The 288,358-nt window shown below is 44.1% G+C and overlaps 2 protein-coding genes and 1 long non-coding RNA gene across 4 annotated transcripts in view; 2 read left to right on the top strand and 1 right to left on the bottom strand.

Annotated features, from left to right (window-relative positions):
- The window catches only part of LOC307217902 (somatomedin-B and thrombospondin type-1 domain-containing protein-like), a 17,115-nt gene extending 837 nt beyond the window's left edge, over positions 1-16,278 (top strand). The window contains exons 2-6 of one of the 2 annotated variants that reach the window (XR_013839649.1): positions 2,489-2,683; positions 5,772-5,850; positions 7,232-7,408; positions 14,527-15,429; positions 15,486-16,278. Coding sequence is in view for 1 of the 2 variants with exons in the window: in XM_079979954.1 (XP_079836080.1) it covers positions 2,489-2,683; positions 5,772-5,850; positions 7,232-7,408; positions 14,527-14,644 (569 nt within the window). In the remaining variant the exon portion in view is untranslated. Of the gene's footprint in view, positions 1-2,488; positions 2,684-5,771; positions 5,851-7,231; positions 7,409-14,526 lie in introns of both variants that reach the window. The other variant, XM_079979954.1, reaches the window with a different exon arrangement.
- A 40,942-nt stretch (positions 16,279-57,220) lies between these two features.
- Positions 57,221-69,995, top strand: LOC307218062. The gene is made up of 4 exons (XR_013839723.1): positions 57,221-57,374; positions 60,555-60,654; positions 63,204-65,473; positions 67,553-69,995. It is a non-coding gene; the product is annotated as an uncharacterized lncRNA (long non-coding RNA).
- Positions 69,996-79,872: 9,877 nt separating this feature from the next.
- On the bottom strand, positions 79,873-275,852 carry KCNB1 (potassium voltage-gated channel subfamily B member 1). The gene is made up of 3 exons (XM_079979111.1): positions 275,228-275,852; positions 271,427-272,088; positions 79,873-82,474 (listed from the first exon to the last, which is right to left on the bottom strand). Exons 2-3 carry the CDS (start codon positions 272,003-272,005, stop codon positions 80,444-80,446), a joined length of 2,610 nt encoding a protein of 869 aa, XP_079835237.1. The 5' UTR covers positions 272,006-272,088; positions 275,228-275,852; the 3' UTR covers positions 79,873-80,443.
- Between the last annotated feature and the right edge of the window lie 12,506 nt (positions 275,853-288,358).

Raw genomic sequence — 288,358 nt, 5'->3', positions numbered from 1 at the left:
TCATCTCTCACCATGGGGTTTGGTGGCTGGGGCCAGTGGCGTAGCGTGGGTTGTCAGCACCCGGGGCAAGGCAAGTAATTTGCACCCCCTAACCCATGGATTTGCGCCCCCTAACCCGTGGATTTGCGCCCCCCATATGTTGCGCCCGGTGCGGCCGGCCCCCCCTGCACCCCCCACGCTAGCCACTGGCTGGGGCTAATGGGAGCTGGAAGGCCACAGACTCCCGCTTCCAGTGATAAGTCAAATTCAGCACCTGCAAGGGGGCTGGACTAGATGACCCCTGGGGAACCCTTCCAACGCTACAATTCTATGACATGCTTAGAAAGAGCAGTGCCTTTTTTGGAGAGTGCCAGATCCCACCCAGAAGGGGAATTGCGACTGAAACTCAAGGGTGGAAAAATGACTTGGTGTAGCCAATTCAAATGGACTACAGCGCTTGTGTGAATACTTTTTGGCTTATTGTCCGGATGAGAAACCTGTGACCTTCCAAATGCAGAAGGTCTCATCTTGTTAGGGCTAGGGCTGTTGGAAGTTCAAAAATCTCTGCAGGGCTTGAGGTTCTTCATCCCTGAATTTAAGAGTACTAGAGGGAGCTGGAAGTTACTGAGCTCAGGTGGAAAATTACAGTATTGACAATCTACTCCTACCTATGTTATTTAAAAACTAAATCCCACTGATTTGCACAGGATTTACTCCCAAGGCAGCTGTTCCATGTGGTCTTAAACATGTTTTACTTGGAGATAAGTACTCTGGAGTTCAGCGGGGGGCTAACACCTGAATAAAAGTGTTTCCTTTTAAAGTTAGGATTGCAACTTGGGGGAAGCGATAGTGGCTTAAGCTTTCTTGTGTTGGAAATCAGATACCAATGAATCTCAATGTTCTTGGAGGACATTTGAGTGTTGTTGACATGTGTATTGCATTCAGAACTTTTTCTTTATTAAAAAGATCAATAACATTCTGTGCAAAAACATAAGCTATGCAAATTGTGCTGTTTTATCCTGCTGTTGCAAGGCATCAAAAAGAGCTAACACTGAAGCCCCGTGTGCACAATTATTCGTAGAGTTTGGAGCATATGGTACAACTCAAGGCATTTGTAATGGCCTGGAGTAACTGCAGTGGTTCTCTTAATACTACTTAAATATATATATATATCTCACACACTGAGCATATTAACATCTTCTTCCTGTTCCCTAGTACAACAGAACCCAAATATTGGCAAATAGGAATTTCCTAAATCTTGACTTTTCAAAAGCTGAGGTTTTCAGCATATTGGATATTTCACTTAATGCAGAATTCTGCTTGTGCACTCCCACCACCCCCACATGCAACCCATCTCATCCCTATAATAATCTATACTTCCCATAACTCTTAGTAAAACTTTCCAGGAGACAAACATTGCTATTTTCTATTAGGCAATTGAAAACATGGGGTCCTTTTTAAAAAGGGAACATATGTAAAAGAAAATTCAAGCAAAACAGAATTATCCCTCTCCACAAAATGCAGGTTGCTTGATTAGCCTTTATTAGAGCTACTGAAGCATAAGTCCCTTTCTTATATGCCTCATCAATCCATACAGTGGTACATCAGGTTACACAGGCTTCAGGTTACAGACTCCGCTAACCCAGAAATAGTGCTTCAGGTTAAGAACTTTGCTTCGGGATGAGAACAGAAATCGTGGCAGTGGCATGGCAGCAGCAGGAGGCCCCATTAGCTAAAGTGGTGCTTCAGGTTAAGAACAGTTTCAGGTTAAGAACAGAACTCCGGAACGAATTAAGTACTTAACCCGAGGTACCACTGTATTCTCAACTGGTGCCATCTTGTGGCTTTTTGAAGAAATGGCACAATATTGTCCTTTGCAAGTGTCACTCTTGGCCTTCTGCATGTACTGTGGTAGTTTGCAGATAGGTGACGTGACTTGCTGACACTCAGGTGGGGTGTTTGTGGCAAAAGCCAGAAATTGGAGAGCTGTTCTTTTCACCGTAGTCATCTTTGCTTTGGCAACTGAGAGGGCTGGAAGATGTCTGAATCCACACATATACTTGGATTGAAAACTGTGCTTTGCATTACACGTCCAGAGTAATTGCGTGGAATAGGGAATCGTTTTATATTCCTGCATGGTTACGAAGCTCAGGCTGGCTGGCTCTCCCAAGAGCAGTGGAATGAAGTGGAAGAATGCTGAGCTGGTAAAATGAGCTGCCTCACTTCATCCTGCTGTTGGGAAACCACTTTTTTTTTTTATAAAAAAAAAGTAATTCCCTATGTAAACAGACAGATGACCCTGTAAGTAGAAAACTTGGCAGTTTAAAGTGTTATCATGATTGCTTCAAACGCCTATTGTGAATGTGGGCTAAGTTGGGACACCTAAATGCTGGCACTCCTGCTTGGCAGGTATGGATCAGACTTGCTTATTTGAGAAGAATGCCAGCCTGGAAATGCATGGAATAGATAATAATTGTGAGTTTTGTCCTCTTCCTCCTCCTTTCCTCAGTGGTCTCCTGCATGGTCTCTGAGTGGAGCGAATGGAGCAGCTGTTCGGAGACTTGCAAGGCAGCGTACCGTGTGAGGAGGAGGCGCATCATCCGGGAGCCGAGAAATGGTGGCGAAGCCTGCCCTCCTCTCGAGGACAAGGCTGGCTGTTTTGAGTATTGGACTCAGCAAGGAACAGAGTGCAAGAAGCCCTTCAGTAAGTGGAGCAAGGCACAGGTTGAGTGTGTGTGTGTGTGTGTGTGGGGGGAACAGATTATTGGCAGAAAAAGGGTTTCCAAGGCCTGCTTTTGGATGCATTCAAAATTAAATTGTACCCCCTCCCCCCCAAAAAAAGTCTTGTTAGAGCATTTCTTCTGGTTACTTTTGTTTTGTTCTACTGTATCAATAAGCTGAAGAAAGTTATTGACTTATGTCAAGTGCCTCTTGCTTAACAGGGGTTCCCCATATTTGGCTGGGTTTCTTCTGCTGCTCTACCGGTTTGGTAAGGTAAAGGTAAAGGGACCCCTGAACATTAGGTCCGGTCGTGACCGACTCTGGGGTTGCGGCGCTCATCTCGCTTTATTGGCCGAGGGAGCCAGCATACAGCTTCCAGGTCATGTGGCCAGCAGGACTAAGTTGCTTCTGGTGAACCAGAGCAGCGCACGGAAACGCCGTTTACCTTCCTGCTGGAGTGGTAACTGTTTATCTACTTGCACTTTGATGTGCTTTCGAACTGCTAGGTTGGCAGGAGCAGGGACCAAGCAACGGGAGCTCACCCCGTCGCGGTGATTCGAACCGCCGACCATCTGATTGGCAAGTCCTAGGCTCTGTGTTTAACCCACAGCGCTACACAGAATTGTATAAGTTGGAAAGGGAACACAAGGGCAATCTGGTTCAACACCCAGCAGTGCAGGAATCTTTGACCCAACATGGGGCTCAACCCCATTACCCTGAGATTAAGAGTCTTATGCTCTACCGACTGAGCTATCCCAGATGCGAGAAAGCAAGTGCCGTAGTTTATAATGCCCCATGCTTAATCCTCGACACATTCATAATTAGAGTGGCCCTACAGCACACAAAACAGCTTTAGATACACACTTGTGCTTGGAGAGGAGTTGCATATGTCCCTCTTCTAGTTCATCCAGAGTAAAATGGGATGATGCAAAGTGACATCTAGTGTAAGGATTGGTCAGGGTGTTTTTCTGAGTGCCTTTGCTGCAGAGCAGCCCAAGAAGTCTGATCACTGTAGTCCATGCATTTGTAACCTTGAGGCTGGATTACCACAGTGCACTCTAGGTAGGGTTTCCCTTGGGCTTGGTCTCCATCCTATTTCCATGGAAGGTTGCCTTCCATCAGCAGACGAGTTGAATGCCACCCATATCCTTTGAGGTGCCACGAGACTCGGTGTTGCTTTTGCCGCAACAGACTAACATGGCTGCTTCTCTGAAAACTGTGCTTGTACACGAGGATATGTTGGGGCTGGGCTCAATTCAAATTATGGCTGTCACCTGCTTAGAGAAATCACAGCTGAGTTTAAGACTGTGATTCTACCCCAAGTTACCTGGGAGTAAGCCCCACTGAATTCAGGTGGACTCATTTCTGAGTAGAGGGGGTTAGGGTTGTGCTGTTGGTATATTGATTTAATTAAATCTGCACGTGAGAGACAACAGTAACATTCACACATTACATTCATACAAACTTTGTCCACAAATAGTTGAGCTATACATTTGTACTGTAATAGGTAAAGATACCCCTGACCATTAGGTCCAGTTGTGGATGACTCGGGGGTCAGTGGCGTAGCGTGGGGGGTGCAGGGGGGGCTGGCCGCACCGGGCGCAACATCTGGGGGTTAGGGTTAGGGGGCGCAAATCCACGGGTTAGGGGGCACAAATCCACGGGCTAGGGGGTGCAAATTACTTGCCTTGCCCCGGGTGCTGACAACCCACGCCACGCCACTGTCTGGGGTTGCTGCGCTCATCTCGCTCTATAGGCCGAGGGAGCCAGCGTTTGTCCGCAGACAGCTTCTGGCCAGCATGACTAAGCCACTTCTGGTGAACCAGAGCAGCGCACGGAAACACCCGCGTCCCACATGTACTGTAAAACAGGTTAATATTTAGTGAATATATAGTCTGCGTGCTTGTGCACACAATAGTTGAGCTGTACGAATGAACAAGTGCAACACTTTCACACTAAGACTTGTGCGCTTGTAGAGATCGCCTGCACCTGTGTTCAGTGCAATGTGTGAACAACACTATCCAGAATTTTAAAGCAGTGGTAAGCAGAATACAGGCTTATTGGAGCCCGTGTCGGATGCAGTGTGTCTCTGAATACCAGATGCTGAGAATCAAAGTGTGTGTGTGTGTGGGGGGGGAGTGCTATTGTGCTCTCACATCCAGCTTGTAGGCATCTCATAGTTATCTGGTTGGTCACTGCGAGAACAGAATGCAGGACTAAATGGACCTTTGGCTTGATCCAGAAAGGCTCATCTCATATTCTCCTGTTTTACTAGATCCCCAAGAGCTATTAACCAGAGGCAGGTGCAACAAGTCACACAGTTAGAATTCAAGAACAGGGTGCCTCTGAGCACATTCTGAGCCTAGGAAATTGTCTTCAGCACAGGAACTGAACTGAGTCCATAGCCCTTTCTCACAAGAGTATGGTCTTAGTTGGAGCTTTTCCTTTCAGCAGCCTAATTTAGGTGGAACAACTCATTTTATTGCAGATATTGTCAAAACAACTGGGTGTCAAAAATCTTTGCTGTGCTACTGGAAATCAACCAGAGATCTGCGATCTCTAGCTTCTGCCCGCCCTTTCCCTAACAACTGGCCCTTTTCTGGTGTACTTGTTTAGACTGATTATTATTTTTCTTCTGTCTTTTTATTTTTTTGGTTTGTTTTGAAAAAAACCAAACAAAGCCAGTGTTTATGAGACCAAAATAAAATCTGTAGGCTGGAGAAGAGCTTAAGTGGTATATTTCTAAATTGGGATATTATTAAAATAGCTTGCTCCCTCCAGTGTAGTTTCTGGGATGATAATTAGCAGGCCTGTTTGTACGGACAACAAGGGGGGATTTTGTGGGCGGAGGGTACCCATTTCTGCCCAGCGGAATGATGAATAATCACCAGCGGTCTGAGAATGTGGGAGAGAACTCACTCTCTCTGATTTCCTGCCAGAGGGAAAATGACACGGCATTAAAGACTGCAAATGTCCCAGTTGTTATTGTTCTGCAGATGCAGGCGGGCTCGAGGCACTGTTGTCACTTATCATGTCTGCTGTGTTTTCCTTTTTCCCTTTGATGTGAGCAGTCCCAGCATTAATAACCACTGGAGGCTATGGGAAAGCGAGGAGAAAGCGAGCTGTGTCCATTGAGAATGAAAGAGCCGGGTAAGTAATGAGCTGCTCAAAGAGTCTACAGCGTTGCTGTCCTCCTGTGGGTCACACTATGGCCTGGAGCTCATATAATGAAATGACACAAGTCTAGATTCACAGGCCTGGAAGACATACTGGTACAGCCTTTGGCCCATTTCCCTGATGCAAAGCCAACCTCCAGCACATATGTTCCCCCCAGCCTTCTGCTTATACATAGAACAGTGCTTTAACCTGCACTTTTCATTTATATGATGCTGTCACAAATACACTGCTGTAAATCCTTAATAGGCCAAACACATTTTGACAAAGTCTTCCTCAGTGGCCTTATTAAAAACGTTAACAATTCAGCTGGTTCTGAGCTGCAGCTGCTTAAAGGAGGAGAAAAAAATACGCATAGGGTCCTGAATAAGTACAGATGTCTCCCCAGCTTACGCACGATGGACTCATGTGCAACCACGTATATGCGCTGTTATGTACTGAAGTTCTCACCCTGGAACAGCAGGGGGGGATACTGTAGATAGTTTTCACTCAGGTCCACATATGCAAATGAGGGATTGAAAGTGACGTTCAGTGATTGGATAGTTACAGAAAGTGGTTACTGTTGCGTTGTAGTGGAGCTCTATATAAGCAGGCTGGCTAAACCCTTCAGTTCAGTTCTGTTCTGTGAATAAACAAGAGCTGTTTGAAGAATCGCTGTGTCGTCTGATATGTTCACCCACAACTTAACATGCGCAGCCCTAGGAAGTATTTAATTAAATTGATTAAAATTTCAAAAAAGGGCAAAATGGCCCCAAAAGAGCAGGAAAGGAGCTAGCAATCACATGAGCCTTTGCACCAATCTTTGAGGCCTGTGAAGAGTTGGGCGTTTGAGAAAGGTGGTTTGGAGGGAGCGATTGTGGTGGAGTTTGGTGAATTTTTGTGAATTTTTGGCAGAGGTTTTGGTTGTTTACAGGCTTTATAGACGGTGTTCTCCACCATACGTGATTTCACGTTTATGAGTGGTACCCAGGAACGTAATCCCTGTGTAAGTGGAGAAATGCCTGTATACAGGTTGGCCAAATAAATTTCAAAAAGCCTCCTGCAAATAATGGATGTAGAGTTGAAGGGTAGTAATTAGCTAAGTTTTACTCTTGAGTATACCCACTGGAACTTAGTCCTGTTCATTAATTTTAGCAGGCATAGTCTTGGGTAAAACATCCCACCTTGTTAAAATGCATTTGGCCCAGTAAGTATTTATAGTGTGACACCAGAGGTACTACACCTCCACGATACACATATTTATTTTTTTAAGTAAGCCTTACACAGACCCTGGGTGAGCGTTTGGAACCCCTGGAATCTTGCACAGTTCGGAGATTGGGGTGGCATGCAATCCTATTCCCCTCTCTTCCCATGGCAGGTACTGTGTCGAATTTCAGCTCATGGCCATCACAGAAGGATGTCTGCGTGGGAACAGCTCTTACACTCATTGGATGAAATATCTCAGCGAAGGACATCTGGTGTGTGTTGAGTGTCAGCACCCAGCTTTGGATTCCAGGAACCTGCACTGCTCAGGGGATGGCAGCGGAGCCAAAAAGTAAGAGTTGATTGTTCTGTTTTTGCCCAGTTGGAAATGCTTTCTTGTTGGGAAAATTGCAACCCTGTCTTCTAAACTTCTGTACTGCCTAGCACAGGGGTGAGGTAACTTTTTCAGTTCTGGGGAGCTGCGTTTGCTTCTGGGCAACTTTCAGGGGTGGGTCACTGTTAGGATATTTCCGTTCCTCCTTAAAAAGGGAACAGGCTGTTGTGTGTCACAAGCCTGCGTACCTCCTGCTCACAGGGAGTTTCCGTTTTGTATATACCTTTTGCTTCTTGCTGTTTTCCACAACATGGACGCAAGCAGTCATGTTTTTCCTTTGTTCTGACCAACGTTGAATAAAGCTGTAAATATGCTCTTCTGGGTGAATCTTCCATTGTGTAAACTCTGCGAAAAGGGCGTGCATGAGTCCTGGAGAGCCAGTGTGGTGTAGTGGTTAAGAGCAGTAGTCTCGTAATCTGGGGAACCGGGTTCGCGTCTCCGCTCCTCCACATGCAGCTGCTGGGTGACCTTGGGCCAGCCACACTTCTCTGAAGTCTCTCAGCCCCACTCACCTCACAGAGTGTTTGTTGTGGGGGAGGAAGGGAAAGGAGAATGTTAGCCGCTTTGAGACTCCTGAAGGGGAGTGAAAGGCGGGATATCAAATCCAAACTCTTCTTCTTCTTCTTCTTCTTCTGGAATGTGTCTGAGGTTCGTGTCACTAATTGACTGATGCTGTTCTAATGGGAGTCTGGAGATCGTCCAGAGACGACGATGGAGGCCTGCCTCATGATGCCTCTGACTCCCTGGCAGTATCCCAACAACAGGTTATGGGCCCAGATTCACAGGAGTGATGGGTGATGGGTGGGGCAAGAGGCAGAAGCGGACTAGGCAATGAATGTGAATTTTCCTTTGTACAATCAGTTACTTTTTACACCCACTGGCTGTAGAAAAGAAGATATGCAGGTGTGGGCTAGCAGAGGGCAGATTGAGAATGGTGGGGCAGCATCCCATTTGCCCCAATTGACCAGCCTCTGCTGCCCTTTAGGTCTTTAAAAGTAAGCACCAGTGCCTTAAATTGACCTCAAAATATGAATGTACATCCTTCAAAATATGTGTGATATGAATGACTCCAGCTATGCGCATGCAACTTGATGTTGCAGTCCTCCAGAACATGCATGTGTGAATCTGGCTGCAATCGGCTGTACCCACTTACCTGGGAGTAAGCCCCATTGAACCCAATGGGAGTTACTTCTGAGTTGGCACTTATAGATTTGCATTGTTGGCCCGTCCTGACCGTCAAAAGCAAGCTGGCTCAACTCGATCCGTTCTTAATGCATAGGAACATGGAAGCTAAATCTGCCCCGGCTGTTGTTGTGCTCATTCAAGAACATTTTAAACAACAAATAAGTTTGTATGAAACAGCACGTTCTTCCAGGTAGCATTTTATCAGCGGTATTGAGCAAGAAAAGCACTGCTAGGTATTCTCCCGGCGCCTCCCTGAAGTCTTCAGTATAGAACTGCAGTTATTTTGATAAGGCAGCAATAACAGCCACTGTAGCTGTCTGGAGAGGCCATAAAATGCAGTAAAAACGTAAGAGGAGTACTGAGTTTGCTATTTAGTATATGGGATGACTCTAGTCCTCTTCAGGCATTCATCTTATGAGCTCAGTCAATGGAGGCACAAGGGGGAGAGAGTAGGAATGAGTGTGTTAGCTCAGTCCCCACCCCCCTCTATGAATTGGAGAGCGAATGTCTGCAGCAGAGGGCCTGTTTGACCCATGTAGGTTACTTGCCTGATGTCGAATTCTGGAAAACAGGGGTTCTGCCTTTCCTGGAAGCCTCCATGAGTACCGAAGGCTCTAATCTGCAGACGGCCGCTCCCAAATCATGTGCCCATGGGGGATTAGGCTGTTTGTCACAATGGTTGTATTACTTCTGGTGTCAGAAGCAATATTTATTTATAAAAAAACTACTTTAAAAAATCTTACTTTTTGTTTATTTGATCAGGAGCATACAATTCAGTGAAGGGATGCGGGTGGTGCTGTGGGTTAAACCACAGAGCCTAGGACTTGCCGATCAGAAGGTCGGTGGTTCGAATCCCCGCGACGGGGTGAGCTCCCATTGCTCAGTCCCAGCTCCTGCCAACCTAGCAGTTCGAAAGCATGTCAAAGTGCAAGTAGATAAATAGGTACCACTCCGGCGGGAAGGTAAACGGTGTTTCCGTGTGCTGCTCTGGTTCGCCAGAAGCTGCTTAGTCATGCTGGCCAAATGACCTGGAAGTTGTATGCCGGCTCCCTTGGCCAATAAAGCGAGATGGGCGCCACAACCCCAGAGTCGGCCACGACTGGACCTAATGGTCAGGGGTCCCTTTACCTTTATCTTATACAATTCAGTGACATACAAGAATAAAGACAAATCAATTAATGCAATTAAATTAATGCAAAGACCTTGAACCTGGCCAGTGCAGATGTTTTAACAATGGTCACATGTTGTCATCCATCTGCCCCCGTCAGCAGGCTGGCTGCCACATTCTGCATCAGGTAGAGCTTCTGAGCCAGGCTTGAGGGCAGACCCACATAGAGCATATTGCAGTAATCTAGCCTCAGTGGTACCAACATGTAGGCTTACAGTGGGTAGCCTATTCCTGTCCTGAAACAGTCATCGCAGGCAAACCAGATGAAGCCATAGCTGGAGACTGCGAGTCAGAGAGACCTGGTGCGTGTCGGGTTTGCCATGGGTATCTGTTGGCCACTGTGAGAACAGAATGCTGGACTAGACAGGCCTTCGGTCTGATCCAGATGGACTGCCTTTTCTGCTCACAGAAGGCAAATGCCTGAAAAGGGCTCATGTGGAATTTACAGGTTCAGAGAGAAAATGCCACTGAATTCCGGCTGCCATGAAGGAAGAGCAAGGGGGCCCCTGCTTTTGGCATCCCCAGAGGCCCCCGTGGGAAACGGGATGCAGTGGTGGGAGTGTAGTTGTGTTATAGATGGACCTTTGGTCCAGTCCACCAGGACTGCTCTGAAGCTAAGAGCAAATAACTGCTGGGGAAAAATGTTTGGTTCTCAAACTTTGTCCCAGCACTCGCATGCCACAGTGAGGAGAGGGCCAAATGAACAGGAATCGGTAGTGGAAAGGAAACTCTGATCCTTAACATGTATTGAGTTTTGATAATTCAATCTTTGGGAGCAGGGAGGGAGGGGTGACCACACTCAATTCAGCCCAGTCATTATGTTTTTGCAATGAAAACCTGAATCCTTTTAACCAATGTGATTTTTTCAACCCCTTGAACCGTCCACATGCTGAAGAGTAGTCCCAGCTTTCAGAATTGCCTTGTTCTTTTTAATTGCTTTGTGTTTGTTGCCACTTTCATTTTCGGTTGTGTCCTCCTATTGTGCATGGTACCCCCCCCCCCCCGGCCTTGCTCCTTAAAACTAAAAAGCATTTCCATCACTTTCTTAGGCAAGTTATCTTTCCCTTTAAAGGTAAAGGTAAAGGGACCCCTGACTGTTAGGTCCAGTCATGGCTGACTCTGGGGTTGCGGCGCTCATCTTGCTTTATTGGCCCAGGGAGCCGGCATACAACTTCCGGGTCATGTGGCCAGCATGACTAAGCCGCTTCTGGCGAACTAGAGCAGCGCACGGAAACGCTGTTTACCTTCCTGCCGGAGCGGTACCTATTTATCTACTTGCACTTTTTGGTGTGCTTTCGAACTGCTAGGTTGGCAGGAGCAGGGACCGAGCAACGGGAGCTCATCCCATCGCAGGGATTCGAACTGCCGACCTTCTGATTGGCAAGTCCTAGGCTCTGTGGTTTAACCCACAGCATCACCCGCGTTTCCCCTATCTTTCCCTTTAGGACAAGCAAATCTCTGTTCTTTTTTTTTTTTGTTTTTCTTTGCTTCTTTTAAGACTTGGGGCTTGTCCCCACATCCACTTAACCCATGCTTTCCAGGTACAGGTCAGAGTGGTTTTCCTTTCTTTTCTAGGGAAAACCTGCTCTTCAGTGTTGAATCAGAGCAAATGTCAATCCAGAGAAATACCTGAATTGCTGTTTGCTTGGATAGAGTGCTAAAAACTGGTTTTCCTTGGTGGGGAAAGCAACGGAGACCATAGCTAGTGAGGATGACCCCATCGTGAACTAATCTCTGCTTTGAAAGTAAGAAAAGAGTAGTTGGGCTGAGAATGACACCTCTTGCTAAACCCCCTAGGAAGTGCTTCACCCGTTATGAAGCTGGCTTAATGGATTGATCCAATTTCAGGCTTGCGTGTGTACGGTTCAAAGCATTTTGTTGAATTAGCTGAGCCTCGTTCGGAATGTCTCGCAAGGTCACGTCTCGTGCAACTGGGCCGGTGCATCGATATTCCTCCCCTCCTTCTTTCTTCCAGAAATAGGCTGTGAAGGGCTGGCCAAATCAGCTGGAGGACGTGATGGCACGATGATCTGCCAGTCTCAATCATTTGAGAATGGAGAGCAGCTGTGGAGCAGCCTCTAGAATGAGTGGGAAAGAGAGCCCGCAGCCGGGAGACTATTCATCTTTTACAAGGGTACAATGAAGGGGTAATATGGCCCTCTTAACAGAAAACTTGGGTGTTGAGGGCCAATGGGCCCGGAGCCAAAATAGGCCCACTGAGAAACAAGTGCGAGATAAACTGGCATGTTTGGTGGAACTTCGAGTTTTGCAGACATACATTTAAAAAAACAAAAAGGACCCCAAGGGATACCCACCCACACCCACCTAAGAAAAGCCCCCTTAAGGTGCTCAGTGTTTATGAAATGTGTCATTCAGAAAAAGAAAAATGGAAATGGTGTGTGGTTGGGATTTTTGCCTAAAAGCAGTTTCTGTGCAGTAACAGCTTGCCAGCATATTCTGTCTTGGTATAACTGGAGATAGTTCCAAGTTATGCCATTATGAACCCATACAGTACCCAAGTCAGTTAAAAAGTAGATTCTGAGAGCTGCAGATACCTTACACAGTGCTACAATCTTGGTGGCTGTGCCTTCCTCCAACAAGCACATTGAAGCCTAAAACGACCAGCCTTTAAAATGGTGTAGTGTTTGTTTGTTTGTTTTTAATGGAGCATTTAAGAAATGGTACTGGAAAGTTCAGACCTGAGTAAGTACAGTTGACATTTGCAGAGAGCATGCACTGGGAATTGCTGGAAAAACCAGTGCTTCCTGCAAGCCTGCAAGGATTAGCTGTTCCTTATAGTTTGCAGTAAGATGTATTCACTGTAGAATGTGCTTTTGTTATGGACATTTATGTACATGCAGATGGGGACGGGTGTAAGGAACTGTTTTTCCAAGTATAACCTTGTTTACATGGAGGGCCAAGAAGTATAATTTGTCCATCAGTAAAGGCAAATATGCAAGTGATTAAACATGATTGCTCAGTGGTAGCCACTTCAAATTGGCCTTCACAATGTCCATTGTAAAGCTGTGGGCAGGATTAAGCTGAGTTGTGCATGAGCAGACCTTGTTCTACTTGTGCACACCCTACTTAATGTTAGGATTCTTTCCACTGTGTTGCAGTCATGGGATTGTTTTTATCACATGACGGTGTATGTTTTCATTGCACATTGTGGGAAGTGACGGAGACAGGATGTTTATATTACTGTGTTTTGTCCTTTCGCTCTTTCTCTTTGCTGTCTGATGCTGAAAAGGAAGGAGCTGAGTTGCGATGCTCCAAGTGTGTATATGTAAATAAACGTAGTATAGCCAAAAGCTACGCTACTGAGTCTGTACGCTAACTGCCTATACTCTGCTGATGCTGAAGTCTGCTGATGCCTCTTGGTATCAGTTGCTGGGATGTTCGGGCTGGAGGAAGCTTTTGAATCTCCCGAACGACCGACCAGGAGGGAGAGAACATGCCAGTTGGGCATGGGTCTCTGCCGGATTCCTACTCGTATGTAGGACTTCCTGAGACTTAATTCTGCCCTGATTCCACCCATTTCTTTTCTTTGACCATTTACTAGTGGGTGGAGGTCTAGTTTCAAAAAAAAAAAAAAAAAAAAAAGAAATCTGCCTCAAAAATGGAGGAAAAGGGGGAGATTTTGAAAGTGTGGGTGTGGGGGTTTGGGACGTAACAACACAGCCCCTTCCCAATATTCTTAAGAGATGAGTATTTATTTATTTTGGTTATTATTTGTTAATTTATATACTGCGTAATACAGAATATAAAAACTGACCACGCATAATTGTTAAAATACAGAATGATTAAAAAAGGCAGCATAATAAAAATACTAAGTAAAGCAATCCCATTAAAAATAATAATAAAACTAATGGACCTAAGTTAGTGCATTTAGTGCTGTACTGAAAATTTCTTCCCTCACCAACCACTCTTCAGTTAATGAGGGGGTGGAGAAACACATTCAGAAAATGAAAGAAAATTACAGTTGTCTGTACTTTGGCGCCTTTCTGGATGCCTGTGCTTTGTGAAAAAAGCAGTTTCACTAACCTATTGCATGGCTCTGGTACTGGATATTAAGGAATTGAGGATACATTAGGATCTAAAGGTGCTGATACGATACTTACTCTCCCATGCAAAATAAACATGCAGTTGTTTGCATCCGTGCCTCTGGAGCCCCCATTGGTTCATCTCTCCCAGTAATGTTTGCTCTGATAGCGTTTCTGGTCCTGCTACCTGAGATGCTTTTTATCTGAAAATGCTATGGATAGAGAACATGGGATATAATGCACACAAGCCTATACACCAACACTGAGCGATGCCTGCTACTTGTGACAAATTTAGGAGATTGCACGGTGTCCCTTTGAAGCAACAGCTAAGTGATAAAAACCACTTCGGACCTGCAGGTTGAGAGATTGAAGCTCAAGTGAACAGTGCACTTCAGTACTGCACAGTTATCTTTGTTTGAACGTCCAGCATCTGGAAGGTGTTTACTGTGTTTTCAGTGATTCAGAATTACTGGGTGTACCTGCCATTCTCAAGGGCCTTTAGTTTGTGAGTAAGGATTGAGAAATGCTTTTTAAGTACAAGCAAAAGCCAAGATTGATTCAACTCTTTTTATGTGCTCACCTGAAGCTGTGTGACTTATGTGTGTGTGTTTCCTTGATGCTGCTTTTGGGGGAAGCTGAATGCATTGTATCAATGCTTGGTTCTGCTTTTTCTGTTCCAGGAACCAGCTACTGCACTGGCAGGCCGTAGGAAACCCAAGATGCAGAGGGACCTGGAAGCGAGTTCGCCAGCTGCACACTTGCTCCTGCCCTTCTGTCCACAGCTTCTTGTTCATCTGACTTTCACGTAGTTGTCCCTCTGCCTTGAGTCTGCATCTCCTCCTTGGTTCTCCTTAATAGAAGTTCAACTGTGAACAGCCACAGTTGCGATGCCAACGGATATATTCTAAGATCAAGGGTACTTGCTGCTTTAAGGAACTGTCACTTGGTGACACAGGACCTTCTCCTTGAGTCTCAAGCTGAAGTTATTGGCATGTTAAAGAAGCAGGTAATATGTGCAGGAGAGACCTGGGAGAGTAAGGTTTGAGGCTGGCAGGCCAACAAGACCATGCTGACAAGTGAGCAGTAAAGATCAAAACCTAGGGAGAACCCTTGGATTGGACCATAGACCCATCTTGTCCAGCCTCCTGTTCTCTGAGTGGCCAACCAGATGCCTGGGAGATGAGTGAGCTCATCCCAAAATCGGGTTGATTCTGAAATGTGCTGAGTCATCAGTTTTTTGGATTTGGAGATAATGTCATGTCACTTGGTCAGCCCCACCTCCCACAGCCCCCTAAATCTCCATCCCCTTCTACACTGTCTGGGTTTGCTGCAGTGATGCTCCAGAACGAATGAGGCACTATAAGAGGAAATCTGATCCTCTCCATCTTTCTTCTTCCTGTTCTCCAGCATCGTTTTATTGGTGCCTTTCCGTAGTTACAACTATGCTCAACCCAAGCCCATTATGATCACAGGGAGTAGAAAAACCCCACTGGCCTTTGGGAAATGTATTGGCCAGGCTATAAGTTGGGGATTCTGCTGTGTGGATTAGATCCAAGCCAGAGGAGAACTTAGGGGCTTGTAATGTCCACCACTCCTTTGACTCAGGTTTTTACAAGCCACTGAAACTCAGGCCTGAGAGTGGAGCACCTTGGTCAGGGCTGGGTAGATTCTGCATGTGTAGGAGGAAAGGGTTGAATGTGTGATACTGAACAGAGAACTCTGCTTCCTATGAATGCTGGGGAATCTCAGGAACATAGGAAACTGCCCATTTGCCTATCTAGCTCAGTACTGTCTGCACTGACCGGCAGCCCAACCTGGAGATGCTGGGAATTGAACTAATCCAAAGTGCAGCAGCTAGACTGGTGATTGGGAGTAGTCGCTGAGACCATATCACCATTTAACCAGGCCTTTGGTTGATTTGATTGACATCCTGTGCCCTTTTAAAATGTGGTTTTTTGGGGGGCGGGGCAGTTGTTGGGTTGTTGTTTTTACTTTGATTGTGTATTTTGTGGTTTTATATTTTGATTTTCTTCTGTGAACTGCTCTGAGACCTCCGGGTATAGGGCGGTATATAAATTCAATAAATAATAATAATAATAATAATAATAATAATAATAATAATAATAATATAACACCAATCCTAAAGGATCTTCACTGGCTCCCAGGACATCTCCAAGCACAATTCAAAGTGTTGGTGCTGACCTTAAAGCCCTCAACAGCCTCGGACCTGGATATCTGAAAGAGCGTCTCCACCCCCATCATTCTGCCTGGATGCTGAGGTCCAGTGCCGAGGGCCTTCTGGTGGTTCCCCCCCTGTGAGAAGTGAGGTTACAGGGAACCAGACAGAGGGCCTTCTCAGCAGTGGCGCCCTCCCTGTGGAATGTCAGATGTCAGGGAGATAAAGAATTACACAACTTTTAGAAAACACCTGAAGGCAGCTGTTCATGTCTTACATTTTTTATTTCTTCTCTTTTGCTGGAAGCCGCATAGAGTGGCTGTGGAAACCCAACCAGATGGGCGGGGTATAAACATTATTATTATTATTATTATTATTATTATTATTATTATTAACCTGGGGCCTTCAGCATGCAAAGCAGATGTTGTACCCTTCACCCACAATTTTATATTTTAAATGCAAGTTTCTAGCCCCCATGGCTGCTGCCAACATATGCTTAGAATATCTGATGAAATCTTGCAAGGTTAGAGCATGTGGTTGAGTAAGATTTCCATGCGAGCAGGGCTTCAGTTTTATGGGTAGCTTCTTTCTTTTCCTTGAACTAGCAGTAAGTAGCAGGATAATTTCTGCATCCCCTTGTCTCCAATTAATTAATTACAGGGGATGTAGCTGCACATTATCCTTAAATTGGTGGATAAAATGAGTTCTCAAAGAAGCTTTAGCCTTTGGGCCAAATTATCCATTTTTCAGGTGTTCCATGATATGTATTCCTCCCCCCATAAAGGGTTGTTGGTAGATTTATTTTTCACTTTATTTTATTGAAACAATTTACAGTATATACCACTTAACTCCAATAGTTTCTAAGTGGTTTACAAGGATGGGGGAGTTTTGAACACCTACACTCTTAATTGCTGCAACTCCAGTTAAATTTGGCTTTGGGCACTTGCTTTAAACTGAAAAGAAAAACAACATACATTGATTTATTGATTGGGGGGAAGGAATTCTGCCACGGATCTCCTGCCTAACATGAACTTTGGCCTGATGTCCCTGTGTACTCTTTTTGCAACTGTGGAGCACCCTGCCAGATTATTTGAGGAACAAGGAAATGGAATATAGGCTTGGGCTAGTTCCCATTGATTGATTGAGCCTTACAAACCACTCAAAACATCCTTGTGAAGCTTAGATACACTTGACCTTTCACTGGTGGAAGTTGGGGAGGTCAAGAACTTGGCTGACTTGTGAAGTGCCTTACATAGTGTCAATCTAGACATGATCTGGGATTACAAATGCCTATTGTTTAAGAAGAAAAAAACAATATTTGGAGCCCTAGAATTGGATTAGTACCATGGTGCTGGTGCCCCTCCCTATTTTCCTGAATAAATATTGCCACCGCCCCCCTGAATTGTAATTTAGGAAATTGGTGGTGGGGAGATCATTCTCCTTCTGACTGTCACAGTTCCAGACGCCACAACTTCCTTAGAATTTGCTATTAACTTCTTAAAACAAACAGGAGGTGATTGTACTCATGGATCTTCTCTGCCATCTCTAGTTGTACTCACACTTACAAAGGATACACACTGCTGTGCATGTTTACTCAGAAGCAAGTGCCACAGAGTTCAGTGGGACTTGCTCCCAAGCTTTAAACTAACACACACACCTTCAGGAAAGTCTTTTTGAACTCAATAGGGCTCACCTCTGGGTTGGCATCTGTCTGTCTTGGGAGATAGTGGAAGAGAGCACCTTTGGAGGTGAAGTCAAACCGTTGGAAGGTTGCTGCACCTGCTGTGGCTGTAGAGACTAATATGGGAGAGACATGTTTTGTTGCAGCTGGGACAGATGAAGGTGTCTGATTATATTGACTGGGTAGACATAGTATTGCCTTGTTCAATAGGAAAAAATATCTTCTGTGCACCTGTGGCATGCCAAACCTTATTCTGAAATAATTTGGACCTGGAAACACTGGTAGTTTTTTTTTTCATTTGCAGGCTTTGTGTTTTGAAAGAGCCCATTAAAATTAATATTTATGGAAAGTTCTACCTATTGCTGGTTTTTTTCTTCCTGGTAAGGGGAATAGTTGCATTTACAGCATTGGAGTTGGTAATTCTCATGTTTTCCTCTGAAGAAGTGGTGGTGGGGGAACTGGGTGGGGATTTCAGCATGGCCGTCTAGACCAAGAGATGGGGAAACACCTGGAGGACCACAACTTCCATCATCCCTGACCATCGTCCATGCTGGCTGGGGATGATGGGATCTGGAGTCCAGTAAAAGGAATCATCTGCCATTGGAACAGTCACGATGCTTTATGGTCTCATATTGAACCAGAGAACATTTTAAAGGAAACTTTGGGGTGTTGTCATACAAAATGCGAATGTTATATTTTTGTGTGTGTGTGTTTGGGGGGGGGGGGAATCGCGTCTCCAGTCTACAACTTTTCAAATGTTAAAATAGACATGCGGTACAGTCCTGTACTATGTTGGAATGGGGATTTGGTGTTTGAAAGTGTGTCCTCATTTCAGTAGGGAGAGTTGTTTGATTCCATTCACACTTAAATGCAAACCTACCAGATTCATACTTTTCAAAACAATATGTGATTAGAAATGCAACCATCTTTTGAAACTGGCACTTCTCCAAATTTTACAGTGAAGTTCTCCAGACACTGAATGTATATGTATGTTTTTGTACACAAGAGAAAATTGTGTATAAAGTGCACATATTAGACAAAATCACATACAAAATGCATTTTGTTATGGAAAAGGGCATACAAAGATGTGTAAGCAAGGATAAATTCACTTTAAAATGCAGGCAGTTTTTAATGAGAATTTTTTAAAAATCTACAAATTGCTGTGGAGATGGTGGCGAAGATTGGAAAAAAAATATGAAATTGAGAGAACCAGAATTGACAGATCCATTCCTTTCCAGCCAAGAGTCTGTGGCTGGGATCATCCTAGACAATTCATGTGTGCAACTACTTCTCATTGAATTTCTCTACAAATACTGCGAGTTCAAAAAAGGAGGCCTGTAATCTACAGAATTGGTATTGCAGTGAAATCCAGCGAATTTATCTTGTCCACAAGAGGGCAGCATCCACTCCTTGCTTTAATATCAGAAGTAAGACCATAATAAAAGTAAATTTTATTTGTTTTTTAAAAGGAGTATAAGTGGGAAAGTAAATTGATTTTAAAATGTGGGGGACACAGATGTTTGAAATGGGACACATTTTTGCCTACAAGTTAAAGCAGACATACAACACAAGACACTTTTATCCCCCTTTATTCCTGCAATATGCCCTATATACAATAGTGTTTTGGCTTTTTTTTTTTAATTAAAAAATGTAAATCTAATGCTATTAGAAAAACAGGGTTTAAATCCTGCTTAAAATGTCTTTACACTATAAACAAGACCGACGGCCTTGCATGCAACAGTGCGTTTTCCAGAGATGGCAAATGTTCCCATGACAACGCCATGACCTCTTTGCCATTGGCTATCAGTGAGAGAGCAGCTGTCATTGTGAATGGATGAAACCCAAAGCCTCAGTCATGTATTTGTGTGAAGAACCTCCTTTCCATTACGGGATTGTATCTATATGGTGGCCTTTGGCTGGAGAGATTTACAGTGGTACCTCAGGTTACATACACTTCAGGTTACATACGCTTCAGGTTACAGACTCTGCTAACCCAGAATAGTACCTCGGGTTAAGAACTTTGCTTCAGGATGAGAACAGAAATCGTGCTCCAGTGGCACAGCAGCAGTGGGAGGCCCCATTAGCTAAAGTGGTGCTTCAGGTTAAGAACAGTTTCAGGTTAAGAAAGGGCCTCCAGAATGAATTAAGTTCTTAACCTGAGGTACCACTGTACCTTCATCCAAGAGCATGGTTCGTTCTACTTGGCAGCGGCTGATGGCTACAAAGATGGGCAATTGCACCCACACAATAATCTGCCACAATAGGCATACAGAGTTGTGCAGTCTGTTCCAAAGTAGGTTTACTCTGAAATACGTTTCACTGTGTTCAAAGGGGTGGTGGGGTGGGGTGAGGTGGTGCATCTACTGTGCATAATATTGTAGCCTTATTTAGGATGGCAGAATACTTGCATCGGACCTGTTTCCTATTCAGGTTGAACACAGAGCACCAGGTATGTAGCATGCAGGCACCAACAGTTGGAGGAGCAAAGGCAGAGATAAATCACTTTGTGGTTTAAAGGGTTAATTCTGTTATTGATATGGCGGACAGCAGATTGGCAGGAGGTTCTGGTCAGCTGGGAGTTAGCTGTCGGTGAGGAAGATGGTTGGTATTTGATAGCTGGAGGAATTGGAAATAAAAGTACGGTAGTTCTGAAGGCATTCTTCCCCTGCGTAGGCCTGAACCCTGTACATAAAGACAAATCTCTGTTTTATTTCTCCTCCGTGTATACACTGTTCTCGGTCCCTTTGTTACCAGTGAAGGATGATCAGTTTCTTCTTCTCTCTGTATTCTGTCTGCTTTATTCCAGTCGCAAAGCGCAACACAAACCTACTCCTCCCTTTACGTACTTGTTTATTTCAGAGGTTTCCTACCTACCCTTAGAACAAACCGAAGAATGCACTTTGGGCTGCAGAAGAGGTCCTGCAAAAAGCACCCAAATCTTAAACTGTCAGAGGCCAGGCCAGGTGATGGCAACTATTGACACACTTCTATCTAGAGGAAGCACCACATCCTGGGAGCTGCCCCAGAGAATGCTTTCTCTAGGGCTGCCATCCCTCATGCTTCTGAGGGAGAAATGTCCATGGGAAGAGTATCATGTCCACGCAGGGCTTCCTTCAAGGGAGGCAGGTAAGGACTTTCTGGTGGTCTTGTTAAGGTTTGTGAGGAGGATGTTATGTACTGAGTTGAATACGATCCAAACTGCAGCAGTCTGATTGGTCCTAGAACAATAGGATCCAAATTGCAGCAGTCTGATTGGTCCTAGAACAATGCAGCAGTATGATTGGTTGGCAGGAACCACCCAATCATGCTCCAGATATAAGTGAATCCACAACCTGATTGGCTTACAGTAGAATTCCAGAATTAGCCAATCATGTGCAGCCCATTGTGTAAATAATGTATATAAAGCAGATACTTTGAGGGGACTTGCATTCATTCCTCCTCACCACTATGAGCTGAATAAAGAGCATGAAATCACTTTGCGACTCTGAGTATATTTCAGAGGACCTACCTGGCAGAGAAGCTGACTTTTTCTCTTACTCCTCCTCTAACTGTAAAGCTCATTGGCACCCGCCCAGCTGCCGCCATTTTGTTTCTGTCTCACACAGCGCTGCAGACGTTGTGACTGGCAGATGGTGGGAAGGCTAAAATGATGGCCACCAGGAGAATTGCAGCTCTCCGTCAGGGGATCCCAAGACTGGGCAGGCATCAGTGGGCCCTGTTGCCACTGGACAACTATGCCCATATCTCTTTTGTTGTTATTGTATTTGCATAGTCCAGAATTAAGCCTGGTCTTCACATGCAGCAGAATATGGCTGCATACACACTGTACATTTAAAGCACATCCTATGGCTGATCAATCAATATCACAATTATTATTATTATTATTATTATTATTATTATTATTATTATTCTGAGTCCCTGTTTTATTTCCATTCAAGCTTATCCACAAGTATCCAAATGCTTATATATAAATATTCATCAAGCTACAGTATTACAGTATGAAAATTTTGCTGCTATAAATTTAATAAATCAACAACAATCACTTACTTTTTAATAAGTAAATGGATAAAGAACCTTTCTTTATTCTCATTATAAATCCTCCAGTTATTCCTGAGTTATTTATTCAGTTTGTTGGTCCTGGAATATAATAATATAATACTTGAAAAATGTATCCAGGCATTTGTTTATTTGTTTAGTTCTACTGTGATTAAATAAAAAGGGCTCAAATTATTATATCAACTAATTATACTGCACAATGACTGCCTGTTTCCTTTTCTATACTTCCCCAGTCAGGAGAAACTTGAAGGCCTTTTTCTTTATCCAAGCTCCCCCTATGAATAGTTGGCATTTTATGTTGCACCTGTGGTTTGATACGTGTTTTTATCTTCTACTCTATTTTGTTTTTTTATTTTGTTGATATATCTGCTACTCCTTGACTATATGCTGTTTTACCATTTTATAGTTTCCTGCTGCCTTTGTACTATTCATTATTGCCTGTTCCTTTGTATATTTTATTATACATTTTGTTATTTCCAAAACTTATTTCCTGTTTTTTAAGCTGAGTAGCGTTTAAATCAGTTTGCAACAGAATAAAAACTAACAGACAATTTTGAGCTGGGGTTTAACCTGGCAAAATCCATTCCTGCTTTGATGGAACCATTTCTTAACGAGCAGACCAAGATGTAATTAAGACTTAGCCACAGAACCTCAGCAGCTTCACTAGTCAAATCCTGGCTGTAGTCCTCATAGATTTATTCTGTCTGGTTAGTTAAAAACAATCCTAAATCACTTCATAGCAGATGTGAAGACTGCGTAATGGCACATAAAGTTACTTCAGCAGTTTAATATTACCACCAAACCAAGAGTCTCATTAGGCTTTTTCATAGGAAAAGGTTTCATACTCACACCCAAAACTAATACTGCTTGGTTGCAACAACACAGAGTGTTTCATCTAAAGCAGTGTTGGCCAAACCTGGCCCTCCAGCTGTTTTGGGACTACAATTCCCATCATCCCTGACCACTGGTCCTGTTAGCTAGGGATGATGGGAGTTGTAGTCCAACAACAGCTGAAGGGCCAGGTTTGGCCAACACTGATCTAAAGTGTGCATTGTAAGACAAAGCCTTCTGTGTGTGCTCCACTTTTCTACTAGCCACAATGGTCTGCCTCACCTGTTGGAGGCAATGCGCCTCTGAACATCAGTTGCTTGGAATCACCAATGAGGAGTCACTGTCACATTCAGATTCTACTTCCTGGCTTCCCATAGGCATCTCGTTGGCTGCTGTGAAAACAAAATGCTGAACTAGACATGTCTTTTTTAAAAAACAACAACATAATTTTTATTAACAGGCCAATCATATCACATTATTTCAAATCACATTAATTCCAAATTATACAGCCAAATTTTTCAATTTTGTTGGGGGTACCCATACATCAAGTTCCGGACGAGGATCCAAACATCACTTCTATTACTGCTTTAATTAAACAGTTCTATCCAGTTCTATCCAGATAGTCTCTTTTTTACTTTCTTCATCTTGTTGTTGTTGTCATATATTCCTTTCTTTGCGATTTCTGATAATCTTCACAGGCAGGTTAAAAACAAACATCGTCTGTGTGGGTTTTACGCACTCCACAAGTCATATGGTGTGTGTGTTTCTTTGTGGCTGATTAGCTGCTCTCCCTGTGCAAGGGTCAGAGGGGGCAGGGTTTCTGTTGAGGCAGGTGATTAGCTGTGGGAGGAGCTTATCAGAGCTTGCAGGGCAGCAGCTGAAGAAGGAGCAAAAAGGGTTTTCTGGTGTGTGTGTTTCTTTGTGGCTGATTAGCTGCTCTCCCTGTTTGATCCATCTTTTAGATTTAGGGGAGCTAGTCTCAAACGTTTGTTGGGGGAGACCTAGGTTTTTTGGGGGGGAGTTATTTGTCCTGTCTTCATGCTTTTTATGATGGAGCCACCCCCAACGACACGTTCTCAAGATGGAGGGTGAGGGAACAGCTGCAGTCGCCTGCGGTTCCTGTGCAATGTTTGCCATCTTGCCAAAGGTTGCAGGCAGCTTTACCTGCAGCAATTGCATGTTGATTGCCCTCTTAGAAGACAAAGTCCAGCAACTGGAGGAACGTGTAGCTACGCTCCAAAGAATTAGAGCTGGAGCTCTTCTTGGAAGCAACAGAGCACACCGTCTCCACCAAGGAGGAGACAGGGGACTCCCCTGAGAAGGAGGCTAGTTCACCAGCACAGGAGCCAGATATATGGAGAAACGTGACTCAAAGAAGTAGGAGGCCCAGGGTTCGCTCTGATTGTTTAGAAATACACAATCGCTTTGAGGTCCTCTCCCCTAGCATGGAAGACGAAGAGCAGACTCCATTTGAGGATCTCTCCCTCATTACAGTCGATCAGGTATATGAAGACGAGCAGCAAAGTCAGTCCTCAGGGAATGTGCAGGCGACCTTGGAACGGACAGCTCACGGAAGAACCCCGACCAAACCTAAGAGGAGGCGTGTAGTGGTGATAGGGGATTCCCTACTGAGGGGAACAGAAGCAGTGATCTGTGGGCCTGACAAGATGTCTCGGGAAGTGTGCTGTCTCCCTGGGGCTAAGATCCAAGATGTAACTGAACGACTGCAAGGAATCATAAAACCCACTGACAAACACCCCTTCCTCTTGGTTCATGTGGGAACCAATGACACTGCAAGCAATAGCCTCCAGAAGATCAAAAGAGACTATGAGGCTCTGGGCAGGAAATTGAAGCAATTAAATGCACAAATTGTCATCTCATCTGTCCTCCCAGTTGAACGACATGGCCCAGGGAGAGAGGGAAAAATAGTGGAAGTGAACAGCTGGCTTCGCAAATGGTGTAAACAGGAACGGTTTGGATTCTTAGATCACGGACTGCAGTTTCTTGAAGATGGACTTCTGGCAAGCGATGGGCTGCACCTCACAATGGTTGGGAGGAATGTTTTTGCCAAAAATCTCAGAAACCTCATCGGGAGGGCTTTAAACTGACTAATGTGGGGGAGGGAGACAGTGCTCCTGAAGGTAGGAGTCTATCAATTGATGAAGATGATCATCCAAATGTCATAGACCAAATGGAGCAAACAGCACGCAGACCTAGTGGTGGGAGGAAAAAATCCTTAAATAAGAGACACGGGGGAATGATTAATGGACTTCATTGTCTGTACACTAATGTGCAAAGCATGGGAAATAAACAAGATGAGCTTGAGCTCTTGGTACAGCAAACTAAATATGACATAATAGGCATCACTGAAACCTGGTGGGATAAGTCCCATGACTGGAATGTAATAATGGAGGGAGACAATCTATTTCAGAGAAACAGACCAGACAAGAAAGGAGGAGGAGTGGCGTTATATGTCAGGGATGTGTATACCTGTGAAGAGATCCAAGATTTAGAACCTCAAAGCCAAAGTGAGAGCATTTGGGTCAAAATTAAGGGAGAGAAGAATAACAGTGACCTCATTGTGGGAGTTTACTATAGATCCCCAAGCCAAACGGAGGACATAGATGATGCCTTCCTGGAACAGATGGCCAAGCATCCAAAAGGAAGGGAGATAGTAGTAATGGGGGACTTCAGTTACCTGGATATTTGTTGGATGTCAAACTCAGCCAAGAGCATAAGGTCAAACAGATTCCTCACTGGCCTTGCAGACAACTTCATTGTCCAGAAAGTGGGAGAAGCAACAAGAGGAACAGCCATTTTAGATCTGGTTCTAACCAATGTTGATGATCTGGTTAGTGGGGTAGAAGTGGAAGGATCATTAGGCACGAGTGATCATGCTCTTCTGAAGTTTACTATATATATTCGGTCTGCCCTTTAGTTTTCCCAGGCTTGTAAAATATCTCCTAGAGGGCTCTGTCAGGTTAAAGATCAAATTCCAAACATCATTCACTTTCAAATAGTCCTGGTTCTCCTCCCCCCGTCTTTCTTAAACAAGCCTGTCTTGCGAGACGCCATTTTAAAACTGCGTCATAAATTTTTTCCATTCTCCGATCTTTACCAATCCTCTCTTCATTCATCATTAATTCATCCCACACAGTTTTTAGATTCCTGCTTGTGTAATAAAATACGGCGGTTCCTTTTTCTTTGGGGTGGAGGGTTATTTATACTCATATAAGACAAAGAAAGAAAAGTTTTTTCCTCCACCCCACCTTCTTAGCTCCAAACATACCCTTCTCTTAATGGTGCTTCTCTTGATTTATTTGTCTTCGCCCGCCACTCCAATCCCAGAGATCCATTAATCAGCAGTCTTATCTCCCAACCTTTGCTTGACGTATGTGCTTTAACATCTTCCAATTATATATTTCCAATTATATTTTCGAGTTAAAGCGAACCAGCATGCGCAGATTGGAGACGCCGTCCGGGAAGAGCCGACTTCACCGAGGGCTGGGCCAAGTGACCGGGGCACCCCCTTTCTCTCGAGTCCGGGGGTGCATTGTGGCCACCGCTGGCAAGGCAGTCCCCCCCATATCCTTTGGGGGGGGGAAGACTGCATACTTCCCATAGCAGCCTCTTAATTACCTCGTGTGGGTCGGATAGATGTTATTGTTGGCCATCTTCCAATGCGCCACCTGGTGGCCCCCAAACTAGACATGTCTTTAGCCTGATCTAGCAGGCCCTGTCTTATGTATTTATGGCTCTAATGCACAGTTAAGTTGATGCAATGGGCTGTTGCAGTGGGCGCTGCAGTCTCTAGCATCTGGAGCAAGGGCTTGGTGGTAGGTCTGTCCTCAGCCCCAAATTAACTCTTTGCATTACACAGGGGTGATGTGTAGGGCTTGGAGGCAATGACTGAAACAAACCAGTGGTCCAAACATCACCACCGGGGCCATGTGGCTTGCCACCCAGTCCTATGAATTACAGTGCAGGACCTCAAGGAGTCAGTGATCAGAATAATAATCATTCAAATGTCTTTTAGCAACCCCTCCCCCCCATCAACTTTAATTTGATGAACCTTTTCCCAGGCTTGTTGTTAAAATATTCTTGTGATGAGCCTGGCGACAGCTGTTGGTATGATTCCTTGGTCACCCTATCCCTCAGCTTATATGCGAAAGCATGTTGAAAATGGTAATAGTTGTGCAAAGTTCTCCACATTGTTGCAAAGGCCCTTGTACAGCTGCTAGGAGCAATACAATTTGTTGCCGTGGAGATAACGGTGATGTTGCAAACAGAAGATTACGGCTTAATGTGAAGAAAGAACATCAGGAGCCTAAGAGATGGAGGGCTTTGCTTCTTGTTTTTTTTTTTTTTACCAAGCAAAGATTATTTTTCTCAGCAAATGTCACACTTTCAGTAAAAGATGCAATAAAGCAGTTGCGTCCTCCTAACGTTTTCCATCTCCTCCAAAGATGACAAGTGATGATATCAAGCCAGGAACTAGAACATGGAGGAAAGGCACACAGATGATGAGTTTGATGACCCCTTGGTGCAACCTTGGAGTGATCTTCGTGGGAGCAGTTTCAAATGTTTTATGAGGTATGCCAACATGGTATCTCACAGTCTGTTGTTGCAGGACTACTATGGGGAAAAACAACACAACTCTGGGCCATTTGGCATCATTCTTGGAAAACTCCAAATGAGGCTAACTTCAACTCCTAGCCTGGAGAAAGAATATAGAAGACCCTGTTTCCCCTTTGAACAAAACAGGACACCTTACACACAGAAGCACTGATATTAAACTTTTCCACACATCATAATTAACACATGTAAAAGCAGTCTCCACACGCATGCAAGTATTTGTGTGAAAGAGTGTACACTTGTTGATTTGTACAGCACAACTATTGTGTACACTGGTACAGTACACAGATTGCACATCTCTTCATTTATATATTTGCAGTATTTATAGCCCATTTGTCATTGAATATTTTCAGTCCCAGAGCAGGGAACAAAGTAAGAAAAAAGATATACAATTATTGTAATGTGCGATTGCACCATTGTTTGATTGATGAAGTGAGCAATTCTAGTTTTCTAAGTAGTATTTTATAATCATCCTCATCACCATTCATCTTTTCTCTGTTACTGCTTCTTACACACGCATTTTTTAAAAAATAGGGGGCAACAAAAATCTATGCCTCTCTTCCCCTTCAAATCCTAAGTCACCTTACCAGAAGGCAAAACAAAATTAAAAAATTCCTTCCAGCAGCACCTTAGAGACCAACTAAGTTTGTTATTGGTATGAACATTCGTGTGCATGCACACTTCTTCAGATACAAAAGCTCATACCAGTAACAAACTTAGTTGGTCTCTAAGGTGCTACTGGAAGGAATTTTTTTATTTTGTTTTGACTATGGCAGACCTACCTGCTACCACAAGGCCTTGGGATTGATCTTTTAATCCCTCCAATCATAGCCCAATTCAAGGACTTGAAACAGCCACATTTACCCATATTCACGCCTTGCTACACTTCTGTCTCCCTCTTTTCCATTTGTTTATTTCCCCACTAGATTTGTACCATCTGAGTGTCTGAGGCACAAGGAGTGGAACCCAGAAATACACAGTGGCACAGCCTAGTGGCATTTCCAGTTGTTGTTTTGGTTTTAAATAAGATTTCCTTCTAATGGAACCCTGTAGTGGGTTTCTTATGCACCTCCTCATATATTTCAAAACATAGCTGTTATGCCTGTCTTATTATATACCTCAGTCATTTACCTTCATAGGAAGAGTGAGAAAGACGTTGGCCTGTTTCAGATATAAGGGCAAATGACCACACCACTCCCACTGTCTCCCATCTCTTCTGTCTTCCAAGAGTTGGTTCCCAGTCAGGATTCTAAAATGCACTAGGAGACTACATGAGCAGGAAGGCACAGGGTCAGCACACTCATTTCTGCTTCCTCCTCCACATGAAGTTAATCACATGGGCAAATGAGCACCTGAAGATGTCTCATGATATTTCTTTATGTGAATGAACTGTGTTGAATCATGGTCTCATGAGCTTTCATGCCCCTCCCCTCCACTTTTGTGCCCACAAAGGAGAGCTCCAAAGCTTTCACTTTTAAATGAACCACAGTTCCTTGTGATGCCCAATCATGGGGGACTGTGGTTTGTTTAACATACAGTTTCAGAACAAGCCACAGTTTGATACTGTCTTGTTCTCCCTAATTATAGTTTAAACAAGCAATAGATTTTGAGTTCAGACATCATGGAAAGCTTGTTTAGAACTGAAATGCTTCCAATTGCCTTTATGTGTGCATGAAAGAGGAGACTATGGGAAGGGAAGTGGACGAGTCCCAAACTTTATGTACCTTATTCACATAGCAGTAAACCATGGTTTCCATTATTGTACCGTGCCATTGACACTGGAGAAACATGCAGGAAAATTGGGTGTTGTTCAAAAGTTTAAACTAGGGAGTTGGGTTGGGCTGGGACATACAGAACAGAATCCGCCGCCCCCCCCCCCCCCCCCGTTTCTGGATCATCAGTCTGAGATGTAACTCCTTCCCCAGAAGACCTCACCTTGAGAAAGGTAAAAAACCTTGAAACTTTGGGCTTCAGCACCAAGCATTGTACATAACATTATTTTCTTAAACCAGCCACTGCAATGTGTCAGGTCACCATCCTTGAGCCACATTGTTGTGAATATCACTGATGCACTCTGGACAGAATCTCCCGTTGCTACATTTAATGTATTAACACTCTTTCAATTCCAGTAAGCATACTGTTACTCAACGTGGTGGAATGATTTTGTTACCATACTGAGGTCTTGTTGGGAAGGAGGTCAATGTTTCTGCCTTCAAGAGTCATGGAATTTGCTGTTACATTATGTGCTTAGTGCTTGTTTACTTGAGTCCCACCCATTCCTCCTGGTGGCTTTTCATACCAATAATTGTGCATTATTGAATTACTGGAAGGAGGGTGTGGAGGAATGCCAGAGCTAATGGACTCAAGAGTTATCCATGTTGATATCCATTCTTATTTCAAACGAGCCAGTTTTAAAAAATTACTCTTTGAGCCTGCAATCCAGATATTAGCATCTGAGGTGAATAATGCTATCTGATTGGAAAGTTGAAAAGGCAAAGTGCCTCTTTAGCACTGTGTTCTCAAGTTTTGTTCTCATATTATATTGAGAAAAAACCTCTCTTGTAAGACCAAATGCAAAGGCTCTAGTGCAGCCTTCTTCAATGTGGTGCCCTCCCAGTGACTTGGATGGCAACTCCCACCATCTTCAGCCAATGCAGCCGTGGGAGCCGTAGGAATGATGGGAGTTGTAGTCCAAAACATCTGGAGGCCACCAGGTAGGGGAAGGGCACTTTACTTAGATGCTGTCTTAAATTTAGCCCAGTAGCCTGTGAATTTCGTCTGTGAAATTCTCTTAACCAAGGGAACAGTGAATAGGGAAAAACTGTTACAAAACCATTTGAGATTAATGTTTAAAAGAATATGGAAAGGCAAGATGGGGTTTACTTCATTCAATGCAGGTATATTGTTAGGGAAAAGAAATATGTGTCACAAGTGTAGACCTGTGAAAATCTATTATCTTTGTTTTATGCTTTGAAATCTACCTCCACTGTACTCATTCCCATTGTCATATACACACCATTGACACACTACCTTTCACACCCCCATACACCCCCATATATGATTTACATCTACTGTCGGGACTGGAATCAGATGCTGGTCAGCACAAAAGCAGCAGAACTCTGTTGCCAATGAACTTAACTCTTTATTCAAGGAAACAACATACAACTCAGCCACACTTCCCAGTAGGTCTTGCCACCATGGAGCAGCTGTTTCTTCACCTCTCGTTCCTCTGTTTCAGCAACGGAGTCTGAGCTGTTCCCTGTCACAGAATCTTCCTGCTCACTAAACCCTGTTGCCTCTTCAACATCCAGCATCCCTCCCAATCTTCTCCCTCTCACCTCTCCTCGGTGTCCCACCACAACTCCCCTGGCTCTGAGCCTTCCTCCTCTGGCCTGGAGGGCTGCCAGGCTGGTGCCTCCCACTATTCCTCTTCATCCAGCCAGTTCCTGACACCTACCATTCACACTAACATTGTTTGCTCTCTCATAATATACATACCACTCACAATAAAAAAAATTCCTTCCAGTAGCACCTTAGAGACCAACTAAATTTGTTATTGGTATGAGCTTTTGCGTGCTGCTACTGGAAGGAATTTTTTAAAATTTTGTTTCAACTTCGGCAGACCAACATGGCTACCTACCTGTAACTAAATACCACTCACAATCACTCGTATGCAAGGACCTCTTAAAGGTAAAGGTAAAGGTACCCCTGCCCGTACGGGCCAGTCTTGACAGACTCTGGGGTTGTGCGCCCATCTCACTTAAGAGGCCAGGGGCCAGCGCTGTCCGGAGACACTTCCGGGTCACGTGGCCAGCGTGACATCGCTGCTCTGGCGAGCCAGAGCCGCACACGGAAACGCTGTTTACCTTCCCGCTGGTAAGCGGTCCCTATTTATCTACTTGCACCCGGAGGTGCTTTCGAACTGCTAGGTTGGCAGGCGCTGGGACCGAGCAGCGGGAGCGCACCCCGCCGCAGGGATTCGAACCGCTGACCTTTCAATCGGCAAGCCCTAGGCGCTGAGGCTTTAACCCACAGCGCCACCTGAAAATTCAGAAACCCATATGCAGGACATTTGCATCCCTCTGGTCATGTACCCCATTCAACCTATTAATCTGAGAGCTGAATTCCAGTTATTTCTCTTGTAGTGAAAAACAAACAAACAAACAAACAAACAAACAAACAAGTAAGCAAAGGGCCCCTAATGATTGAAGAACTGTCCTTTCCTGTAAACCCAGAATCGCATGGAGTATAGGATAGGTAACCATGAAAACAAGACGCAGCAATGCACTATAAACTCATTTCAGTGGGGTTTACTCCCAGGCAAATGCGTATAGGACTACAGCCTCAGTGAATGTCTTATCAGCAAAGACCAATGAAGTCACCAAAATGGAACACTGCCATGGACTATATATGATCTTTGAAAAGACTCCAAGTCTGGGTCACAGAGTATTGGAAATGTTATTCCTTCATCCCAGATGGTAGATGGTTATGCAGAGTAGCCCTTGATCATAAAAATGTTTTCCCATGATCCAAAGTTATTATTAGCTGCATGCCATTTCCTTTCCCTCCAGCGATATCGGAGCTATAACTCAGAACCGTGTGGAATTCAGAGTAGTAAAAAAAGGAAAGGCAAGAGTTACTAACATAATTGAGACACCTTTAAAATTACTGTAAAAGATAAAAGAAAAATATGTACGGTCATTCATGGATTGCCTGAGACGACGCAAACCTATTGAAGCTTTCATTTCTCATTTTGAATCCTGGTTGGTTTACAATTGCAAAGAACCAGTTATTCTTTTCACCCTTGTCTTCTGACGCAACTGCATACCCATCACACTGATATAATAAATAAAGTGAAGTGCGAAATAGGAGTGTGACTGAAGACAGGCCTTTAATGAAGACAGCTGGGAAACCTATCTGTGGTCAGTTTTGCAAAGACGTCATTGCTACCGACAATGTAAAACTAGGTTGATTCCGCAGGGGGCTGTGATAACTATTTCCCCACGAGCAGTTGTGTGAAATTACCCTAGATAATAGGATACTCTGGATCTGTCTTCCTCGACCTGGTGCCCTCCAGATGTTTAGGATTGCAGCTGCCATAAGCTCTAGCTCTCATTGATAGTGCCACATTAATTAACAACAACTTGATCTCCCACAAAACTGGGATTTGCGGAAAGCTCCTGAGCAGCAGCACCATTGCCAATGAGATGTAGAGATTCTTCAGCCAGTTGTCATGGTTGTCCCTCTTGGAGTAGATTGATCTGGAGAAATTAGCAGGAGGTCACACTTGGCTTCATGCTGTGGAAAGCTACCCGTGGCAATCTCTGCTTATGAAAACTTTGTGTATGGCTGGGAGGCATAACGTTTTTAATGACAAGGACCACATTCCTTTGGGAGTCGTCTCTCAGGGGCTGCAAGCCAGAGCCTGAAACCCAAAGCAGATGGGGCTAGAACCAGAAGTGGGCAGGCTCATTCCACTTTCTCTACTGTGCCATCTACCCATTCCTCCTCCTTTTTCTTTTCCAACCCATATGTCTTCCACCCAGTCTCTCTCATGCATCCAGGAATTAACCTCTTGTGTCCCCAGCATTCTGTGCTATGGTAGGGGCTTTCCTGAGCTGATCTCCACAAACCATTCTTTCTCATTCCCCTAGAGGTCCTTTCCATCTGTCAAGGTGGCCTGAGGGGGAGAGGTAGAGGGAGATGAGTAACCATCAAATTGTAGAGTTGGAAGGAACCCAAGGGGTCATCTAGTCCAACCCTCTACAATGCAGGAATCTCAACTAAAGCACCCATGACAGATGGCCAGCCAACCTCTGCTTAAACACCTCCAAGGAAGGAGAGTCCACCACCTCCTGAGGGAGACCGTTCCACTGTTGAACAGCTCTTACCGTCAGAAAGTTCTTCAGGATATTTAGTCGGAAATGCCTTTCTTGTAACTTGAAATCATTGGTTCGAGTCCTACCCTCCAGAACAAGCTTGTTCCCTCTTCCATGTGACAGCCTTTGCGATATTTGTGGGTTTTTTATATATAATTTTTTTTATTGGTTTTTACACATATTTTCCAGCATATCATTCTTTTAAACATCATTTCAAAATCTTTGACTATCACAGCTGAAGACTTCCTTCAACCTCAACTAATGGTTTTCTAAAATCTTTTCTAGTTATGCATTTTGTTACTATAGTTATTGCTATAAATTCAAATCTTAATACCTAATCTTAATTCTTTTCACAATAGTTTATATATTACTCCTTACAAAACTTCTTTTAACCCTACGAGTGATGTCAATTGATTATAGTTGCTTTTCAAATGTATTGAAAACTTATTCCATTCCTTTAGGAAAGTCTGGCCTTGCTGGTTCCAAATTTTCCTGATTAATCTCGCCAGCTCAGCATAGTTCACCAATTTCTTTTGCCACTCTTCTTTAGTTGGCAGCCCTTGCGATATTTGAAGATGGCTACCATATCACCTCTCAGTCTCCTCTTTTCCAGGCTAAGCATATCCAGCTCCTTCAACCCACCAGATGGTTCCTGTTCCTCACTCTACAGTGACTAGCACTGCCTCTCCAAGCTTCCAGACTGCAGTGCTTCCTAGCCATACCAGGAGATGCTAGCAACTCAACCTGGGGCCTTTGTATGCATAGCAGGTTCTCTACCTCTGAGCTCTACTAGCAACTTGGCCATGTCTGCTTTGGGTTTTAAGCCCCTTCTGCACTTAGCAGGATAATAACCATGTCTTGCCGATTTTGCAACAGCAATATAATACATTCATTTCCCTAATACCAAAGAGTGTGCGTATTTCCAGTGTTTATAATGCTAGGTAAACTGGAAAATCTGTGATTACACAGAGACTCATAGATGTGACAGGGAACGAAATGTGGAACATATGACTGTACTGTACACACAAATATTACTTTAGGGAGCAGAAGCACGTCTCTCATTCATCAGAAGAAATTCAAAGTATGTTGGCTTGAAATCACTCTCAGTTGGCATGGCTTCAGCCTCAGAGGGGTAAATGTTTGGGACCAAGCAATGTGTTACATTGCATATAATGCAAATGAAAGGAGGATAATTTTGTTCCACCTAATTGATCTAATTTTTACCTTTCAGACCAATATATGGATTGGAACGTATTTATACATGGGGTTTAAAACTTCTTTGAATTCTGTTAACACTGTTTTTTGCTTAAAAAACATACCGTATGTGTAGACACCCATAGTTCAGGGTAAAATAAATATAGAAATGAGATTATGTATTTATCTATGTGATAAAACATACATTTAAATATGAGTTTTCATACTTTTTATTTTAAAAAATCACAGATAATTATTGAAATGGTATGAAGCAGACTTATGAATGAGCAAGCTAGTCACGGACTAGAATTAGACTGATCTCCACCTCCTTAGTAATGTATGGCAAAGGAGTTACAGATAGGTAGCCGTGTTGGTCTGCCATAGTCAAAACAAAAAAATTTTTTTCTTTCCAGTAGCACCTTAAAGACCAACTAAGTTAGTTCTTGGTATGAGCTTTCGTGTGCATGCACACTTCTTCAGATACACTGAAACAGATACCTGTTTCAGTGTATCTGAAGAAGTGTGCATGCACACGAAAGCTCATACCAAGAACTAACTTAGTTGGTCTTTAAGGTGCTACTGGAAAGAAAAAATTTTTTTTGTTTTGAGTATGGCAAAGGAGGTATTGTAAAGGCTTACATTCCTTCCCAAGAATTGGCATGCCAACTTTCATGAATACATTTCCTGGCACTGTCTGCCACCTGCCCCTTTATTTATTTTAGAAAGAGTGGATATTAACTGTAGCTCTTGGATTAGTGCTTCCACCTATACCTTATAGGCTTCCTCATGGACAATTGACATTCTGGGGGATCCATAACAGAGGAGAGACAGACAGAGACAGAGAGAGGCACCAGCCCACAGAGGCTGGGTCACTCAGTGTTTGTAAGACAATTTTATTTTCCTCTTAGCACATGCCGGCCACATGGCTTGCATTTTTTGTCACATAACAGCTAGACAGATGGCTCAGGGAAGCTAGGCTGAAGAGTCATTCAGATCCCTCCGTCAGGCTGCATTTTGACATTCAAAGCCACAATATTAATAGTAGATCATACAGCCTTCTTGGAAGCAGAGAATGACAACTTGAAAATAGATACGTTACAAATAAAATAGGGTCTGTTTGGGTGATGAAACAAAAAACAAAAACCACACACTCACTCGCTCAACACTGAAGTTGTTTAAAATAAGACACAAATGAGGCTAATAATATAATTATAAATCCAACAGCATGAATGTTTCATGTGCTGCTGGGGGACTTGTATCTTATTAGGAAGTGAGATGGAACATAATTTGAAGCAGGAGGTAAAGTGGATTGACTCAGATTTCAAAATCTGGTATAGCAGATCAGGATGTCATTGTGATGCAAGATGTAGAACAGGAAGTGATGATGGACACAGTCCAGAAAGCTATGTGTGGCGTGGGCATGTAGGACATCTAACATGTTTCTTGGAACAGCAAGGATCCGGTCCACAGCACAGCAACAAACAAACTGCTGTTGAAATTTCCTTCTGAACGGCTGCTCAGAAGTGGAAGCCTAGAGCCATGCTGGGAATTCAGAATTACTCACATGGGGCTCTGAGATTTGTCTAAATGCCCCACGGAAGAACAAGGGGAGGGGCAGTTCTCATACTGGAGCCTGAAAACCAGTTATTATTCCTATTCCATCCTATGTCCTGTGGGAGTGTTTTGTTTTAAGTGTTTTCAATTCTGAATTTTATATTGTTGTAGTAGCCCCAGGACCTGCTAGTGAAAAGTGGGTAATAATAATAATCATCATCATCATCAGTGCTTTTTTCTAAAAAAATGTTTAGGGGTACTCTCATTTTGACTCAAGAAAATCACCATTTTATAGTTCAAATACAGTAAATGGACAAAAGTACAAAGATTCACAAAATGTTTAGGGGTATGCGTACCCCTGCGTCACCCCAGAAAAAAGCACTGATAATAATACCCAATGTATTTTGAGCAATGGCTGCCACTTTCTTTAAAACATCCACAGAGATAAGAAATGCCATGGTGCATCTGTAACACCGAAACTGGACATCTTCATCTGCCCCAGTTGCAGTAAAACATGTCTCTCTTGTATTGGCTTCTACAGCCACAGCGAGTATCATCATCATCATAACAACAACAACAACAACAACAACAACAACAACAACAACAATTTATTATTTATACCCAGCCACTCTGGGCAGCTCCCAACTGTTTGACTTTACCCCCGATGTTACATTATTGCCTCTCAAGACAAATGGATGCCAACTAACTAACAACAAACATGTACAGTATTAAATGTTGAGCCTTAAAACTGAGTTCATTCAGTACTTACTGGTAATTTTCTGCACTCAGGTGCTTGCTTCCATCCACACGTGATTCTGTATCAGGGTTGTATAGCTAACCACGAGTCAGGGAATGATGCAGTTACAAGGAGGGAAATGTTCTTTTATATGACTGCATTCAGAAATCAGGTCTCATAGTACCTTAGTGTGAAACCTGAATAGCACACAGGGATCAGCTTCCAACCATTGTTCTGGTACCTTGCGATTGTTGTAAAGCAGAAACCAGGTGCTTGTTTTACAATCACTCTTACTTGAAATATTTATGCCCATTATATATTAAGGGGGGGGCATTAAAGTATGTTGAGATCTGGTTTTTGAGTGTTTTATTCTAGTTACAGTTGAGGAGTTCATTTTGTTTTTAAAAGCAATACTATGTTACCTACTGTACATGCTGGGGAAAGAGGGAACTTTTGGAACTCACCTGGAAGGACGTATTTTAAAGGTCTGATAGCCTATTATTTCCATGCTTTGCTTTGCTGCACATTTTGTGATACCCCACCAGGACCAGCCCCCCTTTTAATAAAATGCTAACATTAATGCTTTTGAATTATGGTGTTGGAGGAGACTCTTGAGAGTCCCACGGACTGCAAGAAGATCAAACCTATCCATTCTTAAGGAAATCAGCCCTGAGTGCTCACTGGAAGGACAGATCCTGAAGCTGAGACTCCAGTACTTTGGCCACCTCATGAGAAAAGAGAAGACTCCCTGGAAAAGACCCTGATGCTGGGAAAGATGGAGGGCACAAGGAGAAGGGGACGACAGAGGACGAGATGGTTGGAGAGTGTTCTTGAAGCTACCAGCATGAGTTTGACTAAACTGCGGGAGGCAGTGGAAGGCAGAAGTGCCTGGCGTGCTCTGGTCCATGGGGTCACGAAGAGGCAGAAACGACTAAACAACTAAACAACAACAACATTAATGAAATTAAAAATATTTCTTTCTATAGCATAACTTAGATCTGTTGGCACAGGATGCTGAAAGACTGAATGTGACATTTGTCTAATATTAGAAAAAAGGGGTTAGAGGGGATTCCGAAATAAAGCTGGGCCTGTGGCTACAGGTAGGAATGCTGAATCCCTATCAATGAGCTCCTTTGAAACAGCCACCCCTTGCTGATGAGCTTTAAGGGGTTTTTTATTATTATCTACAGTCAATGCACAAGTGAAAAGACTTGATAGCCTGCTGCACTTTCCCCTCTTTCCATCCCCCTTGAAGTCAGTAGAAAATTAAACTGCAGCAGGGAACAGAGTAGCTTGGCGGGAGGTGATCTTTACTTGAAAGGCTTGCATCCGACTTAAGAGCATAATAAAGGCATAGGGAAAGGAGAGGCATGAAAGAAGCAAGATAAAAGAAGACCGGCTAATTGCTCATAGAAACTAGTGAGTTCTGCAGCAAAGGGTCAAGAGGGAACTTGCAGTCAAATTCTTCTCTTGCAGTGCAAGCAAAATAGCACCACAGTGACAGGGATTCTGGTGATGGGTGGGTTGGCATGGGACTGAGAACTAGGCAGGCAAAAAAGCAAGAGAATTGAGAAATTCCGCTGCAGAGAGTGCCAGTGGAGGGGAGAAGATGATTTGTTGGTATATACTACCCCATGTTCTCCAGTCATAATCTGAAGCCTTGATCTGGGCATCTCCACTTAATGAGGTACATTGGACATGCACTAGGAGCAGGGCCTTTTCAGTTGTGGCACCAGTGTTGTGAAATGCCTTCTGAAGAAGGCAGGCCAGGCCTAGACTTTATACAACTGCAGGCAACCCATTAAAACTTGACTTTTTCACAACGGCTGCTGGTCATGATGGATGGTTGTATATGATCTCCGGCATTAGATATGCTCCGAATTCCAGTTGGTGGGAGTAGAGCGTGCTGCTGCTTTCCGGTCCTGCTGGTGACATCTGGTTGACCATTGTGAAAGTAGGATGCTGGAGGAGATGGGCCTTTGGCCTGATTCACCAGGGCTTTTCTTATGTTCTTATGAATGATGGCTGCTGTTGGTTCCATTCTGTGGGTTGTCTGGATTTTTATAGTGCCCACTTCATGCTTTTTATGATGATGTTGGTTTTCATTTTAGCTGTTCTATTTTTAGGGTCTGTGTTGTTTATGAAGTTTTTATACTTCTGATTGATAACTACAATGGGATTGTTTCAACATAAACAATGGGGGTATACATTTAAAAATTAAACAAAACAATAAATTGCCAGGAATATGCCACACAAAGAAAACTGACTTCAAATACTTCCTTGCATTACGTGGAAGGGGTGACAACAGCTGTTGCTGTTACACAGATCCAGTCTGTTGCATGGGTGGACATGACCTATCAGCTTGTAGCTGGGCCACATTGATTTCCATTATAATTCGCAAAAATTAAAAAACTACAAAGTCCTCAAAGTTTTTATGTTTCTTTTTTTCTCATTGCACAAATGGGATTTTTGTACCCACACTTCTAAATTGCACTAGGAATGGTTTCTTAAACATTTGTAATTGGAAAGCTATACTACAACAGCACGGGTTGTATATTAATGGGCACGTGTTTGACTGCAAATGGTTTAATGAGTATATTTAAACCATTTACAGAATGCGTGCGTGTGCTGGAATTAAGCACATGGCGCTTTCTAGAGTGCTGAATGTGTATAGCTGGGTTCATTTCCGGGGCTTTATTTATTCCAACTCTGTACATCATTTCTATAAATAGCCTTCCTGTTATTTCCCCCAGAAATATGGTAGTTTCACCAGCCAAATAAGGGCACAACCAGTCAAAATTGGCAGAGCGTCCTGCTGAAATAATTTATTCTGAAGAAACATGCATAGGATCAGGCTTCAAGTCCCATTGACATCAAGAGGACTTAAAAGAGAACTTAAAATAGGCTTAGTTGCAGCTAAATAATTCCAAAGTTTGTGACAAGTCACTTAAAGATTTTGGAAATGATAGCAACAGAATGCTGTAGCACTTTAAAGACTAACAAATGTACTGTGGTGTTGTGGGTGATGCCTGACCATCCAGTTGCTAATGGACAGAAATGATTACCGGTAGCTGTTTTTTCTTGATGGGTTGCTCAGGATCTAACAAAATAATCAGTACACTGATGGCTGGTGTATCGCTCTCTCCTGCTTTTGGAAGGTAACACCCTTTAGCTAGTCAAAGAGTTCAAAAAGAGGGTTTGTCCAGGGTTTGCCATTTGAATTGGGAGAGAAGACATGTGAGTTTCTAGCGGGACTTAGTTGAAAAGCCTGGGGTGATGGAGATGCACAAATTGCTCTTCAGAAATTTGATGGAGAGCTGGCAGGTGTGCGACTTGTTATAGGCACGTGCTACTTGCTGTAGGAGTGCATATCTGCTTCCAAAACTCTCTTCCTGTAATATTAGGTTTATTTACTGTCTATAGATGCTATAGTGGGACGCAGGTGGCGCTGTGGGTTAAAGCCTCAGCGCCTAGGACTTGCCGATCGAAAGGTCGGCGGTTCGAATCCCTGCAGCGGGGTGCGCTCCCGCTGCTCGGTCCCAGCACCTGCCAACCTAGCAGTTCGAAAGCACCTCCGGGTGCAAGTAGATAAATAGGGACCGCTTACCAGCGGGAAGGTAAACGGCGTTTCCGTGTGCGGCTCTGGCTCGCCAGAGCAGCGATGTCACGCTGGCCACGTGACCCGGAAGTGTCTCCGGACAGCGCTGGCCCCTGGCCTCTTAAGTGAGATGGGCGCACAACCCCAGAGTCTGTCAAGACTGGCCCGTACGGGCAGGGGTACCTTTACCTTTACCTTTACTTGCTGTAGGAGTGCATATCTGCTTCCAAAACTCTCTTCCTGTAATATTAGGTTTATTTACTGTCTATAGATGCTATAAGCCTTCAGTGTTCTCTCACCCAAAGAAAGTAAGTGCTGTTTAGCATTAGTCCTGGACTTCTTATCACTTACGGAAGTGGAGACTAGGATAATGGAATCAATTACCTTGAGGGTGGTGGAGGTTCTTCAAGCAAAAAGCTTAACAGCCACCTATTGGGAAACTTCAGCCCAGAATTCTCTGCATCAAGTGGCAGGTTTCCAAGTTCTTTGAATTCATATGCTCAAACCTTTCTTTTCTGCCTTTGATGTTTAATTTAATGCTTTTTTCATACTTCAAAAACTGCACAGTGAAGTAGGGGGCAGCCTCAGTACTCATGCAAGTGCCAATCTGCCACCATCTCTCACAGCCCTGCTCAGAGAATTGAGGAGGTGACTTTGCAATTACCATACAGGCAGGGCTGGATTTAGGTTTGATGAGGCCCATAGCTACTGAAGGTAATGGGGCCCTTTATATGTCCAGCTGTCCTTTGTCAACAACAAATTGCTGCTTTTTTGTGTGTTGAATATATGCTATATGGCCATTTATGGACCTAATAGGTATCTAAAACCATTTGCACATAACAAATAGGAGCCTACATAACACAAAATACTGTTGCTGTATGCAGGTTTTATTTTATTTGTTTTTTATCTTATATTTTAGATATGTACATCCAGTTTTCTTTCCTTTAAATTTTTTGGGGGGCCTCCAAGAGAGTGGGCCCTAAGCTATAGCTTGTTTAGCTTATATGTAAATCTGGCACTGCATACAGGCCAGCCAGTTAGTACCATGCAAATCTGATCTCCATTCATATCAGACAAGAGACTTCTCTAGAAATTGACATGGGCTAGAATATGGTACATACAGCTGTACCTTGGTTCTCGAATGGAATCCGTTCCAGAAGTCCGTTTGACTTCCAAAAACGTTCGGAAACCGGAACAATCACTTCTGGCTTTGCGGCGTTTAGGAGCCAAAATATTTGAGTTGCAAGGTGGTCTAGAACCAAAGTACGACTGTATTCCCACAATGTGTACTGCTAAAATGGCAAAGGTCTGCATGCACTCTTAGTTCAAATATTTACGTTGCTTCTTGGAAAAACTTTGTGTGTGACACCCGACCACGGTTTCACTACGATGGCTACAAAAAACTTATTTAAAGCATGTTAAGGAAGATAGATAAGATAAGATAAACTTTATTTGCATTAGCCAACGGCCATAGCAACATAAAACAAGCAATATATACAAATAAAATATATACAAATAAAAAAGACAGCAATGGGTAAAAAGGGCAATCAAATGGCCAAGATTATCGTTCAGATAGTGGCCCTTAATCTCATTGTACCTTCAATAAACCTAGTAACCTAGGAATCTTTAGAAGCCATTGGGGCTTGACACGAACCCCCACATGCACTGAAAGTACACATGTGGGGGTTGTGGGGTTGCACCAACTAGCCTGACTCCAAAGTGTCATGCATATCAACCATGGCTCCGCTGGCTGCAAATTTGGCGGTTGTGAGAAGGAGCTTTATGCATGTACCAAAATGCACCTATAGGGCTTTTTATGCAGGGATAGGGGAATCCTGAAAGCACACGTATGGGTATTGAGATTTGCTACTGCTTCAACCCTCCTTCACCTCCATGGCAGGAGGAGGAGGAGAAGGAGCCGGCCACTGGAGGTGTACCATGCTCAGCTCCATGCCTCAGCTCCATGCTTCTGGGACATTGTGTGTGTGTGTGGCCCCTACCCCAAAAATATAGGGGGTCTAAAAGGGCTCAGCCCCTAGGAGCCAGTGCCCCATTCTTGATAGTCAGTTGAGTTATTACACTAAAAGAGATAGTCCAAAGAACAGTAAAAAAATAAAATAAAAATCCAACAGGTTCCAGTGGCAAATTTATTAGAAGTTGAGCCTGCTCTTTTTTATATTGTGAGATATACAAAAAGTTGGCCAATTAATTTCCTTACAATAAAGCTCTATCTTTTTGGCAATTTAATATTCACTTTATCAGAAGGCAAGCCTTCAGATCTCGCTGTAAATCTTGGTTCCTCCCCCTAACTTGAAGCAGCACACCTGCTGTGCAACGCAAACATAGGAAATGCAGATTTTTGTGATGTCATTATTTGAAACACAGAAAAGTCAAATCTCAATTTCGGCATCATCTGTGAAATCACCAACTGACTGAAATGAGGTTTCTTTTTAATGTAGGAGCTTTGTGCTCATTTTTTGCATGAGTGACCTTCGCGAAGGAGCAATGTTGAAATGGTCAAGGTTAATAAGACAATTAATTTTAGACAACATTCAAGACATGTAGATAGCATCTCTGTAATTGACTATGGTAATAAGGAAGAGTCTGATATGCTCCTTGCTTTGATCCCTGCATATACTAATTATTGTGGGGAACTTCCAAGTAATAACACATCGGTTGTTTCTACTCTGTTGTTCAGAAATTATAAAACGACTGAGTTGGCAGGGTGAGCATAGATATGCACAGTTAATTAGGTTTTTCTTCAAAAGGAATTAGACAGTATAATAATGTGTCCAGAGACCTATGGGAGCTATAATTTCTCATCATGGTGAATGGGACTGGGAACATTGTTGTCTTTTTAATGCACAGGGATGGAGGAGATTTTTAAAGCACAGTGTTTGCCAGAGGTCCCTTGTTCCTGGTCCTAAAATTTGGTCCTAAAATTAAAAAAATGCCCCAATGTAGTTGCTTGATCTTCAAGTCAGGTTTTGCACCTGCATTGGGGTCTCCTTTTTAAGCTGTTTCCTGGCCCCCTTGGAAATGGGGTACACCTGGGGTGTGTCTTTGAAATGCAGAGTGATGGGGTGTCTATGAGTTCTATGAACTCTGCCAGTTTGAAAAGCCTCACCTGAGTTGAGCTCATACTCATTGGAGTTGGGCCTTGATGGTGTAAGAACCTAAGAGCACAAGAAGAGCCTGATGGGTCATTCTAATGGACCATCTAGTCCAGCATCCTATTCTCACAGTGGCCAACCAGATGCCAATGGGAACCCCACAAGCAGGACCTGAGCACAAGAGCACTTGCCCCTCCTGCAGTTTCCAGCAACCGGATGCCCTTGTCATTAAGACAGGACTATCTTAAGCATATACGGCACTGGGGTGCAAAGATCTGCCCGGCACCCCCCCCGGTTGCCCAGTCCCAGGTGTGCAGGAGGGTGGAGCCAGCTGGCTACCTCAGCGTCTTGCTGGCTTGCTCACCCCTGAACTTGCGGCACGGAGCCGCCTGCAACAGAAGAGCCCGCCACGGCATTCTGACCAACGGGCGGGTTCTTCCCCAGACTCAACTCTTGGACCCCAGACTCTTGGCCTGGCGCCCCTGAGAGCCCAGCGCCTGGGTGCCCTGCACTCCTAGCACCTATGGGTAAGATGGCCCTGCTTAGTCATCATGGCTGGTAGCCACTGATTGCTATGGTGGGACAGTGGCAAAAATCTCTCTGAAGTTCTCTGTGTGAGGGCTTCTTCCCTAATACCCAGAATGCTGCAACACAATTATCCAGGGTGCCCAATTCCAAGGTGCTAGTCTTTGACTTTATTGAGGGGGTGGGATATCTCCCAGCTTTGTGTCGAGTTCACTAAACACCACCAGCTTTCATTTTTGTTCCAAGGGGGATGAGGGAGATATTGCACTGCTTTGTATTTTGTATTTTATCTCCCCCCTCTTATAGGGTGCTCAGAGACAAGAGATTGTGGGAATTCTGCACCTTTAATAGTTGCACAGATGAGGGAGTTTCAGCAAGCATGACAAACTTGTTGCATGACAAACTACATTTTTTGAATCTTCCTCTTTTGTACAATGGTTAAAAGTGCAGGAGTCCTGTATTCACTTGCATATGCCACCCCAATCCCTGAAACCAGATTGAAACTTGGAATGCTGAATTGCGTCCTGAACACGTTTACCCAATTTTGCTTGTATCATCCCCTGCCATTGGTATTGGCCAGGCTTGGTTGATGTCCAGGTATGGACAGCCCCTGCAAGCATGGCCAATGGGCTGATGGGAGCTGCAGTTAAGCAACATCTGGAGGGCCAAAGGTTCCTCACACCTGTTGTGGTCCAAAAACACCTGGAGAGCACCAAGTTGGGGAAGGGCACTAGGACTGGGCAGATCTAGGATCAAGTCCACATTGAAGCTCAGAGTAACCTTGAACCATTCCCTGACTCTAAGTCTAGTCTGCTTCATAGGGATATTGCAAAGATAAAATGAGTAAGGAGAGGAATGGTGAGATAAAAAAAACCCCCTGTAATAAATGAAGACAGATGATATGAAAGGGTGTTTGTGGGATCTGTGATCTCTGTTCTACATAAGTAAGCTACTGCCTGAATATGTACACATGAACTCACAAACACTCTTCTGATGCAATAGTTACTTGATGCCGTGTTTATCTAATTAAAAGCACCATTTTTTAGTGGTGTGAGACTCTTTTTGTTGGTTTCCTGTATCAGTAACCATTCTTATAATTAAAGTGACAGGTTCTGAACTAGTATGTCAAAACAGCACAGTTAAGACAGCAAAACTCTGGAATGATCATCTTCAATAAGCTGCAAGTGACTCATGTTTAACTTGGTTGATGTAAAGTCTCAAAGATCTAGCTGCTAAGGCAGATATTGAGCTTTCTCAAATGCTGAGTTGATCTGACAATGTCTTGTTTTGTTTGATAGAAGTGTGTTAGGAACTTCTTGGCGTGTGCTCTACTTTCCATGCTAGTAGCAGATTAAGAATTCTCAGGCTTCTGCTCTCAAAGAACGTTATGGGAGCTGTCATGCACATACACAGTGGAGACTTGCCCATTAGGGTTAATGGGGCACTGCCCCCCACCAACCTCAGTCTGCTGTCAGCCAATCCTCACCTGCTTGCCTTCTTACAGTCCAGGTGGTGGGCCTGGCTGTCAGCTTCCTCCTCCAAACTCTGCCAGGAATAGGATGGGGACAATGCTAGGGTTAGCCGGCATCACCTATTATTATTCATTCTCTCTCTCTCTCTCTCTCCTCTATGTTATTGGAGGAGGGAGGATTGCTTTGACTCAGAGTCGTACTGGTTTATGCTTTCATGCCTGCGAAACCCTTTTCACTTGATAGTCCACATTACAGCTGTGCTTCTGTGGTAGGTCTATTAGTCTAGAGCAGGCATAGGCAAACTCGGCCCTCCAGATGTTTTGAGACTACAATTCCCATCATCCCCGACCACTGGTCCTGTTAGCTAGGGATGATGGGAGTTGTAGTTCCAAAACATCTGGAGGGCCGAGTTTGCCTATGCCTGGTCTAGAGGTCGCATATCATACTGTCGGGCATCGTTAACCTTTTGTTCCAGGTGCTTCTTTTGGCAGGCTATTTGCCAAATCCACAGGTATGTTGGAAGAATTAGCAATGGCTTACAGAGAGTCCATCAAATTGCTTTATGACGTGAGGGTAAACTGAGATTTCTGCTTCCCTGCAAAACAGTCAGATATTCACACAGCCCAGGAAGACGAGTCCCTACTCACATGTGCTCTGAGAGCTTGGTCCTTGTGAATATTGAAGAGGGGAGCATCGTATTGGTCCATTTCTGTACTGAATGAAGCTACTTGGCAGGGAGCAGTGATGGGACTATTGTTGGCTGGGAGATGAATAACTTTAGCTTCTCCAGGCCTCCTTTACTACACCTGCTTCTGTTGCTGTACCTGTAGAACTGCAGCCTTCTGAGGAGCCACAAGGCTGACCATCTGGCCTTGCCCTGGAGAACAACAGCGGCAGCTGTTTCCATGGAGAAGCTTGTTGTGTTAGCAATTGTTTGTGGACAACTGTTGTGTTTGTGGTGGGAACACAAATGCATCTCATGAATATATTGTGTGATTCATAGTGTGCCTGCGTTTTGTTTTGTTTTAGCTATTTTATGTGTTTATTGATTTATTGTCCTTTTGCATTTACTACAGTTTCCTTGCATTTCTTCTATATTAATTGGTTCACCAGTTTGGGGGCCATGGCAAAAAAAAAAAAAAAAGTGGTATATAATATCGTGGGTCTTTGGGCACAGAGCAGGGATGGCTAATTCAGGATGCAGGTGAAGAGGCAGGTGAGAAAGAATGGGGATGCTGAAACTGTCCCAGATGCTTCTTCCTTCCCTGTAGCAGACAGTGTACTGTTGGAGGCTGGGGAAAACTCAGTCACAGCCTGGGATGGCTGAACAGGGTTCAGATGAAGAAGCTGGTCTGGCATTGTCTTCTAGGGCCAGGTGATGCCTTCACTGATGGGATCAGATGCACCCACCCCATCAGAGCATACAGGCTAAACATTATTGCAAGACTAATTTTCACAAGTAGGTCTTATGTCCCACATTGGTTATAAAGCTTGCTGGGTGGGCATGGAGACTTGTTGGGAGATCTTTGCTACTCTTGTATGGTTTTGAACTTTGTGCTCTGATCTTGGACTCTGGAAATCTGGCCTTGCTCCTAGCTCGGTTAACTCCTCTATGCTGGTTGTAGGAGCTCTGGGAAGGAGTTATTTCTTGCCGGTTGCTGCACCTGTATCTCTCTTTGCCTTAATATAAGTCTCTTACTCACAAGTAAGAGACTCTGCTGTTGTATCTGGGGCAGAAGTCAGGATATACAAATAAACTGTTGATGATCATGATGTTTTAGATGACCTGATAAGTACCCTCTTTTTAACTTAAAAAAATGGGGTATGTGGAAATATTAGCAACAGCCACAATGTTTATTTATTTTGCTTATTTTAGGGATCACTATCCCACCCTTCAACTAGTTCTAAATGCAGCTTACAAGGAATCAAAATGGCAGGAAAAATAATATAGGACTTTCCAAGTATCTCAGCTTTTAAAAGAGTGACATAAAAGAAGAGATCAAACAAATGCAAAGCAGCATAAACAGATCACCAGAGACAAAACAAATCCAGCTAAAAAGTCTGGGGAAATTTAATAAAAGATCTTCCTCTGGCTGGTTAATGATTGTGTTTTACAGTATATTCTTGGACTAAATTTCACTTTATCACATTATATTATCGTTTGTGTATATTTTATTGTAGTTGGTGATGTTTAGTATTAAAATATGTACTATTCTAGAATTGATCTAAATATGGAAGTGAATTAATATTGGGTAACTTATAGGTATGGCCATGTTTTTTTGAATAATTATAATTTTGTATAATTAGCATCCATCCCTGGTGAGAGATATGGGTTAATTGAATGATTGTTTTCACAGATTACATTTACAGATGGAATGTAAAGCATCATCGTGTGCGCATATGAATCAGTAATTTTCTTTTCTTCCTTTTCATAAAAGGGTCCGGCACTGAAACAACATCAAAGTGAGTAATGTTATGGGATGAAAGCTGAATGTTGATGCCAAAGGGGAAGTGGTCCTTTAGGGGAAACAAAGACCTAGATCAGACTAACTTGAGTTTTGGCTATTTTGTAAGTGGAGATAGTGGCTGCGGCGAGAACAAGATCAAAAGTGAGGTTGGAGTCTCTGCTTGCCCCTCCAAATGCTGGGGTATCCCGTTAAAGGATCCAGGGGGAGTTGCCATGTCCTTCTGCCCATTCAGGGGCCAGGGCCGATAGCACCCCCCCAGACGCCGTCCCTGCGGGAGACACTATTTGATGTAAGGCTTAGGAATCTCTGCACGGATTGACCTATGGCGTCACTTCTGGCAGGCAGGCCAGAAATATTCTATTGCCCTTTGCCTAAGCCAAACCTCTTTCATCTGTATTCAGTAAAGTTGTGGCCTGTTTCAATTCAAATCAGTCTTCGTTGTCCCTAATTCTCTGGGACTGAGGTGCATTCCACCTGGGCCTGCAAATGGACATAGTGGTAGCAGCTGGAACAAGAACAAAGGTGAAGCTGTTCAGACTCCCTTGTTCTTTTTCCTACTGCCAGGAGGTGTAACGTTGCTACACGTATAGCACCGAAATGCTTTTTGTATGCTTTTACATTTTGTATTATATTCTTGTTTTATTGCTGTTATTATGAAACTGTTTTTTTACAGTAGTTGATTTTGTGGTGTATTGCATACCCTCCAACATTTCTCCAGTGAAAATAGGGATGTCCCGTTCCACATAATGATAATCTTACAATTTATACTCCAGATATCTTACTGGGTTGCCCCAGCCACTCTGGGCAGCTTCCAACATATATAAAAACATAATAAAACATTAAACATTCTTAAAAAACTTACCTACATAGCCATACCTCATGTTACATTTGCTTCATGTTACGTTCTTTCAGGTTACGCCCGCGGCGACCTGGAAGTACCAGAAAGGGTAACTTCCAGGTTTCGCCACTCGCGCATGCGCAGAAGTGCAAAATGATGTCATGCGCATGCACAGAAGTCCCAAATTGCAACCTGCGTGTGCGCAGACTCTTTTCATGTTGCAAATGGGCCTCCGGAACCAGAGGTACCACTGTACAGGATTGCCTTCAGATGGCTCGGGGGTCAGATAACTCCATACCCTCCAACGTTTCTCCAGTGAAAATAGGGACATCCTAAGGCAAAGTGGGACATTCCGGGATCAAATCAGAAACCAGGCCTGGGGGTTCCAGGAGCTGGCATAGGCCTTGACAGCTGCACAGTCATGCTGGTCTTGGTCTTCTAATAGCGGACCTATAATGACCTATCTTGCAGGGATAGCTTGCAAACACGATAAAAAAGGTAGAGATGAAGACTTTGAGGAAGAGGACTGTAGCTCAAGGGCAGAACATCTGCTTTGCTTACAGAAGGTCTCAGGTTCAGTCCCTGGCATCTCTAGGTGGAACAAAAAAGGTCCTCTGCATGAAACCCTGGAGGGTTGCTGCCAGCCAGTGCAGAGAATATGGAGCTAGATGGACCAATGGTCTGACTCAGTATAAGGCAGCTTCCTTGGTTATTAATTGAGAGTCAGGAAGTGGTGGCCCTCCAGATGTTGCTGGACTCCAGCTCTAATCATTCCCAATGATCAGTGTCAGGGGACTGCCATCGGAACAAGGGAGGGAGGCAGGGCCGTTGGGATACAGAGTGCCCCCACAAATCCTGAGGAGCAGTTCCTTCTCCAGCGGTGGGGAAAGCCACACCTCCAGTGAAGGAGAGAGGGAAGGGACCAGTCCAGTGGGGAAAGGGCTCAAGGATGCTGTGGAGAGCCCCAGCGCCCTACCTAGCCAGGCTGGCCAGGAGGGAGGCATGGCCCTTCCATCGCCCAGCCTGCGCAGAGGGGTGAAACCTAAGGAGGGGAGAAGGAGGCGGCTTGGGGTGCTGAAGTTCTTATGTTGGGGGAGAAACCGGAAGGGGCCACTCCCGGATTCTGCAAGTGACTAAGACGGACATGAACTTTGTGTCTCTGCACTGTACCAAATAAAACCTGTAAAAGACAGGTCGGAGTCCTGCCTGGTTACTCACGAGCAACCACCACCAGCATCTGACAATCAGGGATGATGGGAATTGCAGAAAGGCCACATCTGGAGGTCCACATGTGTCCTTCAGGCAGCTGTGGATAGTTATGCCAACTAGCAGTTTGGGAGTGAGAAGAAATCAGTAAAAGTCTCTTCCCCTGAAAATGGCCAATACATGATTATTTTTGTTTGTTTCTGTGTGTGCATAGATATTGCTTACACTGCTACCTGCAGACTAACTTTAGTCTCATAGGGTTGGAGATCAGCTTCTTAATAACCCCCTCTTTTTTGCTTTTTAAATAACAACACACAACAACATCGAAGGTATGGCCCAGTGCAGAAGTGTGAAATGCACGATGAGTGGAAAATGGCACCTTTGTTTGGGTGGGGATAGTTTGGCCGAGGCAGCTGGCCAAGAGGTGACCAAATAAAAGCAACAGTCTTGTGCAGAGTTAATAAGGGCATAAATCACACCGAAGCTCATCGTGGTAGTTATCAGAAAATAAATGCAGGATTGCAATAAGCAAGAGAGCAGAGTGCTACAGGGGATTTTACGCTGACATTTCCCTTGCAGTCTATCATTTTAAAAGCTCACAATAAAAGAGTTACACATCCACAATGCATAAAACATAACTAAAAATTTATATTTTAATGTCACTTCCAATGCTCTGTGAAATTAAAGGCAACAAAAGGCTTGAACTATGCATTTTGTTATTGGCCAGTGGTATCTATCCAGCCTTTACAAGGAAGGGCAAATGAGGGCACTGAAGGGCACCATGTTGGGGACCGGTGAGTTAATGCCTATTTTCACCCTTAAAGAAGATGGAGAGAAATGACTGGAAGTGGCTCAGGGATTCAAGCATCTCCTCTGAAATATGCATACATTTTCTGGTTCTGAGGTGTGTGTGTGTGTGTGTGTGTGTGTGTGTGTGAGAGAGAGAGAGAGAGAGAGAGAGAGAGAGAGAGAAAGAGACTTAGCTATCACTTTGATCTCTGCATTCAAGTACTGTCAGGGCTGCTTCAGCTATCAAATTTATTGTTAGGTATACAGTATTCTGTTTTCTCGACTCCCATCTGATGTGTTTCAAGTAGTTCAAAGGAGCATATGCCTGGCATTTCCCCTTTCCCTTCCCCAATCCTGTATTTTCAGAACATTTACTTCTTCAAGACAGAAGAAAAGAAGTCACATGCAAAACAACTTTCAGCGTATTTTAACAATATTTCCCTGAGACATGGTTTGGATAGGGTCTTCTTTGCTGCGGTACCTCAACTCCAAAATGCCTGGTGCCAGGTGAAGGCCTTTCTATCTGTCCATTTAATGCATTCGGGTTTTTTGACACCCACACACCCCTTAAAGTCTGGGCTTTTATTCACTTGACTGCTTGATGTTCTGTTGTTTTACTTTATTTTTATTTATCTGACTGCTTCCTTTTTGTTATGTGTGGAAACAGCCCTGGGAGGCTTGGACCCATTAAACAGCATACAAGTAAATTTAAACCAATAAATAAAATTATCCCTCCCCCCTTAAAGTCTTATCTGTGGAAAATAAGATTGGAGTACAGGAGTGAAATATATCGTTAAAAAAGAGAGAGAACTTCAAATACTAGGGAAAGGTCATACTCAAAAGTAGAACCATTGGAATAAATGGATTAAGTTAGTTATGTCTAGCGATTTCATTACTATGACTTTATTGAATGTAACTCAATGTAATCTGTAGTATTTCTAGGATCACTGGATTACAGCTAAATTTATTTTTGGCTGTGTACACACTATATACTTTTAAAGCACTACTCCCCAAAATCTGGAAAAATGTAGTTTGGTCCTCACAGAGCTATGATTCCCAACACCCCTAGCAAACTACAGTCTCCATGACTTTGTGAGGGGTTGAGGTAAAATGTGCTTTAGATGTATGGCAAGTACACAACCCTTCTCCCGAGATGGATAAAAACATCTCTCCATTATTGCTTACTGATGCTGACCCAAGAAACTAATGCCTTTCCCCACAAATTGAGTTAGGTCTTAGTACAGTGTGTGCCTGAACTTTCTCAATGTAGATTTCCCAGTTGGCTGTGAAAGTGGAATTGAAAAGTGTAGAAGAAGAAAATAATAATGTGTACACCTTAACCACCGTAGGTTTGGAGTGCTGAATGGGCTTCTGAGTCATTCTGCTGGCTTGTCGTAGCCATCCTATTGGTGTTGCTAATTGACTAAGCAATGTGTCATATAATAGAGAACAGATGGCGAAAGGAAGGAACTGTGGGAGGAGAACTTAATTAGAGGACTTCAGCCATTCTGGCTTATGGTGTGAAGTTGTGTATTGCACCCTGGGTTGCATTCAGGAAATGAGAAGGCTCAACCTTAGTGCTTGAGGTGGGAACCAAGAACATTCTACCCTTTGTCAAGCATGGTGGCATCATTAAGGCATTTATCAAGAACTTCCCGAGACTGAAGGAGAAATGTGAGTTGACTGTTCACCTAATACAGAACCCTTTCTTATCCTGTTTTAATTTACCAACTAATTCCACCCTTCCTGGACATTGCTGACCCACCTTGAGTGTGAATAACTCCAAGTGGTGTTACCTTGCTATATTGGACATCTCAGTGGATGGACTGGAAACTGCTGCAGTCCCCTCAGCATTGTTCCTGGTCAGGAGGGCTTATGAGTAGTCTCAGAACATCGTTCCTTCAGAGAGGTCTTGGTGGGTTGCTGGCTCCCAGCATAGAGAGGGGTGGTTGCTAGGACTCTTCTCAGCATTGAGCTCTCCCTGGGTGTTACTAGGTAAAGTTCTGTCTTTCTGAGTACCTTACTTCCCTGGCTTGCTACAGGGTTTTAACCCAGAAAGAGTTCCCTGTAGCCTCCTCCTGCATCTCCAACTCTGAGGCAAGCTCTCTTCTTTTGAAACCTACGCTGTTTCTATAACGGGATCTCCTTCCCCAAATTTCTCTCCCTCTTTGTAGTATGCAGGTGAAGGAAAGTGAATTCCATACAGCTGTGAGGCTCCACAGAGATGTGGTTCAGCTGTCTCAATCGTCTGACAATTCCCAGCTGCTGTCAGCCTTGGACAGGCATCCACTACCCATTCCACACACAGAAAACAACTGGGCTGGCAGCTGAATTTTCCTTACACACTGGTCATGGCAATGTAACATCCTCCACTATACCTGAGGCAGCAGACCAGATTTTGGGGGTGCAGGGAGGGAGGAGAGTATGGGTGGAGATGGATGGAAACAGATGGGAGAGGGAAGCTGAGACCTTATCTGCCTGTAGACTGCCTTGCCAGAGTGGTGCATGCTCTGGTCATCTCCCGCTTGGACTACTGCAATGCGCTCTACATGGGGCTACCTTTGAAGGTGACCCAGAAACTACAACTAATCAAGAACGCGGCAGCTAGACTGGTGACTGGGAGCGGCCGCCGAGACCACATAACACCGGTCTTGAAAGACCTACATTGGCTCCCAGTACATTCCAAGCACAATTCAAAGTGTTGGTGCTGACCTTTAAAGCCCTAAGCGGCCTTGGTCCTGTATATCTGAAGGAGCGTCTCCACCCCCATCATTCTACCTGGACACTGAGGTCCAGCACCGAGGGCCTTCTGGTGGTTCCCTCACTGCGAGAAGCCAAGTTTCAGGGAACCAAGCAGAGGGCCTTCTCGGTAGTGGCACCCTTCCTGTGGAACGCCCTCCCATCAGATGTCAAAGAGAACAACAACTACCAGACTTTTAGAAGACATCTGAAGGCAGCCCTGTTTAGGGAAGCTTTTAATGTTTGATGTATTTGAGTTTTTAATATTTAATGCTGTATTGTTTTTAACACTTGATTGGAAGCTGCCCAGAGTGGCTGGGGAAACTCAGCCAGGTGGGCGGGGTATAAATAAATTATTATTATTATTATTATTATTATTATTATTATTATATTTTACTATTTTTTTGGAAGCCGCCCAGAGTGGCTGGGGAAGTCCAACCAGATAGGCTGGGTATCAATAATAATAATAATAATAATAATAATAATAATAATAATAATAATAATAAGCTGAGGAATAACAGTGGGGGCTGCTGCCCCCCAGCACCTGCTGCCTGAGGCAGTTGCCACATTTAGCCTAATGGTTGGGCTGGCCTTTCCAGTCAGCTTCAGTTGCACAGACATAAAGGAAGCACCTGAACATCTCAGAGGAATGTCAGCCTCAGCAATTAAATTTTTCATTTTCCCCCGGGGAGAAAGATATGCCCCAAATAGTTCCAGCAGGCCACATACTAAGCCAACCACTTTTCAGGGTTTAAAAGGGGAAGAAATGTTTTAAGACTCTACTTTCCAGGCCCTTGTGGCTAATATCTTAATGTATCCAATTTATTGCAGCCTTTGGCACTGCAGATGGTGCCTGTAAAGAGGCTCATAAAGGGTACACAGCTAATGGAAATTAGTTTTTTTTTTAATAAAAGGATGCAAATTTGCACATTTATCCGGATTAGTCTTTGTCTTAACAGTTATTCTTAACTGTCATCTTTAGAAGGTTTGGCCTGGAAATCCACCACAAATCTACCCCAGTGTCTGCTTTGCTTTGTCAGCCTATGTCGGAATCTGGCCTGCAGCCATCTCTGGCTTCGATTGCAATCCCTGGGACACATTCCAACAGCACCTCAAACCACCTCTTGGAGAGGGGGCTGGAGAGCCATCATTTCCCTTTCTTCCCATAAGTAATAGAATCAGCAGATGAAGAAATTATCCCTATATTTCATCACAGTCCAGCAACACTGAAGAAGGAGGTTTCACAATAGCTATGCCTTTGCTCCTAGGATCAGGGCCCCAGACGGCTATGTGTCCGGTGGAGGCAACTGAATTTGGCCAAATGGGGCACCTTGCATAGCTGTCAACCGTCCCTTATTTGGCGGGAAACTCGTTTATGCCAGGTGCTGTCCCTTATTGATGATGTCCCTTAAATTTCCCGGGTTTCAAAGGAAGCAGCTCCTCTCCCTCCCTCTCTTCCGGCCAGGGAGGAGGGAGGCTCCAACTGTGTTGCTTGGCTGCGTTGCTCACCCAATAAAGAGTCTTAGACCGACTGGGGGGTGGAGCTTGCATGCCTTTTGTCAATCAAATTGGCCGCGTTGCCTGGGGACTTGCCTTTGCTCAGTGCTTCCCAACGGAGAGGTGACGGTGGTTTTCCTTGCTGCATCCCTTTTGCCGGGTTGATGCGCTGTGGGAACCACTGCTTGAGGCTTCGTTTGCCTACTGGCTGGGCTTTCTGCCTTTGGCTTGGAGGGGCTTAGAAGTTGAACATACCTGTGCTTGGAAAATCCCTTATTTTGGCTGCTGATCCCTTATTTTTAAGGCTGCTGGTCCCTTATTTTCAAATCTGTAAGTTGACAGCTATGGGCACTGTGCCACCAACCTCAACCTGCTCTTGCCCACGCTCCTCCTGAGTGACAACCAGTCCAGGAGTTTGCCAGACTGTCAACTTCAGTGTTGCCATTCTAGAACCCAGCAGGAAGGTTGATGCTGACAAGACTAGAATTTGTTGGCTCCACTTACTTTTGAGCTCCCTGCCTTCGATTCCACCAGTTCCATTGGGCAATGAAATGTCCTCCTTCACAGAGGATAGTCCTCTATTGGAAAAGCTGCCAGAGGACAATTTGAAGGAGTCCTCTGTTAGAACAGCTGTCTGGTTCAAATCTGGTTTAGGAATAAGGAACCATTGGAAGGTAGACCAGAAAAAGCGTTGAAGTTGCCCATCAACAGTTCCCTAATACCTGGACTCAAGTAGGCATACAGGTCTAATTATGGACTATATTTCTATTTAAATTACAGAAATTTTCCTTTGTGCATATCAATAAGCATATGGAAATACACAAACATCTTTTTTGTGCTCTTCTTTGGTGATGCACTTCCTAGCTTATCCTTATCATACCCTCCAACACCTTGAAGCCAAAATCTGGAATGCCACCATCTTCCCACCATGCTTCACAAGAGCACAGTGGCCATTTGGGTTGCTGTGATCTCATGCAATTTCTCATCTTGTCGCCCTAAAATCACTTTTGTAATGCATAGCTGACCACCTAAGCAGGGTGGGATTCTGCATACCTGTCATTCTTGGGCAACTGGTACTGCCCACAGCAAAACACACTGCTAATTCCTGTCACGAGCTCCCCTTTAATTCTCTTCCCCCGCAGCCCCAGCATTCTCAGCTTTGCTGGGCAACTGAACTTAGCAGCTGCTATTGAAATGACCCAGGAGCTCAAAGCAAGAGGCATTGTGGGAAACCTAAATTTTGGCTAGAACCAGCCACACAATGCTGCTCAGACTGCCACTGGTGCTTGCTGTTGTTTGTAGCCACTGCTAGGTAAACCCACCAGAGTCCACTGATGGAGGAGAGGGCCTACTGTTATGTACTGAAGTTCTCACCCTGGGCCAGCAGGGGGATACTGTAGATAGTTTTCACTCAGGTCCACGTATGCAAATAAGGAATTGAAAGTGACGTTCAGTTATTGGCTAGTTAAAAAAAGTGGTTACTGTTGCGTTGTAGTGGAGCTCTATATAAGCAGGCTGGCTGAACCCTTCAGTTCAGTTCTGTTCTGGCCTGTGAATAAACAAGAGCTGTTTGAAGAATTGCTGTGTCGTCTGATATGTTCACCCACAACTTAACACCTACCTAAGGAACCCTGAAACCTGAAGCCAACCTTGTCAAAGAGTAAAGTCGGTGCAAGTTGGCACAAGTGTGCTGCGCTGCCCAGAGTCCCTCCCACAGTCAAAATGGCTCCTTGCCTAGCAATCTTTGGTCTGGTCAGCTTAGTGCCAGGCTTTGAATCCCTATTACGTTTCAAATGCACGACCTTACCAGCATTATTGCAAAGCAATGCATAACAAATGCAGTAATATCAGGCTAAGGCCAGTGCCAGAGGTACCATAACAAAAGTATGCTCCTATTAAATTGGCGCTTTCTCTACAGACATTGCCTGAAGCTGCCAAGACATGGTAGTTTTTTCATTACCATATGTGCTGATCTTTCTCTCTGCTCCTGTAATAACTCATGATTAGGAGGTGGCACAGAGCCACACGGACTTGGGGAGGCCTCATTCACTTCTGCACTGATTGTCAGGCTTGATGTTCCCCCGCTAAGCATTATAGCTTCCATTTCCAAGATCCTATTTAGTCACTGTTTGTATGCATTGGCATAATTATCTTACTGAAATGAGCGAGGAAGGAATGAAAGAAGGGTGTCATAGGCCTCTAGTCTCAGTTGCTTAAATGTGGAAAACAAGGCAATAGGAGTGAACTACAGTGCCCAAAAATCTTTGAGTGGGGAAATGAGCTTTGAATGTGCTTTAAAGGTATAGTGTATACACAGCCTTATACGTTAATGGCAGCTGACAAATTTTCACAGGCCTGTATCAATGACCAAACATTTAGCACGGAACAATCTATGTTTAAAGAAGCAGCTTCTTCTGGAAACGAGAAACATCCAGCCAATAATTCTGCAGTTGAGAGATTTGTGGAGCCATAGGACTTTTACAGCTGCTGTCTCCTGACACAGTGTCCTCTGAGATAGAGCTTGTTAGCTCTGACGTTAAGGTAAGGCATTACCTGGGAACTAAAAATATTTCTGTAAGTCTTCGGAAGAAGCAACAGGACTGGCTCGAGACACTTTGCTGCCTGAGGCGGAGCAGCAATAACACTTCCCCAAGCCAAGGTGCCTTTTACTATGACTCATTTACAGCCACAGAGTAAGAGAATAACAGACTGCATTTACATAGGCAGGGTTATTTTTTAAAATCAAGAGTGGGGACCTCAGTCCTGTGGGCCAAATGTGTCTTTCTATCAGCCCCCAGGCCACACCCCTCACTGGTCCTGGTGTGCCTGCCTGGAATGTGTCCTTGAGAACAGAGCAAACCCCCATCCAAGTTGAAGTTTAGGAGCTATTTTTAACAAAAATCTCCAAAAACTGACACTGCTGACATGGGTGTCCAGATTTCCACCCAGACACTGTTAGAGACAGCAGTATTCCAGATATGTTGAGGAAATTCCAGACGTATGGCAACCCTAGTTAAGGATACTGGGAATTATAGCTCTGTGAGGGGGTAAACTGCAGTTCCCAGGACTTGTTGGTGGAGCAATGTATGATGGGTAAGCAGCATCAGTCTGGTTGCTTTTGTTTGTAGAAGCAGGAAGGTTGTCACATTGTCCCGTGCCTCAGGCAGCGAAATGGGTTGAGCCAACCCTATGCACAAGAGTTTAACTACTGCCATTTTCCTGAGGGTGGCACTCATTTACAGCTCTGATAGAGGGAGCAAGAGAAAAACATGTAAGGCTGCAGTCCTGTACACACTTACCTGTGGGACTAAGTCTCATTGAACAAAGTGGGACTTACTTCTGAGTACACATGCACAGGATTGCACTGTAAATATGTTTGTATTTTACAAAGGGTTGAGGAGTTGCTGGTGTCTCTTTTTGCACATCTGTCTAATTCTGAATACAGTGGTATCTCGGGTTAAGAACTTAATTCGTTCCGGAGGTCCGTTCTTAACCTGAAACTGTTCTTAATCTGAAGCACCACTTTAGCTAATGGGGCCTCCCGCTGCCGTGCTGCCGCTGCGCGATTTCTATTCTCATCCTGAAGCAAAGTTCTTAACCTGAGGTAATATTTCTGGGTTAGTGGAGTCTGTAACCTGAAGCGTCTGTAACCTGAAGCGTATGTAACCCGAGGTACCACTGTATAGGGAGATGAGGATTGAGGAAAACTTTGCGTTTAAATGTCCTTCATGGATAGATTTCTCTAACCACAGAGGTGCCCGGCTCTGATCTGCAACAGCTGCATGTCATGTTCAGTTACCCAAAATGCAATGCTGGACCTGATGGTACAATGCCACACCTCTGCGGCTTGCAGAGGCACCAGGCATTACATGTTGCAATTGGTTCTGATGGGTTGGCAGTGTCAGGTCAATGATGGGCCTTTCTGAGCCCTAGGAGTCTTGGCAGGTGCCTGACCATGCTTGTCTTCTGATCCTAGGCCTGTTGACACTAACTGCTGTTGAGGGCCACTTGAGTAGCCCTTGAGATGATGGAGCATGCCTGAAAGACTTACCATGCTTCATTCCAAAGGGAATGGAAACAGCTGGTGAGGAAACTGCTCTACATCCTTGCTCAGAGTTGCTCCTCAAATTTGCAGAGGGTTTGTTTCTGGAAAGCTGCTGGGGCTTGGGGTGACTGGGAACAAATTTGCTGCTTTAAAGTGCCCTCAGACTCCATGCTGGAGTCATCTGGTTCTGGGCAGAAACGTGGTTATTACCTGCAATTCCAGCTTCTGGAAAACTCTGGTTGCATACCGTGAAAGCTGAGTTAGGGAACAGTAGGCTGCCTATTGAAAAGTTTGTTGTAAACATTGTCATTGTTTGGCCTATGGCAGGAGACAGTGTTCTCCTTTTGAGGAAGAAGGCACTAGCACAGTTGTGGTAGAGTGTGGTAGAGCCAGTGTGGTGTAGTGGTTAAGAGCGATGGACTCATAATCTGGTGAACTGGGTTCACTTCCCTGCTCCTCCATATGCAGCTGCTGGGTGACCTTGGGCTAGTCACACTTCTCTGAAGTCTCTCAGCCTCACTCACCTCACAGAGTGTTTGTTGTGGGGGAGGAAGGGAAAGGAGATTGTTAGCTGCTTTGAAACTCCTTAAGGGGAGTGAAAGGTGGGAGGAATATCAAGTCCAAACTCCTCCTCTTCCTCCTGCTTTCCATGCAGATGTACCTAGGTTCAATCCTTGGTGGTATGTCCAGGAAGTGATGGGAAAGTCCCCTGGATGAAAAGAGTTTTGGAGAGCTACTTCCAGTTAGTGAAGGCAATCCTGTCCTAGATGTACCCATGACCTAACTCTTTATTGGGCAATTTCCTGTGAATGTGGCTTGGCTTTCTAGAGAGCAATTTACCTGAGGACGCCTCAGATGGCCTCACAACTAAACCAATCTGGAGGAGCATTGTGTAAGGGTTCTTCTTCTTTGTTGTTGGCTGAAAGTGCAGAGCTGTTGAGAGAAGAACACTAGGGTGGAATCTACACACACATTAAAAAAAGCTGTGAAAATGCCTTTTAAAATGTTTTGAAAAATATGTGGTATTTCCACATATTTCTCACTGTCGCCATCTAGTGTCACATTTGTATATTGTACTTTACAACACACTTAAAACGTTTTATTTGCAGCTGTATAGCTGAGTCCCAGGCTGAGAAGTGAATGACTTGGTGACAGCACCGGCCCACCCATGAGGCAGGGTGAGGCAGCTGCCTTTGGTGGCAGAAACCCAAAAGGCAGTTCCCAAGTGGTCACCCTGCTGCACTGGCAGGGGAGCAGTGGGATGGGGCAGCATGTTCCCATTTTGCCTCAGGCAGCAAAACATGTTGAACTGCCTTCTTGGCGAGCTGGCAATCCATTTCTCAAGAGCCTGTGGCCAAAGTGGAGCAGATCAGAGGCAGCTGGCCTGATGGACCTGCCCCTCTTACCTTGATGGTGCAGGCAGAGAGGCAATGGCAAGGTCAGGACTGCACAGGCAGTCTGGCATAGCCAATCCAGGCCTCTCACTGGTGGTGTGTGCACACAGCCCCAAGTTGTCCACCATCTTTCCCTTTCCCTACCATCCAGGTAGACAGCAATGAAGCTGCCGTCTGGAGACGGGATCTGCAACATTGCCCTCCAGGAAGCTAACTATCTGTAGAGAGAGAAGTCAACAGAGGGAGGAAAACTCAAGTTAAACTCTTTTTGTGTGCCCGCAGGACAGTGAGCTGCAACCCGGACCCAACAGCAGTTTTAAATATTCAGACTGAAGCCCCAGGCCACACTCTCAGCCAGTTTCCAGACTGCAGATCAATCTAGGTAAGAGCACAGAGGCTGCTTAGTTATCACTTTGATGACTGCAGTTCTACCTTAGCAGAGGCTTCAGTTTGGCCCACAAGGCTATCCTTGCATCTTAAAATAATGGTGGCATGCCAGTTGATTGGGTAAAGTTAGTATTTCTTTGGTAACCACGTCACATTCTGAAATGATTTCTTTGAAAGCTCCAGAGTATTAGAATAATTCTGGCTAGAAATATTAAAAAACTGAGCAAAGGAGTCCTGATTCATTTAAAAATCGAGCTGGAGCAAATCATGAAAGCTATATAGAAGCATGCAATTTTAGTCGGATGCTTTAATGTCTGCCTAGTGAGGTCTATAATGATCCCCCGCCCCTTGTTGAGATGTCCCTACAGCCTGCAGGAAAAACCGAATGAGATATTCAGCAAGGAGGCCTGAAGATCCAACGAGAAAGGATTTTAATAATACACTCAGTGCTTAATGGTGACTTCACATTCAGCTCACCTGCTGGGGACTTGGGCTGGCTCTAGGGATTGGGCGAATCTGAATTTTTGCTTTCTCAAATTTTGTGTGTGTGTGTGTGATTATATAGTCCTCCTGAAAAATTCACAATCATTTTAGTGCATTTCCCCCCAAATATGCCCCTTTTTGTATGTAACTTTTTCTAATTGGGGAACCCAGCCAGGTGGGCGGGGTATAAATAATAAAATTATTATTAACATTATTAATACTCAGTTTTTTCAAATGAAATTTTCTTATATACAATGCAGTTTTGTATGCTATTTCCATGATGATTATATGCATCTTTATAGACCTGGCTCCGTCCACCCATGAGGTAGTTTGAAGCAGCTGCCTCAGGCAGCAGAAACCCCTGAGGCGGTGCCATCGTGGATGCCCCACACTGCTGGTGGCAGAGAAGTAGTACCACATCAGTGCCTATATCTTGCCAAAACCTTGTGAGATCTCACAGAGCACAAGAGAAATCTCATGAGATCTTGCCAGAAATGGGTACCAATGGTGGTATTGCTTCTCCACGACTGGTGGAGGTGGTGGGCCAGAGCGGCATTTCTTGTGTTGCCTCAAGCGGCGAAACTGGGTGCGCCGGCTCTGCTTTAGACTCACTTTACTAATATTTGTGCATATTACTTGGCTGGGGAACTACACTGCCAAATTCGGAGATGTTTGTATTTTGAAGGGTGGTCGAGTTCAGTTTGTGTATAATTTTGGAAAGTATGAATTAGGTAAGGGACGCGGGTGGCAGTGTGGTCTAAACTACTGAGCCTAGGGCTTGCTGATTAGAAGGTTGGTGGTTTGAATCCCCGCGACAGGGGTGAGCTCCCATTGCTCGGTCTCTGCTCCTGCCAACCTAGCAGTTCGAAAGCTCATCAAAGCGCAAGTAGATAAATAGGTACTGCTCCGGTGGGAAGGTAAATGGCGTTTCTGTGCGCTGCTCTGGTTCCCCAGAAGCGGCTTAGTCATGCTGGCCACATGGCCCGGAAGCTGTATGCTGGCTCCCTCGGCCAATAAAGCAAGATGAGCGCCACAACCCCAGAGTCGTCTGCGACTGGACTTAATTGTCAGGGGTACCTTTACCTTTACCTTTACCTTTATGAACTAGGTAGGCTTGCCTTTTTGTCACTCCATCTTGCCTCTGCCTCCTGCATATTTTGTAATATGTAGTTTAAAAAGTTTGATTAACATAATCAGTTTTATTTCAAAGAAAAAGCAGCGTTTTGCCATGGTGGGCAAAATGATCCCTTCACTGCAGGGAGTTGGACTTGATGACTCTCATGTTCCCCTTCCAATTCTACAGTTCTGTTGTCCTATTCTGTATGGACTGGGGCGTTAATCGGCTTCTTGCTGAAAATTCCTCCATGTGGCTGTAATTTGCTCACATCTTTGTGGACAAATAAGAACTAGGGAGAGTTTTGGAAGAAAACTGCCATACACTCATAGTCCATTCTTGGCCCCATGGCTCCTTTTTATGAAAATAAAAGTGTTAAGCTTAAACACCTTTTTATTTTTTTATTTACAAAACCCTATTTATCATAACATGTAGTTTGGCTCTAAAGCATTTATTTCCCCTGCATTGTTCGCCATGCACAAAATCACATCTCGCATTGTAGGAAATGGCTGAGCCCACTTGAATGCTCACGAATTTCAACTGACAATCACTCACATGAATTAAAGTACCCCCCCCCCCCTCACATAAGCAGGTGCTATCTGCCTGTTCTTTTAGTCTCATTTTATACACTTCAAGCATTGGGTACAAAAAGTCATTTTCGATGACTCTTATTACCAGCTCTGAGCCATCACGGCAAGTTACTATAGAAATAGTTAAATCTAAATGGAAATAAGTGCACATACTAAACATTCACTGCTCAGTTTTAACAATACCTTTTTATTTATTTCTACAATCTGGAGGAAGGGTCCATTGCTTTTAAAATCTGTAGACATTTGGACGTATTTTACAAGACAGTACAGTTTTTGAATGTCACACAATGATCACAGTTTCATACCACCACATGCATATAAAGACATGTTTAAAAGTCTTTTTCTTTTCTTTTACAGAAACAATTGGAGAGGTCAATAAACTTCAACAAGTAAGGATTAAATTAAAGTTACCAAAAATAAATATTTTAAAAAGTAAGACTCTTAAGTGCACTAGTTTATGGCTAATGGAATCCTTGTTCCTCCCAAACATATGGGAATTGTTAATGCTCAAATGGTGAAATGTCTTGATGCATTGAGTCTTGAGAGCACGGGCCATGAATGCAAAGAATCCATATACAATTTAGCAGACCAGTTGCTGTTGTATATCAGCTGATGCACAAATACAGCTCCTGGGTTTGATTTGTTGCTTTCTGCAATGAGCTAGAGTGTACATTCTACAAGGTAAAGATCCAAAACTGCATTTCTTTTCTTTTTTTAAATCCCCCCTTTCCCCCCTTTTAATCCCCTTAAAATCTATAATCTCATGATGCAGTTTCCCATTATAATTCTGTTCTGAAGGCTGCTTTTTAAAACCCCTGTCCCTTTAAAGAAACCATCCGCTCAGCTACGCTTGTCACAACCACACCTGCAGTCTCTAAAAGAGTGTGAAAATTGCACAATGATGCCAGCCATTTGGCTGCTTCTAGTGATGCCATTTGGGGCCTGTTGACTCTGCCCTAAAATGGCAAGCAGGGGGGAGAGACCTAATGAAACACACCACTGAAAGCAAGAATGGGGGGGGGGGTGAGTGAGGACCTTAACAGCAACAAGGCCACTCTGGACCCGCTGTGCAAGCGATTCCAACATTTCTGCCTTTGAGATCCCTTGATGCCTCAGAAGTAGCCGGTGCTCAAGTAAGACTGCACTACATGGGTGGATATTGCAAGTGAGATGAGCAGAAGCACACTGATAGCCAGGTTCACCAAAAAGTCTTGCTATTCTATGGCTTTTCTAGGCTCATGTCGCCTTGCCAGTCATTCTCTTCATGGAGCACTGCTTACATGGGACTCAGCTATACAGCTGCAAATAAATCATTTTAAGTGCAATATACAATGTGACTCTAGATGGCGATGGTGAGCCTTATGGAAAATTCAATGTATTTTTGAAAAAAGGTTTTAATAAAAAGCATTTTAGAACATTTTTTATATGTGTGTAGATTCCACCATGGTCTGTGGCTAGTACTCCCATCCTAAATAAAAGCTGCTTCAGGTACCTGAAAGAGCAGAGGCCTGTGATTTCCAAGCAAGCTATGTTGAATTATTTTCATTCTGCTTTATTGAATGCACTCACTGCAGTATGTCTGTGCAACCCTAGGAGCAAAGGAGCCTGCCTTTTACTGAATCCAGCAGTGGTCTATCTTGTTCTGTATTGTTTATGTGAACTGACAGCAGCTCTCTGGGGTCTTTCCTAGCCCTCCCTGAAATGCCAGGCTGTGGCTCTTCTGCATACAATGCATGTCGTGCTGTTACCTGTACCCTTCCCCTATGCAGAGATGTACCAGAATCATAAAATTGTAGCACTGAAAGGTACCCCAAGGGACATCTAGTCCAACCCCTGCAATGCAGGAATCCTACCCACAGCCATCCCTGGGTGGGCTTGAACCACCAACCTTCTGGTTAACAGCCAGACACAATGACCCATTAAGCCACAGAGGGAAATACTAGTAGTGCGTCACTTTGAAGGATGTATTTACAGGATTGACTATCAAGCAGGACTTTTGTTGTAGTAATTATTTAATCTGGGGAAAAGTTAGTTGCTCATTTTTGGGGTGTGTGTGTGTGGAATAGTTCTTTTGATGTTGCGGCTGTGTATCCATAGCTGAAAAGTTCACAGAAGACAGAGCAAAGAGAAGGTGAGAAGCAATTCTGTAGATACACAAAAATAAACAGGCAAAGACTCCTAACAAGTTTCCTGGTGTAAGAGAAATATATTTTCTTTTAAAAAATGCAGCTCTCTGTGGCCAAAAACACTGGCCTCAGTGGCCAAGAATGTCACATTGAGACAAGTATTTCTGAAGCAAAGGGGGTGGGGACAAAAAATGAGGGGAAGAAGGGGAAGCATGCAAGGAAAATAACCAGAACTAAAATACTGTTCAATGACTCAGGACCACAAGGCCGAAACTTAAATCCCAGTTGGGAAGGGCTTCCTGAAGGCCTGTTCACAGATGTGTGCGTATTGTGCGTGAACATTCAACGGTTGACTCACAGACTCCTGTTTGTGTCGACTGAGCTTTAAAGAGCGGGTTTTCATGGGGAAAGCTCTGGAGGAAAAAAACCAATGGTGCTCAGACATGGAGTTTTAAAGCACAGATCTCTGCCCAAAAAGCGCAGGGCAAAAAATAATTGTAGGTGTAAAAAGTATAAAAAGTACTTTTTATATCGGTCCTGGAGGTTTTGCTAAACATGATTAGGGGGGACCAGCTGGTGAAAGGGATCCAGGTCGGAGCCAGACATTATAAATTGAAGGCTTTTGCAGATGACTTAGTATTGACTTTGCAAGAGCCAGACACTAGTACCAAAAGAGTCCTAGAATTAATTCAAGTATTCGGCCAGGTCGCAGGATTTAAGTTGAATAAACAAACAACTAAGGTACTGGAAAAAAATTTAACAAATGTTGAAAGAGAGAGATTCCAAGAGGAAACTGGGTTAACGGTGGCAAAAAGAGTAAAATACCTGGGGATTAACATGACATCTAAGAACGTAAACTTATTTAAGGATAATTACGATAAGTGCTGGACAGAGATAAAGAAAGATTTAGAAATATGGTCGAACCTGAAGCTTTCCTTGTTAGGTCGAATTGCAGTAATTAAAATGAATGTATTGCCTAGAATGTTATTTTTGTTTCAGACATTACAAATTGTTGATAAACTGGATTGTTTCAAGAAGTGGCAGAAAGATATATCTAAATTTGTCTGGCAGGGCAAAAAGCCCAGAATAAAGTTTAAGATACTCACTGATTCTAAAGAAAGAGGGGGGTTTGCCCTGCCGGACTTAAGACTGTATTATGAATCGGCAGCTTTCTGCTGGTTAAAAGACTGGCTACTTCTTGAAAATGCAGACATTCTAGACTTGGAAGGATTTGATAATAGTTTCGGTTGGCATGCATATATTTGGTATGACAAGGTTAAAGCGTATAAGGGTTTTAAAAATCATATTGTTAGGAAAGCACTGTATAATGTTTGGATTCGGTATAAGGATTTATTGGAAAATAAAACTCCCAGGTGGCTTTCACCGATGGAGGCTAAGGAGGTAAAGAAACTTAATATGAGAACTAATTGGCCAAAATATTCTGAAATTTTAGAACAAGAAGGTGGTGAATTTAAACTACAAAGTTTTGAGAAAATAAAGTCCAAGGTACGAGATTGGCTCCATTATTTTCAAATAATGGAGGCCTATAAACAAGACAGGAAAATTGGTTTCCAGGTGGAGAAATCGAAATTAGAAACAGAACTGTTAGAACCCAATACTAAGAATGTATCAAGAATGTATAACTTGCTGCTGAAGTGGAATACAATAGATGAGACAGTGAAGCCAGCTATGATTAGATGGGCACAAGACATAGGTCATGACATTATGTTTGCTGACTGGGAGCAGTTATGGACCACAGGTATTAAATTTACGGCATGCAATGCCTTAAGAGAAAACATTATGAAAATGATTTACAGGTGGTACATGACTCCAGTCAAGCTTGCGAAGATTTATCATCTGCCCAATAATAAATGTTGGAAATGTAAAGAGACTGAAGGTACCTTCTTCCACCTTTGGTGGACCTGCCCAAAGATTAAGGCCTTCTGTGAAATGATTTATAATGAGATTAAGAAAGTACTTAAATGCACCTTTCATAAAAAACCAGAGGCATTTCTTTTGGGTATGGTTGGCCAATTGGTGCCGAGGAAGGACAAACATTTTTTTTTGTACGCTACTACGGCAGCAAGGATTCTTCTAGCAAAATATTGGAAGACACAAGAGCTACCCACGCTGGAGAAATGGAAGGCGAAAGTGATTGACTTTATGGGATTGGCAGAAATGACCGGCAGAATCCGTGACCAAGAGAAAGAGGCTGTGGAGGAAGATTGGAAGAAGTTTAAAATATATCTTAAGAGCTACTATAAAATTGAGGAGTGCTAAAATGTTAAGGGAGAGGAAGACGTAGAATTACAGCGGTAAATCTTGTTTGACTTAGGGTGAAATTGAAAAGGAGAATGAATTTAAATTTAATTGGTTAAAAGGGTTGTTGAATAATTGTTAAAAAAAAAAAAAAGGATGCAAAAAGGGGAAGGTATGGGGAAGTCCGAGAAAAGAGGCTTATGAAAATGAGGTTAAGAAATTATGAATTTATGTGTTTGTTTGTATGTTGTTCTTGTTGTGTCTTTTACCAATTGGAAAACTAATAAAAAATTTATAAAAAAATAATAATAATAATTGTAGGTGAGTCCTGAGTTCCACCTTGGGAACTGTGGCTGAAAGGAGGCCTAGAAATATAGTAAAGAAAATAAAATAAGGGGTGATGTGGAAGTTTGATCAGGAGCATTTGACTCACCAGTGAACATCAGGTCAGAAAGCAGTAGCTTAGATTCTTGCCTCTGGAAGCCCCGTTTCGGGGATTTCCTGCTTAATGCTGAGAAGAACATGCACCTTTTAATTAGAGAAAGTCCCTGACTCGGCAGGAATGGCAGGGGGATCCTTCAGATGTTACTGAACTACAACACCCACCATTGCTGCTATTGGCCATGCTGGCTGGTGCTGAGAGGAGATGGAGTCCAACGTCACCTGAAAGGTCAAAGGTTCCCAACGCCTGCTCTAACCAAACAGACTATTCACTTTATAACTTATTTATTTATAGCCCCCCTCCATTTTGTTAGTATACACTGGTATCCAAGAAATAGAATGAGATGAGAGTGTCAATTGATCAATCAATAATTGAAAACATTCCCCCCCCCTCAACAGCTGATTCAAGAAAAGCTGTTTTTCACTTGATCTAAATTTCCTCTCTAGTTGGACAAAGGCAGGTCTGTTTCAAAACTGGATGCCGATGAAATGGAAATAGGCCTTTATTGTGTACTTATTGCCTTTGTATCCTATTGTTTCTCCAGGGAGCTTAGAGCAGAGTATATGGGATCATAGCTAGACTCCCATATCACGTTACTAAGTGTAATCCCCATTGAACTCGAAAGAGAGATACCTCGGAGTAGGCAGGTGTAAGATTGTGCTGTACCAGACTGGACTTTTGGCTTACTGTGGAGATCTGGCTTCTTTTCTGTACAATTTGGGGAAGGCTACTGTGTTCTGGAATAAGGAATGCCCCCTATTAGCTGTGGAGTACTGGATTGAGTGATGAAGCAGAGGCGCATAAATGACCTTCCAGCAGCCAAGTCACCGCTGCTTACTGGGGAGCAGAAAAGGTGATGCAGTGGCAAGGTTGTTGCAGTGCAAACATATCAACAGAACCAATTTGATGTTGCTGCCAGTGCATTAGCACTGCACCACCCTCCCCACTGCTTTACCCCTCACCCTTCTGGTAAACAGCAGGGAGGTCACTCCACTCCACCATGTTGCCTGCTCCTGGAGCTGTTGTGGACTAGAATGAAGAACAACACATGTTCTTAACATCCCTTGTTTGTAGTAAATGAGCACTTTTTAAAACGCAGGTTCATCCCTAGTATAATCTCTTCTGTTTCTCCAGCAGCCAAGTTTCCAAAGTTGGACAGCGTCCAAAGGCCATACCAAAGGTGTAGCTTTCCATTGGCTGTAGTGCTATGTGGCACAAGCATTTTAGCCTAAGGTAAAACAGTGCTCTTGTATTAAGTTATTTGCCTTAGAAGAGGGCTGACCAACAACTCTTGCACTATTTTCTCTTGGTTTCAGCATGGGGATGTTTGTAGCAGATCCTTAAACTCGCCAGGTGCAGCTTTGCAATTTCTGCAGAGAACCTGTGTGAGTGAGCAGTGCTTCTTTAGAGGAGCACAGGAAGGTGTCTTAGACCCAGTAGCAGCCAGCATGGTGGGGCAGAGGCACTTACCTGACCTCCTGATAGGTGCATTACTGCTGCTTACTGGGAGGGAGAGGGGCAAAGTAGTGGTGTAGTGCAAACACATTGGCAGGAACAGTGGATTGACTCTGCTGGTGCATTTGCACTGCACCAACCTTGCTAGCTTGCCCTTCTCCCTCCTGGTAAGCAGCAGTGACTCACCTGTCAGGAAGTCAGGATAGCACCATTCTGTGCACTACTGCTTATACCAGATAAAGCTATTTGTCCATCTAGTGTGGCTTTTTCTGTCTGGCACTGGCTCCCCGGGACCTCTGGAAGAAAAGTCTATCCCATCACCTGCTACACGTCCCCTTTTAGCTGGAGATGCCTGGGACTGAAATTACATACCCAATGAGTTTGTGTTGCATAGCTCTTTGCTTTCTCCCACATAACGGAATGCCGTTGGCTTCTCTTTGGGGCAGGAGATAAATCACTTAAGATGGGGACACCATTACAGTGAGGGCAAAACCCACCTACCAGCCCACTACATGGCCTCACTTCCACCAGCTGGAACTTCTGTGGGTTGTGCAATTTATAGAAGAATATCCAGGCCTTTAGGGCTGGGAGAATATACTGATTTTGGTTTCTCCCAGTTTCTCATAGCCAGCATAGTCAGGGATGATGGGAGTTGTAGTATACATACATCCTGCCCATCCTAATGAATGCATTTCACTACTTGTACCTGCGTAAAAGGTTCCTAAACTGGATAATGGGAGGACCAGCTGACATTTGGGACAAACATATTCATTTGAGCTATTAAAGGCTTAATGTGGTAAAATGGTGTTTTGCAGCACAAGGCAGTCAAAGGTTCACATCTTGTTGCATATACTGCACATCTATCTATCTATCTATCTATCTATCTATCTATCTATCTATCATCTATCATCTATCTATCTATCTATCTATCTATCTATCTATCTATCATCTATCTATCTATCTATCTATCTATCTATCTATCTATCATCTATCTATATCTATCTATCATCTATCTCTATCTATCTATCTATCTATATCTATCTATCATCTATCTCTATCTATCTATCTATCTATCTATCTATCTATCTATCTATCTATCATCTATCATCTATCTATCTATCTATCTATCTATCATCTATCTATCTATCTATCTATCTATCTATCTATCTATCTATATCTATCTATCATCTATATCTATCATCTATCTATATCTATCTATCATCTATATCTATCATCTATCATCATCATCATCTATCATAATCTATCTATCATCTATCATCTATCTAACCATTGGCTATTTCTTCAGACTGCTAGATATCTGGCACCAGCTCTTCCCATTATTCAATTACTTTTATGAAAGTTCCATATAACACAAGGTTTCATGTTAGATCATGTTGGAGCCTTTGCTTGTCAGAGCTGGAGGCCTATATAATAAATTTCCACACCGTGTGATTCTGTTGATGCAATGGAATCAGCTCTTTATTATAAAGGAACAGAAAAAACAAACAAACAAACCTGGCCACATGCTATATATATATATATATAACAGAGGTAACCAAAGTGGTAGCCTCCAGGCGTTTTGGGCACCAATTCACATCGGTGCCAGCCAGTATGGCCAGTGGTGAGGGATGATGGGAGCTGTAGTCCACAACATCTGGCGGGTGCCATGCTAGCTATTCCTGGCCTACAGCAGCTGCTTGATTACATATCCCAGCACATTTAAGCAATGTCAGATCCTAATTGGAACAAACTGTGGATTCTTTGCTCAGTTTATACTTGGGCAAATCCCTCTAGTCTATGCAAGGAATAGAGTAACCAGATGCAAATGAAGGCAGGGCTCTTGGTCTCATTACCTAGTAAGTGTGGCGATAAGGGATGTAGGAAGCTGCCTTTTATCATGTCCATCTAGCTTAGTATTGTTTGTGGACTCTACACTAACAGCAGTGATTCTCTAGGGTTTTAGACAGAGTGCCATCCCTCTGCAGCCCTACATGATGATTGAAACTGGGACCTTTTGCATGCAAAGCGCTACAGCCCTTTTGCTTGATGTAAGATTATATTTGAAAAGGAGGAAATACTGAAGCCTGCAGTGCAGAAGTGCAGGGAGCAGGTGACTGAAGCATCCATGCCCGCTCTTTCCCCTCTGCAAAACCCCTTCCCTTAAACCAAAGTTCTGTGTTTTGCATTAAGTGGAATCTACTTCCCTGTTTCCCGTGCCTGCCACTTATTTATTGAGTGTGGATTCAAACTCTAGTCTCCCAGGCACTCTAACCATTACACCACACGGGCTCAGTTGCCTCTTGTGCCTTCAACAGTTTTCTTTCTTTTTTATTTGGCACAGAGATGAAGCAATTGAGAAGACGCCACTTGCTAAATTTCCGAGTGCCAGGCAGCTGTTACAGGCACCAGAGCGCAGCTTCCACTCAAAAGTTGGCAAGCATATTTCCCACCGGTCTCTGCAGGAGGAATTGCACTGGAGGCTAGCAGGCAGGTTTATGCTTCCTGGGAGAATGTGCAGTGCTGTGAAGCTGACACAGATAAGCTTATGCCTGGCTGTGAGGAAAGCCTTTTTGTTTCTGTGTATCTTGTCTTTGCTGGGACTATGTTTTAATTACCATATTTTTTGCACCATAACACTCCCTTTTTTCCTCCTAGAAAGTAAGGGGAAATGTCTGTGCGTGTTATGGAGGGAATGCCTACGGGTGGCATGCCTACGGATTTTCCTCCTCTAAAAACGACGTGCGTGTTATGGCCGGGTGCGTGTTATAGAGCGAAAAATACGGTATGTTTTCACACTGCCTGGTAAATGCTGTGCTTCTGAAGGTGTGCAGAGTGCTCTTTCCTAACCACACCAGCACCAGTTCCTGCTCTCAAGGGGAGGGGAATTCTGAATCATCTGGACCAGGCTTCCTCAACCTTAGTGTCCTCTAGGTTTCAGCTCCCGCTTGCGTTGGCTGGCGCTGATGGGAACATCTGGATACCACCAGGCTGGAAAAGGCTGGTCTGGACTTTTGGAGCACCCACTTTTTTTGCACACAAAACATGCGGTGGATAAGATCTTCTCAACTGGCCACTTATCCTGCCCAAAGGATTGAGCCCATTACGTAATCCATGCACCCTGATTGGTTTTAATCTTATTATAACTGATGTACATCTGGAAAGGGACCTCACGGAGGTCAAAGTATGAAGTTAACGGATTACATGTCTGCGTTCCACTTAGATCAGAGTCTGAGCCATTCCGACTGGCAAGCGCAAACATACACACCCCCACAGGAGGAGGAAATCTTCACGTTAACTCCCATTTGCACTTTTGAAACATCTGACAGATTAAGGAGAATATCAAAACACGACAAGGTTGGACTCCGCGACCTTTTTTGCAGTCATCACAGTTCAGTGGGAAAATACTGTAACATTCCTTTAGAACGGACACACACGCAAAATGAAATAAGAAGGTCAGCTATGGAAATTGTTGACAATAAAGACTCTAATATATTATTCTGTAATACAAAAGAAGAATTTTGACTTGATTGCCCTATTATAAATTTGCTAAAAATACAGTCATATATTTATATATCATTCCCCACCCCCACCCCATTTTTTTTTTATCGGAACAGAAAAATAGACTACTCTGGAATGCATGAAAGTCGCCTGACTTTCCCCTCAGCACTACTTACAGAGCCAACACAATGGCAAACTGGAGGAACAGCAAACAGCTGTACTTTCAACCAGAACTTTATTAAAGCCATATTCTCCCTGACAGGTTGTTTATAAAGCAACCTCCATGACTACTTTTGCTTTGTTTTGGTTACCATCTAAGGGGAATTAATGATTGGTCGTACGGGAAAATTTGACAAAGGGAAAGAGTGACTCTGAAACCTCTGTGCTCTCAGTTCATTGAGAGTGGATTCCCACAACCCTGGTTTTTTTAAAAAATGGGATGAGTGAAAGTCCCATATAATGGGCGGTTTGATGGAATTGCTCCTCTTGGACGTTCCATGGAGATTTAAACAAGAAAATCGTGTCCAAGCACAACAATTTATAAGGGACCCTCTTCATGCAACCGCACACTGAGGGTAATTTTGATGGGTAAGTAGGAGCCTCAGTTTGGCTAGCTCATGGGGAGTCAACATGGTGCCCTCCAGAGGTTTTTGGACTACAACTCCCATGAGCCCTTGCCAGAAAAGCTAATGGTCAGGGATGACAGGAGTTGTGGCCCAACTGGGAATGGATGGCTCTGTCGGTGTTGTTTCTCATTTTTCCAATCTTGAATTTCTGCAGCAGTTTGTGAGTATTATCTTTTAAGAAATCCTCATGAGAATTCACCAGCCTTTTAGTGTGACTTTTTCCAAACAGGCACATTTTTGTACTCAGTTCTGCTTAATATACATATTTTTGCAATGCCATTCCCCCAATTTTTCTTACGTTATTTTCATCAATATTTTTTAAAAAACATACACTTTACCCTTTTATATGCATTTTAGTACATCTTACTTCTGTTGCAAAATTTGGAGATGAGTGAATTTTTAAAGAACAGCTGTGTTTGGGTTCACATATTTTCTTGGAAAGTGTGAATTTTGTAGATTGGCCTTTAAATGTGAGTCAAATCCAATTTCTCCCTCTACCGCAAGCCCAACAACACCCAAAGGGCACCATGTCATCTATCCCCTTTAAGAAGGGCTCTTGAGAAGCTGAGTACTGTTACGGCTAGTTGACAGACGGAGGCTGTTAGGCAGCTAAGTAGTGAGATAGGGGAAGAGGTTGTCCACAGCTGCAGCATCCCTCATCATCACGATGCAGGAGGGATATGTTTATTTTCTCCCTTAAATGCTGATAGCTGGATTTTTGTCCGGTTGCCTGTTGGAATGCATTGGGGAGCTGGCAGCTGCGGAAGCAAATAAGAGTGCCTCAAATTTAGCACTCCCATGGTGGAGCAAAGCTTGACATACAATAAGCCCATCATGTGATAACCGCTATGTGAACAGGCTGTGCGAATTCACGTTCACATACATTAGTGTTTTAGCCATGCCACAGAATACCCACTGCTATTGTTGCTTTATGTGGCGATTGTACCAACGGCATGGCATGGGTGTTTTGGAAGAGTGTTCTGATCTACCAAATGTCATGTGGAATGTATCAGTCGAGAGAATGCGGCTTTAGTAACCTCCACATGAGCTTGAAATACCCCTGGTATACGAATCACAAGTTAGTACCAGTCGTCATTCTGTCAAGACATAAATATAGAATAGGTACAAATATTATCAATACATTACAGTCTTTTTTTTTTTTTTACAGAAGAGAATACTGTTTTGCTTAAAAATCTTGTACCTTATTAGCTGCAAAGGGAAGGGAAGGCTACAGTTTATGATAGCCATAGTTGCTAAGGTAACACGTCACACTGATTTGGAGGCAACGTGATATATGCGGGGGGGGGGGGAATTCCTCAGGCCCTTTGCCACACAGTCTGTTCAGGGAAGAAATACGCACCCTGCGGGTCATCTTTTTCTTCTTTTGCAATCATTGATTCTCAAGACTTTCACAAAATGTGGACCACCCGTAGGACAGGACATTGCTCTTCATGTTCCTGAAGTGTGCTTAGGTGATGTTTCTATGAAAAAAGGCACTGAGAAATCTACCATAATCACAAATACGGCTATTTTTTTTTCTTGCTAAAGGAAAAAACAAGAAGCAAGCTAGCAGCTGAGAGAATTGTTGCCCCTCAGCTAAGTGCAAGGTCTGCACTCGTTCTTTTCAACCCATTTGCTGTCCATCATGGGGCAGGCAAACAAAGATTGAGGCAGTACAAGGTGGAAGGCCCCACCAACTGCAGAAACGACGGGAGGAATTCACTGCCACACTTGTCTAATCATTCCATTTGCATAACCATTTTGGTTTGTCAGATGGCATGATTTCCCTCTTCTCCCCCAGCACACAGTTCTATGCACCAGTTCTGGGGGTTCTCCTGACCCACCCGAGCCAATTTTGAGGGGAGGAGAGAGGGGAAACCACTGTTGCACAAATGGAAGTCCTTGAACAGAGTGTCTGCTCATGGGACTTGTTAGGCGAATTCTGCCCTGCAATATGTTTGTTTATTTGCATGGTGCATAGCACATAGGCAAAGATTAAAAAAAAGGAAAGTGCTGATGATCAAATGCCAAGCGAATACTTTCTGCCAATAAAGTTTATTGGGTCAAGAGGACCATTTAACTATGGTTAGTTTAGGAGCTTCTGCTCTGGATTTTTTTCCCCTCACCATCCCAGCAAATGGTTTGTCTCCAAATTAGATACCTGTACTCCACTTTTTCTCATCTTGTTTGCTCATTATTGTTTGCTGGATTCTCCTCTTTCTCTCATGCATCTCTGTATCTTTTAGAAAAAAAGATTTAACGAGAAAACAAGTTCTGCTTGATATTTGTGTGCTGGCAGTACCATTTCCTGGGCCCCCAGCACCCCTGGGCAGCTCCTGGGCCTCCAGCCCTGCCTGTTGCCTGCCCTGACCCTCCTTTAATATTTTTTTGGCCCAGCATTTTAAGCAAAGACCAGGCAGTTAGTCTAGATACCATATTTATTTTCCACCATGCCTCAGTGCAGTGTGCTGTGTTGAAGGCATTGTGGGAAATCAAAATGGTGGCTGGGCAACAGCCACCTGGTGCTGCTCTGATTGCTGCCGCCACCATTGCCACGAGGGAAGCCCAGCAGAGCCCAATGACAGAGGAGGGAGCTCACCTAAGGGTGCTTTGTCCCAGGCCCCTTCAAACCTGAAGCTGGCCTTGCCTATTTCAGGCAACCAGTGTTTTGGATGTGTGTGTTTTCACAGAGTGAAATTTAAAAAATTTCATTCTCTCTTCAGCAGTCTGAACTGGGACAGCCCTTCAAGAGACACATCAAATGGGACTCCTGCTGTCTGTTTTACTGTAGGGCCACAGCAACTGGTTTACCACACAGTGTGTTTGCTCATTCTACCTCCTCTTGGCAAGTTCAGCTAGTGAAAGGGCCAGCTATGCATCTAACAAACAAGCAAATTGTACAGAGGCGTTATTTCAATACATTTCTGCATTGTGGTCCCCCTAAAAAAACCACCCCACTACTATTCCCTTTTGTGATGAGTGCAGACCCTTTCCCAATTCTTTTGGATTTTTGCTTTCATTCCAAATGCTTTTCAAAAGTTCAGAGTAGATTTCCCAGTGCTCATACATCTATACTTAGTTTGTACAAAGCAGTTCATTGTCAGGCATCATTTAATTTAAATTAATCATAGGACACAATCCTAGGTTCTCCGGCGCAAGCTGCACTGAAATGAACAGATGATACAGGACCATTGCTATGGTTTTGTGTAGAACCCATTCACAGCAGTGCGGTTTGCCCCAGAGATCCATGTTTGTTTGTTATTTGTGGGGCACAAATGTGAGCTAGAATAACACTTTTACAAACATAAGAAAGAAATGTTTTTGAGCATAGTGTATGCCCATCTTTAATTATTCTCTTTCTATAAGAAATCTATAGGACTTTGGCGGTTCACACTCAAAAGATAGATACTTTATGATACTTTTGAACAAAGCTGTCAAAAGTGACCCGGTAACATGCTACTTGAGAAGTTTGCGCTAGATGAATGATAGTTTTGTGTCACACTATGTCCACGCAAGGCAATAACAGGGCCTTTGGTTACAAGGAGAGTTGCACCAGTTGATATTCCAGGTTTGTTTTTTAAACGCTGCGATTCTTGTGACTGTCATCTAGGAACTCAAATGTCTCATTTCCAATAGCGATTTGTTAAATACTTTTTCTCTATATGGCTATAGTCAAATGCATTTGCTTTCGGATATGAAAAATACAATTCCTCTGAAAACTTTTTACATGAAAGAATCAGCTCTAAAATATGCAATGTGGAAATCACCATTGTATACTTTCTATATATCAAAAAGTAATTTTTCCCTGAATTTGTTTTTATTTAAAACATTTGTGCTGATAATGGACATGACAGACTTTTAACACAAACAATTTAGGGGTTTGACTTGCAAATGACCTAATTCACTTGCCTTTGCTTAAGCACATAAGCAGTCTAGGTCTTGCCTCCCTGTCAATCCCTGTCAACTCCCACTTAAAATACATGGGAGTTTTCCATAGCAATTGGTTTTCATCCCTAAAATAATCTTTCCCAGAGTCTAGTCCTAAACATGAAGGAAGCTTCCCGAGTTCAATGGAACTCACTTAATAGTCAGTTTAATTAAGAATGGATCACTGCAATAATTTGCTTAAAGCTCATTTGCTGTATCATTAGTTCCTAATAATTATTTGATTGTTACAACTTAACTCTCCTAAATACATTGTATGAATTACTGCGAGGCTCACCCTTAATGCAAGTTTTGAATGAACAAAGACAGACTTCTAACTTGGGGTAGGGGGTGTTCTTTTCAAATATGCTATTCTGTTGAGGCTTTTGAATATAGAGGTGCATTTTTGGCTGCTGACTGTGCGACTTCTTGCATGGAAAGGAGCTTATCCGACTTTTACTGGCCTAAACTGTACACAATTTGAGCTTATCCATATCTTGATCTGTCTTATGCGCATGTGAGTGAATAGAACAATAGCGTAACCATAAGGCCTCTCTGGAAATATTGGGAAATTATTCAGTAATCCCAGCAGTACCAGATTACTGAATAATTCAGCCAATGTGCAACATCTCCATACCTCCATATAATATTGTGCCAGCCAGAGGTCTAACTTAACAAAGCGATAATGACAACCCCAGTGTGCTTATTGCTTTTGTCCATCCACGCTGTGTGCATTAGAGGCAGGATACAGCTTGAATGGACAAGAATGACAGTCATGACCAACCAACGACTATATGACATTGGAAACGTAACTGTTTGACGAAACGTGTATATCCAGATAGTGGGGTAGTCTTTTTCAGGGGTGCAATATATTACTGACAGCTTTTCGTTTCAGAAAAATTGAGCCTCGAGGCCTGTAGCATGCAGATGGTTTATGCATCACTGTAGGTGCAATGCACTTCACTGATAAAACACCCATATCTAAAAAGGTTACTGTGCTTCCAAATGGAGGCTTAATATTGTAAATGGGCCATTCAGATATTGCAAGCAGGTCACTGACAACAGGTGTATTTTTTAAATGTTTTGGGTTTCGCCTGGGGAAGGCTAAATCCAGATGATACGGGGACAGGAGAGAATACAGGCCAGCATTTTGATGCCAGCAATGTAATGTGGATGCTGCGAAAAATCTGCATGCATGAGGAGCACCCATCCCATAATAAACACCCAGCTGGAAGCAACCTTAATTTGATGTACTGGCCAAAAAACTTCACTGTCCCCAGGTTTTTAAACCTCAGTCCTTGAATATGGCCAGTGAAAATATTGTATATAGCCCATATGCAATATTTTGGTATCTTCCTAGAAAAACTGAACAAAACCCATATTATTATTGAAGGAGGAAAACAAGAACATGGCATTTCTCTATACTACTTTTACCAACTTGCTCCGAAGTTTAGTTCATGTCTATTTCACATGTGTTTATTGGGGGGAAGGCAGTGACCTAAAGTTTCTTCTTCTACTGCCCACCTCTTATACTAGACTTTGAGTCCACATCAGAGTACAGTGTACCCTGAAAGAAAAGTCAAAACTTTCAATGACACATATACTACAGCAACAATGGACACAACATTAAGTGTTAACATCACAGTTATCGCAGTTCGTTACCAGGTGGGTAACAAATCACAGATGTGACGAGGCACAAATCAAGATAGTGCTTGTTTTAAAGTGCTAGTTTGGTTGTTTGTTTTTTATTTTAAAAAATACATTCTCTCTGCTTCTCTACGCCACCTTTGTCAAACGCAATAATAAAATCAACATAAAGTGCTTTTGATATCAGCAAACCTAAATGATACAAAATTTAATATACCAGCCTACGTTATAAATCCAAGCTGGTATTTATGGTTTTCTTTAAAACGGCCAGTTTAAAAACAAAATATTTGAAACTTGATTCTCTTCTCATTTACACCACACCTGTGAAACTCCAGCGGGAGCCTCTTATGATTCACAACCAGTCCAAATGAGAGGAGGATCAGGCTAATTGCTTAGGATTGTTGTTAGTATTTTTGCATATTTATGTTTTTAAAACTTGCATATCTTTTTCATTCTGTGCTATTTAAGTGCAAAATGTGGCAGAAAGATTCTTCTGGCATGGATAACAGATTAGGTGTAAGCCATGAAAAGATGTGCAAATAATTCAGGGAGCCGACATTTAATGCCTTTTCATACTATTAACTTTAGCCCCTTTGGTGCTGGAGACGATCATAAAACCAGTGTGGACTCCCAGCTTAATGCTTTGGTCAGAATCTCCAGGGGTTGCACTGTCCTTTTGTTTACATTATGGCTGTGGTTTTGGGTAGTAGCCTTCCCCCAACACACAAAAGGGTCAGCTACATCTTGGTTGCTCTCTTCTAAGAATACCAACCAAACCCTCTCACCCATAAGAGCAGAACAATGCTTCCTTCACACATCCATTCCCATTGTCTTGTCAGTTTGAAAACTGCCTTTCTAATCTCAGTTTAAAAACTGCTTTCCTGATCTCTGTTTTGGTGTTACTATGAGCAGTAATAAGTGCTATTCTTAGATATAATTTTGAAGGGGTGTTTTGGATTTAGATACAAGTGGTGCAACTCACCCTGCTGTTACTTTTTTATAAAGAAAACTTCAGTTCTCAATGAATCTCGAAGTATTAAGCACACACAGAGAATTTAAACAGTTTATTTCTCAATTCACTGAATCCGCAATTTAACCAGCCCGTTCTGTTACCTTTAGATCTCGTATCCCTCAGAGAAGAAGGCATAGCTGGGGATGTTTGAAACAGTTGCCCTCATGCAAAAAGTGTTGCATCACTGATTATTCTTACCACACTTAACCATTTCTTCCAGTATTTGACTCTGGCCACCTTGGTCTCCTTTAAAGGGGTACTGCAGTGTCGGATGCTGATACTGCCACATATAAGAGATCCATCAAAAAAAAGGGGGGGGGATGTGAATGGAGTATTTGGTCACACTAACTTCAATGAAGGAAGTCGAAAGGAGATCAAATTATGACCAAGATGCACAATCTTCGTTTCAGTTGATGGCTGTGGGCAGTAACTTTGTAGTGGATCCAGAGAAGGACTTATTCCTGAGCCCACCTTGAGGGCATCCTCTTGCTTTTAAAAAACAGGTGGCTTGTTTCAGTCAAAAGTTCATGCCATGCAGAAGCTCTTCTTCGTGTGTTGAGTGTAAAGGCATTCCTTTTCAGCTTTCACCAAAAGTTCTGGGTTACATGTCAGATCTTTTGATCATGTGTGTTACCATGTCCTCCTCCACCCGGTAATATGTGAACCTCGGGTGAAATGTGGTTCTCTAATTTGATAGTTTCCTGGTTACCACGGGTTCTTCCAGTGATACTTTCCATGGAATAAAGGCAATTTTGCCCAATTAGCTTGGGTGAGGAGGGTAAAGCAGCAGTCTCTAAGTGGTTCTTCTCTGTTCTATAAACACTATCCCTTTGCCTTAAATAGCCACCGTGTGTAATGCTGTATTTGGGAGCTGGGTTTCCTGGTGGGGCTTTGGGAGGGCTTGAGTCATACAGCAACTGACCTTCGTCATCAGTGTCGGCATCAATGTATTTATGTATCCCAGCATCGTGGAAGTTGAAAACTATTGCTGCCTGCTTCTCGGGGGATTTTGTGGGTGTTCGAGTACTTGCAGTAGTATAGATAGAGGTTTCTGGACTCATTAAAGACCGATCAGAGTGGCCAGAACTATCTGTAGCTGCTCCTGCTGCTCCTTTGCTCTTGAGGGGATCTGGGTATATTCTCAGGACGTTTGATGCTGTTGGTCCTATGGCATCCTCTTCCATAAAGTTAACCTTCAGGGATCTTAATTTTAGAGGATTGGTGACTTTTATGGTACTTTTGGGGCTCTCTATGAAAAATGTAGAGCAACGACTGCTTTCTAGATTTGGTTTTATCTCCATGAATTTGGACCCGCTTCCCTCTGGCCTATATGGATCCTGAAGTGGATTTATCCCACCTTTGTTAGGCAGCGTAGTTAGTGGGCTATGGGAATATCTCCCGGAGTCAGGAAATTCTGTAGCACAGCTTATATAACTGTCAATACTTGACATGCTCCTCATGTCAATTATTCCATCTGCCCGAGTGGTCAGCAAAGGGACCATAGGGCCAGGAATAGCTTCCATTTCTAATTCTTCCTTTTGCTTGTTGGGTTGGCCTGACTCCTTCATGTTGAGGTTGGGCTGGGACTGAGCTTTCGCCATTTTGCTGTACATGTCTTCCAGCTGTTGAACATTCAGATGCTGAGGACTGGAAGATGAGCGAGCCTTTTCTGGCGACCCTTGTTCCTTTGTCTCTAAAGATTTGTTGGAGCTAGTTTCGGAGAGAGATCTCTTGGCCCATTTCCACTTGCTTGGGGATAAGTGATTGTCCTGAATTTTATCCTTTTTGCCTGCATTTTCTCCCTTTTTTTCAACCACTATGTCCATCAGTTCTATACTACGGGCAAAAGCATCCTTCATATTCATGGACACAATGCTCCCATTTCTTTTTGCTCTTTCAAGAGCTTCTCTGCGCTTGATGGCTTTTTCCTGCCTCTTCTGCTCTTTGTAGAACTCAGAGAAGTTATTTACAATGATTGGTATAGGGAGAGCAATCACTAAGACACCAGCAATGCAACACAAGCCACCGACGATCTTACCTAAGAGGGTTTTAGGGTAGATGTCTCCATAGCCAACTGTTGTCATAGTTATGGTTGCCCACCAGAAGGATGCTGGGATGCTCTTGAATTTCGTATCCTCCTCATCTTTTTCTGCAAAGAACACTAAGCTCGAAAATATCATAATCCCCATGGCCAGAAACAAAATGAGCAACCCAAGCTCATTGTAGCTTCTCCTCAGCGTAAATCCCAGGGATTGCAAACCGGTGGAGTGCCGAGCTAGCTTGAGAATTCGGAGTATCCTCATGATACGGAATATCTGAACGACCCTCCGCACGTTCTGGAACTGAAGTACACTTTTGTTTGACTCTGTGAGGAAGATGGTGACGTAGTATGGCAAGATGGCTAACAAGTCAATCGCATTCAGCGGCCCTTTGAAAAACTTCCATTTCTTAGGAGAGGAGAGGAACCGTAAGAGGTATTCCATTGTAAACCATGCAATGCACACAGCTTCGACATGGGCTAACTGGTGGTTATCGGTGGAATTTCCATATTCATCTGTGCCTTGGAGCTCAGGAAGAGTGTTGAGTGACAAGGCAATTGTAGAGAGGACGATGAACATGATGGAAATGATTGCCAAAATCTGCAAAGAAAACAGAAAGTGGTTAGGGCCACTGAAATGGGTAATGATTTAGCATCGTTAAAATCATTTCATTTCCTGCTCCCACTTTTGCACATCAAATGCTGAAATGGATGGGCACGGCTTGCCTAGGTTCATTGGCCTCAACAGGGCTGCTCTGGGTGGAACTTAGTTGGAGACAAACCATTGTTTTTGTTTTGGATACCTGCTTTATATCATTGCTTAATGGTCTTTGTATTACATATTTTATACACAGATCCCAGGCACGACCCTGGTAGCCTTCACGTTCAAGGATGGGATATAAATTTAATTTTTTAAAAATGAAACAAAAGGCAGTAAACATGTGAAATTACCTGCCAAGATTATTGCTTTTAAGGGAAATAGGAAGTGGAATTTCATGTGTTCTTGTTAAAACACTTAGGTGTTACAAATGACCTCCCCATCTATAGTTATGGAATTAAGAAACCTTCTTGGTGAAGGGCAATAGTAACTTGTTTTCTTTTGTTGATAAAGCACATACATATTTATGCTAAAAATCTTTTCTGAGTAATTCAGTAGTACATTAAAATAAGTATTTATAAGTAATGACCAGACTTCCTGAAATCTAGGTCCCCTTGGGACCAGTCAAATTTTGATACTTCAGCAGATGTTGGGATTATGTACCATATCCATACTCGACATTTCAGCTACCAAGGGTGTGTTTTCTACATTCCATTTAAGATTAGTTCTTTCCTTGTTAACTTGGTTTATCCTCATCTGTATCTCAAACATTATGATTGTTATAGCCTTCCTAATCCGATTAATACATCTGGTAAAGAAGCCTGTGGTCTTTGAAAGATTAGGAATCATGGTAAATTGCCAGGCACCTATTAATGATGAGCAAATCTGTCAATTTCTAATTTCTCCAACCTTAAGTTCACAGTTCTTCACATTTCCACATCAGCTTGCTTTAAAATCAATAAACACAATTGCCCCTAAAATACACATTTTTGCACAGCAAATTTTCCTATACGTAATGCATTTTTGTATGCTATTAGTCAGGGACCAAGCAGAGGAGGAATGGTGGAGACCACCTCCCTATCCTGACCCTTCCAGGGAGGAGGAAGAGGAAGGCAGTATAGATTTACAACAGTGATTTGCGGGAGGTCACAGCTCAGAGGCAAATGAGGGGAAAAACTGGGAAATCATGGGACAGCCAGAACAACACCCAGATGACATGTTGTCATTCCAGACCCTCCTTCTCCCAGAATCTGGAGAGCCTTAAAAGTAGGAGAGCAAAGAGCTCAAAGACAGAGGGCACGTAGCAGCACCCATAGAGGAGACGATGAGAATGATGAATGAGAAAGTGGGAGAGGTGTGGGGTTGAGATTCACTCGGGACAATGCCATTATCCAAGAGGCTGGGTTCTATTGCCTGTCTGTGTAAAGAATGAAATAAAAAAGGATGATAAGAAACTTTTCCTTGTCCTTATACTTTTCTGGGCAACCAGCTGGGAGGCGCTGACAGCATCCTGACATTATCACCAATATATGCACTTTTAGATAGAGTTTACCCCAGTATATGTACCAGTATTTTTTTTCTACAGGTGACTCAGAATCATAGAGTTGTAGAGCCATCAAGTCCAACTCCCTGTGCTAGGGTGGAGAATTGCACTGTAAAAGTTGGAGAAGTATGAATTTTGAAGGATGGCTGTGTTTTGGTTCACATATTGCCTCAGAAAGTGTGAATTAGGTAGATTTGCCTTTAAATATGAACTCAATTGGATTTCTTCCCCATCCTTAGCTCTGTACACTCTCTGAATGCTTATCGTCTTCCGCGCTGAATGTAAACACAGCAGCGGTCACGATGCATCAGCCTCTGTGCACATCCACCTGCTTGGACAAAAATCAAAATAGAACAAGCTGAAATAGAGCCCTTGATCTTACAGTAGAAGCTGCCATTTCCAGTCACAGTCACACACAAAAGCAAATGGTAGATCAAGGTGCTAAAATGTTGCACTTGTCAGGAGTTCACATCACATATGGGCATATAATACCTTGGTCCATCTGACCAATATAAGAATTATCCATGCATTGGTAATATTCTCTTTGCAATATTAAGTTAGATGATGATGATTGATTTACCCATCCTTCACCCTAAGGTCCCAGGGTAGGTTACCACATTAAAACACAGTATAATAAATTATTCAAAAGAACTTACAACCATAAAAATAAAGTGGTTCCTAATAGCATATACCTCAAGTGTCAAAAGTCAGGTTAAAGATGTTTTCAGCATTCTCTACTTCCTGGACCCACCCAAGCAATCACCTTTGGCTTGATCCAAGAAGACAAGGTGGTCAGCAGCCAAGGGGGGTCAGATGCACTTCTTAAAGCAGGATGCCCACCTCCTTGGCCCACAGTAATCTAAAGTAGCCTTTCTCAACCACTGGTCCTCAGATGTTGTTGGATTACAACTTTCATTACTCCTAGCTAGAAGGACCAGTGGTTCGGGATCATGGGAGTTGTAGTCCAGGGGTCAGCAAACTTTTTCAGCAGGGGGTCGGTCCACTGTTGCTCAGACCTTGTGGAGGGCCGGACTATATTTTTTGGGAAAAAATTGAACGAATTCCTATGCCCCACAAATAACCCAGAGATGCATTTTAAATAAAAGGACACGTTCTACTCATGTAAAAACATACTGATTCCCGGACCATCCACGGGCTGGATTTTGAATGCGATTGGGCTGGATCCGGCCCCCAAGCCTTAGTTTGCCTACCCATGTTGTAGTCCATCAACATCTGGGTACCCACGTTTGAGAAAGGCTGATCTAAACTGATCCTGTACAGGTGGAACAGACAGTGTTTAGGGGGCCTCTGCTGGACCGCTTGAACTCTGGTGCTCAGCGAAGAACAACGTAACTAATTCAAAAAGTAAAAAGTCCTGGAGCTGGCTACTCTTTCCTTTGGGCACCATTTGCAAAGAGGAGCCTATGGTGCCGAAGGCATAAGTCAAACCTGTTTTTTAAAAATTATACGCAAACATTTGCTTTGCAGCAAAACAACTCTTGCACCCCTGGGCTTGATGATGGATTCTCTGGCAGTGCGTACTCTGTACCAAGAAAATAATTTTTTTACCAAGAAAAGCCAGATTTTACAACCTGTATACCTTTGGTAAGCTTGACATTTTTTGTTTCATTTCTTCTGCTTCCTCTAGTTAAGGTGTTGAAGGGAGACCCACCCACTTGGAGCTCATAATCTTGCTCTGTAATCCTCCTGGCTCCTGAGGTTTCACCAGTAGGAACGGCTCACACATTTTCAAGCATTCCTCCACAAAGTTAAACCCTGGCAACTTTCTATTTTTCTTAAAATGAAGGCTGAGATTACTAGAGAGCAGAATTGCATACATACTGCCACTTTAATTTTTGGTACTTTTGCAGTTTCTTGAATGCCTACCAGTCAATGCCTGGCAATTCAAAAGTGGAGGCCATTATGACATCAGGGCAGGTGTGTCAACTCTGCCTACTAGCCCAGGATATTTTGCTGTCAGAGGAGAGGATGTAGTACAACTCATGCAATATACACACAATAATTACCAAAATGATTATACATTCTTTATCAATCTTCTGAGAAAAATGCAAAACCTTATGCAAAGCCACAGAGACTTGCAAACTACCCAACCTAAGATGAACTTATAATGTCTGATTTCAATAGATTTTTCAAGTGCTTAACTCAGTCTTTTGTTTTCTTTATCTTTTTAGGTAAGTTCATGAAGATACCAACAAAAGGTAAGTTCGGTGTTGTTCACAATACCGAGAGATGCTAGCAAAGTTGTAGATGGATGTTAATGAAGTTGTAGACAGGGTGCTGGCGTTTTGCCCTGGCAGTCCAAGTAATCAAGAGGCTGTTGTTCGCCCCGATGGGGCCCTTTTACTGGGGCTTGCAGATAGTACACTCCCAAGGTAGTTTTCCGGGCTTCTTCAGTGGTCTAATCTCAAAGCCTTGATACGTATATTGATATTGAGTTTCACAGAGAATACTATTTCTTGGCTTAAGCTTAAGAGACTGATTTGCTTAGCTACCCCCATCAGTCCAGAAGGTAAATCTATTGGCAGTTGAACTTGATGGGCAGCGGTGGCTGGCAAAAACACCTGCTCCCCTCCCCTTCTCAGTAACCAGTAGTGACATATGGTTTGAGGAAGCCAAGTGAGTAACACTGCCCTGACTGGTGAGAGGGCAGGATTCTCCACTGCACCCAAGGGCAGGAGGCTAGCTTAAGGAAGTATGGAACACACACATCTGTCCTCCAGCACTTTACTGTATCTGCTGCTTGAGGCAGCTGCCTAAGGGTAGGGCCGGCCATGACAGGTTCAGAAGCACTGGCATGGTGATTGACCCATATTCGTGCTTGTGTTGCCACACTGTGCTCATCGGGTGTGTTATGTGATGCTCAGAACTTATTCCCGTTATGTTCTGACTGGTAGAAGAAGGCTGCTGTGATTCACCTGCTCAAATGCAGCGCTGATACTGTAGTTTCACCTCAGATACTTCCCTGGGCTACTGCCAAAAGGTGTTGGCCCTTAATGATATTGCTGTCTTGGAACACAAGGCTCCGTATACACAGGCAGGATTCCAGGAACACAAAATGACAGCTGCTTCCAGGAGAGCTTTTCCCACCAGTGCAAATCTACAAGTCCCTGATTGAATTTTTGTGACTCCTAATGAATTACCAGTGCTAAGTAACTTCAGGACAAATCTGTGGTGGTTTTTTTTTTCTTTAAAGGACCAGGTGCATCAAACACACGCTTTCAGAATGATGATTATTGATTGCACAAAGCAAGAGAGATTTACAATCTAATTGCACGTGTGGTTTTACCACGCAATAGCACAAATCTGCAGCAAACAGTGGAGTAGAAAAGGCTGTGAAGTGTTCAGTGTAAGATTATCTTTCAATGAGAAAAGAGCAGTGATCCTACCGTTAAGGTGCTATTTAATGGCTCATCTCAGGTAGCAGACTTTGGGGGAGGGTACTATCAAAAGGCAGCAAATGGACTTTATGAAATCTGCCTCTACAAAACTCCAATTCAGATTTAGAGGTTCAAATGTATCAAGTGGAACTCAAATTGTCAGAAGCCCCGGTTAAGAGGATCATTCCTGAAATTTACGAGTAGAACAGTTTCTGAAGTAAGGTAGGTTGTCATCCCCTTTGCGGACCCACCCCACTTATTTTCCGGTGGACATGACTGAGTCCTTTCCAACCATCCCACTTCTTCTGGTCATCCATTTTGGGTACTAAGTAAAAACACACCAAGAATAAATTAAAAACAGAACTTTCTACTCCAAAGGCTTTTTGTAAAAAAGAAGTAAATATACTGGCACTATGGGAAATAGCCCAATACAGTGGTACCTCTGGTTATGAACTTAATTTGTTCCAGAGGTCTGTTCTTAACCTGAAACCATTCTTAACCTGAGGAACCACTTTAGCTAATGGGGCCTCCTACTGCCACCGGGCCACTGGCTCTCATCCTGAGGTAAAGTTCTTAACCTGAGGTATTACTTCTGGGTTAGTGGAGTCTGTAACCCGAAGTGTTTGTAACCCGAGGTGTTTGTAACGTGAGGTACCACTGTAGTGTAAAAGCATAATGTTGCAGAACTATTAATGTGTAATATTTTTTAAATGGTGATTTGTGACATTTAATTGGATATTTCTCCATGTGTGTCTTTCCTCTTGTCTCTCTTACTTCAGGTGCATACACACACACTCTCTCTCAAAACAACAACAACAACAACAACAACAACAACACACACACACACACACACACACACAATTATTACACAAAATTGATCTCCCCCACCTTTTTCTCTCCCTGTGTGCTCCCTGTAAATCTGCTTCGGAGGGTTGGGACAGAGTTCAGGTTTGTGTGGGTGTGCATGTGGGTTTGCATGTGGAGAGAAGAAGGTGAAGAAACTCCACCGTACAGCTAAAACTCCTTGTGCTAGCAGAACCATTTAGCTGGATACCACCCTACCAACCCTGTCAGAGTTCAATCCAAGCAGAACCAAAGAGATGTCAGAGTCTTGGAACCATTACAGAGCAGATCTGAAGGAAGTCACTCACTGCTACAAAGAAGGCTTTCGGGGTGCCATTTAGATTCTCTGCCACAGCTACCCAAATGGCTTGTACCTTTACTCGTAAGAGGCCACTCTAACCCTCAAAGCTCAGGGCATTTGGATTCAAAACACCAACATTGCCTTGAGCATCTCTTGAGCTATTCTTGAAATAAGTGTGAAAATGATAAATCTGGAAACTGAAAGTGGAAGAGACTCATTTTAATACTAAGTGGATGTTCTGTCTAATGTGCATTTCGCTTCCATATTACAGAATTGGAAAAGATGCTACAGGCAATTTTGACTTTGTAAATAAAGTCTATCAACACTGCTAACACAACATTTACATTAGCCTACAAACATAGCTATAATGAATAGTTTGTGGTGCGCTGATAACCTGAAAGGAAGCAGAAGCGCGGGGGGTGGGGAGTTTTTGCCTTCTAGTTTATAAAAGCTTCCCTGGCAGGTTATCATTAGGCAGAGTGAGGCACCTGCCTGCCTTAGGTGACAGATGCCAGGGGGCAGCAGTGGCAACGCTGAATTAGATGCAGCTCTCATTCTAGTCAGCTTCCATACATGGAGTGGGCAAGAGGCGCCATTTTGTGCTTTGCTGCAGGTGCATAGCTGTCAACTTTTCCCTTTTCTTGCGAGGAATCCTATTTGGAATAAGGGAATTTCCCTTAAAAAAAGGGAAACGTTGACAGCTATGTGCAGGTGGCAACATGACTTGGGGCAGAGCTAAACCTGATCAGGAAACTTGCCGTTTCAAACACAATATTCATAAAACAAATACGGTGTCATCAGTGGCGTAGCGTGGGTTGTCAGCACCCGGGGCAAGGCAAGTAATTTGCGCCCCTAACCCGTGGATTTGCGCCCCCTAACCCGTGGGTTTCCCTAACCCCCAGATGTTGCGCCCGGTGCGGCCGGCCCCCCTGCACCCCCCACGCTACGCCACTGGGTGTCATGCAAGAGAATCAGCACACAGAACAGACGGCGCTTAACCCTCCCCTCCCACCCACTGATTCTTACAAGATCCTCCCCCAGTTAATTCTAGATAATTCCCCCCCCCCCCGCTATAGGTGCTGAAACTGGGCTTGGGAAATGGTTAAGCACACCAGAGGCCATCTATTGATGGACAACATCAAGGCCCTTGCTTTGCTTCTGGAAGTCTTTAAAATGACTTCCTATAGAGCACTGGGGGAGGACGCCTGTCCTGCGGGCCCTCCCCATTTTGTCAGTGATTACTGATGCTTGCAGAAAGCCTTGTGTGGTGTTTTGAAGTCCTGGCAATAAGCTGCTTTTCTTCCAGTTCTACCTTCTGCCCACTCACACCCGTGCAGTTCCCATTGTCTTAAAATCCAGCCCTTGGGGTATTTTGCACGCTTGAAAACAAGATGAAATTTTGAAGAGGCAGTCGAAAGCTACTGAAAAATGGGAGGTGCATTTTGGAAATAACAAAAGCAAAAGAAAAGAAAAGGAACAAAGTTAAAACACCTGTTTTGGCTCAGCTCTATAAATCCTTGTGTGCCTGACTTCCAAATCTCCAGAGGAGATAAAGCAAGGTTTTAAAGGCCATGCACCATCCAGCAGCTGTGAAGACAACTCATGTCAAGGTGCTCTATGCTTTTATCATCTTTACAGCAAAATGTGATGCTTCCGAGGGCTTGCTAGACCCAGCAGCTCCTCCCCGCCCCACTTACAAAACACTGAGTACAAAATGTTGTCTTTGGTGAATTTTGGATGGTTTAGTTCAATCAGCAATGTGCCATGAGAGCATGAAATCAGCTAAAAGCAATTAAGGAAAAACTATTAGCTTGATTGCTTAAGATGCCTTCTTTTCCTGAATATGCAAGGAAATAATTGATACTTTTCTTTTTCCCAAAAAGAGAGAAGGGGTGGGAGAGAGAAGCATAGCTAACACAATTATGCATTTTTCCTCCTTAATAAAAAGTGAGTGGAGAACAGCAACATGTATTTTTGCATCTAGCTGGGAAAAATACATTTGTTGATGTGATATTGACCTAAATTGTTAGAAAATAGCAACCGAATGCTGATGATATGCATGATGCAACCCCCCCTCCCAATCAAAATTAGAAAAAAAAAACCTGCCTGCAGATTGTTTTTCTTGAGAAACTTCAGCTGAAGCATCAAATATGCTTATAATATAGGAATACAGGAGATCATGCCTGTTTACAAATTGCCAATTGTGGATGCACAACGATTTGCATGCAGAAGGCCTCCCAGTTAAAAGGGTTTCAGGTAGCAGAGTTGAAGAAGGGAAAGATTTCTGTCTTAGATCCTGGAGATCTATTGCCAGTCAGAGCAAGAAGGACTGTAGGAGGCTGTCTTATATTTGGTCAGATGATTGGTCCACCTAGCCCAGTATTCTTTTCTCTGACTGGCTCCAAGTGGTCTCTGGAGTCTCAGTTAAAGGTCCTTCTTAGCACCTGTCAATCTAGGGACGGAAGGAACTGTCAATTTCAGTTCTCGCAGTTTCTCATTTTTCCAATTCAAGTTCAAGTTCATAGGTTTGTTGTTCTAGCCAAAGGCCATGACAAACTTGTAGCAATAGTATTAATAAAATAACCTGCAGCATATATCCATAAAATAAGCCAACATCCATGATGAAAGAGAGGGGAAGATACCAGACCCCAAGCAGGTCCTAACTGGAGTTGGGTGGGATCCTGTTCAAAGATATATTTCTAGACGAAATTATACAGACAACAAGATCTGATGCAATGAGTTCACACATAGGCACTCACTTTGAGAAAGACGTTATGAACACTAAATGCAATGCTTTGAAATCTTCCAATGAGACAATGGGATTGGCAGGAGCTATGCAGACCAATGAGCAGGAGAAGGAGGAGGAACAAGGGCTATGAATTCATAACATAAAGGAAGTGTCTGAGAAAAAGAGACCAGGAATCTCCAAGGACACTAATTGTCCCACTTGAGGGCTGGTTTAAAATCTTAGAGAAAACATTCTTATGCATTGAAAGTACACATGGAGGGCTACAATGATTCATGCTGCTCCTACTGGCCACATCCAGGGGCGGACTTTGGTAACCTTTCATAATAGGGCACCCTGTGCAAGGTCAACATTTGGTACCCCCAAATGGATCTTCTCTGAAGGAAAGTTTTGCTTCTGCACATCACCCTAGAATGTTCAGTTCACCATGAGTTCATGAGACATTGCATCCTGACCTGTTCTTAGTGCTTGGTTGACCACATCTACGGATGAATGCTATATATTAATCACTAGTAATAGTTTAAGTCTTGCTATATCAATCACTAGTTATAGTTTAATAAGAAGGTTTCCATGCCTATCTAGTTCTGTGTTCCCTTTCCCAGCCTTTAATCTATTGGTGATCAATGCTTCTATGCAACCTTTGCTTTGTACTTATGTTGACCAATCAGCAACAAGCACATATTTGGCAATGCTGTAATATTCAATAAAAGAGACTCCCCGAGACATGCTCGGGAGATGCCTCCCATATGACACCCACCACTCGTCTGTTTTTCATTTCAACCCAACACTTCTCAATTGTGGAGCTTCCCTCGGCTTGGCACCCTGTGTGAGGGATAACCACTCACATTGCCGTAAATCTGGAGCTGCTACATTCGCCACTGAAATGGGCAGTTCATGTGCAACAGCCTTACCCACATGCCGGGGGAATCTGAATTGGCTGAGGATTCCCACACTCCACCCTTGTGCAGATGAGCCCTACCCTGTACCTCCAAGTATGCCTACAGGGCTGCTTCATACAAAAGATGTGGCTGTTGGGTGGGTGTATTGCTGGATGATAGTTTTTCTCATGTCCTCGTTCTTCCAATCTCAAATCCCGTTCTCCACAGTTTCACATCAGTTTGTGATTCTCTGCCCATGAGCATTCATCAGCGTTTTTGCTATGAGTTTCTCCAAAGCAGATGGATTATTACTTTTTTTGCAAAGCATTTTTTCCTAATAGAATGCATTTTTGTATGCTATTTTTGCTAACGGGTTGCATTTATATGCACACTTTACCTTAGGACATGCATTGTTGCACACATTGTGGAGAAAATTAGGAGAAGTGTGAATTCTGAAGGATGCCTGGTGTTTGTTTGTTTTTGTTCAAGGATTGCTTCAGAAAGTGAGAATTAGGCAAGTTCGCCTTTATATGTGAACTGAATCAAATCTCAGCACAGCACTGAATGCATGCTTTCAGTATGCCAGGGGGTTTCTGCAATCTATCCCAGTGTAAAGCTTGGAAGGCGGTCAGGACTGAACCATACTTAGCTGAAAGTGGTGAACCTTGGAGTCAAAATTAAGGAACACAGGAGATTCAAAAAGTCCTCCTTCCTCAGGCAAGGCCATATAGTCCCAACAGCAAACCTTTAATAGCTCTTCCTGGCTGGGTGGGCGGGGCAAGCCCAGACCGAAAAAGCTTCCCTATCAGTAGGATGTCCCAAGCTGCAGTTCTCATATCTCACCAGATGAGGCAACCACGCACATCTTTGTAGAGACCTGCCTGAGAAATGTGGCTGTAGAAGAGCGATAGCTTTTCTGGGTTGCACTGTTTACAAACCTAACACAATGCTGGCAACTAACATCTGTTTTGCATGAAAGAGGAGCGCAGGGCAGGGGGAAAGATTGGCTGGATTTTGAAAACGCAGCACGGCCAATTAGTACAAGCCGTCCTCTATTGCCCAGCATTGTTGTATTTTAGGTGGAATTTATATGGTAGTGGAAGGCAGGTTTTGGCATGCTGAAAGATTTATTTGCTCTGGAATATTCATGAGCTGCATGGATGGATGAGCAGCTCTGCAAGATGGGTAGGCAAAGCAATGAAAATTGTCAGAGGCAGAGGATGGAATGCTGAAATTATGGAAGTGGCAGCAGGTGGGACAGATTCCACAATTCTTTACATGTCTTAGGGTGCAATCCTAACTCCCTCCCTTGGCAGCAGGGCTTTTGGAACAGCAGAGCCCTCAGTGCATCCACAGCCCAGTTACTCACAGCGGACAAGGTGGGGGGGGGCAGGACAATTGGTTGCAGTGCCATTGTGCAATGGCTTGGGTGCCATTGGTCCCCAAGTGGCTCAGCTAAACCCTCTCCCCATGCCTGCAGCATCCCAAGGCTGAGTTGCAGATGGAATCCACTCTGCAGTGCAGTGGGGCCTTTGATATCCATTCTTAAGGAAATCAGCCCTGAGTGCTCACTGGAAGGACAGATCCTGAAGCTGAGACTCCAGTACTTTGGCCACCTCATGAGAAGAGAAGACTCCCTGGAAAAGACCCTGAAGTTGGGAAAGATGGAGGGCACAAGGAGAAGGGGACGACAGAGCATGAGTTTGACCAAACTGCAGGAGGCAGTGGAAGACAGGAGTGCCTGGCATGCTCTGGTCCATGGGGTCATGAAGAGTCGGACATGACTAAACAACAACAACAACAACAACAAGTCTTTCGTCTATAGGATGCACCCATGTATAGGATGACCCCTATTTTTGGGGACTCTGATTTAAGAAAATGGGAGGGGGGTGGCACAGAGTTGTTGAGCTTTGTTTTGCAGAGGATTGCTTAGGGGGGTTGCCAAAAATCACTCACCCACACACATCACTAAATCCACCTCCCTTCTGTCCCATCGCCGGCAGAGTTGTGGAGCTTTTTTTTTGGAAGGGATTGCCCACAGGTTTTGAGGTTTTTTTGGGGAGGGGGGAAATGCCCAGAGTTGTTGAGCTTTCTTAGGGGTGGAAAATCGCTCACCCGCCGCTGACGATTGTGCTCGCCACCAAAGGCCCACAGCAGCCAATCAACCACGCTATTGCCACAGAGGCACCCGATCACAAACAGCCGTTCACACAGCTACCAATCGCCTACCCTGTTGCTGCAGAAAATCTCCTGCTCACGGCTGCAACCAATCAACCAACCCTCCCTCTGCACTACCCATGCATAAGACGAGGGCAAATTTTAAAGAAAAAAAAACACTAGTCTTATACATGGAAAAACACAGTATATGCGCAGGAACCAGAGTGGCTGGTATGGTACAAAGGTGAGGCAGTACCACAGTACTGTGGCACTCGCTGCAGTATCATGACAGCAGCGCCACTGCTGCGTGCCTGGATGGTGCAAGGGCAGGGCAGGGTGGGGCAGGATGGAGGAGAGAAAATGCATCCACCAGGGGCATCATGTAAGGGGGGCCAGGGGACCAGCCCCCCCCAATGTTCAAGAAGGGGGTCAAGCCCCCTCAACATGTCTTGACCATGAGCATAGAAGGCGTGCTGGTGATTTTAAACAGGGACACAGGGGGGGGGGAGCGTCTTTGCCCTGGCGTGTCCCTTTGGTGATCGCCAAATGTCAGGGACTGGGCAAAGGAGGAGGAGTTGTGGACCCTTCCAGGGAAGAAGAAGTGGAAGACAGTACAGTTGGACCTTGGGTTAAGAACTTAATTCATTCTGGAGGTCCATTTTTAACCTGAAACTGTTCTTAACCTGAGGTACCAGTTTAGCTAATGGGGCCTCCTGCTGCTGCTGTGCCGCCACCGTGCGATTTCTGTTCTCATCCTGAAGCAAAGTTCTTAACTTATACCCAGAGAGAACTTGCTGCAAGACAGACCCAAAAAAGAAAATAACAGAACACCTCTAGTCATCACATACAGCTCCCAAGTTAAAACAGTACAACGCATCATCAGAGATCTACAACCTCTCCTGGACAATGACAGTTCTCTTTCTCAAGCTCTGGGAGGAAGACCTTTCATTGCCTACAGACAGCCACCCAATCTTAAACAACTCCTAACCCACAATAATACTACAACCAGACTTAACACGGACACTGGCACCAGAGCCTGCAATAAACCCAGATGCCAACTTTGCTGCCACATACACCCGGACAACACCATTACTGGCCCCAACAACATCACACATACCATCTCAGGACTATTTAATTGCTCATCGTCTAACATTATGTATGCCATCAAATGCCAACAGTGTCCTTCAGCTCTCTATATTGGACAAACAGGCCAAACCTTACGCCAAAGAATAAACGGACATAAATCTGACATCAGGAACCACAAGACAGAGAAACCAGTAGGAGAACACTTCAATCTCCCAGGACATTCTATACAAGATCTCAAAGTAGCTGTTCTATTACAAAGGAATTTCAGAAATAGACTGGAAAGAGAAGCTGCTGAATTGCAACTTATCACCAAACTTAAAACCATGGAGAGACCTGGTCTGAACAAAGACATTGGATTCTTATCTCATTATACATGACAAAGCCATTTTTCACCTTCTCACCCCTTGCTTTTTCCTGTAAGACCTATTGCAGTTGTTAAGAGTCGTCAACAGGCTCATCACAGCTATCTGCCAATCACCCAATCCCACCACCCTTCTGAGTAATACCCCTCCCCACCTTCTCACTATATAGAAGGGTCTGGTAACTTCTGTTTCAGTGTATCTGAAGAAGTGTGCATGCACACGAAAGCTCATACCAAGAACTAACTTAGTTGGTCTTTAAGGTGCTACTGGAAGGAATTTTTTTATTTTGTTCTTAACTCTAGGTATTATTTCTGCGTTAGCCGAGTCTGCAACCTGAAGCATCTGTAAGCTGTATAGATTTACAACAGGGGTTTGCGGGAGGTCACAGCTCAGAGGCAGATGAGGGGGGAAGTTGGGAAATAATGGGAGAGGAGGAACAGGCAGAACGGGAGCATCAGCTGGATGACACGTTGTCGCTAGAAAACATTCCAGACCCACCATCTCCCAGAACCCGACAAGCCTTAAAAGTACGTGAGCAAAGAGCTCAAATACAGAGGGCACTTAGCTGCACCCGTAAAGGAGATGACGACGACGAATGAGGAAGTGGGAGAGAAGGGGGATGGAGATAGCCATGTTCAAATGGAGATAGCTATGTTCAAATATATAAAAGGATGTCACATAGAGGAGGGAGAAAGATTGTTTTCTGCTGCTCCAGAGAAGCGGACACGGAGCAATGGTTCCAAACTACAAGAAAGAAGATTCCGCCTCAACATTAGGAAGAACTTCCTGACAGTAAGAGCTGTTCGACAGTGGAATTTGCTGCCAAGGAGTGTGGTGGAGTCTCCTTCTTTGGAGGTCTTTAAGCAGAGGCTTGACAACCATATGTCAGGAGTCCTCTGATGGTGTTTCCTGCTAGGCAGGGGGTTGGACTAGATGGCCCTTGTGGTCTCTTCCAACTCTATGATTCTATGATTGACTCAGGACAACGCCATTGTCCAAGAGACTGGGTTCTATAGCCGCTCTTCGTAAAGTCTGAAATAAAAAAGGACATTAAGAAACTTCTCCTTGTCTTTATACTTTCCTGGGCAACCAGCCGGGAGCCGCTGATAGCACCCTGACCCTGTGTCTTAAAGGAACACACGAAAGCAACTCAACACCTCTGGCATCCACTGATGGTATTTTTCTTGGATTTCCGAGTTGGCACTATGCCAACAAGATGAGTGGTAGGTAACACTGGTTAGGTAACTAGCAGTAACCCAACTGGCCGTGAATTCCAATTGTCACTTCTGATAGCAATGAAATCAACAGGCCCCTCTGCTCCCGCACAGCCGCAAATGAACAGTATTATCAAGGCTAAGAGGTTGGGCAGTTGAGAGATGGAAAGGAAACGCCAACGCTTCAGCTTCCCCACACCAAGGGACAATCTAAATTCCTGCATCAATCAGTTAGGACAGCTCTGCAGTGCTTAGAAGAAAAGGGGAGAAGTAATGGCACACATTCACCTTTTGATTCAATCGTGTGGTCTGAGTCAGCATTTTTCACCGCTTCAAAGGCTGCTGGTGCCTTAGCTCTCGCACTGATGAGGCCCATCCAGCAATTTAGTTTGGCAGAAATTCATTCACTCGCCACTGATGCATTAAAAAAAATAGTAATAATTACAAGCAGGAACCTGGTGCAGTTTGGAATGTTCCTGTTCAAGATTCCAGCCAGTCTGCCATGTCTTTCCCTTGATACGCCATTCCATTCTCTTTGCATCTGGACTTCCCCTCCCTCCCCAAAACAGCTGGAATTCCCTGACCACTGAGCATGCTCTGTCCTGATTAGGCTGCTTGACTCCCTCCTTCCTGCTTTGTTTTTCCCTGATAATTATTTTTTGTACCTTAAGTTCCCTGAGCCTGTTGATATACCTCCCTCCTATTGTGTTGCTAGTGTTGAATAGGCTATATAAAGATTTATTTAATTATTTCCCACCTTTCTCTACCTGCCCACAGACTATCTTGCCAGAGTGGTGCATGCTCTAGTTATCTCTCGCTTGGACTACTGCAATGCGCTCTATGTGGGGCTACCTTTGAAGGTGACCCGGAAACTACAACTAATCCAAAATGCGGCAGCTAGACTGGTGACTGGGAGCAGCCGCCAAGACCATATAACACTGGTCTTGAAAGACCTACACTGGCTCCCAGTACGTTTCCGAGCACAATTCAAAGTGTTGGTGCTGACCTTTAAAGCCCTAAACGGCCTCGGTCCAGTATACCTGAAGGCGTGTCTCCACCCCCATCGTTCTACCCGGACACTGAGGTCCAGCGCCGAGGGCCTTCTGGTGGTTCCCTCACTGCGAGAAGCCAAGTTACAGGGAACCAGGCAGAGGGTTTTCTTGGTAGTGGCACCTGCCCTGTGGAACACCCTCCCACCAGATGTCAAAGAGAAAAATAACTACCAAACTTTTAGAAGACATCTGAAGGCAGCCCTGTTTTGGGAAGCTTTTAATGTTTAATAGGTTATTGTATTTTACTGTTTTGTTGGAAGCTGCCCAGAGTGGCTGGGGAAACCCAGCCAGATGGGCGGGGTATAAATAAATTATTATTATTATTCTCCCCCAGTGCGCGACCCAAGATGCCTCGTTGCATAAATTAAAACAGATACAGATACACAACCAAAAACAGCTACGTAAGTAGCCCTATTCAAACTGATAACATTTAAAAGCACTTGTGAGATCTTGCTGTGCACAGAACTCCAGAGCACGTGGAGTTTGCACGTGTGGAAATGAGCCGAACTGAAACTTCTGTTCACAGCAGTGTATAAATATTCACGTTTTCATTCTGGTGTCTTTGGCCTTTGATATATTTCCCTGCCTCTTGCGGTGCCCACTTGACGAATTTTCATGCACGGTAATTTCAGGTGCCTTAGCATCTCTGAATTGGGGCCTCTGCTCTTGCGGATTGGCAATTCATTAGCAGAGCTACCCTCGTGCTGCATTCTGGGTTTGTATAGAAGATCAAGAATATCTGTCAGGCATATATATTGGCTGATTTCGGCAACTCCTTATCAACCCAGAAAGCCTTGAAGCACATTTTTACTGCCAGATTCTCCTGTTTCCCAGCTGAATAGAGATAGCAGTGCAATAATAAGAGAGCGAGAGAGAAATAGCGAGATGGATAAGCTGCTTTGCTTTGTAAAACAAGTGGCTTTCTCCACATCACAACTGCCAGTGCAGCTTACTGGCTATTTGGAATCATGCATAACCCCCACCCCCCAAAAAAAATCTCATACTGCATGTCAATGAATCCAAAGCTGAGGAACCTGGAGCCAGGTTAGGAAGTATAAAGATAATACCTAAAGCAGAGGTGGACAAACTGTGTCTAGGGTGTTCATTTTTGCAAAAACAACAACAAGCAAACCTCAGTATATGTTGTTGTTGTTTAGTCGTTTAGTCGTGTCCGACGCTTCGTGACCCCATGGACCAGAGCACGTCAGGCACTCCTGTCTTCCACTGCCTCCCGCAGTTTGGTCAAACTCATGCTGGTAGCTTCGAGAACACTATCCAACCATCTCGTCCTCTGTCGTCCCCTTCTCCTTGTGCCCTCCATCTTTCCCAACATCAGGGTCTTTTTCAGGGAGTCTTCTCTTCTCATGAGGTGGCCAAAGTATTGGAGCCTCAGCTTCAGGATCTGTCCTTCCAGTGAGCACTCAGGGCTGATTTCCTTAAGAATGGATAGGTTTGATCTTCTTGCAGTCCATGGGACTCTCAAGAGTCTCCTCCAGCACCATAATTCAAAAGCATCCATTCTTCGGCGATCAGCCTTCTTTATGGTCCAGCTCTCACTTCCGTACATCACTACTGGGAAAACCAGAGCTTTAACTATATGGACCTTTGTTGGCAAGTTGATGTCTCTGCTTTTTAAGATGCTGTCTAGGTTTGTCATTGCTTTTCTCCCAAGAAGCAGGAGTCTTTTAATTTTGTGACTGTCACCATCTGCAGTGATCATGGAGCCCAAGAAAGTAAAATCTCTTCCCTTCATGAATCACTCCCCTTCATGGATCACTGCCTTGCCGTGGCAAAGGGGCTTGAATAACACAGAGAAGCTATGAACTATGCCATGCAGGGCACCCAAGATGAACAGGTCATAGTGGAGAGTTTTGACCAAATGTGATCCTCCTGGAGCAGGAACTGGCAATCCACTCCAGTATCCCTGCCAAGAAAACTCCATGGACAAACCTCAGTATATACACAACCCCCAAAGATGCCAGATTTGCATAACATTTGCATATGCTAATTTAGAGACATAGATGCAAACTGAGAAACAATTACTATTGTTGCTAGTGGCCATGTTGGCTATGCACTGTCTCCACAGCTGGAGGTAGTGAAGCTTCAGAATACTAGTTGCTGGAAACCACAGGAGGCTTTTGTGCTCAGATCCTGCTTGCAGTTTTCCCACAGGAATCTTGGTGGCCACTGTGAGAACAGGATGCTGGACTAGATCGCCTATTGGCCTGATCCAGCAGGCTCTTCTTATCTCCTTATGTTATGTCCTTTTGTAAAAGGTAAAGGGACCCCTGACCATTAGGTCCAGTTGTGGCTGCCTCTGGGGTTGCAGTGCTCATCTCGCTTTATTGGCCGAGGGAGCCAGCGTATAGCCAACATGACTAAGCCACTTCTGGTGAACCAGAGCAGTGCACGGAAACACCATTTACCTTCCTGCCGGAGCGATACCTATTTATCTACTTGTACTTTGATGTGCTTTCAAACTGCAAGGTTGGCAGGAGCAGGGACCGAGCAACGGGAGCCTACCCCGTTGCGGGGATTTGAACCACAGACCTTCTGATCTTTTTTTTTTTTTATAAAAGATTTTTATTAATTTCCAATTTTTTAACAGAAACAAAAAACAACAAAAGAAACAGACAAACAAAAAAAACCTCATGTTTTCATAACCTTATTTTCATAACCCTCTTTTCCCGGACTTCCCCATACCTTTCCCTTTTTGCATCCTTAATTTAGTACCATTATTCAGCAACCTATCTTGCCCAATTAAATATAAATTTATCCTCTTTCTCTATTCCACCCTTAATTTTAAACCCAATTATCGCTGCAATTCTACGTCTTCTTTTCCCTCAGCATTTTAACACTCCTCAGTTTTATAATAATTCTTAAGATACATCTTAAATTTCTTCCAATCTTCTTCCACAGTCTCTTTCTCTTGGTCGCGGATTCTGCCGGTCATTTCTGCCAGTCCCATAAAGTCAATCACTTTCGCCTGCCATTCCTCCAGCGTGGGTAGCTCTTGTGTCTTCCAATACTTTGCTAGAAGGATCCTTGCTGCCGTAGTAGCGTACAAAAAGAAATTCTTATCCTTCTTCGGCACCAACTGGCCGACCATACCCAAGAGAAATGCCTCTGGTTTCTTGTTAAAGGTGCACTTAAGCACTTTCTTAATTTCATTATAAATCATTTCCCAGAAGGCCTTAATCTTTGGGCAGGTCCACCAGAGGTGGAAAAAGGTACCCTCAGTCTCTTTACATTTCCAGCATTTATTATTGGGCAAATGATAAATCTTCGCAAGCTTGACTGGGGTCATGTACCACCTATAGATCATTTTCATAATGTTTTCTCGTAAGGCATTGCATGCCGTGAATTTAATACCTGTGGTCCATAACTGCTCCCAGTCAGCAAACATAATGTCATGACCTATGTCCTGTGCCCATTTAACCATAGCAGACTTCACTGTCTCATCTATTGTATTCCACTTCAACAGCAAGTTGTACATTCTTGAACACAGACCTTCTGATCAGCAAGCCCAAGGCTCTGTGGTTTAACCCACAGCGCCCTCCGCGCCCCCAATGTCCTTTTGTATTATAGTTTAAATAGATTGCAATACATTTCACCACAGTAGGGGAGACAGTGACCAGGTGGAGCTGCCTGTCTGTTCAACCTGCTGCCCAGGTGCTAACTGTTGATGGGCAACTGCAAAGCCTTGTTCTCTCTGCTGATGTTTCTTTATGTTTAAAGCGGACTTGGACCAGACAATACTTCAAATAGAGGACATCTTTAAATAAAGGGTCACCTATTGTCTCTATAAAGTTCACCACATGGCCAACTGTGCAATGGGGTCGAGGGAGAGAGAGAGAGAGAGAGAGTGGCAGAAAGGGAAGGAGTGAGAAAAGTGGTGGTCTCACCTACCACTGGATGCTGCCTTGGAAACAGCTGATCCCTGAGGGAATGTAGCTCTCAAGGGAAAAGAGTTTCCTATTCCCACTGCAAATATAAAGTAGGAATTCCACGAAAGAAAAGGAAAGCATTGTCCAATGAAGCCTCTGCTCCATGATTTCCTCACTCTTTGACTTCCCCAGTGCTTATCTGCCACAAATCCAAGCCTCATTATCACCTCCTTCGCTGGCCAAAGCAAGGAAAGTCCACCTTAGGCTCCCAGCTGAAGATATCTTTGCTCCTGCTCTGAAAAAAGGTCTAGGAGCTGCACTCTGCTGCATTCCTCTTACACTACACCACTGCCCATGTGAAGTTAACATAAATTTATCATGAGACAAGGGCAGCCCAATATGTCGCCCCAAAGTGTGGTACGCATTGCAAACAAGGAAAGCCACCATGAAAATGCCAAATATTACAAGGAGAGCTTTATGTTTAGACCTGGCCTGAGTGTGTCCACATCTGGCCCATTGCATGATGCAGCTACCATACAGAAAACTGGACACTAGAAAGCCACATCTGGGCACATATAGCAAGCCAATTTGGCGTATGGCAGCTGTGGGAAGGATGTGCATATTCAGGTAGACCGAGGGCATGATGTTATCTTTGTTATTCAACCTTTGCTTGTAACAAAGAAATCAGCTTTGCTTTTACATCTTGAGTCCATGGCAGTCCTGATTGAAAGAGCCAGTCTGGAAGGACAAGTATGAAAGCATTCCATCCACTTCAGCAGTTAGAACAAGCTTGTACAAGGTCATGCAAAAGCCACTCATGTGAGTTCAGCCACTGGATTATGCACTGTGTGCAATCAGATTGAATTGCTTCTAATTAACATTGTCAGATGCTTCAGAACTGCTCTTCAGTTCACACAAACCCTTCACTCGGCTTTCCTTTCCAGCAAAGTCTGTGGCTGGTTTATATCCCCTCTAGAGGGGATCTGTTGGTCAACATGTGGATACACTGAGATCCACAGATAAAGACCAAAAGTAAAGATCAAAAGTCTCCGGTTAGACAGGCATGTCTGTGCTTGCTTAAACCAAAAAGGTAAATTTGCATATTTACAGCTAAGTCCGTAAAGATAATAAGATATTTAACTACACAGCAAAGTTCCTTTTTTTTTCTGCATAGGAAGAGAAAGCAGCAATTAACAAAACAAACTGGCAGATATACTGTACTTGCCATCAGTGCCGCCACAAAAACTGGATGTTAAGTGACAATTCTTCAGCATCCAAACATCTCCACTAACTGCTAAAGAGCATTCTATTGTTGGAGCAGAAAATGCCCAAGGGGTCCATCTAAGGCAGCCACTGATGCATTGGCAGAAAAGAGGGCAAAAAAAGGGGACTTAGATTTGCATAGGCTAATTTATATGTATAGATGCAGTTTCAGAAATAATTACTGCTGTTTAAATAGTCTGTGGAACAGATATCACCAATCTCAAAGTGACTTTGAATTAACCTTGAAGAAAAGGTTTTTTACTATGGCGTTGCAATTCCTGAGTTAGCTTGGATCTAGAACAATAATAATATAGAGATAGGATGTCCACATATGCTTTGCGCAACATTTGCATGTGCTAATTTATATGTATAGCTGCACATTTAGATAAAACAATGTGTACAGAAAGAAATAAATTTCATCATTGTGCAGAAGGCAGGGGGTAGACGACCTGTAGGCCTGCTCAGTCTTATGCACAGGTGCTAACATTTGATGGAGAGCATCATGGCCCCTGTTCTGCCTTGTTATGGGTCTAGATCAGGGGTCAGCAACCTTTTTCAGCTGCGGCCGTACTCTCTCTCTCTCTCTCTCTCTCTCTCTCTCTCTCTCTCTCTATATATATATATATATATATTGGGGGGGGGGAATGAATGAATTCCTATGCCCCACAAATAACCCAGAGATGCATTTTAAATAAAAGCACACATTCTACTCATGTAAAAACACACTGATTCCTGGACCATCCATTGGCTGGATTGAGAGGGCGATTGAGCCGTATCCGCCCCCCAGGCCTTAGGTTGCCTACCCCTGTTCTAGATCTTAAAACCAGACTTGAACCACACAACCCTTCAAACAGAGGAACCTCCAGACACGGGAATGTCCTCTGCAAAGTAAGGCATAGAGTCACCCTTCCTGACTTGTGTGCCAGCTGGACAAACTTGGCAACAGTTATAGAAAACAATGCATTTTCCAAACAGCCGTGGTTCTCCCCCAATTAACTAGTAACCCAGATGACATCTGGCCCTTCAGTTGTTGTTAGACTACAGTTTCCACCCTCTGTGCCTACTGGCTATGCTGGCTGTGATTGATGGGAGTTGTAGTCCAGCAAAATCTGGAGGGAAACAGGTTTTGCATCCCACGTTAAAAGGGAATAATGCTGACTTGCCTCATAAAAGTGAAGCAAGACGGTTTGGCATCTTCTGCAAAAGCAGAATTCAAAAATAAAATCTTCCTTGCTCAAGATGCACTTCTGAAAGGAAGAATCTTCTTTTGAAGCTGTGGAGTGGATTCAAGTTGCAGCTGCAAAGTGAAAAATCTTCCTTTGCAGTTCAAGCTTGGGTTGCAAAGGGGCATGTTCCCACAGCTCCCTTTGCAGCTGTGGATTGAAGTTACAATCGCCTGCTGTCCCTGGTGACTGACAGGTGGGCAATCCTGAAGTCAAAGTGGCCTAAAGAGGATTGGCCACTTCTGGATCTGGGCTTATAACTGAATCCATTTCCCCATGCCTGAGAGAGATCTCCTGCTATCATAGAATCATAGCATTGTAGAGTTGGGAGTCTGATGCATGCTTCCAGTTCATGGTTTCTGTTTTCGCTGGGCAATGTAGGTGAAGCTCCATGACCCTCACTTTGTACATTACAGCAGAGATGGAAGAAAACAGAAGCATGACTCACTGTCTGGGTTTAACCTCACGTTAATCTGGCAGGAAGGTAAATATGAGCATAACCTCACGTTAATCTGGCAGGAAGGTAAATATGAGCATGTACAGAGTGTATTTTCCTAATTACTACATAACTGCAGCCATTCTCTAATAATCTGTTTCCCAGGCACATTTGAGAGCACAGGGAGAGCCTTCTACTTCATTAGAAAAACTGCTTTTACTCTCGCAAGATTGAGTGTATTGCCCTTGCCTGTACTTGAGGGACGATTCCAACAGATTCCACACGAAAAACGCTTATGTCCCTGTGGAGATGGCAGTACCGAATCGGTGGTGCATGCACTTCTGGCTTGCACTCTTTATAAAGACTTGAGGAATGAGATTATCACCCCTCTTTTATTGTCCATTCCGGGTTGCCCAACCACTGCCACAGTGCCCTTTCTCTTGGCAGATCAAGATGAGCAGGTGACAGCAAAGGTTGCAAGGTTTTTAGGTGGGGCAATCAGAATAAGATCCACTATTTGACTATTGATTCAAAACCCTAAAATGTATTTTATATAATTGACTTTTTATTTCTATTCTTTGTATATCGAATTGTTGTTTTATTGCTATGGCCGATGGCTGATGCAAATAAAGATTCATTCATTCATTCATTCATTCATTCATTCATTCATTCATTCATTAAAAACCCCCACAGCTACCTTCCTTTCAATAGCTTCAGTTTGTTAGATTCAAAATGTCTTGGGAACCTCATGGAGGGAATATTGCACCTCTGAAATAGATCTAATCTGTCAGATCTGTTTGAACAAAGCATCCAATTTTGCAAACGTATCCACCTTCCTTTAACTTGTACCTTGCCTTTTTTATGATTCAAAAATTCTCACTTGTATTCTGCACAATTATTTCTGTTTGAACTATAAACCCATTAGTTTTGACCCTACCTTCAGTTGAGAGGGGGAAAAAGCCACTGGCATTTATTGCTGCTTTTTGCACATTGGAAAGCTGTTATCTTGTCTGCAGTTAATTCATCACAGATTGTTTATTATAGGTCTTTTCTTTAAAACGCTTGTAATCTTTATTGCATTTTCCAGTACCTTTTCCCAGTTTGTGTCCGCACACCCACTGTCCTATGAAGCATGGTTCTGAATTCTAAAACCATTAGTCAAATGGATGTTTAATGCTGGATTGAACATGTTATATTTTGTGGTTTGGATAAAATATTTCTGCTGACATTCCAGAATGAGCCCTGAAGATTCCAGTTACAGAGCAACCTTTGAATATTTACTTAGAAGCAAGGATGGATGTGGGCAACTCAGTCAATTTTGGTCCCTGATTTTTGACATCTTATGTTCCACATTTCCACATCATTTTGTATAATAATAATAATAATAATAATAATAATAATAATAATAATGTCCTCTCCTAATATACACATTATTGCAAAGCAATCCCCCTCAATAGCACATTCTCTATGTTATTTTTTGCTAGCATATTTATGAACACTTAGGATATGCATGTTTGTAAACACTGCAAAAATTAGACAAGTGCAGCTTTTGGAGGATGGCTGTATTTCAGTTCACACATTGTTTTGGAGCGTGCAAATTGTGTGTGTTTGCTTTTGTATGCACAGGATTGTAGCTTCAGGCATGTCAGGACAGGAGAAAGTACCACCTGCTTTGCCTGTGCTTAGCTGTCATTCCGCCAAAGTTAGGCACCTCCTGCTGATTTTAGCATGGGAGTTAAGCACATCTTCAAGCCTTTACCCTTGAAATCAATTGGAGGAATTATTACATTTTAGCTAGATCATGTTGTTCTGTAACATATAAAAGATTTGCACTCATTCAGGTACAGGGCTGGGATACAACATGGGCTCTAGTTGTGTTGTAGGGGTTGGGGTAGCAGGCAGCTGAATCCATTGCAGAGAGGGGACTTTTCATGGAGAGAGGAAATGATCTCCTTCTCAGTTCAAGGGAACACTGTACTGAGCTTGGTAAAAGGAGTGTATTCTGCTGAGCAGGGAAACATAATACAGAAGTGGCCAACATGATCTGGCAACAGATCCATGTCCAGATGTGACAGGGTCTTGGCCCCTGATCCTGTGTTTTAGCTGCTCTGATATAATTGTCTCTGACATCAGTAGTCCCCCTAGCAGACTGACAGAGGAGGAGAGCCACATCTCTCCATCCTTTGTCCACAAGCCCACTTGTTTTCCTTGCTGGCTTCAGAGGGAGAAGCTTGTAGCCAGCATCAATACATACAGTGGTACCTCGGGTTACATAAGCTTCAGGTTACATATGCTTCAGGTTACAGACTCCGCTAACTCAGAAATAGTGCTTCAGGTTAAGAACTTTGCTTCAGGATGAGAACAGAAATCGTGCTCTGGCGGCACAGCAGCAGCAGGAGGCCCCATTAGCTAGAGTGGTGCTTCACCTTAAGAACAGTTTCAGGTTAAGTACAGACCTCTGGAATGAATTAAGTACTTAACCCAAGGTACCACTGTAGTGGAATGGTGGACCACTGATGGAGTGACTTTTCTCCATGCTGGCTATGGAGTAGGGGCCTTGGAGACAGCCCAGGAAAACAGAAGGATGGTGGATGAGGGGCAGAGTGATCCATCCCGAGGCTGCCAGTATGGAATTTCTTGCCACCTAAAGCCACTGGGTGTTTAGTTAAAGGAAAGACTGCTTCAACGTTCTCTACCTGGGGCTGCCCTTGAGGATTGTTTGGGAATCACAAGTGGTTCAGAAGCCAGCTGTTAACTGAAACAAATGGAACCTACTTCGCTGCCTTGTGCTTTCGTTTCTCCCACAATTCAAAGGGCTGGTTTTAACCTTTAAAACCCTTAGTAGATTAGCAGCAGGTCAGAGTTATTCACCTTTATTTTATTTGCCTTGATGAAATTACACGCTTGCCCAGCTTCTTTCCTAGGATTATTCACAATTCTATTGCTATCAATTCCTTGCATGCACATTGTAACAATTCAGTTATAATTAACAAACGAAATGCCCTTGTTTGATCAAATTCAGCACCCAAATGACAAAGAAATGGCTGAAATAGGGCCTGTCCTGAGGATCAGCAAAGCGGCTTGGAATCTTCACTTTTTAAAACCCAGCACAGGACAGCAGTAAGTGAAAATCAATACTAGCTTAGGCCAGTTGAAAATGTCAAGCAGACAGTCTCATGCAAGGGCCCTGTTACCCAATTGGATTTTAGTCATCATCACCATCCATTTTCTTGCAAATACAGAAGCAGAATCCAACAAGCTTCCGTTCATCTTGTAAGAAAATAGCGCTGTCTGTCATGATTTCTTCACAACAAATCCCTGCTACTTCTACCAGTGATCACTCTTTTTTTTGCTCTAGGTACTTACAAATTAATTGTTTTAAATAAATGCTTTAATTTCCACCCCCCAAAAGTGAAATGAACTCATTTATCTCTTGTGCCTTCTTTCTTTCTTTCTTTCTTTCTTTCTTTCTTTCTTTCTTTCTTTCTTTCTTTCTTTCTTAAAAGGAGAAGGTTCAGGTCATGATCCAATAACTGAACTTGAATTACATACACATGAGAATCATAATTTGAGAGGTCACTTTCCTTGACAGCTGCTTCTTCTGCTGACATACCCTATCACCTCCCTACTGACACACCCAACTTGTGAAATTCCCTTAAGAGCAGGGGTAGGCAACCGAAGGCCCGTGGGCCAGATGCGGCCCAATCGCCTTCTCAATCAGGCCCGCGGATGGTCCGGAAATCAGCTTGTTTTTACATGAGCAGAATGTGTCCTTTTATTTAAAATGCATCTCTGGGTTATTTGTGGGGCATAGGAATTCGTTCATCCCCCCCCCCCCCAATATAGTCTGGCCCACCTCATGGTCTGAGAGACAGGGGACCGGCCCACGGCTGAAAAAGGTTACTAACCCCTGCTTAAAAGTCAGTTTAATGGTTAGGCTGCTGGTCAGGAGACCTGTTTCATATCCCCCACACATGAAGTTCATTGGCTGACCTTAGGCCAGTGTCCCAAGGTCTTGCAGGGTTGTTGTGAAGGTGGGTGGGCCTTATATATCTCATTAGGTTGCCATAGCTTTAACTAAATGGACCTTTGTTGGCAAGGTGCTGTCTCTGCTTTTTAAGATGCTGTCTAGGTTTGTCGTTGCTTTTCTCCCAAGAAGCAGGCGTCTTTTAATTTTGTGACTGCTGTCACCATCTGCAGTGATCATGGAGCCCAAGAAAGTAAAATCTCTCACTGCAATTCTGATAGCCACATTTAATGGGGAAAAAATTGTGTTCTTTCTTCTGAAGATTTCCCCATACATTGAGGGGAGATATTCTTTTCCTGTTCATTGAGTTAAATGATGCATTATTACTCTAATTTAAATGCAATATAGCTCAGCATAGTGGGAAAATGACGAGTGTGCCTGCTCAGTTTGCAGGCAACGCTAAGCCAAACCATGGGTTCGTACAAGGATGCAGGATCTGGGAGGGAAAAACATGCTCGCTTTCTTCCTCCTCTGGTCCTGCTGTGCTGCTGTGATCTGAGCCATAATTTGGTTTATCTCCACCAGATAAACCATGAGTAATAAGCCATAGGGCAAACCTTGGTCTGTCTGGATCAGACAAATCATGAGCCTAGGCTTAGCCGACATGCTAAAGCAAACAATGTTTTAGCTCACAGCAGTGTAGCATCAGCAGGTCTAGAGGTCTAGCTGCAAAGGTCTAGCTGCAAAGCAGCTGTAATTTCCTCTACAAGGTTTTGCACACTTGCACTTTCATGCTAAGCCATGGTTTGGTTTAGTATTACTTGCAGACCATGTCAATGACTGCTTTTTGTTGATAGGCAACTTCATGCTCCCTGCTCTCCTTTGTTATGCTTCTGTATCTTTACACCAGTCTTTCAAATCAAGGGGGCCTTCAAACGGAGGACTGTCCAGCGTAAGGTAAGTTGAATGGTCACCCTACAGCTGGGTCATGTGGGTCACTAGACTTCCTTCACTAATTTGTTCCGCTTGTTCCAAACTGTTGCGAGCATCTAATCATTAAATCGTCTTATTTGAACAACAGCTCTCATCAGGAGCCTGCGTGTAACAAACCAGCCAAATTTCTACAGAAAGTCATACAGAATGCGTATTCAAAAGCCTTGTGCCATCCCAAAGTGGTCCCCTACTGTAACGTTTCATTTTGCTCTATTGCCTATTGATGCAAAGAGTGGCAATTATCAATGAAAGATGTGAGATAATGAAAAAGCAGGGGAAAAGACACGGTAAACAAGCACGTGTGCTCCCAGTAGTGCTCCAGATAACAGGGGGATCTTAAATGCCATCAGTTTTGGTTAGACTCTGCATCTCTCTCCCTCCGTCCCAAACAGCTGAAGAGCGCGGCAATGCTCTCTTAACATACACACACAGCAATGTGCCAGCAGGGGTCTCTTTTTCACTGAGTGGCATCAAACCCTATGCTTTACTGCACTGCAGTCAGCACCATTATAACTGCTATTCACTTATAAAATGGATGGAACACAGTCGATCAGTCACTCACGCTGCCTCTCTCTTCCCTAACCCCCGTCCCTCTCCTTTCTTACACACTCACACAAAGACATAGCAGGCCTTTCCAGGCAACCAAAGGATTATAATCTAAGAACCTACGTTTAGACTGTAATCCGGTGCATCTTTACTCAGAAGAAAGCTCCATTCTACCTAATGGCGCTCACACCTTTGTAAACATTTTTAGAACTGCAGATGCAAAGCAGCTGTAAGTGGCTGGGATCAGGAACAGAGGAAAGCCACCCCCCCCTTTTAAAACTCAAATTGTGGTTGGGGATGGGTAAACAACATCCACGCACCCTGTGCTGTGATCCCAGTAACAATCCCTCTGTTTGCTTTAGTTTTACTATGCAACACTCATGTTGTTCCATTAAGCACAGTGACCACTTGACAACAGTCATAATTAGCAAGAACTCAACCTTCTTGATTTGGTTGTGCCAATTCAACCCTTGTTAAAGGGTTAATAGCTTAGTTCTGCATGAAGAAAACTTTATGTTGTGAACCGTCCTGATATCTATGGATAAAGGGCCATGCACAAATTTAATAAACAAAACAAAACAAAACAATCCCTGGTATCTTCAGATAGGGCTGGGAATGTTCCCTCTCTGAACTCTGGAGAGCTTCTGCCAGACAGTGTAATACTGAGCTTGGCTTGTGGTTGTGGACATAACTCTATTCCAAAAGTATCTAAAATGGGGGCATTACCACCAAACAGGAATAGATGAATGTTTTCCACAACCCTTCCAACATAAAGGGGAAAGGGAGGGGTTAATTTTTGCCAGCCCAATTGTCTGACTGGCTTCCACTGCTGGTTAGCCCTACTATCTTTGGATATTGATTTGGGCTCCACCCTCACCACAGAGAACTAGCAGGCTTCTCAGTGACCACCACATGATTGGCGCTAGCTCAACAATGGAAAAACCAGCCTGAAATACCCCTGAGCACATGGGAAAATAATACCTGGGATACAGCAATGTCTGAGCATCTCACCAGACTCAGAAGGGCAATTTAAGGCAAAACAAATAGAGATACCTTCCAAGAAATATTCTTTAACTATATTAATGACCAACATCAATACTGTGTTATACCAACTGATCAGTCTTCTCAGCGGAGAGGTTATATTAAACAATATGTTTGGACACTAAATATGTAAGCTTATGTCTAAGTCAATGAATAGAACAAACAGCATTAGATGTTCTGCTGGGTAAGTGTTTGATGGTTCTTGTCTTGCATTTATTTAAAAAGCAATTTAGAAATTGTTAAGAAAAAATAACTGAGCTTAATGGGCCAATGGTTTGACTTGTTATATGTTCCTACTGGGAGAGTATCTTCACTCTCTTCACTCTTGGAGAGCCAGTGTGGTGTAGTGGTTAAGAGCGGTAGATTCATAATCTGGGGAACCGGGTTCACGTCTCCGTTCCTCCACATGCAGCTGCTGGGTGACCTTGGGCTAGTCACACTTCTTTGAAGTCTCTCAGCCCCACTTACCTCACAGAGTGTTTGTTGTGGGGGAGGAAGGGAAAAGGAGATTGTTAGCCGCTTTGAGACTCCTTCGGGTAGTGATAAAGCAGGATATCAAACCCAAACTCTTCTCTTCTTCTTCTTCTTCTTCTTCTTCTTCTTCTTCTTCTTCTTCTTCTTCACTGAATTCCTAAGCAATTTGCTTTTGTAATTCTGCATACAGATCCAGGGCTTGAATTAAGTACCAAAAGTGCATTCTTATGGAAGAAATGTTAGCCAGCTTTGCCCGACCAACTGCGGGTTTTTCTAGTGTTTGACAGTCTCAAGATATAGATGGAAAAGGAAGCTTTCTAGAAACCTTCAACACTGATCCCCAAAAATGAAGTGTGTGTGTGTGTGTGTGTGTGTGTGTACAGCACTTTTGGCTGCTGAGTTTAGCATGCAGGCATACAAGTAGACTATTGATGAGCAGAATGACTGTGCAAAGAAAGTGTGCCAAAACATTTTAATTTTCTTCATGGAAAAAAAATAGCTGTTTAGTCAAAACTGGCAATGGATCAAAAAGGAGCATTCTCAAATTAAATAAATTTAAATAAAGCATATGCCTCTGCTTATGAAAAACTTGAATTCTCAGAACCCTTTTAGGCAAGAAGAATTGACCAAATTGGCTGCCACTTTGCTGGTGTACGTGTGTGCTGAATCTAGATTCATATATTTATCCAAGAACCCTTTGTGAGAGAAAGCTCACCCGCCCATTGAACATGTGAGTGGGGGAGTGGAGGTGCAACTTCTCTGTCCTCTTCCATTTTTACAAATAAATTTCTCTCTGACTGGAAATGATGACAGGGAAAAATACAAGCTGCAAGTGTGGCCTAGTTGCATCTTTAGTTTGGGAGCATGTCGGGGGACTGGAAAAAGATACAGATATTTTGGATTCATGTCATCTCCAGGTCTGCACCCAAGCCAACCCCTTTTCAGTCCTTGCCAATGTTGGAGCGCTGCAGTGGGGTTGCAGAAGAAGTCGATGTGGTGGTGGGGAGAGGGGAACGCAACACAATATTTCCCTCTCTGAGGGTGGATCTCTCTCTGCCCTTGAGAGGGAGGGCAAATACACCTTGTGGTCTCTGGGACACCATCCCAGAGGCGAGAAGGATTCCAGGGTCCATAGAACAAACGACACATTTACTCAAAATGCAGTGCGAGATAAAATACACATTTTGAGTGGGATTTAGGGGAGAGGGGAGGGAAATGCAGGTGAACAAGGTAAGCAAAGGAATGGAGATGAATGGAATTATGGATTTAAAAACATACACAATTTATATAGACTGGATACCAACAGATTTGTCCTTCTATAGCAGTACATACTTTAAAAAAAAAATTCTGTAGCACATCAGATGCTTTCTACAAAGGGCGCTGAAATAGCCACTGGAGGTAGGAAGCAATTCATTCCTCCCTCAGCCTTCTTATGGCCATTGGGAATAATAGTTTTGACAGGTGAGTATATGACAATGGAGAGTTTGCGCATTATGCGTTTCATTTCATTTCCATCCCACGCTCCCTGTGGCATACCTTATTTTCCCAAGGTCATTTCTAGCCTCTCAACAACCCTGTGAGGTAGGTTGGGCTGAGAGAGAGCAACTATCAAGGCCACCCTGTGAGGATTCAAGTCCCAGTGTGACATGATTAATCATTGCACTGTACTTGCTCCCGCATTGCTGGTGCAATGTCCCATGGTTTCCGCCCTACATGATACTCCAAACCGCATTCTAAAACACTTGAAAAAAAATCAATTCCTGTCAAAAAATATCTAAAAACAATTCTAATGAAAAAGCAGTTACAGTTAAAACGGTCTTCCCTCCAATGGGATTGGGGTTGTCAGGAATAGTATTCTTCAGCAACCAAATACCTGGGTAACCAAGAATGTTTTTGAATTCTTCCTGAAAGTGAATAATGATGGAGACAGGCACATGCCACTAGAGGGGGAATTCTGCAACTGGGAAACCACCACTGAAAAGGCCCTGTCACAGATAAGCACCAAGTGAGCAGCCCCTCATGGTGACACCACCAACAAGGCCTCATTGGCCAATCATAGGGTCCAAGATGGTTGGTACTGGTTTTGTGGTATGGCAGTCACATGTGTTCACTTTGCCCTGCTGTCAAGTGATTGCCCACAGGTATGTGAACTTGGAAATGGCAGCCCTACTGTTAGGCAGAGTGAGAAGTTACCTCAGGCAGCTGATTCTGAGTGGTGTTAATTTTTCAGCTTTTCATTGTTGTTTCTGCTACTGGGCCGGCACTACTGGGGTTTTCTGTCTCAGGGGTCAAAATAACTTGACTGGTCTTGGGTACAGTGGCTCTTGACTAGGGGTTCACTCTGTCTCAGGCGGTAAAATATCTTGGGCTGGCCACAGTGAACTGTTCCCTGCTTCGCACATATTTTTTAAATGCAAATTAACTGTTCTTCGGGTACTCAGATATATTTTACAGTAACAACTTGGATGCCTATGTTTGAAAATGTAATCTTAGCAAATGTTTGTGTTTTCTTTCCCTTCCCTCTCCCCCCCCCCCCCAATTACCACACACCAATAGTTTCAAAATATCTAAATATATTTATAAGAAAACCAGAGTGGAGGGGGGAGGTGTGCCATCGGAGTGAGTGCTTTTGGTTAAATTATATGCTCCTGAAAATCATAGTGTGTGTCAGGGAACTGCCATCGGAAGGACAGGTGGTGAGAAGGCTTCAGGAGAATAGGAGAGCCTCTTCTTCAGCAGAAGAGGGAACCAGTAGGGGGAGTGCGGGAGCTCCAAAGGAAAGGGAGTCGGAGGGGAGGCTCTGGGATACTTCCAGTGAGAACAGCGAGGAAGTATCGGAACAGCCCTTAAGGACTCCCACCCCCCGCCGGAAACTGTCACGCAGGGAATCCAGGAGGCGCATGTCTGTGAAACAGCTTTTATGTTGGAAACGTTTCCGCAAACGCCCACTGTCAGATTCTACCAGCGACTGAGGGAGCCATGCTCAAGGGCTCCTCTCAAGGCAGGGTTTCACTACACTGAGTGAGCTCTGAGGGATCCAGCTTCAACGCACAAGCAGCTCATTATCCCATCACAGCAATCTGACAGTCCCTGAAAGCCGCTTGTGCAAAGAGAGGCATCATGAGCAACCCAGCCGGAGCCGGAGATGGGGGAGCAGCTGCAGCCGGTCCTAGCCTGGAAGAAAGGTACAGGATGTTGGAGGTACAGTTAGCTCTGCAAACGGCGAGGTTGGAGGAGAGGAGGGCTCATGATGCAGAAAAGGGGAAAGCCGCCCAGCTCTCGAGGAAAGTGCCAGGACTGGTGCAGAAGTTTGGGGGTGATCCCAGGAATTATCAAGCCTTCAGGACTGAGATGCAATATGCCCTCAATCTGCAGTTTGATGATTTTCCTGATGAGGATTCGAGGGTTGCTTTTGTGATTGGGCATCTCGAAGGCCCGGCCAGGGATTGGGTGAGACCACTAATGGCAGCCAATAATGAAGCCCTGAGGGACACAAGGAAGTTTTTTCGCGCCATGGATCTGATGTTTTCCAGCGAGATTGAGCAGGGAGTGGCGCGCAGGCAGTTAATGGCGTGTAAACAAGGGAACCGATCTGTCCGTGAGTACTGGACTGAGTTCACCATGTTGATCCATAAATTAGGATGGGATTTGTCAGCGGAACCGATACAAATGCTGTTCGAAGAAGGACTATCTTCGGCAGTGAAAGACGAACTTTCCCGGGGGCCCAGGGCGGAGTCTATGGACCTTCTGACTAAATCAGCGCTGGCCATAGGCTCACGCCAGGAGGCCAGAGCCTTGGAGAAGCGGGAAGGGAAAGGGGAGCGTTGGAGGGATTTCCGCATTCCAGAGATGCCAGAGCAGCCTTCTCTGCCAGCAGAGCCGATGGAAATCGGAACAGCGCGCGCGCAATTTCAAACCCCAGTGAAGGGCGGAAGAAGGAGGGAAAAGGCGCCAAGAAATGTTTTCTCTGCCAACAGCCAGGTCATTTTGCCAGAGTTTGTCCGCAAAGAAAGGAATGGCAAGGAATGGCGGGAGCTGTTGGGGAGGAGGGAGAAGGAGCTAAGGAGCAAGTAAAAGCCAACGCCTGGCTGCCACCGACGGGGCACAGCAGCCAGGCCAAGGAACAGTAAATGTGCCCACGCCAGAACCCCCAAGACCAGCTCTTGTAATAGAGGTATTGCTGGAGCTGGCAAACGGACACCCACTAAAAGTGAAGGCGTTACTAGACTCAGGCAGCTCCTGCAACTTTATGAGTAAGGAGTTTGCAGCCGCCCATCAGATACAAACCATTCCTTTAAAAAATCCCCTGCAGGTGACCACGATTGATGGGAGGGCGCTGTTGGGGGGAGAAGTAGACCAGCAGACTGTCCCCATGACAATGAGGGTGGCAAGACACACGGAACGGATAGCGTTTAATATAGCCACGTTGGGAGGAGCGCCCATCATTTTGGGGATGAGCTGGCTAGCGCTGCATGATCCGCTTGTGGGATGGCATCAGAGAGTGGTTTCCTTTGGGTCAGCACATTGTATGGGACACTGCACAGAAAAAGGGGGCCAAGTAGGCACTCAGGCCACATTAGCAAAGATAGAAGCAATGGAACAAGGTAGGGTACCACGACAATATGCAGATTTTGCCGACGTCTTCAGCGAAAGGGAAGCAGATAAACTACCCCCGCACAGACCCTTTGACTGCCAAATCAACTTACTTCCAGGAGCGCAATTGCCAGTGGGCAAGGTGTATGCAATGTCTGACAGAGAGATGCAGGAGCTAAGGGAGTTTATTGACAAAAACCTCAAGCGTGGGTTCATCAGGGAGTCACGAGCGGTGGGGGGTAGTCCAGTGTTCTTTGTAGACAAAAAAAACTCGGACAAACCGAGATTAATTGTGGATTTCAGGGCCCTAAACGCAGTGTCCGAACCCGTGAGCTTCCCTATGCCCAGAATCGATGACATTCTGACCCGGGTGAGAAAAGGGAAGATTTTTACCAAGCTGGACCTGAGGGGGGCGTATAACCTGATACGTATGAGAAAGGGAGATGAGTGGAAAACCACTATGTTCACCCCCTTGGGGGCATTTGAGTACTGCGTTATGCCTTTCGGCCTCCAGGCGGGTTCAGCAGTATTTCAATCATTCATGAATCACGTACTAGGACCATTGCTGTACAAGAACTGCGCTGCGTTCTTGGACGATGTACTGGTGTACTCAGAGGATGAAGAGCAGCATGTGCGAGATGTGCGAGAAGTACTGAGCAAACTGCAAGAAAACCAACTGTGGGTGAAACTGGAGAAGTGTCAGTTTCACACCAGGGAGGTGGAATTCCTTGGGTACCGGTTGTCGGACAAGGGGCTGGCCATGGATCCTAGCAAGGTGCAAGCGGTGCTGGAATGGAGGCCACCGAAAACTAAGAAAGATGTGCAGAGGTTTTTGGGGTTCGGAAACTTCTATCGCAAGTTCATCAAGAACTTCGCCCATTTAACAGCCCCCATCACGGATTGTCTCAGCAGTAAGAAGAAATTTGTCTGGACGGAAGAAGCGCAGCGAGCTTTCGAAAGTTTAAAGAGGGCGTTTGCTTCGGAAGAACAACTCTTACACGTGGATCTGCAGCAGCCGATGAGGGTGGAAACCGACGCGTCTGACAGAGCGGTGGGGGCCGTGCTTCTGCAGCCAGGAGCGAATACGTCGGAGTGGAGGCCGTGTGCCTTCTTCTCGAGGAAATTGAACAAGTCTGAGAGGAATTACACAGTGTACGACAGAGAATTACTCGCTGTCCACGAAGCGTTCAAGAGATGGAGACACCTGTTGATTGGAGCGCAACACAAGGTTCAAGTGCGGACAGACCACAAAAATCTAGAATACTGGAGAACAGCCCGAGTGTTGAACCAGAGACAAGTAAGGTGGGCGCAAGAGTTCTCCAAGTTCAATTTTGAGATTCGCTACGTGCCAGGGGCTGAGAATGTCAGGGCGGACGCTCTCTCCAGAAAACCTGAGTACTTGGAGGGGGAAGGAGGGGCGGAAGAAAGACATATCATCTCAGAGGACCACTGGGTTTGTGGGGCGGCATTGGTGGGGCAAAGAGAACTGGTAGAGGGTATTGAAAACGATGAATATGCCCAAGAGAAACTTAGGGAACTCAGGGAGACAGGTGAGAACGAAGGGGGGTTTGAGGAAAAGAACGGAAAACTATATTACAAAGGGGCGCTCTACATACCAGGTGGGCAACTAAGAGGGCGGGTGCTTAAGCAGTTGCATGACAGCCCCACGGCGGGGCACTTCGGGCAGCACAAAACCATGTGGTTGGTTACCAGGGAGTTTTGGTGGCCCAAGGTGCGGGAGGACGTGCGGGAGTATGTCAGGGGATGCGACAGGTGCCAAAGAGCAAAGGGAGAGAGGTTGGCGCCAGCGGGGTTATTAGAACCCTTACCCACCCCAGAAAGGCCATGGGAGATGGTATCCATAGACTTCATGACCGATCTACCGAGATCCAAAGGGAAAACCGCGGTCATGGTGGTGGTAGATCTACTAACTAAGATGTGCCACTTTATAGCTTGTTCACATGCAGTGACAGCGGAAGAAACCGCAAGGTTGTTTGTGGAGCACATTTTTAGGTTGCATGGCGCCCCCTTGAGGGTTTTGAGCGACAGAGGAAAACAATTTACTTCTAGGTTCTGGAGGAAACTAATGAGCATGTTGCATGTGGAGGTAAGTTTTTCCACCGCCAGGCACCCAGAAACAAATGGGCAAGCAGAAAGGGCAAACGGGGTTTTGCAACAATATCTGAGGTGTTATGTAAAGGACAGAGAAACGGATTGGGTGGACTGGTTACCTCTGGCAGAATTTGCCTACAACAACGCGGAGAACGCGTCCACAGGGATGAGTCCCTTTCTAGCCAATTATGGGTGTCATCCTCGGGCGTTTCCAGGAGAGGGCGGGGGAAGGTGGAGTGTACCTGCAGCGGAAAATTTTGTTGAAGAAATGGAAGCGATCCACCGTCAGCTCCAACTCAACTTAGAGAAAGCCAAAGAAGAATATAAGAAGCAAGCTGACAGAAATAGGAGGGAAGGCGAAACCATAAGGGTGGGTAACCGGGTGTGGCTATCCACCCAAGGACTGCCGTTCAAGGGAGGGTGTAAGAAATTGAGACCCAAACGGTTGGGACCCTTTGAGGTCATACAGCAGGTCAACCCAGTAGCATTCAAACTCCGATTGCCCAGTCACATGAAATTGCACCCAGTATTTCACAGGTCATTACTGTCGCCATACAGGGAAGGGTGTAAGTGGGGGGAACATGAGAGGGAGGTCACCCAGACACCCGTCATAGAAGAGAGAGAACGCAACATGGATGTGGCAGGGATCATTGATTCCAGGTGGAAGGGGAATCAGGTGGAATACTTGGTAGAATGGGAGGGGGAGGAAGAGTCAGAAAACGCATGGGTACCGGCAGAGGAAGTCAAGGACGAGATTTTAATAGAAACGTTTCATCGGCGTTTCCCAAGTAAACCACAACCAGTGGCAAGGTTTAGGAGGGAACACTTCGGGACTACAGATGAGGAAGGGGAATTTGAAGGGTTCCCAGAGTCGGAAGTGGAGGTGGAAACAGATTCCGACGAAGAAGAGGAAGAGGGGGAAAGAGGAGGTAAGCCGTGGTTAGAAGTGTTTGAATCCTCGGAGGATGAGGGGAGTTCCTTCCAGGGATTTCCGTCCTCGCCGCCAGTAAGAGAAGAGGCGGGAGGGGGTGAAGGGGGCCCTGGGGGGGAGGTGGATGTCAGGGAACTGCCATCGGAAGGACAGGTGGTGAGAAGGCTTCAGGAGAATAGGAGAGCCTCTTCTTCAGCAGAAGAGGGAACCAGTAGGGGGAGTGCGGGAGCTCCAAAGGAAAGGGAGTCGGAGGGGAGGCTCTGGGATACTTCCAGTGAGAACAGCGAGGAAGTATCGGAACAGCCCTTAAGGACTCCCACCCCCCGCCGGAAACTGTCACGCAGGGAATCCAGGAGGCGCATGTCTGTGAAACAGCTTTTATGTTGGAAACGTTTCCGCAAACGCCCACTGTCAGATTCTACCAGCGACTGAGGGAGCCATGCTCAAGGGCTCCTCTCAAGGCAGGGTTTCACTACACTGAGTGAGCTCTGAGGGATCCAGCTTCAACGCACAAGCAGCTCATTATCCCATCACAGTGTGTAAAAAGGAAATACTAAAAACTGACAGGCCCCTAATTATGGCATCCCCAGTGGGTGATACAGTAATAGTACTGTAGGGTGTTCAAAAAGTCTGTGTTTTAAGGTCAGCATTAGATCATGCACACTTTGAACACACCCTTTTGAAATGTGCCTCTGTTTCTTTAGGTCTGTGGAGCTATCGGCTTGGCAGTTAGAAATGTGCAGAACGCAATTCTCACCCAAAATCAATAGATATTAATAACAATCCCCACAACCTTCCAAAGTCTTTTGCAGCTAAGGATGGAGGAGATATTTGATCTAGTTCACGTTAAAGGCAAACCCATCAAATTTACACTTTCTGAAATATAGCCGTCCTTCAAAATCCCCAATTCTATTGATTTTCCAGTGCAGTTCTCGTGAACAAGAAAGCATGTACTGCGTATATTTATGAAAATAAATGCCCAACACTGCATTAGCTTTGGGAAAATTGCTCTGTAAAACTGCGCAAGCAGAACTGCACACAAACTTTTGTATGGTCCAGTAAATTTGCACTAAAATGCTGATGAATTTTCTTTAACTTGCAAACGGAATTGCAAATGTGGAGAACTGAACCGAAGACTGAAAAAATGAGAAACACAGAGAAATGGTCATAGGCAGATTGGCCCAGCCCTACTTGCAACTAAATAATATTTGCTTGCTGCTCTCTCATTAGGAATACTGAATTTCAGACCCTGGTAGTCTGATCTTAGGTAAAATAAGGTGAACGCTCATTTCGTTGGCCATCTCTGGAACAGCAGCTGCTTTAGCACAGGCTGTGAGTGACCATCACAGAGTGCTTGTGTGATGGCTGGCGCGCCATCAAATACTTCACACGCATAAAGTTAGAACAGACAGGCTGTAGCTGACACGTATATGGAAGGTGACATAAAAACACAGGGAAAACAGCTTTCCCTGAGCAGGTTTCTATCTTTTGACATTCAAGAGGAGAAAATAAGTTGCAAATAGAGCTAAAGGACAGCAGTAACTTACAATGTTCCAAGATATTATAGAGCAGGGCTGGGGAGCCTCAGGCAAAGGGCCAAATGTGGCCCTCAAGCTTCCTGATCTGGCCCTCTGGGCTCTACTTTCCCAAGCTGAACCTATAATCAGCTCTGTCCTGTGCCTTCCTTTTGCCTGGCTGAGCTGGGACAATTCTGCTTGCTGTTCTGGATGGAGGCATGCTGGAACAGTATTCTCCATCTGACTGCCATTGTGCTGGTCCTGAGGGTTAACCGTGCAGTGAGGTCCAAGTCCAGTCCGAGGTCGAGGGTGCGGTATGGAGGCTGTCCATCAAAGCTGAAGCGGGGTCCAAGGCAGGGAGTCGGGTGAGGTCAGGAACTCTGGCAGAAGAGCAGGACAGGGTGCAGGCAGGAACAGACTACCAACAGTGTTGCTCCTGCAACCTGGGACTAGCTGGCTTTTACTGCCCCGAGGCATAGGGCAGCCCCAGTCCACAGGTGATTCGCCTCTCCAGGCCTGGAGGCGAGCACTCCTCCTGTGGGAATTTAGTTCCTTCTGCCTTTCTGCCCTGAGCCTCTGCAGGAGAGGATGGAGGGTTACCGGACCCAGAGGCAACCTCACCTTCCCCTGACGGGGCTGAGAGTGGAGCACCTGCAGACAATGGGTCCTCTATCACCTCAGGAGCCAGAGCAGACTCAGCTGGTGCCTGCACCTGAGGATCCAGCACAGGTGAGGACCCTTCATGCTCAAGCCCCAGCCCCGGCTCAACTGGTTCTGGAGGTGGGGACTCCTGTGCAGGCTGGGATTCCTCAGGTTCAGCCTCCGAGTCTGAATCCCAGGCCATCACAGCCATGCTGTTATGACTTCTGATGGCTTTCCTAAGAGTCTCTTATTCCTACAGTATCTCAACCTGGGATGATGAAACAAAGGCAGCTATTTGCTATGGAGACATTAGCCTTTAAAAATTAACCCGTTCAAGCCTCTGCGAGAGGCTAGGCTCATTTGTACGCATGGGCATACTGGAAAGAGAAAAGGAACAAAACTACTTTGAATCAGTCTAACTGGAGTCAGAGGAACTATTTTTCTTTCTTTCTCTGCAGCCACACCTGCTTCTTCCAGTCATTCTCGATGATGATTATCACCATGATGTCCACAGATGCTGTGGAAGGCTCAGAACTGGCTCCAAAGCCAGCATCCCAGGCAAGCCAAAGTGAGTAATATTTTTAAAAGCAATAATCATCGTTCACATGTCTCACTCACAGGTGTCAAAGCGAAGAACTATGATATACTGGCACCCTCGTGAGTTGCACTGGGCTACACTCATTATACCAGCAGATGAGGCAAGACAAGCTGTGGAGTGCAGATGACTAAGGGGTTTTTCATACTGGGCTTAGCCCTACACATTCCTGTCTCTCGGGACTCATTCAGATGTTACATTAGTTAGCAGGACTGGTGGACATGAGAGTCACTCACAGCTCAGCCTTCCCTCCCGGCCCCACAAAGCCTGCTTCGCTTGGCTGGGAATCAACAATCTGATTATAGGATCTTCGGGGAGTTAAGAGTCAATGGATAAAAAGAGTATGGCATGGGGAATTGACTTCTCATGTAAATAACCAGCCAAAATAAACCATATTTTTCAATCCTGTTCCAGAACCTCGGCGTGGGGAGGCTTGATTTTTTACCCATGCCAATGCCCTGTGCTGCTCTTTTCACAGCTAAATGCACTTATCACATGCAATGGTTCTTTAACATGCAGCAGAGATGAGGATCCTCTGGTCCAGGGGCTGAATGTGGCCCCTGGAACTCTCCTTTGGCCGAACTCTTATCTCAGGACATCACCTGTCTGCTATCCCAAGCCTAGTTTTAAAAAGGCACAGTTTTCCTGTGAGCACAGCCTGCCCCCTTCCCTGTTTTCAATCCCAAGCCTTTCTCCCCCCCACCACGGTAGCTGTAGCAACTCTGTTTTGCACAGACCCAATGATTTCTCTTTAATGGGCCATCAACACCATTTTTTAAAAAAATTGTTAATAGCCTCTATCCCAGGTGAGGCCCTGGCTTGGAAAGGCACCTTAGCCTGAATTTTTCCACTGGCCTGGAATCCTCCCTTCAATACTCCAAATATTATCTAAATACAACCGTTTATTAGTTTCTAATATTCACTAACAGACTCAGGTACCCCAGCTATAACAGTACATTTACCATAAAACCTGAAGGTGCTACAGCGTGGTCATCCTAAGTTTCATGCATTGGAATGTAAGTTTTGTGTGAATGGCAGGACGATTTGTACTTAGCACTACATGTCAATAAAAGGTTGTTCCTTCCCCAGAGTCTGATTGCGTGCTTTGCTATATACTATATAAAAACATCCTTTGAAAAGACTTTCCTCCTGTGTGAAGGCCCATTAGGAGGACTTCCTGGCTTAGCCAACTGTATATAGCAATGGCAAATCCTATTATGCTTATCCTAAAATGCCCTTTGCCAGGCAGCGAGATGAACTTTACAAAGGACACTAGGAGCTTAATTGTTCTCTGAGCCTCCTGTAAGAAGAGCAGTCTTACCTTGCTGCAACTGCTCAGCTATTTGGGAGCATAGTTGAATCCTTACCTGCCCCACACCTGACATCACCATCCTCAACATCAACAACAACAGCTCAGTTGGTAGAGCATGAGACTCCTAATCTCAGGGTTCTGAGTTCAAGACCCACATTGGGCAACAGGATTCCTGCATTGCAGGGGGTTGGACAAGATGACTCTTGTGGTCCCTTCCAACGCTACAATTCTAGATTCTATCATTCTGTACCCCATCTTTCCTCCAAGGAGCTCAAGGTAGCATACGTGATTCTCCCTCTTCTCCTTTTATCCTCACAATAGCACAGCACCTTCTTCTCCTCCACTTCACCATCGCTGCTACCACCTGCTTAGAGATGGGCAGATCTGACAAATCCTGACCTTCCAGAGAGGATATAGGGAGCGGTGCTGGTGTTGGGGGAGCTCAGGACAGGAAGGATGGCAAACTTTCTTTCTGCTCACTTCCCTTAGGATCTAAGCTAGTGCGTTTCACTGCAAACTTCTGCGGAGGGTCTTTGCTTATGCGCGTGCCATGACTTGAATATATATTACTGATTAATTACCATTCTGCCTTGCTGAAGGCTAAAGGAAGATCTCTATGTTCTGGATTTTAATTTTAAGTGTGTATGTTTTGAAAAGCATTTCTCCTGACATTTTTTTTTTTAAACAACAAAGAACATATGCTGTTTAAATTCCCAGGAGGTAGTCTGGAAATGAGCTTTGCATACTGCGATGCTTTATTTAAAATCTCCTAAGCACAAGGACTGCAGTTATCAGAGAGTCTAACCATTTTTATATAGTCCATCTTCAGAATAAAAAAAGAGGCTGGATGGATCAAACCAACAGCCCATCCAGTCCACCTTTCTCTTTCCAACAGTGGCCAGCCAGACATTTCTGAAGCACAGGAGAAAGGTATGAAAGTGAGGACCACCCCAAAGGCTAATAATAATAATAATAATAATAATAATAATAATAATAATAATAATATATTTGTACCCCGCCCATCTGGCTGGGTTTCCCCAGTCACTCTGGGCGGCTCCCCACAGAATATTAAAAACACGATAAAAAAACTTCCCTAAACAGGGCTTCCTTCAGATGTCTTCTAAAAATCAGATAGAAGTTTATTTCCTTGTCATCTGATGGGAGGGCATTCCACAGGGCAGGTGCCACTACCGAGAAGGCCCTCTGCCTGGTTCCCTGTAAACCTCAATTCTTGCAGGGAGGGAACCACCAGAAGGCCATCAGAGCTGGACTGATGTGGGTAGAGACATTCCTTCAGGTATACCCAAAACAACAACAACAAAAAAATTCCTTCCAGTAGCACCTTAAAGACCAACTAAGTTAGTTCTTGGTATGAGCTTTCGTGTGCATGCACACTTCTTCAGATACACTGAAACAGAAGTCACCAGACCCTTCTATATAGTGAGACTCCTAACCCACAATAATACTACAACCAGATTTAACACGGACACTGGCACCAGAGCCTGCAATAAACCCAGATGCCAACTTTGCTGCCACATACACCTGGACAACACCATTACTGGCCCCAACAACATCACACATACCATCTTGGGACTATTTAATTGCTCATCGTCTAACATTGTGTATGCCATCAAATGCCAACAGTGTCCTTCAGCTCTCTATATTGGACAAACAGGCCAAACCTTTCGCCAAAGAATAAACGGACATAAATCCGACATCAGGAACCACAAGACAGAGAAACCAGTAGGAGAACACTTCAATCTCCCAGGACATTCTATACAAGATCTCAAAGTAGCTGTTCTATTACAAAGGAATTTCAGAAATAGACTGGAAAGAGAAGCTGCTGAATTGCAACTTATCACCAAACTTAAAACCATGGAGAGACCTGGTCTGAACAAAGACATTGGATTCTTATCTCATTATACATGACAAAGCCATTTTTCACCTTCTCACCCCTTGCTTTTTCCTGTAAGACCTATTGCAGTCGTTAAGAGTCGTCAACAGGCTCATCACAGCTATCTGCCAATCACCCTATCCCACCACCCTTCTGAGTAATACCCCTCCCCACCTTCTCACTATATAGAAGGGTCTGGTGACTTCTGTTTCAGTGTATCTGAAGAAGTGTGCATGCACACGAAAGCTCATACCAAGAACTAACTTAGTTGGTCTTTAAGGTGCTACTGGAAGGAATTTTTTTTTTTTGTTTTGACTATGGCAGACCAACACGGCTACCTATCTCTAACTTCAGGTATACGTTAGAGGTCAGCACCAACCCTTTGAATTGTGCTCAGAAACGTACTGGGTGCCAATGTAGGTCTTTCAGGACCAGTGTTATATGATCTCAGTGGCCACTCCCAGTCACCAGTCTAGCTGCCACATTCTGGATTAGTTACAGTTTTTGGGTAACCTTCAAAAGGAGCCTCATGTAGAGCGCATTGCAGTAGTCCAAGCGGGAGATAACCAAAGCATGCACCACTCTAGCGAGACAGTCCACAGGCAGGTAGGGTCTCAGCCTGCGTACCAGGTGGAGCTGGTAGACAGCTGCCCTGGACACAGAATTGATCTGCACCTCCATGGACAGCTGTGAGTCCAGAATGACTCCCAGGCTGTGCACCTGGTCCTTCAGGGGCACAGTTACCCCATTCAGGACCAGGGAGTTCTCCACACCTGCCCTGTCTCCCCAAAACAGTATTTCTGTCTTGTCAGGATTCAACCTGAATCTGTTGGAACACAATCCTCTGGAACACAAGAAGCAGCTTTATGTTGATGTATACTAGTGGTCCACCTAGCTTTGTACTGTCTACACTGACTGACAGGGTCTCTCCATGGTTTCAGACACAGCATTTCCCCAGTCCTACTTGGAGATGTCAAGGATTGAACTCCTGCATGCAAGGCAGATGTTCCACCACTGAGCTATGGTGCTTTATCCTTATGCTTTATATTTACCATTCTCTCATATCTTCTGCTCAGCTTTTCTCATAGTTTCTCCTGCCTGGCCAGCCTGCACACCCTTCCTGGCAGGCCAGATGTCGGCAGCTGTTCCTTTTTATTCTAGCATTACAGGGAGACGTTTGTGCTCCTCCTTGCAATATGCATGGCCATTTGGGCTGCACAGCGTGTCTTGCACACTGCTTCCTGGCTGCATTTTGATCTGCTTAAGAACTACTGTCACCTTCTCGGAATGAACGGTGATGACAAACACAGGAACAAGGAAATTCCCCCCTACACTGAGCAGTGAAGTCTCTGTCATTCGCATTTTGGTGGGGGAGCCTTGGTGCTACTGACCTCATGCCCTGTCTTTCGGCTTCCCATAGGAATCTGGCTGACCACTGTCAGAAGCAAGATGCTGGACCTTTGGCCTAATCCAGCTCTTATGACGGATTGATTGATCTGTCAAACTTATTATTTATGTCTACATACGGAATCTTTTCATTTGGTGGTTTTCAAAGTGGTTTTTAGCTATAACCTGAGGGCGCTGCCACAGAACATGCGAGTTACCACCATTTTAATAATTGAGGTTTTCTTTTTTTGTGTGTTGCTTCAATCAGGAAGCAGGCATGTGTGGGGTAGAGTGGGGGGTGGGGTGGGGGGTGGGATGAGGAGACACTTAAGCTAGTGTCTCCAGAAAGTCTTTTCTGATTGCAACTTTTTCTGCTGTTTCACACAAGTCAGATGTATGCGCTCTACAAAAATGACTACAAAAATAAATGTTTGCAATCTACATTAAAAAAGGCCCCAAAGACCACGTATGACCAGACTTGGAAAATCCTACTATAATTGCAAGTCTCGCCTTCTTTTTTCTTTTAGGCAGCTAAGGAAATCACATAACCAAGGAATTCTGTGATGCTTGCACATTCTTGCTAATAAAAGGTATCACTTTACTTGGGTTCCTTATATTCTGAGCCTAAAAATGCACGAAATGCATATTCAAATATCAGTTGCATGTCATGTGCAGCCATGTGAGATCCTGGGTCTATTTAAATTCTAAGCAACAGATTTATGCCATAGGTAAAGTAAAGGTAAAGGGACCCCTGACCATTAGGTCCAGTCGTGACCGACTCTGGGGTTGCAGCGCTCATCTCGCTTTACTGGCTGAGGGAGCCAGCGTACAGCTTCTGGGTCATGTGGTCAGCATGACTAAGCCGCTTCTGGCGAACCAGAGCAGCGCACGGAAACACCGTTTACCTTCCTGCCGGAGCGGTATGTATTTATTTACTTGCATTTTGACGTGCTTTCGAACTGCTAGGTTGGCAGGAGCAGGGACCGAACAATGGGAGCTCACCCCGTCGTGGGGATTTGAACCGCCGACCTTCTGATCGGCAAGTCCTAGGCTCTGTGATTTAACCCACAGTGCCACCCCCCCCAATAAAAATGCATAAAAAGAGACTATATAAGACTGTGCGGTATAAGGTAATTGATAGATAAAGTACAGTGAGATTAATTGGAAGTCATTTTTAATTTCTTTCTTTATAAGTTTTATAATTGATTTCAGTATCGGGATTATAAATGATGTTATACTAATTTTGTTGTTTCTTATATTGTGGTTGTTTATTTGACTTCTCCATTATTTGTTTGTTTGATTGTATGTTTGTTTGTCTGTTTTCCCATAAATGTATTTATTTTAAATCAATAAAAATATACTTTAAAAAATAAAAAATGCATAGCATAGTAACAAACAAAGACAACTCCACAATAAAATAGATTGTTTAATTAGACAAAGGCCTGAGAGAAGAGGAATGTTTTTGCCTGGTGCCTAAAGATATGTTTAAAAAGGCACTAAGTGAATCTCCCTGATGTCAGGGACTGGGCAGAGGAGGAATGGTGGAGACAGCCTCCCCAGCCTGACCATTTCAAAGAAGAGGAAGACAGTTCAGAATTACAACAGGGGTTTGTGGGAGGTCACAGTTCAGAGGCAGATGAGGGGAAAAGTTGGGAAATAATGGAAGAAGGAAGAAGAAGCACCAGGGAGGGGGCAACAGCTGATGGGCACAGTGTCTTTAGAAAGCATTCCAGACCCTCCTTCTCCCAGAACCTGGCGAGCCTTGAAAGTAGGAGAGCAAAGAGCTCAAAGGCAGAGGGTGCTTGTCAGTAGGGATGATGCATGAGGGAGTGGGAGAGGTAGAGGGGGTGGAGATTCACTCGGGACAACACCGTTATCCAAAGAGGCTGGATTCTAAAGCCTCTCTCTGTAAATACTGAATAAAAAGTGGATGGTAAGAAACATTTCCTTGTCTTTGTACATTCCTGGGCAACCAGCCATGGCAGTTGCTGACAAGCTGCCTGACACCTGAGGAGAGCATTCCACAAATGGGGAGCCATTGCAGAAAAGGCCTGTTCTCATGTTGCCACCCTCCAGAGCTCTCGTGAAGGAAGTACACAAAGAAGGGCCTCAAATGATCATTGCAGGGTCCGGGCCAGTTCATATGGGGAGAGGTGGTCCTTGAGTTCTGAACTGTTTAAGGCTTTATAGGTCAAGGCCACCATTTGAACCGAGACCAGAAACTGATTGGTAGCCAGTGCAGTCGGGCCAGGATTGGCATCATATGCTCAAACTGTGTTACCCTGGTGAGCAACTTGGCTGCTGAATTCTGCACCAGCTGGAGTTTGCAAACTAACTTCAGAGGCCATCCCAAGCATAATGTGTGGCAGCAATCTAACCTAGAGGCTATGCCTAGAGTACACAATTGTATTTCTATTTATCTATATCTATCTATCTATCTATCTATCTATCTATCTATCTATCTATCATCTATCATCTATCTATCTATCATCTCTATCTATCTATCTATCTATCTATCTATCTATCTATCTATCATCTATCTATCTCTGTTGCCTTTGTCCATGGAGTTTTGCAACAGATAGATAGAGTCCCATGGACTGCAAGAAGATCAGACCTCTCCATTCTGAAGGAAATCAGCCCTGAGTGCTCACTGGAAGGACAGATCCTGAAGCTGAAGCTCCAATACTTTGGCCACCTCATGAGAAGAGAAGACTCCCTGGAAAAGACCCTGATGTTGGGAAAGATTGAGGGCACAAGGAGAAGGGGACAACACAGGACAAGATGGTTGGACGGTGTTCTTGAAGCTACAAACATGAGTCTGACCAAACTGCGGGAGGCAGTGGAAAACAGGAGTGCCTGGCATGCTCTGGTCCATGGGGTCACGAAGAGTCGGACACGACTAAACGACTAAACAACAACAATCTATCATCTATCTATCTATCTATCTATCTATCATCTATCTATCTATCTATCTATCTATCTATCTATCTATCTATCATCTATCTATCTATCTATCTATCTATCTATCTAATCTCTCTATCTCTCTCTCTCTCTCTCTCTCTCTCTCTATCTATCTATCTATCTATATCTATCTATCTATCATCTATCTATCATCTATCTATCTATCTATCTATCATCTATCTATCTATCTATCATCTATCTATATCTATCTATCTATCATCTATCTATCTATCTATCTATCTATCTATCTATCTATCTATCTATCTATCATCTATCTATCTATCATCATCTATCTATCTATATCTATCATCTATCTATCTATATCTATCATCTTATCTATCATCTATCTATCATCTATCTATCTATCTATCTATCTATCATCTATCTATCTATCTATCTATCTATCTATCTATCTATCTATCTATCATCTATCTATCTATCTATCTATCTATCTATCTATCTATAATCTTCCAGAGATATGAATGTATTTGGAAAGTTGCAGCTCAGTGTAATAGATATACATGCAAAGTATTTTGTGTCTCTGCTGGTAACCCAGATATTATTAGCAAAGCACAACTGGGCTGTAAGCTTCAGTGGTGGCATCTGCGTTATTTACTTTATTTACATCACTGTAGCTGTCAAAAGTAGTGGGTGGTTTAAAATGTGTACTGTTATTAAAGCTGACACAAGCAGCAACATCAGAGTCCCAACTGGAGCAGCTTCTTTCATGCCAAGGAAGTAGACATCCTCCTTGGGGAAATTCACTCCCGTGTCCCACGGGGATAGTCAAAATGGTCAGTCTGCCGGTCTCCCAAAGCAAGAGTGAGAAATATTCTCCTCCTAGTTTGCTAAGACCAGTTTAAGATCCTTAACAGCAGCAACAACAACAACAACAACAACAACAACAAGTTATTTATATGCCACCCATCTGACTGGGTTACCCCAGCCACTCTGGGCAGCTTACAACAAATTAATACCCAATACGACATCAAACATTAAAAAGTTCCCTAGTCAGGGCTGCCTACAGATGTCAGTTGTTTATTTCCCTGACATCTGATGGGGGGGGGGGCGTTCCACAGGGCAGGAACAAATACAGAGAAGGCCCTCTGCTTGGTTTCCTGTAACCTCACTTCTCACAGTGAGGGAACTGCCAGAAGGCCCTCGGAATAGAATCTCTGAATTATTTGCGGGCAGTTTCACACAACAAAATCTGTGTGGTTGTGAATACATGAATCCTTGTTCCACATGCCACTGGTTCCCACAACCTTCATTTTCTTTGCCATCGTTCAAGCCACTTTCATCACCTTGGGAGTGACTTGCCTTGTGAACTACGTGCAGCATGGCTTCAGCAACGTTCTAAGTGATGCTTTCAATCAAGCAACATTCACAAGACACCAGTTCAGTTGTGTAAACTGACCTCTGGCTGTGGTTTGAGGGGAAGCAGAGGATGCAGGCAGCACACTTAAAACCGACAGAACCAATGAGAGTCAGCCAGCTTTATGACTTTAGGGTGTGTGGATCTGATGTTTATGGTATCTGGCCTTCCCCAATCGCCTAACTTACAGCCTTGGGCTTTTCTCAGATCTGTCACTGTGCTTGGAACTTCAGATTGCTCTAATGGCCGGAAGCTTCCAATGCAGCCAGCAGGCTGTGAACTTTTCACTTTGCATTCAGCTCTGCTGACCGCCGGTCGTGCGTTCATAATCTAGAGGCTAGAGTTCTGCCTCGTGCTATGCACAGAGAAGTGACCATTCAAAAACTACAGCTGATGCTGATGCTGGCCATGGCATCCTTACTCATGGCATAGCTCCTTACCAGAAACATATCATGTCACTGTGCTTTGGCATTTGTATTGCTTGCATATAGCTTTCTGGGCACAATTTGAAGTGCTGGTTTTGACTAATAAAGCAGCAAAGCCCTAAAACACTTAGCTTTCCTTTATCGAGTCCTAAGCTTTGATACTGACAGAGTTATTGCTTGCAGGGGAATGATGCAGGTTAAGCCATGTCCTTTGACTTGGATCAGAACTATGCTACCACCATGCTAGCACAAAAAATTGTATTTTTGGTTGCCACTTGGAAGTTTCCCCATTTTATTTTAATTAATTCATTAAATTTATATGCCACATTTATCACTCAAGGTGGTTCTCCTCCTCTGCATTTCATCGTTGCAACATCCTGTAAGGTAGGCTAGGCTAAAAGATGGTGACTGGCCGAAGGTCATACAGTGAGCTTCAGTAGGGACTCGAACCCTGCTCTCCCAGGTCATAGTCCAACACTCTGACCATTACACCACAATGGCCCTTCATTTTCTTCCTTGCTCACCGTATCAGGCTATAACCAGGCTGCATAAGATTGGTAACAGGGTTGTTTTTTAGCAGGTTGCAAGGCCAGCCCAAGACATTTTGCTGCCTGAAGCAAAGGGCAAGATGCCCACCCTCCTATTCCAATCAAATGGATTGGCACATGAATCATACTTCAATACTGCTGATGGGACAGTGCCCACCACTGCACTCAAGGGCAATACACTAGCTTAGAGGGGGCAGTATGAATTGTGTGGTGCACATAGCCCTATCTGCTCCCTGCTCATCAGCATTTGCCACCTGAGGCAGCAAGTTTTGTTTTTTTCACTTTGCCTAAGAATAGGGCCAGCTCTAAGATTCTGGACTGTTGCCTATGTGGGGTTAGCCCTGCCTGCCTGCTAACTTCCTTCCTACTTATTCAGTCTAAGTAGCTGTGAAGAAACAGATAGTACAAAACATCACAAAACTCCAATAATCTCTTCTGATAAACAAACCTTGCCATGGGACTTCATATCATTGGAAGAAGCTGCAAGCATGAAACAAGTTTATTTATGTCCAGCTTTTCCACTGCAGATATGCTTTACTGTTGCCAATTTGTCTTTGAATGTTCTGTAACTAAAAGTCCTTCTGTTACACTATGATTAGCCATAAATTATGTTGTATCAATTTTCTCCCCAAGGCTAAGGCATAGGCATAGCCATCGCAGCAGAACTGCTATTCCCTGTCACGGCAAGCACTGTCAATACTCAAGCATAAGACAGAAATCCATCAGAAGTAAACAGGGAGAAAGCAGCTAGCTTCAAGCATATCGTGTCAAAAGATTATCCTTGTCATTTTTATATGGAGATGAAGAATAATCCTGAGGTTCTGTCATGGGAACTGAGAAACCCAGGTATGTAATTCGGTGTCAATAAAGCATCTACCCACACGGACCGAAGCTGAAAAATTGGTAGCTCTGAAAAAGTGGTTGTATATTTCTGCATCACAATTGGTTTAATCAGTAGATTAATCAACCGAAGCTTTAGTTGATTAATTGGGTTGCAAGTGAAGGACACAGAATTCTTTTTTTTAGGGCTTCAGTAAAATTGCAGTAAAGAATACAGGAGGGAATGTAACAAGAAGTGCTTTTTTAAAAATAAAAAATAGCCTGATAATAATGAATTATGGTGCTGGAGGAGACTCTTGAGAGTCCCATGGACTGCAAGAAGATCAAACCTATCCATTCTTAAGGAAATCAGCCCTGAGTGCACACTGGAAGGACAGCTCCTGAAGCTGAGGCTCCAATACTTTGGCCACCTCATGAGAAGAGAAGACTCCCTGGAAAAGACCCTGATGTTGGGAAAGATGGAGGGCACAAGGAGAAGGGGACGACAGAGGACGAGATGGTTGGACAGTGTTCTCGAAGCTACCAGCATGAGTTTGACCAAACTGTGGGAGGCAGTGGAAGACAGGAGTGCCTGGCGTGCTCTGGTCCATGGGGTCATGAAGAGTCGGACACGACTAAACAACTAAACAACAACAAATTCATCCGAAGATCATAGGGCAGGTTACAACATTAAAGGTCTTTCTGGCACCTTGGCAGTTCCTGTGTTTTCATTTAGCAGACGAATATTCTAAGCTGATCATAAGAAAGACATTGTACAGTGTGGCACTTGGCTTATGTCCAGGATAGAGGCCACATGTGGTCATCCAGGCCACTCTATCTAGCCTCCAGGACTCTCACCAGGCGAGACGTGCTCCTGAGCTATGCCACTCACCAGCCCTCTTTGCACTCTCCTTGAGTATTTTTGCCTGACTGGAGCGTGTCCTTGAACCCTGATAATATTTCTTGTTTGCTTTGATGGAGGATAAGAACATAAGAACACTGGCCTGCCGGATCAGGCCAGTGGCCCATCTGGTCCAGCTTCTGTTTTGCACAGTGGGCAAACGGATGCAAGAACGACCTGACTCAATGGCACTTTGGTGGTTCTCCATCATGGCTATTAGCTACTGACAGCCTTATCCGACCCCCATGAATTTGTCTAAAACTGTTTTAAAGTCACCCAAGTTAGTGACCATCACTGCCCCCTATGGGGGCAGGTACCATAGCTCCACTGTACAGTCATACCTTTGGTTAAAGAAGCTTTGGGTTGAGCGTTTTCGGGTTGTGCTCTGCAGCAACCCAAAAGCAACGGAGTGTGTTACTTCCAGGTTTCAATGCTTGCGCAGATGCTCAAAATGACGTTACGCGCATGTGCAGATGTTGGTTGTGTTCGCTTCAGGATGTGAACGGGGCTCTGGAACAGATCCCGTTCGCATCCAGAGGTATCACTGTATTTTGTTTCATCTGTCCTGAATCTTCCAGCATTCATCTCAGCTGGATGCCCATGAGTTCTATCAGGGAGAAAAGCTTTTCCCTATCTATTTTCTCCATCCCATGCATAATTCTATAAACGTCTTATCACAGCGTTTCCCAAAGCTGGGTCTTCTCCAGCTGTTTTAGAACTACAACTCCCATCATCCCTAGCTAGCAGGACCAGTGGTTCAGGGAGGATGGGAAGTGTAGTCCAAAACAGCTGGAGAAGACCCAGGTTTGGGAAACCATGTTCTCTCATGTCGCCTCTTAAAGGTAAAGGTAAAAGGACCCCTGACCAGTTGTGACCGACTCTAGGGTTGCGGCACTCATCTTGCTTTATTGGCCAAGGGAGCCGGCGTACAGCTTCCGGGTCATGTGGTCAGCATGACTAAGCTGCTTCTGGCGAACCAGAGCAGCGCACAGAAATGCCGTTTACCTTCCCACCGGAGCGGTACCTATCTATCTACTTGCACTTTGACGTGCTTTCAAACTGCTAGGTTGGCAGGAGCAGGGACCGAGCAACGGGAGCTCACCCCGTCGCGGGGATTCGAACCGCCAACCTTCTGATTAGCAAGTCCTAGGCTCTGTGGTTTAACCCACAGCGCCACCTGTGTCCCCACACGTCGCCTCTTACTTGTCTATAAACTAAAAGGCCCCAAATGCTGCAGCCTTTCTTCATCCCCTTGATCATTTTGGCTGCCCATTTCTTAACCCTCTGCAGCTCCACAATATCCTTTATGAGGTGGGCCAGCCAAGGTTGCTCCTATGGTTATGGCTCGTTGTTGCAGAGCAGACAGCTTAGCTATGATCCTGGCTTCAGATGACACACCAAGTTAAAGCTTATCTTAGATGCTGTCCCTCGCGAACCTGAAAAGTCCAGCAAGGAGCAAAGCAAATCCAAACTCTGGAAACTAACTCATTTGTATGGCCCTAGCAAGCCATACATTGGCTTACCGCAAGGCAACTGTGTTAGTTATTAATTTCATAAAGCAATATATATAAAAAGGAGGAAAGAATTCCACAGAAAAAAACATAGAAGTAGAAAAATTTCCACAGTTCTGGGCAGAAAAAGCAGCAGCCATTCTTTGAATGTATATTTTAGAAGCAACTTCTCTGCTTTAAGAGCCTAGGATCATAGAACTGTGAAGCTGGAAGGAATCCCGAGGGTCATCTAATCCAACACCCTAACTCTATATGTGAAAAAGTGGAAAGAGATGTTTGCTTGTGGTTTACTGGCATTTTTCCCAGGTAAAAGAGAACCCTGTGTGGTTTAGGCTCCATTTCTCAGCCTTATCTCATCAATCTAGGCTGATTTGCATCTGAAACAAACACCTTGAATTCTAATTGCCTTAAGATATTTAGACAAGTCTGTGCAGTGTAAAATATTCATCTTGTTGCTGTTTTCCTTTTTTTCATGCATTATCAGTGCATGCTTTTATTGTTCATGTTGGAGAAATGATATAAACAGTTAGATAGGGCTCAAGTCTTCTCATGTGTCGTGCTTGTGAACTATTATTAATTATTAAAATGTGCCCTCCATTAAAAAAGAAATCGATGGTTCCTTTTGAAATGTTTAAGATAATTTATTTAGTTAACTTTGCTGCGTTAAATGTGCATTCTGTAGTTGACCTCCTTTGTAATGCCTTATTATGAATTCTTTAAGATAATATTTTAGTTTCCTTTAAGTTGCTTTGGATGTATGCTTTATATTTGACTGTCTTCAGGAATATTTTTTTCTGGGTTGCTTTATTTCATGTTTCAATGTGTTGAAAACCGCTTTGATATTTTTAAAATTAAAAATATAAAGCGGTATAGAAATGAAATGGATAATAATAATAACAACCAAAGCCTCATTCGGAGTCCTGGTTATATATCATACTTTATGAGAAACTGGTGTAGTGAACGATACTTCACTCCTCGTTTTGTTTTGTTTTTATATCAAAAAACAAACAAACTTGCTTATAGCATTCAGGCATGATAACTGTGAGATTACAGTCATACCTCATGTTATGTTTGCTTCAGGTTGCGTGTTTTCAGGTTGTGTCCCGTGGTGACCCAGAAGTAACGGAACAGGTTACTTCCGGGTTTCGCCACTCACGCATGCGCAGACACGCAAAATGACGTCACATGCATGCGCAGAAGCAGCAAATCGCGACCTGTGTACACACAGATGCGCAGATGTGGGTTGCGTTCTTTTCAGGTTGCGACCGGACCTCCGGAACAGATCCCGTTCGCAACCAGAGGTACCACTGTATTATTACCAATGTACAAGGCAGTGATAATTTAAGACTGGATAGCAACTGCTGAGGAGATGGGAGAATTCCTTGAGCATTTCTCTCTGACTGGGTAAAGCAGAGGTAAGGAACTTTTTTCAGTTCGATGGCTGTATTACCTCAACAACTACCTTCTTGGGGCCCTGTGCCAGTGGTAGGCAGAGCAACGAATGACAAAAATCAGGTGGTACAAAGGATATATTTCCTTCATATAGTAGGCCATATAGTTCAGGCACATGAAAGTCAAGAGGTTTCTACACTCATAAGCATACTCCGCTCCATTCTCCATCCAGGCAAACATGATCACAGTTCCACATTTCAGCCAAGAAAAGCTCTCAAGAGGGGCTGGGAGCAGGAACCACGAAAACTGCACCACCTAAGGAGACTTATGAGGGCTTGATAAAGAACATTGGGTCCTTGAGCCTGAGATTTCCTACCCTTGGGCTAAAGTAAGGGCAGTATTATTCACTGTTTTTCTCCCTCCTTGATGGGCTAAGAGGACCATTGGTTAGTATTCAATACCAGTCCTCAGAGGAGACCCAGCGAAGTTAATGGGGGTTATTGTTTTCGTTGGTTACCATGTTATGTATTTTTGTGTTTCCATATTGTAAACCACCCTGTGATCCTGAGATGAAGGGTGGTACAGAAAAGTGAACAACAGCAACCCATTAATTTCAGTGGGTCTACTCTGAGGAGGACGTAGTTGACGACAACCCACTGATTCCTTGAAAATGGCACCATCACAAGTATATCATTGCATATAACTTGCCCAGGGGACCAAGTCATGGGATTCCTTCCCAGTGCCTTCAAGTATGCCAGTCAGAACACCCCTTCATTGCAGGTCAGGCTGAGGGGTTGTAACTGGGAGAGCTTTGGATTTGGGAGAGCTTTTAACCCCTTTACTGCCACTGTTTTAGTGGACCATTGCCCTCTATTGGGTCTCCAAGTTATCCCCATGGTAACTTTTCAGACACTCCCTATCTCAAAACTATGGCTCCCACCACTCCTGGCTGGACCTGATGGGAGTCCAGCAACGTCAGGAGGGAAATAGTTTTGATTTCATTTAAGAAATGTGATTTTGAAAAGGCAAAGCACCGGGAAAGAATGTGTAGAACTACATATTGTTTTCACTGAACTCAGAAGAATTTGCTATTGTCTTTCTGGCAGAAAAGTACTGCGGTTGCTAGTGGAATATTCAGAAACGAAGTGTTCTGAAAAGTTAGGAATATTACTGTTAAACACACCCCTCCAACCTATTTTCAACCTGCTCCCTGCATCTCATTTTGCCCCTTATACAAGTGGAACTTTTAGCTCTCTGTGAGATCACAAAGAACAACCCTTGGAAAAACAAACGAATACCAGGTGGTTGAACAGCTGAGAGGTATTTTCTTAGGTAGTCTGTAATATTAACAGACACAAAGGTTCTTTTTTGTCTCCAGGGAAGGTACACAAAACAGCTGGATGGAATCTTCAACCTATACATGAAGATGATGAACTGCATGCAACTGTCCTCATTAAACACAAGTTAAAAATTGGCCAAACAAGACACTCGTCTAGTGCTAAACTTTAGCAGCTAAGCATATAAAATCTATTCTGAATGGGTAGAAATTCTGCCCTGCTGGTAGTTGGCAGTGTGCAAAAGGCAAGAGAATTTAAATTAGAATTGATGTGTACTTCATCTGCTGTGGGTATTGTTTTCCCTAGCATTGTCCTCGTATAACTTTTGACCTGAAGTTGCTGCTGTCTCATTTCCCAAGTAATAATTCAATGGTTGCACTGTTTGTCTGACTTTTCCCTTTATTTAGAGACTGGGAAAGTTGAGCCTTGCATGCTTGGTGCAGTGTGGTTTTTTGGGTTTCATCCTCAATTCCTGCTGTCATGGGTTGTGAGGATGGCCATGTCTCCTACTTCACAAGAAACAGTGCTCGGTCTGAAGTTCTGTCACTGAACAGTCCTCTATTTGAAAGGCTGTCTGGTCCATGTAAGGTTCAAAGTTCAAGGACCCTAACAAGGGAGAACTGGAGGGGCCTTGAAGTTGCCCACCAACAGCCTTCTTCTGGACCCTTCCAGATGTCCTCATGCTTCTACTGGAAGAATTCACACACTTCTTCCCTGGAGTTCCTTTCTATCCAAGTCACTTTATGCATTATTTCCAGTACAGTGGTACCTTGGGTTATAAATGCTTTGGGTTACAAACTCCGCTAACCTGGAAGTAGTTACCTAGGGTTGTGAACTTTGCCCCAGGATGAGAACGGAAATTGTGCGGCGGCATCTGGAGGCCCCATTAGCAAAAGCACACTTCAGGTTAAGAATGGTTTCGTGTTAAGAATGGACCTCCGGACCGAATTAAGTTCATAACCCGAGGTACCACTGTATCACATTTTAAATGCCTCCAGATCTTCTTTCTTCCCATTTGTCCCTTACATTCACATATTGTCTGTCTGTCTGTCATCTATCTATATGTTTTTCTAACATCTATTTTTCAGAGATAAACCTATTGCTCCATTAGCAGGTGTTCTTTATAATACACTATCTATTGTACTATACCTAATTTTTATTTTTACCTACTTTACTTTATCATTTTTGCTCTAGATCAGTGTAGTGCCTCCAGTCACTTGGGACTACAACTCCCACCATCTGTGACCATTGGTCACACTAGTATGGTGTCAGGGAACTGCCATCAGAGCCAAGAGTGAAGGTAAGGCTCCGCAATGACGCAGGAGAGGGAACCAGCAGGGGGAGAGAGAGCACGTCCTCTGGGGAAGGAGATCAGCGTTACGCCAGGAAGGAAGAGGAGTCTGACAAGGCTTCGGAGGGAGGGCTCTGAGACTCTTCCACCGGGACCAGCGGGGAGAGCACCGGACCTCCGCTAGGGACGCCCACTCTGTGCAGAAAGCTTCCGCGCAGGGAGGCTAGGCGGAGACTTGGGGTCAAATAACTTTTATGTTGGAAAAAGTTCAGAAAACGCCCACTGATGGATTCTGCCAGTGATTAAGACAGCCACGTTGTAAGGGCTGTCCAGCCAGGGAAAGGTTTTAGCCTGATAACCCAGCCTGGAGCAGTTTGAGGCTTACGCACAAGCAACCCCAATTCCCATTACATATGGATTGATGGGAGTTGTAGTTCTTATAATCTAGAGGCCACTGTGTCTGCTAACTCTGATCTCGACTTTAGATTTCCCATCCTCTGTTGTTATTTTTTTGCTTCCTAGATAACATTTAAATTTTTCCTATTTGCTCAAATTTGTTTCCCATTATATAAAGCAACAGAGTTTCTTACCATTGCTTTATTCCCATGTATTTGTAGGCCATAGTTCTGAAAAAAACAAATTCATTGCATTGAATATATTCCGCAGCTTTCTTCCACATCTGCCACCACCACTGTTTCATCAGCACAATGCAGACAATTTATTTCCTTCCCATTCACTTGCAGGTGCCCTTATCATCCCATCCTAATAACATACTGCTCCATAAAAAGAAAAGATTAAAAGGGGCTGCAAGGCCTCTCTCTCAGTTTCTTTGCTCATTTCCCCTTTGCTTTGTTATCAATCCACGAGAAACCCTTGTATAATTGTATTCAATTCTTCCCATCACCATGGGTGCTGGTCTTGCTGATCACCAAACCTCATGAAGGTCAGAGAATCACAAGGTTAGGCCGATAAACTATGCAATTTCCTTTGGGGTCACTACTATAGTGATGACTCCCATAAAACTAGTGTCAGTGGCAACCCACACGCCAACTGTACTGATTTAATAAAGAACAAGTACTTTTACTCTCAAGTGTAATTATGCCACACACAAAATGGCGTACAAATGGGTCTAGCAAGCATTTGCTGCTATGCTGAATAAAATGAAGCCTTTTCTTGCTTTATGTTCACTGTTTTGTGGGAGCAAGGGATGGGCAATTTTTTCAATTTTGCTTCTTCTCAATTTCTCATTTTTGCAATCTTCAATTCAATTCTCCACATCAGTTTGTGATATCTCCCTCATAAATACATTAGCATTTTAGTGTGAATTTTGCCTAAAGTTAAACATTTTTTGCAAAGCATTCTCCTCCAATATAATGCATTTTTGCATGCTACTTTCACCAATATATGCATTTTATCCACATTTTTCCCCACTGTATGCATTTTCACATACATTGCTTCACTGGAGAACTGCACTGCAAAACTGGAAGTATGACTTTCAAAGGAGGGCTATGTTTCGCTTCATGTATTGTTTCATAAAGTGTGAATTATGCCTTTAAATGTGAACTGAATTGAATTCCACCCCTCCATTCCTAATCGCAGCAATAAAATTCTATAGAGAAATAATGCCTTGCTTTGGTAACAGCACTGACTGCGTGGAGAACTGGCCATGCGTATGGACCAGACTAGACAAGACTTCTCTCCAGTCTAGCTCATACACATAACATACTTTCTGGCATTCCAAAATGCCCATACACAACTGCAATGTTGGAATACAGCCTATATACCTGAAGGTCCACTGTGCCTAGGCTCAGATTGCATGGATGATTATTGGAGTTTATCCAGCAAATCAACACTGCAAAATTGGGCTGTGGGAACTGGATTTTAAGCATGCCGGTCAGAACCAAGCATTACAGCCCTAAGCGGATGTCTGAGAATGTCAGGGACAGGGCAGGAGTGCTGAATGGGCAGGAAGGGCTGACATCCTTATGATGATGGAAGAGGAACAATATGACACAGCCCCTTTGAAATCAGCAGCCAAATGTAAGTGGTGCCATTTTTTAGTTTTTTTATTTTAAAAGCTGAAATCCCACCGATTTGGATAGGGGAATATGCAAGTGAGATCTGAATTTAGTTCTCTTGCTCTTCCTTCCCTGTCATATAGTTGATCCCTGTGGTTCTGTAATAAGGGCTTTGCATACGCTCTGCTGGGTAAGATCTGTCATATTCACATGATGGATGAACTAGGATGAAAATCAGCCGAGACTCGTTTGATAGCCTCCACGGTTTTACGCAGTTTCCCATCCTTGCCATTGGGCTTGCACAGGATATATTTCAACAGTTTTTAATATATGTATATAGTTTTAATATTTTCCGTGTTGGATTGTTTCTTTAATGATTGTTTCATTTATGTTTTTAGTGGTGCTTATTTTTATCTTATTCTTCACACCCGACAGAGAAGTGAAATGGGCTGTTGGGGGAGGGAAGAAGCTAGTAAATTTTCTAGGAGGCTAGTCATTTTGGGGAGTTATATACAAGGCTGTTTTAAGATGACAGTGGTAGGTTAGGAGCTATTGCCTGTGCAGGGGAGGTGATGAATTGCTACTCCTATTGAAGCTGCGTGTTTTTGGTCGAGGCCCATATACCCATGCCTGGTTTTTAATTTTCTATGGACAAAGCTCTCAGTGCAATCTACTTAAAAACTGTAGCCTGTAGGACTAAGATTAGATGCAACCCTGTAAATTAAATGCTGTGATATAATCCAATACAGTGGTACCTCGGGTTAAGTACTTAATTTGTTTTGGAGGTCTGTTCTTAACCTGAAACTGTTCTTAACCTGAAGCACCACTTTAGCTAATGGGGCCTCCTGCTGCTGCTGTGCCGCCGGAGCACGATTTCTGTTCTCATCCTGAAGCAAAGTTCTTAACCTGAAGCACTATTTTTGGGTTAGCGGAGTCTGTAACCTGAAGCGTATGTAACCTGAGGTACCACTGTCTATATATGGCATCTGATAAATGAACAGGCAGGTGCTACTCTAAAGCTGTAGCACTGGGAAGATACTTGTTTTTACAAATAAATGGCACATGTGAGGCTTTTGGAGTCTGACTTTATGGCTTCCTGGCTCTGATCGTTCTGGATTGCTATTCTCCCCAAGTAGCAAAATATTTTATTTCTAGGTCACTTGCTTAGGCTTCTATGTGTTTTGCTTCAAAAAAACCCACAAGAGCTATATGTGCTTTTAAGGAGAACAACACGGGAGGAACTTCTCCTTATGGAACAGCTCACCCCAGTATGTCAGGAACAGTCCGCACCATCAATATTAAAAGTGACATTTACAATAACGAGTAAAGTTCTGGAGCTGTTGGCAGTAACACTTGCTGTGCTGTAAATATTCCAGTGTTCAAGCAGGAAGGAAGGAAGTGCGCAAGCAGGTCCCCCTATGCTGACATGCAGCGAGGAATACAAAATGATCCTCTGAAAGTCCCAGTGGTTAGAAAATTAACAGCATACATTAAAACTATTATGTATTCAGTGGTCTGTGTTTGCCTGAGCTTGAGTCTGAACTAAGGAATCTGAGCCCCTGTGTTCTGATTTATGATACCCAATCACAGAACATTTCAGGATTTGGGCCTCTGCCATTGGCCCTTAAACTCTGAGTTATGATTCGCAGCTTGGAAGTTTAGGCAGCTAATCACGTTGGGAATGGGAGTGGCCCAGGCCTTCAGAAATGTATGTAAGCAGTTGTTTTGCCCCTGTTGTCTAGTTCCGTTTGTTCAATAAAGGTTCTTGAGGTTATCACTGTGTCTTGCCTCGTGGGAACCCACCTACACTTCAAAAACCATAAATTTATAGTGATGTAGTACAAATATAATATTTTCTAAAAGCTTACATTATGTGTTATTTAAAGCTCTATAATAAAATTATTAAAGTTATTGTTAATAATATTAATTTAAAAATTTGGGTTAATACTAGTATATTCTTTTACAGCCTGCACCTTAATAGGTTGTCAGAATAGCGTATTTCTGAAGATGTTTCACCAGTTGCCATATTTTTTTTCCTCCCAGAATGCCCCAGATACTGTATCACACTGAGGGGAATATGGCACCTGCAACAAAAATGGCAGCCCCTACTTCCACCCTTAAGACTCACTAGAACAACACATGGGTGAAGCATTCTGGGAAAATAATATGACTGATGCCATGAGGTGGCTGTTGAGTGACTCTCCTGCCATTGGAGAAAGGAAAGCTCTTCCACCCCTAAATGTGTGACAAATGGGTAAGAACTGGATAATAAAAAATAAAACTATTTGTATCCATTTGTTTAAGAATTAATGAAAACTGAACCAAAGGGCCCCACTTGGTTCAATTTTTCGTTCACAGGAACACAGGAAGCTGACTTATACTGAATCAGACCATTGGTCCATCTAGCTCCATATTGTCTACACAGACTGGCAGCATCTCTCCGGGGTTTCAGACAAGGCTCTCTCCCAGTTCCACCTGGAGTTGCCAGGGATTGAACCAAGCAAAATACTTGACCCCTGAGTTACTGCTTTTCCCCTAGACATGAGTTTGCAATCCTAATGAGAGGACTTTCCTCCAATTTTATTTTGAACTCACTGTTCCTTTACATGGTAGAAATCAGTTGTAATCGGACTGAAGGAATGGGCAGTGTAGCAGTATACAATTTACCTTGCAAAAGATACTGCTGTAGTTACGTCCTGTTAGTAATAAATTACTAATAATAAATGTTATTTATACCCTGCCCTCCCCAGCCAAGACCGGGCTCAGGGCGGCTAACGCCAGGTATAAAAACAATTGATCAAAATACAACTTAAAAACAAGATTAAAATACAACATTAAAATGCAGCCTCATTTCAGTAGAAACTCAAATCAAAACCTTTTTTTGGGATGAAAACGTCAAATCTTCACCAAGGCCAACTATCCAGACTGGTCCTATGTGGGCCAGAAGAAAGCCAGGGAAGTCCCCAAATTGAAGTTCCATCACAGAAGAAAAAAGGAAAGAGGGGGAGGGGATCAAGTTGATTCCAAGCCAAAGGCCAGGTGGAACAACTCTGTCTTAGGTTGGTCACAAATATTAATAAGATTAGAGAAGACAACTTGAGAGAAATTGTGCACTCCAATATAAATTAGGCACTATAGACACAAAGAGGCATGATCCCACAAGATTTCTGTTAAGTTGTGGGCGAACATATCAGACGACACAGCGATTCTTCCAAAGCAGCTCTTTATTTGTAAGCTGGAACAGAACTGATCTGAGGAGCTCAGTCAGCCTGCTTATATAGAGCTCCAGAACAATGTAACTGTTGCCATTTCCTAAAACTATCCAATCACTGAACGTCACTTTCGATCCTTCATTTGCATAACTATCTACAGTATCCCCCTGCGGGCCCAAGGTAAGAACTTCAGTACATAACAATTTCAAAAATAAACTTGGGCAAATGTATAAATCTCTTTCACTGATTTAAGCAGTTGCTTGAATCTCTTCCACTGAAACTGATGGGATGTTGCTGTTTAGTCGTTTAGTCATGTCCGACTCTTCATGACCCCATGGACCAGAGCATGCCAGGCACTCCTGTCTTCCACTGCCTCCCGCACGCTGAATGCCTATACATTTAGTATAAATTATATTTGGAATTTAGTATAAATTATATTTTGAAAATGAACTAAATAGCACGGAGAGTCCAGCACAAAAGGGCTTTTTCTACCCCTCATCCCAGCAATCCATAAATAGGATTTAAGGTAATTCATTATATATGGGTGATAGCAATTTAATATAATTAGAAAGGCTGGGCAATGCCCAGTCATTCTTTTCAGGAACAATTACTGCATTTTTTTTAAAGCATTAGAAAACCCAACCCAGATAGTGACATTTAATTCATTATTAAATTCAGCTAATTATCATTTAAGGGAGGGCCATTTAACAGCTAGCAGCTTTACAAATGCTGCTGTTCTTTCCCCCTAATGACTTGTGAGCACTAAAGGAAATTGTAAGGAAAGAATCTTGGGAGACAGATCAGTCTCCATTCTGTAACATTCATAAGCTAAAACAAAGACATGCACATATGGAACAGAAAATATAGCAATTTCCTTTGAGGAATGTATTTTTTTGGACACTTATTATTTATTAAAAGGTTTGCAATATGCCTTTCTGGGCATAATTAACTGAAAACAACATAAAATGATTTAAATATGTATCCACAATCCTACCCCAAAGTAAAATTGGCAGCAGTTAAAAACCTATTATGCAACACCTCAGTAAATTGCAGACTGACACAAGAAAGTTTGCAAGGTTCAGGAGCGATGAGCCAATGGTTACCACAGAGACAGGGCCTTTTCAGCACGACTCCATCCTTTTGGGAGTCCCCTTTCTCTGGAATTCCAAAGGTATGGATGGAGCCATACTGAAAATGCTCTGCCTCTAGGGTGGCCATTTGTGCATCACCAAAAGGAAAAGGAAGCTCACCATGAAAAAAAGGGGAGGCAACTTTGCATTAAACTTCCATATGCCAATTTATATGTACAGATGCCAATTTGGAAATAACCACTATAATTGAAATAAAAGCACTTACTTCCTGCCCACTATGGTGGGGAAGACTGTGACCAAATAACCTCTGTGTGCCAATCACACTGCAGATGGGCAACTTCCAAGACTCCTCCAGCTCTTAGGGTTCTCCATCTTTAAACTGGGATTTTCAAACAAGCCCTCTTTAAAGTAGGATGCATGGCCACCCTTCCTGTCTCTGGCACCAGCCAGATGCACAGCTATTATCCTTCACCAGGGCCTTCTCAGTGATGGCTCTGACCTGGTGGAATGCTCTGTCCCATGAGACCAGGGCCCTGCAGGGTTTAACTTCCTTCCACAGGGCCTGTAAGACAGAGCAATTCCACCTGGCTTTCAATTTGAACTTAGCCTGATCTTTTATTCCCCTTCCTTCCCTCTCCCTCCCCTTTTTATGAAGATTACCCGCTCTGGGATCCCACAGCTAATTCTCCCCTGGTCTCCTCGCTGGCCCAAATAGGACTAATTTAGCCGGTTAACCCTGGCGACCATCTAATGTTTATTGGATGGATTTCCCCCTAAATTGATTTTTGAATTCTGAATTTATTGTTATTCACGTTTTATACTGTATTTTATGCTGTTTTTTGTTGCATCAATTAAGTGTTTTAAATTTGTTGTTAGCCGCCCTGAGCCAGGTTTTCTGAACTGGGAAGGGCGGGGTATAAATTAAAAAATATTATTATTATTATTATTATTGAAACCAGTGCCCTTCCCAACCCTGTAAATATTTCCTTTTCAGCTAATCAAAAATTCAAATATTGCACTTATAACATAAAATGTTTCAGAATACAGGTTCCCTCTTGCAAGCCTCTGAACTCCATCTTTGCACTCTTCCCCCTCATCCCCGACAGCACAACGGTGACGGGAGCTCGATGCTTGCCACCTGAGCAGATGGCAGGAGAATGGTCTCTCTCTGCTCCTCCGAGCAGAAGTATATACCCCAAAGTCACCATCAGATCACATAGCATGTCCATGACTACAGCCTGCGCCAAAAAAACACGCCCCCACTGTTGCATGGGGCCACAATGGTGCAAAAACGTGGTTACAAAGCACGGATCCACATGGATCTTCAAGATTTTTTGCATTGGGTCACCCCAAATTTACCATCAGATCACGTAGCATGTCCATGGCTACAGCCTGCACTAAAAAAATCACACATCCACTGTTGCGTGAGGCAGCGATGGCGCAAAAACGTGGTTACAAAGCACGGATCCACATGGATCTTCAGGATTTTTTGCATTGGGTCACCCCAAATTTACCATCAGATCACGTAGCATGTCCATGGCTACAGCCTGCACCAAAAAAATCACACATCCACTGTTGCGTGGGGCCGCGATGGCGCAAAAACGTGGTTACAAAGCATGGATCCACATGGATTCTCAGGATTTTTGCTTTGGGCTACCCCAAACTCACCGTCAATTCACATGTCTGTGGCCACAGCATGAACCACAAAAATCATACACCCACTGTTTTGTTCAGAATATTTTTTTTCTTGTTTTCCTCCTCTAAAAACTAGGTGTGTCTTACGGTTAGGTGCATCTTATGGAGCGAAAAATACGGTACTATAAACCGCGGTAGTATGATTGGCATCTGCAAAGCACTGACACCCGTACCATATGGTGCTCCAGTTCAGAAGCTCATTAGACAAAGGTATTTGGTGACTCAGCGTATAATGCCGTGCTAATATTCCCCTGAGTGCTGAGGTATATTTCCTCCCGCTTAGCTCTCTGTGTGGAATCCCAACCTCACCCTGCATTTTCTTTTGCATTTAAGTGGGAACCATTATGTCACAAATGTTACTTGAGGTAATGAAAGCGAATGCTGTCAGGGTTTTCAGACGTCAGTGGCAGCGGTTAGGCTAGAGGAAGGGCTGCTAATGGCGATTGATCATTCTTATATACCTAATGAGGGAATGCTGTCCAGGCCCAGCCCTGTGAAATGCTACTAACGGCAACCAGGCAACAAACAGGCAGAGCGGCGACAGTCTGACCTCTCAGAAATAAGAACTGAAGCTGAGACTGATAAACAGTGATTTATTTATTTTTTTAAATCCTGACAGGTCTCTGAAGAGCAAAACATAATTTAATGTCTCCCTATTTTCACCGGTCTATCAATTTAGCTATCACTGCTGTATTGCTTACTGCAAAGAAAGGTGAACCAAAGTAGTATGGGCAGTAAAAGAGAGATTTGCACAGGCCTTGCAACTCTCTCGGTCATTGACCTTGAGCACATCGTGTTCAGCTACTTCTATGGCTCGCTTTATTAGACAACTGTTGAGCCAGTGCTTAAGCCGTGGTTCAACACAACTATGCCATACTGCTTTCATAACCCATCAGTGCCACAACCCGGCAATGGTGCCTGTGCACTAAAAGCAGCCACACTGGTGTGCAAGACGTCCCTCAATTTATTGATTGAAAAAGCTTTTCCTCCCAATGTTGCTGTTCGGTTTAACATGCGCACCCCAGCCAGGAAAGCTCACAGTATCCATAAGAACAGCACACAAGAACTTCCCCTGAAAACTACATAATAAAAGGAGATTTTAATTTTTATTATCATCATTTATGAATTTATTCATAGATTCGTACAATTGTTTAAAACAAAGGAGGAGAAGCAGTAGGGGGAGAGGCACAGCAATGGGGAGGGGTGGGGAAAGAGGGCAGCATCTGTGTTACTGCAGAGAGGATGATGGGTGGCAGGGGGTGCAGCAGGGATAGGAGGGGGGCATTGACCGGACCATGCCGAGGGACCCCCGAAATCTGATGCCAGCTCTGAAATACATGGTCCATCATTGGTCATAAGCCTGTAGTATAATTACAATTCACATTTCGTATCTTAAGCACATTGTCAATGCTTAACCTAAGTATTAGCAGCAATAGAATGGAAAGGAAATTGGTCTGTCTGCATTTACCAGGTTGCAGCAAACGCAGGTCCACCCCCCCCTTTATCTTTTTTTCAATACCTTGCATTGGATAAATGAACTCATAAATCATACGCTTCCCACACCTTGCAAAATTGGTTCAGTGGAAAGCGCAGGAGAAAGGGGTAAAATGTGCTCCAGAAAACCCCAATCATTTTGCTAGAATATAAAGGAAGGAAAATTCCAAACAGTCCTTTACACACGCGTTACATAATTTAGTGGCACCATAATTAATTCAGATCACTTAGTTCTACACGAAGTCCTTTAGCCATGTAATTAAAGCTATCAGCAATCTAAACAGGTCTGACTTCAGTACTGGGACATTAGTGGGATACAGAATCAAAGCAGCAGCAACAACAAACAAACAAAAACAACAGGTGTCACAGAAACAAGAGACTACAGGGGGAAAAGCAACTGGTCAGTATATATTAGTCATGCAAACCAAAATGTGTTAAATGTCTTCACAATAAATATAACTTTTGTATCTTGGCATCCTAGATTGTATTCCTTTGTCTGTTTGTTACTATATGTTCTGCTACTACCTCTTAAATGATACACTGAAAATTAACAGATTTCCCCCTCTCCTCTAAATAACGCCATTTCCCATTTGCCCTTTAGTCTCCTTCTGAAATCATTGAAAAGTACAAGGTGAATACTTTTGCCTAGAACTAGTATGTATGTATGTATATTACTACTACTACTACTACTACTACTACTACAATTTGTATACTACCCTTTATCCAAAGATCCCAGGGTGGTGCAGAACATTAAGAATATAATTTATGTAGCATAATAAAAAACACATAGTATAATAATAAAATAATCACAATAACAGTCCCCTACCACATTTAACAGGCCATAGATTATTTAGTGGATGAAGATCTGGGGAAAGAGGCATGTTTTCACTGGCACCTAATGATAGAAATGAGTTCTGTAACTTGTTTAGAACAGCAATGCTATTTTTTCCTTTACAAACATTGAATTAAAATGTTTGTTAAAATTAAAATGATAACTGGTACAAAAACCAGTTATCAAACACAAAGCATTGTCTTCCAAGACAAATACATGTACAGATGTTAAGTTTTGTATGCAATCTTCCACATTGCATGAAATCGAACTTGGAAAATCTTTTACATTCCAGATTCAGCTCACATCTGTGGGGTATATTTCAATCTAAAGCAATAGGATAATTTCTCTACAGTTGCTGCTGTGACAAAATGGAGATTACCATACTGTTATTAATAAATGATATAAATAGAGACAATATGGAGTCAAACCCATCTTTCTTTGTTATTCCTCTTATCACCCTCCAATGGCAAGTTAAGCATTCCCTAAGTGCTATATTCCATGCATATTGGGTCCAAGTTTCTATGGTGGGAGAGGGTGTCCCCCCCCCAAATGGAAGCAACTAGTGCTTTTTTCCTGGGGGTACGCAGACCCCTAAACACTTTGTGAATCTTTGTACTTTTGTCCATTTACTGTATTTGTTTTTCCTGATTTGAACTATAAAATGGTGGTTTTCTTGAGTCAAAATGAGAGTACCACTAAACACTTTGCTTTAGAAAAAAAAAGCACTGGAAGCAACTATTTGTCTCATTGCTGCCATAAGAATGAAGGCCAACTCTTTATGCTTAACATTTGGACTGCTATCCTTTCCCAATGACAGCAGGGCTGACATGGGATTGAGTGCAAGATGTTGCCCCATAATGACAGATGACAGGAAAAAAATTCATGTCCAGAAATCTTTAAGCAACAAACACACCCAGCACCTCATCTTTTGATTATAAAGAAAAGTGTAAGCATATGCAGACTGCACTTCCCTCTTCAAGATCACAAGGTCACATATTAACACACCCTATACATTTAAAACACTCTCATCTCACTTTATGAGCCATGGGTTCCCCCAAAGAATCTGGGGAACTCTAGGTTGTTAAGGGTGCTGACCTCACAGATATACAATTCCCAGTGTCTTTAACCAACTACAGTGCCCAGAAAGTGGAATAAGATGGCTTTAAAAATACGGTGTGAGTGTGAGATACATAAACCAGCCACAACTGGTTGATGTACATCTGAGGCTGTATGTGCTTTCTACAGTATTCTTTTCCAAAGCAACACGCTCAGAACCCTCAAAGACCTTTCCAGTTCTGTTGGCTCCTCTGTCAGCGAAAGTAAGTTCATCTCACTCCTGCAAACTGTTCCAGGGGAAAATGAACAGATGAAATACAGAGACAGTTGAAAGAGGAGCTTAACTAAATGGAAATGGTAGAGGTAGCTCCTAGTTGACAAGCCTGGGCTTTGATAGTTGGGGATAGTAATACTTCCGTACTCGTGTGACTCTTAAATAATTGAATAGCGTTATTGATCAGCCATGCATTACCCAGTGATTTAAATAAAGGTTATGTGAATAGTGGGTGATCTTGGGGAATTTATGTCTGATTAGTGCCTGAGCCTACTTTGCATTAATATAGCTGGGTTTCCAGCTCAATAGAAAGAGGATGCCGAGGCCTTTTAATAACATTATCACAGTCTTACGCTAGCATTTGATCCATCAAGCAAGGATCAACTTGAGGTCAGTGGTGAGAAGAAAGGAAAATAAGCATCTGCTTAGTTCTGCATTTAAAGAAATACTGTTGCAGGAGAGTTTATCTTGCTAACCAACACAGAGTAAGGCAGAAGAGGAAAATAATGCTAAGATCCTATAGCACATTTACTAGGAAGCAAGAATGCTGAAATGAGCCATACTGCTGCTTGTGCAAACATTCTTAAATCACTGTGGAATCCTATACATCAGGGAGTTGTACTACAGGTGTTGTACTACAACTCCTAAGATACTTGACTATTGGCAATGCTGGCTAATGGGAGTTGGAGTCCAACAACCTACGGAGGGCCACAGGTTCTCCATGCCTGCTATGGTTATTCAGAGGTAAGCAGAAACAGCTTGCTGGGTAGGGTGGAGCCACTGGCATATGAGTTGCTATTGCATACCAGGAGGGAGAGAGGTGAGGTGATGGGGAGGTTGGCATGGTGGAAACAAACTGGGCATTGGGTTGGCTCTGCTGGTGCACTTGCACTGCACTGACCTCTCTCCCCACCTTGGCCTTCTTAGTAAGCAACAGCAGCCCATCCGTTGGGAAGAAAGCACAGCAGCTGCACCCCATGCAACAAACCACTTCTGTAAGTAAGTCCCTCTGTGTTCAACAGGGCTTACTTCCAGGTAGAGTGGGCATTACTGCAATCAAACAGTACAAGCCTAGGCATGCTTTAGTTAGGAGTAAGAGTAGTGATGTATGGAAGTGAGAGCTGGACCATAAAGAAGGCTGATCACCAAAGAATTGATGATTTTGAATTATGGTGCTGGAGGAGACTCTTGAGAGTCCCATGGACTGCAAGAAGATCAAATCTATCCATTCTGAAGGAAATCAGCCCTGAGTGCTCACTGGAAGGACAGATCCTGAAGCTGAGACTCCAATACTTTGGCCACCTCATGAAAAGAAAAGGCTCCCTGGAAAAGACCCTGATGCTGGGAAAGATGGAGGGCACAAGGATAAGGGGAAAACAGAGGACGAGATGGTTGGATAGTGTTCCCGAAGCTACCAGCATGAGTTTGACCAAACTGCGGGAGGCAGGAGTGCCTGGCGTGCTCTGGTCCATGGGGTCACGAAGAGTCGGACACGACTAAACAACAACAAAGCTTCACTGTGCTCACTGGGGCTGATTCCCAAGTATTATAATTTAAATCAGCATTATAAACAATGGTCTAAATAAAATAAAGAGCAGGTATTAATATAAATTAAATACAAATAAAAATAGCAACACACCAACTGCAGTCGCAGACTAGAATCCCATAAAGACAGGTTTTAACTGAGCACCAAAATGTCAACAATGATAAGGGGAAAAGGATATGGAATCCCCTCCTCCTGTAGTACCTCCAGGAGGAGGGGATTCCATAATCAGGGTGTCACAAAAAAAGAATGCCTATCTTGTGTCCCCACCAATTCATTTCGCCTGGTGGTTCAACAAACTATAGTTCCCAGGATTCCTTTTGGGGAGGCTATGACTGCTAAAATGGTATGATGGTGCTATAAAAATATAGTGTGGCTGCGGCCACTGTCTCTGAAACCCGGAGGCTGAAAAACATCTATAATGAATAATATTAGTGGTTGAAATACTTTTTCTCTTTCAGGGAAACATTTATCAAGTCAATGCATTCTGAGTATGATATTCTATTTCAAATATTTTAATCCCACCTTTCCGCTTTGCCAAAAACGTTCCCGTACACACTGTCTATTTCTTGTCACTGAATTTGACTTCCAGATGGATAATATTTATACTTTCAGTAGCTGTATTCACTCTGGTGGTGACCTGCTGGATGTGTGCCTAGCATCTGGTAGTAATGAAACATTTCCAGATTTTGAGAGCAACCTCATCGTCTAATAGATGAGTTTTTCTTGGTTCAATTTATTTTTCATTTTTCTCATTTGGTTTGTTCATGCTAATCCGTAGTTGGTTTATGACTAGCATTTATGCCGGCCTTAAGTATTATGAATGATGGAAAAAATAGAGAGAAAGACAAAATGGTCCATGTTGTGATGTACATTACATAGCTGAGAATGATTTCACAGTCAGATATTTATATGTGTTAAGGGGATGTGACTTGAACAGTGAATCTGCATAGTGACCGGCTATTGCACACATTCACCAGGCAGAGAATGTGCATGTAAACCTCCAACAAAGAGGAAATTGTGGGCATTTCCCGGTCAATATACATAATCTCCAACAGGTTTTGGGAAATGTGTAACTATTGACTGAATTTTGTACATCCGCCAGCCATTATGCAAAATCTCCATCAATCCTTGGGGAATGTACATATCTTGATTGTATTTTGTACATTCTTCAAGCAGTATGCACATTCCCTAGCCAGTATGCAGAATCTCTAAGAAATGTGATTTCCACCTCTTCTCTATTGCACTCCCTGGGCTACCTCTTATACAGCCCCAAACATACCCTCCCACTCATCAGCCAAGCATCAGGGAAAAAACAGGCTCCAGGAAAATATCAACATTTTTTCCTGTAGTTCAGCCACCATTTCACCACTTAGCTGAGAAGCCCAAAGATTGCAAGGAGGGGGAAGTTTTAAACATTCCCTCCCCCAGTTCCTTTAAAGCTGCTTTTAAGCTTAGGAAAATGTGTTACATGCACAGCCCCCAGAGCTGTTGAGGATTATGCATAACAGCCAGAGAATGAACAAAATTCAGTTGATACATGCACATTTCCCAGTACCTGCTGGGGATTGTGCATAATGCCCGGAGAATGTACAAAATTCAGTTGAAATAGGCACATTTCCCAAGGCCTGTTGAATTTTATGGACTGGGAAATGTGCACAATATCCTCTTCAAGGAAGAATGATTTGCACATTCTCCACGAGGTCTGGTGAATGCGCAATGGCCAGTTGTTATGCACATTAACATCTCAACTTACATTCCCCTTAGCTGACAGGCATGGCCAAACTTGGCCCGCCAGCTGTTTTGGGACTACAATTCCCATCATCCCTGACCACCGGTCCTGTTAGCTAGGGATGATGGGAGTTGTAGTCCCAAAACAGCTGGAGAGACAAGTTTGGCCACGCCTGTCAATCTCATAGTTAAATGAGCAAAAAACAAACATTTGGACCAGGGGTAAGCAACCTACATCTCTAGGGCAAAACACAGCCCTTAAGCCTAGTTTTATGTGATGCTCGGTCTAACTTTGAAATCTCTCTGTTCACCTCTCACAAAAATAACCCACCAGATGACCACTGAGCATGGAGAAAGATAGGGAGAGAAATGGGAAAGAGAATGGGAAAGGGAGAGTGGGATGGGAGAGAGAGAGAGACAGTGGGGTGGCCGAAAGAGAGAAAAAGGAGAGGGAGAGAGAAATGGCGTGGTAGAAAGAGAGACACTCAGAAAAGGGGGTAATCCTGTCCCTGTTTAGCTTTGGCCCTGTACCCCACTTGCATACAGCTCCCCTCCCCCCAGCTTACCCCAGTGGAAATGAGGCCCTTGAGTGAAAAAATGGTTGCTCACTCTGATCTGGACTATAATATAGAGAAATTGCTCCCATGTCCCCACCCTCCGTTTTTCCTCAGCTAGAGCAGTTTGGAATCACGTGTTTGATGAGGTAATGTCTAGTTATGCCTCTAAAGGCACCAGAAAGGAGACAAATTACAAAATGGGATTACTATTTTCATGACAGGATGTATCTGGAAAAGAAGAAAGAAAGAAAGAAAGAAAGAAAGAAAGAAAGAAAGAAAGAAAGAAAGAAAGAGAAAGTTCTTTCTCTCTGTTATTAGGTGTACTTCCTTTCCCAAAAGATTTTACAAGAGTTGTCGAGATCTTAGAAAGCATTAAACCACTCAGTTGCCACTCAACCTTTTATGGCACCTTTCAAAGTTGTTTCTTCAGAGGAACAGGGAGGTGTGGAAGTTGTAAAATGCCCAAGGCCAGCTGGTCCAGAAGCTGCCGTTTGCCTATGTGGAAAATGGCACAATAATACTTATTTACTGTGTGCTTATGGATAGATAGGAGGTGATAAGTGGAGGAGCTTTTCACTCCTCCACTGAAAGATTTTGTGGAAAATGCTGACTGCATTGTCTGATTTCCAAGCTTTACTTAGCAACTATAGACACATTAAAAAGTGGGGGATGGGGGAGAAGGGAAAAAAAGAGAGAGATGTGCATTAAGAAAGGAAGAAGCAACCTTGTTGCTATGACAGTGGATGTATCTGAGAGCACTAAGAGCCACACAAGCTTTTAGGTAAACAATGAATGATGGTCTGGCCATGTAAATTGACCTCCTGGGGAAAACAGGTGAAGAAGTGCAAGTCATTTGGCAAAGTGAAAAACATTTCATAGAATGTACTATATTCTTCTGAAGAATATAGATATTTCCATCCTTCTTGGATTTACAAGAGAAGGCTGTCTTCGGAGATGAAACTTTCGGACAGCTCTGTTTCAAGCTGGCCAGAGATCTGATGCAAGGCAGTGTGGCTGTACAGAGAACATGGGAAGCTGGCTTGCATTGAGTCAGAACTCTGGTCTGTTTAGTTTGGAATTGTCTACAGTGGTTTTTAAGGTCCTTCCCAGATCTCAGACCTGGGATGTTCTAAACTGGAGGCGTCAAGTGATTGAGCATAGAACCTGCTGCATGCAAGGTTATATGGAATATTTTGTTATATGGAATATTTCGGTCAGGCTTAATTAGCACTTAAAAAAAAAAAACAACAACAACAGGAAATTCATTGGAGAGCTTCTGTCTTCACAGTGGAAGACATAGGGCAGATCTCCATGTCTGAATTAACTTTTGCAGAAAGAGAATCTGAGGAGCTGAGCCAGAGAGTGAGGAAAGGCAAAGTTCTAGGCCTCGTAGACAAATATAAAAATGGGCAAATCACCAGGTCTGGATGGCATCCACCCAAGAATTCCAAAAGAACTCAAATGTGAAACTGCTGATCTTCTGACAAAAATATGTAGCTTTCACCTAAGATCAGCCTCTGTTGCTGAGGACTGGAAAGTAGCCAATGTAACATCAATTTTTAAAAAGGGAACTGGGGAAACTGGTGGAAAGCACTGTTAAATATAAAATAAAAATGGATGTAGAAGAACAAGCCTTGCTAAAAAAGAGCCACCATGGCTTCTGCAATGACAAGTCCCATCTTACAAAACTTAAGAGTTCTTTGAGAGAGTCAACAAGCATACAGACAGAGGTGATCTGGTTGATACAGTCTACTTGGACTTCCAAAAAGCTTTTGACAAAGTACCTCATAAAAGACTCCTGGGGAAGTTTAGAAATCATGGAATAAGAGGAGAGGTCTCTTGTAAATTGGATGTACCTTCAATGCCCAAACAATGTGATGCAGGAATATCTGTGAGAGTCCAATTTCCAGAACCTGGGTAAATTTATTGTGGCATTAGATTTTCTGTATGATGAAAAACACCCTGAGAACACACCCACCATATAATGCCTCACAGGGTCAGTATAAGCCAGATGGAGACCTGTGTGTGTACAAATGTATGTACATGTTGAAGGGAAGGACCTTAATTTGCCTGAGAGGGTGGTGACCAAACAGGATCTCAGTGGCTGAAATCCATTTGAAGGTATTTCCTTTAAATACATTAGCAGAAGACCAGTGAATGCATTTTAGTCTGTGAAAGATGTAAGCATGATCCACGAATAATATAAAAAGCAAAACCAACGTTCATGTATACATAAATGAATGTTGGGAAAGGGAGAATATCAGAAAAAGGTGAATACATGGGAAAATCAGGAGACAGTGATTATAAGGGACAATAACGTGGGTGAAAGGGGACGCAGGTGGGGCTGTGGGTTAAAGCCTCAGCGCCTAGGACTTGCCGATCGAAAGGTCAGCGGTTCGAATCCCTGCGGCGGGGTGCGCTCCCGCTGCTCGGTCCCAGCGCCTGCCAACCTAGCAGTTCGAAAGCACCTCCAGGTGCAAGTAGATAAATAGGGACCGCTTACCAGCGGGAAGGTAAACGGCGTTTCCGTGTGCGGCTCTGGCTTGCCAGAGCAGCGATGTCACGCTGGCCACGTGACCCGGAAGTGTCTCCGGACAGCGCTGGCCCCTGGCCTCTTAAGTGAGATGGGCGCACAACCCCAGAGTCTGTCAAGACTGGCCCGTACGGGCAGGGGTACCTTTACCTTTACCTTAACGTGGGTGAAAAGACTGTATTGAAAGGCAGGTAAATGATGCAAGGACTACAAATATTAAAATTAACTGCAATTTAATCACTGCTAAAGTCTGCATTGGGACACGTGCGGCGCTGTGGGTAAAACCTCAATGCCTAGGACTTGTTGACTGTAAAGTCGGTGGTTTGAATCCCCGCAGCGGGGTGAGCTCCCGTCGTTCGGTCCCAGCTCCTGCCTACCTAGGAGTTCAAAAGCACCCCTAAGTGCAAGTAGATAAATAGGTACCGCTTTATAGCGGGAAGGTAAACGGCATTTCCGTGTGCGGCACGGGTGCTGGCTCACCAGTGCAGCTTCGTCACGCTGGCCACGTGACCTGGAAGTGTCTTCGGACGGCGCCGGCTCCCGGCCTCTTAAGTGAGATGAGCACACAACCCTAGAGTCAGTCACGACTGGCCTGTATGGGCAGGGGTACCTTTACCTTTACCTAAAGTCTGCATTGGCCCAGCTCAGCTCCACCAGGTCTCTGGCTAAAGCTTTCTACATTCCCACCCGTCCTAATGATTGCATTTTAGCTTAAGAGAAGAACAGAGTTGTCATGCCACCCTTACCTCTATCTTACCCCTAACGCTTCCTCCTATTAAGCAACATCATCCCACTTCCTGGGAAGCTAACATAGGTTCTGACATCCCCTGGTCTGGGCTTTGAATTCAAATTTATTTATTTATTTCAGATATTTCCAAGTGGACTTTCAAGACCATAGCCAACACGAATAGCAACATAATCAAATTAGGCTCAGTTTAAATAAGGCAAATACAACAGAGGCAGGGAACGTGTGACACCCCCTATCCCTCAAGATGTCGTCAGACTCCAACTCCCATCATCCATTACTGCTGGCCATGCTGGCTGGGCCTCATGGGGACTGGAGTCCAAAGGCATCTGGGAGACCACAGGGTCCCCAGCCATGCAATGACAAACAATTGTTCAGCCATGAACCATGGAAATGTCTCCTACCCAGCTCCTTGGAGGACGGGTGGGGTGAATAAAGTGAATTCATATGTTCAATGCTCTGAATTGTTCATGAGGACCAGCCCTCAGATTGAATCAATCGCAGCAAGGAGCGCGAGACACGGAGAAGACAGAAGGGAAGGCCTCACACAGGCATGATTATTATGTGTTCAATATAGCACTTTAAGATGAAAGTCAAATAGTCTTTTTTGTGGTTTACGGTATGAATTGTTCTGAAGTTCTGTCAACCTGCTATATAATTACAGTCATCATGTATTATGCCAAGATGTTCCTCGTTGAAAATCAAGACCTTCAGAGTGACCTACTTTTTTGGGGAGGGGGGTTGTTGTTGTTGTTATCAATGTGTGGAAATTTTAGGAAACGCTTTGCAAATGGATATGCTAAGTAAACTTCAGGACAACAGAAGGAAACCGGCCCCTCCCTTTACCCATTTAATTGTGACATTCTTCCAAGGATGCTGCCTGTCAACGCCCCCTTCCAGAAATCAATTATTAATAGGCAAGACTGATTAAGCACAAAACACTCCATCACTTTTTGTAATCTTGAGGAGTGGAGACAGGAATTGGATAAAATTAGCAACATTAATAATATGGATCTATGTCAAAATGAAATCCAATCCTGCGCCTTAAACCAGTGATTCTGGGAACCGATTCAAATGTTTTGAAGAAGCATATGGTACGCAGTACCACTTCGGGATGGCAAGTGGAGGGGAAATGGATATTTAGCATGCTTGGCGGTCATATTTGTATCCTATCGTACCTCCAGTTACGATCCTTCTTCCACATCAAACAGGCCCTGCCCATAGTAAGCTAACATGTCAGGATGAAGGATACTTAAGGATGTGGTTTTCTGTATGCAAGGAGGTTTTGATGTGGAAGAGCATTGAAACTTGTGTACTGCCTTTTGAGTTAGGAAGTGTTATAGTCCCACAAAGGCTGTACCAAATGCCAGGGTGGAATTTCAATACAAGATTTATAATAATAATAATAATAATAATAATAATAATAATAATAATAATTCATTATTTGTACCCCGCCCATCTGGCTGGGTTTCCCCAGCCACTCTGGGCGGCTTCCAACAAAGATGAAAAATACACTAAAATGTCACATATTAAAAACTTCCCTGAACAGGGCTGCCTTCAGATGTCTTCTGAATGTCAGGTAGTTGTTTATCGCTTTGACATCTGATGGGAGGGCATTCCACAGGGTGGGCGCCACTACCGAGAAGGCCCTCTGCCTGGTTCTCTGTAACTTGGCCTCTCGCAGTGAGGGAACCGCCAGAAGGCCCTTGGAGCTGGACCTCAGTGTCCGGGCAGAACGATGGGGGAGGAGACGCTCCTTCAGATATACTGGACCGAGGCCATTTAGGGCTTTAAAGGTCAGCACCAACACTTTGAATTGTGCTCGGAAACGTACTGGGAGCCAATGTAGATCTTTCAAGACCGGTGTTATATGGTCTTGGCGGCCGCTCCCAGTCACCAGTCTAGCTGCCGCATTCTGGATTAGTTGTAGTTTCCGGGTCACCTTCAAAGGTAGCCCCATGTAGAGCGCATTGCAGTAGTCCAAGCGTGAGATAACCAGAGCATGTACCACTCTGGCGAGACAGTCTGCAGGCAGATAGGGTCTCAGCCTACGTACCAGATGGAGCTGGTAAACAGCTGCCCTGGATACAGATTTGACCTATGCCTCCATGGACAGCTGTGAGTCCAAAATGACTCCCAGGCTGCGCACCTGGTCCTTCAGGGGCACAGTTACCCCATTCAGGACCAGGGAATCCTCCACACCTGCCCGCCTCCTGTCCCCCAAAAACAGTACTTCTGTCTTGTCAGGATTCAACCTCAATCTGTTAGCCGCCATCCATCCTCCAACCGCTTCCAGACACTTACACAGGACCTTCACCGCCTTCACTGGTTCTGATTTAAAAGAGAGGTAGAGCTGGGTATCATCTGCATACTGATGAACACCCAGCCCAAACCTCCTGATGATCTCTCCCAGTGGCTGCATGTAAATGTTGAAAAGTATGGGGGAGAGGACAGAACCCTGAGGCACCCCACAAGTGAGAGCCCAGGGGTCTGAACACTCATCCCCCACCGCCACTTTCTGAACACGGCCCAGGAGGAAGGAGCGGAACCACTGTATGACAGTGCCCCCAGCTCCCAGCCCCTCAAGACGGTCCAGAAGGATGTTATGGTCGATGGTATCAAACGCCGCTGAGAGATCCAGCAGAATAGGAAACAGCTCTCACCTTTGTCCCTAGCCCGCCGGAGATCATCAACCAGTGCGACCAAGGCAGTTTCAGTCCCATGATGAGGCCTGAATCCCGACTGGATTATTTCAAATTGTAGTTCCTCATGGGCCATCAGTCAGGGTTAAGCAACCAGGTCAAGGGGCAAGCTAAATTATCATACAAAAATGAAATAAATCTGAATCATCCTGGAGCCTGTCCCCATAGGAACCAACCTGAACCCTACAACCAATACCTGAGGCCTTCTTGGTGTGCCTCCTCTGCAAGAAGTTCGGCAGGTGGCAGCATGACAATGGGCCTTTTCTGTGGTGGTTCATATTTCTGGAATGCTCTCCCCAAAGTGGTTCACCTGGCACCTTCATTACATATTTTTAGATGCCAAAAATATGGCAATTCCCCCCCCCTCTTTCCCCAGGTATTTGGCTAATTAAACAACCTATGGCCTTTTAAACTGGGAAGGGATGTTGTTTTTGTTTGTTACTATGGTGTGTGTTTTTGTATTTTAAACCTCCCTGTGATCCTCAGATGAAGGGCAATATAGGAATGTAATTTATACTAATACTATTGTAATGCCATCTATGGGCACTATTCAACTACCATGTCCCCTCAGTGCAAGGATTTATGCTTGCACAACAGGATTTCCCCTCTCCTTCCCCTGTGTGCCACTATCCCCTCCCAAAATCTGTTCCAGAGGGTTGGGTAATCCCATATTTAGGGGGCACATGGAGTGAGGAGAGGGAAAAAAATGTTCCAGTGTGCAAGGAAAACATCCTTCCTTTGATGGAACATGAGACTTATAACTATGTTGGATTTTAGCCTAGATTTGTATTTGTACGTTTGTGCTTGTTGTCGTTCAGTCATTTATTCGTGTCCGACTCTTCATGACCCCATGGACCAGAGCACGCCAGGCACTCCTGTCTTCCACTGCCTCCTGCAGTTTGGTCAAACTCATGTTTGTAGCTTCGAGAACACTGTCCAACCATCTCATCCTCTGCCGTCCCCTTCTCCTTGTGCCCTCCATCTTTCCCAACATCAGGGTGTTTTCCAGGGAGTCTTCTCGTCTCATGAGGTGGCCAAAGTATTGGAGCCTCAGCTTCAGGATCTGTCCTTCCAGTGAGCACTCAGGGCTGATTTCCTTCAGAATGGAGAGGTTTGATCTTCTTGCAGTCCATGGGAGTCTCAAGAGTCTCCTTCAGCACCATAATTCAAAAGCATCCATTCTTCGGCCTTCTTTATGGTCCAGCTCTCACTTCCATACATCAATACTGGGAAAACCATAGCTTTAATTATACTGCCCTTTGTTGGCAAGGTGATGTCTCTGCTTTTTAAGATGCTGCCTAGGTTTGTCATTGCTTTTCTCCCAAGAAGCAGGCGTCTTTTAATATCGTGACTGCTGTCACCATGTGCAGTGATCATGGAGCCCAAGAAAGTAAAATCTCTCACTGCCTCCATTTCTTCCCCTTCTATTTGCCAGGAGGTGATGGGACCAGTGGCCATGATCTTCGTTTTTTTGATGTTGAGTTTGTGCTAAGTGTGCTTATTCATGTGATTAAGGTCCTGTTCACAATTCCACTTGCCCTGTGCCTAGAAAACACAGGGCCGATAGGTTTTCCACTTGCCGCTCTCCTTTCCTAGGGAAAACATGCCCTTTAGCTCTAAATCAGAGTAAACACCAATCGAGAGAAAACCTGAAAGAGAGAAAACCACTAAAGAGAGTTTTCCCTGGGGGGAAGCAGCAGAAGAAGAGGAAGTCTGAAGAAGCCCTAAGTCTGTGTCTATACACATAAATCAGCACATGCCATTTGAATGCATATCTGAGCCTTCTTTGGGTGATGCATTTACTGCTTTCTGCCGATATCTAAAGGGTCACCTTGCCAGGAATGATGGTGATGACAGTAGCTAAAGCAAGTGGGAACAAGTGGTGGGGGAATTGCCCTGGCTCCACTAGACAAGTGCATCTATATGCACTCAGATTCACCTAACAAACCCAGCCCAGCCATCATCTTAAAGAGCTACAGCTCATGTTTTAGAGAGACATCAGCATGAACCTGACTAGCTTTTTTCCATGTCCATTAGAGGCTGTTCTTGTGGAAAAAGAAAAATTAAAATTAGAGGTCCGGTTGCTCAGCAGGCATCGAAAGGCAATCGCCCTGAATATTGCTTTTCAAGAATCACCTCTATAGGAATGGGTCTCACAGCAGTATAATGATAGCAAAGACAAAAACTCTGCCTGTGACACAGAAGTAATCAGAAGGGATTCTGTACGGGAGGCTGTATTCTAGTTACAGCCCCGAGAGCTCAGAAATAGCCATAGAAGAGACGAGAGGGAGGACCTGCAAAAAAATGCTGCAGTGTAGAGCAGTCCCTGTTCAGGATTCCAGACACTATCCCATCCCTACCCCCTCCATGCCCCTGTTTTCTGTGTCTCCCCACTCCCCAAAAAGAGACAGTCAGCATTCTGCACACATGCAGACACGGAAACATATGTGTGCTAGGGGAAGCCAGTGCAAGGACTCCCACTCGTGTCACGAGGCTTCTCTCCTCCCCCCACCCCCCGTGCACATCTGCCCCACCAAATCTGTTCTGGAGGGTTGAGAGAACCCCCAGAACTTCACACAGGGGGGAAAGCGGGGGGTGGGGTGGTCATTCCAATTGGCAAGCGGAAATGCATGACCTATTAACGTGACATTGAATTCCACCCACTGGGTTATATCTGACTTAAGTTCTACTCAAGAGTATTCCCATTGGATTTGATAGGCCTCAGTCATATCCGTTAACTTCCGAGGGTTTACTCTGAGTATGACTAGCACTAGATTCAAATCACCATCTTTACTGCCTGGGAGGCAGCCATCTTTTTCCAATTTCTGTTACAGGAAAATTCCAATCTAATTCTCTCTCCAGTGGCTACTTGAGGTTTTCTTTGTTTTCTTTTTTGGGGGGAACCCTCCCTCAGTGGGCCCATCTCCCTGACACTGTCATTAGCACCCGTTTGACTGCCTTCTTTCTCTGTGTCCATTCTCTGTGGCTTCTCTCATGGCTTACACTCTTGGAGGGTGAACAGGAAGTGACAGTGAGGAGGAAGAGGGGTTTCTGGGGGTTGGTGGGGACATGGCAGATGCCCAGCGGTGCCCATGCCTGAAGCCTGTCCTGCCTCTCCTTGCTCAACTGCTGGGCTTTGTAGTTGTGAACAGGACGTGGTTGCATGAATCCAATAAGCATCTACTAGGCAGCACTTACTGCCCATGGACTGCAAGAAGATCAAACCTATCCATTCTGAAGGAAATCAGCTCTGAGTGCTCACTGGAAGGACAGATCCTGAAGCTGAGGCTCCAATACTTTGGCCACCTCATGAGAAGAGAAGACTCCCTGGAAAAGACCCTGATGTTGGGAAAGATGGAGGGCACAAGGAGAAGGGGACGACAGAGGATGAGGTGGTTGGACAGTGATCTTGAAGCTACCAGCATGAGTTTGACCAAACTGCGGGAGGCAGTAGAAGACAGGAGTGCCTGGCGTGCTCTGGTCCATGGGGTCACGAAGAGTCGGACATGACTAAACGGCTAAGCAACAGCAACAACAAAGGCAGCACTTTCATAAGTCTCTAGGTACCCATTGTGCCACTGCAATACTCAAGCATGGGAGAACTTGGTATTCTCTGTTATTTTCTCAACATGTAGCTCATCTGCATTTTAAATAGATTGTTCTTACAAACACACACCCCTCCAGCTCCAGCACTTGCATTTCCTGAGGAACTATCCACGAAATCATGACACACTTTTGGATGCCTTCTTAACATCCCTCCCCTTCCCCTTTGACACAGCTCTGATCATTTAAACCAGGCATGGCCAAACTTGGCCCTCTAGATGTTTTGGGACTACAACTCCCATCATCCCTAGCTAACAGGACCAGTGGTCAGGGGTGATGGGAATTGTAGTCCCAAAACATCGGGAGGGCCGAGTTTGGCCATGCCTGGTTTAAATTATCACCCAATCTCACCTTTGCCACCATGGACAGCTTCCTTTTATATACACCAGTACCTCGGGTTACATATGCTTCAGGTTACATACGTTTCAGGTTACATACGCTTCAGGTTTCCGCTAACCAAGAAATAGTACCTCTGGTTAAGAACTTTGCTTCAGGATGAGAACAGAAATCCCGCGGCAGTGGGATGCCCCATTAGCTAAAGTGGTGCTTCAGGTTAAGAACAGTTTCAGGTTAAGAACGGACCTCCGGAACAAATTAAGTACTTAACCCGAGGTACCACTGTGTGTATATATATATATATATATATATATATATATATATATATATATACACAAAACAACAACGTCAAATACAAAAGTATTATTATGCCCTGAGGAAAAAGAACCCAGCCATGTGTATCGATGAGGGTGTGATAATGTCCTGCTACAAAGGCTAAATCAGGGGGAGTGCTAAAAGAAAATGCCAGGTTTCCTTCCTGTCTGGAATCACTCAGATTGTTTTGCCCCTCAGTGAACTACAGTTTACAGCACTCTTAACAAGTTACAATTCCCATGCTTCTTGGGGGGTTTGTGTTTTTAAATGCATGGTGTGTGCACAGTCATTGCTCTCCTATTTAAAAGCCGCATGCAATGAAATATAGTGATTATCAAAGATGTGAATCTATAAGAAATCCAGAGGGCTTTTCTTCTTGCACGGTTGCTTGGCAACCAGCAGGTCATGACCACAATCAAATGCAGAGCTAACCACACTCAGATCTATGCTAGAGTATGGCTCTTGGGTTTAGACAAGGAAGACTGAGGTTCAAATCCTTGCTTTGCCCCTCATGAGCATCAAGCCGCTCTGAAGAAGTCACAATAATGGAGCTGCATGTTAAAGGTTGCTCACCAAGAGAATTCTCCATAGCACCACTGCGAGGCTATTTTTGGACATAATTCACACATTAGGTAAAGGTAAAGGTACCCTTGCCCGTACGGGCCAGTCTTGACAGACTCTGGGGTTGTGCGCCCATCTCACTTAAGAGGCCGAGGGCCAGCGCTGTCCGGAGACACTTCCGGGTCACGTGGCCAGCGTGACATCGCTGCTCTGGCCAGAGCCAGAGCCAGAGCCAGAGCCAGAGCCGCACACGGAAACGCCGTTTACCTTCCCGCTGGTAAGCGGTCCCTATTTATCTACTTGCACCCGGAGGTGCTTTCGAACTGCTAGGTTGGCAGGCCCTGGGACCGAGCAGCGGGAGCGCACCCCGCCGCAGGGATTCGAACCGCCGACCTTTCGATCGGCAAGCCCTAGGTGCTGAGGCTTTAACCCACAGCGCCACCTGCGTCCCTAATTCACACATTACACTGCAACAAACCTGGTTTTGCATCTTGCCTCGAGCTCCTTGGATGAAAGGTGAAATACACATTTGATAATTCGAGCATAACTGTTTGATCCATGAATTTTCAAAGATCTTCTTCTCACATTCAAACTTAATATTTTTAGGCACTTAAAAAACAACAACCCCAGCTTAGGTGTACACTTAGAAAACACAGGGCTGGATTTAACTACACTGTTCTGTTAGCAGAAGCCAGTGTAAGGATCCTTGCTACTGAAATAGGGCTTTCCCCTTCTCTCCATCCTTCAGACCCCACTCTGGAGGACCAAGAGAACCTGCCAGAACAGACCACAAGCAGAGGAGATGGGGAGATCATTCCATCAGACAAGCAGAAATTCCTGCACTGATGGAACAGTCTGCCTAGCTCTACATTGAATTCCACCCTTTATGAGTAAAGAAGTCCTAAAATACCAGTGTGTGCAGCACCCAAACGCTTTGTAACCTGTGTGCTGCAAAATAAAAGATATTGTTAGAATGTCTGAATGTTATAATGCATTCAAAGCAACCAGTTGCTATAGCAGATAGCTTCAATGGGTCTGAAACGCCATTATTTCCATATTCTAAAATTCCTTTTTGTATAAACCTAGACACTTCTATACAAGATAGATTACACTTTTAATAACACATGAAACAACTGCCACAGGCTTCTTAGGGATACAAGACACAGGTGCACCTTGGGATTCTTTGAGAAGTGTTTTGGCTTGTACAGGGAATCAGCAGTGCTTGCTTTGATTTGCTTGAGCTTATATTTCCAGCACTAAGAAGTTATGTACTAAGGGTACATAGCAAAATGTCACAAAAGAAAGCAGACAGGTCCAGTGTGCCTAAAAGCCAGTCTACAAATGGTTTCTAAAACCATACTCTGCCTCGTGAAATAAAAAGGAATCAATAGGATGGCTATAGGTGCTTTCAGAATAAGAATTTAGATGAAAGCTTCCCTTTCAAGAGTGGTAGATTGGATCAAGGGCAGATTTATATGGTTAATATTATTTATTTCTCCCCTGCCTTTTAAGCTTTCACAAGGGGGCTTTCAATAAAAATGTACGCATGCATACTCTTTATTTACAAAACCTTTGAACAAAGAATATAATAAATACAACAACAACAACAACAACAATTGTCAGAGCTGCCCCTAGGTCCCAGCTCACAGAGGACCAACGCCTGATCATCGTTATGTACAAAAGTCTTTATTGAAGTTCAACTTCCATTCCAAAGCCGCAGCGCGCAGCCCTACGTCTTAAACCCTAGACCAGCGAAGTCCCGTCTGAATCTCCTCCCCTCTGACACCAGTTTAAGATCCTAGCCCTGCTCCACCTTTTCCGTTGTTCTCTCCTCCTCTGGGTCCTCCTGCCCGCCAGGCTTTCCCCTTTCTGGACTCTTCTGACGCTGAGTCCCCTGATTCCTCCCCCTGCCTCCGGCGGGCTTTAGGACCCGGTTCCCAATCCTCATTCTCTGCTGTCCCGCGCTCCTGTACATTTGAACTTGCCTCTCGCGCCAACCCAGTGACCTTCCTCCTGACCGTCACACTGCTTCTGTCACTGCTTCCCTCTTCCGGGATACTGCCCTGATCTGACCTCCCCTCCGTTGTCTGGCTCTCCGACGGAGGCGTGGCCAGCCCTGACTTATCTTCACTCCCTGGTGTGGAATCCTCTGCCCTCGATACCTGGGACTCTTCCCCCCCACTATGCTCTGGTGGGGAAGCTGGTCCTGATTTCCAACTGCTACTCTGGGAGTCCCTGCTGGCCCCTTGCTCCTGGAGTGTCCCCCTTGGGAATCCCCTTGCCCTGGCCACTGGCGCCCCCTTCTGTGAATCTTCCGATTCGCTGGAGAGGCTCATGGAATCTCTCGGGCCACTGTCATCTTCTTCTACGCTGCCCTCAGATTCTTCCCCTTCGCTCTCCATCTCCCCTCTTCCCTGTGCTTCTGCTCCTGAGCCCCTGACAACAATAATAAGCCCTTAGCAAACTTTTCTGTAAAAAGACTCTGGGGTCCACTTGAAGATGACAAGAGAAGGGACCACCAAGCAGAGTTCTTGGGAACAGGATTTGCCCAAGTCACAGCTGAAAATCAGGTTTCTAAAAATGTGTGTGGAAGTGGAGCTCCACGAGTTGGGCAGTGACAGAAATGGTGACGGAGCTGATGATGCTCATTTCCATTATCCTCTCCACGTGTCTACTTTAACCTATCTGAAACCCCTGAAGTGGGCTACTGATTCGATGATTCGAGTCACAGTAACAAGGGATAACCAATGGGCTCCCTTCCAGATGTCGGTGGACTCTGATCAGCTTTGATCATTGGCCATGCTGGCTGGGGGCCAACGGGAGCTGGACTCCCAACATCTGAAGGGTACCACATTGCCTACCCAAGCAGAAGACCATGGCAATGGTAGGTTCAGCAGCAGACTGGGCCACTCATCCACAGGACGCAAAGAGATTGGGACAAAAGCATCCGTGCAGGAAACGTCTTTGCAGAGAGCTTCCAAATGAAGCAGAGCAGGGCCGTCTTAAGCATATGGGGCGCCGGGGTGCAAAGATCCTCCCAGTGCCCCCCCCAGGTTGCCCAGAGTTGTTGGCCTTTTTTTGGGAAGCTGACACCATGCTTATCTCTGCTCAGGAAAAGAGAACAGGAAACATAAGGAGCCCAGCACAACAAACCAGCCTGTGGCATTGGCAGCTGAGCAGAGCTGGGCGCCTTGTGGTGTAAGCAGCGTGTGCTGGGCGGGCCTCTCCATGGTCCTGTGCCAATCCCAGGCGTGCAGGAGAGCGGAGCTGGCCAGCCATCTCAGCGCCTCGCTGACTCGCTCGTCCCCGGACTCCAACTCTCGGTCCCCGGACTTTTGGTCTGGAGCCCCTGAGAGCCCGGCACCCCTGATGCCTATGGTTAAGATGGCCCTGAAGCAGAATATAGGTAGATGTAAAGGCAGCTTTAGAATTTAGATGCCTTAATTTCTCTCTGCGTGGTCTTGGGTTGAACTTCGGCATTAAAGGACTTTTTCTTTAATAGCTTTGAGGTAATGGAATGACTCCCTAGTGAGGTTAATCAATGCCATTCTCTATTAGCCTTTCCAGAGAGAGAAAGAGAGAGAGAGAGAGAGAGAGATTTTTTAAAAAACAAACCTTATTTAATAAATAAAGTAATTTAAAAAGGAGGAAAAGGTAGGAGAGCTGGGGTCTACTGCAAATCCAGGCCTGGGCTACCTCTTAATAACACACCTGTTGTCAACCCTTATCTGGGATCCACCTGGAATTAGCCAGATCAGCGGGAACAGGTATTATGTTCCTGTTGAGCTTCAAAAAAACAACTGCTACGCAAAGCTCCACAGGCGCAGAAAAACTCTAGAAATGTAAGCAGTAGGTTAAAAAAAGAATAAGCCCAAAGTATTATTGATACTGCCTACAGTGTTTGGCATAATCTTGCCTCTCACTGTTTTCTACACCAATATGTATAGGCAGTGGCGTAGTGTGGGTTGTCAGCACCCAGGGCAAGGCAAGTAATTTGCGCCCCCTAACCCATGGATTTGCGCCCCCTAACCCGTGGATTTGCGCCCCCTAACCCTAACCCCTAGATGTTGCGCCCGGTGCGGCCCCCCCTGCACCCCCCACGCTACGCCACTGTGTATAGGGCTACCTCTGAATACCATAGGAATTAAAGTCCCCCTGGAGTGTGAAATCACCATATGGAACTTTTCTGCATCAAAACAGCAACCTCTCTGTCTTAAAATGTGTAGTTAGAAGGCTTTGAAACCGAGAGATTAATTGCCTTAATTATGAAACTAATAAGCAGCATTTGTTCCAACATGAAGGAGTCTTCCATGGACCTAATAATGTGGCTAATTAATCACATACTTTCCATTTTGTCATTATTTTTATAATTTGGAGCTCACCTCTGTTGCATATAACTGAAATTGCTTTTGTTTTTTAAGGCTGTGTCCATGCCTTACAAATGCTTGTCCTGATATTTTGTTGCTTTATGTAGTGATTATAGGTCAGTGTTTCATTTGGAGATTTTAGGAATGATGGAAATTACAGAAACTGATAAATCGGTGGCTCATGTCATTCATACAGACAATACACACTACCCACATTACAACGTAAACACACCTTGGACACTAACTTCCAATTCTTCTCATTGTGCTGTTTTACATTTTGTTAATCTATACACAGTTCATTATTTTTTTTACTTTCCCATTTCTTATCAGAAGAATTCTATTATAAACATTCTTTGTATTTCAAGATTCATTCTAGGTCTGCCAGGAGTTTACCATTATCACAATAGTTTCTAAGGTATTCTTTAAACATTATCCAATCTTTATTAACTTTCTGTACTGAATTTCCTCTTCATCTCCTTGTCATCCTTGCTCTGCCACTAATTCTACAACGGACACTTGCGTACATTTTAAGCATGTTGTTGTTGTTTTGGGTGAAGATGCAGATGAAAAATAATCAAAATATATTTAAACAGAAGCTTTTTTTAGCGGTCCCTACAACCTGATCAAACTTAACATGTCTCAGAAATGTATTTTCAAGAATAACTTATAATCAGAATTCTTCAGTTAGAAACTTCTTCCTATTCATATCCCTCAACAGCTGTAAGAGGCATGAGAAAGGAATTACTCTTGTTTTCTGGAATTAATCACCTGCTGATTTTGATTGTTTTATTAATTTAAAATAAATGAATGCTGCTCTTTCTTTAAACAATACCTGAGTGGTTTTACAATACAAATGCGTAATACAATAAAAGCTGTATATTAAAATTAAACGCAATAAGTTTCAAACCATTGGAGCCAAACAGGGACCTTTTGCATGTCAGTGACCACACTGTGTACATGCCAAACATTTATGGCACATTTAAAGCACATGTCTGCACCTCCAAAATCCTGGGAACTAATCCCTCTCAGAGCTATAGTTCCCAGCACCCTGAACCAACTGCAATTCTCACAACTGTGCTTTCAATGTACGTGGAATGTATATTGTGTATGCAGACTAAGCAGGCTTCAGAACATCATGCAATCTGAATGCCCAGAGCATTCCAGATTCTGCAAAACCTTCTGAAAGATCTTAAATACATTCAGTAAGCTGCACAGTATTCCAGTGGCCAATAAACAGTGATAATAAAACTTCTAGCTGCAAAAGTAAGATTATCCATCTTAGGCCATTGGTATAAAAGATACCAAGCAGAACCATCATTTTTCATTTCTCTTCCTTTACTTCCTTGCTTATTGCACAGTATATAAAATGCATGCATTTATAAACCAATTTATTTATTCTGATTCAATCATAATAATGCACTGGCTTCACTTAGGCTGATAAGCTTCGTGAAAACAGCTGGGAGTGCCAGGAAAAATAAATCAGAGCTGTTGGATTGCTTGGAAGGCAAGGTCTTCTTTATAGCAGCGATGGAGGTCTAGAGATGTCGGGAATCCAGCTTCCATCATCCCTGCCTGTTGGCCATGCTGGCTGGGTTGATGGGAGTCAGAGTCCAACATGATCTGGAGAGCCAAAGGCCCTTCACTCATTTGATAGGAATGTCTCCAGTGGCATTTTGCAGTCCCGGATTTATAGAAGCCATCACAGTTTCTGATTTGATCCTGGAATGTCTTGCTTTTGCTTGGGATTTTCCCTATTTTCCAATGAAAGCAGGGACATCCTCTTGCATAATAATAATAATTTTATTATTTATATCCCTCCCATCTGACTGGGTTGCCCCAGCCACTCTGGGCAGCTTCCAACATATATAAAAACACATTAGAACATTCAACATTAAGAAAATAATCCCTATACAGGGCTGCCTTCAGACGTCTTCCAAAGCTTGTAATTTACTTGAGTCAGTGGTCGCATAACTCCATATTCTCCAACATTTCTCCGATGAAAATAGTGACGTCCTAAGGAAAAGTGGGACATTCTGGGATCAAATCCAAAACTGGGATGGCTTCTGTAAATCTGGGGCTGTCCCTGGAAAATAGGGATACCTGGAGGGTCTGCCTTCTGGAAGGTGGCAACATGAGAATAGGCCTTTCTGCAGTTGCTCCCCATTCGTGGAATGCTCTCCCCAGGGAGGTTCGGCCGGTGCCTTCATTATACACCTTTAGGCACCAGGCAAAAACATTCCTCTTTAACCAGGCCTTTGGCTGATTAACACCATAAAAGGTAAAGGGACCCCTGACCATTAGGTCCAGTCATGACAGACTCTGGGGTTGCGGCGCTCATCTCGCTTTATTGGCTGAGGGAGCCGGCGTACATGTGGCCAGCATGACTAAGCCGCTTCTGGTGAACCAGAGCAGCACACGGAAACGCCGTTTACCTTCCCGCCAGAGTGGTACCTATTTATCTACTTGCACTTTGACGTGCTTTCGAACTGCTAGGTTGGCAGGCGCAGGGACCGAGCAACGGGAGCCCACCCCGTCGCGGGGATTCGAACCGCCAACCTTCTGATCAGCAAGTCCTAGGCTCTGTAGTTTAACCCACAGCGCCACCCGCGTCTCTTGATGAACGCCATATGCTCCTTTTAAATGCGTTTGGGGGGAGATGGTCAATGGTTTAGTTGGTTCTTGTTTTTATTATGTGTTTCGTCTTTTTATCTTGTACCGTCGTACCTTGGAAGCCGAATGCCTTGGCACTTGTACATTTTGGCTCCCGATGCCGCAAACCCGGAAGTGAGTGTCCGACATGGTTTTTGATTGGCTGCAGGATCTTCCTTGGTTTGTGAACGTTTTGTAAGTCGGACGGACTTCTGGAATGGATTCCATTCGACGTCCGAGGTACGACTGTATTTTTATGCTGTGAAATGCCCAGAGATCTACGGACGGGGGCAGTACACAAATTTAATAAGAAAATAATAAAAATAATAGCTGCCGGCTGCTGCCCACTGGCACCTCTGCCACGAGCTAAGCCCGTTAGGTCTTACTGAAATAGAAAGGGGAGGGGGTATCATCAGAAGCTGACATCACACCAGGAACTGTCCCCTTACAGAAGCCATTAAGTGTAAGAGATTAGCTAATGTCACTCAGGTAAGAGCTCTTCCCCACTTTATTCGTACCATATATTATGGTGCAAGGAGGAAACACTTAAAACAAACCACTGCTTCAAAAGCCACTAGCCTTCTTCACTGACCAGGCATCTTGAACTGTCTGATAGTACAGGAAGTCCCTTGTGATGCTCAGGCAGTCCCTGCTTCTGCTGGTGCTTTGCTCTGTCACTTCTCATCTGCGTTTCCATTTCATCACGGCTCTGCTGGGGCTCATGTTTTATTGATAGCAGAGACTCCTGCCGACCTCCTGCTGTGGATCACTCAGCAAACCTTGCACAGGGAGGACAATTCCTTTCTCTCTACATAGATACACCTTCCTACTCCTTTGTTTACCCTGAGGCTGGCCTGAGAATATGAAAATCAAGCCCACATCCTCCAACATTTCTCTGATGAAAATAGGGATGTTACTGTATATTTATTTATTTATACTTTTCAAGTTTATACATTTCATTAGTTTTACAATAAATTTAACATTTCAAAGTTGGACTTCCTTCCCCCTCCTTCTGTGGTTCCTTAAATTTATTTTTTAATATCTTCTGCATATCCAAATTCATTTAATCTGCTCATTTAAATATATACTCTTATGAAACTGCAGGTTATTACAATAATCCTGCTAATGTTTTTATCTTTTTGCAATGTATCTGTAAATATTCAATAAACCATTTCCATTCTTTTATAAAAAAAGTTTGTTATCTTGATTTCTTATTTTTCCAGTAAGTTTCACCATTTCTGGATATTCCATAAGTTTTTGTATCCATTCTTCCTTTGCTGGGACTTCTGCTTCTTTCCACTTTTGGGCAAGTAGCATTCTTGTTGCTGTAGTAGCATATATAAATACATTTCTATACAATTTAGGTAGTTATGTCCCTATAATTCCCCCCAAAGCTTTATTATTATTATTATTATTATTATTATTATTATTATTATTATTATTATTATTGCCCTGCCCATCTGACTGGGTTGCCCCAGCCACTCTGAGTGGCTTCCAACATAAATAAAAACATAATTAAACATTAAAAAACTTCCATTTACAGGGCTGCCTTCAGATGCCTTCTAAAGGTTGTATAGTTACTTATCTCCTTGATGGGGATCACATAACTCCATACCCTCCAGAGCCTAGGACTTGCCGATCAGAAGGTCGGTGGTTCGAATCCCCGCGACGGGGTGAGCTCCTGTTGCTCGGTCCCTGCTCCTGCCCACCTAGCAGTTCGAAAGCACGTCAAAGTGCAAGTAGATAAATAGGTACCACTCTGGCGGGAAGGTAAACAGCGTTTCCGTGAGCTGCTCTGGTTCGCCAGAAGTGGCTTAGTCATGCTGGCCACATGACCTGGAAGCTGTACGCCGGCTCCCTCTGCCAATAAAGCGAGATGAGTGCCGCAACCCCAGAGTCGGTCACGACTGGACCTAATGGTCAGGGGTCCCTTTACCTTTACCTTTACCATACCCTCCAATGTTTCTCCAATGAAAATAGGGATGTCCTAAATAAATGTTACTGAGACAAGAAAGTCTTCTGCAGAGGAGATGCACTCGAACTACTTGGGTGTTGACTCTGCTCCTTGACCCATAAAATAAAAACAACCAGCCCAGTTATCAAGGAGACTTGCAAAGCACACCAATTGTTTAAATTCCATCAATTGTAAAAGGTAAAGATAAAGGGTTGGATTCAAACTGCCAACCTTCTGATCAGCAAGTCCTAGGCTCTGTGGTTTAACCCACAGTGCCACCCGCGTCCCTTAAGGCAGTGTAAGTTATCCTTATTCCAAACTCTGCTTCGGAGCAAGGCTAGTTATACCACCTTCCCTGCCCGCCCCCCCACGTAAGTTCCACTGAGTTTCGAGCTCACACGACTGAGCAGATAGAGGTTTGAAAGAGGTATAAGTCTCTTCTTGTCCCATCTCACCACACCATGCCCCCAGACTTACAGTGGCACAAATTCCACTGGCTTAAGATCTCCTGTCCAAGCCCTGACTCTGCCAGATTGAATGAGTTACGGCTGGCTCAGCCTCAGGTCAGGTGGGGCAGCCAAAGAAACACCCATTCCAGACTTGTGCATCCCAGAGGATGTTGGGTTTTGATTGAGCTGTGGTATGATAGCATTGTCCTGCTTTGGGTCCTGCAATGGCACAGTTAAATAAAAAAAAAAGGGTTGGATCTGTGCGTGCATGCATGAAAAGAAAGGGGGGGGGGAGGACTGTAGATATTTAAATGGTTGCTATAACAACTGGGATGCTTTGTGTAGATAAGGCGAAATGGCCTGAAGGTGAGATGAAAAGAATGGGTGAATGTATGTGTGTGTGTGTGCTCACCTCCCCCCACCCCACAACTGCAAATCTAGCAAGCATTTCTGTTACTGTTTTGTTTCTGGAAAACATGAGGACAGAGCAGTAATTGCTGCTGGCCAGAGGACAATACGAGATTAACCTTAGGAGTGCCTTATAATTGATCGCTTGAAAACCCAATGGAAAACACAAATTATGGTTACAGTACACATGCTTTTCAGGGTACCTTGACAATGATTCTCTAGACTTCCATGCAGACAGAAGTCTTTAAGGACTAGAACCTTGTTAACCTTGAATTTAAAGCCAATACACCCTTGTTTGTCCTGATTTTTTTTAATGCAAGAGTAGCTTCTACTCAGCGGTTATCTGTCGCTTTCCTTTCTTCCATTCAACCTCCACACAGCAGCTTTGGCTATGCTACAATTTAATTTTCCCCATATGGGATAATAGTTTGTTTGCATTTGTTCATAACAGACCTGGTTCCCCCACTGCTACCTTGCTCAGTCCTGGCAACAGTGGTGGCAACAGTGAGCAGCATGCTGAATCACCACCCAGAAGTTGGGAGTCACCATCTGAATTTCCTATAATGACTTGAATTAGGGCTAAAGTACATGTAGCGCGGGTGGCGCTGTAGTCTAAACCACAGAACCTAGGGCTTGCCAATCAGAAGGTCGGCGGTTCAAATCCCTGTGATGGGGTGAGCTCCCGTTGCTTTGCCCCTGCTCCTGCCAACCTAGCAGTTTGAAAGCATGTCAAAGTGCAAGTAGATAAATAGGTACCGCTCCGGTGGGAAGGTAAATGGCATTTCCATGTGCTGCTCTGGTTCGCCAGAAGCGGCTTAGTCATGCTGGTCACATGACCCAAAAGCTGTACGCCGGCTCCCTTGGCCAATAAAGCGAGATGAGCGCCACAACCCCAGAGTCGGCCACCACTGGACCTAATGGTCAGGGGTCCCTTTACCTGTTACATGTAGCTCTTAATATGTAGCATGTAGCTATCTCTCCCTTTTTATTTTATTCATTATTGGCATGGGTGGGTGTGTTTTGGGGAGGGGATGACCTTTACTAGGAATATAGCACACAGGGAAATCATAGAATCATAGAGTTGGGAGGGAGCCAAGGGTCATCTAGTCCAACCCCTGCAATGCAGGAATCTCAGCTAAAGCATCCAAGGCAGATGGCCATCCAATCTCTGCTTAAAGACCTCCAAGGAAGGAGAGTCTACAATAAGGGGAGAATAAGTTCATCTCGCCTCCCCCTCAGCATTACTGGAACTAAAATTTTCCCTCCCACTGCAGCTACTTGGAGTATTCCCACTGGTGCCAATGGGAGGTTCCTCCCCAAAGTGTTCCAGCTGTGCAAGGGGGGTGGGATATTTAAGGTCTGATCACACTGGGGAGAAATACCCCCCTCTTTCTGTGTGCTGCATTCTCAGTAGGTATCTTCCATGCTGCACGCCTGTAATTTGTAAGAGGAGAGATTGCTACATGCTATGATTTAAGAATAATGTGCAGTCTGGCCCTTAGTGCTGCTCAAGGACAACGTTTGTCAAGCTGGTGCCCTCCAGCTGTTTAAGACGAAAACTCCCATCAGCTGCAGCCAGCATGACACCTGGTTGACGAAGTGCTCCAGGGCATTGTTTGGAATATGCTACCAGACCCAGATGTTTTTATTAAGGGGAATCCAGGAACTTTTAGTATAGTAGACATTTCTTTTGTAAGCTGCATCCTCTTTGGAGGGGGCACTGAAGGAGGTTGCTACGCCCACAGCAATTTATAAAGATTAGAGTTGCAATTTATACGCTTCTAGAATTATGAGAAAATATCCCACTTCCGAGCATCTGATGTCCCTGTACATTTCTTGGGCCAACTTTGTGATTTCACTGGTAGCAAGGTTTGCAAAGGCGATTTGGAACCATAAGGGTTAGGATGCTGTCATCTCATTCATTCAAATTACCAACTCTATGTCTGCAGTTGGAAGAGCTGGCTAATGGTAGGATGCACACAGTTTTGCAACATTACACACACAACTCAGATTTTCAGTTTGCCAAATTGTTTGTGTGAATTGGCTCTCAGCCCTAACCTGGCAACCTCACAGCCATGCGACGTACCCGTTTTGGCCACAAATAGCGAGAATTTTGCCATCCCTGCTGCCAGATCCCCAAGCCACTACTGATTTAATTCTGTATGGGAAGAAAACTCCACTCCTTAACAAAAATGCACAATGCATACATTATGCACATTATACATTATGGAGAGTTCAGCCAGGGAAACCAATTACTTGCTCTGCTGCCGTGAAACCACCTACTGCTGGCTGAAGCCAAACAAGCAGAATCTAATGTCCCTGATCCTTTGTCCCAGATTCTTGCATGATCATTCATGCTTCCTTCCCCATTGAACAACCCGCTTACAAATTTGCTCTAACTTTAGCACTTAATGCTTCATCACATCTTATATAAATTGCCATTAAAGGGCTGTAGCTGCTTCCCTACCCCCCACCCCATTATTTTTTTAAAAGGACAAAAGAGGGACAGAGAATAAATAGTGTGGCTCCCTAATGGAGAAGAAGTGATCAGAACTGCTCTTCTGAAAAAGAGACGAATGCCCTAGGATGTATGAACACATTACCTCTGAAAGCAGCCACAGGCCCAAAATGTGCAGTTAATTCAAATGAATCAGCTACCATGGGCTTGAAGCAAGCCAGCACTTGCCAGCTACCAGAGGTGGATTTAGGGAGCACAACCAATGAATTAGGCACCTATGAACACTGGAAGCTGCTAGATTCCCAATCCAAATGGATCCTTCTAGCTCAGTATTGTATACACTGACTAGCAGTGGCTCTTCAGGGTTTCAATCAGAAGTCATTCCCAGTTCAGCTTGGGAGATGCCAGAGGTTGAACCAAAGACCTTCTGCAATGGCTCAACTTATTAATCACTTGAGTCACCCATTGCAAATGACATTTTCTGCAGGATTATCAATGTAGAATATTTACTATTTCCAGTGTGCTCTTTAATATACAGTGGTACCTCGGGTTAAGAACTTAATTTGTTCCGGAGGTCCGTTCTTAACCTGAAACTGTTCTTAACCTGAAGCACCACTTTAGCTAATGGGGCCTCCCGCTGCCACCACACCGCCACTGCGCGATTTCTGTTCTCATCCTAAAGCAAAGTTCTTAACCCGAGGTACTATTTCTGGGTTAGCGGAGTCTGTAACCTAAAGTGTCTGTAACCTGAAGTGTCTGTATCCTGAAGCATCTGTAACCTGAGGTACCACTGTATATTTTTTAAGCAAACAGAGAACAATGCCTTCATTCTCAACTTTCTGTCAGACGTCGGGGAATAGCATCCCTCCCCCAGTGGCAGTAAAGAAGCAGATCAAAGGAAAGAGCCTCTTACCCATTAGTTTCTTAAATAATCACAGTGAGAGACAAAGGAATGGGTATCTCCCTAAAAAATATGACATTGCTCCCAGTAAAGGTTCACTCCTCGCCGTCCCCATTAATCTACACCACTCCTACGTCGGGTAATCAGAGCTTGTTGCTGCTGAGCTCTCTGTTCTATCACTTTCTCAGCCCGTCTAGTCATAGGTGAAGGAGGGTCAGGAATGCTTTCTAAGGACACTGAATCTGTCAACTGTCTCCTGGTGTTTCTTCTTCTAGCTGTTCCTCACCCAGTATTTCCCAGCTTCCCCCCTCTGGACTATGCCCCTCTGTAAACCACTGTTCTAAATCTATACTGTCCTCCTGCCCTCGGGACGGTTCAGGGGAAGGGGGTGGTGCCCCCCACCATTCCTTCTCAGTCCAGACCCTGACACATTCAGGTTTCAGTTCCAGCTACCTGTTTATATGGGAAGTGTCAAAGCAGTTACTTGAACATCAAGACACAGATGGTATTTGTGACTCAATTAAGCCATTTCACTACCCTCCGGTACGAGACACACTTCCCATTCTTGCTCAGGGCAATGTCATTTTCTAACCCAGACACTGAAGCTGAGCCAAAACGATTTCCTAGATTCCCTTTGGCTTACTCGGCCATGGGAAGGCATTAGGAAAGGCCAGGTTAGAAACAATGGCTGCCAGCAGCAATTTACTCCTTTATTACATTACATATCAATCACCAGCTCACTCACCCAGCTCTGTTAATATAGAGTTCACACACCAAATACATGGAAATAATATACACATTTATTAGGGTGGCTCCAAAATGTTGCAAAGTTTGTGCTACTGCAGTGGCTGAAAAATGAAGGGTTTATGTGGGGGTAGGGAACACACATGCATTGAACTGTTTCAGCACATATTTGAATCTCTCTCTTTCTCTCTCTCTTCCTGTCCTTTTAAAGCTTTTCCATCATATACAGAAGGCTTTTTGAAGTGCTGTAGAGCTGAAAAGGTTTTTATTGTTTTCGAATGTCAGCACCTCTTATCTAACTGCCAGCGGGAAGGTTAGGATTTTAATCTCCATCCATGCCAATAAGACTGCAGAGGGCTGCTTGAAAAGATCAAATAAAATAAATATAAAATTAAAAGTATCACTGCAGGAAAAAAAAGGAAAGAAATGCACTCAGAACAACATAAGTGCCATTTACTTGACATTCCAGTGGCAGCAGTGCCCAGCCAGAAAACTCACATTTAATTGATCATTTGTTTAATTAATTATATTTCTAGCCCACCTTTCCTCCAAGGCATTCAAGACAGTGTATGTTGTCTCCTCCCCCTTTTTGTTCTCACAACAACCCTGTGAGGAAGGTCAGGCTGAGAGTGAAACTGGCCCTACAAGACAAGCTTCATGGCTGAGTGAGGGCTTGGATCTGTGTCTCCTCGGTTTTAATCTGAACCTCTAACCACAACACCATGCATTTCACGTTGAGTTTGGAGCCCACAGAGTTTGGAAGGTGAACCTATGAGGCACATTCACTGCCACAAATGGAGCTGTCCAGCTGTGACTCCAGTTTCAACAAAGGAATGCTGTTTGTGTCAGAACTGTGCTCCAAGGAACGCTCATTAAAGGAAGAAGATCAATGAGAGGCTGGGTCTTAGCTAGTACATTCCAGTGGCCCTTTCCCTTCCCAGCGGGATCTCTGGAGTTCAGTAGATCCATCATCCTTTCAATACGGATCATATTCTTGGAAACACCATTCAATAACTTCTTCAAAGTAATTTAGTGTAGATGTCGATAGTGGAATTAATTAGAGATGGCAATCTGCTTTCTGCTTAGAAGTATAATGAAAGGGGAGGTAGACAGGATGGTCCTTTTCCCAAGGCTGAAGGAAGGAACGCTGTCTCTCCCTGTCCCACAAGCTCCCCACAACTTTCTCCCCATCTCCTGCTTCCTGCCCAAAGCTATGGGCATCATTCAACATAAGGAAGGGATGGAAGATACTTCATTCAACATGAAGGAAGGGATGGAAGATATTGATGGTGAAAGTTTGGTGGGCTTCATCTGCCCCATCCTTTATAGCAGCCCACATCTAACCCTGCCTAGATGGCGGCAAGGAGCCTTCAGTGCCCTCGGGACAGAGCTGGCACACATTTGAGGTGGAGTAAAGCAGCTGCCTCAGGTGGTGGAAGCACAAGAGGCAGTGCCACACCTGCCACTGCTAGAATGCCCACTTCTTGTTGAGTTTTGGTGGCAGCAGATGTGTTGGGGCAGGTGTGGTGAAGCAGGAAGTGGCAAATTCCCATTTTGAGACAGGTGGAAAAGCAGGATGGGCTCCCCTGACCACACATTATTTGCCTCCATTCATTTCTACATCAGTTTGGGATTATTATTATTTTAAGCCATCGGGAAAATGCACCGGCATTTTAATGCAAGTTTCTCCTAACATATATGCACAGGTTTTCCAGCCGCCTAACACAATGCATTTCTGTACGTTATTTTCACTAACGCATATGCGTTCCTATACACACTTTCCCCAGATATGTGAGTTTTTGTACATGTTACTTGGCTGAAGAACTGCCTTGAAAAATTCAGTGCGAATTCTGAAAGGCAGCTGCATTTTGGTTAGTGTATTATTTTGGGAAATGAGAATTAAATAGGTTTGCCTTTAAATGCGAACTGAACTGAATTTCCCCACCGGTGTTAGAATGGTGCCTCTTTTCTGATTTTAGGATCCAAGGAATGCTTAACTTCAGCTCCCTGTTGAGCCAGTTTTTCCACAATGGTTTATCCAGGCCAGAATGTAGCGGCAATGTTACTTTGAATGAACACTGAATTTTTCCTTTCTAACTGGGCTGTTGTCTAAGATACTATACTCAACAGGAACAGCCTCTGCTGATATTGGAATGTTGTGATGTGCAAAGTTTCACCACCTGAAATTCTGCTTTTCAAGCACAAGGCAAAAAAGAAGAGTGATTGGTTTACTTCTAACACACAACACAAAATTATACCACTTTCTGATTCACACACCCGTGAATATTTTCTACACATATTAATCACATATTGAACCCTTAGCAAAATGCAAATTGTAATGAGAGGGGGGGAGAGGGAGAATCACAGACCAAAATCAAAATAACATAGTATCTGAAAAATCAAAGACTAACCCTTATTTCAAATTATAACAGCAGCTATTAGAATCAACAAATTGCCTAACTCATGGATTGCAGCAAATATAGTTGCTGCAAGTTCTCCTTTAAATGTAGTTCTCCTTTAAATGTAGATGCTAAGATATGGTCCTCAATTTTAGCTACAAGATTGAACGACAGCGTTGTAAAATATATAAATATCAGGTTTTCTGAAAGGCAACAAACATTAGAAGATTGATAAGCACTGTATATATTACAGATACAAGTAAACAACTGCATCTCTTTCTGAGGAAAAAAAGAGCAAAAACTTTCTCATAAGGAATAATGGCATTTTCCCTTTGAGAAACTTCAGGAAGAGAAAGGAAACATTCAGAAAAGCTAAGTTAATAATGCTGCCAATCTTATGCCAATAAATGAATCTCTCTTTGCCCCCTCCCCTCCATTCCCCTCTCCATCCCATCATATCATATCTTTCTGCACCACTAGTCATTTGCCAATAGCATTTCAGTGGAATATTATAGCTGTTGCCTAAGCATTTCTTTCTAGCAGCTGTTTTGTAGTCAAACCGCTGTAAATAATCCAGCAGTTGAATTTATTACTCTCCATAATGCCACAGGGGGTACTGTGGTGTTATTTTTAAGCATTCATAAGAAATATAAACCCATAACTGATACTAGACCAAATTTTACTCTCATGTTCACTTGTGGAAGTTGACAATTATGCTATCAGTGTGTCTCTAACCTGGGTCTCCAGCTGTTGTTGGACTACAACTCCCATCATCCCTGACCACTGGTCCTGATAGCAAGGGATGATGGGAGTTGCAGTCCAACAACAGATGAGGACCCAAGTTTGAGAAACCCTACTGTCAGAGCTGCCCGAGGTCCCAGCTCACAAAGGACCAACGCCAGTTCGTTGTTATATACAAAAGTCTTTATTGAAGCTCAGTTTCGATTTCAAAGCCGCGGCGCGCAGCTCTACGTCTCAAACTCTAGACCGCTGAAGCTCCGTCTGAATCTCGTCCCCCCAGACACCAGTTTAAGACTCTAGCCTTGCTCCACCTCTTCCTTTGCTCTTTCCTCCTCTGGGTCCGCCTGTCCGCTGGGGTCTTGCCCTTTCTAGACTCTTCTGACGCTGAGTCCCCTGAGTCTTCCCCCTGCCTCCGGCGGGCTTTAGGACCTGGTTCCCAATCCGGGTTACCTGCTGTGCCGCGCGCCTGTACATTCGAACTTGGTGCGCGTGCCCAGCCGGCAACCTTCCTCCTGACCGTTACACTGCTCCTGTCACTGCTTCCCCCTTCGGGGAGGCTAGCTGGACCTGACTTCCCCTCCGTTCCCTCACTCTCCGATAGAGGCGTGGTCAGTCCTGACTCATCTTCTCTCCCTGCTGGAGGAGACGCTGGCCCTGATACATGGGACTCTTCCCCCCCACTACGCTCTGGTGGGGGAGCTGGTCCTGATCTCTCGCTGCTGCTTTGGGAGTCCCCGCTGGCCCCTTGCATCTGGTGCATCTCCCCTGGGACCCCCCTTGCCCTGGCCCTCGGCGCCCCCCTCTGGGAATCTTCTGATTCGCTGGAGAAGCTCATGGAATCTCTCGTGCCACTGTCATACTCCCCTACGCTGCCCTCAGATTCTTCTCCTTCGCTCTCCATTTCCTCTCTCCCCTGTGCCTCTGCTCCTGAGTCCCTGACACCTACTCTAACTAATGAAGTCATAGGATAGTACCCCCCGCAAACCCAACTAACGTAGGATGAGAATGGAAGATATTTCTGCTTGCAAGAATGCACCGGAGGCGACAGCGCTGTCAGGCAAGGAATGTCCTGAGTGAGGAATTAACTCTTTGTCAAAAGTGCACTTACAAGTTAGGAAAAGTCATGCACACCAATCCTATATCTCTCAGCTACTCCTAGGTGTACACCTTATAAAGCAGTTGCCACAACAGAGAGGCCCTACCCAAACCTTATGTATCTTCCTCACCCAAGCTGTGTGCAAGCAGGTGACAGACTCCGCCTACATGTAAGGTAAAAGGTAAAGGAACCTTGGACAGTTAGGTCCAGTCAAAGGCGACTATGGGGTGGTGGCGCTCATCTCGCTTTTAGGCCAAGGGAGTCGGCGTTTGTCCACAGATAGCTTTTCAGGTCATGTGGCCAGCAGGACTAAACTGCTTCTGGTGCAACGGAACACTGTGACGGAAACCAGAACGCACAGAAACACAGTTTACCTTCCTACCACAGCAGTACCTATTTATCTACTTGCACTGGCATGCTTTCGAACTGCTAGGTTGGCAGGAGCTGGGGTAGAGCAATGGGAGCTCACCCTGCCACGGGGATTCAAACTGCCGACCTTTTGATTGGCAAGCCCAAGTGGCTCAGTGGTTTAGACCACAGCGCCAGCCGCATCCCGTCTGCCTGCATATAACCTGTTCCTGCCCCTCCTGCTTCAACTCTCTCCTGATCCTGGGAGACAGTGGAGCAGGAAAGGTGGGAGCAGGAAGAGGTGATGTGGAAGCCCTTGTCTCTACATTAGCCAGACCTATCTCTCCCTGCTTTTTCTCTTTCTTCTTCTCTCTCCCTTCCATTCGTTCCCACCCACTGTCCCTTCTCCATGCCACCCACATCAAGTTAGGCTAAGAGCCACATGCAGCCTTTAGGCTACAGGTTGCTGACTTTACCTTTAAAGCATAACCTTCTATAATAGGTAAAGGACCCCTGACCAGTCCCTGACCAGTAGGTCCAGTCGTGACCGACTCTGGGGTTGTGGCGCTCATCTCACTTTATTGGCCGAGGGAGCCGGTGTACAGCTTCCGGGTCATGTGGCCAGCATGACTAAGCCACTTCTGGCGAACCAGAGCAGCACATGGAAACACCGTTTACCTTCCCGCCAGACTGGTACCTATTTATCTACTTGCACTTTGACTTGCTTTCGAACTGCTAGGGAGCTCACCCTGTTGCGGGGATTCGAACCGCCAACCTTCTAGGCTCTGTGGTTTAACCCACAGCGCCACCCGCGTCCCAACCTTCTATCATAGAAGCTGTTTTTTAAAAAACCAACAACCAGAAACTCTGAGGGCAGAGGTCCTACCACATTTGTGTTTTATGTGACCCCCTTCCACACCATGAAGATGAAAGAAATAATATCAGCTTCATCTCCCTCCCACCATGCAAATAGCGAAAGGGAAAAAAGAAAAAAGAAAAAGAGAGAGACGTTATTGAAGGAGAAGTAAATCATGCTACGTACTCCACAGGGATTTAGCACCATCTGGTTTCCTAGCAAAGAAGGGAAAAACTCAAACATTGCCTGAGTTTTAACAAGTCCCTAACCTGCTGTCTGGAAACGTGTCACAGGCAGAGCATTTAGAAATGTTAAGCCTAGCATCATCTCGGCAGATGTTAGCGCTTGGAGGCTAGCAGTGGCATTTGTAGGACCTATCATTTGGGATGACAAAGAAATTGTGAGTGGGGAGGGGGTGAGTCACTGGTCTTGAAAAACACCCCCGTACCTGCTGAAAAGGACGGTTAATAATACTACAGACACTTCAAGCAATGTGCTGGATTCTGCTTCCCAGTGATTTTTAGTAGTCTCAGATCTAAGATGTTCCACCGAGTGTATATAGCTGTTTATGCATGTGCGAGTGTGAAGCTAAAGCAGAGAGTGTGTTGACATTTCCCACACTTGACTGGACACATACGCAAACAGGGATGAGATGTTGTCCTCATGCCCTGTTGTAAGCCTCACAGAAACTAGTCACTGTTGGGCCGGCATCACCCCAAAGAACAAATGCAACATGAAAAAGAGGACACAAATTTGCATATACATCATTTTGATGTATGGGTGCATATTTGGATAACACAAAACATCTCCCCATAGTAAGGAAGACTGTGAGTAGGTGACCTCTGTGTCTGCTCAGTCCACTGCCTAGTGGTAGCTGTTGATGGGCAACTTCAAGGCACCTCCTGCTCTCCCTTCTTAAGGTTCATGATCTGTCAACCAGACTTTGACCAGACAGCTCTTCAAGTAGAAAACACCTTCAAATAAGAGGGCAAAAATCCTCTGTAAAGTGGGACATGTGTCCAACCTACCTTTGGAATGCAGAATCCTGGGTAGTGTTTGGGTTTGGTAATGTGTCGTTCTGCCCAGTGTTCATGATCAAGCACTGGCAAGCTAAGCGAAGTTGAACCCGCACAAGACCTAGTAATTTTATTTATTTATTTATTTGTGGTAATCATATGCCACTTAAATACTGAAGTTTCTAAGTGGTGTACATAAAGATTATTGAGAGGATACAATGAACCAAAGCAAGTCAAATTAGCCATAAAAAACAGAAAGCGTGCCTAAAATGCCTGTTGGAAAAAGAAAGGTATTTGTCAGGTGCCCAAATTTCTACAGGAAGAAGGCCTGTCTGATCTCAGCCAGGCAAGAGTTCCATAGAATCATGTCCACAATACTGAATCTACAGCTTTTGGTGAATATGAACTACCATGGGGGGACCACTAACAGAAACTCTCCTGAGAAACTTGGTGATTGGTATATAAGGGACCAGGAGGCCCTTAAGGTAATGATGAACACAGTGGCATAGCGTGGGGGGCCGGCCGCACCGGGCGCAACATCTGGGGGTTAGGGTTAGGGGTAGGGTTAGGGGGCGCAAATTATTTGCCTTGCCCCGGGTGCTGACAACCCACGCTACGCCACTGGATGAACAACAGACTCATTGATGGTGAGGATTTGAGGCAGTTGTCATTCATTTCTTCCTCCTGGACACCCAATGTGTTTCTAGATTCACTGTTGAAATACCAGGTTGTGATAGTGGCTAAAGTGCATTCTAGATAAAAAAATCCCCACTGCATCTGATATTTGTTCCTGCACCATCTCAAGACGAGCTTACTAATCTCTGGAGGCCACATGAACTGGCCACATGAACTGGCAGAATTTAAGAGCAAAATGCATATAAGAATGAAAGAAGAGTCCTATTGGATCAGGTTAATGGCCCATCTAGGGAAGCTTCCTGGCTTCAACAGTAAGCAGCCAAATGTTTCTGGAAGCACCTATTGAAGACCTTTCTCTTTCAACAAGCCTTTTAAAAGTTGTGACTTTGCCCTGTCTGCACCTGCATTGGAATTGTTTTTAGACTACCTGTGTCATGGAGAAGTTGAACTTTAACACCTTTCTTTTTCTGGGGAGGGGGTGGAGGGGAGAGAGAGAGAGAGAGAATGTGTTGTTGTTTTTTAAGCTTTGCAATTTTATTTAAAGTGACCTTAGATGTATCTAATTGCTTTGCAAGGCTTGCTCACTGCTGTTACATGCTTGCTTTCCAGAGGGGCTACAGCACAACAAAAGTGGGACAGAAAATTTGCCAGAATATTTGTGGCATGCAAAGTTACAGGATTTCAGAAGGTAGTTATGGGACATGCACTGACTGAAAGGTAAGGAGTGTGAGCATCCCAAAACTGCTGTAGTTGCAAACAGTATGGAAGCGGGGTCATGTATGACTGTCTCGATAGAGTCATGTACAGTGGTACCTCTGGATATGAACGGGATCCATTCTGGAGCCCCGTTCACATCCAGAAACAAACGTAACTAGTGACGGCTCATCTGCGCATGCGTGCGTCGCTTTTCGCCACTTCTACGCATGCAGGTGACGTCATTTTGAGTGTCTGTGCATGCGCAAGCAGCAAAACCCGGAAGTGACGCACTCCATTACTTCCGGGTTGCCGCGGAGCACAACTCGAACGCGCTCAACCCGAAGCACATTCAACCCGAGGTATAACTGTACACAAATTGTCATGAATGCGCCACAAAAAGGATGTCTGGAGAGGTCCTGGGGGGGAAAGTGCTCTAGGAATGTTTCTGTATTTTCTTACTGTGATGATGGATCTGCTGCAACACGATCCAATAAATATAGTAGGTAAATGGTTAATGTTTCCCTTTTAGATATACACAGCATATTACAATTATTACAGTATCATCATCATCTTTATCCTTCAAAGAGTAGTAGAAGAGACTTGACTAGCAGCCAAAACCTTTTCCTTGGATCTGAACCCAGTCTCTCCACTCTAACACAACCTTATCTCTCTTTGTGTCTTTCTGTGCTGACAAGTGACAGTGTTAAGTGCTTTATGGAAGCTTCCTAAGCCCCAAGTGGACCATTTCCAGACATAACCCAATTGCATGCACAGGAAAGGCGGCAGGCACCACTTCCGAGCACTCTGCAGATGTTCACACATTAGAATTAGATTGCAATTAGGTACATCGTAGAGCCACTTTATGCTATCAGCAGAATAAAGTTGTAATAAACTCCCCCTCCCTCCTTCCCTCCCCCCCACACCACTGAAAAAAATAAGTCTTCAGGCTCACCTTCTCTGTAACACATTTTTTCCCTACATGCAGGATTTGAAAATAAGATAAAATGAGTGATCATTCAAAGATTTACTCCACCCCTTCAAAACTCATACTTCTCTGAATTTTGTGATGCCGATCTCCACGTATGAAATGGGTAGAGGGGGCAAGGAGAGTAGGACTGAGGAGAGAGAAGGAGAAAGTTGAAGAAATTGGCAACTGAATGATAGCCAAGTCAGGTTTTACAAGTCTGCATTCACCATACAGTGGAAGTGCAAAATTGTAGCTTCCTAGAGTTCAAGGTTAGCCAAGTGTGAACATCCAGACTATACTACACTATGGTGCCCATCACCCCTAACCATTGGCCATGCTGATTGGGGTTGAAGTCCAGCAACTTCTGGAGGGCCCAGGGGATCCACACCTCTGCTATATGTATTGCCAAAGTTTCCTGGACCACATGGAAGCTGCTGTCACGATGTTTGCGGGCCAAGTGAGTTGATTCCCGGAATGTATAATGCAGTTCACAATCAAAAGGAGCAGCCGTGTCTGGGCCCAGAAATCAGGACCATGGCACATGAGGTGTGGCGGGGGGTGGGGAGCCAGTCCTTTCCCTCCATGCTGCTGTCCCAATAAAAACTGCCCCACCTCCACAGTGCTGTGATTCACCCTCGTAGGGGAGCTGCCATTGTATACTGTAATGTCTTGGGTATGGTGGCTGCATCAACACATGACCCCTTATCAGGGGCATTAGCAGCCCCGTTCACAATGCACAAACCATGCAAAACCATGTTGTCAGTGAGAGCTCAGCTAAGTGGCCTGATTTCGCTTAAAAACTAACAACTCTCAGACCGCCTTGCACTACGTTGCGTAAGTACAATAAGCTTCCCAGTTGAAATTCCTGAATATTCCTTGCCACGTCCTCTTGTCTCATGGACGGCCCTGAATTTCTCCCTGCCCTTTAGAAGAAAATTCTGATGAATGTGTGACTGAGGGCTTTGTTCAGCCCTAAAAAGGTAAAGGTAAAGGACTCTGGGGTTGTGGCGCTCATCTTGCTTTACTGGCCGAGGGAGCCGACGTTTGTCCGCACACAGTTTTTCTGGGTCGTGTGGCCAGCATGCTTATGACTGGTGAAATCAGAGCAGCGCACAGAAACACCGTTTACTTTCCTGCTGCAGTGGTACCTATTTATCTGCGTGCACTTGACGTGCTTTAGAACTGCTAGGTTGGCAGGAGCAGGGACCGAGCAACGGGAGGTCACCCCATCATGGGGATTTGAACCGCCGACCTTCCGATCGGCAAGCCCTAGGCTCAGTGGTTTAGACCACAGTGCCACCCATGTCTCTTGTTCAGCCCTAGTTAGAAGCTATTTTTAAAGAAAGTGCCAAACGACTCCTTCAGCCAGGATAAGTCATTTAAAGGACATTAAATTTTAAGTTTAATGCTGAGACTGAGCTCCCCCTACCCCCACCACACATCCAAGAAATCTTAAAACTGTCTGTTTAAATGGCAACCGTTGGCTGATATTTGTCTTGTTACCTTGTGATGCTGAAAATAGCTTGTGTGAAATATGTTCTTGGAATGTGGAGGTGGATCAAACCAAAGCAACATAAAAGAGAAGCTGGACACATTTTAGTTCCTGTGGGTTGAACTGAGTCACTGCAATCTGCATATGCTTATTAATTAGACCTGGGAGGATGTGTTGATCTTTCTTCACTGGTAGTTTGATGTGTATTCAAACCAGAGAATGAAAACCTAGGAGCTAGAGAGAGTGCTCTGGTTTCTCACACCAAGAAAAGAAACAAACACTGCCTGATTTGCTTCCGAATGTTGTCTAGCAAGAAAAGAGGACAAGGGCTTCAGCATTCACACCCATTCTGAGCATGCATCTGAACATGGGTGATGTTTTCTTATCAGCTCTGTCCTCATGCAACTATAATGTTGCTTCAGTGCACAATGGCTGTGATTCAGCACACGGAGAGGTGGACATGCAACATCAACCTAGCCAAGCTTTACACCCTGTGAAAACAATATTTTGTGGAGGGCTATAGCTCAGTTGCAGAGCATCTACTTAACTGAAGAAAGTCCCAGGTTCAAGCCCCATCATCTCCAGGGACGGCTGGGAGAGAATCTTGCCTGAAATTCTGGACAACTACCACCAGTCAGTGTATATAGCACTGAGCTAGATGGACCAATGTTCTGACTCAGTATCAGGCAGCTTTCTATGTCCCTGTGTAGCAGAGTGTAATCTCAGTGAGCATCCAACACATCATGGAAATGGCTCAGTGGTGCTGGGGAATCGATGTGATCTGCCACCCACTGATTACGGTATGTAGCCAAAGCAATGATCCATGTATTAAAGAGTGATGTAAGGAAAATCTGGGGAAGCAAATAAAGGTAAAGGGTGGGAGAGGGTTTGGAGACAAGAGGTGACTGGCTGGATAGAAGGCAGAGTTGGAAGGAGGGCTTAAGTTCCTCTCTGGCTCAGATTTAAATCCAAGCCAGAGAAGAACTTTTAGGGTTGTAATACCTGCTTTGTGTGAAGGCAAGTACTGCAAGTCTATTTGGATGTGTCTTGCAAACTGTGTTTGGATGGCATTTGGATTCATCACGAACTGTAACATGCTGGAATTCTGCTATTTCCCCATACCTTAGCTTTGGACCAAGAGGGTAGAGCAGAGGAGGTCTCAATACAACACCATGTGGTGGGATGCTGCCATACACCTGACCTCTGGTCAGTTGCATCACTGCTGCTTACTGGGATGTAGAGTGGGAGGAGAAAGGTAATGGCAGCATGGTGCAAACACACCAGCAGGGCCTATCAGGTGTTCCTGCCAGTGTGTTTACACCATGCTGACCTTGTCCCTCCCTCCCTCCCAGCATGCAGCAGCAATGCAACTGGCCAGAAGTCAGGGACGCACTACCACCCCTGTCTGCTGCTTGAAGAACTCTGGCCTGAAACCCTGGAGAGCCACTACCAGCCAGTGCCAGTAACAGGCCCAGAGGGACCAATAGTATGACTTGGTATGAGGCCTATGTTCCTAGTCTAATTCCTCAGAGGAACTTTATGGAATGGGACTCCTTGTTTCCTGCAGCAAGCAGGATGGAAGTCCTGAGTAGCAGAAGGTGTTCTGTGCTGTTTGCTTTGACCCTGACCAATGGGGGAAAAGATGCCATAATAAAATTAAAGAAGGATGCAGGCAGAGACACAGTGGCATCCTTGGTTTCTAGGCATATTTGACAATATTTAATTCAGTTTTCATTTGGTTTATTGCATATTTGACTTTTTTATGCTGAGAAAGTCAAAGCGGTTTACCTTAATAGGTCAAAATAAAACAGAACAACACAAAGCAAATTAAGAGAAATAAATCCATTATAGTGAATAAGAATGGCAGCAGTTATGTCCATTTAAAAGGCAACAATACAACGTTAAAAAGACCAACAGTGTGTCTTTAAAAGGAGTTCTAAACAGCAGAATACTTGCTTCTTCTAGTTTGTATAAAGGTGGGCTGTGATTCCTTGCTGGTGAAGGAAAAACACTTTGTACGTGCTCAGACGCACTGAGCTTCATTCTTCCACATTTTCTAGGGTTTATTCCTATATTTTATATAGGTCCCTTAAATTAAATGTTGTGTGAGTAGCACTTTCCAAGTAAAAAGCACTCTGCTACCTTGATGTTCCTCCATTATCCTCACACCAACTGTGGGAAACAGGCAACGTTATGACTTTTCATTTTTCACAGACGTGAAGCTGCAGCCGAGAGACAGTGAATTGCTGGAGGCTGCCCAGATAAGAAAGGCTAAAGAGGAATTTGATCCCACAGCTTACAAGCCCCAGGCAACTTCCTGAGCCACTGGACCAAAAAAAGAAAAAAAAGGAAAAAGCACAGCAGGAAAAAGCACCATAAACCCAAGCCACATCTGCACATCCCAAATGCCAAAATGAGCTCTGAATCATGATGCTTACTTGAGTTCAAACTGCACATCAGCATGTCTGTGGTGTTGGATTCGCTCATGTGGCACACGGATTTAAAATGCATTTAAGGCCCCATCTTCACCATACATTTAAAGCAGCATTGCACCACTTTGAACAGCCATGTCTTCCCTCCAATAATCCCAGGAAGTGTAGTTTGTTAAGGGTGCTGAGAGTTGTTATGAGAACTCCAATTCCATTCAGAGAGCTGCAATCCTCAGAGTTCCCCTGGGAGAAGAACTGATGGTTAAACCACTCTGAAATTTTTTAAAGGGGCATATTAGTGCTTTAAATGTATGGGGCGGATGTGGTCATAAAGCCATACAAACCATTCTTTTCAGATCAATAGCATTCTGGCAATCCATACTTGAATAGCTGGTCCTCCAGCTGTATCAGATGTCAGAAAAGCTCACCACAAACCAGGGACTTAAAAGGCAACCAGTGTTATAACACTGGGATGCAAAGACTGGCAGTGACACTGTTGGGATTACTATCTGGAAAACCCAAGCAAGTAAATTATGTCAACTCCAGAGACAAGGGCTGGTGTCTTATTTCCTTAGAGAAATTGGTCTAAATATCAAACAGGTAGGAGGTTAAATTGGTTATGATCAAATGGGCACAAGATGTTGGACATAATATACAATTTGAGAACTGGGGGAAATTGTGGAAATAAATTTGAAATTTACAGATTGTTCTCTTTTGAAAGAAAACTATATGAAAATGATGTATAGATGGTATATTACACCAGTACAAATAGCAAAAATGTACAAAACTGGGTCAAACATATGTTGGAAATGTAAAGAAAAAGAAGGTACTTTTTTATCATATGTGGTGTGAATGTAGAGAAATTAATTTTTGGGGGGAAATGATGTATAATGAATTGAAAAAAATGTTTAAAATGACATTTGTAAAAAAACCAGAAGCATTTTTGTTAGGACAAGAAAAACAAAGAATTTATTTATGTATGCTACAACAGTGGCAAGAGTCTTGATAGCACAAGGATGGAAGAATGAGGAAATCCCAACGAAAGAACAGTGGCAAGAAAAATTGATGACTTCTGCAGAACTGGCTAAATTGACATACAAATTGCGGGACAAGGACAACTGTGACTTTAAGGAAGAATGGGAAATTTTTACGAACTATCTGAAAAGACAACAAAATGAACTGGATTCCTTGGCAGGTTTCGAATAAACATCCACAAAGTTATTAGGTGAACATATGATAGACAAAACAAAGATATGTACAATTTTATAATATGCAGAGAACGAAATGTATAAAGAAATCAGAGAGGGGAGATGAGGGAAGTCTTTAGTGAGAGGGAGGGATGGGGGAGAAAGGGGTAAAATATTGCAATTGATTAAATGGATTGATAATTTGTTATGTTGAAATTGTTCAATAAAAATTAAATAAATAAATAAATAAATAAATAAATAAATAAATAAATAAATAAATATCAAAAAGGTAGGGGATTCAGAGAAGGAAAACTCTTGTACTAAAATCCTGCTGCCTTGCGGGACATCTTCAGGAGAAGAAGATGGCAAGGAGTCTTGTTGTCTAGCCAGCCTAGGAGCTCTATTTGCACTCATCAGGCTTACCCCTCAGGGAGGTCACTTGGATGATGCTAACACAGAGGTTGGACTTCACCCTTGGAGGCACACTCCATTGTCTCTCGAGACAGACGGATGCCAACACATTGCCAAGGGTCTCCAGGATTCCATGCTGGGGTCTTTCACTTCACCTACTATCTGTTCCTTTTAACTGGCGATACTAAGGATTGAACCTGGCAGGTGCAACCGGTGGAGCGGAGTGGGGCATCATTGCTCACCTGGCTTCCCAGTGCTGAGGCAACCGCTGGTAACCAAGAGGGGCAAGGTGGTAGGGAGATCAGAGAGTGGCAGCCACAGCAGCAGCCACAATTCAACACTCCTTATGCTGTGCCTGCATTGTGGTGACCACCTCTATGCCTTACCCCTCCTAGTTATCACCAGTAACCTCTACACTGGGAACCCAGGTGAGCAATGCCACTCCACCACACTGGCCGCTACTGGAAATTGAGACCTTCTGAATCAGAAAGAACTTTCTGACAAGAAGAGCTGTTTGACAGTCGAACTGTCTCCCTTGGAAGGTGGTTGTGGCATTTGCCCTCCTATGTGTGTGACATCGTACTGGGTTCATAGGGAAAGGGTTAACTAATTGTAAAGTGACTAACCAATGGGAACCCAGGGGGAAGAGTTAACTATGCATAAGGTTTAAGCACAGAGCGCTTTTTTTTAGAGTTAGAGTTGTTGAGAAGACAGTCTGGAGTTAGAAGAGACAGATAAGAAAAGTCTGTGGGTTGGGCTAGTCTGGTGGGAGAGAGTGAGAGAATTTGTTAAGAGGAGTCAGTCAAATAGTTGAGATAATCAGTCAGAAGGTATTAGGAAGGTATAGGCCGCTAAAGAAACTAAAGTTAAGATACTGACAGGAATATTATCTGAGAAACCATAAACTTGTTAATGTTTGTAAAATAAACTTTTTTTTTTTGGTTCACGTTTAACAACTGAATGGACTGGTGTTTTACCAGAGAGTAACTGGTTGGTGGGACGCAGGTGGCGCTGTGGACGCAGGTGGCGCTGTGGGTTAAAGCCTTAGCGCCTAGGGCTTGCCGATCGAAAGGTCGGCGGTTCGAATCCCTGCGGCGGGGTGCGCTCCCGCTGCTCGGTCCCAGCGCCTGCCAACCTAGCAGTTCGAAAGCACCTCTGGGTGCAAGTAGATAAATAGGGACCGCTTACCAGCGGGAAGGTAAACGGCGTTTCCGTGTGCGGCTCTGGCTCGCCAGAGCAACGATGTCACACTGGCCACGTGACCCGGAAGTGTCTCTGGACAGCGCTGGCCCCTGGCCTCTTAAGTGAGATGGGCGCACAACCCCAGAGTCTGGCAAGACTGGCCCTTTAACTGGTTGGTGGCAGTGGGGAAGCGAGCACAGTGGTGTCACAGGGATCAATAGACCGTTAAACATCTGGGGACCCTGTGTGATCACCACAGTGGTGGACTCTCCTTCCTTGGAGGTTTTTAAGCAGAGGTTGGTTGGTCATCTGTCATGGATGCTTTAGCTGAGATTCCTGCGTTGCAGGGGGTGGACTAGATGACCCTTGGGTCCCTTCCAACTTTACATTTCTGTGATTCTATTCATGCAAAGCAGGTGCTCTCTCTCACTGAGCCATAGCTCCTCGTATTCTGATAAAACTACAGAATGGGTCTAGCTTTTGCCAACCTGGAGCTCTCCAGAGGTTTTGGAAAACACAGCCATGCCGGCTGGAGCTGTACCAACACCCACCCACACCCCTGCCTGTTTGATATTTAGCAAATAGCAATGGAAACATTGCCAAAGGCACCCTCAAACATGTCTGCTAAGAAGTAAACCCCACTGAGTTCCATGGGACTTACTCCTATGTAAGTGTGTAGCCTTAACTCCACAAATTAAGAGACCAAGCTCTCCACCGATTTTAATCACCCATGATTTATTCCTGCCATCAATAATGAAAATGCACTGCAAAAAGATAAGTTCTTTCTCTCCCCCCACTGGAAAAGAGGCACAATGAAGGATTGTACAAGGAAGAAGGAAGATGCGAAGAAGGAACGATTTATTGTTGTGACTCTATTATTGTGAAGTTCTTGGCTGTGTGTGTATATATATTTGTGTAGATGAGGGTTGGCTGAGATTTCAGCATGTTTTCTTCAAACACATTTTATTCATACAGGAACTCAATGAACAGAGTGTTCTGAATAGGACAAAAACTCAAGGCAAGAGTGCAATGGAATTCAAAAGGTGCCTTTCAATTCATTTCATTTGACATTAATAAGAAAAAGACCTAAAGCCGAGAATGTAAGAATTATTGCACAGGCCTGACTTGCAGACACAACTCAAAGGACAACACACACAGAGCGGATCTGCACATAGTGCTAAGACCAAACAGTGGCTTAGTATGGGTATGTAAGTGTGCAGGCCCCCAGAGAAGAGACTGTGCCCACATTGCGCATCTTCCTGTTCTGCTGCTGCTGCACAGCTGTAAGATAAGACATGATTTGGCTTAGTGTGTCATTCAACCCTGGGCTCACCATTTGTCTAACTGCACTAGAAGCTCATATATGAAACTGTCTCAACCAGCACTGCACTCACTCTAAGTGTACCTCCGTTTGATGACTCGAAACAATGGGCTTCATGGGCTTGAAATAATGTGCCTCCAGAATTTTCCCAGCAAACCACAGACACAACACCTCATGATCAATAGCAGCCAGTATAGTGAGGTGCAGTCATGCTCATGAAAGAGGCATTGCTACAACCTACCTGGATGGGCTTGGGCCAGTGATGGTGAGGTCGGGGTTTTGTGGATGCAATCGCTGGAGTAAAGGATTGGCCCCATCGGTTTGCCTGTGCAGCCACTGCTCAGCTTCACCTCATCCCTGTTCAGGTAAGCTCTAGTGATGTTGGGGTTGAGAGGGCAGCTTGGCAGCTCTGCCTCACCATGCCAGTTACTACTGTCACATTCCCACCGAAGAACCCTTAGCAACCATGAAAATAACTCTTAATTATGTATTGTGCATCTCTGGTCACTTGTGCATTTGCCTGGGAACCCTAAGATGCAAAAATGGGGGGGGGGGGATTTGTCTATGATAACATGCACACACACACACAAGAAGGAAAGGATGTCTAATATTGTCTTTTTATATCCTGCTTTGGAATTTGAATATACAGAGTACTGTCTGTTATGCTAAAACACTGGCACCACAGCAGCCTCAAAAATAGTCAGTATTGTGAAAGAACCATAAATAAAACTTCAGCTGAGCAATTCTACCCTTGGTTGGTTTGCCTATGGTTTTTGTTGTTGTTAAAGAAAGTGATAGCAGTTTCACTCTAAACTGTGATGTCTGCTAGTTTGAGAGTCAACGTGGAAAGGAAGCCACTGTCATCTTTCTTGTACAAAGTTTGGCGTGGAGGGGCAGAAAGGGGGTCGGCATGGGTGTGCACTTTGCAAAGAGTTTGCCCTTATGATCTTAGTTCCACCAATTCTTGGAAGCAATTTTTAATCTGTGATTAAAACTTCAGTGATTGAGCTGTGATTGATCCAGTAATTCATCCCTAATTGTAGCCTGTCCTGAGCTCCTGAGGTATGGTTGACAAGAGATCAAAACAAATGGGTGGGGGAGGGAGGAGACAAATCCATCCTTTTAAAAATAAAATCTGATAAAGAAACTTTACTGTACTTACCCACTGAGAAGCTGGCTACTATAAGAAATTCTAACACCATGGAGCAGCCTTCTATTTTTGCTCCCAGTTCACTCAATCACGGCCCTTTGATTATGGGTGGTATGTGATTGTTCCACCAGCAAACAGGTTCTCACTTACACAATGGAACTTGCCCCCTCTCTTCCCCCAATGCACCCCTAAATCTGTTCCACATTATCTACACAAACCCTCTACCACAGATTTGGGGAGGTTGTGGGGAGAGGAGCGGAGTGTGACAGTTCTACTGAGCTAGTGGAAATCCTGATGGAGAGATTTACTTGGATCCCACCATATGACACTGTAGTCCAATGCATATATTTTGTAACAGGCAAGGTAGCCCATTCCCTGTGGTCCAGTTCAACTCTGCTCCAGCAATGTCTACATTATAAAAGGGAAGGTGTAATGCTGGTTTGGGAGGAACCAGTAGAGCCTTTGTACAGATATTAAATGTGGCTTGACACCGGGGTAGTCATGCATCCTCCTCTACAGAGGACAGTCCTCCATTTGAACATATTCACTATTTGATAGGCTGTTCAATCCAAGATTGCTTTGAAAATTAAACCCCACCCACTCACTAAGGTGACATGTATTGCATTTCTATTTAAGTTATAGCAGCATTTTACAATTTACAGTGGTACCTCGGGTTAAGTACTTAATTCGTTCCGGAGGTCCATTCTTAACTTGAAACTGTTCTTAACCTGAAGCACCGCTAATGGGGCCTCCTGCTGACGCCGCCCCGCCAGAGCACGATTTCTGTTCTCATCTTGAAGCAAAGTTCTTAACCTGAAGCACTATTTCTGGGTTAGCGGAGTCTGTAACCTGAAGCGTATGTAACCTGAGGTACTACTGTATTACTATTAATTAAATCTCTATACTGCCCTTCATCGAAGGATCACAGGGCAGTTTACAGCATAGCAAAAACAGAAAACTGAATACCCCGTACAGTTTAAAAGAGCATTAGCCAACTTCGGATCTATATACAAACATACAGTAATACCTCTGCGAACGTCCGTCTTGTCTAGCATCCATTCTGGTGAACGTCCGTGACAAACCCGGACGTACCAGAACGAGTTACTTTGGGTTTGCTGCTCGTGCATGCGCAGAAGCGCTAAATCACGCTTCACACATGCACAGAAGCGCAAACCACTCCGGGTGCGTGCGCAGAAACGACGCTTTGCCCTGCGTCCTTTTCGGCTAGTGGCCGGGGCTCTGGAACGGATTCTGGCCACAAAACGAGGTAAGACACTATCTGCATACATAAATTGTAGGCAAATCTGCACCCTGCTTTTTGGTGTAGTGTTTCCTCTTTTTCAGAGATGCATAAGTAGCCATCCTACAAAGAATTCTGGGAAGCTGCTTCCATACTTTTCCAGTCATGTATAAATTGGGCCTCAGGCCCATTTCATGAGACAAAACAGTTATATCAGCTTGTGACTTCTTTGGCGTCACGAAGAAGGGAGAAAACTCTTAGTATGAGACTGACATGCTTGGCCTCCTAAGTCGAAAAGGCATGTTCTCTCCATGGCTGAATGTGGAGAGCTAAGAGGTTTCTCCACAGGGTCCATACATGGATGAAGAGACTAAGTAATGGCATATAATAGGCCAAAGCCCTTTACTTTCTTGGAATGGCTTAGCTCTTGTTCAAAGGCCAGGTTTCTGTCAGGACACCAAGCCCACCCGCTGTGATGTCTCTGCTGGCACGGAGAAGAAAACAGGTCTATTTCTCCAACAAACAAAAGAATTGACAGGGGGTGAGCTTAACTAATTTCAGGCCAAAAGCACATTTCAGATCAAAATCTCAAACGTCGGAAGGTTAAGTAGTTTTTATACCCAAGCTTGGTTCAGAGAAAGATGGTTTTATTGATGCTTTCTTCTTTCTGGGTGAGCACAATGCACTGCCATCTATTTCCTTTGTATGCATTTGTCTGTGAAATGAGGGAAAGTGGTTTTCACGGAGAAGTATTCCGGAAAAATAGGTATGGCAAACTAACTTGCATATTCCATGGGTTGGCATGGAATCTGATCCGTGGTGTTTTTGGTATGCTAGAGAAAAAGTGGCTTGAATCATCCTCTCTACTGGAACTTGAAGCCCTTCGCCCTTATGGCTCCTGCTTCGACTTCCCTGCTTAAGCTTTTGGGTTGCCTTGCTGTTCACCTCAGGTGGGAAAATGTCTTGGGATGGCCCTGATTCCATCAGCTGAATAATCCACTTTTCCTACACTGCAGTCTCCAGCTTATCCTCTCCCTGCCTGCCTGCCTCTCTCCCTCTGTGTTGCCTCAGAAGCCTGCTCTTAGACACTTACCTGCACTTCACATCTAGAATGGATGACTGTCCCCTCCTTGATAGGATCCTATTATTTGATTACTTGGGCCATTTGCCAATGGAAGGGACAAGAGCTATGTGCATGAGACTGAAGCCCATGCAAAGAGAAAGCCCACTCAGATTCCCATTTTTGTTTCACTAGGCACTGCCTGTATATTCAAGCCTTACTTTCACAGTACTAGAGGCTAGAAACGTGCTTGTTTCTAAAGTGAGAGCTAATGTATTCCATAGCGAATAGGAATTTCAACATGAATTGCACAGTGATCATGCAAGTACCTCTACCATTACTTCTGAGTCATGGGACAACCTGCAGGTCACTTTCATACATTCTTCCAGGGATATAATAGTTATGAGTACAAACATGCTGTAATCCTATACTCAGTTGCTCCATTCAACTCAATGGGATGTAGTGTGCAATCAGTAACCCTCTACTTCCTATCAGAGTGGTGGAGCTACCACAACATCCACAGTCTGAATGCTGCTCACAGTAGCTTTGGTAGAAGGTGGGGAGTGGGAAAGTCAGTAGGGGCTGATCCCAGAGCCAGTTTCAAGCTGGTGCAGCTATCAGGTCCAGATTGGGACAGGCGCTGTTGTACAACAACAGTGAGGCTGGCTTAGGATTCAGGGGATCCTGGACCAGCTCAGCCCCACCCCTTGGTAGACCCCATATCGAGTCTTTGTAGTGGACTCTGGTGCCAAGAATTCAGCAGTATCCCTGACTGTCCCCTCGCACACTTGGATGCTGGTGGGAGGCCATCTGAGCCTGTAGATCTGAGTGGAGGGTCACTTCCACTGAACCCAACCCCCTCCCAGTGTGACATTGAGGGGGGGGAGGCAGAGGGTTGGTTTGCTGTGTTAAATTAAAACAGTCCATTAAAAAGAATGATAGGCAATATTAAAACAACAGCACCTTTGAAGCAGTGGTTGTTCACAGAATGAATTAATGAACCCATTTTTATTTAGTAGATTTGTATCCCACCTTTTAAAAAGTTTCTCACAAGGCGGTGAGCAACAATATGATGTTTAAACAAACACAGGGCAATTATACATAGAACGTTTCAATAAAACACAGGCAATCAGAACACAAAAAACGAGACAAACTCAAGAGCCAGGAGTCTAAAAGCACATCATCACACACATACAACACCAGCTAATGAGTCTGGACAAAATTGTTACTGGTTAAATAAAGTTATCACATACTGAGCATATAATAAAGCTAGGGAGAAAAAGTAATAAGCAATCACTGCAGTGTCACATGGGAGGGGAGAAAGTTGTTGTAATGTTAACAATTAATAATGCAGCTCACTAGAGGAAAATGCTAAATGGTGCAAAGTGAAAGCAACCTCTGCTATGCTGACCAAAAGCTCAGCAATCGGAAATAATTCAAGGAACTACCTACGAATCAGAAATTCACCACAGCTTAAGAATATGAAAACATAAGAAAAGCCCTGGAGGATCACGCCATCTAGTTTAGCTTTATATTTCCACAAATGCCCATATGGAAGCCTGCAAAAAAGGACCTGAGCCCAGCAGCACCTGCCCCATCCTGCAGTCTCCAGGCACTGGTATTCAGAAGCATACAGACAGAGCTTTATCTTCCATGAATTTGTCTATTTCTCTTTTAATGCTGTACAAGTGGGGTGAATCTGTCAGAATCCTTTTTCTTTCTGTTTCTTGCTTTTCCAGTCTTAAATTTAATTCCCAACGTTTTCACAGCAATTTGTGATTTTTAAAAAAATACGATTCATCAGTGCAAATTTCTCCTAATACGCACATTTTTGTCTGTAGTTTTGACTAATGCACACATTTCTGAAAACAATTCCTCCCAATAGAATGCATTTTTAATGTTATTTTCACAAATGCATGCATTTTAGGCACACTTTACCTTAGGATATGCATTTTAGTACACAATGTTTGGTTGGAAAACTGCATCCCAAACTTCAGAGAAGTACGAATTTTCAAAGGGTAGATGTGTTTCAGTTTGCATATTGTTTCAAGAAGCATGCATCATTCAAATGCAGACAAAATTGAATTTCCCTCCATCCTTACTGGTAAAGCAGTATTTCCAGGCTACTGTTTCCCCACACATTCTACCATTAGCAACTGATATGTGGTCAAAATCTCTTCACCACTTGGCTAGGTGATACAGAAGGTCTGAGCTACCAAGGTTGGGGAAACTCTGGGCAGAGCGTCCACTTTTGCCCCCCCCCCTCTACCAGCAGGCTCTGGTGAGCATCCCTGGCTGTGCTGGCAGTGCTCTGAGCAATGCCAAGTGGTTTAGTCTCCCCACTCTTTGAATTCCCCACAAATCTCCTAGTTCAGGGGCATTGTGGGAAATTTAAAGCGGTGGCTAGATCTAGCTACCTGGCACTTTTTGGGCAGCAGAGCTTGAGTTCTGCCTGCTGTCCAGGGATGCCAGGTACTGACTCTGGCCCTGGGAATACCATGAGGTGACAGAGAGTTGTCTGTATGGACTCTCTGTTATTACCTTGCCAAGAGGCAAGGACAATTTTACCATTAATGTGACTTACCACACTAATAGTTGAATTTCTCCAACACTGGACAAGATGGTAAGGACAGCCAGCTTCTCAAGTGTACACTGTGTAAATCAGGTGTAACGGTAAAGGTAAAGGGACCCCTGACCATTAGGTCCAGTCGTGACCGACTCTGGGGTTGCGGCGCTCATCTCGCTTTATTGGCCGAGGGAGCCGGTGTACAGCTTCCGGGTCATGTGGCCAGCATGACTAAGCCACTTCTGAAGAACCAGAGCAGTGCACGGAAACACCGTTTACCTTCCCGCCGGAGTGGTACCTATTTATCTACTTGCACTTTGATATGCTTTCGAACTGCTAGGTTGGCAGGAGCAGGGACCAAGCAATGGGAGCTCACCCTGTCACGGGGATTCGAACCGCCGACCTTCTGATCAGCAAGTCCTAGGCTCTGTGGTTTAACTCACAGCGCCACCCGCATCCCACAAATCAGGTGTGGAGAACCCTTAGGCTTAGGCTATGAGCAGGATGCGTCCCCTTGGCCAGAGAGGCCTCCCCATTTGGGTTGTGGGTTTCCCTCCTAGCACCCCACCCCCTTGCCTCCTATTTAAGCTGCTCCTCTGCAGCAGTTGGGCTTCCCTTTTGGGGGGAAAAGCAAGCTGTGGGAAATTGCCTCTTGTCTCCAGCCTCTGTCTCTTGCAGTGGGTCAGCCAAATACTTTGCAAAGCTCAAAAGAAGGTCATTCTGGAGATAGCCATCCTCCTGTTTTCTCATTCCCACCGCAAACTTCTGTGGCAATAAACTAATATAGCGTGACTGAAATGCCAATGCCTGACACATAATTGTTGGGAAAATCTGGCTTTTGTTGGAACATAATATTTTCTACACACTGCAGAGATCTTTCAAAGATTATTTTGAGACAGTGAAAAGGAAGGCAAAGCGTAATTTTTTCCAGGCTTGTCTTTGCCTTTCCCCCTCTCCCCTCTTCATTCCCAAATCACAGAGGTGGTTTTTTTAATATATATGTATATATAATAAATAAATAAACCAAAACAAGAAAAGCAACAATCAAAGGAGAATTGGAGAAGGCAGCCATTCTGTGTTCTGTTTGTTTGCTTGTCACAAGCCATGAATCTCTCTCCCTCTCTCTCTCTCCATCGCTGGTGCTATCAGCATTCCCTAGTGCTGCTTGCCATTTTTGGCAGTCAAGCCCAGAAATATGCATGAGACATAAATAATTCCTTTTTAGAAATTGGTCAAAAGGACACAGCTCTGACTCTTGCCAGAGGAACACACTGTAACTGAATCTGAAAACCTGCCCGCTCTGAGGGAAGGGAGCTGGAGGAGGAAGGAGGACACTCAGGCCGATAAGCTGCAAGCACATCAGGAGCTCAGAAACAAAAGGTGCCCCATTGCACACAGGTGTTGTGCTGTGCTGTGTGTCATGACGTCTCCTCTCTATGGGCGCACATGGGATAAGTGGTCCCACACGAAGTACTGACGTGTACTTCAAGCACACAGACGCTGTTGAAGCAAATCTTGTATAATTCAGTTCTAAAGATAGGACGAAAATGCTTTTCTGAGTCACAGACGACTCTTCCCTACCCTATTTGAGGGATTTCCTCAGGCTAAGAAAGGGAACTACTTCAAGAGCAGGTTGGTTAGGATTCCCTCTCAAGAAAGGGAGAAGAAGAGGAAAGGATTTGTTTATGAGGCACATAGAAATATTCTCATTTAGTTCTCCTGCGCCACAAATGGACACCAAGCAAGTTCACCTTATGCTGAAATAAAACAAACTGTTTTAGTAATGATGCCACATTCATGCCATGCATTTAAAGCACTATGATACCACTTTAAACCTTCATGGTTGTTTAATTCTGGGAGCTGCAGTTTGTTAAGGCTGATAAGAGTTGATGGGAGACTTCTATTCCCCTCCCAAAGTTTCCTGTAAAGAGGAATTCCATTCCACTCTGGGAACTGTAGTTCTGGGAGGGGTAGAGAGGCCACCTAACAACCCCCAGAACGCTTAACAATCTGCAGCTCCTAGAATTATTTGGGGGAAGCTATGACTGTTTCAAGTGGCACCATGGTGCTTTAAATGTAGTGCGGATGGATGGATGAATTGATTGATTGAGTTTACTTATATGCCGCTTTTCCACAATGAGCTGTGCCCACAGCAGCTTGCAGCAAACACTGCAAACATCAAAATGTGGCCCTTCTCTCTGTGTTTGCAGATTTCCTCATCCCTTACTGTTAATATATTATCTTTGGGTATCTACTGGTACCCATCCAGTCTATCTATCATTAGCCTTTAAGATGCTTCATTCATATAAGAAGATGGTGATCAAACAGAGGTGATCATTTTACTAAGGGATGCATGGGGCCAGCCACTAACTTCTCTGTGTTCTACTCCTAACATGATAATTCTTCAGTAGCATCCCTCTCTCTCTCTCTCCCTCTCCCTCTCCCTCTCTCTCTCTCTCTCTCTCTCTCTCTCTCTCTCTCTCATTACAACCACACCAAAACGCTTTCAAAGGACCCTGCTTTTTGCAATTCAGTTTTTAATACATCCAAGATCAAGTCTCCAAACCTTGCTGGGAATCTTGCCCCTTCTGATGAACTTGGCTTAAATCGAAAACGATTAGTACAGTTTGTCCAGCACGGTGTGAGTGGCTTCTATTTTGAAAGGGCAAAGCATCATGCTGTGAGTTAGAAACGCCAGTCTATTATTTAATCCCGACTGCCACATGCAATGAGTGGCCGGACACATCTTTTCCTGGGCCAGGCCCTTGCAGGAAGTGACTGTGCACTCTTATCTGCAGGGAATCTAAATTTAAAGGTTAACCAGTCCATTACCTAGCAGAGATGTGGTTCATCGATTCTGGCGCATGTTGCTGTTTGTGATTCGCTTGGCGCTGTTTAGTCCGGGGACCTGATGTGTGGAGGTATGAACCTGTCCTCTACTCTTTCCTTGCCTCTGGCTACATAAAGGGCACACAACTTTACTGAGAGTTGCTCCAAGTCAGGGGTTTCATGAAAGTCATGTAGTCATCAGAGCTATCTTAAAACTCTTGGAAAGAATCTGAACAACAACATCAAAATCACAGAACCCTGGAGCTCTGGATGTATGGTTCATTCTCTACTTGCATGGCATAAAGGCAGTGGCGTAGCGTGGGGTGTGCAGGGGGGGCCGGCCACACCGGGTGCAACATCTGGGGGTTAGGGAAATCCACGGGTTAGGGGGCGCAAATCCACGGGTTAGGGGGCGCAAATCCACGGGTTAGGGGGCGCAAATTACTTGCCTTGCCCCGGGTGCTGATAACCCACGCTACGCCACTGCATAAAGGTGTTTTAATATATATATATATGTCCTTTTATGTCTTTAATTCCAAGTGATCTAATCTCATGATAAGAAAACTATTAATTAAGTGGGGTCTAGTCCACAAAAAGTTATGTAATAGCAATAGTGTAATCCTACACATATCTACAGAACCCCTTAAGTTCAACGAGACTTACTTCCAGGTTAGTGGGTATTATTATGTACATGTCTTAGTCTTTAAGCCTCTACAAAAATTCTTTATTGCTTTTGAACTAATTTTCAGTGGTATTTGAACTATTTGCAGTAACTAACTTATCTATGGTGCAATACACTTACTTTGGCAAACAGTTGGTTTGGTTTTTACAGAAGACTGCAAGGAAACCTCCAAAGGTCTGGAGGGTAGAATCATAGAAGCATGGAATCATGGAATTGTAAAGTTGGAAGGGATATCTAGGGTTATCTGGTCCAGCCCCCTGCAATGCAGGAATTTCAGTTAAGCATCCATGACAGATGGCCATCCAAACTCTGCTTAAAAACCCCCAAGGAAGGAGAAAGAAAAGGATTAATTTTTAAAGTCTTGATTATTAAGAGCCACCTAGAATTATGACGGGGACACAGGTGGCACTGTGGGTTAAACTGTAAAGCCTAGGGCTTGCCGATCAGAAGGTTGGCGGTTCGAATCCCCCCGACAGGGTGAGCTCCCGTTGCTCGGTACCTGCTCCTGCCAACCTAGCAGTTCAAAAGCACGTCAAAGTGCAAGTAGATAAATAGGTACCGCTCTGGCAGGAAGGTAAACGGTGTTTCCGTGCGCTGCTCTGGTTTGCCAGAAGCAGCTTAGTCATGGTGGTCACATGATCCAGAAGCTGTACACCGGCTCCCTCAGCCAATAAAGTGAGATGAGTGCCGCAACACCAGAGTCGTCTGTGACTGGACCTAATGGTCAGGGGTCCCTTTACCTTTAGAATTATGGCAGTTCTACCATGTTTGGGGTTTTTGTGTGTGTCTTCTGCATTAAAAAAATTACTTTAATAAGGGAATGTCTGAGGATAGCATGGTAAGGAGGACAATAAAAAGGAGAGTTTTATCAAACTTTGGGGCAGGTATGTGGTAAAATGTGAAAGAATGCTGAAATATAATAATAATAATAATTTTTATTTATATAGAATCATAGAGTTGGAAGAGACCACAAGGGCCATTGAGTCCAACCCCCTGCCAAGTAGGAAACACCATCAGAGCACTCCTGACATATGGTTGTCAAGCCTCTGCTTAAAGATCTCCAAAGAAGGAGACTCCACCACACTCCTTGGCAGCAAATTCCACTGTCGAACAGCTCTTACTGTCAGGAAGTTCTTCCTAATGTTTAGGTGGAATCTTCTTTCTTGTAGTTTGGATCCATTGCTCTGTGTCCGCTTCTCTGGAGCAGCAGAAAACAACCTTTCTCCCTCCTCTATGTGACATCCTTTTATATATTTGAACATGGCTATCATATCACCCCTTAACCTCCTCTTCTCCAGGCTAAACATGCCCAGCTCCCTTAGCCGTTCCTCATAAGGCATTGTTTCCAGGCCTTTGACCATTTTGGTTGCCCTCCTCTGGACACGTTCCAGTTTGTCAGTGTCCTTCTTGAACTGTGGTGCCCAGAACTGGACACAGTACTCCAGTATCCTGCCCTTCCCAGCTGAAGCTGGGCTCAGGGCGGCTAACAACACTAAAATAGTGCAACATTCTAAAAACATTATAAAAATTAATTAAAATCAAAATTGATGGCAACCATAAACTAAAGTTCTGTAAAGATTGCCAAAGGAGGGAGTCAGGCTGCGCCCTGACCAAAGGCCTGGTGGAACAGCTCTGTCTTGCAGGCCCTGAGGATAGATGTCAAGTCCCGCAGGGCCCTTGTCTCTTGTGACAGAGCGTTCCACCAGGTTGGAGCCGCAGCCAAAAAAGCCCTGGCTCTAGTTGAGGTCAGCCTAACCTCTCGGTGGCCTGGGACCTTCAAGATGTTTTTATTTGAAGACCGTAAGTTCCTCTGTGGGGCATACCAGGAGAGGCGGTCCCGTAGGTACGAGGGTCCTAGGCCGTATAGGGCTTTGAAGGTTAAAACCAGCACCTTAAACCTGATCCTGTACTCCACCGGGAACCAGTGCAGCTGGTATAGCACCGGATGAATGTGATCTCGCAGCGAAGACCCTGTAAGGAGTCTTGCCGTGGCATTCTGCACCCGCTGGAGTTTCTGGGTCAGTCTCAAGGGCAGCCCCATGTAGAGCGAGTTACAATAATCCAGTCTGGAGGTGACCGTCGCGTGGATCACAGTGGCTAGCTCAGGGTGAGAGAGGTAAGGAGCCAATTGCTTAGCTTGGTGGAGATGAAAAAATGCCGCCTTTGTTATAGCTGCAATCTGCGCCTCCATGGAGAGGGAGGTATCGAAGATTACACCCAAACTCTTAACGGACGGTGCTGGCACTAATTGCACCCCTGCAAGAGAAGGGAGTTGCCCCCTCAGTCCCATATCGTCCCGTCCCAGCCAGAGAACCTCTGTCTTCGAAGGATTTAACTTCAACCGGCTCCCACGTAACCATCCAGCCACAGCTTCCAAGCATCTGATCAGTGTGTCTGGGGCCGAGTGAGGATGGCCATCCATCAACAGATAGAGTTGGGTGTCATCAGCATACTGATGGCAGCCCAGCCCCAAAACTCCGGACAAGCTGGGTGAGGGGGCGCATAAAGATGTTAAAAAGCATCGGGGAGAGTATCGCACCCTGAGGCACTCCACACACCAAGGAGTGGCGCGATGACAATTTCCCCCCCAAGCGCCACCATTCTTGGCACCACCAAGAAATTTTAAGTAAAACCTGAGCTAGAAATGTTCCAGATTCTGGCACATTTAGGCTTAGGACATTGCCAAGAATGATGCACCAACCCCTTCCCTCAAAGAGGGCAGAAGAAGATGGGATTTGCATAAAATTTACATACGCTAATTACAGGTTCAAATTTAGAAATAAATGCAATAATTTAAATAGAAGGACAATACATCCCACCACAGTGGCGAAGATGGTCAGCAGATGACCTGCTTAGTATAATCTTCAGATGCTAACTCTTGATGAGCTACAGTCGCTACATTCTCTTTTCCTTTAAACCAGGCTCAGGCTGGACAGTCCTTTAAATAGAGGACTCCTTCCAATGGAGGGCTCATCACCTGATGGGCAGGGGTTAAATTCTGCTCAGTTTGGCAGGATTCCATGGAAAGCACTGGTCAATATTCTGATGCAAACACCTTCCTGAAGACGTCAAGTGATGTGACATCAGGTGACTGACAGGTGGGAGGCCACGGGCACCTCAGATTTGGCCAGCAAGGCTGATCCTGAGAATGATCTGACTTACAGAGCCAAAACCCCATCCCTGCTATCTTCCCTTGTCTAAAAGTGAGCCTCATTTAACAATTTGGGAAATATTCATCATCATCACCATTTCTTACTCACATGATCCAAGTAAACACGCACAACACAGTTCTGTTTAACTATTATAGAACACGGAGTCACAACAATTGGAACAGATTGCTAAACATCACAGATCTCTCCTACCCTCCCCCGCCAGAACATCACAGACCCTTCTTCTCAGAATGTGCTTTTTCTTGCTTTCTCAGAGAAGCATGAGGCCATTTCAAAGAAAAAGAGGCAGCTGGGACATAGGGTGGACAAGGGAGGGGGTCCAAATCCGTGTTTCATTGAGTCATACCAAACTTAATTCACCAGTTCTGCCTCTCTTCATCCCACTGGGTATAAAACTCACACACAGAGAGGGAGTTTGATGGTCCTTGACAAATGGTTCATGGACAGAATTCAAGCAGATATTTATGGACCCAGATGGTCTGTCACCCATACCAACCAGCGCTGAAAGCTTTAAAAGCCAGACAGTAGAAAAGGGCTCTGAAGGACACTGTGTTCCACTTGCTTCCTCCTGCTGTTTTAGGTACACCAGGAAATAACTATTTCTGTGCCTAGGATGTAGCTCAGATCTTGAATATTCTCCAGATATATCCTCTGAGTATTTGATATTCAGGCTTCAATATTTGGCATTCAGTTACATTTTATTTCAACCCCCCCCCCTTTATTTATACATTTATAGCACAGATTTCTGCCAATGCACTTAAGGTGGTTCAAGCTTTTAAACAATTTCAGGGACCCAATACAAAAGGAGAGATAAAAACAGGGAGGGGAAAAGCTAAATAAGCAAATTCAAGTGTCATGGCTGCAACATGGGATTGTTGTGGGAGGAGGAACCACTAGGAGCTGGCCATGGCCAGTCCTATGGAGGAGACCTCCTTCTCTCAAATCTGGAACAGAGACAAGATGGAACAGAGACAATGTGACAGTTTATGGATAGTTTATTTAGTATGTGACAGGTTTTTTTGTAGGTGGCACACAACTGTGTTTATTTGACAATGTTGCCTATGTTGATTGCAGGGCTATATAGTCTGAATGTGCATAATAATAATAATAATAATAATAATAATAATAATAATTTATTTATACCCTCCCCATCTGTGTCTGGGTCTAATCCTCAATGGCTAGACAGAATATTGCCTGGGGCTGCTAGGTATGCTTCCTTAAGTTCCAATATAGAAGGAAAGTAGGTGGGATATTAATCACATGTTGGACTTCTGGTGGTAGTTGAGGGTTAAGATTTTCTGGTGTTCAAAGCCACTGAATACAGTGGAACTTATTTCTGAGTACATATACATAAATTTAGTAAAACACTTAACTCTTAAAGAAAATGGAGCCTTTTGAACCATGAGAGATAATTCACATTTGTTAGAGTCTTAACTGCAATGCACCATGGAGAATTAAATTAGCAGATGAGATTTGGGCTGCTTTGAGTTTACTGTGCAAGTGTTCTGCTCAAGCAGGCATTCCCAAGCACGGCTCCTTCCTGCAAGTTCTACCGAACTTTGGGTATCTCATTGTATATATTGTTGTTATTTGATTACAGTGGTTTTATTTCATAATTCAACTTGTTATTTTCATAATAAAAGGTGGCCTATACATTTTTTAAAATCAGGGCTGGGGAACACATGGTCCTCCAGATGCTATTGGACACCCATCATGCCCCAGCCAGCATGGCAAAAGGTCAGGGATCCAGTGCGGCCTTTGCTAAGTAACAAGCTGCGCAGACTTCTGCAAAATCTGGTTGTTCTCAAGCTAGCCATCACATCTCTCAAGGAAGAGAGCAGCTGGCAAGTCATAGCCGGTCGGCCCGAGAATTGTGAACAACTTTCAAACGAGCAGGAGCTGCAGCATTTTGTGGCAGGGCTCACTTGTTTTTGATTGCTTTTAAAACACAATGTTGTTTTTAGCACTTGGCAGATGGAACTGCCTTCCAGAACACCAACATACACTGCCACCTCCTTCTCGTGCTTCACATCCCTCCTTGAGCCGCACCCTTCTTTCTGTGAAGGCTGCAGCACAACTCTCTGCTCTCCTACTACAAAGCTCAAATATGCTTGACTGAAGTATTCCTCTCCGCCATCCCTCTTCCCTCCTTCTGTTGCCTCCCTGGGTCAAATGTAAGCTCTCTGCTTAGGAACTTGCCTTCTTGTAAGTGTAAATAACCACGCACCTTGGCGGTAGTACACAGCAACCACCACCAGAGAAATGGAATTTGATTTCTCTTCATCCTCTAGTTTTACCTGGATTTGTTATATTTACAGTGGTACCTCGGGTTACATACGCTTCAGGTTACATGCATTTCACGTAACAGACTCCGTTAACCCAGAAATAGTGCTTCAGGTTAAGAACTTTGCTTCAGGATGAGAACAGAAATTGCCTCAATGCCTAGGACTTGCCGATTGAAAGGTCGGCGGTTCGAATCCCTGCGGCGGGGTGCGCTCCCGCTGCTCGGTCCCAGCGCCTGCCAACCTAGCAGTTCGAAAGCACCTCTGGGTGCAAGTAGATAAATAGGGACCACTTACCAGCGGGAAGGTAAACAGCGTTTCCGTGTGCAGCTCTGGCTCGCCAGATGCAGCTTTGTCACGCTGGCCACGTGACCCGGAAGTGTCTCCGGACAGCGCTGGCCCCTGGCCTCTTAAGTGAGATGGGCGCACAACCCCAGAGTCTGTCAAGACTGGCCCGTACGGGCAGGGGTACCTTTACCTTTACCTTTTAGAAATTAGCTAAAGTAGTGCTTCAGGTTAAGAACAGTTTCAGGTTAAGAACGGACATCCGGAATGAATTAAGTCCTTAACCCGAGGTACCACTGTATTCATTTGTTTTATTTACAAGCATTTCTAAACTGTTTCATATTTTAAAATCTCTAAAATAGCATCAAAATGATTCCGCCCTCCTAAGCCAAATTACCCAAAGCCAATGCCCTGGCTACACTTTAAAAAACATTAATTGGCCACTGCGCCTTTGTGAGCAATAGCTCTTCCTGGGCAGGTAGAAGCAAGCATTCCTGCCATACATGTGCAAAGGAACAGCTTTTGCTGTAAAAATGCAAGCAATAGCCCTTGCTGTACAAACCCAGTTTAAGATCTGATCTGGTTGAACAGAATGGCATCTGGCAGATGACAGAATTATAAAATATGTATTTTGGTCTGACCTGTGCAGAAGAGGGTCTCTCTTGAAGCTGCCTGCTTCAAGGTTTCTTACAAAACCAAGAATGACAACTGGGGACATGAAAACATACCTGTCAGTTAACAAACAGCATGCCAATTGTGATCCAGAATAACTGCATTTCTGTTATGTCATTTAATGACTTGCATTCATTAGTATACAGCATATGCCGCTAACAATTAACTGTAACAAGAGTACATCTGTAGGAAGAAACACGGGGAGGGGGAAAGTGGGATTAATCGGGCAATACACACGGTTGATTTTTAGCAAATCAAATCAGCTGCAGTGGCAAGGGGTGGAATGACCAGGTCAGTGTGCATTATGTGTTGTTGTTGTTGCTGTTAGAATTCTAAACCAGAATTAACTGTTTTAAATACATTCTGTAAATTATATTAATTTACACATGTCTCTAATTTGCACCACTGATCCTGCCTTTGAGCTACAGGCTTCCAATGCATTTTTATTTAGCCCAGACAAGAATCACAGAAAGGAAAGAAAGGACATTGTGATAAAGGTGGCCAGCCAGGGAACATGGGAGAGTGACAAAAATGGTAACAAAGTCCTACCCTGTGGAACACTGGAAACTTCCTTTTAAAGCCTTCATCAGACACCTATGTATTTCCAGACATTTCTTCACCAACCATGTTAGGAGCTTGCGTGCCAGTAAAACAAAACACGAAAGAAAAGACTTTGGGTTTTCGGGATTTTGACTTCTGCACAAGCGGCCATGTTGCGTGCTTGCTTGGTGAGACGCTGGAAATACATAACGTAAGTAGTTCCAAATATGATCTATCTTTGTACTCTTTTGTCAGCCTGGATAGCTCAGTTGGTTAGAGCATGCTGCTAATAATACCAAGGTTGCAGGTTCAGTCCCTGTATGGGACGTCTGCATAATCCTGCATTGCAGGGGGTTGGGCTAGATGATCCTCAGGATCCCTTCCTAAGTGGATCCCTTCCTAAGGGATCCTCAGGATCCCTTCTGGCAGTTCCCTCGTTGCAAGAAGCCAAGTTACAGGGAACCAGGGAGAGGGCCTTCTCGGTAGTGGCACCCACCCTGTGGAATGCCCTCCCACCAGATGTCAAAGGGAACAACAACTATCAGACTTTTAGAAGACATCTGAAGGCAGCCCTGTTTAGGGAAGCTTTTCATGTTCAATAGATTATTGTATTTTAATATTCTGTTGGAAGCCGCCCAGAGTGGCTGGGGAAACCCAGCCAGATGGGCGGGGTATAAATAATAAATTATTATTATAATTATTATTCTAAGATTCTCTCAATCTTTTTCCTGCAGCTTGTAAGGCAGCAGAACCCAGAACATTCACTGCAACCTTGCTTTTCCTTACTGGTGACATGAAGCGCATCCTTTTGCTCTAAGTTAACAAACAATCAAGTAATGCTTCTGAAAGACAGTGAAAGACAGCTTAAGCTTACCTGCAAGAAAAGGTTTTCTATGTGTGTTGCTTTAATAAATGATGAGAAAGTAAGTGTGTTCCAGTGACCCCCTGGTAATTCATTGCTGCTGCCTCATGCTGGATGCTTTCTCATTCAGCTCTAATCTCTGCTGTCATGTGAGCTGACAAATTGTCTTAAATCATCCAAAGCAAATTGCACGTGGAATGCACGCTGCCTATTTAATAAACAATTCGTTAATAACTTAGTACCACTTAGGATGTCTGAAGCTTCCCTTGGTAGAAGTCTGGAGGGAAGCAAAATGGAGATCTATTCAAAGCCCCTCCTCACATGAACAGTCTGCTAGGAGTTCCCCTGTTGCAATGAATCCTGTTAAGGGCCAGCCATTTACATGGTGATATGCGTTTGCTGACCGATTACTGGGAGAAAGCCTATTGCTGTAGCCCTATGCATAGATAGTGTGACCACTAACACACTGCCCAAGACAAAAGAGAAAAAGAGGACCCAGATTTGCATATATTTTGTGTATGGTAATTCAGATGCATATGTGCAGAACTGGAAATAATTACTGTGATTAAATAGAAATATAACACCTCTTGCCATAGAGGGGAAGACTATAGCCAGCTGTCCTGTATGCCTGCACAGCCTGCTGCCCAAGGGATAAATGCTGAACTTTAAAGCCCTAAACGGCCTTGGTCCAGTATATCTGAAGGAACGTATCCACCTCTATCGTTCTGCCCGGACACTGAGGTCCAGCGCCGAGGGCCTTCTGGCGGTTCCCTCACTGTGAGAAGCCAAGTTACAGGGAACCAGGCAGAGGGCCTTCTCAGTAGTGGCGCCTTCCCTGTGGAACGCCCTCCCACCAGATGTCAAAGAGAACAACAACTACCAGACTTTTAGAAGACATCTGAAGGCAGCCCTGTTTAGGGAATCTTTTAATGTTTGGTGTATTACAGTATTTTAATATTTTTTTGGAAGCTGCCCAGAGTGGCTGGGGAAGCCCAGCCAGATGGGCGGGGTATAAATAAATTGTTGTTGTTGTTGTTGTTGTTGTTGTTGTTGTTATTATTATTATTATTATTATTATTATTATTATTATTATTATTGAGGCAGCTTCAATGCCCTTCCTGCTCTCCTTTCCGAGGAGACTTTATCTTTCAGAGGAAAATCCTCTGCTTGTCCTTCAGACAGAGGACGCTCCCTTATAAAGCAGGACACAATGGCCACCTAATATACACATTGTTTGGATCACCTTTGTCTTGGACAAACCCTGATATGTGTGTGACACAGTGAGGGACCTGCATTTTGGAGGGCCTGAAGCTTGGACTGTCATGGGTGCCTCTTCGTAACCATAAATTGTCAAATGTCAGCAGCATTTTTTTTTGTTTTTTTGTTCCTTCCTTCCCTTCTTCTGGTTATATTTGCCAATAAAAATAATCTGAAAACAAAGATAACAAAATGGTAGATCCCAGGGACTGCCTGTGTATCCCTGGGTGAAAATGGATAGGCAGAGTCTGATTGTGGTTTAGCATCACTGAAGTCAGGAGAAGAGTCCAAAATAGGGGATGAGAAGGCAAGTACGTTCTGGGATCTGAAGGATATTAAATTTTTTAAAAAGAGGTATTTTGTATTCTCAATTTTTCTTGCTTTAATTATCTCTAGTCACAGCTCCTCGCTCCGAGACCAGGAATCAGCTGCCATGGAAACCTTGCAAATGCCCCGTTCTTGCAGTTATTTCCTAAAACACAGTGGAAGAAGATCATCTCCTGGCAGTTTTGTAAGAAATATGACTTTGTCATTACCCCTCTCCTCAGTCACTGTGGAATTCTTTTGTGCGGCTGTGTGTCTGTGTATGCGGCTGCAATACTAAGATAAAAAGCTTAGAAACAGGAGAGCGTTTAACCACATATGGTCATGGACTTGTCTGAGCACCCAGATGTTCTGCTGAAATCCCTTAGCAAGAATTTCCCTAAACCTTGAGTTGATGAGAACTGGTTTCTCCTCATATCCTTGTTTCGGACACAGGCCGAGGTTTTTGCAAAATCAGAAGATGGAGAGCTCAGCCAATATTGCTGCTGGATCTGCAAAGTCACCAATCACTCCCAACACCTGACTCACAAGATTGCATCTATATGTGTGCTTGTACCATGTAGAAGTACAAACAAGCATGCACACACATGCTTATTCTCTTGCAGTTCCTGATAAATGCCATTCCATCTGACATCTGACACTCACTCTGCTGTCACATTCAAGCTCCTATCTTGGGGTCACCAACATGGTGCCCATGGGCATCAGTTTGCCTGCCAGAACCTCCTATGGCACCTGTGAAAGGTCTCCGTAAATATCCCCTCAAATATCTGCAATCGTGACGGACTGTTTGCACAGGCTCATACACTGCAGAGTGTAAGAAGGACCCTGCTGGATCAGGCCAAAGGACCAACTAGCTAAGCAGCTGTCCACGGGAAACCCAAAAGCGTACCTTGAGCCATGATGGCATGCTCCCACAGCTGCCATTTTGTGACTGGCACCCACAATCCTTTCTCAAAATTCCAATGTACCCGCCAGGCCAAAAGAGTTGGTGACTCTTGACATATCTGTTAATATAGTCTTATGTAAATGTTTATGCATGTGCTCAGTCCAGATACTACATGTTGACGGGCATTTCATGGCACCTGCTCTCCCATCTTACAGTTCTTTCTTGTAGGACTGAAAGGCCTTGAAACAGAGGAGTCCTTCAGAAAGAGAGGGCTGTCCCTTGACAGCACTTCAAATAGAGAACTGACCTCTGTAGAGTAGGACACATGATCACACTTAGCCTTGAACTTGCTAGGTGTCCTTAGGGCAGCCGTTGTCTCTCACGTACTGCTCTCCAACTCTTATATGGGGATAATTATTAGGTCTGCAATTTCAACAGCCCTATACATCAGGTGTGAGGTACCTTTGGCCCTCCAGATGTTGCTGGACTACAACTTCTACCAGCCCCCCCAAGCATGTTCAATGGCCAGGGATGATGGGAGTTATAGTTCAACAACATCTGGAGGACCAAAGGTTCTTCACAGCAGTTATATATGTTTGCTCAGAAGTAACTCCTCTTGAGTTATGAGAGGCTCATTCCCAGGTATGTGGATATAGGATTACATAAAAAAGTGTCGTTGAGGAAAAGGAAAAGATATTTTTTTATAATGCTACTACTGTTGATTTGTTGGGACATGGGTGGCGCTGTGGGTTAAACCACAGAGCCTAGGACTTGCCGATCAGAAGGTTGGTGGTTCGAATCCCCACGACGGGGTGAGCTCCCGTTGCTCGGTCCCTGCTTCTGCCAACCTAGCAGTTTGAAAGCACGTCAAAGTGCAAGTAGATAAATAGGTACCACTCTAGCGGGAAGGTAAACGGCGTTTCCATGCGCTGCTCTGGTTCGCCAGAAGTGGCTTAGTCATGCTGGCCACATGACCCGGAAGCTGTACGCCAGCTCCCTTGGCCAGTAAAGCGAGATGAGTGCCGCAACCCCAGAGTCGGTCACGACTGGACCTAATGTTCAGGGGTCCCTTTACCTTACTGTTGATTTAAACAAATATATATACTTAAATGCTTATAAAAACTGCAGATGACAAGCTCCATTTTGGAAGAGGCATCACACACACAGGACAAAGTGCTTCTTCTAAAATATGCCTCCTACAATACTTGTGCACATCATCTTTTAAAAAATGAAGTTTACTTTTTGCTTCAAACAAAAATAGCTTGTATGCAAATGTTAATTCAGCCAATATATCAATCAATATGATCGGCTGGCTGGAATTTCTTTAATTGTATGAGGAATAAATCATACGAAATGTTGTGAGCTCTAAAGAAAGTATTGGTAATTGGAAATTTCAGTTTGGGGCCAAATATACAAATGGGTCCAGATTTTTGAAGGAACAGAGAGCTTATTTCAATGTGATAATGATGCCTGCAAAACTTATTTTCAAAAGACTAGAACATCAAGGTGCATCCTTGCATTGTCTAATCTGCAGTTCTGTGCCAGGCACGCGGTGACCAAATTTTGAGAAGTATCATTCATCCCATAATTGTTGTAAGGACTTTTTCATGGCAGCAATTCATGAATTCTGTGTACATCCTCCCCATGCACTTCATCATTCTCTTGTTGTGCTTGGCTAATTTGCCTTTAATCATATCAAATTATCCACCATTCATCTGAGATGCTGTTTATAAGTTCTAATTGCCCAACTCCAACTATTTTTGGTCGCTACAGAGTCCTTTGGCTGTCAATCACAGCCTATCCCTTGTTGTAAAATAACAGCACTTAATTCATCAATAGAGGCGAAAAGACCTTGCATGCGATTACCATCTAATTACCGCAAAGATTGGGGGGCGGAGGAATATATCTACAAACAACTAGGGCTACAATCATGTCTTGTCATGTACATCCTGGCAGGTTCACACAAACCTGGCTCATCGTTCAGAACGACAGATGGAGATTCCTGCTGGATTAGCCCAAAGGCCCATTTAGTTCAGTATCCTGTTCTCACAGTGGCCATGCAGATGCAACAGCATCTTGTGAATCTCAGCAATTGGTATTCAGAGGCATACTGCTCCCGACACATTCAGCTCACGCAGAAGTGTGGGAATGTGTCTCTTCTACAATAGTAACAAGCTATCGTACAAACGTACAAAGCATCTTAAAAAGTAGAGACATCACCTTGCCAACAAAGGTCCGTATAGTAAAAGCTATGGTTTTCCCAGTAGTGATGTATGGAAGTGAGAGCTGGACAATAAAGAAGGCTGATCGCCAAAGAATTGATGCTTTTGAATTATGGTGCTGGAGGAGACTCTTGAGAGTCCCGTGGACTGCAAGAAGATCAAACCTATCCATTCTGAAGGAAATCAGCCCTGAGTGCTCACTGGAAGGACAGATCGTGAAGCTGAGGCTCCAATACTTTGGCCACCTCATGAGAAGAGAAGACTCCCTGGAAAAGACCCTGATGTTGGGAAAGATAGACAGCACAAGGAGAAGGGGACGACAGAGGATGAAATGGTTGGATAGTGTTCTCGAAGCTACCAGCATGAGTTTGACCAAACTGCGGGAGGCAGTAGAAGACAGGAGTGCCTGGCATGCTCTGGTCCATGGGGTCACGAAGAGTCAGACACGACTAAACAACTAAACAACAACAAATCGTACAAACTTCATGTGCGTCAAATGGCATGGGACAGTGTTTTCTTTGATGCTGAACCAACTGGCTTTGGCAAATCAACCCTCTTCACTTTGTAACCTACAGCTGAAAAACCACAGCTAGGATTAAAGGAGCTATGTGTGTGCTTGAAGTTTTTTCCCTCTTTTTTTGCAACAGACATCCCACCAATGCTACAACATGAACCATTTTGAAACCTGCCGCAGCATGCCGGACAAATTCATTTTTGAGAAATAGAAGCCCGGGACAGACACTACTTGCACATTTTTTGGATCTTGGGCCTATGCATTTAGAGACATCTTGTGACAAAGCTCAAGTAAAGGGCAGTGATGATTGCAATGAATGAGCAGAGAACCAGGAAAGCCCCTGTTCAAATCTTGCTTCTGCTGTGCCATGTGATCAGTAAGCACTAGGAGGGCTCTTGCTCTTTATCTCTGACAACAGCATGTTGTGGATGGGTCCTACTTTTACTTCCTGTGAAATCTGGCTCAAATTGGGTCCAGTAACTTGCTCAGACGTGGGGACGCTGGTGGCGCTGTGGGTAAAACCTCAGTGCCTAGGACTTGCCGATCGTATGGTCGGCGGTTCGAATCCCCGCGGCGGGGTGAGCTCCCGTCTTTCGGTCCCAGCTCCTGCCCACCTAGCAGTTCGAAAGCACCCCTAAGTGCAAGTAGATAAATAGGTACCGCTTTATAGTGGGAAGGTAAACGGCGTTTCCGTGTGCTGCGCTGGTGCTGGCTCGCCAGAGCAGCTTCGTCACGCTGGCCACGTGACCCAGAAGTGTCTTCGGACAGCGCTGGCTCCCGGCCTCTTAAGTGAGATGAGCGCACAACCCTAGAGTCGGACACGACTGGCCCGTACGGGCGGGGGTACCTTTACCTTAACTTGCTCAGAAAGCTTGCCATATACAGTCGTACCTTGGAAGTTGAACGGAATCTGTTCCGGAAGTCCATTTGACTTCCAAAACATTCGGAAACCAAGGCACGGCTTCTGATCGGCTGCAGGAAGCTCCTGCAGCCAATCAGAAGCTGTGGAAGCCCCGTTGGACGTTTGGTTTCCAAAAATAGTTTGCAAACCGGAACAGTCACTTTCAGGTTTGTGGCGTTCGGGAGAACTAAGCTGTTCAAAAACCAAAGTACAACTGTATACTTTTTAAAACTGCATTTTTTCTGCACTGGGGGCGGCCCATCTTTTTTTACTGCCCACCCCTCCTCTGGAACCTCACTTACTGGTAGGATCCAGCCAGAAGCCACCACTTTTCCTTGCTTTTCCAGCACCAGAATGAGGGTGCCTCTGGGAGTGCTGGCCCATGGGCTTCCACCACCCAAGGCAGCTGTCTCAGTCTGCCTCATGGGCTGGCCGGCCCTGATCTGCGTTCCCTAAGGGACAGCTTCTTGTTTCCAAAAGTCCTGGAATCTAAAAGCTTTTGCGGTGGAGTGAGACAGTTGAGTGCTAACTAACCTGCGGCGACCTGCAATTTTTTCAACTCAGCAAAGTCAAAAGTTTTTTCATCTTCTCCTTCAGCCCCAGCCTCTGATGCTTATCAAAGGAAGCATCCTGTGTCTCCTGCCAGTGCAAGGAGAGACAAGTAGTAGTGCAAGAAAGTATGAAGAAAAGCAGAACACTTTTGCTAAAAGATTAGAGTGTCGGGGAATGTTAGGAGGCTCAGACCTCCCTTCCAGTGAAGACTAAACTTTTGGAGACATTTAGAAGGTTCCTATAAAAAGGAGACAGAATAAAATAAACTCAAGCTGAATGAACCACGGACTGCAATTTTGTTTGCGTTAAAAGCGCCATTTTGGGCTCCACTGCTAAGTACGTGAGCTGAATGGGCTGCTGTAACTAACTGAGCAAATGACAAGGGGAGCAATCCATGATGAGAAATGGCAGCAGTATGGACCTTACCAGCGTGGTCCTCTACCATTACACCCCACAGTCTGTCAACAACACTTGGATTTGAAGTCTCATCAAAAATGACAACTTTCAGCCTTAGTTTTATCCAGGTTTGGGGCAAATATTCTTTGGTGAGAGAACCCCAGCAAGGATTTAAAAATCACAAAATATGTAGCAAAGTAAAATGTGGAAACATAGGCTGTTAGGCATTTTTAAAATGCCCTTGTGACTTCCAAAACTTCACTCTTCCATTAGCAAAGAAAAAGACTACATGTTGGTAAGTTTAAGATGGTTTACTTACAAACTCTCCCAAGGTCAGATTCATGTGCTTTTCCATATTGCATTCAGAAAAGGTTGCATGGGCAGTAAAACGACTTAGTTACAGGGGTGAAAATTCCTATTGGTATAGGAACTCAAGAACGGCTTGTTAAAGCCATGTAGTCTGAGCTGGGAGCAACCAGCTCAGACCTCTTTACAGGCTGAGCTTCTTAGGTAGACTGAGAGAAGAACAATAGGCTTGATGGCCTTCCTCCCAAGGTGAGGACGAGTGACCTGGCTAAGCCTAGCAGGACAGCTTACTTCATGGCATTAACCCCTTCATGCATTAATTAGACTTAAGCAGTTGGTTATATGAGGCTGGTTATCCCACAGACCCAAGGTTGAGAAAGGCTGCCTTAAAGACGAACAAATGTATTGTGCCACAAATGTTTGTGGGCCAGGATCCAACTTGTCAGATGCACGAACTGGGTGAGTTGGTTGGCATGTGGAAAGAGAGAGGAGGTGGTGGGAGAGGGAGGGGGACAGTGGAAACGTTTTTACAAAGTGTGGGCAGAAGTCTAACAGGCTTTTTGACAGGAGTGCCACAGCACTCTCTGTCTCAATGTTTGCATTTCATATATATTTTCTTTTTCGAAAGAAAGAAGAAATACTCTGCTGTATTCTCTCCCCCCCCCCCGTCTGCCATTCCCTTAGTGCTTTGAAACACCAACTGATCGTTTATGCTGACAGGTCTTAACTGGGTTTTCACATGCAGTTTGATGTGGGTGGCAGCGGGGTGCTTCTGAAGGCCTGAAAAGTGTTATGTCTATAAAGATGGCACTTCTGTCAGCAGCCCTGGTGACGAAAAGCATAAGCTTCTTCACCAGCAGATATTTTGCAATAAGCAGTAGGGGGGAAGGCAGCGCCGCTTAAGGGCCTTTGAAATTCAAATCTTGGTTACAAAGCAGAACCAGAAGAACTGAGGCAAAAAGCTCCTATTTTTAAAACTGTTAAAAGATCTTCTCGGATACTGAGCTGTTTGATGCCAACTCCAAATATTGTCTAAATGGCTGTTTAAATAAGCCAGCCAAAAGCACTTTTAAGAGACTTTATTAGAGCGCAGAAGTGGTGTGTCTTGAGTGTAACTCTCCCATTGACTTTTATGAAGTAAGGTATTATTTCCCATGTGGTTGTGGGTATCCTGGCTCAGGCCCAAGGAACTGTGTGCATTTTCCCGCATGCTTTCCTTGGCCCTTTCTGGCTGCGGAACCCTAAACCCTCCACCTCAAGCGGCTCCTGAGATTCAGAGGACTCTGATGTACAAATGTGGCATGTGGACCTACAGTGTGTGTGTGTGTGTGTGTGTGTGTGTGTGTTGAACCAGCAGTATTTATTCAGTGACATCCCTCCATCTGGAACATTTTACAGCAAAGGTCTTGGATGCAACAGAAAACTGGACAGCACCAGATAAGTGGCGTTTTTCCAGGCTACAAAACAATAGCTTTAAATTTCTACCAATGCTGCTAAAAACATCAACTGCTCCAGAGCTGGTCCAAGACACTTTGCTAACCCAAGTGGCTGCACTTCATATTATCTAAGAGCTTTTATAGCTCAGCATTTTTCACAACATTGCTGTGTTCGTTTATTTGTTTCATTTATTGCATTTACATTCGGTCTTTCCTTCAGAGACCTCAAGGTGGCACATATAGCTCTCCCCATTTTATCTTCACAACAACCCTGTGAGTTAGCTTAGGCCGAGAGTGAGTGACTGGCCCAAGGTCACCCAGTGAGCTTCATGGCTGAATGGGGATTTGAAGTCTGGTCTCCTAGGTCTCAGTTCCACCCTTTAATCACTACACCATGCTGGCTCTCTTGGATTGCATGTTCCTTTATTTACCTGAGCTATTTCTACAGCGAATGACCAGCTCTGTTGGTGTAGTTGGACCAGACATTAATATCTAAAGCAGATGTAGCGGTTTCTGGGAATCTATGGGAGAGTGCTGTTGTGCTCAGGTCCTGCTTGTGGACTTCTTACAGGCTTCTGGCTGGCCACTGTGAGAACAAAATGCTGGACTTGATGGGCCTTGGGGCTGTATCTACACTACAGAATTTATCTGCTTTAATCATCATTCCTTCTCCCTGATGAACAATGGGGATTCTGTGAGAGGGGTCAAGGCAACATTCTCAAGCTGTTCCTGTATTCTGCAGACAACTCCTGTCTGGAGATAGGCTCTGCCCTAAGCTCCATTAAAAGATAATAAGCTCAACTCATTGTTAAAGAGTCGCTGCAGTAGAGAATTTTTGATTTCTCTTTCTGTTTTGCTAGGCTGCTGCAGCTGTCAAGAGCATATTTGAAGCAATCCTCCTTGCTTGATGAAATGCCACGGGAAATGCTCCCCCTGCCCTCCACCCTTGTTTCCTGGAATGCTCCACGTGGGTGTCTGCAAAATGGCTGTCTCCTCTCAAGAATTACAGGAGAACAGTGGACTTCTGCTTCCTTGGGAAGCACGGGAAACACTGGAAACAGTGGAAGTGGAAGACCCTTTTCTGCCCGAAGTGGATAACTTATTGCACCATTTGGACTTCAATCCCTGCTTTCATGCACTTTCCTCTATATCCCACTGCCTGAAGCAGACCAAATCCACACCATTCAAAGCACATGGCTTCATTCCAAAGAGTCCTGGAAACTAGTTTGTTAACAGTGCTGGAAATTGTTTTGTGTGGTTTCAACAGGAGTCATTAGGAGAAAGGCACTGCATGCGAACAGGGATGCTCAAAGTGCGTCCCTATTTAAATCTGTGCAATGTTGGAAGGTATCTTGGATATCAAGTGCCAAGGTCCTGAGCCCATAGAAGAAAGCCAAGTAGGAACAGGAGTCACTGACTGTCACATGAAGGATGGAGCAACCTTGTTTTCTCCCACTCTGGAGGCCAGGACCTGAACCAGCAGATTCAAGTTACAAGAAATGACATTCAGACTAAAACATCGGGAAGAACTTGTGGAACAGACTCCCACAAGAAGTGGTGGACTCTCTTTCCTCAGAGGTTTTCAAGCAGAGGTTGGATGGTCATCTGTCAAGTATTATCTAATTGAGATTCCTGCATTGAATGGGGCTGGACTAGGGTGACCCTCTACAGTTGTATGATTCTAACCACAGCCTGATCCCATACACAAAAGTAGAACCCATGGAGATTTGCTTCCTTGTAGGAACGGGCAAATCTGTCAATCTTGGTTTCTCTCAGTTCTCTATATTTCCATATCAGGTTTGTGATTTGTTTTTAAAGAAGTCCTCATGAAAATTCAGCAGCACTTTAGTGAGAATTTCTACTAATATAGCCAATTTTGGTGCAAAGTAGACATTTTTCTCAATGCAATTTTCTCCAGTACAATGCATTTTTCTGTTATTTTCCACTATACGTGCATTTTGATGCATGCTTTACTCTCGTGTATGCAACAGCATACACTTGCCTCGCCTGGAGGCAAAATGTAGAGAAATGCACATTTTCAAGAATGGGTGAGTTTCAGTTCCCATATTATTTTGCGAAGTACAGATTAGGCAGGCTCATCTTTAAATGTGAACGGAATCCAACTCCTTCCCCATCCCTACTTCCTTGTAAGCACGCTTATTATTGCAGCCTAAATTAAACAGGCTCAAGGACTTTTGCTGTATGAGCACTTCACGAGAAGTTCATTCTTCATCTTATAATTGGAGATAAAGGAAAGAGATGCCAAAGAGGGTGGAGAGTGAGAGGGGAAGCAGTATGTATATTCCAACTATTGCCTTGTCCTATAGCTGACCCTCTCTCTTGAAGGACCATCTAACACCCCACAAATAAACATTGTTTTTCATGTTAGTCAGCTGTGGTGATTTATATTTCTTTGGGATCGCTGTGTCATTTTAGTTGCATCAAGCCAGTCTGCTCTCTTAGTTACACCAGGGATTCCGACTGAGCACTTGAATAAATAATGAATACCAGATACCATGGTAGAGGAATTAATCTGAAGGGTACTGCCCTTGTTCTCCAGGACTGGGAATCTTTTCGATCCCTCCAGTGAGGAGGGAAAATCTTGCATTTGTACCTGACAAAAACAAAGAAAAAGAAGGCAACCATTTAATTGCAGACATCGCTTCTTTGTCAAGGGTTTAAAGGAATAAAATATTCAAACAAAATATGAAGAAGCGAGGTTGTTTTGGCTTGTGCATAAGTGCACTGCATGCAGTTCTGGTTGTGTAGATGTTTTCCATTAGCCTCTGAATTTTTGCTGAGTTCAAGGAGCTTGCCTGATCACCATGGCAACATGTGCAGTTCCTGTTTATCAAGGAAGTAGAGCTTTATAAGCCTGAATGCTGCTATAACGGTGCTGGCTTTGAACAGGGAAAGCCCAAATTTAAATCCCCTGCTAGGAAACCAGAAACAGAGGAGGGGATTTGGGGAACTGCAGGTAGGCTCACAGAGTTTTTAAAATGCTTTTAAAAACTTCTGTCATTCCTTCTTTTATAGATATCCTAAAAGTCTAGGAGCCATGTCCACATTTGCATCTAATCACACACCTCTGCTCGTCTAAATGAAGCTCAGAGAGGACCTCTCTCCTTGTCAATGCGCTTTATCGAACGTAAGAAATGTAAAGTTCTTCTTATCCAAGGCAAACACACCCCTCTGTAAAAGTACAGCAATGGTATCATTGCAAGCTACAGAAGAGTTGTTAAACTGGATAACCTCCAGGGTTCCTTCCCAATTCGGGAGATTGGGAGCTGGGGAGTAGGGAAGTTAAAGTGGACCTACTGGCTGAACGGGTCTGGCTGATCATCTTGCTTTGTTAGGTAAATAACCCTGGTGATTATATTCCACCATTTTTCTAAGCTCCAAAACCTCAGACATGATAGGAAAGGTGTACCAACCTTCTGGTCCATTTTGACTGCCATATAAGCCATACAAGCAGGTATGGAAGGAGCTGTTAATTTCAGTCCCCCCCCCCCCCCCCGTTTCTCATTTTTAAACCGGGTTCTCCAAATAGAATCATAGAATCATACAGCTGGGTGGGACCCAACAGTCATCTAATCCAACCCCTGCAATGCAGGAATCTCACCTAAAGCATCCATGATAGATGGCCATCTAACCTCTGCTTAAAAACCTCCAAGGAAAAAGAGTCCACCACCTCTTGTGGGAGTCTGTTCCACTGCCAAACAGCTCTTACTGTCAGAAAGTTTTTTCAAATGCTTAGTCAGAATCTCCTTTCTTGTCACTTGAAGCCATTGTTTCGAGTCCTGACCTCCAAAGCAGGAAAAAACAAGCATGCTATCTTCCATGTGACAGCCCTTAAGATATTTGAAGATGGCTATAATATCTTACATTTTGTAGCAATTTGTGTATGTGTCTTTAAATCCTCATGACAATCATCACTTTAGTGCGAATTTCTCCCAATGAACACATTTTATAGGCAATGTTGACTAAGCTACACATGTCTGCAAGCAATTTCCTCTAATAGAATGAATTTTTGTATGTTATCTTCACTAATATCTTCATTTTCCTGCACATTTCCCCCAATATTTGCATTTTTTGTATGCATTACTTAGTTGGGGAGCTGCATTGCAAAATTAAGTGTGAATTTTAAAGTATAGCTGTATTTTGGTTCTCGTATACATTGTGGAAAGTGGAGAGTTGATGGATTTGGCTTTAAATGTGTACCAAGTCAAATTTCTCTACCCTCACTACTTGTAAGAAAACTCCATATGAAAAATGTAAAGTAGGGGTGTGTGTAAATAACATTGGACTTTTCTCCTCCAGAAAAAGCCTTAGGAGGGTTAACTGAATAATGCAGCTTGTAGAGAAAGGAGAGATATTAAAACTTTGAAATGGTAATGATGACAGTACAGAAGAAGCCAGCTTTGATGTTAGGAAAATTCACAACAATACGAATGCAAAACAGGGATCTGTGGCTTTCACTGATCTTGATGTGCAGCACATTAGCATGGATCACTGTGGGTACTGGGCTCCTACAATAGCAGGAGTGCGGTGCTTCTGACTCCACAGCTGTGGGCTTGTAATGAAGTGTTGCATCTCTGCCTACCATCTTCCTGCCAGAGGTTGTCCCTTAAGCAACAGGAATATTAATCACTGCAATCTTCACCAAGATCTGCAGGATTGTGAACCAGGCCTATTCATGGATTGCTGAAAACCATACAACCAGAGGGATTGGGGGCCATGTACACATTGCCAAACCAGAAGGCAAAAGAGGCTATATTTAAAATGCATATGCCAATTCAGAGGTAATTGCTAGAATTTAAATAGAAACAAATCATGTTTTGCAATAGATGGGAAAGCTCTGGACAACTACTAAGCCTGCTGTCCAGGGGCTGATTGCTGATGGGCAATTTAGGGCAGGGCTTTCCAAACTGTGGTCCAACCAGTAGCCCACAAGCTTCATTCTGGTGGTCCATAGTCTGTCTGTGGATTTGTAGCTGAAGTTGGGAGGCAGCACATCCATGGCACTCCGCCTAATGACAGGGCTGTTAGTATTTCATGCCTCCGATGCCTCCGATGCGATTGGTGTAATTCACATGCCTGTCTGGGAACGGAAGACAGCCTTATGTCTCTTCCATTGTGGGTACTGTTGGACTGTACTTTTGCTTTTACTTCGTTATGTTCTCTCTCGGAGCTGATGAGAGAGGACCCCATAACTCTTTGCCTGTACATAGTGTGTAAATAAATACGTAGATTAGCTCTACGAAGTCTCATGCTTCTTGCTGTGTAATGCTAGAAGATTAGTGTGTATATACCATTTGGTATATGTTGCTGAGCGCACTGGAGAAGAAGGGAAATGTGCATACCGGAGGAGCACCCCAGGGTGTTTTCCATTGGGAGGCACCAAGCTCACGTTAATGCTGTGGGGGGGTGGGAGTTCTGGGGGGAAATGAATATTTTCATTAAAGCTGCAAACCTATGAACACCTACCATTAGACGTGTGGAATCTTTGGAGTGCCAGAGATTGCTGAACTAAAACTCCCATCAGACCCAGCAAGCATGGTCAGTGTCCAGGGATGATGGGAGTTGTAGTTCAGCAAGAACTGGAGGACCAAAGGCTCCCTACACTTGATCAACCATGAACACAATGGAATTCATTTCTTAGACCTGCATTAGATGGCACTGCAAAGGTATAATTAAGACCCACTGTTTTCAATGGAGCATCTGCCTGCTCTGTGCATTCTCTGCTTTATGTTGAGGAGATGCAGCTCATTGTAATTTTATCTGCATGCGTGTATTATTAAGTAGCACAGTCATAAATCAGAAATGGCAATTTTGCTGCTGCTTATGCTACCCCAGGTCTTCACGCTTCCTCCCCCAATATTTTCACCACAATGGCAATTGTCACAGCCAGAATTATATGAACTGAACAGCGCAGGAAACTGTCTTGTTGCAAGTCAGATCACCGGTTCATCTAATCTGGAACAGACTATGCTCTCTGATGGGAAACGGCTTTTCAGGATCTCAGACAGGAGATTTACCTGGCCCTACCTGGAGAGACTTGGAACTGAGCCTGGTACTTCTTGCATGCGGTGCTCAAACATTACAGTCCTTCCCTTGAATGCTTGCTTAATTCTACTAATTCATTTTGACTTTGTTGCACACATGCGCGCGCGCGCACACACACACACACACACACACACAGAAAGACAACCAACCAACCAACCAACCAACCAACCAAACAAACAAACAGGGACTGACCTAATGGTAACAAAACAAGTATTTTGCTTTGAGACAAAGAGACAAGAGCTCTGTTAGACCAGGCCAATGGTCCATCTATTCCAACATCCTGTTCTCACAGTGGCCAACCAGATGCCCAGGGGAAGCCCAAAGGCTTAAAAATCTGTCTATTTTTATAAGAAAGAAAGAAAGAAAGAAAGAAAGAAAGAAAGAAAGAAAGAAAGGCATTCTCCTTACATTCCATTAGTGATCATAAGCCTTTGCTTCATCCCTTGAGAATGTGTCTCCATCTGCATTCACCTTGTTTGGGTCATCAGCTTAGATTTCCACTGACATTGCTTTGTCTTTCCCTACTTCTTATTTCACCTCACAAGTATTTGTGTCATTTCAACATCACTGCTGTGGACTTCCAATAACGCAATGTTTCTTCTATTTAGTTTTGACTCTCCAGGTCTGACTAAAAGACCTCTGTAAGCCAAACTTTGAAAACTAGGACAATCAGGTCACTGCCACAGAGACGGGGAAAAACAGAGAATGAACACAGTATTATTTGCACCACAGAAGTCCTGGAATCTCCCTGTACATTTTTTTAAAAGGCCTTCTCATTTTGAGAAAGCAGTTCCCTCTCCCAATTAACTGTGATTTTCCTTGGAACTGTCACTGCAGGGTTTCTCTTATTTGTCTAATGTTGCTTTCTAAACAATACCTTGCTTTTTAAAAGGTGATAAAATGCACCTTTGCAATAAATATAATGCACATGGGATTCTGGTATTTTACGCCAATAACAAGCATGTAAGACATGTTAACTTGAGACATAATGTCCAGGGCACAAGATCAACCAATAAGCATCTTGGCTGAACCAGTATTTGAAACTGGAGCTCCCTGCCCATGTTCAACTCTCTATCTGCAGTTCTGCACCATTTCTCAACTGCCAGGTGAGTGTTTTACATATTCTAGGTGTGTTTAGAATATGTTTAGATAAAAGAGGCACTGGGAAACTATTAAAACGTTTGTCAAAAATAAATCCAACTCACTAGCTGAGCAATACCAACTATAGGAAGCTGACGTACCTTAGGAAGACATAACTTGTGCTCGCCCAATTCCTGTTTCAAACCGCACCCAGGAGCCTCTGGGAGGTGCTACCACTGGATGAGCCAGGCAGGTTGAGTTTTGAGCATTTGGCCTAAGTCACATGATCAAGCCGAAAAGGGTTCAGAATAGATGCAAGTCTCTCCTCATTCCTTGCTGCTCCCACCCTGTCCCCTTCTGGGGACTTGTGCTGGTGTAAGTTATGGAGGCTTATGGTCTACCTGGCTGAGAGAGCAAAGCCCTGATCAAGTTGTGCTGAGGGCCCTGGTCCAGCTCAGCAGGGAATCCCAAGATTCACCGAATCCCAAGCCAGTGAGTGGTGCCAACTGTTGACGGGCAAGTAACTTCCATGGTCCTCCTTGCCCTCCCTTCTTCTGCTTCTTTTATCTTTAAAACCACACTTGGACTGGACAAGCCCTTCCAACAGAGGACTCCTCCAAAGGGAGGGTTGTCCTCTGACATCCCTTCCAGCTGAGAACTGCGCTCTGTAAAATAGAGCAAAATAAATTTACTTATGCATTGGGAGTATTTATAAACCGCTTGATCACAGAGCTCTCTAAGTGGCGGACTTAAAAAACCAAAACGTAGATAAAATTCTTGGTCACCCTACCCAAAGTTAATCTGCTGAAAACAAAAGCAAGCGGGTGCTTAAAAGAGGCAGACTTTAATTTCAGTTCAGAAATTACTTATAAGTGGATACACAATCCAGACAGCATTTCCTCTATAAGGGCCTACTATTGCCATCCTCGCCAGACCAATTACAGCTACAAATTCAATGAGGTGGAAAACTAAATAAAGCATCGGTCTGGAATTGATTCTACTACACTGTTGTTGGGCTTCAGGGGTATTTCAGTAACCCAAAGTGGAACACCAGCCACTCTGGGTAATTCCCTAGCTGATTGAGAAGTGAATACTTAAACTGATTGTGTGTCCTAAGCAGATACCATTATGATTCTGTCCTGTTTCCATCCTCCTCCTTTTCTTCCCTCTCCTCTTTGCTCTTTCTCGTTGTTTCTGTGCACTTGTGCATACAACAAAAGAACAATCTGAAGAAGGACGGACGTTGTTCGATAATAAACAAAGCCACAAATTGCGTATTGAAATTGAAGGGGCAGTCTGGCTCAAGGGAGTTGTGAAAACGTGCTGTTTAGTAATTAATAGGATTAACTCACTGTTTTCTACGGACACTTTCAACAATGCTGAAAAAAATACCAGTGCTTTTTTCAAATATTTTTCACTCATTGGGGAGGGAGTTTGTCACTGTTGCCCTTACTTGGCCTCATTCTCACTTGCCCTCACTTGCCCTCAATGATCCTGCTAAACATCCAAATCCAATTGGGTACAGAGGGACATGACACCTTCCCATTCACTACATGATCCTTCATTGGGCAGGATTACCTATGTGACTAATCCAAGAGGAGGAAGAACCAGGCGGTGGCGGGTGGGTGGTGATGGCAACAAAGAAGATGCAGGAGCTGGGAAAGTAATGGCAACAAACAAAAATGTAAACGGTGGATATTCATACACTCCAAGTTTGGCACCGTGTGTCAAACCCCACCAAATTTGCAACCTTTGCCATTAAAAATAAAAAATGGAAAGCACTTGCTTCTTCCTAATGAATGAATGGGTTTGTCCATTTACATATTGTTTCTCTATATCATCTGCTTACTTGAGAACATTCCTCTTGCTCAAATGTACAAATATGTACACACACCATCAAAATGGTAGGAACAAGTTCTAGCAAAAAATGAAGAAAATTTTAATCCCAACGATCTTCAGTGGATGAGTTATGTGCATGCCTGGCTTCCTCCTGTCGAAATCAGTGAGAACGGACAGGGCTCAGTGTTGGTTTGTGCTCAAGCATTATTAGCTGAAGAAGCAACACAACTTCAGATCTAAAATGCACTGGTTATGGCTGCCCATTAGAACTACACCACTGCTGGCAACAACTCTATACCACTTGGGACCCCAATTACCACTTTGCAGCTGGCTTCTGATCAGAACTCTTTCCTGGAGGAAAGAACTAACCTTCACGCTGCTGTGGGCCTTGTTGCAAGTGTTTACACCACATTAAATTCAGATGTGCCCTTTTCTTTCTACCATTAAGGTGTAAGGAAGCTGGCAGCAACAACTAGCTGTGTGGAGCCCTGGTTGGCTGGACCCAGTTGTGAATTCTCTTTCTCTTGTGCGTGAAGCAGTTTTGCACAGGGTCACAGACTCAGTTCAGTGGTAGTGGCATTTCTGGCTTCCCAATGAATGTGGCTGTTCATGGGGCAGCAGCATAATGAAAGGGGCAGCCCCACATAAGGCCACGTTCAATTTCAAAGCAGAAGTGCCCATGAAGTTTCAATTAAGTCTGTGTCCATTTGATAGACCTACTTTTTGATCCTCTGGTATGAGCATCTCTTATGTAAACTGCAAATTGAATGTTCACAGCAAGTGAAGAGTCCTTGGCAACTTCAGCTTCAATGTTCAGTGTGTCTTTAATTCAAAACCATTTCAGTCGGTTTTAGGGCAAGAAGAAAAGTTTTGCAGGAACTGAGGTGCCAGATCGCAGCAGAGTTCCTTGCTAGACCTTGTGCCCAATGTTAATTAATCCAATGGAAGCAGCAATATAAATATAGCACTATCAGTTTGGTGCAGTGATGAGCTGGGGGGGCAGGGTGGCGAAGGCTTTCAGTGGCAATCCTGACCTCCTGGTCATTCCTCAGGAAGGAATCAAGAATCTGTGATGTGCAATCCTTCCTTCTCAGCTGGACTACTTGGTGAGCGAAGAAAAGATGGCAAAATCTGTAGGCAGTTAAGTCCTGGTCTCTGAGAATTCTCTGTTCCCACCACTGTCACTTCAAGGGCTATGGTTTCATGCTGATTTTGGTGGAACTGTGCCACTTTATGCAGGTGAAAATATCTAAGAGGAACCGCTAATCTGAGAGTAAAAATGGTTGGGAAATGTCACCCTTTAACCTTACTGAAACTCTGACAAGAGTTACAAGTGTCGAAATGCGGCGTTTCATATAAAATGGGAAAGAGAGAGATGGAGAGACAGGGAAAAAGTGCAATCATTTCCCTCCAGAGTACTTTTCCAAGAGCTGCCTGGTACTGTATTAGCCAAGTCTAAATGAAGAAACCATCTTATGACTCATTCTTTCCAGTCTCCACAATCCGTCAGCAGGCTTCAGACTGAAGAGTTTTCCTCTCCCTGACTTCATGTTTGCCATAATTTATGCACCTGCCTTTCAAAAAAGAAATGCCCCCTTGGAAGAAAGAAAGAAAGAAAGAAAGAAAGAAAGAAAGAAAGAAAGAAGTCTGCCAGCAGAGAAACAAAAAGAACCATTTTTATATTTTTGACAGGAGGTGTAGATGAAGCCAACGAGACTTTAAGAATATGAAGCAGGGAGAAGGAGAAGTGCAGATAAACATGCTCTCAAATGGAGTCATCAGGAATAAACCATGAGGAATTGTGAAATAATTAGTGCTGATCTTTAACAAAAACTGGGCAGTGGCAAAGAGCCGCCATAATAGTAATGTGGATAGTAGATGAACCCAATGTAGTCATGTAAATAGTCCTCAAACTTTTAAATGGGCCCACATCTGCACTGTACATTTAAAGCACTATGATACCACTTTATGATTTTCTTATGATTGTGAAATTTCCTCAGCCTTTCAGTGCAAATTTCTCCTCCTTTCTGCAAATTTCAGTTCTAAATTTCTCCTCATTTATGCAAAGTGGCTTTCCTCATACAACGCATTTCTGTATGTTATTTGCATTACAAATTTTGGAAAAGTGTGCGTTTCGAAGGATGAGTTTCAAAGTGTGTGTTTCAAAGGATGGTTTGAGTTATGGCTTGCATAGTGTTTCAGAAAGTACGAATTAGGTAAGTTTTGCCTTTAAATGTAAGCTAAATGTATGTAATTTGTCCCATTTCCCATGCCATGCCCCTTCTCCCTACTGGCAAGAATTCCTTCCCCACCTGGTGCAGAGTGACAGGACAACCCCAGAAGCAGCCTCTTGAATAAGGTCCTGAGTTTTTGGCCCATAACAGCCATTAACAGCATAGCACCAGGCTCCATGACACTGCCGTGTAGAGGTTAGCATGACCCAACCTAATTACTTAGCTGCTGCCACAGCAAGTCCTGGGATTGGGATGTTAAATCGCTTGGGGTTACATTTTTAGAAGCACATATGTGCAAAATATAATACAATAGAAGAGACAGGCATGCTTAGAGCAAATCAGTTTATCTACTCTATATTTTAAAAGCCTTATTACCCAGCTTAGAGCATATAAATAATGTCAGGCTGCCAGCATGCATAACTATTTCAGGAATGATTAAGACCAGGGATGGTGTCATACGGTCTCTGTGATGGTTGTTTCGATGGGTTCTCCTGTTATTGTTCTCCAGTCTCAGCCTGCAGCCACTCTCATTAGGAAAAGAAAAGAAAAATTCTACACTGGAAGAGAGAGAAACTTGAGTTCCGTGCCAACAGTATCTCACATAAATCAACATTTATGCAGCTGTGTTTGTTTTCCAAGCAACTTGTATATTTAATTCTGAAGCCATTTTATGAGGTTTTGCAGATTTTTGCAACCTGCTCCTGCAGGAATAGGGAGACAGGATGGCTACAGAAGGTCCAAGGGTCAGTCCCCAGCATCTCCAGGTAGGGATGAGATGTTCCCTGTCTGAAACCCTGGAGACCTGCTGTCAGTCAGTGCCAACAATACCGAGTTAGCTGCAACAATAATTTGACTCAGGTCACGTCCAGATGGTCTGTTTACTGAAGGTTTGTTCTGATTCATCTGCATAGTTTGCGGAAGGTTAGACAACAGCAGCTATTTTTTTGAGCATTCATTCTGATTTGTTTGGGGGCAGGTTAGGCAATGTTGCATCAAACAACTGTTACCCCAGACTTCCTGCTGCAATGTTCCCATCACTTTCCATATATATCCACATATCCCACAGACCAGTCCACCCCAGCTGGTGCTCTCCAAATGCTGGCCGAGATTGATGGGAGTTGTAGTCCAACAGCATCTAGAGAGCCCCTGGTTGGAGAAGACTATTTACATTCACAAAGATATGAAAGAGCCTCATACCGGGTCAGTGCTTTGGGCCATCTACCTCTGCAATGTCTACCTTGGCTGGCAGCCTCTCACTAGGGTCTTGTAAAGAGATCTTTCCCAGCCCTGCTTTTTGAGATCTGCTAAATGGAGGTGTTGAGTCGTGAGCCTGAGATCATACATGTATGTGGTATGAGGTGTACTAATAGGGCCAGCGTTTCTCAAACTCAGGTCCCCAACCGTTGTTAGACTACAATGCCCATCATCCTTAACTAGCAGGACCAGTAATCAGGGATGATGGGAGTTGTAGGCCAACATTACAAAATTTGGAAAAGTGTGAGTTTCGAAGGATGAGTGTGTGTTTCAAAGGATGGTTTGAGTTATGGCTCGCATAGTATTTCAGAAAGTGCGAATTAGGTAAGTTTTGCCTTTAAATGTAAGCTAAATGTATGTAATTTGTCCCGTTTCCCATGCCATGCCCCTTCTCCCTACTGGCAAGAATTCCTTCCCCACCTGGTGCAGAGTGACAGGGCAATCCCAGAAGCAGCCTCTTGAATAAGGTCCTGAGTTTTTAGCCCATAATAGCATAGCACCAGGCTCCATGACACTGCAGTGTAGAGGTTAGCATGACCCAACCTAATTACTTAGCTGCTGCCACAGCAAGTCCTGGGATTGGGATGTTAAATCGCTTGGGATTATATTTTTAGAAGCACATATGTGCAATGTCTACCTTGGCTGGCAGCCTTTCGCTAGGATCTCGTAAACAGCAGCTGGGGACCCAAGTTTGAGAAACACTGTAATAACTAGGCTATAGTTCAGGGATGTAGAACCTGGGGGCCAAAGATGGCCCTTCTATTTGGCCCTCAGGACTCTCCCCACGCCACACCCCCTTCCAAGCCACACCCCTTCTCAGCCCTACCAGCCTTACCAGCATCTTCCCCGACTGTTTTTGCCGGGCACAAATGCATCCCCAAACTCTGATAATGCTTCTTGCTTGCCTGGATGCATAATAGAGAAGGATTTCATGTGTCTAGAAACTTGTTGTTGTTGTTGTTTAGCTGTTTAGTCGTGTCCGACTCTTCGTGACCCCATGGACCAGAGCACACCAGGTACTCCTGTCTTCCACTGCCTCCTGCAGTTTGGTCAAACTCATGTTGGCAGCTTTGAGAACACTGTCCAACCAGTCTAGAAACTAGCCTACAGTAAAAAGGTAAATTTCACCTTTGTTGTTCTCCACACTTTTGCCCCTGGCATCTGACTGCAAAAATCTTCCCTATAACTGCTACAGTTCTTTTTTTTTTTTTTAAAAAAAGGGGAGGTTGAGAAAAAATTGAACACTATTAAACCTTTAAAGTGTGCTCAGACGAATGTGTATTTCTTTAAAAAGAGAGGGATTTTTTTTAGTACTCCTTCCCTCGCATTTGACTTTCATGTTCCTGAAAGCTGAAAATCAAGAAGGAAAAGGATAGCACACCAAAAGAACGAAATGAATAATGCACCAAAGCATGCAGGTTGCCAAAAGAAAGACTGACAAGAGGGCAGATGTACAACATTAGGAGGGCATCTGGTAATCAGAGTCTGTCTTGAAACATCCCTGTGTTATCTGCGACCTTGGCCCTTCCAGCTGACTGCTAATGTAAGCCACAAAATATGTAAACGTATTTCGGTCCTTGTCCCCCTTCCCCTCCCATTCTCACAGCCCAGCGGTTCCGCCTTAGCTTGAAAACATCAATTATAACACAGATGCCAGTTCTATAATTAGATCAAGTGGGTCATTTTTAATGCAGTGTGCATTACTCACTTCCAGTAACCTGCAGCTACACCTCTGCTGTAGGCAAGCCTCCCAGTTTTCAGAAATGCACATGCGACACACACACACAAGGCTCCCAGAGATCATTGGGCTCAGCTAAAAGCACATTTTCGGTGGCTGTGCAGGGCATTTGACACGTTGCTTAGCCCAGGCTGAGACTGCAGTCCTATAACCACTGACCTGGGAGTCAGTACAACCTAGCTCTCAACAGGGTTTACTCCTAAGTAGACAGATATGGGACCACACAGCTGATTTCCTGTTATTCTAGGCCAGGCATAGGCAAACTTGGCCCTCCAGGTATTTTTGGGACTACAACTCCCATCATCCCTAGCTAACAGGACCAGTGGTCAGGGCTGGTGGGAGTTGTAGTCCCAAAACTTCTGGAGGGCTGAGTTTGCCTATGCCTGTTCTAGGCCTCCAGCCCCCCCCCCAAAGGCAGAAACTTAAAGCGAGCCCTGCTGGATCAAGTACAAGCCTCATCTAGTCCAGCATCCTTGTTCTCACTGTGGCCTCTCAGAGGCCCACAAGCAGAGCCTGAAGGCAACAGTGCTCTCCCTGCTTTTAATCCCCATTCAAAGTTTAGCTATGCACTGTGTTAAGAAGTTCTTTCTTCTGTCATGAATCTTCCACTATTCCACTTCATTGGATGTTCAAACCTCAGGGTTGAGAGAGAGCGTGTTGGCCACTTTCTCCACATAATCTATAATTTTACAGTGGTACCTCGGGTTAAGAACTTAATTCGTTCTGGAGGTCCGTTCTTAACCTGAAACTGTTCTTAACCTGAAACACCACTTTAGCTAATGGGGCCTCCCACTGCTGCTGTGCAGCCACTGCATAATTTCTGTTCTCATCCTGAAGCAAAGTTCTTAACCCGAGATCATATTTCTGGGTTAGCGGAGTCTGTAACCTGAAGCATATGTAACCTGAAGTGTATGCAACCCGAGGTACCACTGTATACAGCTCCACCATCCGTTTGCGAAATTTATAACACCCCCCCCCTTTCCTCCCAAGGGAGCCCATTTCATCACTCCCAACCTGCTTACATTTTTTTCATCTAAATTATGAAGCCCTGAACTAAAAAACCACACTTAACCTAGTTGCACAGGTGCCATTTCCTCAGAATGCAGTGTGATGTAGTGGTTAGATCGTCAGACTAGGACCTGGGAGACCAGGGTTCAAATCCCCACTCGGCCATGACACTCACTGGTGACCTTGGGCCAGTCACTGCCTCTCAGCCTAACCTACCTCACAGGGTTGTTGTGGGGATTAAGTGGGGAGGAGTAGAACCACACACATCGCCCTGAGCTCCTTGGAGAAAAAAGTGGGATATAAATGCAATAATGAATGAATGCAGCTTCAGCTAAGGTTGTGGACTCTCCTTCCTTGAAGGTTTTTTAAGCAGTCATGGATGCTACAGCTGAGTTTTCTGCATTGCAGGGGGTTGGACTAGATGACCCTCAGGGTCCCTTCCAACTCTACAATTCTATGATTCTGTGACTCAAGTCAGTGGACTGTAGCCAGTGTCCTTTGCCTGCTAGAGCAAGGGGTGTTGCACTAAAAGTTGAGTCAGTTTCTATGTTGCACAACAGAGGAATCAAACACAACAGATTGCACAATGTTTTACCAGCAAGCTGCTTGTGCAACAATATTCTGCTGGTGCAAAACATTTCACCAGTGGAGCAAGTATAGCCCTAAGTGACTTCAACTTAGCACTGCATTGGATACAACCCAGTATTTGCACAACTGCGATGAAAGAGGAGCAAACCGCCAATCGCTTTAGCCCGTAGAAGTTGAGGCAGGGAAGGAATGACATGGAAAAAAAACAAAGTTGGAGACAGTACTAAAACTCTATAGACTGCATGGGAGAACAGAAGCCACCGTTGAAAAAGTCAATAAATGCCATATTGGTGAAATGATTATTTCTTTCTAAGAGGAAATGCAATTGTGGACTTTGGAGCAGAATGTGTTTGTCTGCATAGAGAATCAGCCTTCAGCCTTACAGTATCAAAAAAAGGTGGGGAGAGAGGGAGAAACTACAGATGCATGAGAGAGTTACATTATCCAGAGGGAAAACAGTGTGAGTTGAATATTAATCTATTGTGGCACAGAGCCCAGACAAGGTCTTCTGCTCCATAATCAAGTGATAAATCTGTCCAAATAGGATTCGGAGCTGGTCCCCCTTGTTTATATTACAGAACTTTTATGACCATGTGATTCTTCATCTGCAGAAGAATTGTGTCGTGATGTAGCCAGTTAATGACTGAGATTATCATTTGAGATGAAAGGGCCTCCAGATATTGAATCAAGCCATCCATGGCCACCACCCAAATAAGGTCTTTGTGATGAATTATGATGTTCTGTTTTTGCTGTTTGGCATACAAGGTAACAAAAGGTAGGGGTTAAATACCAGGCATCAATCTCTTTCAAGTACATTTGTCCTGGCCCTTTCAAACATGTGTTCTTCCTAAGTGCATATTTAAACACACATGTTTGCTTATACTTGGCTGTGAGGGATCAGACTTAGATGGTGTCCTGGATTTTGAAAATCGTATTAGTGTTTAGGAATCTGACATTTCCCAGACCATCTCTCTGTTTTGATCTGTTCCACCTGAGGGCCATTTTGGAAGATGCAGATATATATTCGCAGCACCTAACATATGAGATGAGTTATTTTGTATTCCCATCTAAGAAAAGAAAGTTCTTCTGCTTCGATCTTTTGCTGGGAGTCTAGTGTTTCTACAATCCAACGTGTAGCACTAAGTGCAGCCCAAGTCTAATGTAAAGATAAAGAACGATAAGAAGGGAAAGCAGGAAGGTTCTTGAAGTTGGCCATCAATAGCAAGCACTTGGTCAAGAAAACAGGTGCTTGCACAGGTGACACATTCTCAGCCTTCAACATTAGGATGAGATCATTGACTTGCTATTTAAATGATAGCAATTATTTCTAAATTTGCAGCTATATATTTTAAAAAATGGAATATGCACATTTTATTCAAATCTGCGTCCTCTTTCATTTTATGACATGTTTTCTCTATTACAGCGGTATGTAATTGGGCAAATGACCCCCAGGTGAGGGGGCAGCTCACCTATGGCTCCTTCCCTTCTGCTCTTGGATGCTGAGCTCTGGTGGAAAGACCTAGAGCTGTGGGAGGAAGAAGCACGGAGGCAAGCAAAAGACCCATCCAACAGCTGCTGCTCTGCAGCTCATCTGAAACACCACTACTGAACTGTACCTGGCATCTCCCTCCCTCCACTGCAGTGTTAGAAACCCAGATATGTAAGCTGGACACCAAATGGCACCTTAAATCTAGGTTACATTCATCACAACAGAATGTCTATTCACCATAGATGGCCCCTACAAGTTGTTCCGCCTGGCCTTTGGCTTGGGATCAACTTGATCCCCTTCCCCTCTTTCCTGTTTTCTTTCTTCTTCTGTGATGGAACTCCTATTTGGGGACTTCTCTGGCTTTTTTCTGGCCCACTTAGGACCAGTCTGCATAGTTGGCCTTAGTGAAGATTTGACGTTTTCATCCCCAAAAAGTTTTTGATTTGAGTTTCTACTGAAATGAGGCTGCATTTTAATGTTGTATCAATTGTTTTTATACCTGGTGTTAGCTGCCCTGAGCCCGGTCTTGGCTGGGGAGGGTGGGGTATAAATAAAATTTATTATTATTATTAATAATTCTACAATCCTATGCTTTAAAACTACATTGCTCGACTGTAGCTTGCTCTTACAGCAGTTCACCTGTCCCAGTACTCAAGAAGGAGAAACATACAGTGGAAATGGAAACGGCATTAACTATGCACTAAGCCAGAGGTTTCTAAACTGTGGTCTGTGAGTTCTATTTGGGTGGCCTTTGGAAAGGCCACAGCACAGTCAAATATTTCTGTACTCAGCCCTGCGCTTACTTTCCTCGATGTAATGATGGAGGGCTCTGATGCCCAGCAAGCGGTCCATGATTTGTGCAGCAGCGCAGAAGCACAAACATGTGTGTCTTGCTGCACACGAGTCAGCCAGCCCAATGGAGATGTCAGCCGCCAACCTGGACCCGTGCCAGTAGCAAAATGTGCCTGGTGCCTGGGGAATTTTGAACACTGCTTCCCTCAGAGGAGGGATGAAGAACCTGTGGCCCTACAGATATTAAGGACAAAAGAAGAAGAGCCTGCTGCGACTGACCAATGGCTGCCATCAAAGGAGACGTACACCAGGAGCCTTACAGTTACAAAGGGATTCAAATAGGCATTTTCCCACTCGAGACACATTGTTGTAGTTACCAACATGACCCAGCTGAATAGCATGGATCCTCATTGTTACCATGAATTCTGAGGTGGCCCTCAGTTTGACGTTTTCAACCCTTTACATACATTTATAAAACTGGCAAATGCATGGTGATCAGCTTATCTCCCAGAAGCAATTTTGGGGACTTCCAATTTTCAGCAGCCTTGACTAGGCAGCTGCATGCTTGTAGATTGGATTCAAAGGACAGAGGGCGTGACTGAGCTGTCCTCCCTTTAAAATGAAAGGGCCTCTCTTTTCCTTCATTCCTCCCCAGTAGAGTTTATTCGGCACTCTTAATTGAAGTAGCAAAACCATGTTCTTGTTGTTGGAGTGCGTGGACAGGATTTGGTAACCAGAAGCAGCTGAGATGAGTCTCTAAGGTGGATGACCCTCATTAAATGAAAGCATGGTTGTTACTTTTTTCATTATAAGCTATGGCAAAAGGTTGCTGGTGGTTTTTCTTAAATCTCAAACAAGTTTTTGTAACTAAGGGCTTATTCACAGTTACCTTTTGCCACGCTCTTTCCAGGCATCTTCTTGTGGGCTTCCCATCATGGGAATCTGGTTGGCCACTGTGAGAATACGATGCTGGACTGCATGGGCGATTCTTATGCTCATAAATTTTCATTTTATGTCCACTCCCCCTCTCCAATTTCCCCTCCATCTTTGATTAGACTTGAAGAACAATAATGCTCATACAAACCTAAACGGGTCCAAACTAAGCACATGTCTCAGAAATATGTCACAACATCTAGGTTTTTCCTCTTCAGAAAGGCTCTTTTAACAATTGTTTGTTCCACCACATATCCTGGGAATTAGCACTCGTGCATCAAAGCATAAATTATGAGTATAAAGACAGATGTACTAAACAAAGTATACAATTACGCTAATCAAACATTCTTCCAGATTTGTTGGCAATACATGGATGGATGTCTTTTCATGTTTGTCGTAGGCATGCATTCATTCATTAGACATCTAACTATATAAAATGAGTCTGGGGCTTCTCGCCCTTATGTCAGCTTTAATCAATGACCCTGACCCTAAGTCTGATACTGTTTGGACATGAATGAAAAAGAGATGCTCAACACCAGAAGATGCAAACTAGTTCCATTTAAAGGTAAAAGGTAAATGACCCCTGGATGGTTAAGTCCAGTCAAAGGTGACTATGGGGCTGCAGCGCTCATTTTGCTTTCAGGCCGAGGGAGCTGGTGTTTGTCAACAGTTAGTTTTCCAGGTCATGTGGCCAGCATGACTTAACCACTTCAGGTGTAACAGGACACCGTGACGTTTCCAGAGGACACGGAAACACCGTTTACCTTCCCGCTGCAGTGGTACCTATTTACCTACTTGCACTGGTGTTGCGTGCAGCTTTCCTATGGCATGTGTTAAGTGTTCAAGTCACTTCAAACATATTTCCCCAGTAATCCTTGTGTGAGCCAGCATGCAAGGCATGCTGATGTTTATTTTCTTCCTGCAGGGATGTGCTATTCTCTTTTCTGCACAGAGAGGCTGATATATATTTCCATATCAGGGCCACTGGGACAGCTACCCACTATTGGCAATGCTGGCTGAGACTGACAGGCTACCCCTGGACTATAGGTAAAGGTAAAGGGACCCCTGACCATTAGGTCCAGTCGCGGACGACTCTGGGGTTGCGGCGCTCATCTCGCTTTATTGGCCGAGGGAGCCGGCATACAGCTTCCGGGTCATGTGGCCAGCATGACTAAGCCGCTTCTGGCGAACCAGAGCAATGCACAGAAACACTGTTTACCTTCCTGCCAGAGCGATACCTATTTATCTACTTGCACTTTGACGTGCTTTTGAACTGCTAGGTTGGCAGGAACAGGGACCGAGCAACAGGAGCTTACCCCATTGCAGGGATTTGAACCGCCGACTTTCTGTTTTTGTTTTTTTTTATAATAATATTTATTCAGATTTTTTTAAGATTACAGAAAAAACATGGGAGAAAAACAAAGAATACACAATACAACACCAAGGGCAAAGGAAAAATTAAAAGTAAAATTAAAAAACAGAAAAATACATAGAAAAAAATCAATCGTTAAAAAGAGAACAAAGAAAAAAAAGAAAAACAATTAAATCCTTTACATAACAACTTCCCTTTACTTATTTTCTTGACCTCCCCACACCTCCCATTTCTGTATTCAAATTCAAATTTTTATTTCAGCAAATCCTTTCAACCTTATTTTTTAACTTAAAAATTTATTTTAATATGTTCTTCTTTTACCTTCTCTCTTTCATCCATTTCCTCAGTTCATTTTTGCTTAATCTTCTATATCTAATCATTTTTCTTATATATCCTTCCAACCTTATTTTCATTTAATTTAGTTCATTTTAACAAACTTATACATCAATACTTATTCTTAATACATTTCTCTAAGGTCGACCACAATTCCCTTCCACGAATTTCCCAATTTTCATACAAATAACAAACAAAAAAGGAAACAAATTATATTTATGTACCCTTTGAGTTCCCAAATTCTCCACCCATACCCCCTTCCCGGTATCAGTCCCCAACATATGTCCATCAGTCTCAATATACAATCAGCCTGGAGATCTTATGTCTGAGGCTCTTAATTCCCCCTCACTTCCTCTCTGCCGGTCTTTTTGATAGTCCTTAATATTGAAAACCAAATCTTGGGGAAGCTCCGGCCCAACAGGATCCACATTTCTTCCAGCCAGGCCTTCATACTTAAAGATAAAGCCTATGGGGTATTCCAAATCTTGTTTCATGCTCCTTTCCAATCCGAATGTCCCCAAAGCTCCAACATCAATTTGGTCTTGCAGCTTTCCCAAGAGAACAAATGCTCAGTTCAGCCTGTATTTTTCCACCTCCAGCCATTCTTTGTAATGACCCAAAACCCCCTCTAGGGGAATTTTAGTTCCTTGATGTTCCTTTCAACACAAGCACAAATCCAAAAGTCCAGTTAATTTGTATCAGCCCTTCATTTTTCAGGAGCAGATTGTAACAAAATATAACCAGCAGAAGCAACAGAAACAAAGTCCTCCTTTTGCGTCTTGACAGCTAACTTGACAGCTGTCAAGATCTTCTATACCTCATCGCCAGGCTCTCGCGAAACACTCCCGGGTCCGGGGGGGGGGGGGTGGCGCTTCAGCTCCCAAATTTAGTTCTTTTTCTGCAGGCTCCCCTGCCTCCAATAAAATTCTTATAATGCCAAACCGTGAAATTAAGATATTTTACAAGAAAAAAGAAGAAAAGTTCTCCTCGACCTTAGTTAATAGGTCCTTTGCTTTAGATTGTTTACAGAGAGGGAAGGCTGACTTCCTGTTTAGACCTTCCCCGATCGTGCCAAATCTTTAAAAGAAAATTTCTTTAGAGTTCCAATTTCCGTACTACTCACGGGTTGTTACTTTAGAGTCCAAATGTTCACAAGAAGAAGTCAGCACTCTCCGACAAACGGCTATGTGGCTTCGCTCCGCGGAAGAAGCAGTCGACTCTCAGCACTGCGCAGCTCACCCCGTCCCGTTCCGGAGCCTTTAAAAAGGCTCCTTCACGGCTTGGGGGGCATAAATGGTGCCCGCCGAGTCCCCACACTCACAGGCTTCACCCGCCTGTGATTTTTGAGGGTCCCCGCTTCGCCGAAGCGGTAAGACCCGATCCCGCGGAGCCGATCGCTCCGGAGCTCAGAGGGAATCCGCCATTCGTCGTTGGCACTAACCCGGAAGTCTCATGAACCGCCGACCTTCTGATTGGCAAGCCCTAGGCTCTGTGGTTTAACCCACAGCTCCACCCGCGTCCCTCTGCATACCACACAATAAATTTATGCGTATGCTGCCTTAGGTTCCCCGACTGCATCCCCACCTGGACTATAGACAGTCGCAAAACATCTGTGATTAGAGAGCACAGCTGCAAGGTCAGAAGTTGTGACTTCTACACAGTATTGAACCCTGTTACATCCGTGATGGAGCGAGGGAGGGAAGAGAGACAGGTGACTGTAAATGTGCAAAGAATGATACTGCAAGGCAGCTCAAATGTTTCTTGCCATCTTTTCTGCTATTTCATCCAAGAGCTTGCCTGCAGTCTACAGAATCAAATAAGTTGTAAGGGACCTCAAAGGACATCCAGTCCAACCCTCAGCAGTGCAGGCAATCTGCTGCTGAGCATCCCTGACAGGGGATCACCCAGCCTCTGCTTAACGTATCTAATGAAGGAGAGTTCATCACAATACAAGGCAGTCTGCTCAACTCTCAAACAGCTTGTACTATTGGAGGGTTTTTGCTAATATTTAGCCAAAATTCCATTTCTTGTAATTTGTGTTTCCAGCCCACAGAACTTTACTCCATTCATGCATACAAGGAACCTTCAAATATCTGAAGGCAGTGACCCATCAAGTGCAATGCAGACCGCCAGGCACAAAAAGATGGCCAAGCGGACTGCTATTACTTGGTGGATCATGTTAGGTAGCTCTAAGTTCAGCATTGCAATCATAATATCATAGAATTGCAGAGTTCTAAGTGACACTGAGGATCATCTAGTCTAAGTCCCTGCAAAGCAGGAATATGCAGCTGTCCCATACGGAGATCAAACCTGCAACCCTGGCATTATCAGCGCCATGCTCTAACTAACTACCGTATTTTTCGCTCTATAAGACGCACCAGACCACAAGACGCACCTAGTTTTTGGAGGAGGAAAACAAGAAAAATAATATTCTGAATCTCAGAAGCCAGAACAGCAAGAGGGATCGCTGCGCAGTGAAAGCAGCAATGCCTCTTCCTGTTCTGGCTTCTGTGATAGCTGCACAGCCTGCATTCGCTCCATAAGACGCACACACATTTCCCCTTGCTTTTTAGGAGGGAAAAAGTGAGTCTTATAGAGCAAAAAATACGGTATATATACAATTTTTCAGTCTGGATGCTCTGATACATTTAGGGATGAGAAATATGTCCATTTTAGTTTCTCTCCAGTTCTCATTTTTCCCAAATATACACATTATTGCAAAGAGATATTATTTTCACCAATAGATGCACTGCACAGTTTATCCTAGTGTATGACTTTTTGTACACATCTCTTGACTGGGGAGCTGGGTTGCAAAATTAGAAGTGTGAATTTTGAAGGGCGGCTGTATTTCGTATATTGTTTTGGAAAGTGCAAATCAGGAGGATTCGCCTTAAAAGGAGAACCAAATTGAATGTCTGCCCCCACACCTACTAGCACGTGATGCTTCCCCTTTCCACGTGTAGCTACATTCTTGCATTTCTATAGCCGTGCAGCTAAGCAAACCAATCTACAACTCAAGTGCAGGGAGAGAATTAATTCACTGTTGTTGATACATCTCGCATATCAATAGTGTCCGTTCACCTAAACATATGCATCTCTGAGGCTCTCGAATCTGCTTTGAAGTGTTGCTAAATCAGCATCTTTAGCATAAAGTTCCTTTAATCGAGTATGATAAGAGCCTCCATTCTGGAGGCAGATGGAATCCAAATAACATGTACATTTTGGGTACAAAAATAAGATCAAATACACCCTATCTGCCCATTTTAATATTAGCACTTTGGGGATTATTATTTTTTAAAGCAATCTGTTCTCAACACCTGACAAATCCATAATCTCTTTTTTTCCTAAGGGATTTACTAAATGGGGGAGGGAGAGAGGAAGTAATCCTTCATCAGATTGCTTAATCTATTTCATGCCAGAATTGCGCAGGCAGCTAATGAAAGAAAATAAACTGCGTAACATCAAGAGATACAAACCCTACAACATTCCCACCTTGTCCAACTTGCCTTTACATTATAGTGAAAGTGTTGCATCAACAGAGGAATTTGGGGAGCCAATCATTATAGCAATACTAAGAGGCAAAGTGGAATTACACAAAGAATAAGAGTTTAGTGTTGAGAAGCTGGTTGGAAACTCCCTTTTGCAAAACTACAATCTCCAGAATTCCCTGAAGAGGGGGAATACAGCTTAAAACTGTGTAGTAGATTTGCTCTCGGTGATCACACAGTGTCAGTGCATCATGGTCCCAATGAAATACAAACCATCTGAGACAGCCTTCATCATCCTGGTGAAGCCATGCTGGCTGAGGCTGATGGGAAGTGAAGTCCAGAACATCTGGGCATGGTTGGAGGCACCAGGTCAGCAAAGGAGGATCTAAGATCTATCACAGAATAACTGGATAAAATCATCAAGGGTAAACAAGCCTGGTGATATAACCCCTTGCAAGTGCAGGATCTTACCCAACTGTATAATCCTCGACATGTCTAATCAAAAGTAAGTCACACTAATAAGTTCAAGGTAAGTGTGTACAGAATTACAGCCTAGATCTATATTTGCTAAATAACAGCACAAGTCAATATCCTCCTTGCCATGGATGTGCAGACTTGTATGATGAGCTGGAAGTGATCTTTGACTGCTACAGCCCGTAGGCACACTTACCTGGGAGGAAAGTCCCATTGATTTCAGTGAGAATTACTGGATAAGAAAACATGGGTAAAAAACAGGGTTGTCAATTATAATACAGGTCTTCCTCTATGGAATCCACCTCACTATATTCAGTGACTATTTATAACACAATGCTGCCTGGCATTTTTGATGCTCAACCAGACTCTGTGTTTCAGATTCCCCCTTTAAAGGTCATAGTTAAAAAACACATCTTTCCATTTAGTGTTCCATATCTGTAAGCCTCTACTTCCCCCAGCCCAGCTGTTTTGCTTGGCTAGGCTAGAGGACTAGGATGGGTACCAATCAGAAGGGAGATACTGATCTAGGACTGGTTCCCCTGGGAAAAATCCTAACCTCAGATGCCTTTTGCAAAGGAGGAAGCCACAGCACTGCTGCGTCTGTATGCCTTTGTGCATTCAATGCCTTTGTGAAATCAGCCACTGTACCACCAAACCCTTTGCTCTCACAACACCTATTTGCATGATTACAACCTCCATTTCTGACAGCTTGCTGCTGTGTATTCCAAACTGGTAAATCAAGAGATCACCTAGCAACAGTCTGGCCCTCATCTCAAACAGATCAACTGACATATGCTGCAGCCTTTGGCCCAATCTGTGGCATTCAAAAAACTGGGCACCCAGAACCACTGGCATCAGAACAGAGTCCCAAGATGACGAAATGACTGCTGATCAAAGAACTGAGCAGGCAGGGAGAAGGAAAACAAACATCTGTGTCTAGAGAGACCCTGAAATGGCTAATCATTGTCACACATGTAAAGAGAGAAATACAGTAGAACCTCGGGTTAAGAACTTAATTCCTTCTGGAGGTCCGTTCTTAACCTGAAACTGTTCTTAACCTGAGGTACCACTTTAGCTAATGGGGCCTCCCACTGCCACACAATTTCTGTTCTCATCCTGAAGCAAAGTTCTTAACCTGAGGTACTATTTCTGGGTTAGCAGAGTCTGTAACCTGAAGCATCTGTAACCCGAGGTACCACTGTAAACAGAACTGGGTTTCAGGCCTGGCTTGGTGGGGGAAACTCAGGTGCCCTGTGTGATGCCCTTGCAGGGGAATATGACCTGTTGAATCACTTGGACCTCTCAGTGGCAATTGATAGCATCAAACATGGTTTTTATGTGACAACAGCAGCACGGATGCTACTAGCCCAGAGATGGAAAGAAGAAAGAGTCCCTACCAAAGAGGAATGGCAAACCAAGGTGTTAGACTATGCCAAAATGGCAAAACTGACCAGAAAGCTCAGAAACCAAGAAGACAAAAGCTTTAAGAATGGGGAAAAAATGTAATTTATTTAGAAGACCACTGTAAGCAGATGAAAACATTAGCAGGATTTTAACCCCACTTGTAATGTAACAAATACTATGGACAATATGGAGAGATACAAAACATAGAGTATGAAATAAATGGCAGTTGGAAATGTTGACAATAGGACCCATGAAGGGGATGGGGGGAAGTCTCGAGATTCAGAGAAATCTCATTTTATGGATATGTATTTGGTATTGTAATAAATTTACATTTGTAAAATCAAATAAAAATGATTCCGAAAAAAGAAGAAAAAAGATAGCATCAAACATGGTATCCTTCCAGATATGCTGTTCAGGTTTGAGGGTGGAAGGAACACAATGGTAGTTCTGCTCCCACCTAGATGGCCATTTCATGAAGGGGATAATTTATATTGTGAAATTTTAGAGCAAGAGGGCAACAAGTGGAAATTGCAGAGTTTTGAGAATTTATTTATTTTTTTTTTTTTTATAAATATTTATTGAGATTTTTTAAAATACAAAATGCAAAAATAATAAACAATATAACATAGATCATAACACATTTTTCAGAACTTCTTTGGACTCCCTCGCATCTCCCACTCCCACTTACATCGTTGTGAATTTTTTCCAGCAATTTATCATCTTGTTTATATTCTTAAATTTTATTCAGTTAATTTAATCTATTCTCCACAAGTTTATGTTTCCCTCAATCTCACTTATCGTCAAGTTCAATCTAATTCAGTGGTAGGCAATTATTTATGATCTAGCATCCTTCTTAGCATTCAACCAAATTACAATACTTTTGTAGATAAATCTTGAATTTCTTCCAGTCTTCTTCAACCCTCTCTTCTCCCAGGTCTCGGATTCTGCCAGTCATCTCGGCCAGTTGCATATAGTCGAGTTTTGAGAATTTAAAAGATAAAGTGCGAGATTGGCTTCATTATTATCAAATAATGGAGGTCTTTAAGTTGGACAGGAAAATTGGCTTCCAGGTGGAAAAATCAAAACTGGAAACAGAGTTGTTAGAACCCAAAACTAAGAATTTGCCAAAAATGTATAACTTGCTGTTGAAATGGAATACACAGGATGAAACAGTTAAATCAGCTATGATTAAGTGGGCACAAGATATTGGTCATAACATTATGTTTGCTGACTGGGAAAGGTTGTGGACCACCGGTATGAAATTCACGGCATGTAATGCCCTGAGAGAGAATATTATGAAAATGATTTATAGGTGGTACATGACCCCAGTCAAGCTTGCAAAAATTTACCACGTATCAGATAACAAATGTTGGAAATGTAAAGAAAATGAAGGTACACTCTTTCACCTCTGGTGGACATGCCCAAGGATTAAGGCTTTCTGGGAAATGATATATAATGAAATGAAAAAGGTATTTAAATATACCTTCCTGAAGAAACCAGAGGCCTTTCTCCTGGGTATGGTAAGCCATGTGGTGTTAAAGAAGGACAGAACTTTTTTTATGTACACCACTACAGCAGCAAGGATCCTTATTGCAAAGTATTGGAAGACACCAGATCTACCCACTCTGGAAGAATGGCAGATGAAGATGACAGACTATATGGGACTGGCAGAGATGACTGGCAGAATCCGAGACCAGGACAAAGAGACAGTGGAAGAAGATTGGAAGAAGTTTAAAGACTACCTTAACAAACATTATAAAATTAATGAAGGCTAAAAAGATATGGGTTTAAAAATTAGTGGTTTGCAGGGGCATCGATTAAGGAAAAAGAATAGAATTATTAAAAACTATGGGAAATATGGGAATGGATTTGCTGACAAGAAAAATGAGATTAGAATACAGAAGGGGGAGGTGTGAGGAGGTCGGTGAAAGTAGGTTTTGAAAATAAGATCTGAATTTATACTTGTTTTGTTTTTGTTTTGTTTGTTGGTTTTTGTATGTTTTTATTGTTGTTTGTATTTGTGTTTATATGTGTTAATTTGAAACTTAATAAATATTATTATAAAAAAAAAGGGGGATAATTTATTGACTCTCTGGATGTCATGACACTCTTCCATGCTGTCAGCAGCCATGGATGCTGGCAGACCATTTGGGGTGAAGCCCCAGAAATCCAGGAGGGAACAGTAATCGAATGGAGCGCCCCAGACACGTGGCAACAGTTGCTTGATCGTTTCCATATTAATAATGCTAGAGGAAACCAGTGGTCTCTCCTGCAGTTGATTGCCCTCTTTCCAATGCTTATAAACCGCCTCTGCTGTGCTGAATAAGATGTATGACAAAGGATGGCAAAAGCTGACCCAATGCCTCAGATGTGAAATGGTGCTCCCAGAAGAATTCAAGCATGAAGGGCTACAGAGAGATCAGCACAGTCAAAGCCTGTCGTCAAAGGAGCAGCCTTTACAGGAGGGATTTATGTGGCTATCTATCCACAGGAAGGGCAATTTACAGGAGGAAATTCAGCCGCAGTGAAGTAAGGAGAATAAGAGTTGGGCAGATACGTACAAGGGGGAAAGGAGCCTGGGAACATATCCAAGCACAGATCAGACAACAGCATCCCTAGGAAAGGCTATCCTCTTCATGCTACTTCCTCTCAGTAAATCAGGGGTGAGGAACTTCAAGCTCATGGGCCAAATCCAGCCCTCTAGGCCTCTCTACCTGACCTGCAAGCCTCCCCCAGGCCATGCCACATCCTGAGGTCAAACTCCTCTACAGTCTTACTCTGCACCCTCCTTGAAAGCATTTTCTTTTTCAGGCTAGTATGTGTCCTTGAACTGTGATAACGCCTCTTCTTTCCTTATATGGGACATGGAGAAGTGTGTGGAGTACGGAATCCTTTGATGTTTGCTTGGCTGGAATGTGGCTGAGGATCCAAGGCTAAAAGTCACATCCATTGCTCTGCGCAATTTTGTACCATCGTGCAGCCCCTGGAAGGTTGCCTCTGAAGGAATGAGCCTTTCCCTCCCCATTGACTCTGCTGGTGTGTTTGCACCATGCCAGCCTCTCTGCTGCCTCACCCCTTCCCCTTTACTTCCCAGAAAGCAGCAGCAACGCAACTGACTGGAGGTTAGGTGAGCAGTGCCACGACATCATACTGTCCGCTATTGACAGTTATATTAAGCATTGCATTTCCTATTCAAAAGTAAGGCCATGATTTTAGACAGGAGTGAATCTTTTGTGTGTGTGTGTGTGTGTGTGTGTGTGTGTGTGTGTGTGTATTCTGACTGTACTTGTGAAGGATGTCTTCCATGCAAAAAGTAGACACATTTTTCTGCTCCGCTTCTCTTATGAGTGTATGGTATAGTCACAATATAATTTTCTGACAAAATTAGAGCTCTCCATTTGTGAAAGCAAACATCCAACACGTCTCACTCAGCTTGCAGGTACAAAAGCTGAACTAATAATTGCTTTATAATGCTGCAATTCTATGCATGCTTACTTGGAAGTAAGCCCTATTGAGCACAGTGAGTAAACAAGCCTAAGATCAGGCAGCATGCTTCGTTTGGAATCCTGGCAAATCAATATATTCCAGGTTGCAGATTGCTTTAAGAATAGTCCTGCACTTGTTTAACTAAATTGCTTTTTAAAAGCCCACCCACGCTTAAATCAGTTAGCCGTGTACAATGCTATTCAACTGCCTTCTACAAATTCTGCTAGAATAACATCTGTGTTTCTTCGGCATTCAGAAGAACAAGGGGGGAAATGCATGAATGAACATGTGGGATTCTTATAAAGCTAAAGATAAGCTAATTTAATTTAATGTTAAAGATAAACTAATTTTCAAGCTGGATAACTTTGCAGGCACAAGCTAAATCTGAGGTGAGACTCCACTTCCTGTTTTGGGGCAAAAAAGGACTATCAAACATTTGCTCTGCTCTGGAGTAGTCCTACTGAAATCAAACAGCAAATGAGTAGAGAGTAGGGGATTAGCTAGTTACCCTGGCTTTTGGCACCTGAGCTGTGTGTTTTCAGGATTGACCCTATTCTTGTGAGTGTAATGTATTTCAAGTGTTTTGCACTCCGAATTTTAAAGTTTTGTAACCTGGCCCTGGGACCTGCTGGTGAAGCGAAGCTAATAAATTTAACAGTGATGAGGATGATAATGGTGGTCACATACCCTACTTTACAGAAAGGCAGTTCTCTGTCTGGAGGGCTGTCATAGGGCAGATGTCTGTTTGAAGGGCTGTCCAGCCTAAGTTCATTTTAAGAAGGGCGATTAGAGCCTTGAAATTTTCCATCAACAATTAGCATCCAGAGAGCGGACAGCAGGCACACACCTGGTCTGTTTTCCTCACTGTAAGGATCATTTTCTTCTTATAAATTTGCATCTCTGCAGACAAATGAGCAAATTAGCACATTTAATGCAAATCCGTGCTCCCTTTTGTCCTCTGTTTTGGCAGTTCCTCTTTCATTGTGTTGCTTAAGTAATAGTAATAGGAGTTGTCATCAGGTAAACAAAATGGGTGCAAAGCAGGCATAGGCAACTCGGGCCTCCAGATGTTTTGGGATGTTTTAGTCCTATGATCCCTAGCTAACAGGACCAGTGGTCAGGGATGATGGGAATTGTAGTCCCAAAACATCTGGAGGGCCAAGTTTGCCTATGCCTGGTCTAAAGGCTTCACTTGATGCGCACTGGGCACACTCCCATTTTGTGTTATTTGCTAGAGATCTAGGCTGCAGGAAGGAGCTGAGAGAGGCACAACGATGCTTTGGTTTCTCCTGCACATGGATATAATGCAGCCAGGGAGACTGAGCATTATAGGAAGTATATACTGGATTGACCTCAATGTTCAGCAAAGGCTGGTGGGTAACAGTGTGCTCTGAAATCAGTGAGTCTTTATACATCTCTTTGGGAAAGCATTGTTTTCCTCTAGGCAAATTCAATACTACAGAGTTGCTTTCTGGCTACTAATCCAACCATTTGAGGCGATCGCATTTCATTTGCATTTGGTGGGATTGTTAGGAGGTTTCAATTACTCCTATAAAATAACCTTGTGTGTGTAAACATAGACAGGAATGCAGCGTGTACCTGCTAATCAGCAAAATAAGCTTTGGTACTGAAAAATTCCTTGCAAATGCTACCAAAAATACACCCTTAAGATCATGGCAAGGATAGCAGCCAAGGTCACCTTGAACTGTAAGTAGAGTCTTGGATGCATTTGAAACGAGAACGCCGTGTGCTGGGCCTGGCTCTCAGATCAGTTCTGCTTTTGACATTCCCAAATTGTCATGAGGAATTTTTAAAGTCTAATATTAGTAACTGAATGCCCCAGAGTCAGGTGCCATCCTTAACTGTGAACCTTCCCTGACAATATATAGCCCTGAAAAAAAAATACTGGCTCTTTAATTCAGCGATGCTAATATAATGCATCCTGAAAATGGTAGATAGGAGACCTTAAGAGGAGATTTTGAAACATGGAGTAGCTCTTGTGTCAGTATTTAAATAGTAACAGGTAACATGATGGGGATCTTGTGTGGTTAAATGTGGCAGCACCTGCTGTGATTAATCAGGCCGTTACCTGAGAAAAATAGCGCAAGAATAGCTGTATGTAGGGATGGATTGATGGAAGAGTCTATTTCTGGCCTGTGTCAGCTCTACTTCTGTTCATTCATAAATCCATTTTGCTCCATTTTCCACATTAATTTTAAAAACAAAAATGTGGTACAAAAATTCATAATGAAATGTGCATTTCAATCTGCATTTTAAAATGTTATTTTCTAACCAAGCTAACATTTCTAAAATTAGTCTCTCTCAAGCTATGCTCCCCCCCCCATGCATATTTTGGTACAGGGCTTTTTGAGCTAAAAAAAAAAAATGCATTGCAAAATTCAGAGAAGTGCAAAATTCAAGGAATGCCTGTGTTATGACCCACACTTATCTGAGTCTCCCCACCCCTTCTCCAACAGTATGGCCAGCCTTGCCATCTTGGGATTGGACAATTTTTTAGAGCAGTGTTTCCCAACCTTGGGCCTCCAGCTGTTTTTGGACTACAACTCCCATCAACCTTAGCTAGCAAGACCAGTGGTCAGGGATGATGGGAATTGTAGTCCGAAAACAGCTGGAGGCCCAAGGTTGGGAAACACTGTTTTAGAGGATTGGGCAAATTCATGGAGGATGTCAAGCAGTGGTCAAAGGATGATGATGATGATGATGATGACAGCTAGGATCTGCCTCCACAGTAAGAGGCAGCAATGTTTCTGTATAGCCATTGCTGGAGTAATATTTCTGAAGTAATGCTTCTGAATAAACAGTTGCTGGGAATCACAGGTGGGCAGAGTGCTGTTGTGCTGGTTTCCTGCTTGCAGGCTTTCTGGTTGGCCACTGTGAGAACAGGATGCTGGACTAGATGGGCCATTGGCCTGATCCAGGGTTCTGCGTAAAAGAACTGTCCTTCCAGTGACTGGGAGTGGCCGCTGGGACCACATAACACCGGTTCTGAGAGATCTGCACTGGCTCCCAGTACGTTTCCGAGCACGATTCAAAGTGTTGGTGCTGACCTTTAAAGCCCTAAACGGCCTTGGTCCTGTACACCTGAAGGAGCGTCTCCACCCCCATCGTTCAGCCCGGACACTGAGATCCAGCGCCGAGGGCCTTCTGGCGGTTCCCTCATTGCGAGAAGTGAGGCTACAGGGAACCAGACAGAGGGCCTTCTCGGTAGTGGCGCCCGCCCTGTGGAACGCCCTCCCATCAGATGTCAAAGAGATAAAGAATTACCTGACATTCAGAAGACATCTTAAGACAGCCCTGTTCAGGGAAGTTTTTAATATGTAATGCTGTACTGTTTTTAACACTGATTGGGAGCCGCCCAGAGTGGCTGGGGAAACTCAGCCAGATGGGCGGGGTATAAATAATAAATTATTATTATTATTATTATTATTATTCAGGTTTATGTACAGCTGCTCAAAATCGAAGCAAGCACCTCTCTCTCAAATCAAATAAAAAATTGAGAGAAGGCACAGATAAATCCTCTATAATGGTTCTGTCAACCAGACGGTTTTAGAGAAAGGCAAGAGTACATTCCATGTCTAATGACCCCCCTCACAGGAAACCCTCCTTCTGCCAGACAACTTCTTTCTGTAAATGAGGAAGCTCTTGGCATATGTTCCAGTGTCAATTCAATTTCCCCACTCCCTACAGCAGCAGTAACAACATTTCCTGGATCATAATGGAACCCAGATTCCATCTTCCACCCATGCCCTCCCAGTTTAATTACATTGATAGTGAGATAGTGCAGCAATAAGTAGATTGGTTTAAAAAAAAGGGGGGGGGACCAACCTTAAGTGAAAGGCAACCGCAAAAACATATAAGAAAATATTCTCAACCAAATTGCTATTCTTAGGCTAGGTTCCTTGTTGCTAATTTTTGTCTTGGAGAATGTTTTATGCATCAATATTGCCTTGGAATTTCCAGCATGAAGAAAACATTAAATGTACCACCGTGCAATAGAGTAGATTTAATCCAATGGATAAAATAAAGGTAAAGGATCCCTGGATGGTTAAGTCCAGTCAAAGGCGACTATGGGGTGTGGTGCTCATCTCACTTCAGGCCAAGGGAGCCTGGCGTTTGTCCACAGACAGCTTTCTGGGTCATGTGGCCAGCATGATTAAACCACTTCTGATGCAACGGACCACTGTGACGAGTGCCAGAGAGCATGGAAATGCCGTTTACCTTCCCACCTATTTACCTACTTGTACTGGTGTGCTTTCAAACTGCTAGGTTGGCAGAAGCTGGGACAGAGCAACAGGAGCTCACTCCGTTGCAATGATTCAAACCGCTGACCTTCCAGTCAGCAAACCCAAGAGGCTCAGTGGTTTAGACCACGGCGCCACCCATGTCCCCAATGGATAGCACACAGCTCTATCCTTTGGTATATTACCAGCACCTGTAGCGTGATGGTCTTTTGTTTATGAACGGTAAGGAATGAACTGTTGATATTTTGTCAGTGGGAGCTAATGCTCAGGTGACCTTGGAGTGCTTATTTCCAGGTATGTCTGTCCCTGGACTAAAATAGTCTGGTATCAGTAACTCATGCTCTAGTGACTTTGTCTGGACTACTGCAATACTACTGTGTGGAGCTGCCCTTGAAGATAGTCCAGAAGCCAAACCTAGTGCAGAATATGGCTGCTAGGTTATTGATGGGGGCAGCAAGACAGGAGAATGTAACACGAGTTGTAAAAGCACTATGCTGCCTGCCTGTGCACTACTGGTAGGGACGTGGGAGAAATTTGATTTTGTTTGCATCTTAATGAGAAATTATGCAATTCACACTTCCCCAACCAATATGCAAGCTGCCACACAGCTTTCCTTTGAAATTAGCACTTCTCTGAATTTTGCAATGCAGATCACCAACAAAACAACATGTACAAAACCGCACCATTATTAGGGGAAGGTGCTTGCAAAAAAAAGTGTATATTAGTCAAAACTGCAAAAGCAAAAAAACTGCAGGAAGCAAAAAATTGATCAGGAGAAAATTGCACTAAAATTCTTATGAATGTTCATGACAATTTTTTAAAGCACATTACTGTGGAAATGTGGTAAACTGCATTGAAGGATGGAAAAATGAGAAACTCACAGAACCAAAATTAACAATCTTCCCTAGCTATAGGTTGCTGAGAACAGTTCATAAAGCCCTAAGCATTTCAAGGCTGAAATATATGCAGCAGTACCTCTTTCAATACCAGCCTACCTGAAGATTGGTGGGGGTTCTCTGCTCATAATACCTGAGAAGATACATAGGAAGAGGACACGCAGAATTGCACCCTCCACAGGCTCCTATCCCCTGCCTTGCAGAGATTTAGACATGAACTGAAGACCATTTTACTCACCCAGAGCTTCCCCAACACCAAATTGTAGATCTGTGTTTAATGATTGTTACTTTGTAAATCCTTCAGGTTTGTTCAATGTTTTCTTTACTTGGGGCATGCTACTATTTCTCTTGCATTGCACATTGCCCTGAGCTTCTTTGGAGGAAGAGTGATTTATAAATATGGCAGGTAAATAAATATAGTTATACAAGGTACCTGCAGGGTGGTGATGGAGACCTGGTGTTCTGTTGATGTCTACGTGGGCAAGGGAGAAAGAAACCCCTTCATTTCAGCACATGGGTAGGCAAACTAATGCCCAAGGGCCGGATCCGGCCCAATCGCCTTCTAAGGTAGAACATGTTCTTTTATTTAAAATGCATCTCTGGGTTATTTGTTCATCCCCCCCTCAAAATATAGTCTGCCCCCCCCCCAAGGTCTGAGGGACAGTGTGTTACGGTCCGGTCTACGGGTGATCAAAGTCCCGGTGGAGGACATCGGGACCGGGGGCAAGATAGTGGGGTGGGAGCAGGAACTAGAGTCCAGAAGCCGGGGGTCCAAGGGTCAGGAAGCAAGGAGTCACAAAGTCAAGGGTCAGAGGATCAAGAAGCAGGGAGTCAGGAAGCCGAGGTCCGGGGATCAGGAAGAAAGATGCTAAACTCAGCAAGGCAGGAAACGTGTTGCTGCGGCAAAGAGCCGAAGGGAAATGCTGACCTTATATCCCTTCCCAGCTCTTACCACCAGGTGCAGTGAGTTACTAAGCGGCCTCACCTGTGTGGCTGCGCCTTTCCTCTCCAGAACAAACTTAGGAAGGCCCCAGTCCTGCGAAGCCCTACTGGTCACAGGGCCTGGCTCCTGCATGCACTCCTGACACAGTGGACCGGCCCCCTGCTGAAAAAGTTTTCTGAGCCCTGTTTTAGCACTTACAAAGGATACATAGCACAGTAGCAGACCATAGAGAGGACCCAAAACTTTGGGCAACTGCCCCCCCCCCTTGGAAAAGAGAGGAAGGAGAAAGGGGGAAAGAAAAGAAACCAGAGGGGGGAAATCTGAACATTTCTTTGGGTGGAAAGGCTTGCCGAGACAAGCAAGTGGCGAGGAGGCTCTTGTGCTCAGATCCTGCTCTCTGGTTTCTCACAGGCATCTGGTTGGCCACTGTGAGAACAGGATGCTGGACAAGATGAGCCATTGGCCTGATCCTGCAGGCTATTATTATGTTCTTCTCTAGGGTGGCTACTTACTGAGATCTGCAGAAAATTTGCATGTGGGAACTGATACTAGAGAGATGCAAATTTCAAAAGAATCGCTATATCTTAAAAAGAAATATAACACACCTCTCCATAGTGAGGAAGACTGTGACCAGATAATCTCTGTGGGCATTCTCAGTCTGTTTGTCCAGTGCTAACCAGGGTGGATTTGATTTAAATCAAATCGATTTAAATAATGACCGCTCCCCACTTAAACGGGGGGCGCCCTTTGCGTGGACGCGTGCAGCCCTGGATCTGGAGTGGCCCCATCAGCATAGGCTTTGCCTTCCCTCAGGTGGGATACCTGGAGGTCCCCGCCTACCCCAGTGAGTTGTCCAATCCCACCTGGGGGAAGCGTTGCCAGGGAAACCAGGCCAGGTAGGGGGAGGGATTACCTGCCCACACAATAGAGGGTGGATCTTAATTGGTAATCCTGCTAACCAGGGTGGATTTGATTTAAATCAAATCGATTTAAATAATGATTTAAACCACTAGTCAGTAAGACTTGATTTAAATCTTTCTTTTCCTTTCTTGCAAACAGACTCATTCTTGCTGGTATAATGTTAATATTTGCAACCAGATGAAGGTTTCATTTTTGGAATAATAAATTTTCGGAGTAGTTTTTACAGTTATATCAAAAATTACTGATCTGATTATACTATCAGAAATACAGACAGCTAATTATGAAAGTATTGTTTATATTTTTTTTAAAAAATGATTTTTTTAATTAAAAATCATTGATTTTTATCCACCCTGGTGCTAACTAATTGTTGATGAACCACTGCAAGTCTCTTCCTGCTCTTATTTCTTTGGGTTCTTTATCTTTAAACTGGACTTAGACAAAACAACCATTCAAATAGAGGGCTGCCTTCTAACAGCACTTCAACCACTGTAAACTATCAGTCAATATTCTCCCCCAAATGCAACAAAACCTCTACAAAAGCACATCCATTATAAACATCCATAATAAACTTGTGTTAAAACTAGCCTGGTATAGATTTTGAAGACAGGTGATTGGATCTCTGGCCCACCTTAGTTTGATCTTATGAAAAAGCTGTTAATATTTTAAACTTCTTGATATGGTGCCTCAGCTGGGCAAAAGCAACATTTATTTTGCTAGTGTTATTTTTGCACACTGAAACAAATAGCTGCATATATTTGGCACTTATTCTACTTGTATAACAGTGAGGACTCTCGTAAATCCATTTGGATGGTTAATGAGGGAAGAGTAAACAGAATGAGATATAAATAAATATCATCTTCATTACTGGCCACAACTCAATATGGAGACTTTCTCAACGCTAAAGTATGAATAAAATCCATTAACTAGAGCGAATATAATCTTGCAAAGTATAACTTATCCACTTCTTTATGGATTCCAAATCCCTATTCTGGTTGGAGTCATACGAATATCTCTTGCTAATTTGGAATAACTTCTATGAATCAATGCTTTAACTGTTATCTGAAGAACCACATCCACTCATGCTAACCTGCCCATACTAGGAAGTTGGCAGCAGAGGTCCTCCTTAGGTGACTGCCTCTGAGAGCAATTTGATTGACAGGTGCAAGGGAAGGGCCTTTTCTGCACGGGCCCCACATCTCTGCAACACTTTGCCAGCTGTGCTCGAACATGCCCCATGTGTTTAGAAAAGCCCTGAAGACTAGGGAAGGCAGAGAAATCGGGTTTTGTTTGTGTTTCAAGCCAAAGCTACCCAATTCATTCCAAAACCATACATGAACCAAACTATGGCCATCCTTCGAAAGCTGCTCTTCTCCGAATGTTGCAATGCAGTTCTTCAGCCAAGACATGTTTACAAAAATGCATATACTAGTGTAAATTGTGCAGAACAAAGCATTTTTTTTAGTGAACACAATATATACACATGCATTACATTTTGGAAAATTGCAAACTAAAATGTGCATATTTTGAGAAATTCACACTGAAACGCTGAGGAATTTTCGTGAGGACTTTTTAAAAAATTGCAAACTGATACGGAAATGATGTGGAACACTGAGCTTAAGCCTGGCAAAATGAGAAACCAAGAGAAGCTGAAACTGACAGATTTGGCAATCCCTACTGAAGAGCCCCTTGCTTTTTTTTTTCTTGTGTGGTGTTCCGATTTCATTTTGGGTGTCATTATGTATTTATTGGTATTGGTATGGGTAGTGGGGGAGAGAGAGAGGATGTTTGTGGTTTATTTTTACTAGCTATTAAGTGTTTTATTGTTTTCCTGTAATGGAACTGTGCAGGGAGATGGCAGTGGTGACTACAAGACACGGGGGTGGAGATAAGCAAAAATGGCCTCCCCCCTCCTACTCCAGCAAAGGAATAAAGTCTGGCGGGGGGTATGGCGTTAACATATGAGAGTGCTGGAGGTGAAATAGTTAAACAGGTTACCCAATTAGAACCCAGGGGGTGGAGTCAGAGGGACTATAAAACCAGCTCTGGGAGGGGCGAGAGGAGGAGTTCGTTGGGAGTTGGGTGGTTGGTTGGAGTGGGAGTGAATTGGGATAGAGTCTGTGGGTAGGTTGAGTTAGTGCAGCAAAATAAGCTGAGTCAGGAACAGTTAGGAGATAGGAAGATAAGTAGATATCTGAGAGGTGGGTTTAGTGAGTGAGAGCAGGTAGTGGAAGTTATAGGTCTGGATAGGCACCCCATGATTGTAATTGACCGATACCGTTTATGAAACCACACGCTTGTAAAACTGCAATAAATAAACAGAAGTTTATGTTCCAATTTAACCCTGACTGGACTCAGTATTGTACCAGGTAGGGGCTGGGTGGTGGCAGCGAGAAATAAAGTGGTGGCACTGGGATCACTAGATGGCGAAATGTCCTGGGACCCTGTGTGATTGCCACAGTGGGGACCCACGGTTTCTGGCAAGGCAAAACATTTGGGTGATTTTTTTCATTATGGAGATCCAAGGGTGGTTGGAGAGGAGGAGGCACGGCTCAGATCTTATTGTAGCATCAGTGATAATAGATTGTATTCAATGTAATGTTACATACATGGTTCTGTCAATGCAAGGATTTCTCTTTGCTGAATGGTATGTTCTTCCCCTCTGTCCCCCACTGCACCCCATAAATCTGTTCAGGGCTTCCCCCCAACCCTCTGGAGTAGTTCTGGGGACAGTGAAGTGAAAGGACAATGTGGGGAAGGACGGGGGGGGGGGAAATCTCACAGCGCTAGCCAAGGACGTAGCTAAACATGTTTGACAACACTCAAACGATCATGCAGTGACCATTTGGAGGATATCTGTATGCTGGTTTGGAATATTCAGAAAACATCCAGGGTGTGTGTGTGTTCATATCCAAATAGCAAAATTCACAAAGGTCAATATTTGGGAGCTGATTGCTTCATGTCTACAACGATACAGGTATTTTAAAAAGCCCTGCGTTCTCAATGAGAAAACACTGAAAAGCAAGGTGAATAATCCATGCTAACTTTAATTGCCGTGGCAAAGCACCTCTAAGGAAGCCTCCGCTTGAAAATCCACATGAAAAGAAGAGGCATTTAAGGAAATAACCTGCAACCCAACTTTCATTCCAGCTAAATCCAATCCAATTGGCAAGGGCAGCCGAGGAAAGCATGACTAAGTAAAGTCACAGCAAACAGTGGAGCCTATAAGCAGAAGGCAAATATAAACAAATGGGCAAGGAGGATCAGGAGTGCTGGAAAAGTAAGCAGAAACAGAAGTTAAAGGAACCATCTCAAAAGCAAACACCTAGTAGCATAAGAGGGATTATTTCAAGCTAAATAATTTGCAGGGATCTGGCAAGGATGTTGCCATCAGATGAGACAGAAGAAACTGAGCCACTAAAGACATTGATAGGTGTTACAGCCTAGTAATAAGAACAAATGTTAATTAGCTTTTAATGCAGAGGACCAATTCCCAATGCATTAAGAGTGCCATCACTCTTGCTTAAGATTATTGCCTATGTGTTGTCCGGCTGAGCTGGACTACATGAGATTTATTTGCTTATTTTCCCAACGAAGAGGGCCAAGCACTCAACACAAATAAAATGTATTGCCAAGTGCCTTCCATCACTATCTCTGGATCCTTCTGAACGAGATGGAGATCTCACTGCAGCTTCATATATGGGATGTGAGTCACCACTGTTCTGATTTTCTCCATCCCTGCAATTTCCATGTTCGCAGCTTCAAGGAGTGTGACAATGGCCATTGTGGCAGCCTGCAATTATGAATCAAAGCTGCCCAGGTTTTAGGGTGGAGAGGGTTGGCCTGATGTACTTGGGGAACACATGGCTGTCAGCTTCACAACAGTAGCTATGATAACGTGGTTGGGTTTCGCACAGATTTTGTCACTCAGGGTTCAGCCCATAACTATGGAAATGCTGGGATGCAGAGTGAAGCAAAGCACACATATTTTTAGGATTAGGGTGCTCTTGCCATAGGACTGAGGAGTTTTAGCCGTGTGCAAGAAGCTGGACTGCAACCTCCTAATCCAGACAGTTTGCCAGTTTCTTTAATGGTTCTGGGTGAAGAGGGCATTCTTCAGTAATAGTAGAGTATTCCATTCTGACTCTGCCATGGGGTAGAGAGCCAGTCAGTCTCCAACCCAACTGCACAATGAGACTTGTTGATAATGTATAATTATATATCGTATTGGCCTGAACATAAGTCACACTTTCTTTCCAAATCCCAACCGTGAAAACTTAAGGTGCAGCTTAAATTTGTGACCTTACAAAAATTGGCTTTTACGCACCAACCATTTCAGTTTTAATGACAGGGTCGGGGGGGGGGGTAATGGGATCTCCTCTCAATGCTCCTTCCATGCCCCCGCAGGTTCTTTTTGGATGCAAGTTCCCACAACCCCACAAACTCAGATCCCTCCCTCCCTCCATCTTCCTTATGGGCAGAGCAGGAGCCCAAAAGCCTGGTCAGGAATTCAAGAGGGAGGCTCCCAGCTTTGGGAAGCAGAATCATGGCTCTGCCCCACCTTTTGCCCAATCTCTTTCGATGGAGCTGCGCAGAGGCTCCCTACCACCGATGACTCCTTTTACGGGTGTGAGTGCCTGTGGTATTTTAAGGGAGCGGCTTATATTCGGGTGTTGACTTTTTTTCTTTTTCCTCTTGAATTTTAAAGGTGTGGCTTATTTGAGGCTGCAGCTTATATTCGAGCCAGTACGGTATATAAATATAATTGAAGGATTTCCATAGACAACAAGAGTACATACAATGTCTCTGTTCCCAACAACATACAAATCGATATGGCTAACTTAACCCAACAACCCCTCACCCCCTCTCACACACAAACAAAACTCACTGCAATCAGCTGAATGCAACCAACCACGCTCTGAGTGCTACAATCTCTCGCACCGCCCAAACAAACAAACTTGTTGATAATGTATGATGATCCAATGGTTCCCATCCCAACTATTTCAGACCAAGAGATGGCAGCTCTACCATATTAGAACTTCTGTTGGGTTGTTGTCCATGTGTGGCATATGCTGCATCTCACAAGTATTTTGGCATCTTCCCCCAGATGTTTTGTACATATAAACAGAAGGTGTGAGTTGGTTTCCAGTTGTGCCATACAGTAGGTCAGGGAGAGGGCAGACAGCAGAAGCTGTAGATGCTTCATTACCCACTCCAGCATTGGAGCTAATTGTAAAGATGAAATCTCCAGGTTACAACCTGGCAGTCTCAAATGCTTCACATGTCCCAACACTGCTCTCAAAGCTAAAGTCTGGATAGCTGCTTCTGATCAGGGAATGTATGTGTCACAAGTAGTGTGCTAGCATGTGCACTACAGGCATGTACTGAGCTTTAGAAGTGGCATGGTAATGACTCATGGCATTAAGAATGACTTTTACCGTGAAAAATCAACTGCATTCTTTTTTTGAAAAACTAGAGTCAGAAAAGAAGCTTTAAAGTGCCGACTACAATCAATTATGTGTTTATTTAATGTTGGGTCCATGGGGAACCTGTGTCATTGCAGATATTAGACTCCAACTCCCATGATGCCTGACCACTGGCTATGTTAGTTATGGGTTATGGGAGTTGGAAGCTCAACAGCATCTGCAAGGACCACAGGTTCCCCATCCCTGACTTAAACTTTAACAGATCACAGAAGCATCAATTCTTAAGAACGCAAAAGCAATTACGATGAGTTCATCTGACTGCCTCAATAACACTGGCTAGAGATTCCTCTCCAGCAATTCCTGAATTACTTCCACTGGATTGGTTTGCACAGGAGAATGTGATGAACTGCTGGCAAAGAAAATGAAAGGCCCTTCCTTAGAAATAAATAAAGGAGAAAGAGAGCGTTGATCTTTCGGTCACAAGACAATGCCACCTGCTCAACACAAAGGATGACATTTATGAAGTGGCTGCAGACAATGGGTTGGGGCTGACTTGAAATGTGTGCAGATTGCAGGCCCCAAATTATTATAATCAGGCGCAGCTGTTTCACTCATAACAGAAGAGCAGAGCCGAAAATCTATACCCTGCCTTTTACAGAAGATGCACTCCTTATGACAAGCGCAAGTGACGCAGGATGTGTGTGATGAGATCTACTGCATTTTCAAAAAATTATACAATGGGTGAAGCAGGGCACTTTGAATTTGATGGAAGTTGCAGCACCAGGAAAGCGGGTGCTTAAGTATTAGCAGCCCAGGCTATTTCCCTAATTTAAGTCTCCCCTTCCCCCCAGTAATTCTATTGAATCTGCACACTCCTTACTCTGCCTCTGAGCATTATAATAGCTTTAGGAGAACAGTACTGGGAAAGGGCTGAACAATCCAGCACAGCTGCTCTAATGAATTTCTGAGCCTTTTGTGCCCATTCTAAAGTCTCTCTTTTCTCTTTGGCGATCACTCGTAGCTGAGTAAGATCGTCTTCCACAAACACGGTTTTAACAATGAGTCCTTAAGTGACTGTGGAGGCCAATTCTGGGTCCACACGTCCTTCCACAGTGGGGACATTGGTTTCCATGTAGGAGTTGATCACGGTGTGAATTTGCCAAGCGTGCCTTCCTTGTAGCACGTTTCTCCCTGCATCCTGAGTTCGAGTGTCTTCAAAACCCATGGCACCTTGGGTAGAGGCTGTTCTCCAACTGGAGCACTCGCGGGCCAGTGTTTCCCAGTTGTCAGTGTTTATATACTACATTTTTTAAAGATTTCACTTGAGACAGTCTTTAAACCTCTTTTGTTGACCACCAGCATTACGCTTTCCATTCTTGAGTTGGGAATAGAGTAGTTGCTTTGGAAGATGATCATAAGGCATCCGCACAACATGACCAGTGCAACGAAGTTGATGTTGAAGAATCATTGCTTCAACGCTGGTGATCGTTGCTTCTTCCAGTACACTGGTATTAATTTGCCTGTCTTCCCAAGTGATGTCTAAAATTTTTGGAGACACCATTGATGGAATCTTTTGAGGTGTTGGAGATGGTGTTTATAAGTGGGCCATGTTTCACAAGCATACAGTAAGGTTGGTAGTACGATAGCTTTGTAAACAAGCATTTTGGTTTTCCTGCGAATGTCCTGGTCCTCAAACACTCTGCACTTCACTCACTAGGGTCATAGGAACATGCAAGCCCACTCACCATAACAAGGTGATAATCCAGCGAGTGGGCCATTCTAAAGTAAAACAAACAAAACTAATGTGATCTAATGATAGATCATTGGTTTGTTCACTTTCTTCTAGAGACGGTCATTTAGCCTAGGGAACAAGCATCATAGGTAAAGGTAAAGGTAAAGGTACCCCTGCCCGTACAGGCCAGTCTTGACAGACTCAAGGGTTGTGCGCTCATCTCACTCTATAGGCCAGGAGCCAGCGCTGTCCGCAGACACTTCCGGGTCACGTGACCAGCGTGACAAGCTGCATCTGGCGAGCCAGCACAGCACACGGAACGCCGTTTACCTTCCCACTAGTAAGCGGTCCCTATTTATCTACTTGCACCCGGGGGTGCTTTCGAACTGCTACAGAATTAGAGATAAGAGTTTATGAGATAAGTTCATGTTAGTCCATAGTCAGATTGGACGTGGAGGTCTTAGTTTCAATCATGGAACAGAAGTCAGAAGTCAATTATGGATTAGAAACCAGGATAGGGCCCTGTTTTGATGTATGCACCTTACTAGACTGCAAAATAAGTAAATAAATAAACAAATTACCAGCCTGCTGGTAACTGGCAGATGAGAAACCAAGAAGAAGCTTGTGGCCTTTCTATGCTGGGGCCAGTGGAGAGGACTTCCCTCCTCTGACAACCCAATTGTTTTCTATGCCGGGCACAGAAAGGAGAGAGGAAATAAATACTCTGTCTTTCCTCTACCAGTCCACTCACCTGCATGTGACTCCTTGTTGCCTATAGCTACCAAGAAAGTGCTTAAGTACAAGGCTGACTTAGGTTGAGCTTTTAAAGGTCCATGTATCCTTTGTGTTACAGATTAATCAACCTGGAATATTATCATGGTCACTGAATAGCACTACCATAACTATTTTGGAAAGTTCAGAGATGCCAAAATCCAGGCAAAGTTAAGCACTTTTAAGTTCCATTTACTTCAGCTGGAGAAAGTTATGTTTGTGCTTAATTCACCCACTGAAAGCAATGGGACATTGAAATGTTTGATTTTGCCTATGCTGTTCCTTCTTTTATGTCTAGCTCTGATTTTGATAATGACCGCTCCCCACTTAAAATGGGGGGCGCCCTTTGCGTGGACGCGTGCAGCCCTGGATCTGGAGTGGCCCCATCAGCATAGGCTTTGCCTTCCCTCAGGTGGGATACCTGGAGGTCCCCGCCTACCCCAGTGAGTTGTCCAATCCCACCTGGGGGAAGCGTTGCCTGGGAAACCAGGCCAGGTAGGGGGAGGGATTACCTGCCCACACAATAGAGGGAGGATCTTAACTGATGATCCAGTTCGTCAGATATCCCAGCTTGGAGCTTAACTTTCCTTCTATGAACAAAATGTCGAGTTCATATACCTGAGGAAGGTCTCTCCGCCTCCTGCTTTCTTCTGCAGTTCTTGGCACCCCCTGAAAATCTGCTAAGGGGCTTGGGGAAAACTTGGCAATGGTGTGGGATACCCTAAAATGTTACTGTTTATTTACATGCTGCCTTTTGGCTTTAAAAAAAGAAGAACACCACCAAGGTAGCTCATGAATAATCAACACACAAAATCAAGTACAAACAATACAAATTATAAAAACTCCAAACCAAATCATAGCATTTCAAAGGTATGAAAATCCAAATACATTCATCTTGCTGCCAAAAAAGGCAATGAGGGCAATTGCCACAAAAATATTAGAAAGAGCAGGACCCTCTCCCTGGGAATGATTTGGATATAATGTGTCTTTGTGGGGCAGGTTAAAGAAGCAGGGAGACTTGGTGGAACCATACCCTCTTATGTGAACAGAGGAGCAACTCAGCATCTGAGCCTGTGCTAAGAATCTCAGCAGCGGAAGCTCGCAAGGAAGTGCAATGTGCTCCCACAATCCACTCTAAATTAGTACATAAGCCTGCAATTGCTAAATGCATTTACACTGGATTTCTCTCTCCCTCTTCTTTCCAGAAGGCAAACCCTAGAATGGATTTGACTTATAAATCACAAAAGACACTTCTTTGGCAAGGATGATCATCCTCATATACAATAAATCATGAAACATCAACAGCCTCTAATGGATTTTGATTCTGTGCCACAGTCGGCCTAAGCCGGAGGCCGACGTTTTGGGATTCTGCACGCATGCCAAAACACCCTGATAAATTATTCACATTCAGCACTGTGACATCTGAAATATATATTTAAAAAGGCAGCCTGGATCTGTGAGAAATAAAAATGAAAATTTGTTGGTTTTTTTGAAAGCCACACAACATCCCTTTTCCTGACACACTGCATCAGATGTCCCTTGATCCTTGAAACGCCTTCTCAGAACTTTAAAGGAATTATCAGTTTCTTCTACAATCACTGGGCTGTGCTCATGCAGAAGCATCTAATCCAGGTTTTACAAAGGTGAAGTGTAACGTCTTCTTGCTATAATGTGCAATTTGCATATCACAGCGTATTCCGAGACCATCCCACTGACTAGAAAAATCGCAACTGCTTCCATGCCTATTTGTTTGATGGCCGTGGTTTTCAAAGATTCTCCCTTCAGAAAATACTACCTGTTGAGATGTCCCATAGTGTACGCAATGAAGTTCTGCATATCGCAGAAGATTTTGGGAGGTGTTTTGCTCCCTTCATCCAAGACACTCACGGCTTTGGGGATGTCTCCACTGCCACATCTCAACTGAGCACACAGTTGGCAACATTCCACTCTTGCTGCACCATACAAAGGAAGGTTGATAACCATCAGCCATCTGCCACTCCAGGAAGCTTGGGGAATGGATGTAGCTCAGTGGTGGAAGCTACAGAAGGTCCATGAGTCCAGCATCTCCATGGAGGGCTGTGGAAGGCCCTTGCCTGAAATCCGGGAAATACTGAGCTAGATGGACCAATAGTCTGACACAGTAGGAGGCAGTTTCCTATGTTCTAACCTTTACTGATCTTCTCACTGAGAAACTCTTGGTAATTTTCCCAGGAGCCTTAGGGTTCCACAGAACTCAGCTTGAAAACCACTGCTTTACTATGAGACTCGCATGGTTTCTTAACAGCTGGCCATCTGAGGTTTTCCAATTTAATGCTACACGTTGCTAATATGATAGCCTTCACATTTGCACCCAGTTTCTTTGTGGTTATGCTGGTGTTAATTAATTTATTTATTGTATTTGTAACCCACCTTTTTTCTCCCCAAGGAGCTCAAGGTGGTATATACATGGATCTCCCCCTCTTCAGTCAATCCTCACAATAACCTTGTGCTGAAAGGCAGCAACTGGCCCAAGGTCACCCTGAACCCTGGTCTCCCAGGTCCTAGTCTACAGCAACACCACACTGGCAGCTTCAAGGTCATAAACTGGTGATGGTGACTTTTGGAGCCTTAATCTTTCCAAGGTGTATCTCACCCACCTACCCCTCGAACAAAAAACCGTCGAGCCTGAAGTATCGATTTTCACATTGTATTTTCTAGATGGTACAAGTATGAAATACTGCATGGGTTGCAATAGAAGATTTAAATCAATACTTTTCTTTAAATACACAAGGGTATGAAAGGGTTAGGTCACTACTTTGGAATGCTTTAAAAGGGAAAGGGGTTGATACAACCATGCACCCTTCACAAGTGAAGTGGTGTGTGTATATATCATGTTTTGATGAGCGTAGCCTAAGGCAGCAGTGTTGCAAACTCCTCACCCATCTGTTAGGCAGCCAAGTTAGAGCAAGTTTTGCCTGAAGTTACCTTTTGCTGTTGGGTCTGTATTCCCCATTGCTGACCCATTCTGACTGGCAGAAGATCTCCAGGGTATTCAACCAGAATTCTTTCATCACATTGATGCCTGAGATCCTTTGAACTGAAAATGCCAGTGAATGAACTTGGAACTTTCCAGGTTCATGCAAATGTGGACTCTTATCACTAGGCTGTAGACCCTCTCCCCTGACTCTTCTGCCCTCTTTTCATGACTTCCTGTCATTCAGTTCTTGACTGAAAGACAAGGCAGAACATCATCCACTTCTATCAGGTAGCTTGGTGTTCACAAAAAAGCCCCTGCACAAACACAAAAAAGCCACCCCACCCCCCAAATTGGGCCATTTAGCAGCCTCAGAACTTATCTAAGTGGCAGACTGAGACTATCAGAGTGGAAGCTTCTAACTTTCTATACCAATTTATGGAATCCCACGAGACCCCATGCAGATACTGTGTTTTCTTTCTTCTTTAAACAAAGTCAGTCCTCTGTAATCACAAGAAAAAAACAACGTTTTCAGATCTCCCCAAAATGCCTGAGACTAGAAATGAAAAAAATGGTGGTGGTCCAGGAGGTTAGGATATCAACATAACCGCTAGAACACTGCATCCAGAAAATAGAGAAGCTGGAACGAACATTAGGAAGCCATCACTGTCCAGGGGTAGGGAGAGGAATGGGAAGAGTAGCACACTTATTGAATTTAAACATAGAACTTAAGTAACTATAGTCTGCATAATGTGAATGGTATGTCAATATAGTGAACTTAGCTGCTACCAAACCAACAATTCAATTGACATGGGTAATATTTTCACAGCACATACCAGTAGAAGGAAAACAAACCTTTAGGTAATGAATTGAAATATGCTATACAGTATTGCTGTCACACCAAAATCCATACTTTTGGGGATACTAACACCAAACACTCTTCAGGAGATTTGGGCAAAGCTCCAATGCATCCATTCATGATTTATGAATATATTACATATCTGGCTTTGGCTACATGAAGTGTTTGCATAATCAATCCATGGACCTTTTAAACTTTCCATTAAGTGCTTTGGCCCCCCACAGAAAGTCCTCTACTCTTGTGTCAGTAAAAATGCAGGAAGTGCAGAATGATAGGTCAATCTGTGTCTATGTCCCCAAATCGTCTCTCTTAAAAACAACACTGAAACATAACTCCGTAATATGAAAGCACAGAAAAGAAAAGAATCGAATGGCACACTGCATTGTGGCAATCCCTTTGATGCTACGGGCAGTACAGCCAGGATAGTACAATAAAACACTCAAAGCCCAGTATTCCCCAGCCGTTACTCTGATCAATAGGTACATGCTGTCTCCACAAGAGATAAAGTATGTGTAGCTTAGACTTTACCTTGGCTGCTACAGAAGAATTGGGCTTTTCCAGAAGGTCCCAGAGCTTTTTCCTCTTCTCGGCGCAGCAGGTGTTATCAAATTCCTCTCCTTCCCTCTCTCGCATTGTTTCCGCTTCCCTCTTGAGCTCCTCGTTCATCTGCTCCTTCTTCTGGTGGTACCTTGCCTGGCAACAGGACTCCAGATAGATCTCGTCAATCCCCCAATAGTCCAGTTCTTGGCTGAAGGACAAGGCACACATTTCCTCCATCATGTGCAGCTTGCCAGTGCGGTAAAAGTTCAAGATAGAAGTAAATGCCCCTGGGTGCCTATCAAAGAAATACTCGTTCTCCTCCAAGTTGTAGTCGTCACATATATCCATAAGGGTTTCGTGGGTGTTGCAGTCTCTGAGCTTACCCAACCTTGTCCGTGGCAACCTGTCCAGGGTTCTCCATAAAACCTCGTGGGCCAAGCCACCCACATTAAGCTTGACCCTTCTGGAGCAGGCCTTGCTCCTGACAATCTCCATGGGATCGGGAGGCAAAGAGGTAGTCGATCGAGATCCATGCTTATTCATCCCCGCAGGCATTGCTTGTCTCATGAAGGCTGGAACAGGCGGATGAAAGCTTCCAGGGCACTCACACTTCTCAGCAGGATCTCTTCATTTGTCCTCCTCCTCCATGCCTGCAAGAGAAAAAAATCCACAGAGCTACTGGCGACTTCTGGGGATCAAATGAGAGCTTCTTCCTTTGTTTGTGGGCTGCCTGCTTGATCAATTAATCAGGCAGCTGTACAAACAGCTCCGTTAGTCTGCTTGAAGGTGCAGCCGGGACAGGAGGCTGGCTGCAAGAGCACAGGTCGCTGTTCAGTTTAATGGTGCTGAAACTGAAGAGAGCCTTAAGAGTGGTGAGCTGGGGGAAGGGTGCAGGGAGGCGATCAGGCTACCTTTTTTGCCATTGGCCCAGCAAGACTTAGAGCAGCCTTTGCCTGATCTATACATGGCAATAACTCATTGCAATAGAAGGGAACCCTGTGCGCTGTCCACACCCAGGTGCTGAAATAGATTTCCTAACACGTTTTCCAGCCTCTGGGAAAATAACCAGTGCCATGTCACAGAATCACAGAATTGCAGAGTTGGCAGGGATCATGAGGCCCATTTAGTCCCACATCCTGAAGTGCAGGAATCTTTCAACCAGCATGGGGTTTGAACCCATAATCCTGAGATTAAGAGTATCATGTTCTACCAACTGAGCTATCAGAGTGTTTGTGTTTGGGGCAGTGGTGCTGTCAGGGCAGGCTGCTGGGACAATGCCCCACTCAGTGAGAGAGAGAGAGAGAGAGAGAGAGCGCAAGCATGCGGGCCCCTATGTGGCTTACAGGCAGATTACTATGCTTTTGAAGTTACAATCTAAAGAGTCTCCCACCCCCATATGTCCATTGAGTCTGGAGTCTAAAATTACCAAACTGCCCCATTGGTTTGTAGTGGGATCTGGAAGACCCCATGAACCCCAGTTGGCAGCTCATCGGAGCAGTTTCTATTGTAATTAATTTTGCTCTCCTTGAAGTAATATGTATTCTCATCACCACTACCCACCCTCCTTTTCTTCTGAACCTTTACTTAGATTTGTGGACTCCCCCCCCCCTTTAAACTGATGCATCAAAGCATTTGGGTATGTGTTACATTGAACAATCAAGCGAAAGCTGAAATACTTGGTTACTTACGAAAAGACCTGCATGTTTTGGTTTAAAGGCAATGTACATAACTGTTTGTCCCTCACCCTTTCGTACCTTCCCTGCTCTCTCTCTCACACACAAACAAACACACAAATGGATGTCCCAGCTTGATTCTAGGCACAATGAGAATTTGGATGTCCCTAACAAAATGACTAGTTTGTACAACCATACTAGATTTTGGATTTTGGAAAGGGAGTAGGTGGGAAGTCTGATGTACAGGGTCATCCCCTACCCAAGCTACAGCCACTGGTGTTCATTTGAGTCCCACTGTTTCAACTGGTAAGGCTAACTGAGACATCCAAACAACTTTCCCTAGAGAACTGGGTGAACCCCAGAGACATAAATGGGGTACAAACCAGGTACACCAGGTACACACCCACCAAGAGGCATATTTTGTGATCCAAGCTTGAACCTTTCATACAAACTCTTCTCTGAAGACATGCTACATACAGCGTTGTATATGGGGTAGGATACAAGGGGGGGCATTAAAAGTCACTATAATTCTGCAAGAAACTCTACACATCAAATTGTCATATATATGCCTTTCTATACTCCTTCGCCAAATCATACATACATGAAGCCTGGGGTATTTAGGAACTCCATGTTTTGAAGTTAGTTCAACCAATAGCACTTCCTTCCAGGTTTATGAGTTTTAAGACTGGGAAAATAGCATGCAATTTTTATCTACTGGTTCTCATTTTTTCTTCTACATGTTCTTTAAGAGGCATTTCTCAGTTTTCTCTCTTCTGCCAAAGAGCTGAACTATGAACTTTAAAAGAGAATCATGGAGGGTTTCCCCCCCTTTTTTCTTTTTTAGGTATTTGGAGAAACAGAAATGCTTCCAATCTAGTCTCTTCAAATGTGCTTCTAATCTGTCCCCTGTTATAAATTTAACTCAAAGACATCAGAGGCACAGGCCGGCACTAATAGTTTACACAGCAGCACCTGATCACACACCGTTCTACATGCAGAAAGTCTAGCATGGAGCAAAGTCAAATGACATTCACAGTCTGATAGTCCTGTTCACATTGGGTATGGGTGAAACAAGCCATATCTATGGCTATTACTCTCTCCTCTCTCTAGTAAGCTCTGGAAAGGCAGATATGTCAGAGACTAATCTTTTGTAAATCACCACTTACAAAGGGTGGTCGGTGAAGGGGTTAGTGGGCTTGCAATGGCCCCATGCTAGAACAGATTACATCAGTGGGGGGGTGTATTGTGGAGGGGGAGGGAACAAAAAAAATTAAACTCTCACCTTATGAAGGTCTCTAGTGGAATGAGTGAATAGGGGAGTGGCATACCTATTTTAATTCATTTAAGTAAGATACTTGGGGAAGCAAAGTCTGCCGAGCTTAAGTTGGCTACATCTGTTGGTGAGTTTGGGGCAAATGCCTCCAGGGAAATTGGGGCCATTAACCTCAATTATTTGAAATAAGGCACTGGAGAAAGACAGGCACACTTCTTCCATTTAAGTCTACAAGAAAGAGAGACTACACCGCAGAGTGTGTACGTTGTTGATAGAGATGGTGTGGAGACAGAGAACCCGAGTTTATAACCTGAGTGGGAGCAATCATCACATTTATTTCCAGCTCTTTTAAAAAAAAAAGAATATGGGGCTTCTATGGGAGGGAGTGTGAAAGAATTTCCATCTCCTCCATTTATCCCCCCCCCCAGCGATAACTAATAGGAGTCGTCATAACAACAGCCTTTAAAAAAGAGAATAATATGCTGCCAGTAGAAAGAGCTAGCAACACTGTTGCTTATACAAGATGGGAGAAATCCGGGAGAAGAAGAAGAGGAGGAGGAGGAACGGCTCCTTCTCTTTCCCCACGCCCGACTAAAATCCTACAAGGGTTTTCAGGGGGCAGGGGGGAGTCAGATCCCTCCCCCCCCCAACACCGACGGGGACCGAACCCTCGATTTGAGGATCAGGACCCTCGGGCAGCTCCCCAGCCCAGCCTGCGCATCCACATGCTGCCCCGGGCAGATGTGATCCTCTAGCTCCTAACTCTGCGTGGGGTTTGCCCCCTTCCCCCCTTTCCCCTCCCCCCGGGTGCCCGTCTCCCCATCCCCCAATTCCGCCACTCACTTCTCTTGCCACGATCCCGGAGAAAGGAGGCGCCGTGGGGTTCCGGGGGGCGGCGAGGGCATCGGTCGGCCAGCTGGCTCGCTCGCTCGCTCGCTACATCCTGCTCCGGGCTAGCTCAGCAGGCAGGCAGGCATCCTCGGCGGCGGCGAGAGATGGGGAGGGGGGCGGGCAGAGGGAAAAAGAAAACCCCACCGGGGACGAAATCCCAGGATAACCCCTTCAGCAGCTGGATGGGGAGAGCGAAGGCAGCAGCTCCCCCCCCCACCCCGGGCCGAGGCGTCTCTGTGGGTCTCAAGAGGCGCCCCCCGTCGCAACAAGCGTCTCGCAGGCCCTCGCGCCGATCCGGCTGCGCTTCTCGCCCAAGCCCCACCTTCAGCTCCGCCGACGCCGCGCGCGGGGCCCGGGCCCAGCGGGGAGGAAGCGCCCGCCGCTCGCAGTCAGGGAGCGCGGCCTCTCTCCTCCTTCTCGCCTTTCCTTCTTTCTCCCGTTCGCTTCTTGCTAACGGAGATCAACAAGTCCAGCCTGAGCCTCCAGCTTCGCCCTGCGATTCTGGTTGCGCGGAGTTTGGCTCGAGCGGATTAGAAGTTGGAGGAGAAAGGGAGACGGGGAAGAGGGGAAGGAGCGAGCTCCACCTAGAGGCCGGCATTGCGGAGCAGAGGCGACCCCAGAATGGCTAAAAAGAAAGAGCTGAGCAGACTTCCAGACTCCCAACCTTCCTTCTAGGTTTCTAAGCAGAGGTTGGATGGTCATCTGTCATGTATCATCTAGCTGAGATTGCTGCATTGCAGGAGGTTGAGACTAGATGACTCTGGGGGTCCCTTTCAACTCTACCATTCTATGATTAATGTAAGCTCAGCAAATGGAATCCAGTTAGTTTTGCCATGGCCTGATGGTTATCAGCTTGTGGTAAGATGGAGGCTGGCTTTTTCACTGGTAGCACCTGTATTGAGCTGTATTAAGAAAAAGACCCATCATCATTGGCATTCAGCCGGCTCCTCAATACACGCCTGCCTATTTGGTCAAACATTTTAATGGGACTCTTTTCTTGTAAATTAAAATGGGTGGGCTTTAATGTTTCGATGGAATGGATTTCTTCTGTATTTTGTTTAGGCATAGATTTTATAACTGATTTTATACTTATAAACCACTTAGTGACCATTTTGGCATGTAAGCAGTATACAAATTAATACATCTCCCCCCTCCAGGCTGATGATGAGTTCTGATGAGCTCAAAAGCTTGCATATTTATTTGTGCATTTTCCTTTGGGATCATGTGTGTGTGTGTATGCATGCATAAGCATTCTCTCTCTCTCTCTCTCTCTCTCTCTCTCTCTCACACACACACACACACACACACCCCAACATTCATAATGTATATGATCCTTATGTGGCCAGACTGGTACCATCCATCCATGCCAAAGAGGGTAGGTATCAGCAGGTTTGTGGGAAGGGGAACCCCAAGGTAAACAGAAGTGCAAAAGGGGGAATAAAGAGAGGAACCCCAAGGACTGAGCATGCTCAGGGTTTAAGGAATGCTGACTGACTGTTGGAGGGTGGATGCAAACACTCACCTGGCAATGGGAGAGGTGGAAGGAAGTATTCTGAAAGAGTACATGGCTGCTGCAACAAGAACACTCCACTGTGTACCATTTTTATCGTCAGTCCCACATATTACCTTCCAGTTTCCTTTGATTTCTTCTCTAATGAACCAATAAACCTACCTGCAATTTTAATCTCACTTAAATGACTCTATTCTGGAGAGCAAAGTGCTTGGGTGCCTCTTGAATGAAAACTGTTAAAATGCCCAATATTTTGCTGTGAATCGTCCCTGCTTCAATCACACATTTTATGCCATTCCATTATTTCCTAATGGCTGGTGGGAAAGGGGAGTATTATGTGATATTTTCCACTGTTGACAGATTTATAGATGCCAGAATCCATATGAGAGGCAGCTTTTGCAAGAACCATTCTTCAATCAGTTTCCCCCATTTCAATCAGTTTTTCCCATCTGTAAATGGAATGAAAAAGCTACATCAATTGGAATTGAATTCGCTTTTCAAACACCTCTCATGCTTGATACCAATTTAATAGCATTCATTCATGTTGACACACAAACAAGGCATTTTCTAGTATCATTGTCACAAGCAGCTTTGCATGACAAGTTGGCTCACAGTTTCGGCGTGAACCCAGTTCGGAAGAGCGAATTTTGCTCCTAACGAAGGCTTTGGCCAGAAGCGTTCTTGCCTAGCTTAGCCTGAAGTATCGGTTGTGCCCAGCAATAACTGGTGGCCACTGAGATTGGTAGGGCAGCAGTCACGGAGCCCAACACTAGGTGGCGCTAGAGCCAGTGACAGACCAAGCCAATCAAGTCTAGTTTTGTCCTCCTCCCTGCTGAGTTCTACAAGGACAACACTGAGACTAAGGGCTTATCTGCACTTACCTTTCCTCTGTCTGCTTCCTCTCCTTCCACTTAGCTTTTGCATATTCTGCCTCAACTGAGAGGGTCTTCATCACTGTGACCTTCAGAATGAGGAACTGCCTCCCTCAGGAAATCCATCTGCATCCTGCCCAATAGATTTACATTAGGATTTTAAGACCTAGGATTGCTGCTGTCGAAATAGATCTCATATTAGGCAGTATTTTCACTGGAAAGACCAGTTGTCATTATTGTTAATGACATTTGTATTCCACCCTTCTTCCTATGGTGGCCTACATAGGAAGGTTAGTTCACATTAGCTTCATAATAACCCTGTGAGGAAGATTTGACTGAAAGAGAATCACTGGCTCATGGTCGCACCCCAACAGTCAATTCTCTCTGCCCTCAGGCTGCAAAGACACCATACATTTAAAGCTCATGACTCCCATCCCAAAGAATCCTGGGAAATGTAGTTTAATCTTCACAGAACTACAATTCCCAGCACCCTTAACAAAGAGCAGGGTTCTTTGGGGGGAAGACAGATGCTTTAAATGTATGATAGGAATGCAGCCTCTCTTTCTCTCTCAACATACAGGCCATTAAGGAATGGAAAAAAGTGTTTCAATCTAATTCATTCGAAAAAGCTTTTTATTGGTTTTGTTGCCCTTTCTAAATCAATGTCAGGATCTCTTTGGCCTGTGTGGAGAACCAGCAAAGAAGCCCAGCTGAGTACTACAAACAGGAGCGAGGAGGTAAGAGAAGTTCTAATTGGAGTTGCTTTTACTAATGTTTTAGCATTTGCAACATCATTCACACAACCTCATTGTGGTTTCCTTTCCTTGGAAAAGCTGAGAGAGGCCCCTTGTACTTAGTGTCACTGATGATGATGAATCTAAAGCAGTAATGGCTCATAAGTGTTGTGGAACGCCAACAGAGGCAGCTCTATGCGCAAATCTGAACCTCCCTGCCTCTGCTTTTGCTGTGGTGAGGATATTGGAGCTTGCAGACTATATGAATTCTTGGAAAGAGCAAGGCATTTAAAACTGTTTGTTCTGCGGCAAGGACAGAGGACCTTTTCAGCCTGGGGGCCAGATTCCCTTCTGTTCAACCTTCTGAGGGGGTCACATGGCACTAGGGAGTGGGGTTGGGGGAGGGAAGCTGGAAGGGACCACCAACCCTCCTGCCAATGAAATACTTCATAGGTGTATCCACATCCACAGATACTGGGTTGACAACCGCAGTGTAGACCAAGTCCACGTTTCAATTCTTTGACACAAACAATAGGTTACAGTGGCAGATCATTTAATTCACTTTTTGTTGTTTAGTTGTGCCAGGCACTCCTGTCTCTACTGCCTCCCGCAGTTTAGTCAAACTCATGCTGGTAGCTTCGAGAACACTATCCAACCATCTCGTCCTCTGTCATCCCCTTCTCCTTGTGCCCTCCATCTTTCCCAACATCAGGGTCTTTTCCAGGGAGTCTTCTCTTCTCATGAGGTGCCCAAAGTATTGGAGCCTCAGCTTCAGGATCTGTCCTTCCAGTGAGCACTCAGGGCTGATTTCCTTACGAATGGATAGGTTTGATCTTCTTGCAGTCCATGGGACTCTCAAGAGTCTCCTCCAGCACCATAATTCAAAAGCATCAATTTTTCGGTGATTAGCCTTCTTTATGGTCCAGCTCTCACTTCCATACATCACTACTGGGAAAACCATAGCTTTAACTATACGGACCTTTGTCGGCAAGGTGATTTCTCTGCTTTTTAAGATGCTCTCTGTGTTTGTCATTGCTTTTCTCCCAAGAAGCAGGCATCTTTTAATTTCGTGACTGCTGTCACCTGCTTTAAACAAGGTCAGATTATTTGCCCATCTAGCAGTGAGGAACCTCCAGTCTGGGGGCCAAATTAGGCTTATGAAGTCAGGTTTTAAGCAAGCAAAGATGCAGCTGGGCCAAGGAGAGTTTGCAGACACTGCCATACAGGTGATGGAGGCTTCTGCATAGCCCTGCACAACACTTTGTGAGCACCAACCATCAGCTGATTTCTGGAGATTGCTAAATGCAGCACATGAAGCCATCAAGCAATGACAATCAGCTGACTGCGTAGATTATATCCCCCAATTAGTCTACTCCCACAGTGGCTCTCCAATGTCTTACGCTGGGGCTCCTTCCTTCTACCTGATCCTTCTAACTGAAGATGCCAGCAATTTAACCTTGGGCTTTCTGCATGCAAAGCATGGGCTCGGCAACTGAGTTATGGCCCTTCCCCTTCAAAAAGTTGTTTGTTCCTAATAGTTACATAGAAAATATATTGACCACAAGGGTGTTACAAATTACAGAACTCAAGGTATCTTGATTGTCATGGATATTGTGCTAACTAGGTCCTGAGGTTAATGACTAGACTTTTAAGGACTTCACAGTGAACACTGCTGTAAATCACACCTAGAGTGTGATTCTTTTGGACTAACATACAGATGCCCTGCTCTGAAATGCGAGGAAAGAGCTGAGTTTCTACTCTCCGATTTTCATAGCATTTGCCCTCCCTTCTGCGTTTCTCAGTCACTAATAATACAGAACTTGTGGTTCAGAGAGTTTAATGCCGAGTGCTGAAATGTAATAAATGCAAACTGTAATTCTAAGTAAATATTTAATGATGTTGGCGGCACTACCTTATGGACAAAGCTGCAAAAATTACCCAGAGGCATGCCTGCATGGGAAGAGGAACTTTGCAGAGGCATTTTTGGTAATTGGATACATTAAGTTCAGACCACAGACCTCCAAATGGCTATAGACCCCATTTGTTGCATGGTTTGATTATTAAGACAGAAAGACCTCCGATGGATGCTGCTCTGTGTCAAACAAAAGGCTTTCATTAAGAAGCATTTTGCTCTTTGGGGAAGTTGGACTTTGCATAAGGCAAGTTTCTTCTGAGCATACCTAATGCCTCCAAAATGGAAAGTCATTGCCAGTATCATAATGCTGTTGTACACATCTATTGTGCAACCACACTTGGAATACTGTGTACAGTTCTTATCTGCACACTTGAAAGTGGAGATCATAGAGATGGAAAAAGTTCAGATGAGGGCAACCTAAGTAATCAAAGGGGTGGGGCAACTCCTCTATGAGGGCTTTTTTAATTTAGAAAAAAAATATAAGCAATGGGGACATGATAGAGGTATATACAATTATATAATACCAGAACTCATCCATTGAAGCAGATTCCGGTCAAAAGCAGGTACTGTTTAGGGAAGCTTTTAATGTTTAATAGGTTATTGTATTTTAATATTCTGTTGGAAGCCACCCAGAGTGGCTGGGGAAACCCAGCCAGATGGGCGGGGATAATAATAATAATAATAATAATAATAATAATAATAATAATGCAGTGGTACCTCTGATTACGTACTTAATTCATTCCGGAGGTCCATTCTTAACCTAAAACTGTTCTTAACCTGAAGCACCACTTTAGCTAATGGGGCCTCCTGCTGCCGCTGCCTTTCTTACTGCACCTATATTTAATATCATTTTATTTCAAGGGCTGGCATAGGAGAAACTGGTCTTGAGATTGCTTATTTTGGTTTTCACTGCAACCTTCAATAGCACAGAGGTGATTTTTCTTACCAGCACATCAAAATGGGTATTTGTTAAAAGGTCTTAATTGACTAAGCACATCTGTTCACCTCTATTGCACCTGTGCCTGCACTTGTCTTTGTATCCTAAAAGACAGACATTGTCATTCACTCTCCACGTGCAAAATTTGTTCACAGAGTGACTTAGAAAACTGAAGCCTGACAGATGTAACCCAACCAAGAACGAGGTCTGCAACAGAGGCAGGCATCTTTTGGGGGCCCAAGCTTCAAAAGACTGCCATCATTTATTTATGATTTTGCTTGTTATTCAAAGTATATATTTTTTTATTCCCCTGCCGAGATGGGTAGCGAAAAATACTAATTAATTTCAGGGAATAACATATGTTGTTGTTTTTAAAAAACCATTCTGAGCCATCATAGCCATGACATAATGAGCTATTGGCTAATTTTTCTTTCTCAGGATAACCTGGATAAATTCTACAGAACCTCCCACACACTTCACATTTTCCTTTGACCCGACACTGACAGAGTGTGGCTTGCTAACTCCCTCTCACACATGGCTGAGGAACCTGTGGGGCTCTGGAGGTTGTTGGACTCCAATTCCCATCAGCCCCAGCCAACATGATCTGTGGTCAGGGATGATGGGAGATGGAGTCTGATATCCTCTTGAGAACCATGGATTTCCCATCCTGCTCTTCTTGCCAAGTTAGACTGTGATCCTATATACAATTCAGCAGGAGAAAAACCCCTTGAATTCAGTTTACTTCTGAGTAAACATGTGTAGGATTGTGCTGTTAAGCAACAGTGAGTCATAACACTTTCTGGGGCTTCTCTGTTCTCCACAAAATACACAAAATTCACCCACACCATACATATGAAGTACATGGGATCCTGCAAAGGATCCTGGGAACTGTAATTTGCTATGGGTGCTGGGAATTGTAGCTCTGTGAGGGGTAAGCTCCCAGGCTTCCTTGGGGGAAAGCCATGTGCTTTAGAAATATGGTGCAGATGTGCCAATTCTCTGCCTCTTCACTATTTCCTTGAATATTAGAGAGACCCATAAGTACCCAGTCACCTGGCAGTAACTGCAGAACAGACATTTTAGGGAAAGGACTGTCAAACTTATTTTCCCCTATTGTGTTTTCGGTTCTTTCCCCCACCCCCATATTTCATCTTCTACTTTATTTAGGATGTGTGTGCAATGATGTTGGGAAGTTGTTGTTGTTTAGTCGTTTAGTCATGTCCGACTCTTGGTGACCCCATGGACCAGAGCACGCCAGGCACTCCTGTCTTCCACTGCCTCCCGCAGTTTAGTCAAATTCATGCTGCTAGCTTCGAGAACACTGTCCAACCACCTCGTCCTCTGTCGTCATCTTCTCCTTGTGCCCTCCATCTTTCCCAACACCAGGGTCTTTTCCAGAGAGTCTTCTCTTCTCATGAGGTGGCCAAAGTATTGGAGCCTCAGCTTCAGGATCTGTCCTTCCAGTGAGCACTCAGGGCTGATTTCCTTAAGAATGGATATGTTTGATCCTCTTGCAGTCCATGGGACTCTCAAGAGTCTCCTTCAGCACCATAATTCAAAAGCATCAATTCTTCGGCGATGGTCTTTCTTTAAAGCCTTCTTTATGGTCCAGCTCTCACTTCCATACATCACTGCTGGGAAAACCATGGCTTTAACTATACGGACCTTTGTTGGCAAGGTGATGTCTCTGCTTTTTAAGATGCTGTCTAGGTTTGTCATTGCTTTTCTCCCAAGAAGCAGGCAGAGTTCCTCCGAATAGCGGGCCTTATCTTAGGAAAAATGAGGCAGTGTGTCTTGGGTTCCAGATGTATGTGTGCATACACACCATTAGAGGGCAGCAAACTGTTATTTATTTCTTAACTTTTGTTTTGACAGCTGCATCCCACCCTGAGCTTGGAGTGGTGGAACTGAATATAAGCCACCCCACTTTCACCCCACAAGTACTCTGTGTAGTAACAAGACTGAACTATAACCACCCAATGCACCACTTTTTTCATAAAAAGGATAGGGTTTGCTTTCTGTTCTGTTCTGTTCACGAACTAGTTCTCATGTACAAAAGGTAACAGATTTACAAACATAGGGCTGGATCCTAATGATTTCTGCATCAAACTGTAGCTTGTTCTAGTCATGCTGTTTACAAAAAGGGGGTTGCCAAAATAATCACTGTCTCTGCCTTCTCCAGCCTGGTGCCCTCCAGATGTTTTGGTGTCCCAGACTACAACTCCCATCATCCCCACACAACCCACTGGTGGAAGTTGTAATCCCAAGGATCTGAAGGGCACCAGGTTGGAGAAAGCTGACCTAGCAATGCAGGAATCTCAACATACGGTTCCCCATCCAGTTTGAAACCATACCAGACCCTGCTTAGCTTTGCAATGTGCTAATAGTTTTAACGCTGCACCACCAGAAGGAAGCCCATAGGTTCCCCATCCTTGTTTTATAGCAGATTTTCCTTGGCCAGCCTGATGTTGCTGAACTACAACTCCCAGCATCCTAAGCCATTGGTCATGCTTAATGGGGCTGGTGGGAGTTGTGGTTCAGCAACATCTGGAAGGCCAGAGGTTGCTGACATGTGTTTTACAGGCTGATTAGGGACGTGGGTGGTGCTGTGGGTTAACCACAGAGCCTAGGGCTTGCCACTCAGAAGGTCGGCGGTTCGAATCCCCACGACGGGGTGAGCTCCCGTTGCTCGGTCCCTGCTCCTGCCAACCTAGCAGTTCAAAATCACGTCAAAATGCAAGTAGATAAATAGGTACCACTCCAGCGGGAAGGTAAACGGCATTTCCGTGCGCTGCTCTGGTTCACCAGAAGTGGCTTAGTCATGCTGGCCACATGACCCGGAAGCTGTACGCCGGCTCCCACAGCCAATAAAGCGAGATGAGTGCCGCAACCCCAGAGTCGGTCACGACTGGACCTAATGGTCAGGGGTCCCTTTACCCTTTACCTTTTTAAGCTCCAAGATGGGTGTGAAACACCATAACTTGGTGATCTGCATCTCTTAAAGCAACAGACAGGAGCTCTGGGCACAGTTTCCCCATCTTGAGTGCCATCACTTACATCAGCAAGATCTGACTATCCTGGAGATTAAGCTTCACCACGAACCTCTTCCTCCTGACATGATTTAAACATTCCACTTACTTAACGCAGAAATTTACAGATCTGTTAAATTGCTATTTGCAGTTGTAATTTAAAGGTTCACTGCTACAGCCATTAGAAACCAGAAGCGTTGGCTTTTCATGCAGATTCAAAGCTATGATTACAGGGGCACAGAGGGCATTTGCTAATGTGCCCATTCCCAGAATAACTATAAAACATGTGAATTGGGCCAAGACCTGTAATGAGGACAAATAAATTCTAAGGGAGGGGGGGTAATAATCTAGTTCAGTACCCTTTATTTCAATGTTCAGGCTGGGAGTGCCATAGCCTATATAGCCAAATAGGCACCAGAAACACAAAAGTGGGAGATATCAGCAAGCATACGGGAAACCACAAAATCTGCAGAACTGCAATGACGAAATCTCCAGGCCCCACCCCCACCCCCCAAAAAAAACTTAGGAAAAATCCTCAAGGGGAATGGGTGACTTCTCCCTCCCCAAAACCCAGTGAGGACTGTAGGCGCAAATGTTGACTTGCTTTTTGGAAGTGGGAATGGAATGGAGTAACCTGGAAATGGGCACACGGGCTGACTGGCTGGCACAGTGAAGAGCAGCACTCTGCACTGAAGTATTTTGTTACTGCGTGACACTTGGACCAAGTGGAGAGCCAAACAGGAGCCAAACACAGATAAGTGGCTGGGTTTGTTTGTTTATTTATTTATTTGCAAAAATAATTCTGTACTGCCATCTAATGCAAAATACTGAGGCTGAGTACAACAAAATATACAAATACAATAAAACATTTTTTTAAAAAAAACAATGAAAGCAATACAAAGTAATCATTAAAATAACTGGCTAACTTTGATGGGGGGAGGGAATAAACAGAATAGGCCTGTTGGCATAAAAAGCATAACGGAGAGGGTGCCTGACAAATTTCTGGTGGAAGAGTGTTCCATAGGCTCTAAATCATCAATTTCCAGTTGAGGCCAGCCAGGCCTCTGTAACATGGGGGACAACTAGCAGTACTGCTCCAAATGATCTCAGTGTTTGTACTGGAATACAAGGGCTCAGACTGTCCTTAAGGTATCCGGGTTAATAAGGTATATTCGGTCGTCCAGAGCTTTGTATATCAGCACAACCTTGAACCTGGCCTGGCAGCATATGGGCTTCCAGCGAGGATGCTTTAGCACAGGGGTCCCATGCTGTGGGCAGCCTGCCCCCATCAGCAGCCTGGCCAGTGCATTCCACACTGGCTGCAGCTTCTGGGCCAGTTTAAATCAAGTTTAAATAACTTGCCAGTGTAAAAGCTGCATCTATCAAGAACATGGGATGCTGCTTATACTGAGTCAAATCACTGGTCCATCTAGCTCAGTACTGTCTACACTGGCTGGCAGCAGCTCTCCAGGGTTTCAGGCAGGGATCTCTCCTAGCCCTACCAATAATAATAATAATAATAATAATAATAATTTATTTGTACCCCTCCCATCTGGCTGGGTTTCCCCAGCCACTCTGGGCAGCTTCCACAAAGACCAAAATTACACTAAGATGTCACACATTAAAAACTTCCCTGAATAGGGCTGCCTTAAGATGTCTTCTGAATGTCAGGTAGTTGTTTATCGCTTTGACATCTGGTGGGAGGGCATTCCACAGGGCGGGTGCCACTACTGAGAAGGCCCTCTGCCTGGTTCCTTGTAACTTGGCTTTTTGCAGCGAGGGAACCACCAGAAGGCCCTCGGCGCTGGACCTCAGTGTCCAGGCAGAACGATGGAGGGGGAGACGCTCCTTCAGATATACTGGACCGAGGCTGTTTAGGGCTTTCAGGGTCAACATCAACACTTTGAATTGTGCTCGGAAACGTACTGGGAGCCAATGCAGGTCTTTCAAGACCGGTGTTATGTGGTCTCGGCAGCTGCTCCCAGTCACCAGTCTAGCTGCCGCATTCTGGATTAGTTGGAGTTTCCAGGTCGCCTTCAAAGGTAGGGATGCCAGGGATTGAACCAGGGACCTTTGGCATGCAAAACCAAATTCTCTACCTCTGAGCAATGGGCCTGCCTGAAAGCAACCTCAATTCGGTGCCAAGGAGGAAAAGGAAATTCTGTCACCCTTGCCAGTACAGTATACATGATGCATGTTTTTAACACAGATGTAATTCTTGGGTTTCCTTGCTTGGTGGTTGTGGAGAAAGGCACCGAGCTCTATAAATCAGCAAAGGCAAAGTCTACATGCCAGTAACTAAGTTGAGATTGTTTATTCTTGAGATTTGTATTTGGCCTTTCTATAAAATATGCAGGCAATTTATAGTAACATATAGTCAAAAATATACAGTAATAAAAAGAACAACCTCCTCCCTCACAGAAGCAATCTAAACTAAAAAGAAGCAGCAGCATAAACACAATGGGCAGTGCCATCCTAACCATGTCTGCTGAAAAGCGACTTCCACTGAGTTCAATGGAGCTCACTTCTGAGAAGACATATTTAGCTTAGTTAAGTGTAGTACTCAATGAGAATTCACTGGAATAGCCTGTTTGAAAGCAAGCAGCAATGGAGCCAGGCAGGCATCCTTTGGAAGGCTGTTCCAGATCTTGGGTGCCACCGACGAAAAGGCTCCGTCTCAGGTACCCATTTCCAACACCAAGGAGACCCACAGCAGGGCCCATTATTATATAGTAATCATATATGGAGTTGACCCTGTTAGGTAGGCTGAACTGAGGGAGAAAGTGACTGGCCAAAGGTCACCCAGTGCGCTTTGCGTCTGAGCAGTTTCAAACCCCAGATTTTCCTAGTCCAGGTTCAACACTTCAACCAATGCACCACACTGCCTCTAAAGTTTTGTGCCTTAAAAAAAAAAAAGATGCCTTTACTCAATTGTGAAACACATCTGAGTCTGCTACTGAAAACATTTTAGTGCAATAAAGGTATTTATAACAAAAGCTCAGGGGACGTGGGTGGCGTTGTGGATTAAACCACAGAGCCTAGGACTTGCCGATCAGAAGGTCGGCTGTTCGAATCCTCGCGACAGGGTGAGCTCCTGTTGCTCGGTCCCTGCTCCTGCCCACCTAGCAGTTTGAAAGCACGTCAAAGTGCAAGTAGATAAATAGGTACCGCTCTGGCGGGAAGGTAAATGGCGTTTCAGTGCGCTCCTCTGGTTTGCCAGAAGCAGCTTAGTCATGCTGGTCACATGACCCGGAAGCTGTACGTCGGCTCCCTCGGCCAATAAAACGAGATGAGCGCCGCAACCCCAGAGTCGGTCACAACTGGACCTAATGGTCAGGGGTCCCATTACCTTTAACAAAAGCTCAAGTTGTGTTTTTAATGTACACATCCCCAATTTCTTCCGTCTGCACAACCTTAGGTGTATTTAAAGCTAACTTGCCCTCACATAACTATTTTGTAAACAGTAATAGCTTATGGAATGAAGTATCATTTCTAAGGCTTTAGGAAAAGTAATAACTACCGTAATTTGACTATTTCATCTGGGACCTTCGCCTTTCCAGAGATCCCAGCTGCATAGAGAGAGCCTCCAGGGATGTCATTTTTTCATGGACAGGTGCTACTCAGATTGGTTGGTGAACAGATTCAAGTATGGAGGCCAGGAGGGCACAATCTTGCCTCTTCCCTCTCCACCCATCCTCTCACTCATATCTACAGACATGTCATGCGAGCAGGACTAAAGGGAAGAGAGAAAAACGACTGAAGAAAATCAATACACTAATTCAGAGCCAATTAACTGGGAACAACAACAACTGGCAAGTTGTCAAAAAAGCCCAGTGGTTGTATAATCATGGGATATATTACTACAGTATTAACTTTATGCCCCACCTTTCCACCTAGGATCTAAAGGCGGTGCATGTGGGCCTCTCCTCTATTTTATCCATAGGCTGTACATACCCTCCAACATTTCTCATTTAGGGACGTCCTGGGAAAGATTGGGACATTCCAGGATCAAAATCAGAAACTGGGACAGCTTCTGAAAATCCTGTACTGTTCCTTTGAGGGACACTTTGAGGTTCTGGCCGTAGT

The sequence above is a fragment of the Podarcis cretensis genome (assembly GCF_951804945.1).
Source record: "Podarcis cretensis genome assembly, chromosome: 6".
In the NCBI taxonomy this organism is placed as follows: Eukaryota; Metazoa; Chordata; class Lepidosauria; order Squamata; family Lacertidae; genus Podarcis; species Podarcis cretensis.
The sequence above is the reverse complement of the archived record's forward strand: the minus strand, read 5'-3'. Positions and strand labels throughout refer to the sequence as shown.

Bases quoted from the DNA above. Each gene is read 5' to 3' on its own strand.
- KCNB1 (XM_079979111.1), bottom strand. From the start codon at position 272,005: ATGAGACAAGCAATGCCTGCGGGGATGAATAAGCATGGATCTCGATCG. The intron at 82,475-271,426 runs GTAAAGTCTAAG...TTTTCTTTGCAG, and splicing joins ATTCTTCTGTAGCAGCCAAG to ATTTTGGCAATCATTTCCAT.